The sequence below is a fragment of the Ochotona princeps genome, chromosome 10, assembly GCF_030435755.1.
Source record: "Ochotona princeps isolate mOchPri1 chromosome 10, mOchPri1.hap1, whole genome shotgun sequence".
Lineage (NCBI taxonomy): Eukaryota > Metazoa > Chordata > Mammalia > Lagomorpha > Ochotonidae > Ochotona > Ochotona princeps.
In genome coordinates this window covers 60333945-60622302 of record NC_080841.1, presented here as the reverse complement: position 1 = coordinate 60622302, position 288358 = coordinate 60333945, and the positions used below count along the sequence as shown (strand labels likewise).

The following is a 288358-nucleotide window of genomic DNA, read 5'->3' as shown; positions in this document are numbered from 1 at the left end:
AACCTCTGATGTGAAAAAGGAAGAAGTACTGATTCTGAATCAATCAGTGGCAGGTACATTTCACAGAATCTGGAGTAGAAACTTACTGGATGATGCCACATTCATTCCTAGTTTTCCTGCAGTGGCAGGCATCACAGCCTATTGTAGCTGTGTTCCGGTCCAAATCCTGTTGCACTTTCATATCTGTTTGGTGTGGGCCAGGCAATTGATTTCTACTAGTTAAGTGAATGAATGAAGATGCAGGGAGAAATGATAGCACCTTCCTTTTCACTGGTTCTGCTATTTGTGTGTAAAGTGCTATATACCGACTCATTTATCAACACAGGTGCCTTTCAGTCTATTCCTTATCTTTGGTGATAAGTAGTGCTTAGCAGGGGCCTCAGTAAGTCTGACTAGTTTGACTTCGACACAACTCTAGGTCTTGCTTTGATTGTGGAGGTCTGGTCTCCACCACACCATGTCTCCACAGGCTGCTTGCTGACTCACAGGGAAGACAACACATCACAATGAGCTTGAATGAAATCAGTCATTTTTCTAATCTGCCACTTCTGCAGTGGAGAGGGGGAAGAATCATCACACAAATACCTGAAAATGTGGGAAGAGACCAAAAATAATGGACCTCCTGGGGGTCAGCTTTCACAAGAGCAGCACTTCTCCCAACGATGAGCCTGCCTTGGGAACCGGCAGGATCAGGTGCCTGTGGCACTGACCCTTTCAGACGGGCTTTGTAAGCATGAGCATGTGTCAGGTGGAACACACACATGGAGTTCACACTGCGCCATCCACTACACTAAGTGAACTGAACTCAGCCATTGATTATGAAAAGAGCACATTATGAGTCAAAATTCAGGAGGACAAAGAAAAATCCACGCTGCTCCAAGAAGTAGGAAAATTTGGTAATTTGTTTTCTCCACATCAAACAATGATTGTGTAAGGTTAAGGATGGCAGAGTGGAAGTGTTGGAGAATTTATTTTCCAGACATAGATCCTCTAATCATTTCTAATGAACATTTGCTAAAGGTCTTCCATGTGCCATTGCTTCGAAGGCTTCTCATGCACCTAGCCAATGCTGGAACCACATTGTATCATTTTCTGTAGCTTTGCTGTTAGTTATTAATTTATTTTAGAAGACAAGAGACACAGAGAGAGGAAAAGATAGAAAAAGATAGAAAACTCCCATTTGCTGATTTCTTCACCAAAGGCCGGCAAGAACCAGCACTGAACTAAGACTGAAGCCAGGAGCCAGGAGCTCAAGAAGTATATCCCATGAAGGTGGCAGAAGCCAAATTATTAGAGCCATCACTGTGGTCTCCTGGAGTCTGCGTGGAAGGAAGCTGGAGTTGAAAGTAGGAATGGAAGAGCAATCCTAGGAACTCCACTGCGGGATACAAACACCTTAACTGCTAGGCTGAACATCCATACCCTGCAGTAAGCTTTGAAATTAATAAGTGTAAATCCTCTCAGTGATTCAGTGATGTTAGGGCTGGCATTGTGGTACAGTTGGTTAACCTACCACTTGCAAGGCATACTATATCAGAGTTCAAGTTAAAGCATTGGTTGCTCCATTTCTGATCCAGCTTCCTGCTAACCTGCCTGCAAAAACAGAAGATACCTCAAGTACTTGGACCCTGCTACCTCCATGGGAAAGCAGGATGCAATTCCAAGCTCCTGACTTGGCCTGGCCTAGCTTTAGCCATTGTAGCCTCTTGGCAAGTATATCAGAGAATTGAAGATCTCTCTCTCCCTCTTTCTTCTCTCTGTCACTTTGCTTTTGAATTAATAGATAACTCTTCCTAAAATTAGATATGTATTTTAATTTTTAATCTTATTTATAGTGTATAGTGAAATAACCTGATACTTGTATACAATGTATATTGTTCAAATAAGGATGATTCTTATTTCAAAATAAAATATTGTTATATAATTTGACCATGTTTTTGAAGTACTTTGAGATTTCAAGTTTGAAGAATTCAGTCAATACTTTTATAGTTGCTAAGAACTTGACTTTTTTATCCAATAATAGGGAAATGGTAGAGTTTGAGTTCTCATACATTTAGAATGGGCATATGCCACCCTTGGGTGATTGTTGATCTTGGAGAGCTTTATTTCAGAAGTTTGTCGATCATTTTTCTTTGTGTCATGGCCTTTGCTAGTGTCTGCTTTCAGGGTGCTCACAATCTAGTAAGAATTTGGCTCTGGTTTGAATAGCTGCCCTTTTGATCTCAGATGTTTAATCCCCTAAATTTGTAGTATGAAGAGGAGGAAAACATTCCAATATGGTTTTGGAAGTGGGGCCTTTGAGAGTGATTGGATTGAATTGGTTTGTCAGAGCGCACCCCCATGATTAAGTCCTGATAGTTTTCTTTTTTTAATTTATTTTTTTAAATTGGAAAGGCGGATATACATAGAGGAGGAGAGACAGAGAGGAAGATCTTCCATCTGATGATTCACTCCCCAAGTGAGCACAACGGCCAGTGCTGCGCCAATCCGAAGCCGGGAACCTGGAACCTCCTCCAGGTCTCCCACATGGGTGCAGAGTCCCAAGGCTTTGGGCCATCCTCAGCTGCTTTCCCAGGCCACAAACAGGGAGTTGGATGGGAAGTGGAGCTGCCGGGATTAGAACCGGCGCCCATATGGGATCCTGGCGCGTTCAAGGTGAGAACTTTAGCCGCTAGGCCACGCCGCCGGGCCCTAAGTCCTGATAGTTTTCTAAGGGACCACGTGGACACGGGCAGATGCGCACTCCCTGTCTTCTGCTGTACGAGCTCCTTTGTCACTGTGGGATTCTGCAAGCAAGAACGCTATTACCAGAGGCCACAGTAGTGGAGTCAGCCCCATCTTGGATTTTGGGCCGCCAAAACCATGAGCCAAAATAAACTTCTTTGCTTTATGAAGTGAACCCATCTCAGGTATCTGGTCAAGTTGATGAAACACACACTAACACAGCACTAGTCAGAACTCACAAGCTGAGTTTATGGAGCTATGTCAACACCAGCCACTTTGCTCTATGGATAATGGGAAGCAAGCCATGGGACAGAGATTCGGATGAAAGTCACAGTGTTCATGAACATAAACAACTGTGAGTATGTGACAGACACATGTAAGCCCTCCGCACATGTTTGCCATGATTCAACTACTGGATGGTGCAAAAGCTAACAGCTGGGACAGTGCACTATGATTGTTCAGACTCAGCATATGGAGAGAAGTGCACAATTTCTTTCTGCAGACTGGATTTCAAATTCAAGGTTCCTTTGTGTTCCCTGCCTAGCTCTAGCTATTGAGGGTACCTTGGCAGTGTCAGCCTTACCACCTTTGTTTAGCCCAGCAACTCTGGCCCTAGTGCTTGCCCTCACCCATTCTCTCTTTCTCTTTTCTTTCTTTCTTATTTTTTTGGCACAAGGTATCTTGAGACAGGCTGAATAACCACCCCGGAGTCTTGCCAGCATCACAAGATGAGGAAGGACAAGAAGTAGGAGAAAGAGCTGAGTTGGAGGAGGTAGAAGGGTGGGAGGAGGGTGGAGGAAGTTTGACACATCATGTGGTTTGAATAGCTTAAACAAGCTGAAATGCCAGCATAAATTCAAGCAATTTAGACTTTCGGGAAGTTTGGCCCTTCCCCTCAGAGTCATTTGTTTAGTCCTGTCTGGTGGGCTTGTCTGGCCATTTCCCCAAACACACGAACACAGACTTCTCTAGATAGAACACGGGATGTGGCCCTGGTTCCTGCTGGGTAGGCAGGCAGCTCCCCAGGGCCCTGTGTCTCGTGTGAACTCAGCCGTAGACCGAATCATCAGCTGTGGAAAAGGCTGGTGCAGAAGAGGGGAGAGTGAGCCAGGTTCAAGGAAGCATGGCCAGATTGTGGGTGCCCTCATCTCTGCCACTTAGGGAGGAAGTGGATTTGAATATGTGGCAAAGTGCATATCAGAAACGAAAGAGAAAGCAATGTCTACGTTCAAAACAGGAGCTGAGCCAGTACTCTGAACTGGCATGGAAGCTCCCTTTCAAAACAGCTGGAGACATTGGCAGCAAATATGATGTTTTTCTACCTAAGCTTTCCAGTTCAACACTCCAGATCCCCTGTACTCGGTCCTTTGTAAAATAGCATTTATGTATTTATTGTGTCTATTAATTACTCTCTATCCTATCTCTATGGAGTCTTCCTCCCATACTCTGGAAGGACAGAAATATGTGTCGTTCTGGTTGCTATTTTTTCGATGATTTTCAAGATTCTAGAAGACTTAGGACATAAAACAAGTGGCCAATAAACACTTATTAAATATATTTAATAATACATCAAACTTATGGGAAGTTAGAAAGATGAAATAAAATTGATACTGGAATTTGTTTAGGGCAGGGCCTATGCCTACAGCATGACTGCTACATCGCTTCGTAGCCCACATCTCAATTGGTCTAACATGATTCTGTTTTTAACCTGCTTCCTGGAATAATTACTAACAATGCTTCCTTTTAGTTAAAAAAAAAAAAAAGAGGTTATTTTAGTTGGTAAATTATGTGGTTTTTCTACATGTACTTTCACTCAAGAAATACAAAAAATAAAATTAACTCCTGTTTACCCAGTACTGTGTTCAATGCTGGGAGCAACAGACATCATTCTGGCTTGCACAGCTCGTTGCCTGCAAAGAACAGAACTAAGTAGGCAACCTTGTGACCTGAATGTGCAGCTAAGAATATTTCGACTTGGCCTCCACACAGTTCTCTGCTGATCACTTCATCTCAATTCAATGAAGTAGAAATGATCAATGATGAAGAAACCGAGGTTCCCAGAGGATGCAGAAGCAGAGAGCTCTGATTCCTGCACGCTTGCCTGTTGAGTCACACAGCCTGCTGCAAAGTGTTAAGGTGATGCAAGAATCTTGTATAATTCTGGCTCAATTATTATGCATTGTTCTACCATAAACAATGTTGCCCTTATCATTTCCCCAAGATACCCTGATCAAAGAGAGAACGCACAGTATAAGCTCAGGGGAAAAAAAAATTAAATGTCTGATTTCTACTCTTGTTTGGGAAATGAGGTATTAGGTTCATCCGTGCTTCCAGTTTAAATGTCGCCTGGCTGCAAGAATCGCTTCACTGATGTTCCTCTGCCTCCCTCTAGTGACGAAACCTCAGAATTGCTATTTCATATACATGTAAAATAGGATAGGACTTTGGAAAGTTCATGAGAAAACGGGATGAAAAAATAAATTAATTTCAGTGCAAAAAATTTTGGGATCCATGCATAATTTTTATAATATTTGTTTCTAAAAACGTTTTGAATGTCCCTGTGTATAACACAGTTGGGAATTATTGCAAGGACCCAGAAACCATAAAATTGTTGGGTTAAATCTAATCCTTTTATTCATCCCTAATATGTCTGAAACATTGTACTAAATACCAAGGACACAATATACAAGCCTACATTTTCACACTCTGGATATTTCTGTAAGCAGGTCCCCAGTGAGGGGGAGTACATACTAGGGGACAGGTCATTTGTTGATAGATGATGGCTGGGATTTACAAAGAGCGGGAAGGTGTGGCTTCCAGCTCACGATCCTAAGCTAGTTACCTACCTGTCCTATTTCATCTCTCCCCCCCACCCAACTTGGCTGCCCTGGGATATCCAACTTTGAAAAAAAGTTATTTATTTTTATTGGAAAGTCAGGTATACAGAGAAGAGGAAAGAAAGAGAAGAAGACCTTCCATCCGATGATTCACTCCCAAAGCGGCTGCAATGGTCGGAGCAGAGTCAAACCAAAGTCAGGAGCCTGGCGCCTCTGCCGGGTCTCCCACGTGGGTGCAGGGTCCCAAGGCTTTGGGCGATCTTTTACTGCCTTCTCAGGCCACAAGAAGGGAGCTGGATGGGAAGTAGAGCAGCTGGGATTAGAACCAGCGCCCATATGGGATTCCAGCACTTGGAAGGTGAGGACTTTAGTCACTAGGCTATTGTGCCGGGCCCGGGATATCCAACTTTTAATCCAACTGTTACTTAAGGGTACAGAGTTATGCCTTCTGTAGCTACTCCCAGTTGACTGAGGATATAGGGCTTGTCTATTCAGAACTCTTTCTATCTCAGTGATGAACTTTGTTCCATGTCACTGCATCTTCATCATCACTCTGGGACAGTGCTGGCTCTGCACAGGAGTCAGCAATCTGGGGGATCTAGTTGTGCAATGTGTATGCTGAGGCCAGTTGTATACCTAACGTCTCTGTCTCTGAGGTCAGAGATACTGGTATGTCTGAGGCCAGCATGGAATTCGCTGCAGTTACAGGGAGAGGTTTTCCATAATGTCCTTTAGCGCCATCTAAGGACAAAGTCAGCATTTGCACTAGTATTCCAAGGCAGAATGACTATGGGACCAACTTCAGAATCCTACAGTTGCACAAAAAGCGAATTTGGAGCTAAGTGATAGTAAATTGAAAACTGGAACAAGCATGAGTAAAGTCATTTTTCTGCCTTGCAGGCCCCCACTCCATGCTGGAGTCCCTCCTGTGTTTCCTGTGTTTCCTGTCTGGCTTCCTGAAATGTGCCTAGGGAGAAGCAGAAAATGGCCCGTGTTTCCTGGCACCCAGGTTCCGGAGATCCAGGCGGGATTTCCGGCTACTGCTCTGAGCTGACCATGCGCCAGCTGTTGCAAGGGTTTAAGGCAATCAGGAGATGAGGGATCTGTCTCTCTCTGTCCCACTCTAATCAGTTGCTCTGCCTTTGAAAGAAATAAATCAAAATTTTAAACATGTCATTGTGCTATTTTTTCTTTTTTAAAACAGAACAGCAATTTCCTGCACCAACATTCCCTAACTGCTTGGAGGCAACTATTCAAATTCTTGTTAGGTTTTCCCAGGAAAGAAGGTCATGTGTTTTAAGAGCACAGAAGGACACGGCTGCTTGGTGCCATCCTGGCTGTATCACTTACTAGCCGTGTGCTGAATTCCTTTCCCTAGTGATGCTTCCATTTCCTTGTTCTGTGAAGGAGAATAAGAGTTTGATCAGCTTAATTGGGTGAGCATCTGATGAGTACCCAATAAATGTTATCTGTTTATTTATTTATTTGTAATTTGCATAGTAATTTGTATGTTACTACCACTATTTATTTAAAAAAATTTTTTTTTACATTGGAAACTCAGATATACAGAGAGGAGGAGTGACAGACAAGATCTTTCGTCTGTTCATTCACTCCCCAAGCAGGTGCAATGACTGGACTTGAGCCCACCTGAAGCCAGCAGCCTCTTCTGCGTCTCCCACATGGGTCCAGGGTCCCAAGGCTTCGGGCTGTCCTTTATTGCCTTCCTAGGCCACAAGAAGGGAGCTGGATAGGAAGTAGAGCAGCCGGGATTAGAACCAGTGCCAATATGGGATCCCGGCGCATTTAACGTGAGGACTTTAGCTGCTAGACTACTGCACCCGGCCCCCTGCCACTATTTCTTAATTCACTGATATTTGTCAGTATTTGTTAATTTGGTGGCTGGTAATTTCAAATTTTTGCATCACTATACCCTCCATACCACTTTCTCTTCTTTATAAAAAGTATTTATTTATTTGAAAGGCAGAGTTACATAGGGGAGGGGGGGCGGGGAGAGAGAAAAAGATTTTCTATTCAGTGGTTTATTCTCCAAGTATCTACAATGACTGCGGCTGGGCCAGTCTGAAGCCAGGTTCGTCAAACTCCATCGGGATATTTCAAGAGCTTGGGTCATTTTCCACTGCTTTCCTAGGTACATTAGCAGGGAGCTGAATTAGAAATGAAGCTTCTGGAACTTGAAGCAGTACCCATACGGGATGCTTGCTTTGCAGATGTTGGCTTAGCTCACTGTGCCACAATGCCGGTCCTAGAAAATTTTCAAGATAACACAATCAGTGTTTGCATTATTCTGACCCAGGTAAATTCATTCATAGTTTAGCTAAGTAATGCAAACAATTCCTTCTCTAACTAGAGACCTCTCTCTTTCATCCCTCCATTCCCCTGCTGGCACTTGGATGGTTTGCTATGGACAACTACCAGAGAAGGTTTTGTTTGGGGGTCTTCTTCATGATGTTCCTTTGGAACTTCTGTTTCTTTATCTTTCTCATTTTGGTTTATAGCTTCCTTTTTGATGAAACAAATTCCTTAAAAGGGAGCTAATCCTTCAAAATCTTGTCATGACTAGAAATCCGTTTACCCTCAATTTTGATCGATTGTAGAAGCCTCTTGGTTAACAAGACAATTTTGCCGGAAAGTGGTCTCTTTCCCCCTTGGTCCTTCTCCCATGCTCCATTTCTTTTTTAGGGGGAAAAAAAAGTAACAGCCTTTATCAGAAATAAAGTAAATCAGGAAAGTAATTAAAAAATTCTACTTGAAAATGACAAAAAGTAGGAGAAAAGGCAACAGTGGATGAGAGATTAAAGATGACTTTGGAAAGGGGCTGTGCAGACACGGAATGGCAGCCAACTCCAGAGCAGCAGGGACTAGAGAGGGGTGAGCTACACCCTGCAGAGTGGCAGAAAGGGTCAGCTCTTGCAGGTACCAGGTCATGAGAAAAGAAGGGTTAGTCACATTGGTAGTTTGGTTGGATACGGAAGTAGCGTTGATAACTATTTTCTGTGATAATTATATTAATTATGCACATACATGCACACATATATACATATATTTATTTTTTTGAAAAGGCAGATGTGCAGAGAGGAGGGGAGAAAAAGAAAGATCTTCCATCCGCTGTCTCACTCCCCAAGTGACTGCAATGGCTCCCACTGAGGAGCACCCGTTCCCACAGGCAACCCGGCACCCACTGTGCAGGCAGGCTCAAGGACCTGGGCCAGCTGACCTGGGACCCACTGGACTCCCAACCCCAAGAGCTCACGTGCCCAGCACCAACCATGCAGGCAGGCCCAAGGACTGATGCCAGACAATCCTGAGCCCACCAGAACCCCTCTTCCTGGGGCTAATGGTCTGGGACCCACTGGACTCCCAAACCCAAGAGCTCACGTGCCCAGCACCAACCATGCAGGCAGGCCCAAGGACTGATGCCAGGCAATCCTGAGCCCACCAGAACCCCTCTTCCTGGGGCTAATGGTCCCTGCCGCACTGCACCCAGACTGGCATAGCTCTCCTCACCTGGCATCAACCAGCGAATGCTTCAGACTGGCTCAGTCCAGTCTGCCCATAGTTCCAGCTCCTGCTGGTTGGTACTGCAGCCTATCCTGGCCTAGCCAGCCTTTGTCCTAGCCTCAGTGAGAACTGGTTGGTTGTAGCCTGACCTGGGCTTTCCCGCAATCTGTCTTTAGATCTGCCAGTGGATGCTATGAATCGGCCCAGCTTGGCCCACACCCCTGACCTGACTCACATATATACTGGCTAGTACTGTACCCTGCCCTGGTTGGGGCTGCTGCTTGCTTTGGTTCTTGAGCTAACCTGCAGGGACTGTGTCCAGGCAAAGTAATTTCTCAAGCTCCTCTATTAGGCACCTCCCTGTGGCAGATTTTGTGCATACTCGTGGTTCCTTGATCCAGACTGACTTTGTCCACCTCCTCTCTGGCAGGAACAGTGTGCTTGCCAATTGGTTCAAACCCAATCCGGTTCTTACTGTTGGGTGCTGCAGCCCAGCCTCACTTATTCCATACCCAGACACATTCCTCATGTGGTTCAGCAGGAGATGAAACCTAACCTAGCCTGTTCTACACCAACCCTGACTCTCATGAGTACCAGTGGGTGATGGAGTCTACCCTAATCTGGCACTTCCCAGGCCCAGTTCACACTCATGTTGAGGGAGACTGCAGCCATGTCCAGTCCAGCACACTGCCCCCATTCCAGCCCTCATGCTTACCAGTGGGATCCCAGCCCAGCTGGTGCATCCCCTTAGCACCTCAACCAGGCCTGTTCTCAGCCACAGATCTTGCATGTGCCAATGGAGATTGTTGTTCCACATTGGTGAGTTCACATACTTCTCCACAGATTCTACCCCCAAGCCTAATTCACTCATATGCTGGTTAGTGTCATGGACCAGCCTCATATTACCCATTTCCTGTTCCAACTGTAACTGGTGGGTTCTGTGATCTAGCCCTGCAAGTACAGTGGCCTTATCCATGAAAGACCCTTGGAAGTTGTTCTTCCTTACCTGTACATGAACCCTCAGGTCCTTGCTTGCCTCAACCTGTGCCATCCCCCAGATCAAATTTAATTCCTCACCACCAAATCCTCAGAGTGCCTCTGGACAGCCCAGGGGCTCCCCTCCCCTGGAGGAGTCACGTTGCCCGGCTGTCTGTACCTGTGCTGGTGCAAAAGGCTCCCTGCCAAGTGGCATCTTAATCATGAAACCAAATGTTTGCCTCTCGAAGTTTAAAAAATGGAATGGAAATAACTTTCTGGACAATTTACCATGTTTCGCCAGAATTATTTAACAATTTTTACAATCAGAAAATAATTTTTATTAACAATATTTTATTTTTAATATCTATTACATACTTGAGAAGGATGCATGCCCATGTGGGCCTCTGATCAGGGCAAGGAGGGCTAAGGTGTGAAGGAAGATAGATGAGACAAGTGTTTCAGCAATTTTTGAAATTTTTTCCTTCTGTGTCAGCACGGTGGGAGGTGTGGGGAGGGAGGGCCTGCTCCTTTCTGTCAAACCACATCAGTGCCTGGGGGTTGAGACATGCATTTGATGTTGCCCCAGGGACCCTGATGCGGGGAAGAATGTTCTGAGGGTGCTGCTTGAGTAGTCTTAATAGTTACAAGATGTCAGCATCATTGCACCAGGGTTGAGGAAATAGTTCTTTTTTTAAAAAATTTATTCACTAATTACATTGTATTACGTGACACAGTTTCATAGGTACTGGGATTCTCCCCACCCCTCCCCAAACCCTCCCCCCATAGTGGATTCCTCCATCTTGATGCATAACCACAGCTCAAGTTCAGTTGGGATTCCCTCATTACAAGCATATACCATACATAGAGTCCAGCATCCTATTGTCCAGTCAAGTTCAACGGCTTCTTAGGGAGGCCCTCTCTGGTCTGAAGGCAGAGCCAGCAGAGTATCATCCCGATCAATTAGAAGCTCCAAGATACCAACAGCAACAATCCAGGTATGATGAGGCTGGTGCAGAGACCACTGATTGAAATAGTCCATCATAGAGTCTCCCCTTGTCCAGTATTTCGCTGCCAACATATAGCTGAGGTGGTTGATTGATCTGCTCCATCTTCCATCTTTTCTTGGTTAATGTTCTGATTCCTCCATCTTGTTTGAGGGGATCCCCAAAGAAAGAGGAAATAGTTCTAAGGTATATTGGCTAATGAGGTTTACTTCAGTGTATGCATAGATCTAGACATTTGCTGCAAAGCTTGGTCAGGAGAGTTGTTTAACCTGTTCTGCTTTCCATCTTTTGATGAGGTACTTGATGTTGACCGTTGGCTTATATGACTGGCTGTCATGTCTTTTGTGTGCATCTGAATATTTTCTCTATTGCATGGGCATCAGCAACTGGGGAGGCCTGGTCATGATATACGTACTTCAAGGTTGGACCACCTGTCTAGGCAATTTTTCTTGAGGCTGGGGTTTGAGTCCAGTGGTTTAGTGGGGGAGTCTCTCAATAACCTCTCCTAAGAAACCTTGCCTGGGAAGTTCTCAGACTTCATTATTGTGTGTGCGTATAGTGCAGGGTCAGGTTCAGTCCATCACATGCACTAGTCACCACACATACTGGTGTATGCAGCTGCCTGGTCAATTCTACCACAGCCCCATCTCTCATGTGACTCAATGGGTACTGTGGCTTACCCAGCCCAGTTCACCACAGGCCTGGCTCTCATGTGGGTGAGAGCATCGGTGGGTGTTGTCATTTAGTCTTCTTTTTTTTTTTTTTTTTTTTTTTTTAAAGATTTATTCATTTTATTACAGCCAGATATACACAGAGGAGGAGAGACAGAGAGGAAGATCTTCCGTCCGATGATTCACTCCCCAAGTGAGCCGCAACGGGCCGATGCGCGCCGATCCGATGCCGGGAACCTGGAACCTCTTCCGGGTCTCCCACGCGGGTGCAGTGTCCCAAAGCATTGGGCCGTCCTCGACTGCTTTCCCAGGCCACAAGCAGGGAGCTGGATGGGAAGTGGAGCTGCCGGGATTAGAACCGGCGCCCATATGGGATCCCGGGGCTTTCAAGGCGAGGACTTTAGCCACTAGACCACGCCGCCGGGCCCTTGTCATTTAGTCTTGGCAGCTCCTAACAAACCCCACAAAGTCCATTTCAGACCTGGTGCATGCAGGGAGGTACTGCGGATTAGTCCAGCCTTACCCCCCCAGTCTTGGCTCTGATATGAGCTAATAGCTATTGTGAACTAGCCTATCCTGTCTAGCTCTCATGCACACCTATAGATGCTGCAGTCTGGCCTGCCATACCCTGCCCTCAGACCCGGCCCACATGCATGCCAATGTGTGCCACAGCCTTACCTGGCCCGGCTTGCCTCCAGCTCTGGCTCTCTTGCTAACCAGTAGGAGCTGTGGTCTAGCATAAGTTTCAAAGTTCCCCAACCAGGTCCATGCCCAGCCCCATGTATTTACACATGTCTATGGGTATTATAGTCTGGTCTAGCCCAGACTGCTGTTAGTCCTGAGTCTAATAAGTATTGGTGAGTTCCATGGTCTTGTCTGATCTGGTCTGCGACCAACACCAACTCTCATGTATACTGGTGGATGCTGCAATTCAGCAGGGGTGAGCCCATAAATCCTTTACTGAGTTGGTCTCCAGCCCAGGTTCTCTGGTGTGCTGTTGGATGGTATAACCCAGTCTGACATGGCTTACCCTCTGCATTGACACTTATTGGTGGCCTAGCTCTGCCAGACCTGCTCCTCAACCCTAACTTTCATGTATTCTAGTAGGTGATGAGCCACCCACTCTCCAATGTGGGCAGATGCCTTGGCCTGACCCAGACATGTCCTCCAGATTCCCCTTTCTGAACCACCCTGTCCCAGCTCCCTCAATTACCTGTAATTATAATGGTCGGATCTGTGGAAGCCTCCAGAAGTTGTTCCTCACCTGTCAAAGACGCTTTCGGTGGTCTCTACTTCAGTATGTCCCCAGACTGCTTCCTGGGCAATCTGCAGTACCTCCAAGCCCAGAAGCCCAGGACCAAGGTGACGTAGTCCTGCCTAGTGCCCTTTCCTGCCCCCATCAGGTTTACTATGTGGCCCTGTGGGATCTGGGGCAAGCCTCCCTCAGAAAATGAATATTAATAATATTTATTCTAGTCAGTTTAACAACATTTTCAACCACACACAGAGGACATTTTTGATTGGCTCGGCGTAAGATTAATTTGGAAGTCTGATGTGAGTTCAGAAATAAGCATTTTAGATTTGATGATTTAATCACAGCTAATGAATGACATAATTAACATGTAAAACATGCAATTCAGAAGTGGAATGAACTGGAAGTTGAAATAATTGTTTTGATGAGATGATAGTCATAAGGTTGAAATTAACAAATGCATGTAAGTATGTAAAATATGATATGGCATTTGTGTTTATCAATGGGCAAAGTTAAAAAATGATAGGCATCGTTTCTTTATTTTATAAGTAAGAAAATTGCTATGTTGTAATAGATCTGCTGAAGGAGTTTGTGATCCATCCTTCCAACCCTTCATTCCATGCATATTCACTGTCTATTTTAGGTATTCTGTCATGAACTAGAGAATGCAAGACAGGACAAAACTTCCTCTGCCTCTAAAACTATGCAAGTTCAAAACGGATCAGCCTTGTAAATGTAAGACATAAAGTGACGTGGTCTGCATGGTGGTGCAACAGGTTAGTCCGCACCGTGACTTGACTGCTGCAGCCATATGGAGGTGGAAGTAGTTGACGCAGGCCTTCTCTCTCTCTGACTCTCTCCTCTCTCATTCAGCCTTTCAAATCAATCAGTCTTTAGGAGTATAAGCAAATTTTTTTTTAAGACACTTACTTGAACTTTTTAAAAGAAAAAGTGGGCAAAAGGCAAATGTGCAATTGGTTTAAAGAGCGATAATAAATAAATATTTATTTATTTACTAAAATGACCAGTGAAAACTTCATGAATTTCCTAAATGGTATTTCTGATTCCAAAGTCTGCCCTCTACTATAGATGGAAACTATCTGAACTTTTTTTTGTCTTTTAATTCATGTTCTATTAAAGCATTTTTATTTGTTGAAGTTTTATTTATGAACTTCATATACATGAAATCACAGTGCATTTATTTATTCATTGTTTAGTTCTTTTATTCAACTCACATTTTTTTTAAAGATTTATTTTATTTTTATTGAAAAGGCAGATATACAGAGAGGAGGAGAGACAGAGAGGAAGATCTTCCGTCCGATGATTCACTCCCCAAGCGGCCACAATGGTCGGAGCTGCGCTGATCTGAAGCCAGGAGCCTCTTCAGGGTCTCCCACGCGAGTGCAGAGTCCCAATCACTGGGCCGTCCTCGACTGCTTTCGCAGGCCACAAGCAGGGAGCTGGATGGAAACGGGGCAGCCAGGGTAAGAACTGGTGCCCATATGGGATCCCAGCGCATTCAAGGCGAGGACCTTAGCCACTACGCCATCGCGCCGGGCCCTCAACTTACATTTTTGAGATTCAAACACAGGGATATTTAAACTGTACACCATTTATTAAGACTATTATATTTACATCTCATTAATTAAATGTGCTGTACATAATTACCTAAACCACTTTTTGTTGTGGAGAGTTTCAGTCATTACTGAAGGAAATGGATCAGGTGAAGATGTAGAAATAAGATTGACAGTGACTGAGTAAATGTTGAACACAGATAATGGGTACATGAAGATTTCTCACTTTTAACAGATGAAATACAATGTGTTTTAAATAAATATATAATGATATCTCTAAATTTCTCTGTGGGAGTTTTACGAAAAATGGCCACCACTCCATTTTTCATTCCAAGAAAACAGATCAATTTCTTTTTTTAAAAAGATTTCTTGTATTTTTAATGAAAAGCCAGATATACATAAAAGAGGAGAGACAGAAAGGAAAATCTTCCATCTGGTGATTCACTCCCCAAGCAGCCACAATGGTCGGAGCTGTGCTGATCTGAAACCAGGAGCCGGGAGCTCCTTCTCAGTCTTCCACATGGTGAAGGTCCCAAGGCTTTGGGCCGTCCTCCACTGCTTTCCCAGGCCACAAGCAGAGAGCCGGATGAGAAGCGGGGCTGCTGGGATTAGAATGTGTGTCCATGTGGGATCCTGGTGCATGCAAGGCGAGGACTTTAGCTGCTAGGCCACCACACCGGGCCCAATATCAATTTCTAATGTCATCAAATAGTTAGAATGCTCAAATTTCCAGATTGCATGTCTTTTTAATATCTTATTTATGTTGTTTTTTAACATCAGAATTCACATGGGCTCCATACAACTTGATTAATTATGTTTTAAGTTATCTTGAGTCTATGATAGTTCCTCTCTCCAATTTCCTTTTTTTTTTTTTTAAAGATTTATTTATTTTTCATTACAAAGTCAGATATACAGAGAGGAGGAGAGACAGAGAGCAAGATCTTCCCTTCGATGATTCACTCCCCAAGTGAGCGCAACAGCCGGTGCTGTGCCGATCCGAAGCCGGGAACCTGGAACCTCTTCCGGGTCTCCCACATGGGTGCAGGGTCCCAAAGCTTTGGGCCGTCCGCAACTGCTTTCCCAGGCCACAAGCAGGGAGCTGGATGGGAAGTGGAGCTGCCGGGATTAGAACTGGCGCCCATATGGGATCCTGGGGCGTTCAAAGCGAGGACTTTAGCCGCTAGGCCAAGCCGCCGGGCCCTCCAATTTCCTTTTAAATTAGTTTGTTGAAGAAAACATTGTACTTGGATTTATTAGTTTATATTCTCCAAATAACTGCACTGGCTGGGTGCTAAGCCAGGCCAAAGCATGGATTCAGAAGCTTCTCCACGTCTCTAACCTCATGCACTTGGGCAGTCTCCCCCACCTGTTTCCCAGGCACACTAGCCAGGAACAGCTGAGTCTCTAACTGGCACCCATATGGGATGCTGGCAATGAAGATGGAGGCTTAACTTGCTGTGTCACAATACTGGTTCTTGCAGTGTTTTTAATGAGATAAATGAAACCAAACTGTCTTGTTTTTCTGAAATGTTTGTCACCATTATCTATTAATTCATTAGTAGTAATATTTTTTCTATTCAAATGTTTATAGGCATTTACATTGTTTACAGATTCCTGCTGTTGTGAACGATGTTACTATATATATGAGGTGTATACAAAAATGTCATGGCATTATAAAAAACTGCACACATTTCAATCTTTGTGCAAATTTATGTGTATCTTTTAATTTCGTTATCCACAGAGTTTTTCAAGTAGCCTTGTATTATTACTGCTTCCTGGTAATAGCTGGAACAAGAATGTTCCCTAAGGAAGTATGATGTGTTATATGTTCAGATTCAGCTTTGATAGTCAATGCCAACGTGTTTTCTAAAGCAATTGCCTTAATTTGCATTATCATCAGCAGTCAATTCATTATGTGACTTGGTGCAGCTTCTCTTCCTCAACTAACTTTTCAAGTTTTATCTGTCTGCTGGATGTGAAGTGGTACTTCAAGCTGTTTTTTTTTTTTTTCACAGTAACACAAAAGGAAAGTTTGTCATGAATTTTAAGATTTGTTTGTTTATTTATAAGGCAGAGCTATGGAAAGAGGGATTTTTCATGCTTTGATTGACTCCCCAAAAGCTGTAACAGCTGGGGCTGGGCCAGACCAAAGCCTGGAGCTAGGAGCTTCGTCTGAGTCTCCCAATGTGACTGCAGGGACCCAAACACTTGAGTCAGCTGCCACTGCTTTCGCAGGCAAACTAGCAGGGAACTGGATTGGAAGCGGAGCAGCTGAAACTTGAGCCAGCAGCCATATGGAATGCCTATGTCTTACGCCATGGCTTAACATGCTATGTCACAGCGCTGGTCTTTGCCATGAGGGTTCTAAGTGTCCAAAGGTATTTAAGTGATAAAGTCAGTTGTCATCTAATAGTTGATGCTCAAAGAGTATAAAGAAAGAACTGAGTCCGATGTCTGTTGCTTTGTGGGATCTCATAAAACAGAGCTAGTGTTGGTGTTGTCTTCTCCATAAGCTGCAGTATTTATTTCGTTTTCATTTCTGTATGCTTCCTGGAGTTTCTAATTGTATTTCACTTTCAGTTAATTCTGAAATAACCTTCAAGTGTCAGAATTTAGATACAGCAATATGTTCTTCATTAGGTTAAGTGTGAGTAACCACTTAGGGTGGTATATTACAGCATAAAGGAGGTGTTGCAGCATAAATGTTGATATACTGGAAAGCTATCATTTTCATGGGAGGAGAAAAATAGCTAGACTTATGATACTAAACCATGCTGAAGTCTCTTAGTTCATGAAATTACTCCAATAGCAAAATTATAAGTCTTGTAATGTAGAAAGGTTAGCAAATTATACTTTTGATAGAATGTATTAAAAAGCTGGCTGATGCCATGACAACCAGAATTTAGGGGACCTTGTTTAACTTCAGACTGACCTCCATTAGAAGTCTAGCAGAAGCTCATAAACTGTGTGGGAAAATGTGTGCAGACGGTGTAAGTCAATTCTTTAGTACTTCTTTGGTATTCATTACTGAATAAATGTCTTTATGTGCTTGCTGTTCATTCAACAGCCATTACATATCACTGACAAGAAATGCTTGGATTTGTTGGATGAGATGAAATGCTGTTACCCAGCTGTTCTCAGACCTTTCTTATTTTCTGCTTTGCTTCGATGATCTCCTGGCTGATTTTGAGATGATTTACTCTTATGAGAAACATTTACGGGATCATTTTAAGTGTTGCTTCTTTGGCAGCATACATGCTTTTACAATCATGTAAATCCTTAAATTAAATGAACAAAGTTCGTAGGTTGAAATTGCAAAGTGTCAGCAATTACAGCTACCTTATGTCTGGACACAGTTGCTAAGCAGAGTAGTGAGAAAATATCTATCGCATTCTTTTTTTTATTAAGTTTATTCATTAATTACATTGTGTTGTAATTTCGTAGGAACGCATTCTTGAAAGGAAAATTAGGGGAGAAGTCTAGGTTTTATTTCTAGGTCACCAGCTGCTGAAATTGATCCAAAATAAATTCACAGTTCAGGGCTTTGAGAAGTGGTGTTGTTTGAAAATGCACAGGGACAATTTGATTTTCAAAATAACCTAGGGATATTGGCGGGTGGGTGTTGCTGGGATTTTGTGCGTAAGGAGCATGGAGGCAAAATGCCTCAGAGTGAACAGAGCAGTCCCTCCCAGCAGAGGATAGTGTTTTACTTAAGTTATTTACCTCCAATGGGAAACACTGCAGAACACACAAACAGCTCAGTAGATCATAGCATCTAACATTCAAAAATACCTATGATAAAGTAATACATGATAAAGATGCATTTTAGCTCAGTGGATAAAGGCCAAAATACCCACTCAATAGCAGCATTGAATCTTTCAAAAATCAGTAAGGTTGGATCCCTACCTGGCATGTAAAAAATATTCCCAACTGATAACATGACAGCTTCCTGTAGTGTGCCAACTGATACACAGCAAATGGGTTACAAGTGACTTAAATTATTGATCCCTCAACATAGAAACTGGGCATAGCCTGGTATTGGCAAATCTCTAGGTGGTTTGCTGTTTTCTGTGATCATTTATGAGTACATATGTGGATTTTAGACTTCAATGTAATGACTATGATATTATAATATTATAATGTTATTATATTGCATTATAATAATGATAATATGTTTTAATATGTTATAATATAATGTCGATAGTTACTTCAATCACTCTTTTAAAAAGATGCCATTATGCTAAGGGAAATGCGCTAATTACAATAGGTCAGATATCACGTTTGCTCTAATTTAACATATTATGTTGCCAAATCTAAGGATTTTACCTGTGAATTTTACCTGATTGCACTTCCTAGTATTTGTATCTTTTGTAATAAGATCTTGTGATGTAACCTATTAGTCACCTGCAAGAGACTGCTTGTAATCACCTGAGATTGTCAATGTTCCTTTTATCACTGTTATTCTGCCCATAAATAACGATGATTTAGTCCTTACTGTACTTTCATTAGAGTCATACAGGATATACGCTACTATTTATCCCTATAAGAAGATGTTGGCCATAGGTGGAAACAGAGAGAAGTCCCCATGCATGCAGTACAAGGATGAACTCACAAAGAAATGGCCGATAATCTCCTACATTGTTAGGAGACACTTCAGAGGCAGCATGATGGATTTGTGAAAGCTCATGAAAGACACCCTTTCTAAGACTGAATGGACTGGAGGGGAGAACAGGATGGAGGGGAGGAAACTTTAGGAAGGGAAAGGGAGACCCCAGTGCCTATTAAAATGTGCCAGGGTGGAGCCCAGGTAAATCTGCTGAGAGGTGCGGATGTCTGCATTTCCCAGTCATGTGGCTGTGACTGGGAGAATCTCTGCTGGGCCAGACTTCCTGCTGGGGATCCTAGCTTCCTGTCCACCGCTGCTAAGCGATGGGCGAATCCTGGGCTTATGGGCTCCGGAATCTTGGGTGTGTGGAATTACTGCATAGGGGCATTCCCGTACAAGGCCACTGTATGTAGATGAGGAATAAATCCTGAGAGACACTCAATGACAGGGCCACTGTACTTGCAGACAAGTGAGGGGACTGAGACCTGATGGTTTGGAAGGGAGAGACTGGAAGATCTGTAAGGGTCAGACTCATGCACTAGTCCACATGGGAGTCCTGAGATGGGCTTGTTAGTATGGAAAATTGCTAACCACCACATACCAGCCCACACAAAAGCTAAGGCTGGGGGCCTGTCTAGCAGGGCAAGATCCCAGTACCTGACTATAAGAACAAGAGATGGGTCATATGAGGAAGGGTCATGACACTAACCAGCGCATGAGAAAACCAGGTCCAGGGGTAGATTCTGCGGGGGATTTGTGGGCCTAACCCCGTGGAAATACAAGTCCTGCTGGTTAGCTCAAGAGTTGGGGTGGCGATGGGCTGAGCTAGGTGTCACCATGGAACCTGGCATCACTCACGGGTACAGGGACTGAGAATAGTCTGGGCAGGTCCTGGCTGCAGCACCTGGATATGCATCCTAAAACAGGGTGTGAAGTGGACTGGGCCACACATTTACCAGCTCATAATAAGCTAAGATGGAGGAGCAGGTTGAACAGGGCAAGGGCCTAGCACCTACTGGCATGAGGGAGATCTGGGTTTGTAAGTGGGCTGAATGGGAAAACTGAGAAAGTCCCCTAGTGGGTCATAGCTCCTGCTGATGAACATGTGGTCCAGGCCTAGGGGTCAGATAAGCTGGGCAAGGTCGCTCCAGCTATTGGCAAATGTGTGATTAACTCACTGACAAGTGCAGAAACCAGGCTGGAGTTCAGGTCTTGTGGGGCTAGGCTGTCACACCTACCAGTTTACATGAACCAGGGATGGGAGCAGACTGAGTAGGGTTATGTTCCATCACCCACCAGTGAGAGTTGGGACTGGAGGCAGACTGGATCTGTCCAGGCTACAGCATTCAAAGGAAACGGTCAAGACAGGGGAGGGACCGTGCCAAGCTGGATCAGAGCAACTACTGGCACATGTGAAGATCTACAGCTGGGAACAGGCCTGGTTGGGGAGCATAGCAGATACCATGGCTAGGTTGTGATTCTCACTGGTGAACTCAGGGGCCAGAGTGGGGTTTGCTATTTGATCTGGATACGGTTGCACTGTCCCTCAACACAAGTGTGGACTGGGTCTGGGGTGCACCAGACTGGACTAGACTCCAGCACCCACTGGTGCTCATGAGAACCAAGGTATGTGTAGGATGGTCTGGGATAGGTCTCTGTCCCTGCTGAGCCATATGTAAGCTGTGTCTGGGTACGGACCAAGACTTGGTTGGGCTGTAATACCCAATGGTAAAAACCAGAATGGGTGAAGGCTGGTCAGGAAAGGCCACCGTTCCTGTTAGGACAGGAGGTGGACTAAGTAGGGTTGGTTCATAGACCCACTGGTGTGCATGAGATCAGGCATTGGGAGAGATCCTGATGGAGGAGCTTGGGGAACTCCTTTGTCAGGACACAGTCTCTGTAGGTGAGTACAAGAATCAAGAAACAGCAGCCCAGACGAGGCCAGGGAATGATACCCATGGGCTTACCTTTGACTCAAGTTTGGGGCGAACCAGGCTGGGCCAGTTCATATCACTTGCTGGCAAATCCAAGAGCACCAGAAGAAACTGTGGGTCAGGCCAGGTTGGGCCTCAATACAAGCCATTTCATATGAGGGCTGGGGCTTGGGGCTGGTTGGACTGGGCTAGGCTGTAGTTCCTACCAGTGTGAGCTTGAACTGGGGGTGGGCTGGGTCAGGTCAGACTACTGCACCAATAGGCAAAAGCTGAGGTCAGGCGGACCATATCAGAATTGGCCTAAGCACCCATCTAGCACACAGGAGAACTGGGGAGGGGGAAGGGAAATGGGGTGAACCCGATTGGCCAGGTATGGCTGCTACACTTGTTTGTCTCACGTGAGCTGGATTAGGAGAAAGCCAGGCTAGGTTGACTGTTCCTACTGGTGCATGGGTAAGCCAGAGTGGGTGAGGGTTAGTTGGGCTTTGCTGGCAGATGCTGGCATGGGGGCAAATTCTGTCAAATTAAACTGCAGAACTACCTGCAAAGTGCATGATCCGGGAGTTGGAGGGTGAATGGTTCCAGTAGGGAAACAGTGGGTACCTCCCTCTTTGGTTGCCATTCCAACCAGTGAGCATGAGAACCAAGGACTGGGACAGGCATGGTTAGACAAAAGGTGGCACCCACTGCCATATGTGTGGGCTGGATAGTGGGGCTTATTGGGTTGAATTAGGCTTCAATGCCCATTGACACATATGAGAGCTGAATGGGATATGGGAGAGCACCAGTCTACTGTACATACTGGCAAGTACAGGAACCAGAGCAAGGGCGAGCCTGTTGGGGGTTATTGTGGGTTGTTCTGACTAGGCTGAAGCTCTCACTGGTTTACTTGTCCAAGTGTGTGGTCGGCAGGATTGGGATGGGCTCCAACACCCATTGGTTTGTGTAGCAGACAGGGCTGGCGGTAAAACTGACCCAGCAATTGCAACCACCAGCATGTGCATAAGCTGACTGGAGCGATGGAAAGCACGCACATGAATCAGGTCTGCGATCATCTCAGATGAAGTTTCTATGGTGATCCTCCCAACTGAATTGCTGGACTCAGAATCCCAAAACATGGAGGAAATTGCAGGTTTCATGGTCTGACTGTCGAATGCATGTGTCAGAGCTGGGCCTCCTCAGTGGCTTGGATGCAGCAGTGGACAGCATTTCCAGGTGCACATGAAGATATGGCAGTACATGGAGTCTGCAGAGGACACCTGGTACCATAACAGAGGATGGAGGACAGAACAGATCGATCAACTACCCCAGCCAAATGTCGGCCGTGAATATCTGGGCAAATGAAGACTCTGAAGTGGACTATATAAATCAGTGGAGTCTGGAGAGATTTCATCATGCTTGCAGTGGTGAGATAGGCAGCAATACAGGACCCTCAGAGCATGCCCCACATTGGGTAACCCTGGGGGGTTGTCAAATGGCTGTCCTCTATCCCATGGTGCTCAGGGATTTGGGAGGCTGGTTATCGCTTCTTCCCTTCTCTCTCCCACCTCTCCCCACCAGATACAGGAAGGGAAAAAAAAAGAGAATGTGGAAAAATAATTAAAAGCATTTTGTTTGAGAGACAAAATAAAAATGTCATCAAATAAAAAAATAGGAAAAAGATGTATATTTATGTATTTATCTCAAAGTAAAATTGACAGAAAGACATGTAGAGACTGAGAGAAAGATTTCCATCTGTTGGTTCACAGAAATAGGAGTCACAAAAAAGAAAAATCTTACATGTTTATGAATTGAAATAATTAGTATAATCAAAATGTCCATTCTACCCAAATTAATTTACAGATTCAGTGTGATCCCAATCGAATTACCAAGGACATTCTTTTCAAAACTAGGAAAAACAGTGCTATAATTCATTTGGAAATATAAGAGACTCTAAATAGCTAAAGCATCTTAAACAATAAGAACAAAATTGGGCCTTGTGCAAAGGCCTAGTGGCTAAATTCTTGCCTTGCACACGCCAGGACCTCATATGTATTTAGATTTGTGTCTGGTTGCTGCACTTCTCATTCAGCTCCTACATGTGTCCTGGGAAGGCAGTAGAGGATGGGCCACAGCCTTGGGATCCTACACCTATGTGGGAGATTCAGAAGAAGCTCCTGGCTGCTGGCTTCAGATCTGCTTGGTTCTGACCGCTGTGGCCGCTTGGGGAGTGAACCAGTGGCTAGAAGATCTTTCTCTCTGTCCTCTAGATCTGCCTTTCCAAAAATGTAAATAAAATCTTAAAAAAAAGTCATAGGTATCACAGTACCAGATTTCAAGACTTAGTTATCATTAAACTAGCTTAGTATTGGCACAAAAATAGGTATATAGACAAATGCAACAGAATATAAATTTCAGAAATTAATCCATGAACATACAGCCAACTTGTCTTTGTGACTAAGTTAGTATCAATCTCTGGAGAAAGTACAGTCTTCTCCGCTAATGGTGCTGGGAAAATAGGATCTACACATAACAGAAATATGAAACAGAAACTCTATCTTGTATCTTATACTTAAATAAGCTCACAGTGAGTCAAGAATCTAAGACTACAGCCAGAAACTGTCAAATTACTAGAGAAAAATATCAGGGAAACTCTGACAGGCATGAGCATTGGCAAAGACTTCTTCAAAACAGGCAATAAAAGCAAACACTGACAAGTGGGATTACATCAAACTATGGCATTTCTGTACGGCAAAGGAAATAATGAAATAAAGAAACATCAACAAAATGGATAAAATGCAAATAAAAAATAAATAATCAATCTGTTGAGGGTCTGAGTGGAAAAGGTGCTCTAAATACACTGTTGTTGGGAAGGTAAATTAGCACAACCTTATGGAATACAGTTTGAAGGTTTCTCAAATATCTGAAAATATGTCAACCATATGACCAACCATCCCTCATCAGAGAATTTGCCCAAAGGAAATGAAATCAAGCTATGAAAGAGTTAATTGTTCCCCTGTTTATTGCAGCCCAATTCATAATAGTTAAGATGTAGAATTAATCCAGAGGCCCACCAACAGATGACTGGATAAAGAAAATGTGATATATGTACACTATGGAATACTACTTATCCATAAAAGAATGAAATCCTCAACAAAATGGATGAAATTTGAAATAATTGTGTTCAGTAATATAACCCAGTTTCCAAAATACAAATATCATGTTTTCCCTGATACGGGGCAGTTAATATAGACTACTAAGACTGCAGAGGAATGAATTAAACATCACTTGATGTGATTGCTGTCATGGCCTTTGTTTATACTTATCTATGAAGCTGTGGTCTTTCTAATTGTTACTTACTTAATATCATGATCAGTGTTACTTTAAACTTGTGATGGTAAAGTGGACCGAAATCATGCTTTTTGTAGAAGTTACAGAAGAAAAAGAGCAAAGTACAGAGATTGAGGGAGGGAGAGTAGGAAGGGAAGTATGATTATCTTCTTAGAATTGGAACTATGAACTAGATGAATTTTATTTTTCTTATATTTATGCAAATTTTAAGAAGTTGAACTTACAGAGATAAAAATGTCAAAAATGAAGATGCACTGTTGGGATTAATGGTGGGTTTAACACTGTGAGAGAAAAGATGTGTACACCTGAAGACACAGTGAGAGAAGCTATCCAAGGCAAGGCCCTGAGACAAATGTGAGAAAGGAAGGAAGAAAGGCAAGGAAGGAAGAAAGGAAGGGAGGGAGGAATGCAGGAAGAAAGGAAGGAAGAAAGAAAGAAAGGAAGGAAGAAAGAATAAATAGAGACAGAGAGCAAGAAACCCAAAGGGAGAAAAACCAAGAAAAGCAAAGAACAGCAGTGTACCTTGGGATAACTTCAACAGGGCAAATGTAAATGCAACTGAAGATTCAAAGGAATAAGAGAGAGAAAACAAACTTCAAGAAGTATCGGCACCCAATTTTCTAAGTCTGGTGGTAACTTTGAGCCAACAGATTCAAACTCCATGAGCTCCAAGCACAATAAACTTGGAGAAAACTGTGCCAAATCTAATCATATTCATATTCTTATGATGAGGAGAAACTCTTACAGTCAAGAAGTCAAGAATATATATACCTCTTTAAAATCCATAAACACTCCAATGCATTCCTAAGCTCCTGGTTAAGGACTTTCTAATCTGATGAAATTAAATTTGTTTTGAATGAGCGAAGGTGGTACCAGAATCAGCTCATGATGAGAGAGAAGTAGCAATTCATATTGCACAGTTGAGTTTGATTATTACCGCCTAGAGAATTCCTTTTCTGAAAATCTAGAACTTTACGCTTTCATGTACTATTCTGAAATTGGTGAGTTCAAGTTATGGCTCTGCTGTTGACAATATTCTAATATTTCTATTTTTGAAGATGTAACACAGTAGGCCTTCTGTGTAGGCCTTCTGTTGAAGTTTGAGATTCACCATGATATAGTAATTTGGAATGTCTGGTGTGGCTGACCAAAACACACAATGAATGTAGAAAATACAAACAATTCTTAATTGTCCTCTATTCTGAGATTTGCCATTTTAGAATCAGACTTACTAGGTTTCACTTTCCTCTTGATTTAATGTCATCAACACAAATTGTATTTGTTTTGGAGCAAATATCATTTTGGGACACTAGAGGGCTCCATCTTACCATACAATAAGGGCTTCTACAAGGAACTCGGAACGCACACTTTCCAAGGCTGATGGATGCCTTTTCCCAGCAGAATAGGACGGGAGGAAGCTGAGGTACAGAGCTGTGTCCTTGTGGGGGCAATTTAAAGTGGGCAGTTTTTAGTTTTTTTCTGGGTGAATGTCATTATAGGTATTCTGAAATACTGACTGAAACCTGAGTAGGCTTTGCTGGACTTAGATTTTCCACTTGTTTTTCAGATTTATATCTTTGGTCAGACTGCTAAATCTTCTTAATGCCTGTAGCACTGGAAAACAAAACAAAAGCAGAAGTATGTGTGCTGAGAACTACATGCTGGTGTGGAGAATTCTTTCTTTGAATTAGAAAAATTCTTAGAAAATTTATTTGAAAGGTGAGAGGAGAAAGAGGAGAGAGATTGAGATAAAGAGAGAGAGAGAGAGATAGAGAGAGAGAGGGAGAGATATTAATTTTATGTTTGTGGTTTACTCCCCACATACCAGCCACGGCCAGTGCTGGGTCAAACTCAAGACAGGAGCCTGGAACTGAATCCAAGTCTTCCACGTGGGTGGCAGGGACACAAATATTAGAATCATCACCTGAGCTTCCCAGCATGCAGTATTAGGAAGCTGGATTGAAAGTGGAGGAACTGGGACTTGGACAGGCACTCCTATAAGGGATGTAGGCAGCTTATGTGGTGGGTTATCCCACAGTGCCACAATACTCATCCCGTTGAAAAAAAATTAAATCTCAATTTCATTTGAAAGTCACAGAGACAGAGAGACAGAATTTTCCACCCATGATTTTTTTTACTGGAAGTAGGGCCAATATCCAGGCCCAGACATGGCCAAAATCAGGAGCTGTTATGGAGGCTCGAGTACCAAAGCCATCTTCTACTGCCTCCCAGGATTTGTACCAGCAGGGAAGCTGGATTGGAAGTAGAGGAGCTAGACTTGAAACAGGCATGACAATATGGGATGTAGGCATTGTAATAGATGACATCAGAACTGTGACACTCACTCACCCTTGAACTTCATTTGGATAATTTAATTTTTAAGTTTTCATAGTTTAGTTCTGAGCGTTGGAACGCTCACAATCTGGATGCTCTGACCAGGGTGATTGACTCGTGCTTCCTTGGTGGCTGGCGAGGATCTGGAGCTTCCAGGGTTTCCTCATCTGAGGGATGGAGAGGCCAGGTGACTCCCTAGATGAGCTGCCTGAACACCTGCTGGGGAAACAAGGGTAGCAAAGTCTGCATCGGAGTGCTTTCTCTCACCCCTGGGCTCTCCGGCAGATGAAGGAACTTCTGACTTTCAGTATCAGTCCTGTACCTTCATGTCTGCCTGATCAACACTGCTCTCTTCCCAACAAGAGTTCATCCTCCTTTATCATCACCATAGTGCAAGTTTTCTCATCCTACAAACTTCCCTAGGTAACGAGAGCTTTAAATAGACTTTTTCCAAACAATAACATCCTTGTATTAAAATCAGTTACAGTCTTGCCAAAATATATATGATAACTGCAGCATTTGGATTGAAGAAAGAATCTCAGAATTGGAAGATATTTCTTGCCAGAATGGTGAAACAATAAAAAACACTGGAAGAGAAACTGTCTTAAACTAAGAAAAATATTCAAGAATTAAGAGACACTATTAAAAAGGCCAAATATGATAGTTATGAGAGTTCTAGAAGGCATAGAAGGAGAAGCTGGGTTTAAAAATGCATTTAGTGAAGTAATAAGGAAAACTTCCCTAATCTGGAGAAAGAATTGGGAAACAACATCTAGGAGGGGCACTGAACTACCAACAGTTTTGACCAAAAGCAATCTTCACCATGACAAATGATAACTAAGCTCTCTTCAGTCGAACATAAGAAAAAGATCCTTAAAAGTGCACATGAAAAAAAAAAATCAATTGACATATACAGGAATGGCAATGGGACTCACAGCTGACCTCTCACAAGAAACTACAGGCCAGAAGCTAATGGAGTGACATATTCCAATTTCTAGAAGGAAAAAAAAATGTTGGACCAGAATAACATTCCCAGCAAAGCTTTCCTTTGTCTTTGAAAATGAAATAAAATTATTCCACAGTAAAGAAAAGTTCCAAGAATATGCCTCTTCCAGACCTGCCCTACAAATTATACTTAAAGATGTTCTCATGACAGAAAAGTAAAAGCACCCACCGAAACTAAAAGCAGATTTAAAGAACTTCCCAGTAAAATGACAACAGAAGACTAAATCAAACAATGAATAACCCGTTGCTAAAATGACAGGACCAAATTACCGCCTCTTCACATTAACCCTGAATGTAAATGACAGTTTATTTTCCTTATTCCCTCATATACATAACCTCCTTTCTCGTCCATTCTCTCTCTCAATTAGTTTACATGTCTCAGGTTGATTAATTTCATTTGCATAATTATTTGCATGTGAATATTATTCATAGTGAATCTATTTAATGTGTTATGGTTATCTTTGCATTTTGAACAAACTTGCATTTTATTTATAATTAGTAATTACGTCATTTATTAATGTGCTTGGATTTCTGTGTATTCACTCTCAAGTCTCTGACAGAAGTAATTTTTTTTAATAATAGAAAATCCATTTTTAAAGATTTACTTTACACTACTTAGAAGGTGGAATGACAGAGAGAGAGAGAGAGAGAGAGAGAGATTCTGCGCACTGGTTTATTCTTCAGATGGTTCCAACATCTGGAGCTGGGCCAGGCTGAAGCCATGAGCCTGGGACTCCATCCTGATCTCCCACATGGGTGACAGGGGATGCAGTATTTGGACCACCTCCTGATGTATGCCCGGGCTCATTATCAGGTAGCTGGGTGAGAAATGGAACAGCTAGCACTTGAACCAGTGCTGATTTCAGGGATAGCCGGGCCACAAACTGTGGCTGGTTAGCTCTCCGCACCACAACATTGGCCTCAGTGCCTGGTAATTCTTAATGATCTGTGTGTATTGTAGACAAGTACACTAAGATGATGATTTTGGAATTTTGAGTGTTGAGGATGGACTTGTACATCAGTGAGGTTCACTTAGAGAAAGAGACAGAAAGTCAGCGATTCCCAGGGTTTCACAGTGGCTGGATCCATGAAGCCCTTTCTTTTAATCTGATAGGTTTTCTCAGCAAGGAACCTTACTATCTCCACCCAGCAGAGAAATTAATATTTTGAAGGAAGGAGAATAGAGGAAAAGTTCTCCCATTGAGTATGTAGACTTCCTCACATGACTTTTAGATATAATTGCTTCTCTCTCCACCCCACGATGAGTGACCCTGAGGTCCAGCCATTCTCAAGGTCCCCTCTGCTAGAGTACACATTTCTGGTCTGCCAGATATCAGGACAGTGTTTTAGTTGACTAGACAAGCTATCTTGAGATCTGCTTTCCTCAAAGAGTTACCATGGAACCCCACCATTAACTCCACCTTACACAGTTGCCTTTACATAATTTACTTTTCCATTCCTTTTTGAGATTCCAGAATAAATAGGCTTCATGCTAGGAATCCTGTCTTTACTGTGCAAAGACTTCCCTAACAATTTTTGACTTTCAAAAGTTTAATATTTCTTACCCCTTCTCATTTTTTGTTTTCTTCGTGTTTTTTGAATAATATTTCTTCCTTTAAAAAAATTAGTGATGTTGGGATGAAAAGCTTGTGTTTATCGCACTATCTTCTTTATTCCTTTAGACAACCTAAGAACTAGAAGAGGATTCCAATTAAGACACAATTCACTTAAGACTTTCTTATATTAATTATACTTATTTCCTCTTTACTTGTGCCTGTGCTCTGTTTTTAGAAAAAAATCCAGGAACTTCAAGCTAATCATATAAAAGTGATTTGTAAGCATTTGAAGATGGTGACTGTAACATTTTCTTCATTCCTTCTAATATCCTCTCTTCTCTAAGCCATATATCCCAGTTTTGTTTTTGATTCTCCCCAGAAACAGAATTATTTTTCTGTTTATCTTTCTGGTAAACACCATAACTTCCAATGAATGACCTAAATTATTTGAGATTATTATTTTAAAAAGTTATATTTATTTGAAAGGCAGAGTTTTACACACACACGCACACACACACACACACACACACACACACACACACACACACAGATATTCCATTCACTGGTTTATTCCCCAAATGTTCTCAATGACCAGAATTGGGTCAGGCCAAAGCCAGGAGCTTCACCTGAGTCTCCCACATCAGGAAAGGGGTCCAAGTACCTAGAAGATCTTCAGCTGCTTTCCTAGGCACATTACCAAAGAGGTGGATTAGAAGTGGTGCAGTCAGGAGTTGAACTGGTTCTGGAAGAGGATGCTGGCACTCCAGGAGGTGGCTTAACCCCATGTGCTACAGTACCAGACCCTGACATCATTCTCAAAATGTAATAATGGCGTGAGGTTTTTTTTGCATCACATAAACTTTGTTTTAATTACATTTCCTTGAACTTTTTGAAGTGTCTGGTATTTATACACATACAAAGTTGGACATTTTGTAACCTAGTTCTATTATCTAAGTACAATAAAAACATGACACATGTGATTGTACATTAACGATAAAATAATTAATATTAAATAAAATTTAAAATTATTTTCTTGATCTCAGGCACACTGACAGTACATAATAGTCCCACGTGGCTGGTGGATACCATATTGTACAATGCAGGTGTAGTATACCATGGTCATGGCAGAAAGTTCTGACAGATAGTGTTGAAATCCAGAGTGCGTGCTGCATATTGCTCATGACTGATCCCACCAACTGTATTGATTTGTTGTGTGCTATAAGCAAAGGGGAGAGGAGTACGCGAACATTTATGATACATGAAAGTCACAGATGTCAGGAGACACTGCCCAGTTGGCTCTTCCTTGATGCCTCCAAGAGGGAAAAGTGGCAACTGGACTGACTCATGTCAGTGACATGATCATCTAACCATGCTAAATTCAAAAGAATCAGCACCTCAAAATTTGGGGTACTTTTATATTGGGAGTGGTGGATTAGTTCTGGCCTCAACATCACCTTGCTCCTCCTCCTCATATACAATTATTATTATTATTTTAAGGATTTATTTTTATTGCAAAGGTAGAGATACAGAGAGGAGGAGAGACAGAGAGGAAGATCTTCCATCCGGTGATTCACTCCCCACTTCACCGCAGTGGCCAGTGCTGCACCGATCCAAAGCCAGGGCCAGGAACTTACTCCAGTACTATCACGCAGTTGCAGGGTCCCAAGACTTTGGGCTGTCCTTGACCGCTTTCCCAGGCCACAAGCAGGGAGCTGGATGGGAAGTGGAGCTGCCGGGATTAGAACCGGCACCCATACAGGATCCTGGTGCGTTTAAGGCGAGAACTTTAGCTGCTAGGCCATGCCACTGGGCCCAATATGATTATTTTTAATGCTACTACTTCTACAGTTTTATTTGCATTAACTTATAAATTGAACTTTATTTTGCTTTGATAATTAGAGCAATAAAGCAGACATTTATGCTCCTTTCACTCATTGAGACCCTTCCCCCAATTCCATTGGGGGGGTCAGATACAATTATTTTTCGTATAAAGGAGATCTCTGAAGTATAGGAAAATAGCAATGCTGTTGTATTTGTGGGTGCTTATTATACATGAGGTAGTCTTTGAAGTACTTTGCACACCTTATATTTTTCAGTTCTTATAACATCTTTAAGATGTCTATATGGTTATTGTCTTTATGTTGTCAATGAGAAGAGTGAAGCAAGCAGTGTGTAAGTAACCCGTCCATGCACACCTTTTGCTATTCAGGTCTTGTAACATCTTTACGTCTACCTGGTTATTGCCCTTACATCGTCAACGAGAAGGGTGAAGTGTGCCGTGTTTAGGTAACTTGTCCAGTGTTTAGGATCATGCAGGTGGTGAAACTGGGATGTGAACTGACTGGTTTGGCTCTAGTATGTGCTTTTTGGCTGAGACATTTTCAACATCCCCCTATGTTGACAGAGTCCACAGTCTTGTCATCAAATGCAGTCTGATGATCCAATTCTACCCATTTTTTATGACTCTAGGCAAGAATATTTAACCTTTCCAAATGTCAATCACCTTCTTTGTAAGACAGGAGACATTATGTTATACTTACAGAGTGGCTGTGGGAACTAAATGGAATAATATGCATAAAGCACCTACAACAACACTAATTAGGAAATCTGTAACTCCTCACTTGTCAGCTTGTGGCCCAGCAGCCCCCATCAACTTCAGTTAGTGAAGTGAGTATGATACATAATGCTGTGTTTTACTGTCCAAGCTTCGTTAGTAACCGAATGAAGAACTGACATACCAGGTAGAGTGCTAGGGCATTCTTCGCTGGCGAAATGTCCTTCATTTTTGTTGGTTCTGTCCACGGAAGGAGCTTCCTTGAGACGGAGGGGTGAGCTGTACAGCAACAACCTGGTGAGTGGGCATACTCTGCCTATTGCCACATATTATAGTCCTCGTCACATGAAAGGACAAATTAAGAATGGGAATATCCCTGGCTAGCATTGACTGGCATGGTCAGCAAAGCCTCATTGGGGGTGGGGTGGGGTTTTAGCTGAGTCTTGGGAATGGGTGGCTGTCGGCTTGTTTACAAGGTGCATGGGTCCTTTCAGGTTGGTAGGGGAGAATGAGTAAAGGTCCAGGCAGGAATACACATTAGGTGTGTAGGGAAGAGTGAGTCAGCCAGTCTGCCGATAGTGATAGCTGGCAGTACAACTGTAAGAGTTTAATTAAATCTCTCTCTCTCTCTCTCTCTCTCTCTCTCTCTCTCTCTCTCTCTCTCTCTCTCACACACACACACACACACACACACACACCTAACAGGAACACTTACGTCTCAGGGCTCACAGCTTATTTAGAATGTGCACACAAACAAGGCAAATCAAGACTCCCCTGCCTCACTCAGGTTAGACAAGTTACTGAGGGAACAAATTAATTCAGAGGTTGAGGGAATAAATTAATTCAGAGGCTGAGGGAACAAATTAATTCAGAGGCTGTGGTCTCTGGCCTGCTTTCTGGTTGGGGGGTACCCTGTACCCCCAATCAGGATGTCTTCCTGAGGGGCTCAGAGTATTTGTTGCATTGCAGGACTCACCCTGTGAGGAGGCTGCGTGTGGACTTCCCCAGCAGCCTTGCCACTGCTCAGGGACTTAAAGTTGTAGTGGAACTCCAAGTGCTCTCGGGGCGACCAGTTGTTGGCCTGAATTGAGGGGTTCCCATCATGGTACAGAATTCTCTGCTCTTCCAGAATTGCTCCTTACATCTCGGTTTCCATTATTCCGCCCTTTAGCCGTCATGGGCATGTGCATGGTGCCTGCTCTCTCATTCGATGGGTTTCTGCCTTTTTCTGAAATCTGGCAGAGAGCCCAGAATCACTAAATCTCTATAGTGTCCAGTGGACAAGGCACTTTACTACCAGACCATTTCAGCCCAACTCACTTTTTCGCCAAACATTTACTGAGCACCTCTCAGGGTGGGAGCATCCGTGATAACGGCTGTGTCGAAAAACGTAAGAACTGTTTCACAAGTACTGTGACATCAAGAGCAGCATAATCTTGGCTTCAATACATGCTTACATGTTATAAAAATTAATGGAACTGTTAGAGCAAAACAAAGTCAAACAAACACATTTTATTTATTTTGGCTTGCTGTGCCTTCAAGCCTGCACCATGGGGCTAATTTTTTTCAACTTCTGACTGAAACCTCATGGGACTCATGACTTCTGATCACGTTAAAGTGCCCTTCAATTGCTAGCATTGTGAAACAGTTCTGCAAACCACTGCCTGTGACACAGGCCTCCCATTTGAGTCCTGGATCAAGTTCTAGATGTGGCAATTCTGATGCAGTTTCCTGTTAATGTGCCTGGAAAAGCAGTGGAAATGGCCCCCAAGTGCTTGGGCCCCTGCCTCCCTGGTGGTGGAGTGGGTGAAGCTGATGCTTTCTAGCTTTGGCTGGTCCAGCTCCGGCCAATGTGGTGATTTGGGGAGTGGGTTGTCAACAGTGGGAAGCAGGAGCAGTTTCCTGTGGTTCTCACATCCAGATTTCATGGCTTCAGTCCCCATCCCTCCTCCTCAAACTGGGAGACAGGAGAGAAAGAGCAAAGGGACAGTGGGCGAAATATGCCTGGATTTGTACTGCTGTTGATGGACTTTTGGTACATTCTGGATGCTGTAGGTGGCTAAAGCAGATGCAGTCACGGAGGTCCTTGACGGATCTGGTCCATTGGAGACAGATGGTGCTTTGAAGCTGAACTTCTTTTCTTCTTCTTCTTGCTATAAACAAATGTAGTGCTTCTGCTCTGGCTGTTGGTTTATGATTCCTTCCTCTGTCAACAAGGATGAGAGGATGAACTGGCATCTGGACTGCCCTCTCAATGGGCTGCATTTTATACATGGTGACCACTCATGCCTCTTCCTTTTGTATATGCACAAGCAATAAAGAATCTGTTAAAAGAGCCCATTCTCGGGCCCGGCAGCGTCGCCTAGCAGCTAAAGTCCTCGCCTCGAATGCCCCGGGATCCCATATGGGCGCTGTTCTAATCCCAGCAGCTCCACTTCCCATCCAGCTCCGTGCTTGTAGCCTGGGAAAGCCGTCGAGGACGGCCCAAAGCTTTGGGACCCTGCACCCGCGTGGGAGACCTGGAAGAGGTTCCTGGTTCCCGGCTTCGGATCGGTGTGCACCGGCCCGTTGCGGCTCACTTGGGGAGTGAAACATCAGATGGAAGATCTTCCTCTCTGTCTCTCCTCCTCTGTATATCCGGCTTTCCAATAATAATAAAATCTTAAAAAAAAAAAAGAACCCATTCTCAGTCCATAGTTTCCGAAAAGAAGCAAGGGTCTCTTTTTCTAATACTTTTGACTTGGCCCAAAAGGAGCATTCTCATTTCTATTGGCAAGATCAAGTTAGGGGAAAAAAATTACTATGTGGGATGGGATTGAGGGTGGTGTGAGAACAGTATCCATCAGAGACCATTTCTCTGCTTGGTTTCCTTGTATAGGGACAAGGTGAGCCAGGTGTTACCCTAACCTGGGGATTCCAGTTAAGACGTCTTAGTGAGGATCATTTCATACCAGTGATCCAGTGTAGCTGGAATCCCATGCTCTGGAATGAAGCAGGATCTTAAGTGAAGAGTTCCAGGGTCAAGCCTCCATTTGGAAACTTTCTAGTGCAATTTCAGTGTGTCACCATCTCCCTGAGTCTTATTTCCTTACTTCTGAAATAGGTATACCAGTAAGCAATTTTAGAGGGCTCCAGTAAGGATAGATGGAAGTGTGTAAGTACTTGGTACATTCTGAAATATGAAGTAAATATTAACATTGTAAGCCATCCAACAAATTCTCTATTTAATTTATGAAGAACCAATCATGAATCAGGTATTGGTTTGTGTACCGTACGGGGCAGGGATAAAAAGGTGTATATATCGTTGCAAGGAGCTAACAGTCTTCATTTATTTCACTGTCTCCTGAGGGGGTCTCTGGGCAGCAGAAGGGTACCATGGGGAGTCTGGGCAATGGTGTGTAGAGCCTAGAAAGATGGAGAAAAAGAACTAAAGGAGAGAGGAATCCTAGGTTTGCCCTAGGTCTGCAAACAGTGGACTCAGTAAGTCCTGTATGTGTGGAAAGTATTGCTAACTGACCTTTAGGCATCCTGGGATTTTCGTTTAGATTAGAATCAGAAAGCATGTGAGCTCAAAGGGACCCTAGATATCATCTTTGCTTACCCCTTTAGTTTGAGGGCCCAGAGGATAAAGAAACAAGTTCAAGGTGTTACAGAGAATTCAAAGCAGAAAAAGGCTTCTCTTTCCCCAGGCTGTCCACTTCAGGGCTCTGATGGACTTTCTTCCTCTTTGCAGGAGGTACACTTGGAAAATTGCCACAACATTTTTCTATGAAGCAAGGGAAGGATGAGTTTTGCCTCTCCCCATAATCAGAGATCTACGGTCTTAGTCATATTCAGAACAACCCTACCTCACATCTGATCAGAAGACAAGGACCTGTCTTTACCCCAACAGATGAGATCTTGGTTTTGGTTCTGGTGGAATGTTTACCGTATGAAATACTATCCTAATTCAGTATCATTTTGGTATTCTTGCAGCACACTTTTCAGACTGGCAGCTTGCTGTTATTATTGGCTCATGGTCACATGAATTCCCTTGCCATCTGGCTTCTTATGATATATATGTATATATATATATATATATATATTTTTTTTTTTTTTTTTCTGCAGGCTTTCTCTTTGGGAGGTATTCAGTTGTACGGCATTTACTATTGCACCTAGCCAGAGATTCTCTCTTTTTAATTAAGTTTTTAAAAATTATTTATGTATTTATTTTTAAAATTTCTGATTCCTTTATTAGATGCAGGTTGGTGCATCACAGTAGCCCTAGACACTACCTACATTGCAACTTGACTTGATAGTCTTCTAAATTATGAATATTAATAGTAAAAGAAAACTTGCAGGTCTTTGTTTCACATAACTATTATTTTTCTATCCCGTATATCTCCACTTAGGACTAATATTCAAAATACTGGAATACTCTCATAGTATGGGTGCCAACCAAGCAGAACAGATGGCATTTTGCAAATACTCTGTGTGTGGATGTATGAATGTGTGTATGTGTGTGTGTGTGTGTGTGTGTGTGTGTGACAGAGACAGACTCAGAGGTAAAGTGTGTGCTACCTCCCATCCTCTGGTTCACTCTTCAAATATGCAGTGACTGGAACTGGGCTGGGGCCAGAGACAGGATCTGGGAACTCAATCCAGACCAACTACATGGGTGTCTGGAACCTGATTACTTGAGCCATGAGTGTTGTCTCCCAGACTCTTACATTAGTTGGACATAGAGGCAAGAGCTGGATCCAAGAATCAAAAGCAGGCCCTTAGATGTGGGGGTAAGGTTGTCTTAACCACTAAGCTAAATGTTTATTCCCAAACTAGCTTTAAAGAACCCATTCTATTGTCCTGACTCAAGGACTCAAGGTTATTGAGCTGTGGCAACACAGTAAGCATCTCAAGAACTGTTTGCAGCTTCCATAGCATTAGCCTTAGAGATTACTGATTTAAAAATACATGTTACATATAGTCTAGTAATTTGCAGGCCAGAGCTGCCTTTATACACTCCAAACCTTTAGGAGCCCCAAGAAAAACAAGCTCCCAGGGAGACTCCTCAGGTGTGGTTAGTTGACAATGCAGCTTCCTTGGAACTACTGGACTGGCAAATGGTAGCTAGCAAGTGAAAATGCCATTTAACCTCTCACACATTATCCTACCTGAAAGTCCATTAGATCTCCCCTGGGAACTTGAGACTCCCATGAAAACAACTTCAATGCAATGAACCTCATTGGTTGGGGAAATGTTCTATTATGTATTGTTAATACATAAAATTCCAGCATGTTTCCAACTCAATAATCTGAGAGTCTCAGCACTTTTGCTGAACATTTCAGAGGGTGAAAGAGCCACATAGGCTCTGTATCAATTATGAGGAGAAATTAATGCTAATACATGCCTTCAATGGGACACACTGAAGTATCCTGAACTTTCTCTCATCAACAGGGAAAAGTCCCAGATGTGTGTTGTAGATTTTTTTCCCCTGTAAAGAGATGTAAATGGTTACAATCAGTTATATGGTTTCTTTGAGTCCTACAACGTCTTGTAATCCCAGTATCTCACAGGAAATGAGATACAACCTTGCAGATCTAGAAGCTGAAGAATTTGTCCATCACTTTCATCTGTGAAACACAGGCAAGGAACTGGAACTGTAGCACAGCAAGTTAAACTGTTAGTTGTGATGCCAACATTTTATATTGATGCTTTGAGATATGTCTGCTCTGATTCCAATGCAATTCCCTTGTCACTGTCCCCTGAAATGCAGAAGGCCCAAGTTCTTAAGGCCTCTGAGTTTGACCAGCTGTGGAGATCTCTTTGCATTTCTTTAATATTAAAAGCAGTGACACACACACACACACACACACACACACACACACACAAATAAAGAACCCATTCTAAATGCTACTGATCAGTCCTCTGCTTGCAGCTTGTGGCTTCACTGACTTTCTTGTTTTAGTGAGAAATCAGAGCTTCTCTCCTACTTACAGCTGTTTTCAGGCAGAGAAGTGGGTTGGAGCAACTCTGGAGGCTGGAGCCATGTCCTCCATAAATTGCACAGGGTTCCAGCACCATCTTCCTCTGGATTTGGGAATACCAGACAGACTTTATAGTTTCCTTCTGGAGTGTCTGCAAGGAAGGCCAGGAGACTAAGTCCATTCTCTGAACTAAAGACTGGGGTGTTCATACAGCTCAGTCACAGGTGACAGTAAACTCCAGGCCTTTTTGGCTTCAAGGAAGGGAGTATTTCAAGTTGGGCTGTGTCTTCTGTTCTACATGGCTCACAGCTAACACATTCCCCTGACAAGTATTGCAAAAGCACCATAGCAGAGTCTTGTGAAAGCGTTGGAGCAAGTGTCCATGAAAATAAGTGTCTTGTGTGTCTTCTTTCACTCTGAAAACTTCAAAAAGGATTAACCCTTAAAGCTTAAGAAATTTGATATTGATAAAATTACAGAAAGCTTAAAAATGAATAAAGCCTCCAAGCTCATGTCTGAGTTGGGCTTAAAAGAAATAAAGGTTCCTTGATACAGTTGTTTTTTCCCTTCTCAGCCTAAAGAGGCAGAGTAAGCCACTCTTCCATCAATTGGCCAACGGGGAGCTGTATGTGCTGGTTAATCCCAGCAGCAAAGGTTGGGAGAGCTGGATTCCAGTTTGATCTCTGTCATTGGGTAATTAAAATGGGAACCCAGGCTTGCAAGTTCTTTATGGTATTTCTTTGGGGGGGGGGTAGAAACTGTATGATCATAATAAAAAATATGTAGATGAGATGTTATCCTTTAAAAAGTTAGCTTAAGGGCCCAGTGTGGTAGCCTAGTGGCTATGGTCCTCACCTTGCATGGGCCGGGATCCCATATGGGTGCTGGTTTGTGCCCAGCGGCCCCGCTTCCCATCCTACTCCCTGTTTGAGGTCTGTGAAAGCAGACAATGCCTTGGAACCCTGCAACCTGCATGGGAGATCTGGAAGAAACGCCTGGGCCCTAGCACCGTATTGGTTATCCTCTGGCTGATGAGGCCACTTGAGGAGTGAATCATTGTATCGAAGATCTTCCTCTCTGACTCTCCTCTTTTCTGTACATCTGACATTCAAAAAAGAAAAAGGCTAGCTTAAAACAAACACGTAACTTACAAACTAGTTTTGGTGACAGTAATTCAAACATATAGCTAGGGCAGGGGTGGGCATTATGCACACTGTACACTTTTAGGAGTTATTCAGCCTAATTACTGTAAAGCCTGTGTCTGATTCATGATGAGGATGTCCTATAAAGCGGCAGACACTGTGGCACAGAGCACTAAGCCGTGCTTGGGATGTCTTCATCCCATAACGGAGTGCTGGTTCGAGTCCTGACTACTTCACTTCTGAACTTGCAAGGACTCTGTTTTACTCCTGGGTGATAACAGAATACAGTAATCCAATTTAAATAACATAATTAGATTAAATAAGTAGATTGACTTAGCTGTTTTTCAAGGTTGTTTTGTATGGTATTAGTGATAGTTTCATAAAATTGAGTTTGGAAATTTCCCATTTGTTTCCTTCCTGGGGTAATTCTTATAACATGCTTTTATAATATTCTTCTTAAATGATGAACAAAATTTGTCATTAAAAACATTCAGATTTGATTATTGTTGTTATCTAGCAGGGGCTCTTCACTACTGCCTCTGCTTTTCCATTTTTTTTTTTTCTGAGTATCAAATTTTTTTTTTAGCTTTTAACTGTGGTGAATACATACACCATTAAATTTAATGTATTAACCACTTTAAAATGTATATATATATATATTATTAATTACATTGCATTATGTGACATAGTTTCATAGACTCTGGGAATCCCCCAACCCCTCCCCATACCAACCCCCCCCCTGGTGGATTCCTCCACCTTGTTGCTGTATTACATTTCAAATTCAGTCAAGATTCTTTCATTGCAAGAGTATACCAAGCATAGAGACCAGCATCTTATTGTCCAGGTAAATTCAACAGTTTCTTGGGGAGACCATCTCTGGTCTGAAGGAAGAGCTGGCAGAATATCATCCTGATCAATTTAAAGTCACAACACAACATCAACGACAATTAACAATATTGTGGAATTAATTGACATGGTATTGAGTAACCAATATGTTAAAAAAAATGCAAGTTCTTAACCACATCCTGTGACTACTTCATTGACATTTCAGTTTTAGTTTATACACAGAACCGGCTGCTATATACCTTAAAATGGCTATAGGGTGCTATTCAGCTGTCTCAGGTCTATTTTCATTTTAGTATTTAGCAGTTTATAGTGTTGAAGCATAATTTTGCTGAACTTTGCAGATTTTAGGATAGTCTAAACTGGGTTATAACTCTAACAATGCACATGTCAAAAATTGAGGTGCAGAACAGTTTTAGGAGGGGTGTGCAGAGAAATCTTCAATACCTTAGTGAGGAGTAATTAATCTTTGTGTCCTACCTAGTAAGGTATGTGTGAGTCCTGCTGACCATTTCCTGTCTGGTTCTAAGCTTTCCTTGTTGATCTCTGTATATCTATTCTAATTTGTGTGTGTGTGTGTGTGTGTGTGTCTCTGTGTGTGTGTGTGTTTGGGGGTGGGAGGGCTCTGGAGTGACCCTGATGGTCATTGCAAGAGAGGGTGGGGATCCAAAGTTGGAACTAAGTAAGGACCAGAGAAAGCTCCTCTCCCTAGTCCTGAAGGAAGTTTACTGTTCTGTTTCTGGGGACCGCTCAGGGTTCCTGGCTGTTGTTCCGATGACCTTGGATCCTGCGAGGAAGGAATTGAGCTTCTTCCATTCCGTGTGGTAGATCCAAAAAGGGGGTGGATGGCGTCAGAGTTCTTGGCCTCTGAAGGCACTCCAATTCCCCGTGGTCTCTTTGGCAGTTGGGATGTAGTCCTTGGTGCTAGTACTAATAGTCCTTGGTGAGCATCTGGGAGTCTCCAGGGTATTAACCACTTTTAACACATCAGATTTAAATATATTCCATTGTACAGTCATCACCATCGAGTAAGTCCAGCTTTTCTCATATTAAATACTTCCGTTATTTTTTGAGGAAACATTACATTTCCTCTACAATGACTGCATCATTTTACATTTCCAGCAAGAGTGGACAGGGATTACACGTCTTCCCATCCTTGTCAGCAACTGTTATTTTAAAAAGGAAAGCAAAACTATTCTATTAGATTCAGTGATATTTCAGTGTGATTTTTGGAGAAATGTCTCTTCAGTTTTTGTTCATCATAAGTATCTCACAGATATCAATAATCATATTGCTGTCATTCATTTCTAAGTAGTTATAAATTCCATTTTGATTTCTTCTTCTGTTTAGAGGTATCTACATATCGACTTTAATTTCCCACATAAAATTTCATTGTTCTTCTCTAGATGTTACTTTATAATTGCAGTCTGCAACTCCAGGCTTGTAACTTTAAGGCCTGTATGTGTTGGTGGTTTTTTTTTTCTCAGATTGTGAGAGTAGAGATGATTCACACCCACTGAATGTTTACTCTATTCCACACCCTGTCTTTCACAAGTTCATTTATTTGTTCCTCATTAAATCTTGGAAAGTAGCATACATTTATCCTTGGAAAGAGTATTCAATGATTACTATGTTTAAGTCGTCTGTCAGTTCAAACCTGTTAATTGTTCTTTGATCCTTTCATAGCTTTATTTTCTCTATTTTTTTTTTATGAGAAGAGGATTTGGATGCTTCTCATTAAGATGACAGAGTTAACTGTCTTCTTGGATTATGATCAGTCTTGTTTTCAGCATGCATTAACATTTAAAAAAGTTTTATTGTTACATGAAATGATACTTGACCAGGGTGGGAAGGATTGAGGGTTAAGGAAAAATGGGTGTTAGCATTGTTTTTAATGTTTCCATTTCTTTTTTCTGTTTCTGGGGGAAGAGAGTAGATAAGGGGAGAAGCCACACCCATTCTCCCAACTGTCCCAGTACCCAGGAATGGAGAACGGCCACCTGATATCAACTCAGGGTCCTGATGTAGTGCACAACCCAAGGGTTTTGTCCAGGTGGTTTTGTTGGTTCTGAAATGCTATCCATCTCGCCAATCCAGGGATGAAGAAAGCCTTCCAATGTCCATGGTTGACATGGTTTATCTTAGAGTCTCCATTTGCCCAAATTTTGCTGTCATCATTTGCCTGGGGTAATTGTCTAATTTGTCCTGTTCTCCTTCTTTTGCTGTGATATCAGATGTCCTCCACAGTCCCCAGTGGGCTGCCATATCCTCCATGTGTATCAGGGCTTGCCATCCACTGCTCTGTCTTTTCCACTGAGGAGGACCAGTTCTTGCAGGCGAGTCCAAGGACCCAGCTCAGGTAACACAGGCTCTGCTGAACCCCCAACCCCTGGGGCTCGTGGACCTGGCACTTACTACCCCCTGGCATGGCTCACTTCACCTTGGCATCTACCAGTGGGTGCTATAGCCTGGCTCAGTCTAGCCTGCCCCCAGTACCAGCTCATGATGGTGGGTGCTGCAGCCTAGCCTAGCCCTGTCAGCCCCCAAACTCAGCTCTAATGTAAGCTGGCTGATGTTGTGGCCCGCCCCAGCCCTGCGCCCGCCCCCACCCCCGTACCCATTCTGGTTCTCAGGACTGCCAGTGAATGCTATGAGCTAGCCCAGCCTGGTTTGACCCAGACCTGACTCACACGTGTGCTAGCAGGTACTATAACCTGGCATGGCCTGGGATGCTCCTTACCTTGGTTCTTGCACTCATCTGCACAGACTGCATCCTGACAAAGGAGTTCCCCAAGCTCCTCTAGCTGGTCTCCCAGTGGCAGATTTCACTTACACAGTTGGGTCCTTGGCCCAGGTTGACTTTGTCTACCTCTTGTCCTGGCAGGAACAGTGTCCTTGGATAACTGATCTATACCCATCCTGGTGTTACAGCCCAGCCACACATGGTCCATGCCCAGACATAGCTCTCATGTGGCTCAGGTGGGGCTGAGACCTAGTCCAGTCTGTTCTACACCTGCTGTGCCTCTCACGAGCATCAGCGAGTGATGGAGTCTAGCCCAGTCTGGCACTCCCTAATCTGGCACTCCACACCCATGCCAAAGGAAACTGCAGCTATGTCCAGCTCAACCCGCTGCTCCCATTCAGGCTCTCAAACTCACAGTGGGAACCTCAACCCAGCCAAGGGTGTCCCCTTAGTTCCCCAACCAGGCTTATTCCCAGCCACCACTCTTATGTGTGCTAGTGGAGATTGCAGTTCCACAGGGATGAGCCCACATACCCCCATAGATTCTGCCCTGACACCTGGTTCATTCATGTTTTGGTTGGTGTCATGGGCCGGTTCCCTGTTTTGACTCTCACTGGTGGGTACTCTGATCTAACCCTGACAGGCAGGCCTAGCACTAGGTTTAGTGTGTACTAGTCAGTGGTATTTGTTTGGTGGTGGTCAATGCTAACCCTCCCCTCAGGTCTCCCATGTGTGCTGGTGCTTTGATGGTTAAAGGTCCTCTTGTTCCAAAATGCCTGGTCTCAAGCCCCCTCACTTACCTGCAAGTATAGTGGCCTTGTCAATTGTATTGATTCAGTAGTTATTCCTCACCTGGATGTGACGCCTCGGGTTTTTGCACACACTTAGACCTGAAGCCCTCAGAGTAAGCCACTGGGTCCCCCATGGATCCCCTACCCCTGGAGCTGAGCCACCCTGCCAACCTCATGCATGTGGGCAAAGAAGGGCGTAGGCTCTGCACCCAATCCCCCACTGGGGTCCCCCTCTCATGCCCCCAGGGCTGAGCTGCCCTTCATGAAAATTTTCTACACTCACATGTGTAAGTAGTCTTCAGATTTTCATGGAAAATGTGCACTGTGCAAAAACTAGGCATGAATTTCTATTTTTTGTCCCTAAGTACACTTGAGTTATGTTGTTATCATATGTATAAACAGGTTCTAGTTTGATACACTAAGGAGGAATATACATCATCCAGATACTATTAGAAAGGTTAAAGTCATTGGCATTTATTGTGATTAGTGTCATGCTAGATTCTGTTCCTCTCTTTTCTTGTATTTAGATTGTCTTCTGAGCTTTTATTTTTCTATTTTACTTTTTACTTTTTGGGATGGAGGCCTCTCATTTCCAATATTCCAACTGTTTCCGTAATATTAAAACAAAACATTTAAATATGGTGTATAGTCTTGCTTCTACATCCTCCAAATTTAGCCAAATAATTACTGTTGCTTGTTTCTTTCTAGGTTCCTGGAAAAGAAAAGGCTACTTTCATTATCTACTGTCAAAAACACTTCACTATTCTCATTAAGATCATCTTTTTCTCTATGGATGAATAAAGAAAAAATTGTAAAGTCTCCTGTGTTGTCTTCCTGCAGGCTAATTTATCCCATGAGTGAACACGCCTTTGAGTTCCAAGAGTCTGTTGACATTTCCAGTATCTTACAAATCTTGAGACTGTCTTGGCCAGTATTTTGCTATGCTGACTTCTTTAATCAAGTCAGTGGCTTCTTCTTATGTCAACAAATAATCTTTCTTGATTCCTCAGTTTTTTCTTTTTTTTTTTTTTAAAGATTAATTTATTTTTATTGGAAAGTCAGATATACAGTGAGGAGGAGAGACAGAGAGAAAGATCCTCCATCCCATGAGTCACTCCCCAGGTGAACGCAATGGCCAGAGCTGAGCCAATCTGAAGTCAGAAGCCAGGAGCTGGGAGCTTCTTCCAGGTCTCCCATGCAGGGTCCCAAGGCTTTGGGCTGTCCCAGACTGCTTTCCGAGGCCATAAGCAGGCAAGCAGGGCTGCTGGGACATGAACCAGCATCCAAATAGGTCCTTAGCCACTAGGCTACCTCGCTGGGCCTGGTGGCCTGATTCCTGAATTTTCTGTTTTTTTTTTTTTTTAAATCCAAGGATTGTCTCTGTTGGAATTGGTGGAGAGGGTCAGGAATTGTCAATCTCATTCTGGGTAATACTTTCCATTAGCCTTAGAAAAAGCATGGTGGGCAGAAAGATTGAAGCAAATGCAAAGAAGAAATTTTTTGATCATATAAACACTTTAAATTGCTTATTGTGTTTTTACATCTTCACTTATTATTGGTAATCTCCCTTTTGTGAGGGAAGAAACAGGAATGAAATATTAATATGTTAGGAATTTTTTGTAGTTTAGCATGCATAGGTCTAGGAGTGATACAGGCTACAGCAAGCAGAGAACAGGTCCAAGGTTTCCTCTTGTCTTCTCAGAGCAGGTTCTCTTTCCTCACAGGGCTACTCTTAGCAATCTTTGGAGCATTTGGGTCAGAAGGAAAAGAAGCAGTAGCTACTATTATGCATGGTCAGTGTAATAAACAGGATCCTTTTATAGCTATTTTAACAATGTGAAAATTTCAATGTAATAGACATTTCAAATTAAGAAATTACACAAAATATCCACATATCAATTGTTTGATTTATCTGTCAGCATTTTAATTCATATGCTTTATTGTTTATTCTCTTAATAACTTTTTCTGAACCACTGAAATGAGCCATGATTCTTCTGCCTGAATACACCACTATACATTTCCTAAGAATGGGGATAATTGGTTCTGTTATAAACTTCAAAAATGAATATTGATGCAATATCTTATCTACGACAACTTACATATTCCGGCTTTGCAACTGATCTTATTCATTACCCTGTGCACCGTGAAATAAATATCTTTCTTCTACCACTCTGCCATCAGTGGTTGGCTTACCAGGTGTCAGGCAAGCCAACTCCGTTTTACTTGGGGTTTTTCAACAGGTGCCTTCCTGAAGACCTTGGAACAGTAAGGTTAACCAGTGAAGTTAGTCACCAGCCTCAGAGGTCAAGGCTGTCAATTTCCTCCATGACACAATTTGGGGGCATCTCGCCTTTTGCAACCATGTTACATCACCTCCACTTTATGATTTTCTCTGCTTTCCCAGAGAATTGCTTTTGCTTTCCTGATCCAGATACAAGGGAAAGGCAAGACCTGCTGTACTCAGCACTTCCTCCATGATTCAAAAACGACTTAGTAAACAGACTGGTTTGATATAGTGGGTAAGAATGACAATAGTATTGTTCTTTGCAGCTTCAGATACTTTCCTGCCGCAGCTTTTACTGATGAGCAATGATGAGGACTGAAAAAAAGGACAGAAAGTATGCAAGATTTGCAGTCACAGAAGAGGGAGGTCTCAGAAAAAAGTAATGTTTAGTTAAATAGCAATGGTCAGCTTGTGCCCCAGAGACCCACAAGTGTATGGACATGATGATATCCTTATCAATTTGCTTGCCTTAGAAAGAGCCCTGGTTCCTCAGAAAATGGCAAGACTGTGGTATTGGCCCCACATAAAACAGAACTCAATTTTATTTTTAAAAATCCATGGGCCAAAGATTCTATCCCCAACTAAATTCTTGTCAAGCCCCTCTGAATCCTCTTTGCAATGAAGCTTCACTTTGGGACTTCTGGGTCTGTCTTTCATGATTCAATTTGAGTGAGAATCTTGCTTAGCTGGTTACCCCCAATGTTTGAACAGGTTCTTCATTCCCTTGCACCAAATGATGTCTATCATCTTGGTATGTCTTCAGCAAAAATCCTAATTGGTCAATTTAGCTGGGATCCTCTCTGCTCAAACACACACCCTTGAAAGTTCCTCTTCACGATTTTCCATCTACTGACTCAAACCCTGCTCGATTAATTTGATTTCTCTCTCCTACTGCAAGATTCATTGCAGTGCTCCCTCTACCTATTGCAATAATCCTGAATAAACTTTTTCTTGCCATTTTAGCAAGAGTCTTTTTTTTTAGTAACTGTAACAAATGTATTAAGATATTGGAATCCTTTTTGGCCAGGTCTCCAGTGCAGGCAGAATGACACAAATGCAGTCACATTTTTGCTTTGCAGAGAATATTGAGTGCTGGACTTTCTGTTTACTCTGGTGATGGAAATGAGAGCATTTCTTCTTCATAGCTCTTTTTCAAAGCGCTTTTTCATAGTTTTCATGGTTATGGGACCTATGTTCACAACAAGTAAAGGGGAAGCCACGGGCTGGGGGAGTAGTGTTTGGGAAATCAAATTTCAGGCTCAGCTACTCTGCCACTCATCTTCTTGGTCAGTGCCTAAAAGTAGCTGAGAGTGCGAAAACCTTAGAATATGCACATGCTTGTTCATTCATTCAACAGAAATCTGCAACATAAGGAGTCATGTGGAACATATGTACAGAATCTTTAAACAACTCATGGAAAAAACATGAAATGTGAAGAAAAACTGCATAAACGTTTTCTTCATCAAAATAAGCATTTTTTTTCTTAACTCATCTTTTGAGTCCATTCTGTCCTGCAAAGGTTTTGAAATGCCTCCCTGTAAGGCTGGTGTAATATATAGATATTAATTGCTTCATCTTACATACAGTTAAAAATATGCTTTTGGCAATTATAGTTTGAGAATTTCATTGTTTTTGGCATGATAGTATCCACAGTTTCAACTAATCGAAACAGAATGACATCCTAAATCCTCTGCCAAGTAATCACCACGGTGGAAAATCTGGCTCCTCCCTGTTTTAACTTTCAGCGTTTTCATGTGTGTGAGTTGGTGCGCTGGCTTGCGTACTGCCCCCTAAAGCAAAGCCCTGCCTGTGCAGTCTTAGGAAGGAAGAGAATGGCTAACTCACTACAAGCTAGATAACCCATTCTGCCTTTGGCAGAACTGAGAATGAAGCATGTTCTGGAAGGAAACAGCAGAAGTAGCATCAGAGACAGACTTGGGGGATTGCTGGAGGAATATTGCCACTATGGAGGAACAAAAGTACTAGACCAGGGGAGAACAGATGGATAAAAACTCATGTGCTAACAAGCCCAGTTACCAGGTTGTGGCCATTACTTTGAGCAGAAAATGTCTCAGATGGAACAGGAAATAGGAGAAAATGCACAAGGGTTCTTCAGGAATGATCCTGCATGCAAGCCAGGTACTTGGAGTTCCATGGGGGGTGCCCAATACATATTCAATGAATGATTTTAAGATTGTGGAACAGACAACTATGCAAAGAACAATAGCCTTACTAAATGGGTTTCTCATTTTTAGCATGAGAAAAAAAGCAGAGTATTTTTTTTTTTTAAAGATTTTATTATTATTGGAAAGCCGGATATACAGAGAGGAGGAGAGACAGAGAGGAAGATCTTCCATCCGATGTTTCACTCCCCAAGTGAGCCGCAACGGGCCGGTGCGCGCCGATCCGATGCCGGGAACCAGGAACCTCTTCCAGGTCTCCCACGTGGGTGCAGGGTCCCAATGCATTGGGCCGTCCTCAACTGCTTTCCCAGGCCACAAGCAGGGAGCTGGATGGGAAGTGGAGCTGCCGGGATTACAACCGGTGCCCATATGGGATCCCGGGGCGTTCAAGGCGAGGACTTTAGCCGCTAGGCCATGCCGCCGGGCCCAGCAGAGAGTATTTTTACCTACAGTATTAGAACTTATTTCATGACAGTATTTATTAGGGACAAATTGTACTGACTTTACTTATCTTCCTTCAATGCAAGTAAACAGAGGGTCTGTACATATTTCCAAATTTTCTCTTTATATTGACTGTCAGGAGAAGTGGGTGTCAGGGTAACATAATTGAAAAAAAAATCCTGTTATAACGCAGAAAACCCACAAAGGCAGTAGAGAAAAAAACACCAGCTTTGTTTTTGAATAAGCATTCAATTAGAATGAGGTACGCCGTTCAGGTAAGATATCATAAAGATGGAAATAACCCTCACACTTCCTGGACTTAGCTGCCCGCATACTTCACAAGCCAGTCATCAGCCTTAAAAGGTAGAGGAGCCGACAGCATTTGTCCTTGCACAAGGTTTATTCTGACTTTCCAAGGGAATTAGCAAGATCATTTATGTAGACTTCACGTGGGAGGAGGAATCACTTTTCAGATATTGAGGCAGAGGTGGTTTTGCACAATGAGGACAAAATATCTCCTCCCACTTGACTCCCACTTCCCACCGGATGTGTCTTTTTAAAAAAGATTTATTTATTTATTTATTTATTCATTTATTCATTTATTTATTTATTTATTTATTTTCGAAAGGGCAGAGTTACAGAGAGAAGGAGAAATAGAGAAATATTTCATCTGCTGGTTCATCTCCCAAATAGCTGCAGCAGCTGCAACTGAGTCCATCTGAAGCCAGGAGCCAGGAGCTTCTTCCAGGTCTCCCCCATGGATGCAGGGTCCCCAGGCTTTGGGCCATCCTTGACTGCTTTCCCGGGCCACAAGCAGGGAGCTGGAAGGAAAGTGAAGCAGCTGGGACACACACGGGTGCTTGCAAGCTTAGGATTTAGCCATTGAGCCATTGCACTGTCTTTACAAAGTACAGTTCTCAGGTCCTTGTGAAACTAGCCAGAGACCAATTTACAAAGAGTTACATACATTTGGAGAACAGAGTGAAAGAGAGACAGAGATTATCTATCTGCCAGTTCACTGGCAAATGGCTGTAAAGGCTGGGACAGAGAGAGGCCAAAGCAGCATTCAGGAATTCCATCTGGATATCAGACATGGGTGGCAGGGAAGCAAATACTCGGCCTGCCTTTAGCTGCTTCCAGGATTTAGCAGGGAGATAGATCAGAAGTGGACTAGCTGGAGTGTTATCAATGCTCCTTTGGATGTTGGTGATACTGGCAGCTGCCGAATCTGTACTACAATGCTAGTATTGAGCTATAGACTGCAAAAAAGCAATTTAAGGTTTGTTCAAGGAAGATTGCAAATGACATGGACCTGGGAGACACAAGCCCAACAACTTCTATAGAGTCAGATGAGAAGTGTTCCAAGGTAGTTAACTTCTGGTCAGAATTCATGTATTTCTCATTTGTCATTACACAGTGAATACACTTTGGCTTGATCCTCAAAAGCAGGCTTTAGGTCAGCAGCAGCACATACTCACAGGTTGGAGGGCAGCTTCTTTAGAACAAGACTGGTTAAAACATCTTCAGAGATTGAATACTGTCTCTCGAGACAGAATATTGACTAGAAGGTCTCTGATTTTAAGAAGGACATTTCTACGGATAGATGAAGAACAAAGGATTATACAGGATACTCCTTGATTTGGTGGGTAAAACTTTTCAAGATGATTTACTGTTTTTAAAAAGTTTTAAAATTTAAAAAATTTCTTTATTTGAAAAGCAGGAATGGAGAAGGGAGAGAAAGAAAAAGAGAGAGATAGAGATAGCGATACATAGATAGATAGATAGATAGATAGATAGATAGATAGATAGATAGATATATCACCCATTGGTTTACTCCCCCCACAAGATATAATGGCCATGGATGGGCCAGGCCAAAGCCTAGAACTCCATACTCCATGTGGGTCTCCCATCTGAATGGCAGGATTCCTGTTAGTTGGGCCATTATCCTATTCTTTACCAGGCACATCAGCAGGGAGCTGGATGGGAAGCAGAGCACCTGGGACATGAACCAATTCTCTGACATAAGATGCTGACATCATGCATCACAGGATCCCAGCTCTTATGATTAACAGCTCTGCCAAGTCGCTCCTCAGACAGATCTCTTTATTTCTCATGAAAGATTGTTTCTCTTGAAAGCTTGGAAGCCTTGGTGGGGGAACTTTGCTCTCAACGGTGTGGGGAATTCTGGCTAAGCTGGCTTGAAAAAGTTCTTGCTGAAGGCGAATCAGGGTGATCAACTGTCATACAGGAGGTAGCAGAAGAGGACGAATTTGATCAAATACTGAGGTTGGAGGCTTCTGGAGAAACGTACTCAGGTTTATTGTGAAAACTGGGCTCTTTAAGAACATATCCACAGACAGGGCCATGTCAGTCTCAGACAGTCCGTTGAAACTGGTGACAGACAAGGACCTTATCACTCTAACAATTCACCCAAGTTTATAAATGACAGCCACACTGAGCACATCCATCTCCAAGAAGGAGCAGCTGCTGACTTGGAACTTGCATGAGCTTCACTGTCGCAGAAAAGGATGCTGGAAGCAGGTGAAGAAAAAGTAGGAGAGAAATGAGATGCTGGAGAAGAATGAAAAAGTGAGCAAGAGACAGTGGGATTTCAGGTAGACAAAATGAGAAACGCTGTGGGGGGCTGTGTCACAGGATAGGCCTTAGAGCCATCAGCAGTGGGATGCTCTTTGTCTACATATGTGGACTAAGGGGCGGGAACACACAAATTTCATTGTAGCCTAGCCCCGAAACACTGCTTGTTCCATGAAGCAGCGCATGTGAAAGCCCTGTGTCTGGTGGGAACGAGTGGCATGGAATGGGTGGCTTAAAATTACAGAAATTTATTTCCTCCCAATCTTAGTGGCTCAGATTCTGAACAGAAGGTGGTGGTAGAGTCATATTTTTTTCTGAAAGCTCGCGTAGGATCTGCCCTTTGCTTCTGTTAATTTCTGGGATTCCATGTGTTCTTGGCTTGCGACTAGATTCATTTCATCTCTACCTACATCTTCACATGATCTGCTCCACTGGATGTCCATGTAAAATCTCTTGGTTTTTCTTTAGAAAGACACTTGTAATTGTGTTTAGGTCTCACTCTTTTAAGCAGGACAATATCATCCTAAGATCCTTAATAAAATCTGCTGAGAACTTTTTGTTTACAAATAAGATCACACTCATGTACACACCAGGTGGAGGTATCTTTGGGTCATCATTCAGCCCCTACACAAAATGAACTACAAAATGAACTAAGACACGCATTTTGCACAATTAACAGAATGCCAGGGAATGTGTAAGTAATGAAGGAATCTATTTGTCTCAGTTGTTCTGGAAAGTTAGATGGTTCAAAAGTGTGTGCTGGCATCAAGCCAGGGCCTTCATGCTTTGTCATCCAATGGTGGATATGTAGACTTGGGATTATTTGCATGGGGTGATCTTTGAAAGGTAGGAAGTGAAAGAACACCAAAGGGAGTTGAAGGGAAGGCAAGGTGAGTTCCTTGAGAAGAATTTGGGGCAGGAGAAGGCAAAGGAGCCAGCAGAGGGAAAATCAAAGGTGTAAGAGGGGACAGGAACATACTATGTCAGAGGTTCCCAGGTGGGGAAGTCAATGAGAATGCCCTTCCAGTACAAAAAGCTGCAGAAAGGTGAATGAGGATTGAGAACATTCCACCAGGGCTGGCAAGAGCTTAGCTGTGTAGGAAGTAGTGTTAGCAGAGAGAGAGGGATTTGAGGGCAGAACTGTAACAGATGGAAGAGAAACAGAGGTAATCTCATATGGGAAGACTAGAGAATATAAAACCAGTAACTGAGGGTTGCTGGTATTTGCCTACATTTTTTTTATGATTCTGAATTAAATTTTTAAAAAATTATTTCTGAACCAGAGACACAGAGAATGATCTTCCGTCCATTAACTTATTCCCCAGATGCCCTCAATAGGAAGCCAGAAGTCAGTTAGTCAATCTGGATCTTCCATGTGGGTGGTCATTACCTGCTGCTTTCCAGGGTGCACATTAGCCAGGGCTGGAATCAGTAGCAATGCCAGGAATCAAATCCAGGTTCTTTGATATGGGATGTGGGCAAGAGGCATCTCTACCACTGGGCCAAATGACAACTCCTGATTCTCAATTTTTAAAATATTGACTCAAAAAAGCTAGTCCCATTTTGCTGTTTCACAGGACAGGACCAAGTTCTTGGGTTGAAAACAGAGAATTCAACTACTAACAGTCATTTTTTTATTCTGTTTTTACACATCCACTTTCATCATTGTCATATTACTTTACCAAAATACATAGACAACACAGATACTTTAAGATGTATACGTAGAATTCTAGTTAAATGAAACTGATTACCACAAATAGCATGCAGGGGTCATTTATACTGAATGATGTCTAAAAAGAGACAGTCATCAAATCACCAATAATTGGGATTTATTTTGTTTCATAAGAACAGTGCATTTCATTTCTTGTTCTATCAGAGTGGTAATGGTGCTGAAATTGAGAATGGAAAAATGCAAAAGGGATTGGGTTTATTTTGTCTCATAAGATCAATGCATTTCATTTCTTGTTATACTGTTATGGTAGTACCTGCTGAAACTGACTGAGAATGGAAGGATGAAAAGGTTTTATTCATAGGAATAAAATGATAATCGATTTGTTGAGTCCTACAATTAGTTTCCATGATGACAAGGCAACCAGCATAGAGGTTCTGGTAAACCTTCTCCATCAAAGACACGGACTCTTCCTGTTTTCCATTTTCCCCCATTATGTGAGTTTCTTGGCTCATCAGAATGAATGTGTCTCTGTAAATCTCAGATTACAAGCTATGTTTATTGTGAGGAACCCCATAAACACCTACTCAGAGTTTCCCATCTCCAGGCATTTACACTTTCACAGACATGAACAGAATGAAAGGGATTAGTGGTTACTTGTCTGCAGCTGAATGAGATCTACAACTACATCAGCCAGAGGCTGTTTCAGAGAGTTTGTTCTCAGCTTGCTCCTTGATTCATCAAGCGTTTCATTGATCAGTAGTTGGTGCCCAATGGAAGAGCCATCATTTAGAGCACAATGAAGTTTCCCATCTTCCACAATGTGGAGAACCAGTGTTCAAGTAAGTAATTGTGGTTAGTATGATCTAACTTCATGAGCGGCTCTGAAAGATGACAGGAGATGAAATGGAGGGCCTTGTTGTTAGTGCAGTACAGGCAGTTTTCTGCTACAGATACAAAGTCGTGTGAGGAGCTCAAAGGGCTTAGCCTTTATTGTTGAGTGTTTCTTTTTCCTTTCCAATTTGGAAAAGGGACCCAAGAGGTGTGGCTTGAGCCAGTTCCCAGACAGAAGATGAATCCCTTTGCGCCTCTGGAGAGGTGAGGTTCAGGAGATGAGCCGCTCCATGCCTGGATTGATGAAGGAAAAGTTCCTGAACATGTTCTGGTCCATGCTGTTGATCAGTGCTCCGTCTGCGAAGGACAACCGGGGCTTCTCATTTAAGAACTCTTTGTCGAAATTGCTGCAGTCATAGGGTGATTTCTAGGTCGAGATGGGGGGAAGAAAATCAGCCATGAAATTCATCATCTTGACTTTTGCAGTCTAGATTATGCTCTGTGCACAACAAGTGGGTGTTGCAGAGCAGCTCAGCTGAAGTAATGCCTGTAGATCATTATGCAGGAGTAGGGGAACACCTGACTTGCAGGCCATAGATGGCCTATTGGAATCACTGGGTCCGGAAACAAGACAGCAGTGGGTAGGACTCAAAAATCTACAGCAGACTAATTTTTAAGTTGGTAATTTTCTATGGTCCTTAGATAATATTATAAAAATTTAAATGGCCCTTGGTGGAAAACAAAAGGTTCACCATCCTGATGGGGCCTATTATATATTCTTTTACTTTTACCAACATCTTCATGATTACTGATTCCTCTACCCACATTAATTTTAATGCTAAACATTTGAGCTGTTTTCTTATAGATATCTCAGAGTGAGATGATCTCTTTTGAGATTACTTGGTTTATTGGTGCCTAGTTCAAAAAAGGTTCACTGTGCTATACAATTTTGATTTCTAAGATTAAGAACAACCATTGCCCAAAGTAAGTCACATAGATAGACATGAGCCTGAATATGAATGAAGCATACCCTTCTGCCCCCAAAACAGCTCCTGCACCGGGGAGGTCAGTGACCCTAGATTCTGTGCACACAGTCTACAGACGTGGTTTTGGGAGATTTCTTTCACCTGGCCAAACCAGAAATTGTTCTATAGTTCTATAGGGTAAGCTTAGATTTAAATATTAAAATAGTCACAATAGTCAAGAAAAAAATGGTTAGAACTGACAAACCTACCAATTTGCTTTGTTCTTTTAAAATTACCTTAAAAATTGTGATAAAATATACACAACAAAAAATCTATAATTGGAACCAGTTTCACATTGTGTGCCACCTATACCACTACCCATCCCCAGAAGGTTCTTAAACATTAGCAGTGCTCCTTTTTGTCTTTAGATCATTCTGTCTTTTCTGATGCAGATTAGTGATGTTTTCCAGGTGGTACACATACGGGAAGTTAGAGATCTACCTTTTCTAAGCACCTATCTACTTTCTCTTTTTAAGATAGGATACCTAACCACACTCCCATTGTGGAATGTGGTTATTTGAACAATTTACAAATGTCATAATAGCTTTTCCCAAACATCATGGGAGAAAAATGGTTCCATATTTTCTGACACAAGATTCAGGGATTCAGTAGAAGTTGGAACCACCCACTCAGAACCCAGACTTGGTCATTAAGTATGCATGTGTCTTGTGCAAAGCTCCATCCCCCATGATAGCCTCACCTCACATTTTGCAAATGCATATTCAATCTAAGGCATGCATACTCAACAATTCTCTTTTCATGCAGGCTCATTTCAATGATAGAGATTAAATTTTGCAAACCAGAGTAAATGGTTGGGGTAGGTAGGGGTTCAGGGCTGCTATACTTTGGATAATCAGAAAGCTTATGAAGATACTTGGAGGGAGGATGGTTGGAACCCGAAATTCCCATGGGCAAGTACTTACCACTTTAGGCCTGAATGGTGGATCAATCTCCTTCCTTTCGAGTTCCTCCCAGTTGATCTCCCGAAACAAAGGATGCTGGCGGATGTCTCCCCTCACTCCTAACCTCTTTTCAGGTTCTCGCACAAAAAGCTGAAAAAAGGGAGGCAGGGTGAAGTGTATTTCTCAAAGGGTAAACCAAATTGCATTCAGCGATGTTCCATTTCTTAGTCATTTGCTTTCCCAATCTTATTTATCACTCACCTTAATAAAGCCAAACTTGTCCTGACATGCGTCCTTGATGAAGCCTTTCTGAAAATTCTAGTCTTGGCTTTTGCTACCTTAATCTCTCACTTCACATGCTGTTTTTTGAATTAGATTTGCCTGGTTTGAAATCAGTTTTGGCATGCCTTATTTATGGCACCTCGGGCCAATGACAGGACACAGAGTCAATTTCCTCACCTTCAAAGTGAGCCAGGTACCCTCCCAACAGGACAGCTCTGATGACTAAATAAAACAGAAACACACATGTATGTTTATACACACAAGCAGCATATATGCACATAGAAACAAATACACACATGTAAGTATACACCAACACATGTGGGTATACATGTAGGATGCATGTGTAAAGATGGATGTGCTTATGTACATGCACATACATTGGTGCACTATAGCTCCTGATCTGTTTAATCTCAGTATGTAAAAACATAGCCCTGGTAGGTAAAAGCATAGCATGTCCATTTATTTGTGGTTTGATTGACTGATTGCTATTCAGTTGAAAACATTATTTCTTACAGAGCTGCCTTAGGATTTCAGCATGGTGGGTGCTGAGGTATAAAACAGACTAGTTCCAGATAGTCATCTTAGACTTGCAAAGTCATGTTTACAGTACAGATAATCACTCTTGACCATGACAAACCTACTGGATGAAAAGTTTAATTTGAACGTCATGTCTTGCAATCTTTGGCCTCTGAGCACTGTCCCCTCTTCCTTTACTTTTCCCTACAAGTAAAAAGGATCACTCGCACAACAGGAAAAACACTTGAAAAACACTTTTAAACCTTAAATAAGACGTTTCAAGGACGTCAAGGAACAGGAGAGTCTAAATATTAACTTGGAAAAGCAGCAGGTATTCTTAAATCAGCAAGATGTTTGTTTATGATGTAATCACTAGGTTAGAGGGCATTTTAAGGAGGTCACTGATCTTTAAATAGTAAGCATGGTAAAATGCCAGATTTTTCAGGAGGCTGTAGCCAACAGGAGGCCTTCATTCACACCCAAGTTGTAAGAATTCCTTTCTTTTGTCAATTAAAAAAACCCATTTTTACATGTTCTAAAACATGGCTATACATAGGTTATTCTACTACTTACTACATAAAGCCGTGTTTTAGAAGATGTAGACTTGCTTTTACTGCTTACTAACTTTTCAAAAAATTCCTTACTGTCTTGAAAGGTTCCACTCCACTGAAAGTAAACTTGCCACCTCAATGGGAAGAACTCTTCCCTTTCTGAAGTAGCAAAGTTTTTTGAAGTCTCAAATGCCATGATGCACATCATAGTTTTAGCACCTTTATCCCCTTTACTGTGGGGTGGCCCCTGATGCCCCTGTCTGGAAATGAGGGATTCCAAAGTACCTGATTAAAATGACATGAAACCGCAAGTCAAGAGGTTTACAATACCTGTGACATTCCATTTTAAAGTCTTGATGTCCTCATCTGTAAAACGAAGGTTTCGACAAGCTGAATTCTCCAGTGTCTGCTGAGTTCTGGCGTCCCTGAACTTCCAAGATGGCCAGTCAAGTACAACCCTGACACATGTACTCTGATTCCCAGGGAACCCTCTGTTATCCAGTCATACCTATGCACTCTACACCTGCTTTTCCTATCTTGAGCTTCACTAGTTAGATTTCCGTCTTGCAAGGCAAGGCCATGCCCCCTTTGTATTCCCAGTTCCCTCTCCTCCTCTTTAAGTCCTGTGCCATCATTCAGGGCTCAGTTTCTAATCTTCCTCAATGACCTCAACTCTTGGTGAGTTTTTTTTTTCCTCTTCAAGTGCTCTCTCAGACATGTGCTGGATTAGGTTATTCCAGTCAATGTTCTTTGAGAGTCAGGCATTGTGCTAGATATCCCACCTGCATTTTACTGATTTATCTCTTCATTTTGTATTGCATGTATTTATTAGTTTCGATATAATGCATTGATACATATGCATATATACTGGAATGTTGAAGTCAAGCTAATTAACTTATCTGTTACTTGACACATTTACTTTTTTTGTAGTAAGAACACTTAAAATCCATCTTCTCTGCAAACCTCAAGTATTCATTATATTGTTTTAAACTGTAGTCCCCATGCTGTGAAATAGACCTTTAGAATGTAAGTGGTTCCAACTAGGTATAACATTGTGCACTTATCTTAACTCTAAAAGCAGGAACTGTCTTGTAATTCCAACTGTCAGTTGGAGACATTGAGGCTTGAAGCACGGATGTAACTTGCCTTTGATCACAGTTCCAGCTAGGTTGAAATTGATGCGCAGTTTCTTTGCCACTCCTGCCTTCTCAGTGTTCCACAGAATGGCTTACTCTCATTACAGAAATCAGCATGCTCTGTTTTCCATGTCCACCTTGCCAGCCAGGCTGCAAATACTGAATGGTAGGCACAGTTTCTATTCCTCAGAGAGTCAAGGATAGTGCCACACACAAAGCAAATCCTGTTGAATAAGTGGATGAGCTGGTTTTCCATTTGTTGTGTTTGCAGATCATGAATCTGCAATCCTTATCTGTTAGCATCTTGTTTTTAGCATAGATAAGGCAATAAAATCAAAGTCGGATACATTTTGTTATATTCAAAATAGCAGTAGGAATTAGCAGGTGGAACAGCAGACTGATTTTTCAGAGGCAGAGGGAGTGAGTGGCTTACTCCATCTCTTCCCTTGCAATGACCTCAATAAATAACTGGCTTTGACTTAAAGACATTTTGATGAAGTAAGATTAGGGAGAAGGTAAAGTGTCTCAAGGAAAGACCCCAGACAAGCTCATGTTGTAATAATGAAATGTTTCTGGGCTTTAGGTCCCAACTGTATTGGGACAAGTGCACATCAGTAACCATGTGATATTTAGTCCCAAGAGGTTCAGGACCAAGTGCTTGGTATGTGTGCCTGTGAAATGAAGAGTACATTTTAAAGACAGAATGAATAATGACAACGTAACAGGGCCTCCAGTGGCAAGAATTAATATTCTTTCTAATTGTGTATGGAACAGCCTTGATAGGATCTTCTCAGTCTGCTGTAAACCAGCCACCCACAGTCCTGAGGCTGGTGGGTGACCTCTGAGAGTACTCAGGTTAGCAACTTGCACAGAAGAAATAAAATTTGTGAAGGAAGACTTGCCTTCGTCTGTAAAAAACTGTCTGAGGGGTGGTTTACATTGACAGGAATTATTACACTTCTTTCAGAAATGGCCAGGATGTCGTTGGAGTTTGTTTAGACCTATTTGACAGTCTGAGCAAAGAAACACAGCGGGCTGCTGGGGATGTTCCCTATGTTCCCTGGTGGTTGTGGACAGGTTCTATTTGGAACCTGCCCTGCCTCTTCACTCCTTCCTCGCATGTATCTTTCTACATTTCACAAATGGATAGGACATCCTGATGGATAAACAGGGGGAAACAGGTTGTTTCTCCAGCAACAGCGAAGCTGATCATGGTGTCCAGCAGGAATACTTGATGGTGCACAACCTTTCTTGCTGTGCAGTTGCTCAGCGAACCCCAGGCATCTGTGTCCTGCATGGACCAACAATGATGGAGTCTGACACTGATGCCGGAACAGGTGGCACTGAAAACTGTTTTGCTCAGCTTTTACCTGAGGACCCGTAACTTTTAGTTTTCACAACCTTATGTAACATTCCGTAAGGGGAGTTTCTGACAAATAGTTTTACCTTTTACTTTTTTCCCGCAGAAAATGAGGGTAAGGAGCTGGGGACTGCTGTATCAAAGAAAGCAATCTAGGTGTAAAAAGGAAGCTAGAAGCCCGTGATCACAGAATTGCATAATAGATATACTATTGATCAACCCCATTGCTGGAAGACTCCTGTGCAAAGGAAAGGACATGGCACTTTTACTAACTTGCAAGGTGAATTAATAAATGCCTTCTACATGGACTTAAACCTTTTCCACTAGCCAGGCATTTTAATTTCCTTTTCTAACCCTGATTGTCTTGGTTTCTGCCTTATTTAGTCAAATTAATTTTCTACTCTCACGACAAACCTTTCTCTTAGTTTCCCAGGACGTTGAAGAGCTGGCACAAAGACTGCGTGTGTGTCCTTTAGTTGGTCTCCCTCTGTGGCTACCTCTGGCAGATGGTTCAGTGTCTCACAACCAGGAAGCTGGAATTGGTGAAGTGTATTTGTCTATTTCTAGGACATTTGATCACATGAGTGGGTCTGGGCAACTACCATGACAAGCACCATACAAACAGTCCCAGCTCCACTAAGATCTACCATGTGCCACTGCTTTATGGTCACACTCACTCAGCTGCCCCCATTACCACAGCCCCTGGCAATCACTGATCTGATTTCCATCGCTGCAATGTTGTCATTATAACAATGTTGTATATAAATAGACAGCAACAGGTGACCTTTCAAGACTGGCATTTTGCATTCCACATAATGACCTTGAGATCTATCCGAGTTGCTTTTTTAATGCACCGTTTGTCTCTTTTTATTTGAGTAGGATTCCATCAACGCAACATTCACTGTTTTTCCTCTAACTGGAATAGTTCTTTCTTCCTACTCAATTTTGCTCCATTTTGAATGATCATTTCCAACTTCTGACTATTTTGAGTTACTTCTGGTGAGCTCTAGAGGGACAGAGAGAGAGAGGAAAACCTCTTTCATGTGTTTTTTTCACTCTGTATGAATAGCCAGGGAGAGGCCAGGAGGCAAGAAATCTGTGCTGGTGTTCCACATGGGTGGCAATGGCACTTGGGTTGTCTTCCATTGGGGAAGGCTGGCTTCTATTGGGGATATCAACAGGTGTGTGGACTCGCAGATGAAGCTCCAAGGTTTTCATCGTGAGGATCATCTGAAAACAGCCCCTGAGTGTACGGGTAACCCAAGCCCTCCCATGGTACAGACCAAGGTCTTTTCTTCATTTCTTTTTTTCCAGGGAATTGTCCTGATTTAATTTTCATCATAGCAGCCCTAGGGAGTCAAAATTCAAATGTTGAAACCCTATCCCCTCCAAAAGTCCACAGACAGGTCCTTGAGGGAAATAATTAGGGTTACTTGTGGTCATAGAGTGGAATCCAGATCCCGCAGGATTAGTATTCTCATATGAAAAGGATACTAGCAGCCCCTGTCCCTCTTTCTCAGTCACCAGCTGTAACTTCTGCTCTCTCCAACAGGGCAAGGACAAAGCAAGAAAACAGCTACCCATGAACCAGCTGACTCTGTTGAGGCTTGGTCTTGGATTTCTAGACTCCAGAACCATGTGAAGAAAGTCTGCTGTTTAAGCCACCATCTGCAGGATTTTGTTATGGCAGACTGAACGAACTCATTCCCTTCACACATTAAGCCCTTCACAGAGTCAAGTGCAAAATAGGTATAGCAACTGCAAAATATGTTTGCACTTGCCTTCATGTAAAGGGAAACTATTTACATTCAAATTCTACCAGCTTATTTTTATTGTTGCCATTATCTTTTATGGGTTAATTTTGAAATTAGCTTTCGTTTTATGTATGTTTTGTTTAGTCATTAAAAGTGACTTTAATTGGTCATTTAGGGAGTTTTCTAAGTTTATTGCCCATTTGGATCACAGTCTCAGAGGGCAAAAGCTTCATAAAACTGGCTCAGATTTTTAAATACCTAGTTCAATTAACCTTGGGCTAGGTATCCTGTGAGGGCTTTGTCAGCACTTCTTAGATTTAAGATCTTGATTTCCAGGGGAGAAATCGGGAACTGCCTCAAATTTTCTAATATTGCAGACAAGTTATCACTTGTATTACAAAAGCAGAAGCATGGGCCTTTTAAATTTAATTCCAAGTAATTTTTCAAGAGGAAAAAAGTTGACCAATAAAAAAAGATGGGCCTGGAAATATTTTTTGATGTTTTGATATAAAACACATGGATTGCTTCTATTGTTGAAGGATCTGGTCCTGTTCCCATTTTTAATACAGCAACAACAACACTAAAAAACTCTAAAGGATGATCTTCAAAAAAATCAACTTATATATAGGAGCCTAGGAAAACCAACATTTCTTCCACAGCACTTGTATTCTTGACCCATTGGCTTTGAATTTACTCATCTCTTCATCACACTAGTAGGTTTATTTGATCCAAATTATTTGTCAAAATAGTTTAGAAGATACACATAAAGTTTATGCTTCTCATATGTACTTAAGTGTGTTTTATTGGCATGGTTAATTTTTAATTTTATAACTTACTAGACTCATGCACTGTGGATAGAATCTTGCATCTTGAAAAGGGCAAAATGGGACTCGGTCTGAAGTTGACACGTTTCATGATGGTTCCTAGGCAGGTATTCTTTTGTCTGTATGGGTTTGCCTTGGGAGCTCCTGGTTCACATGAACCTGGTTTTCACTGATAGCAACACACAATTATTTGTAATGGATGCCATGCTACCATAGATGGGGATTGACTTCTGCTTGGACAATTCTAGAGATTGTTAGAGGGCAAAGGATACATCAATGGTTCAAGTGGTCAACACAGGGGAATGTGAGGAGAGACAGGTGGTCTGTGTACATTTTAAGTACTGTCTAAGACAAGCTATCACACAGGCAACCAACAGTGGGAAGGTGTTACTGAATTAGTTTTGCTTCAGTTCCTAGGCCAGCAAAGACTGAATAATCTGTATCTTAAGACTTGACCCTCAGAATGTCCCCAAGGGTAAGTATTTCCAAAGAACCAGTTCAAGCATCTCACAAAAGTCTGAGCCTGAATCAAGAGTATGAAGCCACATAACATAAAAGAAGAGTTCCTTCTCCTCATTCCTCTGTCCTCTCTGCCTCAGCCCGGTGTGTTCTGAAACAGAAGCTCAAGAGTTGTAGAGGAGTGTATAATGGTACACTCAACCATACCCTCTTTACACATCCATTGTGAGCATTTCCCAACTATGAACTCGGACCAGCAGAAAGAGAGCAAAAGGGTTACCTTTAAAAGTTAAGTGTGGTTCAGAACTGAATCTGGGTCTCCCACATAAGTGGCAGTGACCCAAGTATTACAGACATTGTCTGCTTCTTCCCAGGGTATCTGTTGGCAGCAAATTGGTTTAGAAGCAGAACAGGTAGGCCTTGAATCACATGCTCCAATATGGGGTTCTTGTGTCCTAAGTGAAATCATCACTTAGGAGACAAGATCAAAAAAGATCATAACATGTATAACATCAGCTGCTCACCATGCTATCCACATTTCTGATCAGCAGCAGGAAAGATGAGCCAGACTAAATGATTCAAAGAGACTATAGGAAATAAAACATTGGGTTTCAAGTCACAAATTTTTTGTCTTTGATGGGCCACCTCCATTTCCAACTGAGAACATTCTAGAGCTGTGGAGCTGGTTACTGGGTATTTCTTTTATAAAAAATGCACATTAGAGTTTATCTCATACTGAGTTTGGTATCCATTTTGTTAATATCTGTGCCAGTTAAAATACAGATAGCGAACATTCCATTTAAATCCAATTCAAAGTAATAATTTTTTGCTCTACTGGTGTAAGCTAGAAGGTTTGACAAGGAAATACCATCAGAATATCAAATCTGCTGAATACTTCTACTTAACCTCTTACCTTCACTAAAAGGTCCTTTGCCTCCTTCTCCAGCCATCGTGGGTAAAAGGGATTGTCCATGCGGATGGAGTGGAACAGCTCTTCTTCATCTTGGCCGTGGAAAGGTGACTGGCCAATTAGCATTTCATAAAGAAGAACACCGAAGGACCACCAATCAACAGAATGGTTGTATTTCTGACCCAGCAAGATCTGTGTGACCAAAAGGCAGAGAAATTCAGAGAAATGAGGTGGATGAGCAAACGTGTCAAGCTCACTCAGTAAATAATCAATAGTGAAGATAGCATATGGGTTTTTTTAAAATAAAGATCATAATAAAAGCTGTTTTTGTTTTGACAGACTGGCAACTGGATTAAAATAACTTCCCATGCCGAAATTGTTGCGTTTGAGCTTGAATAAACATTTTTGAGTTTCAGTTTCTACTTACTCCCTGGCTTTAAGTGAAACAATGAACCTGTGCCGTTAGCTTTCATTTTCCCTTTTGTTATGGGAGGCTGTAGGTGACAGATAATGGACCTAACAAAGTCACTGTATATCTCAGTTCTCTGGTGCTTCTGGTGGCATCCACTTGAGCCCAGCTTTGCTCACTTAGATTCTGAATATTTGCAATAAGATGCAAAGTATCTGACCAAGACCCTTCCTTAAAGCCCAGCGAGTTATGACTATTCACTATAGGAGTAACACCTGTAGGTAATGTTAGTGCAGAATCAAACTACGTGACCATGCCAGAAAACAGAGCTAGGATCACAAATATTCAAATGGTGAATTCAGACAGTTCCAAGAGCTGCGCAGAACTCCTCATGAGTTCTGGGTAGAACATGCTTAGTTTATCTGGTTAGGAAGAAGCTTTGAAGTCTGGAGCTGCACTTAACTTTCTAAAACGTGTCTGTCCTTTCAACAGTTCACTTTCTTGGCACATTGTGGAACCCTGAAAGGATGAATGGGTACAGAAAGCAGGGCAGTGGGAACACACCCAAACGAAATGAAATCAGTTTGTCACAGAGTTATATGCATTCCCATTCCCATTGCAGTATCATTCACAATGGTCAAGAAGTACCATTAAACCCAGGGTTCACCGGCCCAAAGCTTTGGGACCCTGCACCCACATGGGAGACCTGGAAAAGGTTCCAGGTTCCCGGCTTCGGATTGGCACAGCACCAGCCCGTTGCGGCTCACTTGGGGAGTGAATCATCAGAGGGAAGATCTTCCTCTCTGTCTTTCCTCCTCTCTGTATATCTGACTTTGTAATAAAAAAAATAAATCTTAAAAAAAAAAAAAACCCATGGTCCACTAACAGGTAAAGGGATGAACAAAATGTGGTGTGGATACATGATAGACTACTATTCTGCCTGAAAAGTCAAAAAATTCTGCCATTTGGGGGCCAACATGGCTTAACTTGGAGAACATAATACTCAATGAAACAGACCAGGAACAGGAAGACAAAAACATATGATCTCATTTATATGTGGTACCTACAAGATTTGTACCAGGAGGCCAATAGCAGAATGGGGGCAGCCAGATGGAATATTGTTGAGTTGCTGAATAAAATGTGGGCCATCCATACAGTGGAATATTAGTCAGCCTTAAGGAAACCCTGTCACACGCTACATGCACACAGACTGAGGACGGCATGTTAAGTCACAAAACTGGAGCTACTGCACGGCTTCACACATAGGAAATTCCTAAAGTACTTTGAGTAGTCAAATTCTGGACACAGAAAGTGGGATGGTGGTTACCAGGGAATGGGAGAGGAAGGGATGCAGAGTTGGTGCTGTTTACTAAGTTCCATTTTTTCTATATAATGAAGAAATTCTTGTAGTCACCTTCACAATTCTGAAATGCACTGAATGTGACAGAATTGTACACTTAAAATGGTCGAGATGGAAAATTTTGTTATGCATATCTTGCTACAATAAAAAATGAAAATCTTGCACATATTTGGAGCAAATCAGCAATGTGTTAAATAGAGGAGAAAACTATCTTGTGTCAGTTCACAACTGCTCCTCTCAGGATGGGGTGGGAGGCAGGAGCTTTATTACTCCAAATAAAGCAGAGAAGAGATAATAGTATTGCAGCACTAAAAATGAAACTGAACAAATGAGAAAGCAGCCGACCACCCTTTCTGCCCCGTGGTTTGTTTCAGGCATGGTTCAGTGCCCTGTGAGCACATGCACAGAAATGCATACAAACATGCAGAGGTCATTTTGCTACTGGTGCTGCTCATGGAATACAAGTTTTTCTTTTCTTCTTAAATGGTACCTTAAAAGGCAGACTTGCAGGGCTGATGGGGGCCAGTGAGATAGCTCAACAGGATAATCATCCGCCTATAAGTGCCAGCATCCCATATGGGTGCCGGTTAGTGTCTGTCTGCTCCACTTCTGATCCAACTCCCTGCTTATGGCCTGGGAAAGCAGGGGATAATAGCTCAAAACCTTGGGACCCTGCACCCACATGAGGGACCTGGGAGAAGATCAGCTCTGACTGTTGTGGCCATCTGAGAGTGAACCAGAGGCTGGAATATTTTTCAGTCTCTCCTTCGCTCTGTAAAATAAGTAAATTTTTACACAAGAAAGGAAAAATGATGTTAGAACTCTACACATTCAAGAATGTTTTCTGGGAGCTGCATGTGTTGCGGAGGTTTTCGATGGAAGAGGATGAAGTGCACAGCCATAATCTCTGACTCTCAGCTCAGGACCTGCCTCGGGTAAGGGACAGGGACACAGTGCAGCTTAGACATAGCAGCAAGCACCACCCAACACGCACAATCACCACAGCAATTCTGATGACACATCAAATATGCTGGGTTCTATTTCCAGTGTTATCCTTACTATGCAGTTTGGGGAACACTCCTGAATCTCTAACAATTGCATTTGTATCAATCATCTCTGGCCACTTACTACAAGATTATTGGGTAGATCCACTGAAAATCAGCAAAGGGGAGGTGATTTGTCCTATGGAAATTACCATGACTGTGACAATGAATCATCTGTTTTGAGGAAATTGCTTCTCTTTATGAAAAAGAAAAAAAGGTTGCAAAGAAAACTTTACCATTTAACAGTATTTTCTAAAAAGAAAAGCTACCCACTTACTTTAACTTAGTATCCAAATAGTAAATCGCACCTTAAAATTCATCAAACAATGAACTTTGCCTTAAGCAATAATTTAAAAGTCAACCCAGGCAAATGTACACATGTGGAGAATAAACAAAATGCTGTCCTGGGGCCCGGCGGCATGGCCTAGCGGCTAAAGTCCTCGCCTTGAACACTCCGGGATCCTGTATGGGCACTGGTTCTAATCCCGGCAGCTCCACTTCCCATCCAGCTCCCTGCTTGTGGCCTGGGAAAGCAGGAGAGGATGGCCCAATGCATTGGGACCCTGCACCCGCGTGGGAGACCTAGAGGAGGTTCCTGGTTCCCGGCTTCGGATCGGCGCACACCGGCCCATTGCAGCTCACTTGGGGAGTGAATCATCGGACGGAAGATCTTCCTCTCTGTCTCTCCTCCTCTCTGTATATCTGACTTTGTAATAAAAATAAATCTTTAAAAAAAAAATGCTGTCCTGGTTTAGTCCAATTTGCCTTCAGGGTTGTGGGGCAGTGGGCCGGATCACATGCAATTACCAAGAAGTGCCACAAGGAGGAGTCAAAGCAACCACAGAAACTAATCAGGGACAGGGAAACACCTTTGCAAACAATTTCATTTTGGTAGGATCAATGTAAAGATATTGACAACTAGAGACATTTTAGATAAAGGCGATTAAGCCTTCTAGGCTAGGTGATGTTGACAAAAAACACTTCCGCTTTTCATTAGTAGGGAGACACAATGCAAATTCTTTGCTTAAGGGATGTTGATATGTGTTGAGAACTTTTATTTATGTCTTTCATTTGCAAGCATAACAGGGTGTAGGTACTATTAGCTTGGTGTGACAGAGGATAATGACTGGAAAAAGGCATGTTAAATTTCTTTCTTTTAAAAATACATATTTGTTAAGTCATTTGAAATGGAGAGTGACACGGAGGGAGGAAGAGATAAAGACCTCTTCCACCCAGATTCACTCCCACAAGAAGGGGCAACAGCCAGGTGTGGGCCAGGCCAAGGCCAGGAGCTTCATGGGTCTGGTGAGTTAACTATGCTTGGGCTGTGGTGATGCACCTAATGAGGCAAGATCTGGTGACCAGCAAGGGCTGACACGGTTTCGGTTACCAAGCAACTTTTGCTTTTTCGAGGGAGCTGCTTTTATGGGTTTGAAATCCCATATGAACCTACTGCATGGTTATGGCACATGAGAAGGCAGGATGCCTGCCTACCTTACTGACTCCCTAATCATTGCTCAAACGGATCTGGACCTCAAGGTGTGCAAGGGACCCACTTCATCCCGTACTGGGAAGACAGAAGGAACAGCGGAGCTGCTGAGAACGCATTTAGGTCTCTGGAGGCACCACTTGGTGAGACCATTTCATGGCTGTCAGGGCTCAGTGTGCTTTTCATGAATTGCTCCTGGTTCTGCCCTGGTAAGCATTTGTTTCTGCGGTTGGAGTTCTCCCGAGAGGAGAGATCCCCGTCTTCTGAATGAGTCCCAGGATCTTTGTCCCAGCTGTTTAGTGTTCCTGTCTTAATTCTTTGCTGATTTGACTCTGTGCTACTCCTAGTCCATTCCCCGAAGGGACATACACTTCAATTTGAAGCTAGCAGCTGGGGACTCATAAAGGCAACCACGAGGCAGCATAGCCTTGGAACTGCAGTCAAGGATGGTGACATCACCCCTGAGGCACACACGAAGGAGGCTACACCTGCAGCTTTGTTTTGTTTTTGAAGGAAGAGAAGGCAGCAGGTGAATGAAGACCACAAAGGAAAGAGTTACCAAGCAGTCTGCGTGGGAGTGGAGCCTTGCAGAGTAGGGCGGATTCTGTCAGGTGGAGAAGGGGAGGTGGGGGAGGGGTGTTGTGTGAGGAGCCCAAGGGCTAGGAACGCAGTACAGGTTTTGAAATGGACATGCGGGGTCCATGGCTTGGCATGGTAGCTCATCCAGGAGCCAGCTGATTGATGCCTGTTCTGAGATGTGGATAGGAGACCAGGAAGCGGGTAGGTAACTCACAATTTCTGGTGGGGAGAAACACATGCGCTATGGGAAAGAAACAATAGAACATTCTAGGCAAGCAGGGGTAAATTTGGGAGAAAGTTCCTGTGGGTGAGGGGATGATCCTAGGCAAAGGACACAGGTGTGTGTATTAGCAAGACACAGTTTGGCCCAGTTGGGAAGGTCATTATTTTCCTATGACATATTGTTAGGGGCATTGACTCTGGCCTTTGGCTTCTATTCAGTTACTAATGGGGATTTTGGGAAGTTTTTAAAGCACCGGAGTGATGGATTTTGCACATAGCAAAGATACATTTACTAACTTGGTAGAGTGGAATTTCAAGACGGCACCCACAGTCAGGGGTGACTCAGACCATCTCAGGAGAAGTGGGAGGAAAATCAGACCTTGCGTATACTTGCATACTGTTAAAAACATCCACAATGAGAAGCAGTGTGGGTTCTGTGGATGCTTACTCACAGTGACATGGCTGGCCTTGCTGAAGCAAAGACATGGAGGAGGTGTCCTAAAGCTGGGTTAGGAAGCCAAGTCTCAGAAGGAGCTGCTTGATGGTGACCGGGCTTGTTATTCACTTGCCATGAATCAGTGTGTGCTACTGATATGCATCCTAGTCTAGCTAGACTAATTTTCATGAAGTAAGAAGTCCTGTCCTTAGCGTGCTGTCAACAGGGACAGATGTTATGGTACAGTAGGTTAAGCTGCCTCTTAGGATTTTGGCATCTCCTGGATGTTGGCATCTCCTGGGTGGACTCCTGGATGTTACACGTCTCATTCAGCTCCCTGCTAATGCTGCTTGAAAGGCAGCACAAGATGACCCAAGTTGGAACCCTCTCACTCATGTGGGAGACTGCATGGAATTCCAGGCTGCTGGCTTTGGCCTGGCTGTCTCCCAGCTTTGTGGATATTGAGGGAGAAAACCAGAGGATAGAGGATCTCTATCTCTGTCCCACCTTCTTAAGAAAAAGTAATCTACTAAGAGGATTGGATTGGATAGAAAATTGCAATAAATAATGCAAACAAATCAAAGAATCAGAAAATGGCAGCACCCATGCCTCTCTCAGCCATATGTGTCAAAGTTCAAAGAAATGATGACCTCATTAGTTGAAAATAATACACAGTGCATGAAAACATTGCTTTGGATTTTGAACTCATTCACTATGATCTTCAAAAAGTCTTCCCAAAGGCACATGTTTTTAAGTCTCTTTCTTTTGTAGCATTATGAAGGACTCTTTTTATAGCTGTGATAGCAATGCAGACTAAGAATAGAAATCAGTGAATTAGATCTTTCAGAGTCCTAAGAATTATTTAATCTTACAGTTTTAATGAAGACTTAGTTGTGTAATAAGTAGAACAACATTGAGCTATTGAAAAATATTATTGATTTCACCTTAAGTTCAACCTGATTTTCCCCATTTGGGGCATATTTTATAACATACACTATAGAGTTGTTAATCTATATATAAATAAATACCCAGGGACACTTTTTCCCCTTGTGAAACTTTTTAATTAATTAATTTATGATACAGTTCCAAGGGCTCAGGGATTTCCCTTCCCCACCTCCCCACAGGGATGCCTTTTGAGATGATGAGGAAATATGACCAAAAGGTCTGAGATGCATGGAGAAGATGCCCTGGTTGTGGGGGTGGTGCATGGAAGAAACACTGGAAAGGTGTTTTCAGAACCCACAATGAGCAGAGATGTCGATCTGTTAGATGAGTAAGGATGGAGAGGAACGAGAGAGTCTTTGGAGAATAAATCAAAATGATTTCATTTTGAGAAAAAAGGATGAATAAAGGGAGAGTCTTAATTCAGGCATAAGATTAGGAAAGGTGTGAGAGGTTCAATTTCAAAAGACTTGGTGTCTTACTGAGTTTGGGGTGGTACTAAAGGAGAAAAGTTGAGTAACTCATAGTTCTCTATGTAGACAATTGGGTGGATGGCAGGCAATTCAACAAGAAAGGAAAAATAGGAAGGGGATGGCAAATTCATCAGAGGAAGTTAAGTTGAAAAAGAAATTACATGTTTATTTGAAAGGCAGAGAGTGAGAGGCAACAGAGGCCTCCAGTATACTTGTTCACTTTCTAAATGCTTGCAATAGCTGTTGCTGAGTTGCAATGAAACCAACAGCTTGGAATGCAATTTCAGTCTCCCAGATAGGTGGCAAGGACCAAGTACTTGAACCATTTGTTGTGTGCTGCCTCCCAGAGTGTACATTAGCACAAGGATGGGGTTGGCAGCAGGAATGAGATTCAAATTCAGGTCTTCAATATGAGAGGCCGACAGATTTATTTATTTATTTTTTATTGGAAAGGCAGATTTATGGAGAAAAGGAAATACAGAGAGAAATATCTTCCATCTGCTGGTTCACTCCACAAGCGACCATAATGGTTGGCGTTGAGCCGATCCAGAGCCACAAATGTCCTCCAAGTCTCATATGTGGGTGCAGGATCCCAAGGCTTTGAGTCATCTACTGCTCTCCCAGGTCACAAGCAGGGAGCTTGATGGGAAATAGAGCAGCTGGGACATGAATGGTGCCCATATGGTATCCTGGAGCATGCAAGGCAAGGATCTAGCCCCTGAGCCATCGTCCTGGGCCCAAGGAGGAGTCTTAACCACTGTGCCAAATGCCTGATTCAGAAAGAAGGGTTTTAGATGGATTGTGTCGGTGTCTGTCTGCTCGCTGTGCCAATCTGTTGGTAAGCTCAAGCAGAAACACTCTTATGTAGGTCTGGAACAAGAAGTTTGGGCTTGCAGTATTGAATCTGGTATTAAAACCCTAGCCATAAGCAGAGCAACAACCAATAAGATAAGAGGAGCAAGCATGCAGTCAGCGTATGTATGATTGAAGACAAAAGAATGATGTTGCTGAGAGAGAAGCAAGAGGCATAAAAAAAAAAAGTATGAAGAAAGGAACTCTTGCCTAGGGAAGGATGCCATGTACAGTCTATGCAGATGAGAGAATCAGAGGAAGGCAGACACATGAATATGTTGAAGTTGAAAAGGAAAGAAATTGGGTGAGGCTGAAAGAATGAGAAAGGGAGTCTGTACTGAGGATGACAGTGATGTGTCCTTAAAGAGTGAATATATTTAGAACAATTACTAAGGGGAATCTAGCAGGTGAACAAAGTCCCTTCTCTGTGGGCTCCCTAATGTGAGCCTTAATTAGCTCTGGCTTCACTTCAAGGTGGAAACAGTTTACTGCATTGATATCTGTAATTGTGCTAACCCAGAGAAAGCATTGATTCCTAGAATATCATGAAGTTATGAAAACAACGAGCCAAGCTCTGTGAACTCAGCAATTCTCCTGAAAGTTGATAAACTGTGATTTCTTATGGAGTAGAGGCTAACCTTTTAAGTTTAAATCTGACTTGGGCTTCCGATTTCTTGGCAGTGACAAGGATTTGCTACCACACTTGTTCCACCCAGGGAAGCAGAGATCAACACAGTCTTTATCAAACAGCCTCACCTCATCTAATGAATGAATTGATTAATTAACTGCATAAATCCGCCCACATTTGCCTCAGCAGTTAAGACACCGTTGGCTCACCTTGTAATGCCTTGTTTCAATCCCCACCTCAGACTCCTGACTCCAGTTTCCTGCTAAAATATAGATTACCCGGCAGCAGGTCATGGCTCATGTAATTGAATTTCTGCCACTCAGGCAGGAGATCTGGACTGAGTTCCTCGCTGCCAGCTGCAGCCTGGCTAAGCTTCGTCTGCCACAAGCATTTGACAAGATAGGAGTTCTGCCTGCCTGCCTGCCTGCTTGTCTGTTTGTCTCTCTGCCTCTTAAACAAACAACTAGAATCGTTTTTTTGGAAAAAAATAGACCCATGTGAGAAACTGGTATAGAACCAGTGTCAACATCCTGGTCTTGATGTAGCACCACAGTTGTAGGAGATGCGACGCTTCAAGGGAACTGGGTAAAAGGCACACGCAGCAGATGCTTCTGTGCTGTTTTGTAACTGATTGTGAATTTATAATTATTTTGAAATATAAAAAAAAAACAGGTTTAAAGAGTGAAAAAGAAACAGTTCTTGATTTAAAGCAAACATCTGGTTGTGCAGATACTTTCAAAGACAAAAGCAGCCAGGAGTATAAGAGAAGGAACAGGGGATAAGGAAGCCTCTAATCCCACCGGGGTAGGCAGCTGGAGAGGATTCTCTTCAAAAGGAAGCATGGGTTTAACTCGACTGATGGATACCTTCTGACTCAATGCCATTTTCTAGCTACTGAGAATATTGGAGAGATGCCTTATCATCAGGGTTGCTGCTATTACTACTGTTTTGGCAGAGGTGAGCAGTGAGGCTTGAGTTTTTTGCTTTCTCATTTAATTCTTGCAATAATATTGGGATGTAAGTCCTGGAACTATTTTGCAGAGGATGAAATCGGATCAGGGAGACTTTGGCCATCTGTCTATGCTCACACAGTGATTCAAGTTCTCTGACAGTGCACTGAAACCACTTCATTCAGCGGGTTACCTGTTTGCACCTGGCTCTTCACCAGGTACAACTTCTGGTTGGTCTGAGCAGTGTGATTATGTTTGAAGGCCTGGGATGATGGCACAGAGCCATGATTGAAAGGGAACAGCGACCTATTCAAGCCTTGGAGAGATGCTGTAATCAGTACGCATGATATTCTCAGATTATTGTCTACTATTATATCAATCCAATTGTGTGACTGCATTTATGAAAAACCTAGGAAAACAAAGATCAGTCCTGCCCCAAATAGTAAAACATTTTGACAGGAAGGGGAGGCAGAGGCAGCAGTGCCTGGCACAGGTGTGTTGAGCTGGGGAAGGCGGTTACAGGGCCTTGGTGGCGCATCCCTACCTCCGGGGCGATGTAGTCAGGAGTCCCGCAGAAAGTGTTTGTCTTTGCATCTCCTACCATGTTCTCCTTGCACATTCCAAAATCGGCTATCTTGATATGTCCATCTTTGTCTAACAGGATATTGTCTAGCTTCAAGTCCCTGGAAAACAAAACAAAAAGCAAAGCAAAGCAAAGCAAAAACTCCCTTTAAGATATGCAATGTTGCTCTCTCTCTCTCTTCCAATCACAGCTCACAAGAGATCCATTCCCCCTCTTGCAACCCAGTTCCTAGCCCACAGCCCTGCTCAGGAAGCTCACTGTTCCTTTCTCCCTTCCTGGTCTTGGTTCTTTGACTCTTGGCTCATTCTCAGGACATTTTCCCTACAGCTTTTGCTGACTCTGGGCAGCCTGCATGGGTTCTTTGCCCCCACGTAACACCTGATACATCTTTAGAACTCAATCCAAGATTTTTACATGAATGACTCAGTATGTGCTAGAAGATTTCACAATTGTACTGCTACCTCCTTGGTGTAACATCCTTTGATTTTAAGAGGGGCCTTCACAAAACACACCCTCACAGTGGAGAAATGGCTGACAATGAAACACCACCTCAATCTGATGGTCTACCTGGAACCACTGATACAAAAAGTACGCCATTCTTCGAGCGCCTGGCTGCTGTGAATTCCTATCTGTCTGTCTTACCAAGAGGTACAGCTCAATATAAGAAGGACTGAGCACCCCAATATTTTTTTTTCTGGGATTAATGGTCAGGAGAAAAGGCCTAGGGAAATACGATGTTATGCCATGTTCTGTTTATGTTTGCTTGTTTCTTTGTGCATAGATTATATTGCCCCTACCTGCAAGTCCAGTTGGGGAAGTCCATTCCTAACTAAGAAAGAATTGGCTCTAGAACCAGAATCCATCTGAGACCAGAACACCCATCAACAAATTCCCCCCTTCTCAGAAAGACAATACTTCTTAAAATGGCCTATTCTATTCTTAGTTAAAAGTAGCTGACAATATTCATCTCAAAAATACATGAGCCATGGCTGGTGCTATGTCACGACTGTGACACTGGCATTTCTTATGAACACTGACTCTTCTTCTAATCCAGCTATGGCTACTGCACCTGATCAAGCAACAGAAGATGTACCAAGTACTTGGGCTTCTGTTGCTCCCATGGGAAACCTGTTTTGGAGTTTCAGGCTCTTGGCTTCCACCTGGCCCAGCCCTAACATTTGCAACCATTTACAGAACAAAATAGCAGGAGAAAGATCACTCTCTTTCTCTATTTTTCACTTCTCTGTGTAACTTTGCCTTTTGACCAAATAAACTTTTTCAAAAAATGAGCCAAGTTATGGCCTGTCATGATGCTAATATTATTTTGTATGGTATCTTGAAAATTGAAGTTTTATCTTTCACGAAATTAAGAGATTTTATTCCTCATGTGATATGGTTTTTCAGAATCTTCAATGTTCTGACTCTCCCCTCCAAAAACCCCCCAAATTTATCAGTTTCCTTCTTGAGAAGGGGTACATCTAATTAGCAACAATAAGTTGGTGCTGTCAGCTTCTGAGACCACCCACATACCTTTTGCCATCCTACTGCACTACTTGTTACAATACCTTCATCACGATGATGGTTCAGACTGAATTAACTGCAAACTTAAATCCTCAAGTAGTTTGTTTTATTTTTTAAACATAAACTGCCATTATCCCATCCTGTGACTATCAAATTGATCTTTAAAAGACAATTCAGTATGGGTCAAATCTTTTATAAAGCCCTTAATTTGATTCAGTATTTTTAAACCACACTTGTACATGAATGTTACTTAATAGTAATAACTAATCACAAAAATTAAAATATAGTTTTTCTATATTGTTGTTTACATACTTCCTTTTTATGTGAACATCTTTCTTTTTCCTGGGCATAACATATTTTTTGTTTGCTCTTTTGTCCAACTTAATCATCTTTCTTTTCATAGGTAGACAAATCTCATTTATAGTTCTGGAGATGAAGATAGATCTTATCCTTAGCTTTTCTTCCACACTTCATGTTATTATTTTTGGATTTATATTTTATTATCCTTCCCTAGAATGTCTGTGTTTCCTTTTTTTTTTTTAAAGATTTATTTATTCTATTACAAAGTCAGATATAGAGAGGAGGAGAGACAGAGAGGAAGATCTTCCATCCGATGATTCTCTCCCCAAGTTAGCGCAACGGGCCGGTGCTGTGCCGATCCGAAGCTGGGAACCAGGAACCTCTTCCGGGTCTCCCATGCGAGTGCGGGGTCCCAGGCCACAAGCAGGGAGCTGGATGGGAAGTGGAGCTGCCGGGATTAGAACCGGCGTCCATATGGGATCCCAGGGCACGTTCAGGGTGAGGACTTCAGCTGCTAGGCCACGCCGCCGGGCCCGATGTCTGTGTTTTCTTAAGTGTTTATGTTTACTTGTGATTGTTTTAAAAATTTATACTCTTTCAAAGTAATTGCAGTGCATTATGTGTGCAATCTGTTTAGCCAATAAATCTATTCCCGTGTCATTGAAAAAAAAAAAGACAATTCAGGGCTGGGCATTGGTTTAGTGCCTTTGGCCTGGCTCAACCTCTACCTTTGTGGGCATTTGAGGAGCAAATGAGCAGATGTCAGATTTAACTGTCTCATTCTCTGCCTTTCAAATGCAATAAAGAATGTATCAATTTTTATAAAATTCATTTCAGGTTGACATCAATTTGTTTAAAATTTTATCTAATCAATTTTAGTCAATGCAATTTTATAAATTCTAGTTTTTCCTGTAACATTCAGCTTTCTTTGTCCACATGTGATCTGCTCAGGGACTCCCAAGCTTTCTGGAATTCACTGTTAATATACAGGATTTGTGGTTGTTGATGGTTACCACTGTCTTCCTTAGGTAGCTAAGACAACTTGGAAGAAGGTAAACAGTGTTACGGCTTTCACCTCCTTCTGTATCTGTAAGAATTTTCTCTCAGGTTTCCTTCTCAAGATTCTGCTCTTTATAATAGAACTACTGGAAAAAGCATGCATTGATTGAATTTTGGGCAATGCTACTCAATATCATATTTTATTATGCACAAATAGCTCGTTTTTCTACAATTTGATGAGTTTTGCAAATGTTTATACTGAGCTAGGAATTCAATCAATCAAATTAAGACCAAGAAGAGGTTCAACAGTGAAGATACAAGATCAACTCAGATGCCCATCAACTAATTACTAGATAAAGAAAATGTGGTAGTTTACATAAAACCAGTAGTATACTATATACTATGTTCTATATGTTACATACTTATTCTATATATTATGGAATACTACTGAGCCAAAAAAGGAATGAAATCCTGTCTTTTGCAACTGGAAACCATTATGCTTAGTGAAATAAATCAGTCCCCAAATGACAAGTATAGGTGTTCTTTGTGATTATTAGAGAAGAAAAATGTATAGGAATGAAATGGACATCTTGTGATATGATTGTTGTTTTTAGTTCTTGTTTATATGATAATGGAACTGTGGTCTTTCTGTTTTTTGCTTGTTGAATATTATGGTTAGGGTGCATTAAGCCTGTGATTATAGAGTGGACTGAAATTATGTTAATGAAAAATCTAAAAATAAAAGCAAGGGAAGGGAGGATGGAGGTTGAGGAAGGAGACATGGGAAGAGGAAAGTATGATTATCAAAACTGTACCTATGAAATACATGATATTTGTCTTCTTCATTTTAGTAAAAAATTTAAAAAATATGTTGACTGTGTAAAAGGGGGTTCCCTAACTCTTGAGAGTTCCCTCATCTTTCTTCAAAATATTTACATGCAGTACCCATCCTAGAAATAATTGCTCTTTCTGTTTTTATCACTGTTTATGTAATCTTCAGTTCATATGCATGGAATATACATGCCATAGCTACTCCCAGAATATTCACATTTTTCAAAAGTTGCTGTTCCTACTTGGGGTATCTCCATTGTTCAACAAGAAGCATCATGAGGGTGAGAGCTGATTTTTCTTATTTATTGTACTTTGATTATTTTTTTAAAAAAGCATAATAAACCCAGAGTATTCAAGAAATAATTATGTAGTCACAAACTGGTGACTAATAGAAGCAGTTAATTTATGTTTCCTTTTGTTAGATTCTCTGCCTTGTGTGAGAGCTTGGTGATCGTCATCCCAAGCATCTTCTCCCTGAGAGGCCTGGAGTGCATCTTAGAGCTGTGTCAGTTCTGCCCTCTCATCCTGACTCATGTGCTATCCCACCTCCACTGACATGATAAAAGATACTCAGTCCGTCTAAATCTTCTCCATAGACACTGCCACTCTTCTGTATTCTTGAACATTCATTGGGACGAAATACACTGTGTCATTGTAACTTATGAATTGTATTTAACTGGTTGTACTAACGTTTCAGCTTTGCTATTGATCCATACTGGTATCACATAGAGCCTCTGCCATGTGAGCATATTTGTGTCATTAATGGACATGTTCAGATGTTTCTAGAAATTTGACAGCAGACCGGTTTTGGGTCCTCTCTAGGGAAGCAGACATCCAGCTGTGAAGCTATATAAGGAGCACAGGAGTGATTAACATAAGATCTAAAAGTCACATTGGAATTTCTTGCTTGCAAATGCAATTTTATTACTTAATTCTTACAAAAGTCCTTTAATCTGAAGTTATTGCTTCTGTTTGTTTTTCCTTTTTTGGTGAAAAGTATGATACAATCTATTCCAACCCACAGAGCCTGCCAGTGGATGAGGAGGCATGCTCGGTTTTTGTCTACTCTGACACCTCTTTATATCAGACTCACCTGGACTTTTTCATCAAATTTGTCTTGCTAAGGTGTACAAGGATGCATTTTAACTGATTCTAAAAATAAATGTTCTCTGGGCCTCATTGCTAGGAATAATACAGCTTCATGTCAAATATTCAATCTGCCTTATAACATGAGCCAGATATGTTGCGGTTCTGAGAGAAAACTCCTTGAAGGTTGGAGAAGTTTAAATTAGGACAAGAAATTTCCAGAAAGCCTACATACAAAGCCAGACCTGTGGGGGCAGAGGAAGACCTGCCAGGTTCCTGGGAGCTCTCTGGCAATGCCACAGATCCTATAGTGGCTGGGTAGGGGAGTATTCTGAGGCACATCCTGCTGCCCGCTTTTTGCTTAGTTCCTTCAAGACATCAGGGCACAGTGAATTTCATCTGCAATCATTTTCCTGCTCAAAAATTATCCCATGAGTACATCAGGTATAGCGAAGCAAGCAGAAGTCTTTCATTTGGTTATGTGGTAAATGTAAACAGTGATTTTCCATTCAGAAGCAGCAGAGTGGGAGTTAAAGTGGCTACCAAGCCTGAGTTTCATGGTTAAGTAATCCTCATTACTACTTCCCTCCTGGAGTGTCTGATAACTCATCCATTTAGCAGAGATGGGAATGCTTGCCTGCCTCTTCACAAGGGGTCATGTGACACTGAATGAGATGATCTATATAAAAGCCCTGGGAACTGACTTCACAAGCATGGTTTGGGAGTACTTTTATCATCACTAAAGCAACCTGGTGGTCCTGTTCTAATAATCTGAGGAGGATTTAGAGTCTTCTGTCTTTATGATGGTATCTTTTCCAGCTCCCTGTCTTATATTTAATCCAAACCCAGGCTTACAGCATCTCAGAAGAAGCCAATGCTTTCACAGATCCACAGACCCTGGGATTACTCCATTCTCATGATTGGCCAAGAACTAATTGTTCTATCGAAGCTGGACTCATTTGTCTGATATTCCCCCCCTGACCCTCTTTCTCACATTTTCTGGAGTTCTCTCTCCTTGCAAAAAATTTGCTTCTTAAAAAAATTACCTACCTCCTGGTAGAAATTGTTTTCACAGTATACCCCAATCAGGGCTGAACAATGATTCCATTAACTGGACAAGGAAAGCCTGTGTGTTAGCGCTTGATTCCCATGAGCACAATTTACCTGTAGACAATTCCTTTGGAATGAAGGAACTGCAGACCGAGAATGATTTCAGCAGCATAAAACCTGAGGGAGAGAGAGAGAGAGGGCCAAAATTCACCATGAATGGAACAAAAAAACATCCTCAGACATGGACTGGTATGTTTTTAATGCCTGCTGTGCTAGGCTAAGTGTTCTACACATATCATTTGGTTTAACCTGGCCTCACAAGAAGGATATTACTCATCCTACACAGAAAAAAGTGGAAGCTCAGATGCTTTCGCCCTGCCTGAGTACGAGCTATCCTATTATCTAGACTTGCCTCTATCTAGTATTAACTTTGAAACTTTACACTGCAATACTTACATCATACAAACATTACATGTATTAGTATAGTTACAATAGGAAAATAATTTCCTCCTTCATTTTAAACTCTGCTTGAAGCTCAGAGACTTGTACTCAGTCCATTCCAAATAGACCTGGTTGTTTATTTTCATACTGACAGTGTTTAGCCCAGGCAAGAAATATAGCTCAGGAGGTGGAAAAAAGGATATTAGAAGATGGAAGGTGATAATCTTCATCTTCAATGAAGACAGGCTTAAAGGAAATGAGTTTATACTATCACTACTGTAATAAAGGTCAGATATGATTGGTCCTCCCAAAGTTCATGGAAAATAAGCATGATCTTTTCATTTCACTTTTTTCCCCCATAAACTTTTGGAAGTATCCATGTTTAGGAGAGAGTGTTTCTTGAAAGTGAGGTTTATTAGATCATATTGAGAATTCAAAACTCTCCTTGCTGGAAAGCAGGTAGGACACAGTAGACAATGAGTGTTTGAATTGGGTGTGATATGTCACAGAGATAGCAAGGATGGTGATGTAGAAGTCCAGTAAAGTTACATCTGGGTGCTTTGCTGAGGGTTCCTGTAGGCAATGAGATTGGTGCAATGTGAACCAGTGGCCTGACACAGCAGCCATTTCAGGCACGACTGTTCCAGGAGCTGCGGGGGCGGGGGTTAAGCCTACCTTTCAACCTAGTTCAAAAGATACCACCCAAAGGAAACTCATATGTATTCATTCTCAAGATTCTCAAGTGAGCCAGCTTTTTTTTTTTTTTGTCACTGAATGTCATGGTGGTGCTGTGCTGCTATTATAGTAGATAATAGTGGATATTCTTTTGTGAGGTTTGTTCTGTTAACATGGTGTTAAGTGTATTTTTTTAAAAAAGCTTTTATTTATTTGAGAGCTAGTGTGTGTGTGTGTGAGAGAGAGAGAGAGAGAGAGAAAGAGAGAGAGAGATATTGAGAGATTGAGAGAGAGAATCCTAAGCACTGGTTCACTCCTCCAGTGTTTGCAACAGACAGAACTATGCAGAGAGCTGGGAGATCTAACTGGGTCTCCCACATGAGTGGAGGATACCCAAGAACTTGAGTCACTACTGATAACTCACTTCCCAGGAGCTACATTAGCAGGAAGCTGCAAATGAGAACAGATCCAGGGATTCAATGCAGGTGCTCTGATACTGAATGCCGGAGTCCCAGCTGGAGTGGTTAGTGCTTGGTCAAATGCTCATCTCAACTGCAGTGGTTTCATTGTTCCCATGAGGGAACAGCACAGAGAGAAGAGGCAGGAGGTGCTGCCAGGGGCTCAGTCACTGCAGGACCACCACACAAACTTGTGCCTACAATGCTTGATGCCAAGGAAGGCGAAGCTATACTCTCAAGTAGACCAAGTGCCTCTTTCAGCTTCCTAATTCTCCTGTCCCAGGAGCCAAATCCTTGTGGTTCCAGTTGGAGCACCAGGCGAAAGATCTTAGCTAAAAGCTTCTTCCCTGGGGGCTACTTCGTGATTTGTGTTCTATTTGCATGTTCTGTTTTTAAAGGGAATATATTTCCTTCTTTCTTCTCATGTTTTAGGAGCCCGAGGATGCGAGATGGTCCCTTAAACAACTAAGGCAGTTTGCTTCAAAAGACACGGGCATGAAGCCAAAGTGACATGCATTCCAGCTTCATAAATAGGAAGACTATCGTCTGTTTGAAAGCATCTCAAGGGTTTATTTTGCCCTAGGACTTGGGATGCCACAGGAGGAACTAAGAATACAAGCACTGGAGACATGGGCGATGACAAGAATAATGGAAAAAATCCCAAACCCTTCCAAGGGCACTTACGTTGCTCTACAGAGATCAAACTTGTGGCAACTTTGGATGTGGTACATTAAATCTCCCCCGTTGAGATACTCCATCACGAAGAAGAGATTTTCCTAAGGGTAAAAGCAAAAGAATTTCAGTTTAACTTCTTAAAAGAAAAGGCATTAGGATTACTTTTAAGTGGATTGGACAATTTTGTAGGAACTAACTCTATCTTGAAATCATGTAGCAACAGACTGTCCAAATACTTTAGCTGATCTATTTTTTGACCTTAGGAAGTCTGAGGAACAGATTTGAGATGCTGTCCAATATTTGATTGAGGTCGTGTGCTGTGATCTAGCAACTGGGTACAGTAACAGTGAGAATTCCATCAGATGGACAGTGGGACAGTGGGTGGTGTTGGGCACTTAGCAGGTACTGATCATATGCTTACTGAAATTCTTGATGTGTAGGATAGTGCAGAGAATATATTTTGAAATCCAGGTCTCAGACCCCAAGAGTGCAGCTTATAAATGCACATTCATGCATCACTCAGTAAGTAGTCACTGAGCATATTCTGCGGGACTGGTATTGTACAGCAGTGAGTGTGAGGACTGCAGGGGAGTGAGCCTGGATGCTCACTCCTGCCTCAGCCATCAAGATTAAGTGAGGCAGGGTCCAGCACGATGGCCTGGTGGCTAAAAGTCTTCATCTTACATGGGCCGGGATCTTATATGGGCGCCAATTCTAATTCTGGCAGCCCCACTTCCCATCCAGCTCCCTGCTTGTGGCCTGGGAAAACAGTCAAGGACAGCCCAAAGCTTTGGGACCCTGCACCCGCGTGGCAGACCTGGAAGAGCTCTTGGCTGCAGATTGTTGCAGCTCTGGCCATTGCGATCACTTGGGGAGTGACTCATTAGATGGAAGATCTTCCTCTTTGTCTCTCCTCCTCTCTCTCTCTATATCTGACTTTGCAATAAAAATAAATAAATCTTAAAAAAAAAGAAAGTATAAGTGAGATAAAGCTCCTGCCTTGGCAAGGCTGCAATCAAGTTTTCCCTTCCTTCCAGGGCAGGCTTTACAAGCTGCAGAGTCGAGTTACAGTTAACGGAGCATGCAGTCCCTACTGGAGATGGCCAGGCATTCATGCTACTGGTGCTGGAGCGCAGCATGGCAGCAGGGAGAGCAGACCTGGATAACTGGATGAGCTGCTCTCCCTGTTGTCACTTGGGGCTCAGGTTATAATCACAGCATCAAAGGTAGCATTGATCCCAACTAGCCTAAACTCTTCCAACTATGTGGGACAATATGTTTCTGATAAATATATTCTTCTTTGAACACACTGGTGTTTCAAGGGTTCTCCTGAATGACAAAGATTAGTATTGCCTCAGGTGTGTAGACATTTGGTGTGCCTATGCATAAATCTGCGCCTGAAAAATATCACCTGGTGATTTTTAAAACAGAACTAAATTTTAAATTACTACGTGAGACTAACTGAAGCTGTGGGGCCATCTGGGGTAGCAGGGAAAGGCATCGAGGGTGAGAGTAATGTTCATTGCTGGATCTCACCGATTGGTAAGAAGTTTTGTGGCAATTATTTTAATGATTCAGGCAAAGGCATATTAAACACCTGCTTTTTTCAAAGTTTGGTTTTTTAGCTGAAGCGCACAGGCATAAATTCTTGGGTGATATCAACTATCCCTAATCATTGGTATTTGAACTCAACTTCAGAGTTGTAATTTGCTCCACCTGTGTGCAGTTGCTTTTTCTTTTTTTTTTTTAAAGATTTATTTATTTTTATTTTAAGGCGGATATACAGAGAGGAGAAGAGAGAGAGAGGAAGATCTTCCATCCAGTGGTTCACTCCCCAAGTGACGGCAACGGCTGGAGCTGAGCCAATCCGAAGCCAGGAGCCAGGAGCTCCTCCGGGTCTGCCAGCAGGTGCAGGGTCCCAAGGCTTTGGGCTGTCTTTGATTGCTTTCCCAGGCCACAAGCAGAGAGGTGGATGGGAAGCAGGGCCACCAGGATTAGAACTGGAGACCATATGGTATCCCGGGCGTGTAAGACGAGGATTTAACCACTACGCCATCACACCGGGCCCTGCACTTGCTTTTTCACTGATATATTTTCACTGGCTCCTGTTCTCCTAAGCACTATATGAAAGTTTCTAATCTTTATCCTTTTACTCAGAAACTAGACTGGCTTCGAACAAGTCGTGATGGTGGAATCTTCCATTATGTATGTAAGAGAACAAAAAATAAGAAAGTGTAGTCAGATTGTTTATTATATGGCTCAGGTGAATGGTTTTGTTTTAGTGCTAGGACATTTACAAGTTGTTGTAAAGGCTGAAGTTTCAGAACTAATTTCCTGTCAGTATGAACTTGAGGGAAGAGGAATGGTGGTGAAATCTCCACCCCTCAATTCTGCACACCATTCCCATCTGTTCTCAAGTCTAGATTTTATTCTGTTCCTGGTGTCCAGCATTAGAGAGTTAGATCTGTGTGGGTTAGAAGGACCTGTGATGTTGAAGGCTCAGGGTTTGCTTCTATGGGAATGAGGAGACTGTTGCCATGATTACTATTTAAACAGTAAGATCTATAGCATGTTGGATGTGACATTTAGCCCCACTGGAAGATTTGTCAGTTCCACAATAAATCTTACAAAAGGATCAGTTCTAATTCTCATGATGGGATTAAGTCTGGGGCACTGAAGACTCCCAACTGATTGCCTGTTGCCTTTTATGATGGCGTTTGGCACCAATTTAACACTTTGTTTTGGGTGAACACCCTTGTAGAGATAGGGACTGGTTTTTACCTGAAGTCCTGCTTGGGTGGGTAGGATCGGAGACCTGCTGTTTATCCAGGGGCTGTGGTTGTGTGCAGAAGGCTTTGAAGAACACTTACCGCAGAAGTCACTCAGGGCCCACTGAGGTGGTTCAGTGGTGAAGTGAGCATATATGTATGTATACCAATCACACAACTACAAGACTGGGGTTTTGAGGATCACGTATGAGGGATACATAAGTCTCTTAAAAGTTAAAGCCAAAACCCTAGTCATAGAAATGGCAACAACAAGCAAATATGGTAGGTCTAACATTTCATGAGCAGCTGGGGTAAGCATGTTCAGAGTTAAATGTGATTTGCATGAATGTATCCCTAATCTCCACAAAATCCTGTCAAAGAGCAATGTTTACCACACCAGAAATGTTCCAGATGAGAGTCCCCAAACCCAGAAGAAAGACACAAGGTCACTGAAGAGCATGGACTTCGCTCTGACTCTGAGCCAAGTTCAAAACCCATTTACCTGTCACCTTAGAGAAAATACTTCATCTCTGCTCAGATCATTCTGATTTGTGAAATGGAAGGTACAAGACTTCAACCTTATAGATTGCTGTTGAGTTTTAAATAAGATCATATGTAGAAAGCTCAGAGGTGGTGTTCAGTGTGAACCTGTTAACTGGTAGCTATTGTCATTACGGGAAGCAGGCTAAAACAAAGTAAAAACATTGGTAACAACAGCAGCAGCAAATACTTCCCAGAATAAGGAAATAACACTGAAACAATGCAGAACACAGATAACTAATTTTATTGCTCTGCTATCTTTTCTGTTCTAATCACTGGCTGTGAGAAATGGCTAGCAGGCCAGCAAGGAGAAAAGAGGGCTGATGTCTGGGTTAATTTTATATAACTACGCACTAGTCTAGACCTCATTTCCTTATACAGAGTAATGCAAATTCTTTCGGTGAGTGAGAAGCAAGATTGAGACAGTCTTGAGATCTCGGGTGCTGTGTCAACAAGTCTCAGTACACACGGCATTTGCTGAGAGGCTCATCACTGACCAGGTGTGTAATCATAAAAATCACACCTTCCTAGCTCTTCAGTTTCATTCTCTGAGATAAGGGATCCCCTTGACTAAATGCTCCCTTTCTAGCCTAAAGATCCCCTAATTTTCAACATACATTTCATGTCCCCCCGCTTTTCCTAGAGGAGAAGATGAAATCAATGCTCTATGACTATTAAGCCCATTACACCAAGACCAGTGTGGTGTTTTCCCAGGCAATAAAGTAAATATTAGTGGGTGCTATGCTTTCAAAATCTCTAAATGACATTTTCAGCAGAAACAGCACATATTTGAAGTGTGACTAAAGAATAGAAACGTGTCTTCTCTCCTTTGGCCAAAGAGGTGGGGAGTATGGCTGTGCCCATAGTGCACCATAACCACCCTCAGAAGGTCACCAAATAAATGTCACAGCATTTCCTCTTATTCAGGAAGTCCCCTATCAGTGCCCACAGAACTTGGCCATTGGCTGGGGGCCAAATACCTCTGTGTCCCACACATGTGTTTAAGGTCCCAAGTGTCTTGGTTTGTTTTGCCATTTAAATGATTCCCACGTGAGCCAGAGCCTGAAAAGCAGAATGAACCAAAGATGCAAGGCAGTTTAGTGCCATTGTGGGTGGGTCCTGTGGATGGCAGGATAACCTTTCCACTGGTTGTTGTCCTGGGATCCTGAAGGGTGCTTTTCACTTACCGTGAAAGCACCCAGCAAACATGCTTGAGAAGCAACTGAGAGGATCAACAAAGAAAGGTGAATTATCTTCATTCACAGCAATGAAGGGTCCTTGCTTCATTTCTAGCACTCATGCTTTGTTTTTTTCATCTTACCTATTTTGGTGGCAAAAATGCACCAAATTTCAGGTGATTCCTTGGAAAAATAACTTTTATAATTGAGAGGTTGCTTGGCTCTAAAATGTCCTTTTGGGGGGAAACATATTAAGTTTCTTGGAAGTTCTATGCGTGTCAAGAGAACCTGACGTATTTGTAGACTGGTCCTGTCAAGGCTTCCTCCTGCTAACATCAGTCTGAGTCCTGAGAGTGAGTCGTCTGTTCGTGTTTCCATTATGCACCGGTTTTCATTGATGAAATGGTGAAACACAGGGCTACTTCCATGTTGTCAATGAAGTAACTTCTAACTGGAGGTTGACAGTATAATTACATCGGGCTCATGCTAAGTGTGGATTCATTGAATGAAGACTGAGTGCTTTGGCTTAATAAGAAAGCATTCGATGCGCCATTCAATAACAGGTGCTTTGTGTTTCAACTTTCCGATTTACAGGGCCAGTGAAGATGGGCATGATGCTCTGTGTGCTAGACCACAAAACTGGTGTCTCTGTGTGCCTTCCTCAAAAGGTGAGCACTCCATCGCTACTTACAGGCTTGTTGTGATTTTCAGATCACTAAAGGCAATAATCAAGGTTTATATTCTGAAATTAAATGGGTACCCTGAACTGTGATTCCTTTGTACTTGTTTTCCCTTTGATGATCTGAAAATGCACTTATTACAATCTTACAAGATCATTTATATCTGAATATTCAGTAGTCAAATAATCAGCAAGACTAGCATTTCTGCAGACAGTGCTGTGGATTTTTACACAAAGTGCTGCATTTTTTCAGAGCCTCCAGGAAGATTTTTCATCACTTGACCTATGAATCTGTGTATTGTTTTTCTGTGTGCTTATAGAAATTGAGGGAATCAGTTTGAGACATTCTACAATTTATTTTTATTTATTTATATGTTTATTTATTTATTTTACTATTATATTTATTTTTATTTCCTTATATTTTCAGTTTCTTTGTTAACTGCATAAAATTCAGCCATCCAGGTGACTTAACCTGGCATAAGTGAGCACATGAAATAAAAACTACGTATCAGGAGAAAATTGTGTGAATAGTTTTCTGGCCCATGGACTGTCAACGTGAGTTTTCGGCTGTCAGTTGTGTCCTGCTCATCTTAACAGTTTTGGGGGTCAGATTCTTTAAGTCATCCTGGTCTAATTTTAACACAGACTTTGCCTTTGGATCTCGATCTCCAACGCTGTCCTTTTTACTTTAGGCCATCAGTATACTGTCAGACGTAGAGGCAGGGATTCCCTTCAGTGTGTGGGCTCCACACAACAGGTTTATGTTCGTCTGTCTACTGGTGCAAGTGAAAAGTGCACAGACCACACAGCTCACAGCAAGGCTGAAACTGAGAGCTACAAACTGGGAGAGCTGTCTTTTACTTCAATATGATTCTTATTTTGACATTTACGGTCTTGTGGTGTGAGGAAAGACAGAGTTTTCATGTCTTGAAGAGGACCACAGAGCTAGGGCCAGGGCTGCTCAAGCACGCACTTGGTGGGAACCAGTTTTCCCAGGCGGGAATTGAGCTTACTGTCTGAGGTTGACACACCCATTGGGCAGCTCACCCAGATATCTCCCTGGTATGCTTCCACCTGGGGCATTAGTGTGGTCATTTCAAGACTCAACTTCTTCAATATAATGGTTTTATTTCCTTCTCATACATATATACCATAAAAATGCAACAGGTAACTAGTTGTACACTTTCTATATCTAAAGGTAGTGTGTGTGCATGTGTCTCACCCATATGTGCCTGAGAGAGAGGGAGAGAGAAACAGAAAGGTTTAGCAGACCAAACAAATTTCCTTATTGGGGTCTGCTTGTATTTTTAATGTAACTGGATCCTGTACTAACTGGCACACACAAGAGTCGAGTCTGATGATCTCCAAGATGAGGTTTCTTGAGGGACTGCCCAGCTAGACAACTGGACTCAAATCCTGTCCTCAGAGAAAACAACGCGATACTGGTCCTATATTGGAGTGCATGTATTAGCACTGGACCTCCTCAGTTATTGATGTCTGTGCAGTAGACAACATACCCAGATGCACATGGGGGACATGACAGCCAGCTCATCCAGGCCAGCAGAGGACAATGAGTGCCTCATCAGAAGATGGAAAGTTGAACAGGTTGGGTGATTCTCCTGGCCAAGCTTCGCAGTAAGCGTCTGCGTCTGTGCATGCACTGAAGTGGACCTGGTCTGCCAATAAACCTTGGATAGATTTTTCTCATCCCTGGTGCAATGAAGCCAACAATTTATCAGAACTTTCTATCAAAACCACGTAAGTGACACCCTTGGAGCTCTCTTTTCCACATTAGGTGGTAAGGTGTCATCAAATGACTATTCCCATCCCTGGGATATAATGTACCCTGGAGATAAAAAACAAAAACATCTATCTATTCACCCCTCTTTACATCCACCCTCCCTACCCTAATCAGAGGCTCACATGGGTATGCATTCCCCTATCATTGTAATCAATATCAAACACTTTAAATAAATAAAAAACCTGAAGTATTCATTATAAGTCATCTGCGTATACCCTTTCAGAGTGTCTTTTGTCAGGTATATGTAACAAATCCTCAAATATCAAGAATATAGTATGGAAACTAGAAGGTAGAATTCAATTTACTCCAAGATGTATTCCATTACAATCAGTGGAAAGAACTGGTAATTCCACTCTGAAGAACAGAAGGAAACCATTGTCTATCTAAAAAATTACGTAAATTAATCCTCATAAAATAGCCTCTTGCTTGGTATACAGCAAGAACTCCTTACATATTCACTTGTACTACATGTGCAGCTGTTATTTTATCCTCTGTAACTCTCTTTTAAATAAAAACAGGTACATCTTTTAAAAATGGCATCATTTGGGGATCAAGGTAGGATCAGGAAGTCTCACGTGGTCTCCTGGCTGCAGAGAACAATACTGGGCCTGAAAGTCACAGAAAGATGGGCAGAAGGCATGCCAAGGGCTGATTCCTCTGCTCTATCGTTCTGTTCAGGACAGTTTGTGCAGTTTTGTGGGGGATTCTGGCAGTCAATGTAATTTGTTAAGAGCAGCTCTTTTTCTTCCTGCCTCATTTCCTTGAACATTATCTGGAATTCTAGGGGAAAATGAAAAAGAGAAGAAAAAATGCTTCTCCACCTCAAGGTGGGTATTATTTAACTGGAGCATGAAGAAAAGTAAATATGAAAGAAATCGCAGCAACCAAACATGCAGGGAACCATGTCAAACCAACAAAACATGGAGGAATAAAATCATGCTTCTGTATGGGGTAGAGTTGGAAGCAGGAGTGAACGATCGGTAATGGTAAGAAAATGGGATTGAGTGCATCTAAAAACCAGTTGATGGAGGAGGAGGCAGAACTTGAGCAAGTTCTCAAAGCATGGGGGGTAGATTCCGAAATGGGAGGCGCTCTCCGACAAAGCTGGGAAGGAGACACCCAATACTGTCTCCTGGGAAGCAGGTGGCATGACTGTGCCAGCTTTGTGGGAACAGCGGATGAAGGAATGAAGTGACAGTACATGCCCTTGTCCCCTGAAGAGCCAGGAGAGTCACACAAAGGAGGAACAGAAGAAAAACATCAGATGGCATCAGGCATTTTTTTCTTAAAGTCTAGGATATGTTTTTGAGAGCTTTAGTGAAAGCAGTGTCTGAACAGAGTTTTTGAAATTAAGCACATTCTGCCAATGGGAGATGGAGTTTGCTTTTCAAACCCTAGAAATACCAGAATTATGTACCTTTTAAAAGACTGTCAGAGGAGTGACAATTTTATTTCAAATAAGGATAATAGTAGTATCTTGCAGTTAGCATGGCAGTTTCTCCTCAAAAGAGTCAAACTTCTCTGTCAAGTACTCTCTTTTCCCATTATCCTTTTACAGGCAAAAAGAGAGAACCAATGTTGTATAGAAATGTTAGTTGCCTGTTCAAAGGGCTTTCACTGACACCCTGGGGCCACTGGGGGAAGTCAAGCTTTGTGCACTCTATAAATAGAAAGTGAAACTCAGTTTTCTTGACCATAAAAGAGAAATTTCAAGGTCATACTGACAAAGCATGTTTGCTGGTTCATGCTATGAGTGTGGAAGTCAAGGGCTGTGGTATCAAACAAGCAGTGCTAAGTTCTGGCTCCTGACACCATGGTAGGAATTCTCAGGCTGAAACCTGCAAAGCTACAGCTTCCTTCACTCAAGCTCAGCTGACAGGTTCTCTCATCTCTGTTTCTAATCATTTACTTGAGATCTTGAAAGACAGAGAGGTGGGTGGGTTGAAGCCAGGAGCTGCCTTAGTTTTCTCATGGGTAAAATGGGAATACTAATATGGACTTTATTAGTTGTCAGACTTCATTAAAATAATATATCCCAAGTTTCTAGGAAATGGTTTGACACAAAATGAGTCCTCAAATTCAGCTTAGTTCTATCCTATTTTCTTCATTTTAAAGTACACCGTGGAACAGAGATGGATGGTTGCTCATCTCTCTTTGTAAAAAAAAAGAAAAAAAAGAAAAAAAGAAAAAAATCATCCAGGATGGTAAATGTGCTGAGCTGAAATCTTCAAATTTCCATTTTCCAACTTTCCTTGCAGCCTTGCAAGGTTGTGGGATCAAAGAGATGAAGCAGAAAGCTCTTATGGACCGAAGAAAGCAGAGTGCTTTGATGAGGTACAGAGAGTTGGCATGGCCTGCTCTGTCCTCAAACAACCCCCTTCTTTTCCCCTGCTTCTTAATTTGAGTGTGGATGTGAAGTTGGGATCCCAGGAACTATTCTGGATGGAGAAGTACCCTGCAGGATGGAATCTGGGATTGTGGAGAGGGAAAGAGGAAGGGATTCTTGGTCTCAGATGGCACCGTGGAGCTGTCATACCTGTCATACCTGTCATACCTGCTCTGTTCACACACATCCCATTTTTCCAATCACTGCTACTTTCTGTCCCTGTTACTACAAGTCAAATGCATTTTCTAACTGACACACATATTGATCCACATTTAGACAACTCTAAAATAGGGACAGTTTCCAATATTAATAGTTAAAATTCCTTTGTCAAGAAAACCCATAGTATACCTAACTGATTAATAGTATCTTAAAGTCAAGAGAACAGAATATTACTTTTCCAAGTTAGTTTTTTTCCCCTCTTTACTAGTTTGATTCAGCTAACAAAGTAAAAACTTTTCAGTTCCATCCCCACAAGGTTTTACAGTCTTGCCTCTTAGGGAGAAAACTCCAGAACTTTCAAATAGTTGGTTCTAATAATAATCTCCTCAATTAATTTAACAATGACCTTTCTAGGTAATGTGTGAAGTGAGGTTCAATGGTTTATCAAAAATTTTTCTAAGGATTTTTTAATTGACATGTGAGTGAATACAGTTAAAGGTTTAACTGTGTCTCAGGATGGGGTGTCTCATGCCTGGATCCCAGACGCCAGCCACCACATGTACGTGGTGCTATATGTTGGCAGCGAAATACGGGGCAAACGGAGACTCTATGATGGACTATGTCAATCAGTGGATTCTTCAATGACCTCATCATGCTTGGAGTGGCAAGACTGGCAGCGATTCATAACTGGTGAACTATCAAAACCACTTGAGCAAGAACCTCGGAGCATGCCCTACATCCGGGACCTGTGGAGGGTGGGAGATTGGGTGGGCCTTCTCTCTTAATACCCTCCTTTAAACATGAAGGAGACAATATGGAAATGGTGGTCTTGCCCACTTTCCTAGAGCCCTTGAATCTTTTTTACCCTAATTAACTATGTAAATATTGTCAAAAATATAATAAAAGAATTAACTGTAGTAATTATTCCTGAAAACCAATTTCATTGCGAATTTTTCCTACTTCTTTTTACTTTTAAAAATATAAGTAATATAAAAATAGGTATTGGACATAGAGATTTAAAATCCACTAGTGCAGGAGGTGGCTGGCACACACTGAATTTGGCACTAAGAAAAGATCATGGAATTTCAAGTCCTGTGGACTTCATGTGAGACACAGAAAAGAGAATGTGGAGAAATAAGTGGGTGTACAAAGGAAAGAATTTAAAGACTTGCCTTCCTCCCACCAAGACAACAATAACCCCTCATTATGTTGATCTGCAGGGGCTTCTGGGGCCAACAGTTTGTCAGTACTTGATTCTGTAGAGTCCTCTTGATCCAGCTGACAGAATACAATGGGAAAGATGCCTTGCTTAGGACCCTTGTTTAGGCTTGGAGTCCATGTACTGCTTGGTCCATCTGTGCCCCCAGCTCCGTGCTTCCCAAGGGTGCCTCTGGCTGACACCCCACAGAGCCTCTGTGCTAGCTGATTCCTGTTTATTGTTCTGGGTAAGGGGAGTGAGCACAGCTGGGACTGAACTACACAGGATGGGTACTCAGCTTGTTCACTCCTGGGGCTTTACCCTTTGTCTATGAACTTTGAATGCCTTGAGTAGTTTAATCTGCATGCCTCCGATAAATGGGAAAAGAACTGCCATGAACACCTCCTGGAGAATCTCATATTCAACAGAAGGGCTCTTGGGAGGCAAAAAGGAAGTGCATTTTCTCCATAAAGATAATAATCATTCCACAGAAAAGTATCTGGTTAATTTGCCATCTCCTGTCTTTTCTAGTATGCAGAGGCAACTGTCCTCTTCAGAAATTCCCTTCCCATGATGTCCCCAGAGGAAGTCATCACTGTTATATTGATGCATTTTACAGCTACTTGCCTTATTCAATCAGCTGCTTTGTTAGATGCATCCACGCCTGAATAAAGAACTGGGACATCCTAAAAACAAACAAAAACCTTGCATATAGCCCTTGGTAACACGGGCTGTAAGCTCCTCCCATCACCTTTCATGCGCTTCTAAAAGACCTCAATTCCTTGAAACCTAAGTGCCCTAAGATATTTATATTTGGGTGCTCATTCTCTACTGTTCTTCCTTTCTCTGGGCACAGCAGCTGCGGATGCACTGAATTGCCCATGCCCCGGCAGAGCATTACGCCTGTGGGGAAGCTCAGAGAGCGCAAGGAACGAACAAGGAAGGCTCTGATGGACGAATGAAAGAAGGAAATGGTACCTATTTTCTAAAGTAGGATTTCTGTTAAAAGATGATCTACACACAAATACATTTTTAAGAAAAGCCAGGAAAAAAGCACCAAATTAAACTAGGCAGCATTGTTCTCCTAGAGCCTTGGTTTGAAGTGTGGTTAGCAGTTCTGTGAAAGCCTCATAATATTCCAAAGAGGAGAAGATGGATCACAAGTAGCTCCTCCAGGGCACAGAAGAATTCTAGGACACTGTGCCATTAGAAGCCTATACCCTCCCAGGCTGGCATGGATTAATCATCTCTGGAAGGAAGTTGCTGGTAGAAAATCTCACTATCAGAAATTCCAAACTTCCACTTACTGCAAGTGTATTGTGCCCCCCTCATTTCTTCTCATCTTTTCCCCTGCAGCACCCCCACTCTGATACTCTGATGCCTAATACCCTTTCTGCTTATTCAAATTCCAATTTCTAATGTTTCTCTGCTCTGGTACTTTGAGTCTGCATCTTAATTTAATTTCGTTCTCACTGTTGTAGTATTAAATCTTTTATCCTTTTTAGAGTACGAAATTCACCAGCTCGAGGACTCTTTTATATAGGTGTGTATCCATCAGCAAGCTTCCAATATCATGTATGCTCAGTAGGTATTTTGTTACGATCTGGCTTCTCTTTATTTTACCCAAGTGCATTTCTTCATTTATTTACCAAAAATAACAAAAACGACCAATCCAGTTTAAAAAGATGGTCAAAAGAGCTCAATAGTTTTCAAGAGAAGAAATACAAAGGTCTACAAATACATGAAAAAAAGGTTTCAGCATCACTAGCCATCAGGGAGAAACAAATCAAAACCTCTATGTCATGTCACCCCATGTGAGAATAGTTAAAACCCCAGAGTGCAGTCAGTGCAGGGGAGGATGTGGAGAAAGGAGAGCACTTATACCCTGCTGGCGGGGATGTGAATCAGGGCAGCCACTCCTGAAAACAGGGCGGAGATTCCTTAAAAAGCCTGAATTAGACTTTCCATGTGACCCAGCAAACCCACTACTGGGTATACACCTAAAAGCATGAACATGCTCTATCAAAGAGATATCTGCACCACTATACTCCTAACAGCGCTGTTTACAATATCAAAACAAGGAACAAAGTTGTCCACCACTAGGTAAATGGATAAATGTGATACACATGCAAACACACCATGGAATATTATTCAGCTATGAAAAGAGTTCAGTTCTATCTTTTACATCCAAATGGTCGCAAATGACTGAAACAGGTGAAATGAGTTAAAAACTAGACACAGAAAATCAAATTCCACATGCTGTCTTTCATAATTATCTGGGAGCTAAAATTAAGCAAATAAAAAAATCAACAGACAAAAACATAGAAAGAAATGCCTGTGTGTATCAGTTTTGCTGCATACGGAATGTTTTGTCAAAATTTTTGTTTTGGGGCCCAGCGTGGTAGCCTGGTGGCTAAAGTCTTTACCTTGCATGCACTGGGATTGCATATGCAAGCTGGTTCGTAACCTGGCTGCTACACTTCCCTTTCAGCTCCCTGCTTATGGCCTGGGAATGCAATGGAGGACAGCTTAAAGCCTTTGGACCCCGCACCCACACGGGAGATCCAGAAGAAGCTCCTGGTTCCTGGCTTTGGATTGGATCAGCTTTGGCCGTTGTGGCCACTTGTGGAATAAATCAGTGGATGGAAGCTCTTTTTCTCTGTGTCTGTCCTTCTCTGAAATTCTGACATTCCAATAAAAATGAATAAATGTTTAAAACAAAAACCAAAAAAAACAAAACAAGATTTTGGTTTGAATCTTTGTCAAATTTTTAAGTGTTAACTGCTACTATATATTGGTAAATTTGATAACTTTTCATTTAATGTTATTTATGGCCCATACCTAGGTTCCTGCTGGATTATGGTCATTTTCCTTACTGAACTCTTCATTGAAAGGAGAGTTAAACCTTTGACTACAATGTAAATTGACAATATGCTATCTAAAAATTTTAAAATTATCAAAAACTGTAATGCATTTGTGTGAAATTGACATTTTGAGATTTGGCTACTGTTTAGAGCCTTGTCTGTGCTCTTAAGGAACAGTGCATTTTCTACTAATTACTTGCTCAATTTTTTATTTGGTAGAAGGTTATGCTTGTGATTATAAAAACATAGAAAGCATGTCATTTTAACAAGTAAAAGAAAAATAAAGAAGGAAGGAGAAATGAAGTTGAGAGTCAGAGGGAAGTAGGATGGAGTGGAAAGCATCAATATGTTTTTAAAACTGCACCTGTGAAATACATTACTTTTCCCCCTTTATATCAATAAAAACGTAACTGTAAAAAAGGAAAAGTCTCTATATATACACATATATTTGAAAAAAAATGTGTGTTTAAATCTCTGGGGAGCTGCAGCAGCAATGATGGAAATCTAGTAGCCTTCCATCTTTTCTGATGGATTCCTGCAATGCTCCCAGACTTTTCCTGTGACTAGAAGCACCCCAGATCACCTCTGACTCTTGCTAAACTTACCCTAGCTTGAAATAAAAGCAGGTCATAAACTTCACCTTTCATCCTTTTTGGCCCTCAGTCACAAGGTCTCTCATGAGTCTGCTTATTATCCAAGGCTTTGTGTAAGGGGAGAGTGCGAAGGGGGGCAGAGAAGTGAGAGGAGCGGGGTGGGCATTTGGAACCACATTTAGTCACTGCGTGGGGAGTACACACAGCGAATCAGAGTGCTTGCTGCAAGTCTCAGCTTGTCCACTTTGAATCCAGCTTCCTGCAATGCAAATCCCGAGAGAGAATGGTGACAGCACAAGTAATGGGGAATGCAGACTGCATTCTGGGTTCCTGGTGTCTACCTATCCCAGCCCTGCTCTTGTGGGCATTTGGGGACATGAACTAGCAAATGAGAAATACAGTTCTCTCTGTCTTTGTGTCTCTCTCTACTTTTGAGATAAAATAGAAATTGTAAAATGTTTTAACAAGTTAAAGGAAAACCAGGAGAGACAAATCATAATGCTCATGTATAGAGATTGACCAATGACAGTGCTCATTCCAAAGTTATTTAAAAGGGAGTAAAAAGAAGGTTCTAATTAGATAAATCAATCTGTAGAAGAATGTACACAGATGGGAAAAAATGAATGTGACATAAAAATGCAAACCACAGAACAGTAGATATTTACAGTAGGTTGCTATTTTTATTGAAATAAATCATTGAGGGGGAATCTAGAAAGATAAACTTTTAAGATTGACTATATCCAACTGGTAAAAACAGAAGATATTTTGTTGGAATTTATAAGCATTTCTCAGTTCTACAATTCTGTAAAATTTTGAATCAGGAACAACAGAGGAGAGAGAGCATTAAAACATTTTTTTGTAAGAGAAAAGGAGATTAGAACAAAAACCCTGTAGAATAATGGAGCCTTATGATAAAGATTAGTGCTTTGGTTTGAATGTGACTTGAATGTGAATTTGTGCAGAACCTTAAAAAGCTTGTACTCTTTCATTTATCAGAGCTAGATATACTTCATTTATGCTCATCTACCAATTTACTTCCCAAATGTCCACAACAGCTGGGACTGGGCCAGGTCAAAGATAGGAGCTGGAAACTAAGGCTTGGTCTCTAATAGATGTGACAGGGATTCAACAATTTGAGTCACCTCCTGCTACTTCCAGGATGTGCAATAGTAGAAAGCTGGAATTTGTTTCTTTCATTATTACTGTTTTTTAATTTTAAAGTCACGTCTAGAGAGAGAGACAGAAAGACAATCTTCCCTTTGTCGGTTCATCCCTGAAGTGACTGCAACATCTGGGACTGAGCCAGACTAAAGCCAGGAGCCAGGTTCTAGGAGCTACATCTGGATTTCTCACATGGGTGGTAAGGGCCCAAGCACTTAAGCCATACTATTCTGCTTCTTTCCAGCCCATCATCAGGGAGCTGGATCAGAAGTGCAGTAACCAGGGCACAAACTGGTGGCCATATGGGATGCCTGTGCTATAGACAATGGCTATACTCGCTATATCACAACTCCAGGTGTCCCATTTATCAAGCATCATCTTAGTTGTTGCACCTGCTCCTCATGCAGAACTTTAAACTCCCAAGTCATAGTACACTGGAACCAGGAGAGTGGGAACAGTCCAATTGCAGCATTTGAGAATGCCCTTAGACACTGGAGATAAGCTGTGAATAGGACGTTCTCAGGAAAAGGTTGTTACCAAGGCCTGCATTCAGACGCAACCTCTCTCTAGGCTTCCTGGCATTTCACAAGACTACTCCCCAAGTGATGTCCATCACTGGATGCCAAACCAGTGAGGTACCCAATGTTGGACTTGATCTTCCCAAACTGAGCACTAAATAAACCTTAGCTGCTTATAAATTAGATCCTGAGCAGGTCTTGTTATAGTAAGGGAAATCGTACAGTTAGAATAAGGAAGGAGCTCAAAGGTGAACAGCTATGCTGACACATCTGCCTACCACTTCTTGCTCAGGAGCTAGCTCACTGATGAAGCCCACTTCCAGGGCTTGTTTTTCCTCTGGAAGGACAATAACAGTACACGCATTTGAATTTATACTTCAGCATTTATTTCTTCAAATACTGGGATGATAGATGAATGAATAGGTGTTAGCTAATTTTCTTTTTCCTGAATTTAGTGACTATTCAGAAGCCTGGCTGTTACGCCAGACTCTAAACAAACAAACAAACAAACAAACAAAAAAACCCAAAGAAACAAACAGCAAACCCATTGGGAAGTAGAGCTTTTTCTTAACCAATTATACTAAAATATTCTAAGCAACACTTCCAAGGTGTTAAGAAAAGATGGAATTTGGAGGAATGGATGGATGACAGATGAACTGAAAGTCAGTAATAATAACATGCAGGCAATATCTTTCATTTCTAAATGAGCATGTCACTAGAAGCACCAGGCTTGGGACAGTTTGGGGTTGGAGGAGAGAGGTCACTGAGCAGAAACCATACCTTGGTCTGGAATGTGCAAAACATGTGTGTCAGAAAAGGATGCTCCCAGGCTAAGGAGAGGACTCTTTTTTCCACCATTGTACATTCAACATCATCGTCCATCAAGACCACATCTTTCTTTAAAGCTTTTATTGCGAAAAATTGATTGGTTTTCTTGAACTCTGCAAGGAAGACCTACAGGGAGAGGGAATAAGTAAGCTTATTTTAGAATTTTAATTGTTATTCATGAAGAGGCAAAGCTTTAGAGAAATCTGTGTTGGGTGAGTAAAGAGAATTCCTTCTCTGGTTCTCTTCCATCCTGGATAGGATATGACTGAGACAAATGATGCGCTTCATTGGCTTAGATGTTACAAAAATTTTTCATGATATCTTTGCACAGTTCCCCAAACCTCTCAGAGTTACTGTACAATTGGATGGGTTATTCCCAGTACTCGAAGAATTCTACTTTAAAAAGTGTGTTATGATTATTCAGGGGCCTGAGTAAATGTTTAACAAAAATGTAGAAAGGCTATGACCACATGGAAAGAAAGGGTGACCAGTGGAGTGAGAACTTGGTTGTATTGGAAACGACTGTAAAATACATGAAAAAATCATCTTTCATTTGAGTCAGTTTTTTTCAAGACAAAAAGAATTCTCCAGAATGATGAGTCTCCTTAGGTACTTACAAACTAAATACCACTTCATATCACGAAACAGAAGTGCATATCAACTTTAGAACCAAGTATATGTCAGATATTCTGCTCTGTGCTTTCTGTGCACTACCTCATTTGACCATATTCACAATACACTGAGTCCAAAGATTGTCTTCACATGCTCAAATTAATGGAGCTACTTAGTGGCAGGAGAAACTTCCAAGTTTACTTCTGCCACTTGATTTCCTGAGTCTTAAAGGATACCACATGATGTGGAATATAGTTTTAACAACTTTCGTTTTGACAAGTGAAGCATCAACCCACTATCGGCAGTTTGAAGAGCACATAATTTGTGTACAAAAGCTCCAGCTCTCGTGTCATTTCACAGTCACTAGTTGTGGAAATGCAGAAAACTGTGAAACTGAAATAGAGATAACTAGTACTATGTTTGCCAGCTTACAGGATTGAGGTGAAAATCAAGTGACATTCCACATGACAAAGTGATTGACAAATCACAAAAGGCTGTTTGAGAGATAGTTGTTAGGAGCATTTATTTGTTTCACAGATTTTAAGGACTATTCAAGTCCTTCTAAATTACTGAAAATGTGTACTGTGATAGGGAGGCTAGAATTTAGATGAGAATGTAGCTCAGATTATATGTCCACAACTTTAGAAAACATGACATTTATTCTCCTGGGCTTAACAGTAGAATGAGAGTAACTGTATAGGGGTTACCATGTTGGTGAGGAACCAGATTTCCTGTGTAGGATAGAAGAGATCATCAAGTTTTAGAGAATTGTCAGTATTGTGAGAAAGGGAAATACAGCTGTCCCATTTTGCTTTGGTGTGTAGGTACCCAAGGTCCCAGTGAGAGAGGCATCCAGCTTTGGACACAGAGCAAGGGATGCCTGGATCTTCCAGAAGCCCCTTGGGACATTTACTAAGGCTCACAGGTTTAACTTTAATGTCTTTCTTATTAACTTGTTCAAATGTGATATTCCACACGGGAACAGAAAAGTGAGACAGAAACATGTCATTAACAAGTAAAAGTACTCTTTTGGTGATTGCTTCCTGCAGTAAAATGTTCTAAAACCAGCTACTAACTAAGAAGCTGAAAAAGGCAATTTCTATCTGTATAGCGGGATTTCAATTTTTGGTAGTAGGTTAGAATTGCACATTAATTGCTGCTAAATTACAATGAGGACTGGTTGTTAAATTTCTATTAAATCTAAATGAGTCTACTGTGGCTCATAATGATGCGGAAATGAATCAAAATGGACTCCTGGACATCAGCTAGTTTCTGGAAAGAAGAGATTTCTGCCCAGAGTCACTACTTCAGTGTTTAAATTCAAGCCCCAAATTCAAGCACATGGTTATTCAGTTGTGATGGATGCTCAGTTGTGTTTGTTTACTGTTCAATAATTTGATTAAGTTTTCCTGTTAAAATCTGATGAGCAGGTGCTAGGCATAATGGTGGCTTTGGGTGCACAAAAATAGCAAGCAACTGGGAACCCCATTTCATGTGTTATGTATCTTTATTACATTGTTCTTCATTTCCTGGAAGCTGGCCCATACAGTTCTATGGTACAGTAGCTTACCTTGCCAAAACTTCCTTTTCCCAACATTTTGTGCAAGATAAAATCCTCAATTTTCAGTTTCATATGTAGAGATGGTCGTTCTGTGTTCACTTCTGGTTCTGGATGATGACATATTTTATCAGTCCCATCCAATGGAGATTCCCAGGAGATTCCCTGAGGCTCTGAAAATGGTAAGCCAATGGTTCAAACTGAGCATGGAATAACGAAAGGTCCATGACATTACCCAGAACATCCCCTTTCTTTTCCATTTCCCACTCTGTACTCCGTCCACAGTAATTTGAGAAGCAGTAGGTTCTTGCCATTCAGGCAGTTTTAAAACCTCCTCATCCATCTGTGGGGACAGTGGCATCTCCTGCTTGTGAATCTGAAATTTAGGACTGCATTATATATGTCTCCTATTACTTAATAGACTTGGGAATAAATTAGCTTAAGAGACTTATTCCACTCATCAAAAGACCATACTTGCAAAAATAGATGAGCTTTAATAATGTCAAATTATGAATAGGTACATTTTTAACCGAACCTGAGGGAAAGTGCTTGCTCATGTTCATGTGGTTTTAAACACAGTGGCATTGATCCTTAATGAATCACAATGTGAGGAAATAGGAAGTAAGATCTATCAGATTGTTAAAGGTCCCACTGACTCATTTATCATGGTCTTCATTACTGATCGTTGTGGAGATCTGTTCTATTTTACTGCCTGGAGATGTTTCCTAAATCCAGCGTAGATCTTAAAGTTGAGTTAGTCCTGATGCCAGAGTAAGTGCAGGAAAACATTTTTTGGAATTCTCCCTCTCAACTTCATACTACTACTTTACTTTACCTTTGTGTGTGTATTTTATATTTTCTCTTATGTCTAATGAAAATAAGTATTGCATGTATACTGAAACTATACAGGTTCTGGAATCAGGTAATTATGGCTCTCATAAACTACCTTCAACCTGTAGGCTGTATAAACTTTGATAACTTCATGACTGCTAAGCACTTGGGCTTGGCGATTCTTTTTTGCTATCATTATGTTTTGTAGCAAAGCTTCAAGTATGCAGTACGAGAACATCTTTGTTAGTACTTCTACCATTGAGATTTATTTAATACAACCACTTGACACTGGCATGAAACTACATTCTAGAATTCTAAGGATGTATATGCAGTTGCTTCTTCTAGACCTAGCTTATTTTCTTTCCCCACCTCCTCCCCACTCACAGAGGATCCTTGTCAGAAGCATTTTGTCTTCATCCCTGAGAAGCAGAGATCTCTTAATGGTTACGTCTGTCATCTCTGAACAGAAAGACATCACCTATCAGATCTATAAACCAGTAACTTTGAAATATGGAGGATGCAGGTTCAGTTTACTCAAGGTTAATTACTGATACAGATTTTGTGCACCACAATGGCTACCTCTTTTCACGGGTGTCGGTAGGTATGGCGGCCTGGTTTCACTTCTGGTGGAGCATGGAAGACCAATTTCAACTGGACCTTCCCTGAAGATGTGTTCTGAATCTCTTAAGGAGCGAGCCTAGATTATAGATACAGAGTCAGTCCATCCACCTATCACTGTCCAGGAGACAGTTTGGTAGGCTCTCCCTGGAAACAAAAGTCACTTAAGATTGCTAAACTCAAAGATTACCAAAGATCCTCTTTCCCTGAACATTCTTTTAGGATCCCTTATCCTGTGGGAGGATTTACTATACCAGCAGAACACTCACACTTACTCCATGCATTTTTGGATTAGCTAAATTCTCTCAAACTATCCATGTGATCCATCACAAATAAGAACAAAAAGTCAATGGATGCAAAACTTACTTACATAGGCAATTCCAGGTCTTAATCAGAGCTTATTCTTGGATATGAGAATTCAGAATTCAGTTAATACCAAGCAAGTAATGACAAAGTCAAAGTTGTTTTGGACCCTGTTCTGAGAGAACTTTAGAGATAACTCTAGCATGTGTTTTCATCTGGGTTATTATATGGCCCCAATTTTCAGATATGAAACTGGCGATGAGTTATAATTATTATAATAATTATTATTATAATGAATTTACGGTCATCCTTCTGTGTCCTTTGGTTTCAATATTGTGGAAAATATTCAGAAAAAATTGTGTCAGTTTTGAGCAAATTTTTTGTTGTTTCCTAAATGATATAGTGTAACCACTGTTTCTAAAGCACTTATATTACATTAGGCTTTAAAATAATCTAGAAAAATTGAAAGTAAATGAGGCATGTGGAAAGATTGTATGCAAATACTACATCATTTCATATAGTGTGCCTGAGCATCCATACAATTTGCCTGGAACCAGTTTCTTGCTGATTTGGGATGACTGAATTTGTTGCTGTCCCTGATAATTCCACAAAGAATTAAAAATCTTATGAAGATTCACATATCAGAAGTCACATGAAATAAATACATATATACAAAGGAAGGCTATGGGCGTGAAGGTGAAAGCAGCAAAGCAAGTACTCAGAAATACACTCCATATGGTTCCATAGAGTCGTAATAAATCAAGAGCAAGAGAATTTGAGTGTCCTTTATGAGCCAATGTGACAGAGCTCATTGGTTTAGTGCTTCCCTACCTGTTGAGTACTTTCAATCATTGCTAGAGCTTCAGCCATTAGCTTCTGGTTTATACCACAGAGGTTGGCTACTTTCGTCTGGCATCGATGATGGACGTTCATGCCACATGCTGAAAGGTAGAGACGGGACTGATGAGCAGCAGAAAATGAACACACCAGCATGTTTTGTTTTGCTAAGAGAAAAAGGAAGAGGAATGGGGGATACGGGAGCATGATCCATGGGAGAAAAGTACAGGCTGTGGTGGCTTGTACAGGGAGTACACACTGCAGGGCCTGGAACAATTCACTTTTACTCCATGAACCTCAGGTAAGGAGTCACTTGCAAAGACCTTATGGTCCCTGTAGGCTTCTAACTCTAAGACTACCGTTTTGGGCAAGTATTTTTATTCATGACTCCTGAAAAGCACACCATAACTAACTAACCACTATTTTCTGTGAGTAAAGGATCATTCTTGGATTAGTCCTACTGCATGAATACATATACATTCACTGCATTATGTCATTAGTCTTAGAAAATTCAGACTTAATATATGGAATATTACAATTTCGTTGAAAAAGAATCTAAATTTTTTTTCAAGCTCCAGCTGATAAAGCCCTGCTTTCAAGTGTTGCTTGCTTCTCCAAAGATTAGGCAAGTAATAGTTGTCATACGTAATTGGGCAGTAGGAGTTACAAAATCATATCGTTTTAATTTTAACTTTTTATTAACAATCTTCATACAAAAGTCTAGCATAGTGATGAGCACTGAGTAGGTACTCAATGATCACATCTCATTCATCTTTATCATTTGTTGCACTGACATATATATTAAAATATTTAAGTGAAATTGGGAAGTTCTCACCTTTAAACTAGTTTAGTTTTCTGTAAATATTTCATCATAAAACAGTATAAAGCAGTATTTTTTTGGCAAATAGCCACCAACTGTTACTAGTCCCAATATACACATAGATAGTGATAGACACAAGAATCTACTTGAAGCAAACTCTTCTATGTGCATTTAAAATCTTTAATATAGCTAGAGCATTTTCCCATGATCCACTATGAGTTCTGCAGTTAGAATTATATGGGACTTGTTTATGTAGGTTTTAATTTGGATGGCCAAGTTCTACTCTTTTACTCATCACTACAATGCGAATTAAGACAGGACTCCATGACTTAGCACAATGGGATTGCAAATTTATTTTGTTCCTTACAACTGTAACAAGACCTAGGCTTATCTCCCATGCACATGGTCATGAAGAAAAGCCACCATCCCCTTTCACATTGTAGTTTTTTGTTACTGACCTATCAGATGGCAACTTGATCTCTGTGAATGCAAAAAGTCCCTTTTGGTGGCTATTTTCATGGGAATTACTGTGGAGACAGAGCAAAGACAGGATAGAGACTAATGGGCGGGCTGTTTAAGAAGATAACTAAAAGGAGAAGCTCAGAAGAGAATAAAGAAAAGAAAGGGGGAAAGAGAATTAGAGAATGAGGACAATCAATAGGAAGTGGACAGGTGGAAGGGAAGAGAATTGAGGAAACAGGGAAATCTAGGGACTGTAACAAGCAAGAATAGAATACGAAACAGGGACAGAGAGGGGGAGGGAAAAGGGGGAGGAGAGGTAACAATAGAAAGGAGGGAGGGGAGTGATGTGAAGTGAAAGTGGAAGGAGACAGCAGGGGCAGAGAATGGAATGAGAAGGGAAGAATGTTAGAGAAAATGAATAGAACAAAGCAGGAGATAGGAGCATGAAATAATGCCTAGGAATCTTGGGGAAAGTTCTGAGCTTTGTAGTCAATGGATCAGGATCTGCCTGGCCTCAATAGGTGGACTCTCAGGCTCCAGGGAGGTGGCACCTGACTGTGATGCCATCCCAGGATTACCAACCAGTGGGAATTTGAATAATTATGTTTCTATTTATGAAATGAGAATACTGGGACATTAGTCTTTTTGTTTATGAACCTGTAATGATGTACTTTATAATATCCTACCTAGCCATGTAATCATGAATAGGCATATAGAGAAAACTACGTGATATTTCGGGACTATGAAGAGATTCCTAGGATTAATTATAATGACCTGTGTTTTTGCCTTAGGTAGTGATTTGAAAATGTAAGTCTTCTTAAGATGTCACTCCAGGCTACACTAGGCACAAGAAACCTATAGGGATGAGGTAGGAGTGTCTGTGGACGATGGTCTGGCATCTCCTGTTAGCCTATATGTGCTTAAAAGAGAAGACACAAACTCATACTACCCAATGACATGAATTAAGACATGATTGGCACAAAACAAACCTGCTTAAATACTTAACAGGCCTGTGCTGCAGCAAAAAACCCTCCATTTGAGTCTACATCACCCCGGATTGGCTCCCAGCCTCAACATGCCCCAACCACAACAGATCATATTCTTGGTTATGGTTGGAACCTTTTGTCTCCCTGCTCCCTAATTCTAGCACAACAACCTCTCACTTTCTAAAGATTACTTCCCTGGAAACTTAGAATTTCACAGCAAGAAAACCTTATCCTGTTTCCTTTTTTTAACATAGGTCTGAGGAAGTCCACTAGTAAAGAATGGCTCAGGTACTGCTCTAAGAGTAGCCTTCGAGGAAAGCTCAGACAAGCAGAAATGCTTCCTTGCATCAGTGAAGTAGATGTTTGGGTTGGCATCTTGATGGAATCACAGAAGACTGTTAGCTGGGGCAAAGTAGAAGGGCAATGGGGTACCACATAACTCACTTGCCAGAATTAGGGAGAGGCAGCCAAGAGCCCACAGAGAAGGTAGCAGTTCAGAACAGAAAGAAGCTGATTAGTCAGAAGAGAAATTCCTCATTTTTGTCAAAGGCTGTGGTACAAAAAGCTAGTTGAGGCAACGCCTGGATCATGACTAAATCTAAACTGCTGAGCAATTTTTGTCGATGCAAGAATGAGACTCTTGCAGGTTTCATGGGTGGACTCAGGGTGCATGTTAGATCCTTTTATTCCCTAGTTTTAAAAATATTATTATTGATATTCTACCTCCTGCCCTATGCAGAGGTTGGGGCCCACCTTGCTCCACTCACCATCACACTTGAGTCCTTGCCTTGCCAGTCCCCACAGCAGGGTCCCACAGTGCTCACAGAAGGTTGGGCTCTTGTAATTGTAGACTTTAAATCTGTGTGGCATGTCAATTTTGAATCTCTCCTTGTGGAACTGAAAGAGAGGGCAGAAGATGTGACCCTCATGCGTCTTGGGGTCTTGACCTTGAAAGTCCTCACAGATGCACAGATACTTTAGCACAACACTGACCTTAAGGAAAACATGGGTACTGTGTGCATTGTAACCATCTTTTAAAATTGTGAAGCCTTCTAGTCATATCTGAAGGAGGCACAGTCTGAAGCTCATCCAGGGGAGGGACAGACTTACACCTGCACATAGCTAGCACCCTGGAGACAGTTAAAGTCTTAGGCAACAGCACAGGCAGGCTAACATTTCAGGAGAAGGTGACTAGGGAACTAGGATTATTTATTCAAAAGAGAGTGAAACTCTATCATAATTTAAATAAATGAAACCTCCCTTCCTGTTTTAATATAAATATTTCCTTTTCTCTTTCAGTTCAGAACTAGTGTTTTAACCTTTGGAAGACGTTCAAAATTCCTTTCTGCAGGAAACATTGCAATGGGTTTGCTAAGGTGGGAACAATTTTTACACCTGTTACTCATGACTAGAAGAACTGCTGTAATAAAAGGCAGGGGCAATCCTGCCAGGTATAGTGAACAAATATGTCACATGTGTCATTTTTGTATATACATTATCTCAACTAATTCTCAAAATATAGTATTTGAAGTCGCCTTGGCACCTAGTCTCCTCTGACAGATGAAAAGAATAGGTACAGCCAGGGCAAGAAAGTTGCCCAGATCACACAGCTGCTGAGTCAGGGTACCTAAGAACTCAGAACTGAAGCCCATCCATCCTCTTCTTGTCTCAAAACAAAAGTGATGACTCAAGATATGAGGTAAGAGGTGGGAGAACAATGCTAGCAGTAGTTTTATGAGCTGTCTTCTAAGAGTTTATTTAGAATGGTAACTATAAAAAATCCTGCATGACTTTCAGATTTATTCTGCCCCAAATGAATATTTTTTAAAGATTTACTTATTTTTATTGGAAAGTCATATATATATATATATATATATATAGGAGGAGAGACAGAGAGGAATATCTTCCATCTGCTGATTCACTCCCCAAGCGACTGCAACGGTCAGAGCTTAGCTGAGCCAAAGCCAGGAGCCAGGAGCTTCTTCCAGGTCTCTCATGTGGGTGCAGGGTCCCAAGGCTTTGGGTTGTCCTCGACTAGTTTCCCAGGCTACAAGCAGGGAGCTGGATGGGAAGTGGGGCTGCAAGACATGAACCAGTGCCCATATGAGATACTGGCACGTTCAATATAGCCGCTATATTTTAAAAATCCATTTTCCACAATCCTTCTGTACTATTCTCATAGTGCAAAAATTAAAACAAAAACCAGTTTATCAGAATTTAAGTTCTTTCAATTAAACTTGGCAAGTGAATAGCAACAAAATAATTGGGAAGTTTTATTTCAATTTGTTCATCTTATGCAATATAAAAATGTGATTTTTCCATCTATGCCTACCTTGGTTAGGGTTTTTAGTAGGAAGTGATGTTGGATTTTGTCGAAAGCTTTTTCTGCATCTATTGATACTATCATGTGATTCTTGTTTTTCAGTTTTTGGATGTGGTGTATCACATTTATAGATTTTCAAATGTTGAACCATCCCTGCATTCCAGGGATGAATCCTACTTGATCTGGATGAATGATCTGTCTGATGTGTTTTTGAATTCTGTTGGCTAGGATTTTGTTGAGAATCTTAGCAGCCCATCAACAGAGGATTGGATAAGAAAGCTATGGTTCATCTACTCCATGGAATACTACTCAGCTATTAAAAAAAACAAAATGCAGTTCTTTGTGGCCAAATGGGCCAAACTGGAAACCATAATGCTAAGGGAAATGAGCCAATCCCAAAAGGTTAAATACCACATGTTTGCCTTAATTTAAGATGATATGATGTTATGTATAACATGTTATGTTTTGAATGTTATATGTTGTGTATAAACTAAAATTGAAGTACAGGTGAGGTGGTCACAGAAGGTGGCTGGGAACTCGCATTTACTTTTAACATATTGGTTACTCATTACTATGTCAATTAATTCCATAATGATGTAAATTTTTGCTGATGGTATGTTGGAGCTTTCAATTGACTGGGATGATACTCTGCTGGCTCTGTCTTCAGACCAGAGAGGGTATACCTAAGAAGCCGTTGAACTTGACGGGACAATAAGATGCTGGACTCTATGTTTGGTATACGCTTGCAATGGGGAAATCTCAACTGAACTTGAGCTGTGGTTATGCAACAAGGTGGAGGAATCCACCATGGTGGGAGGGTTTGGGGAGGGGTGGGGAGAACCCAAGTATCTATGTAACTGTGTCACATAATACAATGTAATTACTGAAGTTAAATAATAAATAATTAAAAAAAATGTGATTGCAGCAGAAATTAGCTTAGTGGTTTAGATGGTCATATGCTATAACAGAGTTCCTGAGTTAAAGGTCCAAATCTGGAGATCCTTCTCTTGATGCAGACTTTGGGAGTCTGTGGTGATGGTTCAAGCAGTTAAACTCCTGCCACTCACACAGAAGACCTGGACTGGACCCTTAGCTCCTGGCTTTGGCTTTATTCCAGCCCTTCCATTGTGAGCATTGGGGGAGTGAATCAGCACACGAGAGCTCTTTGCTTTCTTCTCCTTAAACCAAGTAAAAAATAGCTTGAAAGAAAAGCTTTTGTTTTGTAAGACAGAAACACAGTTAACAGGTCAAAGTCCAAAAGAAGGGGACTATTGCAAATTCTGAACACAGCTCCAAATGACTCAAGCCACGGTTCAGGTTCATGAAGACTGTAGATCTGTTCTTTCCAAAAGGAAAACCAATTAGTTGAATGGGGTTAGAAACTTTTGAAAGGTAGCAAGTTGTGTTGTAGGTATAAAATCGAAGCTAGATTTTGAAGACCTTGCTTTAAAAAAACCCAATGTCTCAAATTTTTCCTATTGATCACATGTTGAAATGATAATATTTGGATAGATTGACTCAAACAAAACATGATTAAATCAACTTTATTTCTTTTTTCTTTTTGCCTTCTTTATTTAATGTGACTATTTGAAACCTTAAGTGATCCAGATGGCTTTCGTTTATTTTGTTGGCTACAACTCCATCAGATTTGTGGCACAAAAAGACCCCAAAGATGATGTACTTTTGAAGGAGCAAGAAATCAAGACATAACCAAGAACATGGTATTATCCATACAGATATTCATTCATTAGCTAACAATTTCCGAATACACTCCTTATGGCAAAGACTTGGCTAACTATTGAGGTTATCAGCAATGCTGACAATAAGGATTGTTTTCAGAAAAGCTGAAGCCATCAAAATAGAAATGGGAGGGTAGGTCTGGAGCTGGCAATTTGATTTAAACAACTGCAAACATGGCCTGAGAGACTGAAGTTGAAATTTTAGGCACAGCTCTATCATTGACAGGTGATTTGAGTGTGCATAAACAACTAGAACTTCTTAGAGCCCTTTCACAGAATCATAGGTTAATTTCAGACTATCCCCTCTGGCTCTAAATTTTGGAAGAAACTGTACTCTGCAAAAAATCCAACCCATTTTTATCTCTGTGTCCAGAAAATCACACACCTGAGCTTCACTCCTACTGCTTTTCAAAAAATCTCTTGGCCCTGCCATTTCAAAGGTAATCACTTCATGGGCCTTTGTTACTTCCCCACTGCTCAAACTCCCTTAGACAGCTTCCTATCAATGAATCTACAAATGTCCCCTCAGTAGTGGCCATCTAGCTCTATTTCCTTTCTCTTAAAACTGATGAAGTGCCCCTCTGCTCATCAGAGGCCTATCTCTACATGAGATAAGACCCCTCCCTTTGTCAACAGGCTTATTTGTCTGTTTCTTCCCAGCTTCATCCATCTCTCCTAGGCAAAGAGAGGACTCTCCACCTTCCAGCTACTGTAACTAGTAGAGTAACCTCCTAGTTAATCTCCGTAACAATATCAAGACATTGAGAGTGCTCATATCCTCACCTGTCAGTCTCCCTTAGTGCAGGTCATAAGTGTCAGACCTTCACAATGTCACCGAAACTTCTCTGACACGGAGCTTCAATGATCTCCACATGACTGCTCTTTTTCAACATTACATTTGCATAGAAAAGAACCGATGCTATTACCTTCTGGTTTCTGTAACTTCCATATATTCTGAGTGTAGGAGGAACTCACCTTGCATCTGTGTTCTCAATCTTGATTTCCATCCCTATTTTTCTATATAACCTTGAACATCAGTATCCTTTACAGTCAGTTCCAAGTTTTTACTTCACTCTATTTTCTCACTAAGTAATATCTTTAGCAGCTTTAAATTTTACTCATATTGCCTCCACTTTCAAAACTATAGAATTGTTCCATTAGTCCACGTTTGACAAACTTATGTATAAGTGTATATATAAATATGTATAAATGTGTTATATATATGTGTATATATATATGTATATAATTGCCATCTGATACCTGCACTTGGGTTTCTACAGCATGTCAGATCAAACATGTTCATAATGGAACCACACGTATTTTTCTTTTAGTCTTATTCATATTGCCATTTTTTTTTAATCTACCTCATCACTCATCCTGAGGCAGAACTTTTGAAGAAGCCAGACTGTAAGTACTGTCTTTAGAGTTCTCTATTTAATCTTCCACACCCAGTCCTTTGAAATAGCTAGTCATTTCTAAATAACAGTCACCTTAAAATATGATCAACTTGAGCCATTTCTGCAGTGACCACACTGGCACAAACTAGCAAACAGTGCCCTTCTAATCCCCTATCCTCACCTTCAGTCTCCTCTCATTTTACGTTCTTCCTTTCTAAAAAAGATTTACTTTTTTGAAAGGCAATGTCGTACAGAGAGAGAAGGAGGGTGGAGAGAGAGGGGAGACTGAGAGCGCGCTTCATTTGCTGGTTCACTCTCCAAATGATCAAAATAGCAATGGCTGGGTCAGGCTAAAGACCAAAGCCTAGAACTGTATCTGGGTCTCCCACATGGGTGGAAGGGCCCAAGCACTTGGGCTATTAGTTTCCACTTTCCTAGATGCATCAGCAAGGAGCTCATTCAAAACTGCAGATCCTGGTACTCAATGGGTACTCATAATCAGTGTTGGCATCACAGGTGGTGGTTTAACCTGCTGTGTACCAGCGTTGGCCCTCTGGTTTCATCTTCATCCAACCCCCTATATTCTCCTACAACACCACAGAGAATGGGCTTCCTACTGAAGTTACATACAGCTCAGACATTATTAAAAAAGGATTAGACTATCAAATTTAATGTCAGGATAAAACCTTTGTGAGACAGAGAAAAAATCAAATACCTACCATAGTTTCTCGGCTATTGATAGCTGATCCTGTACATTTGGCTATAACTTTATCAATACACTTCTTGTGAATTGCTGCGTTACATTCTGGAAAGACATAGTTGTAACTTCAAACTTTCAGCAACTAACAGCAACTAGATTAAAAGGATGATGACAATATAATGGAAATCCTTTTTACTTACGTCGACACTGGTAGCCCTGCTTATTCAGACCCCTGCAATAAAGCACATGACTGATTTATTTAGATATTCATATCAACATCTGCAGAAAAACCATTTCAAGAAGAATGAGATCTCACAGATTTCTGAGCTCACAGAGTACCATCAATTCTGATGAATCACTTGAAGTGAGTATTAAATTGATAGTGTGTCTTTTATTTCAAGATGCTTTGATAAAAGTCTGACAAATAAATGAGGTATCTTTAAGAATAAATTGGATAAATTGGTTTCTTCATTGCTTTTGCATTTTCCTTGCAAACATATAGAGATCAAAATTTGAGACAAGATAATCACCCCAGATTCCTAGCATGAAATGTCCTTGTGTTCCACTTAAAACATGATTGTTGGACCCAGCATGGTAACCTAGTGGCTAAAGTCCTCTTTGTATTGCATGCTCTGGGATCCCATATGGGTGCCAGTATGTATCACGCTGCTCCACTTTCTTTCCAGTTCCCTGCCTGTGGCCTGGGAATGCAGTCGAGGATGGCCCAAAACCTTGGGACCCTGCACCCACATAGGAGACCAGAAAGAAGCATCTAACTCCTGGCTTCGGATTAGCTCAGCTCTGACTGTTGCGGCCACTTGGGGCATGAACCAGTGGACAGAGCATCTCTCTCTCTCTGTCTTTCTCTGTGTAAATCTAACTTTTAATTAAAGAAAAAACTACATCATTGTCTCACTTAGATGAACAAACTCATTCCTGGTGAACAAAGACATACATCCATAACACATTTCATTTCCTTTCTCCAAGTGCCTCCGAATATTTTCAACCAACAAAGTCTCAAGTTTAAGAACAATTTCTGAGTAATACTTGTTATTGAAAAGGAAGTAGGTTCAATTAATTAGATAAAAATTGGATGATGAATATCCATCAAAGGTTTGTTTGACTTTTATTTATCTTGGTGAAGTGAGAATGGTGCAGTCACAGATTCTGCAATACCCAAAGGAAAGAACATCCCTTAATACTCCAGGAAGCTAAACATCAGAAACAGGAGTCATTTCAAGTCTCCACTCTAGCATATCTGTTGCTATGTGGTTACTGAGTCTTCAACTAGTCTCTGAGGTTGTAAAGACACCCAAGAGCCTCGTTGGCATTTTCAACCACTAGTTTCAAAGGAAGCTACTGCCTGTTGGAAACAGGAGCACAGCTGGGCTATTGAGGTGACAGAAGCCTTGGCCACAAAAATCAACTATGCCTACACGATGAAGCTCCTCTTCATTACCAGTACCCTTTTTTGTGGTTAGAAACTAAGGTCCTTTGTGCCTTTTTCCCCAGAGGACCTTGCTCTACAAGACCCACACTATAGGAATGTTGGACTGAGATCATTTTATATCTCCTCAGTCCAGTCAGCTCTCAGAGTACTTACTCAGGCAACACTCCTGCCCCCTTCTGGAGCACATTAGGCTTGGTGGTTTAAGAACAGGCAAGCAAACAGATTAGAAAATCCCCCAAATTTTGAATGAAATGCCAAATTACCAGACAAACTCATGGCAGACAGAGCAAAATGTGGGTTGAGGGAAAAAGGTGGCAGTGAACTCGTGGCACTTGACGTGATGGACTTTGGCCTGTTTGATGGCTCCTCGGCGGTGATGCAAAGCAAAGAAGCCTTCGGTCTCAAATTCACTCATGTCCTTTGTGTCTATAGGAAGAGAATTGGGAACAAGATGAAGTCACAGCTGGGAGAGTCAGGTGAAAGTCGGGTAAGGAACTGAAGGGGATGAGCACTGAGTACCTATGTTAATCTGATTCCAGGTAAGCGCAATACAATAGTCCACTCTTACCTGTGAGGAACACATCCCAGGATCCTCAGTGGATGTGGGAAATCACAGATAAGATCAAATCTATCTTTATTTGGCTTGCTTTTATCAAATGGTCCCGGCAGCATAACCACATTTGAAGCTAAAAAATTCCTGTTTTTTAATTCTGTCACAAATCTCAACAAAGTACCTATACAGTACCAGAGTTAGCTATCCTTTTCTATTTTATGCTTTAGCATTTCCTTTGCATTATTACTCTGTATTTTAGAGTCATGAAGTCAAATAAAGGTTACTTGAACACCAACCCTGAAATAATTCAATGGTAGATCTGATAATCAAGGCGGTTAAAAAGAGCTAATGGGTGGGTAGGATTTATGGAGCAGATATGCTGGACAGAGGGACAATACATGATGGGGGTAGGACAGAGAGAGATGGCATGATCATTCATTCTGCTACTCAACACAATGCATAACTTAAAACTTATGAATAGTTTCTAGAATTTTTCACTTAATATTTTTTGCTGCAGCTGAGTAGAACTGAAATCACAGAAAATGGAACCATGGCTAAGATAGGACTTTTATAATAACACTTCTTTCCTTAATTAGAGATATCACAGGATATATGTGATTGTGGATTAAAGAGGTCAATCCCTCACTCTTCTTTCATAGACTGAGCTATCCTCTTCCAGTTTTTAAGAATCAGACATCACAATTTTAAAATTATTTATTAAGTCTCTTTTTCGTGATAAGTAAGCCAGAAAAGGCAGGAAGTGGCAACTGCCTCTCTGTGCATAATTCTAGAGAATAAAGTGGACAGCCACTTGGGAGTTGCATTTCTGAGGTGTACAGACTCTTTACATTGTGCATTACCCAGTCATTTAGCCCAAATCACCAAGTTCACAGACAGTGATGAAGGTGTTTTGGGTAGTAATTATTCATAATTATTCTACATAGATTCCTATGTCAAAAGTTGAAGGATTCTAACTCAGCAAAATTCTGAGAATACCCTGACAGAAGCCCAAAATCCTCCAAAGCACAAACTGATAAGGTAGTCATGTTTAGGCAATGTATGACAGAGAATAATACCATAAACAATAAAACAAAGACAACCAAAATAACAATCATTAAGATAAAAATAATTAACTATTACAACTGTTAGAATCATACTTGCACAATTTAGCAATTTTAGATTACTTTTTGTATTAATTTTATTTTCACAAATACAAAAAATGTAGTTTAGTTAAGAATAAGAGATCCATCATATTTCACAAACATAAAGAATGAACATTATTGAACTTAAATTACTTCCATTCTGGCTAAGCAGCAACAAAGGCCTGAGATACACTGAGGCAAATGCCCCTGCCCGGGGATGTTAGTTTCCCACCCCTATTAGTAGGGAGGCTGGAACCACACTTGGTAGACAGCGAGACATGTTGTAGGAAGACATCTATAGTTCCAGGAATGCAGCCAAGTCCCACCACCTGCTTTAGGACTGAAATCTTCCCTACAGTGATCTGTAGGTCAATTCCTTTGGAAACCCCTTAGATAGGTATATTCCCCCTTCCTTAGGGTTATAGAGTTAGTCATTCTCTGCTAGTACTGCTATTATATGAGTAGAGATCTATTTACAACATATGATTGTCAGACTAGGTCATTTGACTCATTTCTGTTTTGGTCTAGATACAATAAAAAGTATAAAAATACCTTTATATTCAAAAGATTTAACTAAACAATAGATAAATGACAGGTGATAAATACTAGTCTGTATACTAACCTCCTGAAAATTAAAATTTATCAGGAAATGCTCCTGTCTGTGATTTTCTTTATCTTCTAAACACTCCAGCCATTATTAGAAGTCAGTAAATATATATGGATACAGAATTTAAAAAATTATTTTGGTATTAATAATGTTTATTTCTAAAGTAACTTGTTCTCATATTATTGCTTTGAATAAGCTTATTGGTTTTTATGCTTGCTTATTTCTTTTATAGTAGTGGCTCCTAATTTTGTATTCAACCTAATTTATCACTTGTTTGCAATCAATCAAACCACAAATGTTTTCTCAGCAGCTCTGAGTAAATTGCTATGCTGAGTGTTATGAGGAAATAGGAGCTGCCATTCCTAACCCTTCAGCAGCTAACAGGCAAGTCAGGGAGAAATGACACACATACAAAGAACCGTTAACTATGAGAGGCATTGAAAGGTGGTGCAAAATCGAGTCAAATATAGACTCAAAATAGACTCAGATATGATTACTCGTATTTTGTAAGAGGCGGGAACAGAATTTATGGAAGAAACTGAAGGAAAGCAGCTGACAAAGGAAGAGGGAGAATTGGATACTATCACATAAGACAAGTCAGAAAGAATGGGGACTTTTTCAGCATGAAATAATATGGCAGCATCCAGGAAACTGAAGGCTCAGAGACTGGCAACTTGCCTTGAGGGTCCATAATCTTGGAAAACATATTCCAAAAATTTAATCAAAATAGAAGCTAGATTTGTAGAGTATAAGAATTGTAGGGGGCCCGGCGGCGTGGCCTAGCGGCTAAAGTCCTCGCCTTGAACACCCCGGGATCCCATATGGGCGCCAGTTCTAATCCCGGCAGCTCCACTTCCCATCCAGCTCCCTGCTTGTGACCTGGGGAAGCAGTCGAGGACGGCCCAAAGCTTTGGGACCCTGCACCTGCGTGGGAGACCTGGAAGAGGTTCCCGGTTCCTGGCTTCAGATCAGCACAGAACTGGCCATTGCACTCACTTGGGGAGTGAATCATCAGATGGAAGATCTTCCTCTCTGTCTCTCCTCCTCTCTGTATATCTGACTTTGTAATAAAAATAATAAATAAATCTTTAAAAAAAGAAATGTAGGAGTGAAGAAACAGTTTATAAAATCTGTTTCTTCAACAGTTGTTTTGGAGAAAAAAGGAAAGAATTCATAGAGATAAAATGGTCAAAAGGAGAGATATTTTTCAATGTTAGGGAACATGGCTTCATTCAGTTTTTGGGGACAAGAGAGATGGAGGAGCTGGAAAATGTTAACGAAGTGTACTGATGGAGAAAGGCTGCAGAAGATGGCAGGCTTTAGATCAACAAGGGGAGAAACGAAACGAAGAATGTGAAGCAGCAGTGCAGAGGCAGAAGATGGAGTCTCCATCAATCACACTGGGCCAATATCAGCCTCCAACAGTGAGACAAGGATAACTTCAGAAGCCAAAGAGAAGGAGGATTTTTGCAGTCACCACTGTGTGAATATCTACAGGAAATCAAAACTCCAAATCCAACTTGACCACTCTACATTCATCAAGTATTTCCTATGTGCTCAGCCTGCAACCTGGACACATAGGAAAAGACATATAGATATAACATACCCTTCCCGTATCTCCCACCTCTGTCCCTCCTATCATCACGTTCAAATCTGGCTATCTGAAGAAGAATCTCTCAATGTATTTTCTAGTCATTCAACCTTCACTTTTAAAGAATTATACAGTACTTCAACAATGAACTTGCAACATGTATACCCTTCTATTAATTCTCCTGTGAAATCTCATTGCTGCTTTATCATCTTTTATACTTCCTTTCAATTACTTCCTATAAAAGCACATCTGTATCAAATTCTCATCTCTTCTCCACAGCAAGAAGTATTTTATAAGCCAATAATATTAAATTGGTTGAATAAGAAAAAAATGTGCTCTTCTCATTGGTTCATGCCATGGTCCAAGTCCACATACGCCCCTTGCTTGGTGTCTGCACCATGCAGCATTCATCCTTGATACGTCTGCTTTTCGCAGAGCCACGGATTCACTCTGGCTATTCTCATACTTGCCACTCTAGTGGTAAAACTCAGTAGGAAATGTTCTAAAAATCGCAAACTTTTTCTAAGTGATAACATACTGCTACAAGTGGATATTTGTATTCTACGAAACCTTGTTTCATGTGCAAAATATTTAAAATATTTTATAAAAGTATATTCAGGGGCCCGGCGGCGTGGCCTAGCGGCTAAAGTCCTCGCCTTGAAAGCCCCGGGATCCCATATGGGCGCCGGTTCTAATCCCAGCAGCTCCACTTCCCATCCAGCTCCCTGCTTGTGGCCTGGGAAAGCAGTTGAGGACGGCCCAATGCATTGGGACACTGTACCCGCGTGGGAGACCCGGAAGAGGTTCCAGGTTCCCGGCTTCGGATCGGCGCGCATCGGCCCGTTGCGGCTCACTTGGGGAGTGAATCATCGGACGGAAGATCTTCCTCTCTATCTCTCCTCTGTATATATCTGGCTGTAATAAAATGAATAAATCTTAAAAAAAAAAAGTATATTCAGGCTACATGTTAAAGTGCATATGAAACATAAATGAATTTTGGGTTTGTCATGCCCAAGAATTATCTTACTACGTGTATGCAGATATTCCAAAATCTAAAAAATGTTTTGGAGTTTTATGATCCCAAGCATTTGAAATGAGGGACATAATAATGCTAATTTAGAAAAAAATAAAATCAGTTTACCACTAATTAACTTCACATATTCATTCTGAGAATTAAGATTCTATATGTAGTTGTACTTGATTCATTTGAACTGTACTGATAGGCTGTTCAGATAATACATACTGTAAATTCTACTTCTGAGATCAAAATTTGTGTGTGATGTGAAACTAAAACTCTGCAGCAATGCAGTTTTTACCATGCCTTGAACTATGTTACTGTAAGCAACAGCATTTTGCCACTCGTTTCATGGGAACATATCAGATTTAAAATTCATTTTGTATTATATTGATAGTATGAACTCTTTATAACATATCACTTATACAAGGAAATATGTGCCTACAATAGAATCTTTTGTATTTACATTCTATTTCATAGTTGAAATAAAGAAACACTGAAAAAGTACCGAGCATCGGAATTCAAGCAAGTTAAAAGTGAATGCTCTACTGGCATGGATTGGCTCATGCCCTGCTGGGTGGGACATAAAGATTAGTCACTCTTCACCATGGTGTTGAGGATTTTCCTGCACACCCCCCCCCAAAAAAAATGTTCTGCACATTAAATGTCGACAAATATCTTGTTAGAGTTACAAGCCAGTCTAGATTATCCCAAAATCTGCCAAGATCAACAAAATTATACTTCAACACAACAAATGGCTAAATACTAAAATGAAATAGATATGAGACAGCTGAATGGTACCCTATAGCCTTTTCAAGGTATATAGCAGCCGGTCCGGTCATGTATATAAACTAAAATTGAGATGTCAATGAGCTAATCATAGGTTGTGGTTAGGACTTGTTTTTTGTTATTTTGTTCTTTTTTTTTGTTTTTTTTTTACATACTGGTTACTCAAAACTATGTCAATTCCATAATATTGCAAATTGCTGTTGATGTTATATTGGGACTCTTAATTGACTGTGATGATATTATACCAGCTCTGACTTCGGACCAGAAATGGTCTCCCCAAGAAACTGTTCAACCCATCTGGACAATAAGTAGCTGGACTCCATGCTTAATATATGTTTGCAAGGAAAGAATCTTGATTGAATTTGAACTGTAATGCTGCATCAAGGTGGAGGAATCCACCAGGGGGGAGGGGAGGGGGATTCCCAGAGCCTATGAAACTGTCACATAATGCTAAATATTAATTAAAAAAAACAAAAAATCAAAAAAAAAAAGTGAATGCTCTAAATGTTTTATGTTCATTGGGCCCAGACACTTATTTTCAATTCATGGCTGAGTACCTCTAGGGATTTTAAGAAAATTCCTTACATTTTCCTTTTCTCCTAATTCTTTTCTGTGACCATTGCAGTAGGAAAAGAAGTTGCACCTGAAGGAGGCCTCTCCCGCCCGGAGGTTGGGCAGCTATTTGGGCAGCCTCTGGCTGCTATGTCAAGTGGAGAGACCTTTCTTGCCCCTAGTTGGGCAGCTGCGTGGGCAGCCCAGGTGCTAATGGTGCTGGGTGAAGCCCTTGGGTGAGTTCTGGGTGTCTGGGGGTGTGGATCAGCAGGGGAATTGGGGGATCGTACTGGCGGGGGGTGAGTGATGACCTGAGGGCTTATGCCTAGGTGAGGAATTACTGCCGAAGGACTTCCATGGATAAAGCCATTGCATATATAGGTAAAAGAGGAGCTGAGACCAAACAGTTCAGGGGGGTAATAGGAGGGCCTTTAAGACTCAGGACAAAGTACCAACACATGTGGGAGACCTGAGCTGGGGTAGTTAAGAAATGACCATCACTGAGCACCACTCACTGGCACACACTAAAGATCATAATATCCATTAGTGAAAGTTGAAACAGTGGATGGGTGATGTTAGCATGGGCCATGACAATAACTAGCATGTGAGAGAATCAAGTCTGGTAACAGGATCTAGGGGTGTATTTTTGGGCTCACCCCTGTGGAACTGCAATCTCCGTTGGCAAGCTCAAGAGCTGTGGATGGGAATAGGTCTGGCTGGGGAGCGCATGGGAAGCCCCTGCTGAGTCTGGGCTGGACATGGCTATAGCTTCCCCTGGTGTGGATGAGGACTGGGTCTGGAGAACGGCAGACTGGGCAACACTCCAGCACCCACTGATACTCATGAGAGCCAGAGTGGGTGTAGAAAGGGCTGGGCTAGGTCTTGACTCCCAGTGAACCATACGAAGTCTTGGTCTGGGCTTGGGCCAGGTGTGGCTGGGCTGCAACATCTAACAGTAAAGAACCAAAATGGGTGTGGACTGGTTGAGCAAGGCCACTATTCCTGCTAGGATAAGAGGTAGACAAAGTCAACCTGGGCCAAGGACCCACTGTTGTGCAAGAGATCTGACACTGGGAGGAGACCTGACAGATGAACATGGGGAACTCCTTTGTCAGAATGCAGTCTCTAGGTGAGTGCAAGAACCAAGGCAAGGAACAGGCCAGATCAGGCCAGGTTGCAGTACCCGCTGGCATAGATGTCGGTCAGGTCCGGGGACAGACCAGGCTGGGCCAGTTCAAAACATTCACTGGCAGATCTGAGAACTCAGGTGGGGTGCAGAGTGGCTAGGCTGTGCTGCAACACCAGCCAGTTAACATTAGGGCCAGGACAGGGATCTGGCTGGACTGGGATAGACTATAGCATCCACAAGCAGGAGCTGAAGCTGGGGGCAGGCTGGACTGAGCCAGGTTGCACAACACAATAGTTGATGTTGAGGTGAGGCGAGCCATGTCAGCCTGGGGTAAGTGGGTGCCGGGTTTATGAGCCCTGGGGGTGGGGGATCTTGTGGGGCTCAGGTCACCTGGCCCAGGTCCTAGGGCCCGCCCACAAGGTAGGTGCTAGGTTTGTAAGTCCCAGGAGCAGGGGATCGGGTGGGGCTCAGTTTGTCTAGTGTGCATCCTTGGGCTTGCCTGTGAGTGAGAAAGGTGGAGCAGTGGATTCAGACGCTGATGCACATGGAGACTAGGGGAGCTCATTGGGTACCATCATAGAGGGAGGAGAACTCAACAAAGTGGACATCTACCCCAGCCAAACGAAGACAGCAAAAATCTGGGTGGAGGCTGACTTGAGGTTGACCATGTCTGCCAATGGACATTGAGAGGACTGCCTCAACCTTGGGTCGGCGAAATTGACAGCATTTCAGAACTATCCAAACCACTTGGCCAGAACCTTTGGAACATGCACCACAGCGAGACCCTGGGTCGATATCAGGGGCTGGTTTCTCATCCCTGGGTACTGGGACATTTGGGAGTCTGGGTGTGGATTCCCTCTTTATCTCTCCCATTTGCCCAGAGACAAGAGAAAGAAACAGAAAATTTGGAAACAACGATTTCACCCACTTTTACTTAACCCTTGATACTTCCCACCCTGATTAATGACGTAATCATCATCAAAAATAAAAAATAAAATAAAATAAAATAAAAAAGAAGTTGCACCTGAAGAGAAGGTCATACCCTCCTCAACCCCAAATAGGAAGAAGAAATGTCACTTGCCACTCATTTCCAGGAAGTATCTTGCATTCATCAGCATTCGGCCTTGAGGTTTCAGCTCCAGCTGATTGGGAGAAGGAAAAACAGTATCAGTTAGGATGAGAAACCAACAGAGTTCAATGACATGTTAACTGATTTCTCTGGTGATGGCAGAAGATTTCAAGTAAAAAAAAAAAGATGATTTCCAATATTGAGAAAAATTATTGTGCCTCCAAACTTTACTCCTTCTCATCAGATTACTTCAGAATTCTTGAAGACAGCCTTTCTTCTATTAAAACACTTCAGCTGTTCCCCATCGTTACTTAAAGATCAAAATTCACATAGGGAAGAAAGAAAGTTTTAGATCATATTATTTGATTTTCTTGCCTGTGAAGAAAAGTAGTAATGAGAGCAGACATTGGTCTTAGTCTGGATAAGGGATTCGACACTAGAACCAGTTCCTTACGGGAAAGTATTCCGTCACGAGGAAAGATGAATCCTCTTTCCAGAGGCTCACAAACCTCTCTCTTCCCTTCCAGGTAGGATGCTCACATTCTAAGTTAATCAGGGTATTCAGTGGGAGTGGACTTTTCCTTTTGTAAGAAGGGACTGCCTTCTTGGGAAAGTGCTTGGTGAACTACTTCAGGAAATGTTCAGTGGTTTGGTCTGTGATGGGATAATAAATGTATTTCAACATGATTAAGCAGAAGGGATCAGAACAAAGCAGCATTTAAGAGAGGATGCAGAAGGGGAACAAAGGACGCATCTAAGAACATTTGAGGATGATTATTAATATTCAATGACCACTCTAGGCTGTTAGAAGAAGAAGGAGGAGGGGGAGAAGGAGAAAAATGATTTAAGCCATCTGCAGCAACAGATGTCCTGATAAACCCAGGACTGAACAAAAATTGTGACAAAATTATTTCCCAGTTGTGTGGTTGTGTACCAGTCACTGAACCTTAGGAGACTTCTGCAAATCTGACACAATAGCAATAAACTTTGTCACAGCATCAGTACTACTAGAATTTTGTGACAAAGCAAGCTTGTACTGTTTGGTCAACTAGCCATTCTCCTATGAGTTTATATAGGTTCCTGCAGAGGGGAGTGCCATTCAATGTCAGAAATACACATCATTGTTCTCTGGCTTATGGAATAATTTGTAGAGCTGAAGGAAAACCGGAAGAAGAGGACACCTGTTCCCAAGGTGTCTGTTCCAAATGAAGTGGCCAAATTAGTATCAGGTGACAATATAATCACAATTTAGGAAACAGAGGTGATGGCAGAAATCAAACCAGTCAGTGAATAGAAAGACTACATTGAGAAAGTAATATCCTAGCCTATTTGCAAGAAAAGAGTGTGCAACAATCATGCACACAGTTGGAAATCTGGGCAAGCAAAAGGCAAATCTCAAACTGCTGGTTAGAAACAGGATGGTGTCTATAGAGACGAAAGTCTGAGAAAAAAATTTTGGATAGGAAAACAAATTTTAAGAAAGCAGATTCTAATGCAAGTAGGGGCAAAACAACCTGCTGATTTCATATTTCAATAAAACCAGTCCATTAAAAATTTTAAAAACACATTAAAATAACCCTAAGATGTCTGTTAAATTAAAATAAACTCAGAAATAACCTTGAAAAAATCTCCAAAGCTTCAAAATGTAAAAAGTTGGGTAGTTGTCTAAATGAGGATCTGAATGCTAACATGTGCTTCTGTTGAAGTGATCTAAGAGTACAAAGAAAGTGAACAATCTGACAAAAATAAAGTTAACTAAAGCTTAGGTTAGAAATCAAATTCACTGATTTCCCTTAATGTATTATAACAGTTTAATCCTTCAAAAACAGTCCTAAGTCTATCATTCTGCTATTTAAGTGTATCCTTACATTGTAGGCATAGAGAATGACAGAGTCTGGCATCATATTGTCAGGATATAATTTGCAGTTTCATTAGGAGTTCATTTTTGATTTGGAAGTAGAGATGCATACTGCATTGGATCTTCACATCCTACAGTTCCTCCAGATGACTATATGTACATGCATGTTTACCTACATGTCTATTCATCGTATACTTTGTATATAGGTAGTCTTATATCAGAGAGAACATATGATATTTGTCCTTTTAGGATGGGCTTATTTCACTGAGTATAATGGCCTTCTAGTTGGGACCACTTTGTTGCAAATGGTAGAATTCCAATCTTTTTAATGGCTGATTAGTGTTCTATAGATTTGCCACACTTTGTTTATCCACTCTTGAAAGTTTTTTTTCCCCATGTCTTTGCTATTGTAGATTGTGCTGTGTAGATACAGAACTCATTGGAGAAAAGGAATTGGGGAGGTGATGTCAGAGCCTTTGGAACTGTATCATCAAATAAATTAATTAGTTTAAAAATGAATTTAAAAAGAGGAAAAAATTTCAAGTTCCAGAGATCTAAAAAAGCAAGAACAAAAACCAAGAAGACATGCATACTAGCAAAGCCTAATTAGCAAAAGGAGAAAAAATAGTCTTTCATTCATCAAGAAGGAAATATGAATAGAAAGCTGTTTTTACAAAACAGGGATCAGATGAACCTTCTCTTAAACAAAGAGAAAAGCAGAAAATAAATAGGACTGGGTGTGGGAGCACAGAGGCACTGGGAAAGACCTTTTTAAACTTCTTGCCTGGCTAACGGCTCCCAGGCTTGAGTCCCTGCCTGCTCCCTCACCTATTTGTGTGAACTCTTTAATGGTGAGTTAAGTGTCTGTGACAGTACTCAGTGACTTTACATTTTCCTACTTGCTTAAACAGCTATGCTTGCTTAAAAGCAGTTTGGTTTCTTTAATCCTTATCCTCAGTTGAACACAGAAGTGCTAGACAGATACTGCTGAACAAACTACCTAGATTTATCTGAGTATAGGGACTTGTCTAAAAACAACCTTGGAATATAAGAATATTTGGCTTTAAAGCTTATTTTAGCGACAGGAGCAAAGTTTCATTTAGTTTTTTTAAAAAGCTTTTTTTTTCTAAGGTCAAGAACACACAAGTAACAAAAACACTAGTTTTTAGGTTTGCATCTGTGACTTAAATGTTTATTGACCATATTTCCTTAAATCTGAGTTGTAGAAAGTAAATAGCAAAGGGTGAAGATTCTCACTTTTGGCATAAAGGATGTAAACATTCTGAAAACATTTTTTGGATTTTAGGTCCCATAAGAGTTACTCACAAATGTTTTTCACTTTGTGTCCCAGAAATTTTCATTAAATATTTTTTAATGTTTGTTTCTTTATTTTAAAGACAGAAATGGGTGTGGTGGCATAGCAGCCTGTGGCATCAGCCTCACATATGGACACTGCTGCTCCCAGTCCCAGCTGCTCCACTTTTGATCCAGCTCTCTGTTGATGGCCTGGGAGAGAAGCAGAGAGTAGCCCAAGTCCTTGGGTCCTGCACCCACATGGGAGACATGGAAGAAGCTCCTGGCTCCTGGCTTTGGATGGGCCCAGTTCTAGCTCTTGTATTTATTTTGGGAATGAATCAGCAGATGGAAGATGTCTTTCTCTGTCTCTCCTTCTCTCTCTGTAACTCTGTCTTTTAAATAAAAATAAATAAATAAATATTAAAAAACAAAACAGAGTTGGGAAGTGAGTCACAGGCGACACTGAGAGTGCGAGACAGAGAGAGAGAGAAAGAGAGAAAGAGAGAAAGAGATGTGTGTCCACCGGTCCAAGGATGCATTGGCAGGAAGCTGGATTAAAAGTGGAGTAGCCAAGACTCTCCAGGCACACCAGTGCAGAATATAGGCATCTTATGCAGCAGTTTAATTTGCTGTGCCGCAAAGCCCACTCCCAATAGAATTTTTGTGCTGTCATAGTTTAGTCTTCCCTTTGCATTTCTACACATTCGGTACTTAAGCTAGGTTTTCAAAAATCTGCTTTGTTGATCTGAATTATGTATGATGTACTTCGTAGTACAAGGTAAATTAAGTAAATTCATTATGACTGCAAAAATATGTGCAGGTTGACAGAAAGGAAACAAAATATGAAACTTTAAATAATCTTTGTTTTATCCTCTCATATTTCAATGCTTTGATAAATAGACAGCTCGGTTCCTAAATTAAGGGGGATTTGCAATATTTCCAAGCTTACTTAATAGATCAAATGTACAGCAGTTTTTCATTGCCTAAGAGATCTTCTTTCCCTTTCACAGAGGTGAAAGAGATTTGAAAATGCCCATTAGTTCTAGAGTCCCTAATGAACAATCACTGCCACCAGTTAGGATGTGGAAGAGTGCCTGTTTACCCAGACCAGTCCTTGTGGGTGAAAATTGGGAGTTAGTCACCAGCTATCATCCTGCTTATCAACTATGGTGTTGAAATGAGGCTCGCAGCTCAGACATTTACCCAGATTTCTGTTCTCCCGTTGTTCTTCCTGCACCTCTCGGCCAGTGAGTAGAGTTCTACGGTGGTCTCGGATATGAGGTCCACATTTTTGCCCTTCACAATGATCTGCATCACTCTTCCTTTATTGATGTGGGCGTCAAAAGTGCTATCCCAGGGTGGGTACATAGTTGGCTTCTTCTGGATATACATTTGTCCATTTTCTACGAACAAAAAGACATGTTCTCATTACTGCTTCTGCCAGCTCTGGAAAAGTAATACAATTTAATTCAGCAATGGCATCTTTTCTGTATGCCTTGTAGGATGAATAATTCTATAGGGGGGACAAAGAATAACCTAAACAGAAATGATATCCACAGATTGAGACAGCTTCAAGATATCGGAGCAAAGTAATATACTGACTATTAAATGTCCAAAGTAGGTAATTTAGGTAACAATCATCTGACAATATCTTGCATTGGATTTTTCTTTTATTCTCCAACGATCGGTTGCTTCATTTTGGACATGAACACTTGAGTAAATACTTTCTGAAAAAAATTTCTATGCTTTAGAGATCTTCCTTTTTCAATCTGTAAAGGATTGGACATGGGGCCAGTACTGTGGTGTAGTAGGCTAAGCCACCATCTGTGGTACTGGCATTTCATATGGGAACCAGCTTGTGTCGTGGCTGCTCCGCTTTCTATCCAGCTCCCTGTTTATGGCCTGGAAAAGCAACGAAGTCCTTGGGCCCCTGTGTCCACGTGGGAGACCCAGAGGAAGATCCTGGCTCCTGGCTTCAGATCGGCTCAACTCTAGGTATTGCTGCCATTCGAGCAGTGAACCAGCATATGGAAGAGCTCCCACTCTGTCTCTCATTCCCTCTGTAACTCTGACTTCCACAGAAAAAGTTAAAAAATAAAAAGAGTAGGTTCATGTGATCAACTGAACTGGTACCAGGCCAAACTTCATCTGCATTTGACTGTTTCTTTCTTGTTATACTAAGCACTTTAAATGGCAACTTTAGCCAAAGGGGAAGATTCACTTGAAATAGGAATATATAAAGCTGCTGTAACTCCTGCCGGCCCCTTTCTATGAACAAGGCCGCAATAGAACAAGACTTTAGCATTTGCTTGATTAATATTTATTTTAGGGCTACATATAAAGTTAATTAAGCTGAAGCTTAGACTGTAGGTAACCTAGGTTAACAGAAGTGTGAACTATGGTACTATCAAGAGTGTAATAGGAAGGGGAAGGGGAAGATTTTGATGGCTTGAGTAAGAAAATTAACTAGAGATTGGGCTTTGCAGAACCCAATGGTGGTATTCATGGTCGCATCCACAATTTCCTTCCACAAATGTGAAGCTTTCTCTAAAATAATTCCCTTCCTCTCATCTTATTTTCTATATCTAGGTAAACGGTGAGCAAGTCCCACAAACAAGGAACTTTCTACATTTTCATTAGCCTGGTTCAATGTCACCTAAAAAGAGAACCAGAACTCAGGATCCCATCTGATAAAGGCTCTCAGACTGCTAGTTGCCTGTTTGCCCTTGTTCCGCAGAATCGCCAAGGAGAATGTAGCCTCGCAGCCAGAGCACTGAAACATGTTTAAATTCTATGGGAATCACACTTGAATGACAGTGTTGCCAGCGATTTCTCTACTGAACCCAACCAAAACCAAAACACAACCATCTAAACTACCCCGTGACTCCACACCTTAACTTTTAGAAAAGAGTTTCTTCCTTTTCTGACAAGGTCTGTTGATCCACATGGCCCATGAGACCAAGTTCAAAGGCAAGAAAAAAAGAAGGAATAAAAAGGGGGCTCTCAGGAGGCAAATGTCAGGGAGTCCTGAGGTTATAAAGAGGACTGGGTCCAGGAGACCCATTAAGTCAGAAGCGGCTTTGAAACACTCCAACATTTTGCATTTCAAAGATGTCTGTGACATTTGAAAGGTTTTAGGTTGGGAGGAAGTGACATCCTCACTTTTAACTAAACAGGAGAGAACTCTGGGAAGGAGGGAAATCAAGAAGATTTGGATAGACTTTCCAACTTTGATGTACTCAGCATGTCTGCAAGGAGGGGGTCAGTCATGAAGGAACGCGTCTTTGCTGGAGGGTGGAAGCCAGAACGCTGCGATTTGGAGCCCCAGCATTTTGGGCAGTAAACATCCAACTGGAGGTTTTCCGCATCTGACTTGCGTTCCCCTTCCATCTGCACATGCAAATCTCCTAGAGGCCTTTTTTGGCCTACTGTGTATGAAATAATATGCATATCTCTATCCCCAGTCTTTCTGTCTACCCTTTACCTTATCTTGATATTCTTCACTGCACTTATCATTACTACTTAGAATATTTCAGTTATTGCCTTTCATCTCCTTGAGAGGAGCAGTTCAAAGAGAACTTGCCTCACTACCTCTATTACCCCATATTATTTGCTTTCTTTCTTCTGGGCTCCAACCTCAGGACCCTCACTCACAGCAAGCTCCCCATCAATATCTCTTGCCCTTATGAGCTGTGATGATCCTTGCACTTATCCCAAACCTACATCAGTGGGAATCATAATTCTTGAGGAGGAGTCTGCTAAGCTAAGAAAGATACATAGGGAAACAGGTAGCTTGTGTGTGTGTGTGTGTGTGTGTGTGTGTGTGTGAGAGAGAGAGAGAGAGAGAGAGAGAGAATGCAACAGAGACAGGTCGACAAACAGAGGTTTCCCAGACATTTTCTAAAGGCCCAGCAAAACCTCAGCTGGGCCGAACAGAAACCAGGAGCCAGGAACTCAAACAAGGCCTTCCACATTGGTGGCAGGAACCCAGCTACTGGAGCCATCACCTGCTGCGTCTCCCAGAGTGCACATTAGCTGCGGAGTGTGATCAGAAGTGGAGCTGGGACCTGAATGAATCCAGCACTCTGATATGGAATGCAGTTCTATTAAGTGGGACTTGAATCACTAGGCCTCATTCCTGCCCCCATGAGAATATTCACATGCAGAGGCAGCGAACAAGGTGAGTGTAAGCAGTGGGGAGATGTCCTGTACAATAGGGCTGTTCTAATAGAAACCTGCAAACCCACAGATGGAATCCTGGTTGACTGACTCACTATGCACCCTCACCATGACTACCTATAAATATTCAAAATTGACAAAGCATGATTTTTCTATCAATCATACTGGAATACATAAATGGAGAAAGAGAGTTTTCTGAACTTTTCATTTTAATGTCTCATTACAGATTCTGTGTTAATTTTTATATATGCTTAGTGAAAGGCACAGCATGAAATTGTTACAGATGATTCTAAGACAATGGAATCTTAATCTATTTACAGTCATTTAGAGCTAGCAGACCTGTCGGTACAGTTTCCATGTTCTACTTGATTCTGTTTTTTTTTTTTTAATATTTACTCATTTATTTAAAAAGTAGAGTGAGAAAGAGAGACAGAGAGAAAGAGGAAGATTGATCTTCCATCCAAATGGAAGTTCAATCCCCCAAATGCTGCAATAGCCAGGGTATGGGCCAGACTGAAGTCAGAGGTGTGCCAGCTGGCACTCACATGGCATGCTGTTGTTACAAGTAAGGCCTAACCCACAGGGAATTGGATGCCCTCGGAGGCCGAGTACTCTGAGGTCACCCACCCCCAACCGGAGCTTCCGCAGGGGATGGAAGAAGTCCAAACACTACCGTGCAGAAAACAACGTCATCGGAAAGACAACCAGAAGCCCTGAGTGGTCTGCAGAAACAGAAGAACAATAAACGTCCTTCGGGACCAGGGAGGAGAGCTTTCTCTGGTCCAAGCCTGGCTCCACCTCTGGATCCCGCCTCCCTCGCAATGACCATCGGGATCGCTTCGAAAACCCCTCACAGCAAACAAACAATCATACAAACTAAAAAAAAAAAAAAAAAAAAAAAAACCTAAAATAAATAAACAACAGAAAGTAGAACTTGAAATCTGACAGGAAAGAGCTGGCATGGATTGGCTCATGCCTCGCTGGGTGGGTCACAAAGATTAGTTACTCCTCACCATGGTGTTGAGGATTTTCCTGCACACCCCCCCCCCCAAAAAAAAAATGTTCTGCACCTAAAATGTTGACATATATCTTGTTAGAGTTACAAGCCAGTCTGGATTATCCTAAAATCTGCCAAGATCAGCAAAATTTTACTTCAACACAACAACTGGCTAAATACTAAGATGAAATGGACACGAAACAGCTGAATGGTGCCTTATGGCCATTTTAAGGTATAAAGCAGCCGGTCCTGTATATGAACTAAAATTGAAATGTCAATGAGCTAATCATAGGTGGTGGCTAGGACTTGTTTTCCTTTTTTTTTTTTTTTCTTTTTAATACACTGGTTACTCAAAACCATGTCAATTCCATAACATTGCAAATTGCTGTTGATGTTATATTGGGACTCTTAATTGACTGTGATGATATTCTGCCAGCTCAAACTTCAGACCAGAAAAGGTCTCCCCAAGAAACTGTTCAACCCATCTGGACAATAAGTAGCTGGACTCTATGCTTGGTATATGTTTGCAATGAAAGAATCTTGATTGAATTTGAACTGTAATACTGCATCAAGGTGGAGGAATCCACCGGGGGGAGGGGCGTGGGGAGGGAGGGGGGATTCCCAGAGCCTATGAAACTGTCACATAATGCAAAATAATTAACAATAAAAAAAAATAAATAAAAAATATAATAAATCATTAAAAAAAAAAAAACAAGTAAGGCCTAACCAACTGAAGCACTACCATAGTCCCCCTCTCCATGTTCCACCTTAGTTCACTAGATTTATTTTCTACTAACTCCTCACATAATTTCCTCAGTAGACTTTGCTCTTTTCTTTGGTTCATATGGGGAAAATGGTACCAGGAAAGAAAACAACCGGGGGTTGCTGGGTTCTTGTCCCAGACCAGCACTAAGTCTGGGTCATCAGAAAGTATATGGCTTCCCTGGGCTTCAGCATCCTCAATTGTTAAACTAAGTGACTCTGAAGTTTCTCAAAGGGCTTGCTTCATGCATAGATTGCAGGAGGATCTTTCTTCTCCTCCCCCTCCCAGTGCCCCACTTACCTGATTCAACATATTCTTTGACCAACACAGCGCAGTAAGGGCTAATGGCTTCACTCTGACAAGATTGGCAGGCTCCACAGTCAAAGTTGGACAAACCAATTCGAAGAAACGGTGACATAGTCACTCCCTGAAAAATGATGAAAGACAATCACAGGTTAAGGGCTAGGAGTTGTATTATTTTTGCTACCCCAATTCCACTTAACCAGTGTTTTATCGCCAACAGCCATATCCTCAAATAGGTCAGCTATCCAGAACAAATGCTTTTAGTTCTGCTTATGCAAAACATTGCTGAACTCACCCAAACCACAGACTAATTTGCCAAGGGAAGAGGCTTTCTGGAAGTTTCTATTCACCCTAATTTGTGAGAATGAAGTAATGACTAAATGCCAATAAATATAATGAAACTAGGTTTAATAGTGAAGCAACTATTACCTATTTATTTCTCCTGTTATTCAAGGAGGTGCCCAGGAAATATGATACAGTCATCAGAAAATAAGTTTATAAACAGAGTCTATTTTAGCCACACTGGTTAAATATGACACCACACAATTCTTACAGGGTCTATTTCTGTACGTAACAGAATTAACTTTAGGGCATTGAACAGCTGATCTTACTTCAAATACTTTCGAAAAGGATCACTTTCTTTTCAATCTCGTTCTCTGTCTTACAAACACACAAACACACACACACACACGAACCTTTCAATGTCATGAGCCATTTAAAAACCTATAAAATAGCACTTTACTAGTGAAGGATAAACAAAATATATCATAAATGAAAAAAATTATGTTTTCTTTTTTTCAGTTTATTATTATTATTATTACCATTTTATGATACAATTCCATAAGCTTCTGGGATTTCCCTTATCCCCTCCCCAATTCCACCCCCCAAGTTTCCCTATATCATTACTAAAGTTCTTCATACACAGTCATATGTCCATCATTGCAGGCATGGACAATGGCAGAGTCCAGCATCCTATTGTCGAGATACAGTAAACAGTTTCATTATAAGTTCATCTTTGTCTGGAAATAGAGATGCATACTACATTGTATCCTCACATCTGGATATGTTAGTCTCCATTTCACAGTTACTGTACATTCCCATAAATGAAAAGCCACAATACAAAATCAACAATAGGAAGAAAAATAGAAATTCACAATGCCATAAAGTTAAATAACATGTTACTAGATATGACAGTCTCCATTACACAGCTATTATACATCCCCTTAAATGAAAAGCCACAAAACAAAATCAACAACAGGAAGATAAAAGAAATTAACAACACCATGAAGTTAAATACATGTTATTGAATGAATAATGTGTCGCTGAAAAAATGAAAAAGAAAATCAAGAACCTTCTTGAAGAAAATGATGCTACTCGATGATCTATGAATCACTGAATAATTTAATCCCAAGAAACTTTTGAAGAGACGAAACTAACAAAAACATCAAAATCCATGAGATATAGCTTCCGCTGATTTTTGTTGGTGAAATTTGTCTCTTCTAGACAACAAATAGATGGGTTTTGTTTTTTAATCCAGTCTACTAATCTATGATGTTTGATTGAGCTTAAGCCAATTACTTTAAGGGTTAATATGTATAGGTGGTAATTTGGTCCTGTCATTTTAGGAATGGGTTGTTCATTGATTTAGTCTTCTGTTGCCATTTTACTGAGATGTTCTTCACATTTGCCTTTGGTTTTGTTGGGTGTTATTCCTTTTCTCTGTAAAGAGAACATCTTGAAGTATCATTTGTAGGGCAGGTTTGGAAGAGGCAAATGCTTTTTAACTTTACTGTGGAAGAATTTTATTTCATTTTCAAAGACAAAAGAAAGCTTTGCTGGATATGTTATCCTAGGCCAACAATTTTTTTTCTTTTAGAATCTGGAATATGTCACTCCATTTTCTTCTTGACTTTAGAGTTTCCTGTGAGAGGTCTCCTGTGAGTTTAATTGGCATTCCTTTAATATGTCAGTTGATTTTTTTAACATGTACATTTAAGGATCATTTCCTTATGTTTTATTGAAAAGAGCTTGATTATCATATTTGTGGTGAAGACCACTTTTCATCAAGCCTGTTGGGAGTTCTGTGCCCTTCCTGGATGTTGTTTCCCAATTCTTTCCCTAGATTAGGGAAATTTTCCCCTGTGATTTCATTAACTGTATTTTTTAAAAAGACTTATTCATTTTTCTTGGAAAGCCGGATATACAGAGAGGAGGAGAGACAGAGAGGAAGATCTTCCGTCCAATGTTTCACTCCCCAAGTGAGCTGCAAAGGCCAGTGCTGCACCGATCCGAAGCCGGGAACCTGGAGCCTCCTCCAGGTCTCCCACGCGGGTGCAGGGTCCCAAAGCTTTGGGCCGTCCTCGACTGCTTTCCCAGGCCACAAGCAGGGAGCTGAATGGGAAGTGGAGCTGCCGGGATTAGAACCGGCGCCCATCTGGGCTCCAGTGCATTCAAGGCGAGGACTTTAGCCGCTAGGCCACTACGCCGGGCCCCATTAAATATATTTGTAAAACTAGTTTCTCTTTCTACACCTTCTGGGACTCCCATAGCTCTTATACTTGGCCTCTTAATAGTGTCTTTCAATTCTTGAATACTTCTTTTGGCCTGATCCAGCTCTGGTTCTAGCTTTTTGTTTGCTTCCCCCTGGTGACAGGGAATATCTTCCAGTTCTTAGATTCTTTGTTCTGCTTGCTTCATTGTATTTTGGAGATTCTCCACTGCAATTTTAGTATGCTCTGCTGTGGTAATTTCTGATATATCAGCCCTGATTTGCTTTATTGCTGCTATTTCTTGTGTAACATACTCCTTAAATTCTTTGAACTCTTGTATGTGCTTCTCATTGTTGATCAGAAGCTTTAAAATGAGTTTTATGAATTCTGTGTGCCCCATTTTCTCAATGTCTTCCTCAGTGAACTCTGAGGTTGGCATAGGGTTTTGCTCCTTTGCAGGGGAGTTTTCAGTAATATTCATTGTGCCTTTGTCTCTTCTTTTGCTCTTGGTCATTGTACTTCTAGTTATCAGATTCTTCTCCTTGGGGCAGGTTTCTAAGCTGTGTCACCCACAGGTCTACAGTTTTATTTTACTTATTGCTGTTGGTATGCAACTCTTTGCTTGCAGCCAATTGTGCCACTCCCTCCAGCAAGTTCCAGGTGTGGGTTCTTATGTTAGATTTCCACCATGTTCTCTGTAGCCCCAACTTCTGGCTCACCACTCTCCACCTCCTGTGCTATCATGCTGAGGTTGCACAATTGCCTGCACAACCTTTCTCCCACTTCTGGTTGCAGCAGGTCCCAGGATTAGGGAGACACCAGGTGTCCTATATAGCTAGGTTGTTGGTGGTGCTGATCTTGCTGGAACCTGTTGGACATTAGGTCTGGATGCCACATGGACCTATTTTGACCTGTACGATGCCACCATCAGTATTATTTTCCTGTAGGACCAGTGCAATCCACTGAACTCAGTGAGTTCTAGTGAGCTCAGCACATGCACAGTTCACTGTTGTCCCCTGCAGTCTAAAGCTTTTGCCACACTGTACAAAATGGCACCTGACGTGCCACTACTAGAGTTCTTGATCTGCTGGCCATCAGGTCTTAGGGCTACCCAGACCTGTCTTGGATGGAACCTGTAAAGCGCCACATTCCTGCAGTTCACTGAGTCAGAAATGAGTTCACTCCCAGCTCAGCATATGCTCAGTCCTTTCCCTTGCCTTTGCCTCCTTAAGCAAAATGGTGCCCAATTTGACTTTGGGGGAGCTGACTGGGCTGTGAAATCCACCCTGTTCTTGCACTGCCCATCTGGGATCTGCTGCTCTGTCTCTGCTCCTGGTCAAATCAAACAGACCAGCAGGATGGACCATTCTTTTTCTGGTTTCACCTCCCAAGCTCCCAGTCAAAGTCCCTGGTTGCTGATATTTTTCTGGCTGCTGGTGCAGTTCAGATCGCCATTTGCTGAATGCCACTGGAATATCAGTCACTGCAACACCACACCGTTGTTTTCACTGCTTTCCTGTGTCTGTCGGTCTCCAGGTACCCCTCTGCTATTGTTCTGTCCTCTCCTATTTCCTGGAACGTGTCCTCTCTGCTTTTCTCCGCCCATTTAAACTGTCCTTATCCTATTCTGCCATCTTGATTCTGCCCCAGAATGATGTTTTCTTAGTCATTTAAGTGAAAGCAATCAATAGCATTCCTTACATGTTCCAGGATTCTAGTCTGATACTTCATCTATGATTGCATCTTTGTTTGCTCTGTCTTGTCACCTTATCATAACAACTCTCCTTTTTTTAGCTACTTTTCCATGAACTCCCATTCATCTAAAACTAGCATCTCCTGCTCATTACAAAGCTATTTCCTTGCTTCCTTCTCTTGAACTATCTTGTCCACATGCATTTCCCCCAGCTTTCTTAGGAAAGTCAAGGAGAACATGAACAAAGCATTAGCTTCATTTCTTCCTTTAAATTAAGGAAGAAACCCATAGAGAGTAACAGGAACTTGGAAGTAAGAATCAATGATATAAGTTTTGAGCCTATAATAGCCAATCTGCTAGTCAGGATATTTCCCATCCTCTAAATGGCTGGTGAGTTTTGGCAATTTTTAAGCCACAAATAAGGGGCTTTAGAAAGATGCTGTTCATTTCACAGATGTTGAGAAAGCTGATGGAGTTTGCCATGGGGCTGGAATTATTACACAGCTTGGTAAGCTGCTACCTAGAAAGCCAACACCCCATGTCAGCGCAATGGATCAAGTTTTGGATACTTCACTTCTGATCCAGCTCCCTGTCAATGCACCTGGGAAGATAACAGAAGGTGACCCAAGTGGAGAAACTCAAATGAAAGTGCAGGGCTTCTGGCTTTAACCTGGATCAGCCCTGGGTGTGGAGCTCTGTGGGGAGTCAATTAGCAGTTGGAAGATCTCTCCCTTCATTTTTCTTCTCATATATATATATATATATATATATATATATATATATATATGATAATATATATGATATAGATAATATTTTATGTATATATGAGACACAGAGAGAAAGCCCTAATTTCCTGTACATTATGGAAAATTCATTTGTTGGCTATTCTTTATCTCTGGCAACATTCTGCATGTATCACACAGTTGAATTAGCAGCAAAATGTCTAATAGATTTGTGTTTAGGGACCCCTTTCTGCTCTGCATTTGGAATCCTTAGACAGGAGCTGAGCTAACAGCTGGAAGTCCTCTGGAGAGAGCCTATTCATTCCTGCAGTGCTTGGGTCTTTCAGACCGATCTCAGGAAAATTCACAAAAGAGTCTCATTTATAGGAGTACACATTCTGAGCCTGTTCATGTTTCATACAACATAAGTTAAGGTAAGCAGTACATTCTGATTTCAGTCTACAGTGGATGTTGTTTTACAGAGCCTGAGTTACAACCACTCTGACCTTGTATGACTTGTGCTATTTTCAGGTGGCAAGCTGCAGCTTTACACATATCTGGGAAATTGTGTCTTAGGAACAGACACGGTGAAATACTGGGCAAATGGAGACTCTGTGATGGACTATGTCAATCAGTGGATTCTTCAATGACCTCATTGTGCTTGGAGTGGAGAGACTGGCAGCGATTCATAACTGGTGAACTACTGAAAACACTTGAGCAAGTATCTCAGAGCATGCCCCACATCTGGGACCTGGGGTGGGTGGGAAACTTGGTGGGGCTTCTCCCTCAATATCCCCCTTTACCTCAGATACATGAAGGAAACAATATGGAAATAATACTCTTACCCACTTTCCTATAGTCCTTGAACCGTTTTATGCTAATTAACTATGTAAATATTGTCAAAATATAATAATAATAAAAAAAGAAACAGAATTTCTCAAAGGAGTTGAATGATTCCCTTTCTCCCCACAGAGGTCTTGTTTGGACACCAGCCATTTCTTTTCTAACAAGCAGTGCAGATTAACTTGCCATTTCACTAGATTCACATGCACGCTCATTTATAAACATTCTGGTTGTTAACCCATGTGTATGTTGGCTATCTATCTGATAGCCAAATGGGTGTTCCTTTTCCTGAAGGTCTGATCACTGTGATCAGATTTGGTACATAGAAGATAGAATTGACATTTGTATAGATAAATATACACACATGTGTATATTAAGAGCAAATAGAATGTATACTAAGCACACATCTGGGTGTTGAAATAGAAAAGGGAGTTCCTTGTGTGTTACATGCCACAGGCTAAGCTTGTGAGACTGTCCTTCATGGAATGAACATGTCAGGCACATCATTACCCCCCTTGCAGTGTAGTCTAACACTTCTCTAGGAGAAACAAGTGTATGGGAAGGCTGACTTGCCACCTAATCCTAATACAGTAGAGAGGTCAGGTCCCTACATACCTGTCATCCAAGCAACAAAATCACATCTTTAACTCTCCAAGGGTACTCTTATGAGCTTCCTTTGAAATTTGCTCCTCCATTTATTTTACCAGTTCAATGATTAGAGCCATGGCTCCTACTTAGCCCTCTGCTTCGGCTTGCATCCTTCCCCTTTCCCTTCATACCTGCCTTGCAATCAGCTTGCTGCAGTTCCTGTCCCTCTTTCATGTTTGCCTGAGTTCAATTTCATCTCACTCTCTCTGTGTCCGATCCTAGGTACTTTTCATTCCTGACTGCATCTCTACCTCCAGTTGAATGACTTTTCTTAAGATCTTGCAGATCTGTCACTGTTTCTTTGACTTGCCATGGTGTTGCACAGCTCCAGGCTTTTAGTAAAGCTGTACTCTCCTGAGAATATCTTTCATTTCACTCCATCTTCTTCTACTTCATCCATCTTTCAAGTTCCTACTTATTCTATCTTCTCTTTGAAGCCTTGCTTCTCTCCTCCTCTCCACTTCCATTGCCTTCCCAGCAACACATCTGGGGTGGGAGGATTTACTCAGCCTTTCAGGCTCAACTCGCCAGGTACATAGTGAGACAGCACCTGTCATAATTAGCAACCTTGGCATTCGCAAAGTCAGAGTGGGATGTGACTACTGCTCTCAGTATGTGTCTCTAGCTTGCAGTCCTTCCATTTGGGGGGATATAGATGAACCCATCAGGAAAACTCTTAATTCTTGAGATGCCTCATAAATTCTGAAGAGAGACTGGACTCCAAGAAGTCTCCCTGAACTCATCTGCAATATAGTTTGCAAAAATATATTTGCTTTGTTGTTTGTGATTGGAGTGCCCAAGATGCCAAGAAAGATAAAGGATTTCCACATTCCTCTGACCAGTCAGTTTCCAAGTTGGGGGAAGACAGGAGATAGAGCACTGGTGCCCACCTGGCTGCATTTCCCTTGAATGTTTTATCAGATGTATTCGTTCCTGTCTGCCTTCCTTAACAAGATGATACATTCTAAGAGTAGCAATCATATCTTAATCATCTTTATGTCTTCAGAGCTAACTGCCTGCTCTGATAAGTGATAAATATTCAATGCACAAGTGATAAATGTTCAGTCCATTTTGGAAAGGAGCTAATTTCCAAACTCACCTTTCCACATGACCTCTTTATCTGATGCATTTGTTTTACCTGCCAGGGTATACAATGGCTAAATTAACTGGCAGACAGTTACAGAGGAAGTCAACACCAAAGGGATACATCCCAGCACCTGTTACAGGCAGAAGATCAATGTCCTTACAAGTTCAACTGCTAGAGTGATTTAATCTTCCTAAGCCTATTTTTCTCTCTTGGAAAATGCTGCTAATACAGCAATTTGTCTTAAAGGGCTATTAGAATTACAGGGGCAAATACAAAGAAGACGCTTAAAATGGGGCTGGCACACATTAGACTCTTTACACATGTAAGTTTTTGTTATTATCATTATTAGAACTCATGGATTTTAATGGACTTTCTAAACACTTTTGGTATATATTGAAAAATTGCAAGAAGAGAGTAGAAAAGTGTTTTAGAGGCATGTGTTGATTGAACTGCATGAGTTTCCTCTGACTTTTGCTCCTGAGCTCCCATAAAATGCTACAAATACCTCTTGTTCAATGCACTCTACTTTTTCCATGTAGCCATCTCAATACTGGCACCTATCATAATGGACATGAGGTTGCCCATCCAATCTTTCAGGCTTTTGGTATTCAACTCTAAAATATCATCCGTAAGTACTGTAAGTTTACAGAGGGTCTTTACTCTTACAACTTCACTGTTTTTACCTTAAAGCGTGATCTCGTTTGTGTTTGGCAAGCAATTGAGACATAGGTCTACAATCAACTATATATGCTCAGTGGTGTGCTTAAGAGCACACATTCTGCACTGAACTGAGAATTTTGTTCTCTTAACTCACTGGGCACTGACTCACCTATTGATGCAGGCTGATGAACCTTCCACAGTTTTCAGTGTGTTGGAAACAAATTGCACAGATACAGAAAGAAACAGAAGTGTTATATACTCTCATCAGGTGGAAAAAATATAGAAAATTTTCTTTCTCTGAGGCAACTGAAGTAACAAGTATGATCTTTATTTTAAAAAAGATTTCTGGAGAGAATTTGCATTGATGTAATTTATTTGGAAATGTTTCAGTGATGGGGGACAGCCTCACAGGAGTCAAACAACAATGTTATTGCTTGTGCCAAATCTCAATCACGCAGAAGAGAGAATGAAGTTTAATCAACAGTAAACTTGGAAGGAGAACAAAACCATTCAGTGGCTTCCAACTGCCCCTGTTTAGCCAAATTTGAGGAGAAATGGTGCTAAAGAGGAATAACATGTGGAGGGAGAACACGGAGTTCAGCAGCCTTCTAAGGAAATGGAGGAAATAAGCTCCTTCTAGTGACAGATTGTGTCCAATTAATGTGACTTCTCCATGGTTCTTCTTCCAGATGTGATAACATTGAATGTTCTACAGTGTGTGCACAAAACGGCAAGCTTACCCAGAAGTCCTTGCTGAGCTTTTTCTTTGCTTCGATGGAATGAACATATGAAATGTGATCAGCACAAACACATAGAAAGTCTGCATTTTCAAGATAGTAAATGTTGGTCTTAGGGAAAAAAATAACCAACAGCTCAGAAAATGTTTATCAAACTAAGTTATGCTTAATCTATAAGCTTTTATATTTCCATATAAGCTAAAAAGTTTTCCTAGGGTAGGTAATTAATAATAAAAAAAATAGGCTTCCTTGTAAAGTGCACAGAATAAAATTGGTAACCAATAAAAACACACATAATTGGGTAGTAGTTCACTTACTGGTCAGACTTCCACACATTATAGAAATAATAAAAGAAAGGTTAAATATTAGTCTCAAAAGTAAATTATAATAATAAGCAAAATCATAATTCAAAAGAACCTCTACAATACACAATGATAGAAAAGCACAAGCTTATTATTCACTTATTAGAACTAGTAACACAGGAAATTTTGCTGGAGAATTGAACAGGTCTTTATGATCTGTAAACATTAGCAAGTCCTCCACTCCTACAGCCAGAACATCCCAACAACAGTATCAAAGCCAAAATATCTAGAAATAAAGCATATGGACAATATTAGTAACATTCTGGCACTGGTTTGAATGTGTAGCATGAATAGATTGTCTTACTCATGCTTACTTGATTAAATTGCATTGATTCTTAAGAAAATTGCTCTGGTCTCTATTGAATTAATTTGCAATTTTTCAATTGCTATTTCAAAACTTCCATGTATTTCACCTTTCCCTCCCATACCACATAAATTCTCACTAGGATTCCCAGCCTATTTGGTCTTAGTTTGCTGAATATGCCCTGACCATTTATCCTTTGCTTTGTTTATGCCATTTCTTTGGTTTGCAATGCTCTATCCATCTTTACCCATGTATGACTGCCATTTTTCAAAATCTTTTTTTCATACTTCAAGGATCCATTTATGTACCGATTCATTCAAAAATATCTTTTCTGATCCCTAACCTGATTTAAATGACTCCCTACACTCTTCACCATAATACAAATAAAAATGTTATAACTGGTTACTTCCTTGTAAGACTTTATATATTTAGCCAAACATGAATCTGTGAATTTACATTTCTATTTTGTGTTCTATGGAGATAACAGATCTTAACTTTGCTCCTGTTCCAGTTATCTTGTGAAATGTAACAGATGATTCCAGAATTTGATCACCATTCATTTGCCCCAGCTCAGTGTTGACAACCTGACCTGTGCTGAGCTGAGCTGAATGGCTCCTCTCTGACCCATGCTGTCATCTGGGTTCAGTCATAGCTGAGGTCTCAGCAGGCACACTAAGCTAAAGGTAACCCCTTATGGGGTCTAGGTCTGGTCTTAGAATATTAACATTTTCCTCCTCCCCTTGTGCTGATACTATTGCTACCAATGTGAAGAAGAAGGGAGAGAGGAAAAGTGGGTAAGGAGGTGTAGGAGAGGTTGTTTATTGGAACATCTGTGTTAATGGCTTTGCATGGCTGCTAAGTGACAGAACCCAGACTTCAGCTCTGGTTGCTAAGTGTCTCCACTCAAACTAATCAATAGCTTCTTGTTAGAAAATGTCTTTGGGGCCCGGCGGCGTGGCCTAGTGGCTAAAGTCCTCGCCTTGAATGCACCGGGATCCCATATGTGTACCAGTTCTAATCCCGGCAGCTCCACTTCCCATCCAGCTCCTTGCTTGTGGCCTGGGAAAGCAGTCGAGGATGGCCCAATGCTTTGGGACCCTGCATCCATGTGGGAGACCTGGAAGAGGCTCCTGGTTCCCGGCTTCGGATTGGCGCAGCACCGGCTGTTGCACTCACTTGGGGAGTGAATCATCGGATGGAAGATCTTCCTCTCTGTCTCTCTGTATATCTGACTTTGTGATTAAAATAAATAAATCTTTAAAAAAGAAAATGTCTTTGAAGGTTAGATCAGGGAGGAAGATGTCCCTTTATCTCTATCTGCTCTACCAATCCCTACTTTTTACCTTCAGCACTAACCAATGTAATTTTTCTGTTTATTAGTATTTCTTTCTACCCCATGGGTCATAAAGAGTTGAAAATTTCTTGGAAGAATGTAGGTTTTCTTTTGAACTGGATAGAGGTCACCACTGCATAATCAGGTAGGGCTGTCAGAGTGTCCTCAGTACATGTGATCTCACCTCCATTGCTTTTCCAGTTATGCCTCTCAATGTGGCCCCATAGGGTCATGAGGATTTCTGTGACCAAAGTCTAACTTCATCCTATAAAGTGGGTATGACCTCTGTTCCTTGTGCCAAAATGTATTCTGCAAAGATAGTCTTCTGTATAGCTCTGACCTCTTGTAATCCAGAAGCTCTAATGGAGACATTGGGTGCTTGGTAACCTTCAGATTCATCGGTGTAACGCCTCTTCTTACTGCTTACGTGCTCATTGAGGAAAAGCACATCATTCAAATCAGGAGGGTCAACTATAGGTCAGTCAAGGCTACTTTGGTTGGAAGGAGAATATGAAGTCCTGGAACATGCAGTTCCGTCATATTTTGAACTTTCTATATACAAAAAGGCATAGGAACAGAAGAACACAGAGGAGCTTCCAGGGTGGTGGATGGTACAAAAGCCATACCCATTATTTAGCAAAAGTCTGGTCTTAGACAAATGACTTAACCTCTTTGTGAATACATTTTGGTATCAACAAAATAAGAAACAGACTCACTTCCTAGGGGTCTATGTCATGAGAATTAAGTGAATTAACCCATGGAAAATGTTTATCACGGTTTTATGGAAAAGATCATCATTGGCTTTTCTAAAATATCTTCAGAAATTTTCCTCATGAGGAAATAGATGCCAATTTGCTCTATAACATGGCCCAAACATGTCTAACAGCACTGATATTGATTGGCTGCCTGATTGAGTGTTATGATACAATAAACAATTGCGAATCCTACACTTATGAATGCAGCAGATTCTTATTTTAAATAAGTCACGGCCACTCGAGGTATTTCCAGCCTTGAGGGCATTAGAAAAGAAGGATTTCAGAACCTGGAGTGGGGGGGGGGTTCACTTTTCTGCTCTCTCATTCCATGGAGAGAGTAACATGGATAGTTAATGTGAATCTGATATTGGAAACTGAACAAAGAATGACAAAGCAAACCATCAATCTTGAGTGTAACAAAAGCAAAAACATTCCTATTTTCATGGTGCTAGCTTAAGACCACACCCCACCCCACTTCCTTCACATGGGTGTTTCACACTTTTCACAGAAAATATAATATTTGGTAGTGTCACCACAGCAAAAGGAAATAGCTGTGTTCTGTCGCTAGATAAACTAGCAGTTTTACACAAATACAGAAGCCCCTACATACTATCTAGGACTGGCAATAGTGGGCTGGGTTATTGCCATCACACAAGGATACTACAAACACAAAAGTGGAAGCAGGAAGGGGGTAGATGGGAAAGCAAGAGCAGATCTGGGGTCAACCTGGGAAGATGTTGTATTTAGGACTCTGATTTGCTCATATCTTGTTGCTACACACAAAAATGTCCCCAATTCACAAATGAATCGCTTACAAAAGCTAATTTGCAGTTGTTTGGAGTTTAGAATTGAAAGGAACCATAACAACAGGTAATAGTTATTTCCTTAGATCAATCAATTCGCTAATCATTAACTGTCAATTCAGAAGGAAGTCAAAATTAACACATAAAACTAAGGGTCCATTGCTACTGCTTTAGTTTTTGAAGTTCTCTACTTGCTTTTCTTTGTGAGACATTCAGATTGACTGTGGGTTTAACAACTCATTTGGGGACATGATTTTGGAATGTAAATACTATGCATTCATTTTATTGTGTGAGAAGAGAGCTTCTGTATTCCCAGCCTCTTCCACTTTAGTGAGCACCATCTCCCTGCAGCAGGGAGCCCATCACTTTGCAGTTCTCAAGGAGTACTCCTGGAGGACCAGCACTATCAGCATCATTAAGCAATTATTCCGAAATTTTAAATTGTCCCCATTCAGTCCTGCTGAGTGGGAAATCATGGGGCATGGCTCAGAAATTCAGCTTTAACAAGGTCTCCTATGGGCTCTGATGTGGACTTAAGTCAGAGAAACTGATCCAAAATCAACTCCACAGGCACAAGCTGTCTTTGTCCAGCATCTAGCACAGTCCCTGGCACAGAGGTCATTCTCAATCAGTGTGTCTCTCAGGTAGGGCACACTGGGGAACAGGGGCACACGTCTAAAGTAAGTGGAAGGGGTGTTACCAATGCCCAATGTGTGGAGGCCAAAAAACCCGGCTAGACAACTTACAACAAGCAGGTCCAGCCACCCACAACAAATACACTAATCATGCTGAAGTCAAGAAACTCTGTTCTAGATGAGTGGATGGTGGTGCCAATAATATTGCCTCCCATCCAATCCTCACTATCTCTTACCACTCTTTCCAGTCTAGTGAACTCTATCCTTCCCAGCCTCCAAGAAGAGAAGATGGTGGGTTGGTGGAATCTTTCTTTTCCAAGCAGCACAGGAATTAGCACAAAATGTGCTCACAATAAATGTCCCAGAACAAGTAACAGGATGAATCAGTTATAACAAGGTGAAAAAGAAATCAAAAGGTCTATTCTACTTTTTTACCCCTTTGAATTTTGAAAGTTGAAAGGGTCCTTAGTGGTCAAGTGGCCTGCCTTCTCATATAACAGATGAGGAAATTGGGAATTGAGGTTCAGAAAACTTAGGGCAAGTGATCAAAGCCACCTATCTAATGCATGGCAGGAGTGATATCAGGAGCCAGGTGTCCTGGCGCCTTAGTAGTTATCTTTCCACTTACTCTTAGTGAGAAACTGGATATGAAAAACATGATTGCATTTGCTCTTGCATAGAGTATTATCACTACATATACAGAAACATTGATTAAACTCTCAGATGCCAGAACCTGGGTTCACTCAGACTTCATACTGGTGACAAGTGCAAAATTTTGAGTAGTAGAGCCATCTTAGATGTGGTGTTCTGATAGGAGGTGAACAGTTATTCATATTCCAAAGGGATCTCTTCTACATGCAGCCCTTGCAAAGAATGTGGAAGCATGAAAAACTCAACTTTGCTGAAGAAAAAAAGTGATTGAAAAGGAAGTTTTTGGTGATGGAGGACATCTCTTGCAGATGTCCAGCTTCTGTTCTACTGTATGAATTTTTAGTAAGACAGTTAAGACTGTTTTGTGATCAGAGACATGGTTTGAAACATATTAAGCCTAATCTTACAAGACCACAAAGTTCTCCTATGAGAACTCTGCAGCATTTTATAAATTCAATTACATCATCTTTCAGGATAGAAGGTAGCTAGAGTGAATTCTTTCATTTTAACAAGAAATCTATTACAGATTAGTCTCAGATAACAACGATTACGCATAGAGGGCCTTGTAATAATGACTTTTCAAAGATAAGAGTAATGAAGAGATCACTCACTCTGATAAATAGTGAAGTTAAACTTTCTTTTAAAAATATTTTCATTTTATTTGAAAGAATGTCTGTGTGGAGTATCTTCCATCCACTGATTTACTTGCCACATGGCTGCAATGGATAGTCCTCAAACACACGGAAGTGAGAAACTCAGAACTCTGTTGGAGTCTCCCATATGAAAGGTAGGGATCCAGCTATTTTTTTTAAGATTTATTTATTTTTATTGGAAAGGCAGAGACACAGAGAGGAGGAGATACAGAGAGGAAGATCTTCCATATGATGGTTCACTCCCCAAGTGAGTGCAACGGCTGGAGCTGAGCCAATCTGAAGCCAGGAGCTTCTTCCAGATCTCCCACGCTAGTGTGCAGGTCCCAAGGCTTTGGGCCATCCTCGACTGCTTTCCCAGGCCACAGGCAGGGAGCTGGATGGGAAGCGGGGCCACTGGGATTACAACCGGTGCCCATATGGGATCCCGGCACATTTAAGACGAGGACTTTAACCGCTGTGCTGTTGTGTCGGGTCCAATCCAGGGGTTTCTAAATGAGCTCAAGGCATCCCAAGCAGCAGCTTAACTGTTTCACTAAATACCAGTCTCAATGGAGGAAAACTGTCAAAAAATTAGTCTTTCTAAAGGTTTTTTTTTTTTTTTTTTAAGATTTATCTTTTATTGCAGAGTAGATATACAGAGAGAGGGAAAACCACAGAGGAAGATCCTCCGTCCATTGATACACTCCCCAAGAGGTCTCAACAGCCAGAACTGAGCCAATCTGAAGCCAGCAGCCTGGAGGCTCTTCTGGGTCTCCCATGTGGATGCAGGGTCCCAAGGCTTTGGGGTCATCCTCAACTGCTTTCCCAGGCCACAAGCAGGGAGCTGGATGCGAAGCGGGGCTGGGAGCACCCATAGGGGATTCCACTGGATCCCAGTGCATTCAAGGTGAAGACGTTAGCCACTAAGCCACCACGCCAGGCCCCATCAAAGTCTTGAGAAGCACTACTCCATGGTAACTGGTAGTATTTACAACACTTGCTAAGTTATATATATATTTCCTTTCTGAACATAAGTTCTATGGTTTCAGGAGCATCGTCTAGCTTTTGTCTTATTTAATTTTAATATATTTTATTTTTTTAGAGAAGTTATGGGTTCACGGTAAAATGAGCACAAAGTACAAAAAGTTCATGTGAGCACTAGACACACTGTGACCAACCTTCCTCCTCCTCACCCAGGAAGATAAGCATAACAAGGAACCCAGGCAGGTGTATCATCATCATCATCCAGAGTCCGCATTTACATTGGGGTTCGTCTAGGTGTTGGACACTGCATGGAATGGACTACTCAAATAGGATACCACAGACTCTACAAAGAACTACATTCCTATGCTCTTGTGCACAAATATTTATACATGCCAAACATTAACAAACCAAAGGATGTAACTGTAAAATAAGTGACAAAGTTTTCGACAAATATGTGAGAAGTTCTTAAACAGCAGTAAAAAAAAGGATAAATATCCTAGTAAAAGAAAAACTATAAGAATGGCTAGTAAAACTTACAAAGCTTAATTTCACTAGAAATTAGATACAGAAATTAGTCAGGTACCTAACCTAATTTCTGCAGTTTAAAGAAAACTATTCTTTGATGTAAACTAATTTGGCAGCAAAATTTTTGAGAGGCTATTTATTGCCTATTTACTTCACAGATATTAATATACTCTATATCCCCCTAATCTAGCTCATCGGAAATATTTTATAATATGTAGCAAATAACATTAGCACTTTTATAAAATATGAATTCTGAAATCAGATCTGACAATTAGAATGTGTCAATACTTACAGGAGGAAATGTATAATAAATGATTTTAATATATTCAGGCAAGTGTATGAAGACATGCAAACAAAAATGTCCATTGCAAACCATTTATTAGTCAAATAGGAAATAGGCTGCAATGTGAAAAACAGCTTATGGTGTATATATTCAAAAGAACACTTTACAACAAATATATTACAAGTCTATACTAAATTAGAGGTAATCTAGCCATAATAGTTAAAACAGGAATTTGCACGAAAGGATAAAAACTTACATAAGTAATTTTCTTAAGTTATAGTTAAAATCATGATTAAATTCTTTTTAAAAATTTAACTCTTATTTATTTGAGGGGCAGAGACATGAATGGAGACAGAGATCTTCTATCCCTGTGTCTCTTCCCAAATGTTCGTAAGAGCCTGAGCTGGACTGGGACAAAGCTAGGAGCCAGGAATTTGACCTGAATTTCCCAAATGGGTATCAGGGATCCAAGTACTTGAGCTATGATCTGCCTCACTCCCAGGATCTGCATTAGCTGGGAAACTGAGGCAAAGGAGGATAAAAAGAAACACAGTATGTGCAACTGGAGTCACCAACAGTCTGTGGCATAAACCTCCCATCCACACTAAGCCCGGGTGACCCCACACTATTCCCTTCAGCTTCATGGCAGGTGCAGGCCAGGTTGGGTCCAGCTGCTGCTGCTGGCTGGAATGTGGAAGCGACTATGATTTTGGCAACACCCTTGACTGCCTGGGCCTGAATTTACCTGTAAAAAATTCAATGACTTGTTTCAGCTTCTCTGGGGTCTTGTGACTTCAGCTAAACAGAGTGAAACAGAGTAAAAACAAATGTGATGCGAATTGAAGGTTTTTTTCTGGACCATAAAAAATTCTCCAAATAACAACATAAAATGTTATCAGTATACTCTAAATATTCTCCCTCTAGCCAATTTTCCCTTTCTCTGGAGCGGGCTGGGGAGGAATTAGCAGGGTGAATGTTGGTAATCAGAATCAGTGTTAGGAGCCAGTGTTCTGAAGATCTGGAACAGATCTACAAACATGAGCTATTTTGGGAGGCACTAATGTCTTTCTGGGGTTTAAAAATTTGAAATTCAGGTTTGTTTTCTGGAGGAAGATCCTGGGAGATAAAGCAAGAGGAAGCATTGACTCTGCATCCTTGGCCTGCAAGAAGGAAAAGACTCAACACGAACGTAGAATGAGTCTTCCTTGAGAAAGAACAAAACTCACAGTACCTTGAAAATAGTTTTGCTCACTTCAGCCCTCCAAGATTCCCAGCCAGTAGAAGCTGTGATGGCACTGAATTGGAACACATCTAGCAAATTTTCAGGATAGAAAAATGGGAGCCGGTGGGACCAGTGTTGTCACAGAGCAGGTTAGGGTGACCACTGAGAAGCTGACACCCCCATGGGAGTGCCTGTGCGAGTGCCAGTTTGAATCCTGGCTACTTCACTTTTGATCCCTAATGGACCTCGAAAGGCAGTGGAGGATAGCCTAGTGCTCAGGCCCCTACCACCTTTGTAGGACACATGGTTGAAGTTCCTGACTTCTCGCTTTGGTTCTGTTCAACCCTTGCTGTTCTGGATATTTTGGGGATCGAACCGGATCCTGTCTCTTACTGTCTGTGTGTCGCTCTTTGTTTCAAACAAGTAAATAAATAATATTTAAGTTTCAAAAGAAGTGGCTGCAGCACCTTGGGAGTGTAGGTGTGTGAATGATAGAGGTCAAGGGTGGGAGGTTGATCTTGGCTCTTCGCCAAGAGTTTTTGTCACATGTATGAAAAGAACTTGGGGATATTTTTTTTATTTTTCTTATTTTTACTTTTTTTTTTTTTTTCAAAAACAGAGTGTCATGCTATTTTAAGAAAACTGAAGCCAATATGCATTTTTTGTTAGCTTATCTGATTGGGCAAGATGAGAATGAGACTAATAGCATCTCATATTTATTTTAACTGCTTTCCTATACGTTCCCCCATTTTAATGCCACAATCTAGTGACATAGTCAAGTTGATATTCCCATTCCTATTTGCACAGATAGGGGTCTGCCCAGTGCTCAGAGCTAGTTGATGCCCAGTGGGAACTGGATCTGATGTGCTGCTGAAGCTCTTCTGAGGGCTTACTACAAATGTCCTTTTCCTTCCTCAGAGGCTGTTCTGAAAACAGATACAGGGATTTGATATCTTGCAGGCTGTTTTGTAAGTAATTATTTCTAAGGGCACCTCACTGAGTTATGCTGAGCTCTGTCAAGCAACCACTGGGTTTCTATTTCATTCTCCGTGGCTGATCCCTATTGAAGATGAGAAGGCTTTATTCATCTAGATTCCTCTGGGTCTCTGTAAGTTTCACTTCAATTGCTCTCAATAATGAGCCACACCTCTTGTTTTTCGGTATTTGCAAGCTCAGCTCTAGGGAGTGCGGGACAAGCGTTGCTTTTCCTGGCTTCTCTCCCTCGGTGCCACCCTTCCCCATACTTCCCCCTTTGCACTGGCTGCGGTTTAGTGCTTCCTCCTGCTGATGTGACAGTAATAAAAGGCAAGTGACATAGACAGAATATCTGGCCTGCAGGCAAAGCTGGAGGAGGAGCACTGGACTTAGGCTGCAGCCAGCATCCCCCAAAGACCTGCTCTCAGCCTTAATTCGAACAGCCCCTCCTCTTGCATTGCCTCTTGGGCTTTGGTGCAGTTGGAGCTGTCAGAGGCTGGAAGCCAACTATGCCACTTGTTGGCTACCCAACTATGAGGGCTCCCATGAACGGAGCCAGGAGATGGTTAAGTTTGCTGGTAGCATGGGAGGAAGAAAAAGAACCTACAAGTCAGACTCTAGCACATGCAGACACATATGAGAAATGTCAAGAGACCTGCTAAACATTGGAATTGATGTTACAAGGTCACTTGTGCATCAAATTCATTATCTCAAAAGGAGGGAGACGATCCTGTCTGCCTGTATTCAATGGGATGCTTAAGAGTACATAAAAGACAACTGAACTTGAACTACGGTTATGCAACAAGGTGGAGGAACCCACCATGGGGGGAGGGTAGAGGGAGAATCCCAGATTCTATGTAATTACAACACAATGTAATTAATGAATAAATTTAATAAAAAAAAAAGAGTACATAAAAGAAACGCATCATCCATATAATGCAATACAATACCAAGTCCAGACCACACTCTGCACTTTGTTCCTGCCAAACCAATAAGATACAATATAAAGAAAGTGAAATACTTCATTTTCTGTTGGGGTTCAGAAAAGGTCCTGAGCTGGGGGGAAGCCCCATTCCTTCCGCAGGGCTCTCAGAAAAGTCATTAACTGGGAAGTCACTGGTTTGGGGGAGGCCAACCAATCAAGGCTCTCTTGGAGGCCCCAGCCTTCAGGGTCTGGCAAAAGCTGTTGGTGGGGGGGGCATGAAGAAGGCAGTTGGTAGTGAAGGAGTGTGGAGGCGGGGTTCCTCTGCACCGCCCTTGAAGTCAGTTTCATTACCCCAGCAGCTTCTGCGTTTCTGTGTGCTCAGTAATTGAGCAGTACACATCCTGCTGTGCTTACCTTTAACAAGAAAGGAAGAAAAAGACACATAGGTGGAGCTCGGGTTGGTGAAAAGACTCAACCCTGTTCACGTGGCATGGGCTTCCTGTTGTGTTTTCTGCTGAGCCCAGTCTGGTTTCTTTGCATTTCCAAATGATTAGAAAATGAACAAGCAAAGCAAAGTACAACACCAGGAACCCCAGTGGTGATGGGAACAACATGAGAAGGAAAAATGTGGAAACACATTTATCATGACTAAATTCATCACATACACTCTCATGCTGAATTTAGACATCATTTTCAAGCCAACAATAACTTCTGTGACCCTAGTCTATCAGAGTAAAACTAACCACCACTTTGTGGTTGCACAAGAAAAGCAAACACACACCTCCAGACACTCAAAATACTGTCAGTGATGATCAAATAAACTCCCTCCTCACAGAGCAGGTTTGCTGACAAGGCCACTTGAGTTCCATGGAGCTGTTCTTGAGACATATCCGGAGTGGATGGAGTTGCTCCCGCTGGAAGTAGCTCCTAAGGGAGGATGGGAGTTGGCTAGGCTTTGCTTCACTAATGTCCACTGAGGTCCTACCATTCATTCTTCAAGGGAGTCCTTTCTGCTGGAAAAGCCAGTGGCTTTGCTTTTCTTCTGCTATAGTAGGCAGTGGTCAGGACTGAAGAGCACAGGGTGCCAAGCCTCCTTATGCTAAGAGCGATGTACTATCCTCACTCAGTTGCTAACAGCTACAGAGCAGGTGACCACTGCCATGTCCCTCTCAGGTAAGTCAATGGATCCTGTTGCTTATCTTATTAACAGCCAAATTTCCTTCTTTGGTGGTGGGGGATAGCGCTTGGGAGAATGTTTTAAGAAAACTAATCTTTGGTAAACCAGATTATAATGCAGTATTTTTTTTCATGCAAATTTTACCAGTGTAGAGGATAAACCCTAAAGAAATGAAGTGGTTGTAACGCAGTCACCTGGTCTAGTTTAATTCCTATCATTTGACATCCAATCTGGATGATCTGTGGATGATTTTAGGTTTCTGCCAAAGTCATCATCACTCCAGGTTCTTCAACAGACAGACTGATTTCTTTAATGCCCCAGTCATACTTTCCCTGAAGGACCCTGTGTTTACTCTAACAATGCAAATGCCACACAATATGCTGTTGACAAGGAGTAGGACTGTGATCAACCCCACCCTAATTGGCTTAGGCCAAGGACAATAACAAATGATGATGGCTGAAAACTGTCTTCACTTGTAGCATCATTCATTCAGCCTTCTCTCAGTGTCTGAATTGATTGGGTGGTTTTTTAAACTGTCTTTCACCTAAATTACTAGCAAGCCAATTCCACAATATATTCCATTAACTCTGCTTTCCTAAGTGGCAGGAGATTGCTATTCTCCTTGGGTGATTGATCTGCAAAGGAGGGAGTAGTGGGGGAGTGAAAAACAGATACAATTTTTATAACGTTGAGACTCTGGGAACTGATCTCCAATGTGCTAAACCAAGAGATTCCCCAGTTCAACTAAACATAATCATGATTACTGAGCATGCAGTAAAGTGTGACATCGACAACAATTAGAAATGAGAAGAACATATTCTGTTCCTGGTCCTCATGAACTTTGCAGCTAGAAAGGGAAGAAAAGGGAATGAGATTGGTTGTCTATTTTGGTTCAAGGAACTGTGTTGAGTGTATCCATTATTTTTCATGATATCATTAAATCTAACCAACAGCCTTTTCCAAATGGGCTACTTATCTCACTTTACAGTGAAGGCAATTGAGGCTTAAAAACACTGAAGTAGAATCTTATTCAGGCCCAGAAGGTAACGGAATTCTGACCCACGCTACATATGGATGAATGTCGAGAAGGTAAAGTGAAATAAGCCAGTCACAAAGGGACAAATATTGTGTGTTTTCACTTCAGAGCAGTACCAGGGTAGTCAGATACACAGAGACAGAAAGGATAAATGAAGAATGGGAAATTATGGTTTGACAGGTACAAAGTTTCAAGTTGAGGTAACCAAAAAATTTTGGAGATGGTGGTGATAATCGCAAAATGTGCAAAAAATGTGCATGTTCTTAGGTCATCAAATATGGCTGGAATGGTAAATTTGATGCTGTATATATTTTTCCACAGTAAATATTTTTAAAAATTAAGAGAGTCTTCAAACCTCACAGTTAGCAAGCAGAGTAGGTGACAAACTGAACCCAGTGAGGTATGATACCAAATCAGTCTCAGAATACATCACATGTGGTATTGTCTAGGCCTGGATAGCTACCATTTTCTGTAACCTGCTTCTGTTTTATTTTCTCAGTCAGTAGTGAACCTCTCAAAACAGAAAGGACAGTAGCAATAGGGTGACAAGTGGGAACAGAGGAAGGAAGGAAGTAATGAATGTTTCACCCCAGACTCCATCAAGGCTTGGATAAAGGTATCTCTTGGGTTAAAGTAATGTGAAAATGCTGATGAAAAATAATTTTGCCAGGAGCATGTATTGTTAAGTAAAACATTTGAAACTGACACCTGTAAGCTCAACAGAAGTGATGCTTAATTCCTAATGCACTCAGCTATATCTTGGAGACACTGATCCATCTATCCAATTCATTCATTTATTCACCAGTCCTTTAGTGTGTGTCATATGCAAATTCTAAAGCAGACATGGCCAAATAAATGTCATTATGATCTCTCTCTTCCAAGAGCTTACATTCTCGGGGGTGGGGGCAATCAAATACCTCGGAAAGATTAAGCAGTACATAGGATCACCTGAGTAATGGACAGCAAGCCAGTTACAAAGTAAGTTATCAGGTTTGCAAGGCAAGAGAATTCAAGCGGCCAAATTTGATTTCTGATTATGGTATGTAATTAAGCATCCTACATCGGAATCATTAGAGTTCCTCTTGGTAAGGATTCAGGAAGATACAAAGCAGGGAACATTTAAGAGCAGAATGCTAAATATGTCAGTCTCAAGGACTAGAATAAAGCCAGGACTCTGAGCAAGATATTCAATTAGATAGCTGATAAAGAGTTAACCCATTTTTACGATAACCAAAGTGACAGGAAGAAACCTAAAAGGCTGTGGCTTAAGATTTTATTACAGTTATTATATCCTGATTATATCACCCATGTACCATCTTAATATCTTTTTATAAAGATTTATTTATTTTTTTATTGGAAAGTCAGATGTACAGATAGGAGGAGACACAGAGAGGAAGATCTTCCATCCACTGACTCACTCTCCAAGTGGTTGCAATGGCCAGAGCTTGGTCGACCCGAAGCCAGCAGCCAACAGCCTCTTTCAGGTCTCCCATGTGGGTGCAAGGTCCAAGGCTTTGGGCCATCCTCAACTGCTTGCTCAGGTCACAGTCAGGGAGCTGGATGGGAAATGGAGCAGCCAGGTAATGAACTGGCATCCACATGGGATCCTGGCACTTGGAGGTGGAACGCTAGCTGGTTGAGCCACTGCGCAGGCCCAGAGTAAAGGATTTGCTTCCTTTCTAAGGTCAACTGACATTCCATTGTATGTCTGTAACACATATTGTTCACACATGCATTTGTTAAGAGATGTTTGGATTGTTTCTATTTTTTGGCCATTGCGAACCTTGCTGCTAATGACATGGGTGTGTAAATAACTCTTCAACATGTTACTTTTATGTCTTTGGGAGTATACACCCCTAAGTAGAATTGCTGCATCATATGATTATTCTATTTTTAATTTTTTGAGAAGTTGACCCAATGTTTTGCATAGCAGCTGTACTATTTTACATTCCAAAAATAGTGCAAAAAGGTTCTCATTTTTCAACATCCTTACCAACACTTGTTATTTTCTGTGTTTGCTATTAGCCAAGCTTAAGAAACAACATCTTGTTGTGATTTTAATTTCCATTTTTATAATAATGAGTGATGTTCCTTTAGCTCGTTCTCCACATAGACAAAATGGTCAGTGCTAGACCAGACATAAGTGATGAGACAGGAGATTCAGCTGGGTTTCCCACATGGGTGACAGGAACCCAAACATTTGGGCCATCCTCCACTGCTTTTCTCAGGCCACTAGTGGGAAACTGGGACACCAACTGGCCCCCTTATGGAATGTTGGCATTGCAGGCTGTGGCAATACTGGCTATGCCACAACCCAGCCCCAGTCAGATTTATTACTAGATTTAAAATATGAATTTCATATTTAATAGTTTAAATTTATAGAGACACATTTAAATTATGAAGCTAGTATGGAGTTTTCATAAGCTCTGCACTCAGTTTCTTGTGTGGCCTTCTTGTATGGGCTTGGTACATTTGTTACAATGAATGAGCCTGATACAATTTTATTAAGGAAAGGCCACATGTTATTCAGAGCTCCTTAGCTTTTTATTTGATGTCATAATTTAAAAAGCATTAGAGAGTCCTTAAATAAATTGTCCGCAATTTGTAAACAAAGAAATGTTTGCAGAATTCTTTCTTACACATGTGGCTAAAGCTCTTTAAAAATGGATGTTTCCACTATAAGTACAGTAACAGGTTTATCATGAAAACAAGATATTTAGATAGTAACCTATTCCCCTGTATTTGAATTTTAATATATAATATCCAACTAAGATTTAGTTCAGCAGATTGAGGAATAATTAGTGATGTTGAACATCTTATATGCATATTAGCCATTTGTACATCTTTGAAGAAATGTCTCTTAAGACCTTTGCCCATTTTTACATTGAATATCTTTTTTCATTATTGCTTTTGAATTGTGAATAGCTATTAGTTTTTAAATTGCATTATGAAATATTTCAGGCATAAAAAATACGTAAAATAACAAACACCCTTATACATTAAAACTCCACGAAGAGATCCAGAGCATCTAGAAGATTCTCTGGACCACCCTTCATGAATAGCACTGGCTCCATAGCACATCATCAAAGCTTGCACATTACAATCTGTCCTTGTATTTGCTGGTGGTGATGGGAAGAACTTTATAAACATGTTATTATCAACATCCCCGTAGATAGTTCTTCAGACGCATGTTTGAGGTTTTCTTTTTCTTTTTTTTAAAGATTTATTTATTTTTATAGCAAAGTCAGATATACAGAGAAGAGAAGAGACAGAGAAGAAGATCTTCTGTCTGATGATTCACTCCCCAAGTGACCGCAACAGCCGGTGCTACACTGATCCGAAGCCAGGAGTCAGGAAATTCCTCCAGGTCTCCCACGTGGGTGCAGGGTCCCAAGGCTTTGAGCTGTCCTCAGCTGCTTTCCCAGGCCACAAGTAGGGAGTTGTATGGGAAGAGTGGCTGCCGGGATCAGAACCCATATGGGATCCCGGTGCTTTAAAGCGAGGACTTTAGCTGCTAGGCCACGGCACCAGGCCCCAGAGATTTTCTATAGAATGAGTGCAAAAGTAATGAAACTGCAGGTTGTGATGCATCCATGGTAAGTAGTGATTTGCCAAATTAATCCCTAAACTTTGAAATCTATCCATGTGTCCCTAAGGTACTTTCTGACACCTGAAACTTCAATCAGGGTCATCCATTGAAGGCAGGACCCAAAATGTGACTTTAATATTGAACATTAAATTCTAACTAGCAATAAGGAATTGTGCTTTGTGTGGAGAACAGTCTCCAGAACACAAAGGCAATGGAGCTAGCTAAAAGCAAGGGCTGTAAAGACAACTCCTATGGAATACACTCAAATACTTATAGGGAATACAGCCTAATTCAACTATTTGATGAGTTTTGTTGTATCCTTACTTTACCTTGCTGGCTTCGATTTTCTCATCTGTAAAACAGCACAACAACATTTTGTTATTTTATGCACTGAGACACTATCTTCGACAAGACTGTATTGGCGGTCAGTGTTTTAAACCACTGCTTATATCACCAGTATCAGTGTGGAATCCTGGCTGCTCCACTTTCTGTCCAGCTTCATGCTCTCGTACCTGGGCAGGCAGTTGGTTATAATCTAACTTCTTGGGCCCTTACTACTCAAATGGGAGACTGGGATGGAGTTCCTGGTTCCTGGTCTCATTGTGATGTTAGGACTACTTGGAGAGTGAACCGATTGATAGAAGATCTGTTGCTGTCTCTTTTTTTTCTGTTGCTTTTTCTTGAAGCAAATAAAAAAATACTTCTCTCCTCCTCCTTCTTCCTCCTACTTCTCATCTTCTCCTCCACCTCTTCCTCCTTTCTCTCCCCCTCTTTCTCCTTTGTTAAAAAAGAAAACTAGAGTCTTTCCTCAGAGTATAAATATATTGCTTACACAAAAGCAGTAAGTAAAGGCCAGTTGATACTAAACTGTTCATAGGTGACTAAAGGAATTGCAACAGAGGAATCTGTAGCAACAGTTTTTGGATAGAGATTAGGAGTCAAAGCTAGAAAATAAAGCGTAGTTGCGATTGGATTTGGTGAGATAAAATTTGAGGAAGTGAGACAATATGAGGATTAAAGGATTTGGATCCCTGTCATTCATGTGGCAGACTTGGACGGAGTTCTGGCCTCTTGGTATGGAAGAATCTTCTGTCCTTTCTCTCTCTCCATTTCAAATGTAATGAAAATATTTTTAAAACAAATTTAAATAACTGATTTGATGCTATAATATGTCCTTTGAATATCCTCTTGAAGATGCAAGGATCTGGGGCTGGTACAGTGGCATATCAGGCCAATCTGCTTACAGTGTTGGCATTCCCATATGGGCCCCAGTTCTAGTCCTAGCTGCCTTGGACTTTTAAGAATGATTAAAATGGTATATTTTATGTTATTTATTTCTATACAATACAAAAGCATCAAATGCTGTAAGTATATGATTTATTACTGAATTTGCTAACCATCTTCTCATTCCTGGTCAGCTTCCTTTCCTAGTACTCCTTTAGTCTCCAAAACCTAAACTCTGCCTTCCCACACAGTGGGCAATGAGTTTCTCTATTTTAATGAGGAAAAGTAAGACACAAGACACAGATCTGCTCATCTTCCTTCCCTTTGGTTCAATTTAATGCCAACCTAGTCCTATTTGAGTCTACCATGAATCCATTCCCACCCTGCCCACATCTCTGGAACTAATTTTTTCATAATTTATACATATGTATATATATAATATTGTATGTATAATATATACACAGGAAGAAAGACAGACCTTATATATAACAAAAGGGAGGAATGTGAGGAGTGATTTGAACATCCCATTTTGGATCCTGAGCCATTTCCTGCTTCCCCTTCCCCACAGCTCACGAACCATGTGCTGTTCTGGTTATCCACCAATCAAATATAACCTGGCGCCTTACCTGATAATCCCACTTCTCAATCTCTGGCCCCTCCTCCTAGTCTCCACCCACCTACCTGTGGCTCAGATAATCTCAGTCACCAGTCCCTGGTGTAAGCACACAGTTTACACAGCCCCTCCCTTCTCCTTCCCCCTCTCTCTTCCCTTCCCTTCTTACCTGGTTCCCTCCCTCATCCTCTCCATTTTGTCCCATTCCCTGCCTTGGCAGTCCCCAACCTGCCACAACAGCAGGAGATGTGTCCCTGCCAGTTTTCTCCCCCTCCACCCCTGCTCCAGTTCCTACCCTGCTGGAATAAAAAGACCTGCTAATATCTCAGTGTCTGGTGTTTTGGCTCGCAGTAAACTAAAATTGTGGAAAGAGGACTTGGCTGTGGGGAATAGCTGCACATAACAACATAAGAACTTCAGGAACTTTAAGTGCGTCTAAAACCTAACATTCTCAACTACATATCACAGGATTTCACCAGCCTCTCAAACACAGAACAAATGGGAATATCACCTTTTTCTCCGCAACGATGCCTCCTCTCTCTCTCCAGTCTTGACTAATGGAATCATCAGCCAACGAGTCTCACAAACAAGACATAGTAAAATCAGCCTATTAGATTTTTCTTTTCCATCTGCTCAAAAAGTCTCACAGATTTTATTTGGTTATTTCTGTTTTGTTCAGTTACCACTTTCCAGTCTTTTACCTTGAGGACTTCAGGGATTTTCTGTAGATAGTTTCTATTCATACCTTGCCCTCTGTCTTTTCATGTGCCTATTTCTTCTCTACATTAACTATATACACTCCTTATCCTAAAAATCACTTATTTAGAAACATGAATCAAATATCATCTTAAAGCATAATGTCTATGCTCATGAACCACATGCTATCTTCATTATGTACATTATATACACACTTGAAAACATGAAGAGGATTCATCTGTAGTAAAGACACATTTTTAAACAAGGCACTTTAAATGTTTTCGGGTTCTTAAAATGTGCCCTAAACAGCTTTGAATTTGTTCAAGGCTTCAGAACTTTAAGCAAAACAAATCCTCCCCCTCATACAACTTTCAAGATGAAAACAGACATACAAGACAGACAATGCTAAGTTTTTTTTTAAAACATGGTAAACACATGGAGAAGATATATGCAAAAATCTACAACTGATTTGAGAAACCACAGCTTTGCTCAGCTAAAGTAAAGATGATTCAGATAAAATATAACCAGAATATGGAGATAAAAGATACAGTGTAAATAACTTCAGCTGATGGTTTAGCAAGCAAACATCATGGGTATAACGGGAAGATCTTAGAAACTGCTTTAGTCTAGGCAGTTGGCAGGTTGACTCTGCATAAAGTCCTTAGGAACCTGGGGCTTTGAGAAGATTCGCTGCTTGCTGGTATGCTGTCACCATTGGAACTCCATCCCTTGGACTGGTGAGGGTATGGTCACATTGATGAAGGAAGAGTACTATGATTTTAAAGTTGACATTGAGCAGTCTAATTCCATATTTTACTCTTTTTTATCAGTATGTATAAAGATTTTGGGGAAAAACTTAGAGACCATTTTTGTCCTTAAGGGATGAGAAAAGGCGGCAATGAAAAACTCCACTTAGAAATGACATAGGGGGTCCAATGTGATGGTTCGGTGGCTAAATTCTCACCTTGCATGTGCTAGGAACCCAAATGGACACCAGTTTGTTCTGGCTGCTCCACTTCTAATTCAGCTTCCTGTTTTTGGCCTGCGAAAGCAGTGGAGGATGGCCCAAAGCCTTGGGACCCTGCACCTGTGTGGGAGACCGGGAAGAAGCTCCTGGCTTTGGATTGGCTCAACTCTGGCCATTGCGGCTACTTGGGGAGTGAACAAACTGATGGGAGATCATTATCTCTCCTTTTCTCTGTAAATCCGCCTTTCATACATGCACACACACATACATACATACATCTTCAAAAAATGACATAGGATTCTCTTTCCAATGAAACATTTAGGGAGCTACCAAGTGCATGACTGATAACAGTAGGGCCATCCCTCCAGAGATGATGCATATGCAAATTCAAAGGAGGACAAGGGAAACCTTGTTTTGGCCTGGGCTACATTGGTAGCAGTTAATTACCTGTTTTTGAGACTCCTCCTAGTCACTGGCCTAGCTGCTTAAGGTCCAGCATTAGATGACAAAAAATGAAAGATGAAGAGAAAGTTATGGAGTCTAACTATGTAAGAGTCCTAGCAATTAGATACATTCATTTAGCAACAGATGTTTGCTGCCCACCAGTTAAGTGCCAGGCAAGTATTACAAAGGAGCAAAGCGATGCAAAAAGAGCTTGGGCCTTTACACAGTGGGTAAGACAAGAGCGCTCCATGCTTGGGTCCATCTCAGAAAGAGTAATGCCTGTTTGGTCTCACCTGATGATTCCTCAACACCTTCCCTGTCTTTTAGTCATGATGTTGTGGCAATGAATGCTTATCACGTTTTTGATGAAAAAGTCCAGGTCCCAGGATCTCTGTAGTTTTTCATTCTCTTGACTCCCTAACCATTATTAATGCCGAACATCACTTAATCTGTGTACTATTTGTATTGTTATTGTGTTTCTCTTTCTAAACAAAGTAGGCTCTGTGACAGCAGCACTTAGTTACTCCCTATCATTTATTTTCCTTCCCTGGATTCCCATTACCCACAATACTGACACACCAGGTGCTTGCTTATTAAGCATTTATTACTGCATAAAACTCAGCTTTCTCTTTCTCCATGAATATTTCTGTTTTCTCTTGATTACTGATAAAACCACTCTTGCATGTGAAGAAAACATTAGCAGTACTTAAACTCAAATATTTTATTTATTTGAAATGCAGGGAAGATAGACACAGAGACAAATAAATAGACACAGAACAATCTTCCATCAGCTGGTTCACTCCTTCAGTATCCTCCTTAGTCAGGGGTGAGCCAGGATGAAGTCATGAATCAGAAACCAAAACTGGGTCTTTCCCATGAGTGCAGGGACCCAAGCACTTGAGCCATCAGCTGTTGTCTCCCAGAACACACACCAGCAGAAAGTTGCATTGGAAGTGGGGTAGGTACTTGAACCCTGCACTCTAACATAGGATGCATGCACCCAAAAGTGACCACATGAAATGCTGGTGCCCAAGGCATAACATCCTAACATCCACAGCATCAGCCCCCAGATTCATACTTTTAAGAGAATCTGTGCTATTTATAAAGCCCAGTTGGAAGAAATCCAAAAGTGGAGAGAGAACTTTATGGCATTTGAGATAGTTTGGAAACGACCTTCTAAAGCCAGTCAGCCCTGATGTGTTGGGAAGTTTTCCCCAAGGAAAAATTCATCTGCAGTATTTTATAAAATGTTTTTTTCTGTTCTCCTGTGATAGAATGTGTAAATCTTCTAGAAATGCTGGCAGAAGGGAGGCTGTGCATCATACCACAGCCAGGTTAAAACGGAAGTCATGCAAAGTGTAGAGGTTTGGTTTTTGCCCCCAAGATAGTATATCCTCTATGACCTGTGTCTTGGTTGTCCTAATTTTTCTCCTCATTCATTTTCAAGGCTAGTGTTTAAAGTTAACAAATGGTTCAACCTCTGAAAATGATCAATTCGAGAAAATATGAGGTATCCAAGGTATGTAATTTTATTTTAGAAACTAAGTAAAAATAAATTCGATTCTTTGAGATGAAAAAAGATTCCCTTGAAATTATTGACCAGATAAATGTTTCTTTTCTAAATAATGATGTCTTTTTGGAAACGTGCATATTAGCAACCTGTCAAGTGATAATAAACCATAGGTATAAAAAGGATCAAAGGGGTTGGTACCATGGCTTAAAATACTAATCTTCCACTCTGCGACATCGGTATCCCAATGGCACTGGTTCCTGTCCTGGCTGCTCCACTTCTTATTCAGCCCTCCACCTACGGCCTGGGAAAGCAGTAGGGGATAGCTCAAGTCGTTGGGACCCCGCGCCTATGTGGGAGACCCAGAAGAGACCATGGGCTGCCAGCTTTGGATCAGCTCAGCTTTGGCCATTGCAGAAATTTGGGGAATGAACTAGTGGATGGAATACCTTTCTCTGTCTCTTCTCTCTGTAAATCTGCCTTTCACAAATAAATAGATAAATTTAAAAAAATCATATAATTGATGCAAACTATTGACTCCTAAACATAAAAATATACCAGCTAGCAGGCCAACTTTAGAAAGGTACAGCAAGCATATGCTAAAAGTAATTTAAGTTGGTGCCAGTGTTGTGGCATGATGAGTTAATCTGCTGCCTGTAATGCCAGCATCCCCTATGGGAACCATTGATACCCTGACTGCTCCACAGCTGATCCTTGCAAATGTACCTGGGAAACATTTGGCTCAAGTGCTTTTACCCTTTCTTCCACATGAAAGATTTAGAAGAACATCCTGATTCCTAGTTTTGGATTGCCCTAGCCCCAGCCACTGTGGCCAGCTGGAGAGTGAACTAGCACATGGAAGATTTGTCTCTGTTTCTCCCCTTCTCTATCTTTCCCTGTAATGTTGCCTTTCAAATAAACAAACATTTTTTTAAAAAGTAATTTCACTATGCTTCAGTTTAGAAAAACATGTTATTTTTCTAATCCTAAAACAACCTCATAAAGAAAACCTCATTACTCAAGAATGTTAATCTGGCTGCATTTCTCACTCATTTTTCATTAATTTTTCCCTTCATAAAAACTACACAGTGTGTGTGTGAGTATGTGTGCGAGTGTATTTGTGTTGCTGAGATGGAATTTGCCAATTCTAATCTGTTTATTGTATTAATTAAAAGAGCTGATGAACAAAACCGAAAGGAGAAAGAGAAGTGTTAAAGAAAGAAGTAATGAGAGCTTGAGAACTGAGACTTAAAAAAATAAAAACAATCTCAGAAGAACGGATTAGGATTGTACAAAAGATGTTTTAGGTTTCCCTAAAGTTTTTATTTTCAGTAATGTAGGTTTGGAACAGCTGGTAGAAAAGAAATACAGAGGGAATGAAGCTGGTACCCAGCTCCCAGGGCAGGAAAGGGTTGCAGGATGGGGAGGATGGATCGGAGTCAAGGGTGCAAGAGTGAGGACAGAAACAAGCTCATTTTTGTGTCCTTTGTCCACAGTTATACATCCATGAAACTTTACATCCTGGGTGATGGAACACAGAGAAGACAACAGGGATGGGGCTACCTCCTCTCCCTAAGTTTTTTCTTATTAAACAAGCACTTGAAAACTTCGGCACAATTTCTCTTAAATACCCAGAGGAATTTGCAGATGTTTCCACACAGAGACCAATTTCCCAGGATCCCATGGGGAATGTGGTAGACAAATCCTGAAAACTAAGCCTACATTTCAACAGAACTCCCAGCTTGAGGATGGAGCCTTATTGGAGTGAATGTTTCTTTGCTGTTAACAAGAGCAACATATTTGGCAGTGAAACAAGGAAATATGCCCCAGACCATAGCGAAGAGAAAGAGAGAAGGAAGTCATAAAGCTCACTTCTCAGAATATCAATGCCAGGTAGTGTTTCTAAAAAGGAGTCAGGAGACACAGTACACTGTTTAATGCAAACTTAACACAGTGGAGTGGGGACCACAGAGTGCGCATCCAACAGCTTGCATTTGAATCACAGCTCAGCCACGGAGGAGCTCTGTGACCTCAACAAGCTAAGTTACCTCAGTTGCTTTATCTGTATGCTAAAGGCGATCAAAGGACTAACCTCCAATGTTGTTGTAAGAATTAGGCTCAGTATTTATTAGTTATGATTATTATGTACTCAGAGTCAAAACAAACAAGCAGCACATCTCCCGATATTTTGTGGAAGTATGTTTCCTCACAATCATTTCTTTGGCATTATTTTGTTTAAAGGAGCTTACAGGATCTTTCAGGGTGAGTCTTACTTCAGTCTAAGCTACCAACTTACCTCCCCAGTCTGGGTTCCCCAAGAACACATTAACTCCCTTTTCTTGCTAACTGGAGTCAAGAATGTGGGGGGTGTGTGTGTGAGAGAGAGAGAGACTTCAATCTGGCTTAAGAATAAAGATAGTTGATCAAAGGAAACAAAAGCTCAAAGTTCAGAATGAAAATTACACAGTTCTCTTTAGAAGGAGCAACTTTACCTTCCTTCCCTTCTCTCTTCCTGGGCCACAGAGGAGGTCACTTGTTGAGGACTGCTTGATGTCTGCAGGTGCAAGGCTCTGCTCATTTGGACTCTGGAACTCTTGCCTGTTGATTCCAAGCCATCATTGCCCTGTTAGCATGCCCCTGCCACAGCCACGTGGATGCCCCACGATCAGCTCTGACACTAGGCCATCCTATCTTCTAGAATCAAGCCAGATTTTTGTGTTTTATTTCCTATTCTGTGTTCATCCAGATCATTCTGATTCTCCGCCCAGAGTATCAGGCCCCACTTTTAATCCATCCACACTTCTGACTGTCTTCAATGCACCCACTTTCTTCCTGTTTGGGGTTTTCTGGTCTTTCCCCTAGGCACTCTACCATTCTGTCATTTGCCTATGCTAAACGGACACTTAATGATTATTCACTAAAATCTGGTTTACAGAGGAACTGTTTGCTAAAGGCGAGGGCTAGGCTGGCGAGAGAAAGAAGCAGGGCCTGCCCATTCCCAGCCCCCACCCCAACCTCACAGAGGGAGGGTTGTTGTTGATGAGATAACTGTGTGACAGGATGTCACAGCAAACAGAGTAGGGACACCTTGACACAGACTTAGAGGAAGCTTTCAGAAAGGGGATGACAACTCCACAGAATTAGAAAAGCTATGATTCAAATGGGGGGAGGGGGATGCATTCCACATCTGTGATTTGATGTGGAGCTGTGCCAATGCGAGGCATATTAGGGGATCTACCTATACTCCAAGATTATGGTCTTGAGAGATAGGCTCTGGCAGGCAAGAGACAAATAGGGAGTGATCTTGTCAGTCTTGCAGGGGGTTTGGATCCTATTTTGTGGGTAGTGCAGTACAACTACAGAGTTTTCAAGAGGACAGTAGTGATCAGACTTTCATTTTAGTGAAACAATTACTTTGTCAGCTGCATAGAGTAAGAGCAGAAGCCCAATCTTAGAAAACATATGAAGCCAATTTTAGGTAATGTTGTCCTACTAGTAGCCTAAATATAAGCATAAGCTAGGTTGAGTTTCTAAACACAGTTGTAACAGCCTGTCACATCACAGCCACTCTTGGCAATGCCACTCTGCCATGCCCCAACAGGCACAGTCTGCTGTCCTTCTGAACGCTGCCTGGCCTGGAACATATCTTGACCATTAGATCTCAGCAGAAATAATCTTGTGCAAGTTCCTAGTTTAGGCTTTGACAGATTTGAGGTTTTGCTTTTGTGTGCTTGCATGCCTTGTTCTTCAGATGTAATCCCTAAGAAAAGAGGGCACATGGAGAGGGGAGGGAGCAGGTCAGTCCCAAACTTCTTCTAAACAAACCAAACCAACAGATCATCTCCAAGCTGGCTGCAACTTGATGATAGACCCTGTGGAGTAGGGCAGCCCAATGAGCAAAAGCACAAAGCTAGGGTCAGCAGGTGTTCTTGTCCCATAGATTCATGAGCAAAAATAGCAGAGTTGTGTTCAACCATCAAGTTGCGGGGTTGTTCTTTTTGCATAGTGATTGAGATCCAAAACAATTCTCTGGGTCAAATATATATATATATATAAAATCAGTAACACACTGCACTCCAGACAACTGAGGGCAGTAACACTGGCGCACTGTTCCAAATCCTCCCCTTCAAGCCTATGCCACACTTACCTGATTAAGGTCTAAGCTTTCAAAAAGGGAATCTTAGAAATTGTAATCCTCTGATTCTATCCTGTAAAAGGTTAAGAAAATGAGATGCCTGGATTAAAATGCCCTGGAATTCAGCTTGAATTTTTCTATTTGTAGTTTTGAAAAACATCCAAACAGATGGGTGTTCCCCTTTTGGAAACTGTGGAATGCTTCATGATTCTCTAATTTGCCCTGATAATTATGTGGCTAAGTGTTTTGAAGCGGAACACTACTTGAATAAAGAGTGCAATATTTTGTTAGGTCTTGGGATTTCAGATGTATTAAAAAGTACCTACATATTTTTCTAGGAGCTGAAATGTTGCAGGAGGCAACTGATTTTATGTATGTCAATAAATACATATACGTCTGCTATATTTCTATAGCCTGTTTTTAAAGACAAGGGGTTGGCTTTTGGTCTTTCATATCTATTTAAATAATGAAATTCACCTACAATGTAGTATGTTTACATTTCTCTCTGCCAGCCAGCTCCAACTTGAAAACACCATTAATAGACGAGTTTACTTCATTAGCTTCTAAAAATGTGTTAATTTATGCTTTTGCAATATTAGCCCTTTTGGTCAAATAAGTTGCAAAGTAACTTTTCCTCCTATTAAGATACTTAACTTTCGGGAAGAGTTTTTAATGACAAGTGCACTATAAGTATTACTAAGTGTCAAATTCCAGGAATTAAGAAAGAATTCTGATAGTGAGGCATTTTTGTTTGTTTGTTTGTTTTTAAGTGGGAAGCAATATTAAAGGCTCTTGTGTTGTGTTGTTAGGGAGCATGTAAGCTGCCTCTGCTGTAGAATTTGGATATATACAAATTATTTCGCACTGCATTATTTTCAACACCAATTTTTTTCAAAATACAATAAAATTACCTACCCAAGACTGGATCATCTGTATTTAAGGAGTAAACAGAGGGTTTTGTTTGATTTTTGTTCATTTGTTTGTGGGTACAGCTAATATTAACACACTGGAGGAAATGAATATGTCCCAAATGAAATATATCTGATTTTGCTATGGAGATAATGCACAAGAATTGAAAGAGTTCTTTTTCTTGGAGACAAAAAAGTGCTATATAGTTCTTCATCATTACTTTACCTTTCAGAAATCAAGTTCACTCAGGAAGACAAGTTTTTTTTTTTTTTCAAAATGTGTTTATTTAACAATCCTTCAGCACCAGGGCAGTAGAAGGGACCATATTCTGTTCCGGTGGTTGTATTAAAACTTCAAAAGCCAATTTCAGTTGAACAGGTGGTGAGTTTGGGTGACTGCTCTCTTCCCTCTCTTGGTGAAGAATTGCATGTAAAACTAATAGTTGCAGTCTCTAGTCTACACAAACTGTTAACTAGTTTTATTTTTATTTTTATTTTTCATTTATTTTTAATGGAAAGGCAGATATACAGAGAGGAGGAGCGACAGAGAGGAATAAATTCTGTCTGATGGTTCACTCCCTGAGCAGCCGCAATGACTAGTGCTGAGCCAATCCGTAGCCAGGATCCAGGAACTTCTTCTGGGTCTCCCATGCAGGTGCAGGGTCCCAAGGCATTGGGTCATCCTTGGCTGCTTGCCCAGACCACAAGCAGGGGGCTGAATGGGAAGCAGGGCTTCCAGGATTAGAACTGGTACCCATATGGGCGCGTTCAATGTGAGGACTTTAGCTGTTATGCTATCACGCCGGGCCTTGTTCTTCATTAATTTTAAAATAGGACAGATTTAATATAACCAGAATCCTTAAAAATGATCTGCTTGTCAATCATACCTATGGTCTGACTGAAGCACCTGGATACCAAAAAGGGAATCAGAAGGGTCAGGAGGATTTCTGGAGACTCTCCAGTGCCAACCCTTGTGCTCTGGTCAATAGGACAAAACTGAAACCCATAGGCTTTTAAGGACTTGGCGTACTTTTAAGTCAGACTCCCTAAATCTCACCTTTAAAAAGTGGACAAATCAGGCCCAATGTGATGGCTCAATTGGCTAATGCTCCCCTTGCAAATGCCAGGATCCCATATGGGCTGCTCCACTTATCCATTTAGCTCCCTTCTTATGGTCTGGGAAAGCAGTAGAGAATGGCCCAAGTCCTTGGGATGCTATAAATACATGGGAGACCCAGAAGAAGCTCTTGGCTGCCGGCTTTGGATCAGCTCAGCTATGGCTACTGCAGCCATTTGGGGAGTAAACCAAGAGATGGATGATCTTTTTCAATTTGTCTCTCCTTCTCTTTGTAAAGCCGCCTTTCCAATGAAAATAAGTAAATTTTTTTAAAGTGAACAACCCAAAATTTAAAGGGCTCACATTGCCTAAGCCCAAAATTGTGATGTTTCCACTCAAAGACCTACATGTTTGTAACTGAAGGAAAATCAAATATTTTCTGGCTGTGTGGAGGCTTCCTGAGCTTGCTCAACTCTAGTTGTGGTCTGAACTCTGTGCCAAGGGATGCAGACAGGAGATAAAACCAAAGACATAGCAGGCAGCTTTCTCAGGAGACAGTAACTTAATTAAAACATGGTGATCCAGCTCCCGAAATGAGCTGGATAGAAACTCAAGTTCTCAGAGATGCAGAAGGCTGCAGAGAGGAAATAAACATGCTACAGATGACTTGGGAAAGATACCGTAGAAAGGATAATTTCTAAAAATGTGCCTAGTGTAGCATGAGTAGGCTCTGCTGTCATTGAAAAGCAATCTTTGTGAGCAGGACATAGAGACTGTTTGAGGTCTCAAATGCACTCAGCATTTCAGAGACTGCCATATTTTCCTGTTTCTGCAAACAATGAGGATGTTTTGCTTGCAGACAAAATTGGGAGATGGAAGACGAAGGTGCTGAGTCCCACTGAGAAAGAAGTGTCATCCTCACTCTTGCAGGCAAAAATGAGCTAACTCCTTGGCTTGTCCCGCATGACTGTGCCAACTGTTCCCAGTAGCAAAATGTCACAATGCAGTCACAGTGCATTTTCTCTCTAAAAAATGATGCCTCTGAAATCCCACAGTTTCCTATGGCCTTTTGTGGTACAAGCCAGAAATCATAGTGCTGATTTTACCATTGTTTTAGCTGTGGCTTAGTCACTGTTACGAAACCACACTAGTTTATGATTGCTGGCATATATTTTTAATCTTTTCTAAAAGACTTTTTAAAATATTTTATTAATTTTTATTTGAAAGCAAGGTTTACAGGCAGTGGAGGGGAGACAGAAAGGCATTTTCCATCTGTTAGATCAGTCCCCAAATGGCCACAAAGACTGGAGCTGGGCTGGTCTGAAGCCATGAGACTGAAATTTCTCCCGGTCTCTCACATGGGTGCAGGGGTCCAAGGACTTGGGGCATCCTCTGATGTCTTCCCAGGCCGTTAGCAGGGAATTGGATCAGAAGTGGAGCAGCCAAGCCTGGCGCAATACCTAGTGACTAAATCCTTGCCTTGCATCTGCTGGGATTTCATATGGGTACTGGTTCGTATCCCAGTTGCTCCACTTCCCATCCAGCTCTTTGCCTGTAGTTTGGGAAAGCAGTGGAGGATGACCCAAAGCCTTGGGACCCTGCACCTGGAGCAGGTGCCTGCTCCTGGTTTTAGATTGGCTCAGCACCAGTTGTTGTGGTTACTAGGGGCATGAACTAGCAAATGGAAAATTTGTCTCCCCTTCCTTCTGTATATCTTCCTTTCTAATAATAAATAAATGAATCAATTTTAACAAAAAAAGAGATGCAGCAGCTAGGACTCTAAACAGTGTCCATATGGGATGCTGGTGCTACAGGTAGAGGTTTAACCATGGCATCCTTCTGTACCCTGTCCCCAACAAATGTTTTTCCTGTTGGTTTTAGACTTTGTGATACATGACATTTAAATGAGTCCCCCAAATAGCTAATTACTCTTTATTAAAAAAAAATCTCTTGTGGAGATGGTTTTGTGTTGTAGCAGCTTAAGCCACCATTTGCAGTGCTGACACCCTGAGTCCTGAGTCCTGACAGCTGTGCTTCCAGAGTAGCTCCCCACTCATGCATCAAGGAAGGTACTGCAAGATGGGGCCCAAGCAAATGACCTGATGGAGTTCTAGGCCCTTGGCATCAATCTGCCCAACTATTGTGAACCAGTGGAGAGAAGATTTGTTTCTGTCTCTCTCTGAATAAATAATCCATAAATCTTTCAAAACATGGTTTGCCTGCATTAATTCCTTCACATTTTATCTTTGCTCGTTTTCTATCACTCTAGTTTTGAATTGAACCTTTCACTTTTATCTTTCTTACTTTTAACTAGTTTGAAAAATTTAAAAAATTATGATTTTTGTCTAGGAGAATATTATTTATCATTTAATTGAAACATATCATTTATTTTTTAAAACGCATTTTTATTTGAGAGGAAAGGTGCAGAGACAGATAGTCCAGGAACTTATTCTGAGTCTCCCACCTAAGTGGCAAAGACTAAGTTGCTCGAGTCACCACTTGCTGGCCCACTTAGCAGGAGGGAATTGGAATCAGACTTGAACTGAGACATATAACTCTGATATGGGGTGTGGGATCCCAGCAGCATCTCAAAAGCTGTGCCAAATTTCTGCCCATCATTTCACCTCTTTTGTCTTTTAATATTTGTCATCTTTCAGGCGACTTTTGCTTTCTCAGCATATTTGATTTTATATTTACCTATTGCTTCATCCTGTTGCTTGTAGGGCAAATGCATTTTTGAATATTTTTATGATACCTTTTGTTTATGGATCATTCTTAGATTAGCTTTTCCTCTTTTGCTATTGGCATTATAGTGATCAGCAAAGTAAGATGCCATGGGGTAGCAGAGGAAGAAGCTAACATCTTAGGCAAGGGAAGCTGGAGCCTCATTCTATTATAGCACAGTCATCTCTCCGAATCTGTGACTACGTCCTGTTACCTTCAGCTCTGATTTGCAGCCAAACTTATCTACCTAATTGCAGAGGTCCACAGGCAAAATTTCCCAGAATGAGGATGATCCTAATGTGCAGAGATCTAAATCACCAGCTTGGTAGTTTTTCTTCTAACATTTAACAAAAATCCCCTAGCCCTTCCAAGTTCCAAAAGTTAGGGCGAATTTCTTAATTCTACTACTATTTACTGAGCATCCACCATATGTTAGATGCAGAACTAAAAGCTGGGGTGTAATAAATCATAACACAGACTGTGGATTCTGTCCTCATGGAGTGTGTGGTCAACTGGGGAAGCCTGAAAGGAAGCAAATGATGACAACACATTCTAGGAACTACTGCCGTGACACCCATGAGCTGATTACTGTGGACTGAATACTACGATTGGCACTTTACAGAGGTGATCTCATGAATATTTTGAGAACATGGAGAAGAAAACAAATCTTGATTTGGAGGGTCACGGAAAGCTTAAAGAGTGTGCTTAAAGAGAGATAGAGGAAGTAGCCAGAGAATGGGTCAGAGGTGAGGCAGAACAGCCTGTAATGCAAGGAACACATGGAACCTCTGTGGATCTCAGAGTGGCTCAGGGTGGAGGGATGGGGCTGCACAGGAAAGGACCAGAGCCTTATTTTCAGGGATTCACTTCAAGAAAGCCATTGGAGAATGTAAAGCAAGGGACTGCCATGCTTATTTGTGAGTTCTGGAATTGTCCTTCCAGCTGTAGCATTGTGAGTCACCCACAGTAACACATTAGGGAAGATATTCGGCAGGAATCTAGAATACTAATATTGCTTCCAAAACAGACTTAGTGGGGTGGGAAAGTGTGGAGGGACCAAGCAGGTGTTCACTCATGAACTGATAGAACTTGGTCTGCATTGAGTCATGGAGGTGGAAGAGAAGGAGTTAAGCAAAACACCATATTTCAGGTTTTCCAGGGCATGATGTTGATAGTGTTGTTTGTCAGTACCAGACAGGTATTAGAGAGGAAAACTTTTATCAAAAGGGAAGATAGCAGATAGGGCATTTTGTCTGGGACATGTGCTATTAAATGTGCCAATAAACCATTGGAGAAGAGGGCCAATAGGAATTCGAGTCATGATCAATAGGAGGGTTACTTATAAGGCCAATGAGAGATACATTCGCTGATGGGATGAGAAAGTTGAGGAACTCCATTCTTCCAGGATGATGGAAAGAGAGAAGTAACTTGCAAAGGAAAGGAGAGGAAGGACAGAGGTTCATGGGAACAATAGGAAATCAACACTCTGAAGATAAAGCAATGCTTAGCAGTCTGGATATTGCAGCAAGCCAAGGAAAATAGAGGCTAGCATGTAGCAAGAAGTAGCAATCATGAGGAGGAGCATTATGGGATTCAAAGGATGGTACAGGGAAAGGATGATCATGTCACACAGGGTGAGAACACAGAAGCAAGTGTGAACAAGGGAGGAGATGTGAGGGTGAGGAGAAGGGACATAGGAAGGAAGTAGCTGGAGGAGGGCACAGAAGGATTTTTTTTCATGGTTGGAAAGACTTTATAAACATGTCTGATGCAATGATCAAAAAAGGCCAGTAATGAGAGAGAAGGAAAATACCCATGAGGGAAGAGACACTCAAGTGTATAAAAATGCTAAGAAAGAGTAAAGTATAGTTTCAGACATTAGGCATGAAGCAAGGAATTATGCTGTAGTGGGGCTGTAAAGGAAGGAGAAGAGCAGAGGGTTAATTGAGACAAAATTAGAATGTGTAGCCTTATGAACACAGGATGGGGGTAATTCTCATTCAGAGAATATCCATTTTCTCAGCAGAGCAGGAAACCAGGCAGCCTTCTGGGAATGGAGGCTAGGGGATAGTGGCAGGAGAGGGTCAGGAATCACTGCTGTGCAAGGCAAGAAAAGAGTGGTGCAAAGAAAAGTCCAAGAGCTAGGGAATGGGGGTCTGAGCTGACACTCACTGCACTGAACAAGTTTGCAGCCTTTCCTTCTCTGTAAAGCAAAGGGACCACCCTTCTATGGCTTCCTCGAGCTATCTCCTCTTTCTGTCTCTCCTGGAAATCATGGTGTTTGGGAAGGTGATATGTACAGTTGCGTAACTTTTCCCAGCAGAACTCATCTGCCTATGTATAGACACTGGAAGAAGCAGGCAGCTGGACTCAGCAGTGAGCCCAGATTTAGAAGAGAGGCACGGTGTCCACTTGGCACCATGTAGCTCACCTTTCCAGCAGCAAAGGAACTCATATAACCAACTCATCAAAAATTATTTCAGAGGAGAGCTGGGTGGCTGGGTTTTATCTTTGTAATTTTAATGTGGAAATTGGTCAATAGGAGAGACACCATTTCTTTCTTTGTTGTTTTTTTTTATTAATTATTTTGCATTATGTGACAGTTTCATAGGCTCTGGGAATCCCCCCACCCCTCCCCACGCCCCTCCCCCCTGGTGGATTCCTCCACCTTGATGCAGTATTACAGTTCAAATTCAATCAAGATTCTTTCCTTGCAAACGTATACCAAGCATAGAGTCCAGCTACTTATTGTCCAGATGGGTTGAACAGTTTCTTGGGGAGACCATTTCTGGTCCAAAGTTAGAGCTGGTAGAATATCATCCCAGTCAATTAAGAGTCCCAATATAACATCAACAGCAATTTGCAACATTATGGAATTGACATGGTTTTGAGTAACCAGTATGTTAAAAAAAAAAAAAAGCAAGTTCTTAACCACAACCTATGATTAGCTCATTGACATTTCAATTTTAGTTTATATACAGGACCAGCTGCTATATACCTTAAAATGGCTATAAGGTACCATTCAGCTGTCTCGTGTCTATTTCATTTTAGTATTTAGCCATTTGTTGTGTTGAAGTACAATTTTGCTGATCTTGGCAGATTTTAGGATAATCTAGACTGGCTTATAACTCTAACAAGACATTTGTCGACAATTAAGGTGCAGAACATTTTTTTGGGGGGGGTGCAGGAAAATCCTCAACACCATGGTGAGGAGTGACTAATCTTTGTGTTCCACCCAGCGAGGCATGAGCCAATCCATGCCAGCTCTTTCCTGGAGAGACACCATTTCTTATTTATGAAGCTGATGGGACATATCACAAGGTTATAGTCTTCCTGGAATATGGTCATAACACTCCTAAGAAACTATCTTCTCCTAATAGCCAATGGCTAATTTTAGGAATACAGCTCATGGGGGCATAAAAAAAGCATATCAACTGTGGATCAAAAAGATTACTTTTCAATGGTAGTCATTTGCTGTGTGATTCTTGGTCAATGTTTATAGCTTTTGCAAATTTCAGTGTCTCTTCTGTTAACCGTGAGCATTCCACTTATCCCCCGTACAACCACGTGGACTCAGGGTAGGTGTCTTCATTTCCCATCTTCCTTCCAGCCATATATTTATATGATTTTGTGGCTCAGTGAAGTGGTACAGAAAACTAAAAGCTTACTTAACCTCCATGATTTTCAAACTTTCATACAAGTAATGGACTTTTTGTGTTCCAAACTACATGATGCAAAATTCAATTATTAATTACTCTTACCATGTCAAATGCATTTTCCAATTCATTTTTTTAAAGATTTATTTTATTTTTATTACAAAGTCAGATATACTGAGAGGAGGAGAGAGAGAGAGAGGAAGTGGAGCTGCCGGGATTAGAACCAGCGGCCATATGGGATTAAGGCAAGGACCTTATCCACTAGGCCACGCCGCCAAGCCCTCCAATTCATTTTTAAAGACAAGTTTTTCACCACCTAATAATTTCATGCCACAATTTACTAATGGATTGTGTCCTGCAGATTGAAAAACATTGAAAAAGACCGGTCTTCAAACAGCTCAAGCTTACAAATGAGCACAAACTGGAAGATACTGCAGCCCATGCTCTAACATTACTTAGTACACAACTGAGATGAACTTCTGTGAAAACTATAAGAAAGATATTTCCATTTACTTTCATGAAACACTTGGCTCCTTGTTCCCCATGAAGCATTCTTTACTATAAGCTCACAGTTCTGGATTTGCATGGGAAACTTCTTCAAATCTTGACAGCAAGCTACTTATCAAACACTTAGTTTAGCATCCTCTGAGTGTGGACAACTCAGTGGGTTGAGAATGAGAATGAAGATAAGACAGGGCAAGGGGTCTGCTCTTTACACTGTTAATGCAAGAGAGTTAGTCAAGGCTAAAACCACACTTGTGTTTATAACGAACTCATCAAAAATCATCAGGGATGGGAGTAGCAGTGATGCAGTCACTTCATACTGGAAACACATTCAGTGGGTCAATATGATGCATTATTTCCCCTCCCCTTGCTTTTTAAACTGTCGGATTGTAAAGGAATGATCAGAACTGCAGAGACACAAGCATCTAAGAGTTCAGTTGTTTTTAATCCTTGCAATGGATTGGTATCATGTTTTCCAAAGATTGTTTTACTTAGCACCAACATCAGATGTATAGGTACCTTATCATGATTGTTTCACAGATAAGGAAACTGAAGAAATTCAGAGAAGTTAAATACTTTTCTCAGGATAACATTGCTTATAGAAGATGAAGCTGGGATTTAAATGTGTGCCCATCTGCCTGATGAGCTGTTTTTTCTTATCATCCCTAATAATGATTCATTGGGGAAGACAAATAGAGATGGTTGGAGCAAAATAGAGAGAGGTTGGTAAGAGAAGGGAATCCTAAATCTGATGGCTGAGGAATAATTTAGTGGCATGCATCTGATCATACCAAGGTCCCACCCTTTAATCATTATAGAGTAAGAGAGGCAAGGAAGCCATTATGCAGTATAATGTTCCACTCTCATGGCAACAACAATCCTTCACTATCTATAGCTTGAAACACGGAATTCTGACAGAAAATTTCCTTCTATTTAACATTCCCATTCCAGGGAAGAATAATGCTTTCAGTTGATATAAATAGAGTGGTTGAAACTGGGGGCAGAGAAGGGGGTATCAAACTGAAATGAATGTAAATGACAGTGTTAAGACATTATCTCTGTTTATATGACAGATGCTAACCGCATCTTCTGATTCTCCCATTTTGTGTTTGCCAAACTGTCACAAGAAGGCATTATTCTTTCTATTTCACAGATAGTAAATCGAGACTTAGTAAGGTTAACTTACATGTGATTGTGTAGCATTTGACTGGCAGAATCAGAATGAAATCTAGACCTTTCCACTCCTAAGCACATTGATTTATTTGCTTGCTTGCTTCACGAATAACTGTAGAGGAAAGGAGATGCTGGAAGGGCCCCTGGACATCTATATTTCTCCTGTTAGTGAGATGCCCACAGCCTCTGCCACCACTGGATTAAGACTGAGTCCATAGTTTCACACATCCATTGTTTCGCCAGGTGCTTGCCAGTAACTCAATGTGACAAGCAAGTTCTCTCTTCCCAGGATGAAGGTGACACTCTTAAGTCCCAACATAAAGCTGAGATTCCAACTTTAGTTTCTAATTCCAAGTACCTAAGCCTGTGCTCTAATTTAAAAAAATGTTAAACAGGTACAGTTCTAATTGAAATTAAAAAATCACATGTTTGGATGCTTTTGCAGGAAGATGCATTGGCCGAATGGCTCTCCAAGAACTCAGACTTTGTGAGGATCCAGACTGGGCTTATAAGAACTTTCAGAGGACCCAGTTTTCTCTTGGGCTAAACCCAGTTGTTTAGTCTAATACCAACACACCTTGGTGCCACCGAAGGAAAGATAGTTAATGGAAACAGATATAGATATACACCACACATTTAAAAAAGGCCATATAGGTGGCAGGCGTTTGGCATACTGATTAGGTCATCTCATGTAGGATGCTCAGATCCTACATGCAAGTGTCTGGTCTGAGTCCTGGCTACATTATCACCTTCCTGCTAATGTACACCCCGAGAAAGGCAGCAAATGATGACTCAAGTACTCAGGTCTCTGTCATCCATGTAGAAGACTGAGATGAGCTCTGATTTTAGCCTTGCTCATCCTTGTCTATTAAAGGTATTTGGAGCATAGATGAGCAGAAGAATTCTCCTAATGCCTTTCAAATAAAATGAAATTTTAAAATAGTGTATGACAGTATAATTAAGATCCCACATGGTGAGATTTTCACCGTCAAAAATAGCTAAAGCATTGCCCTACAAAAATTAAACATAGAAATATCCTATGATCTTCCTATTCTTTCTAAACACACCCAAAATACCTAAAAGTAGAAACTTGAACAATTTTCACAGCAGCACTATTTATGATAATTTGCTTCACGAATAAATGTAGAGGGAGTAATTCCATTTAACCCATTCGACAGATAAATGGATAAGCAAGATGTTATATCTACACACAAAGTAATATTATTCAGTCTTCAAATAGAAGGAAATCTTAATACAAGCCATGATGTGGATAAAGTTTGTGGGCCTTATGCCAAGTAAAATAAACCAGTTACAAAAGGCTGGATACTGTGTGGTTCCGCTTCCATGAGATCTCTTGAGTAGCAGATTTATAGAGACAAGAAAAGTAGAATGGGGGCTGTGACGACCAAAGGAAGGGGAATATGGAGTTGTTTCACTGGGAGACAGTTTCAGTTTTATAAGATGAGTGCAGTCCTAGAGATAGATGATGCTGAGGGTGGCCCCACAGTGTGAAAGCATTGGGTGATACTGAGTTGCACATAAAAAAGTGGCAGGTGTGTGTGTGTGTGTGTGTGTGTGTTTGCCACAATAATAAAAAAAGTTAATTGATAGGAGGTCTAGCACTGCAGTTTATAGCAAGTTCTGAAGAGCCAGAAGAACACAAAGCTATCATTTAATAGTGATAAACCCCTGGACAAGTGACTTAACCACCTGAACTTCAGATATCCCATCTGAAAATGGAGCACTTAAATAAAAATATCTAATTCATGAAGGTTTTATAAATATTAAAAAGGCATCAATATCTTTCAAGTATGAAGAAAATGCTTATGACAATATTCAACACATCAGTTATATGTAATAATGACCAAAAGTGCAATCTTAATTCCTTTGGTTAGCTTTGATTATTATCAGTAATATTGCTGGCTTAATTCAAAAGCTAACAACAAACCACAGCAAGTTGTAGGAGCAAACACTGCTAACGCAAAGAGCTTTACATATCTGCTCATTTCATCTCAGAGCAGAAATCCATGATTCTGACTTGGGTGATCTATTCCTGTTTCCTAAATCTTCTACTTATTGTTTTGTCCCCCCTCCCCCAAGAACGCTTTAAATGACTGAGCCATCATAATCTGTGTGGAAATGCTCAGCATGCTAATGAAAAACTGTTTCCATCATTGCAACCAAAGCACCTTGTAGTTCATTTTTCCTCAACACCCCATTTGTTATAGGTATTTCATAATTTCTACATTAACAATGCATACAGAAAAGCTAAGGGAGGTGAATACTATTTAGAAATTAGACACTTCAAGTTGTGAAATAATAGAAACAAAACTGGTAAGTTGGGGTGTCACTGCAAGACTAATTTTCTACTTTCAATTATAGATTTGATTTTGGGCTGTATGTATGTGTTTGGGGGACACATATTCACATATATGGAATCACATGGTGCATCTTTTGCTAGGACTTCTCACTATATAATGATACACAATTTAAATGATTTTGGAGGAATTACTTTCTAAAAGAAATATTTAAAAAGAACCTATCGAAGGGAAACCACCGAAACTCAACCATAACCTAGTTAACAAACCAGCACCTGAGATTAATGTATCAGCAACATTTAAAGGGAAAACAATCAATAACTTTAAATGCATTAAAAACAGGAAATCCTAATGCTAATTCCTAACTTTTAGATAAATATGTCAAACTTGGGTACTGCCTTATTTGTCTGTGGAGACTGACTCCAGAATCCCTGATGTTAAAGATTTGTGTCAGAAGTCCACATTCTTGAAGGAAAATCTGGTACTCAATAATCCACAGAGAATGAGTGAAACAGCTAATTAAGACCAAAGAAGAACCCAGACTTTTCCACAGAAGGGATAGTAAGTGTTAGAATGATTAGGAACCTTTAGAAAAGCCACTGAAGATAAACAGGCTACCACAGAGACCCCCCACCCTAAGTAAAGCAGGGTTTTAAAGGTTTTCATTAGCGTTTCAAAGGCAACCTTTAGATGAAAGGATGAGCCATAACAAGTGAAAGAGAAGATAGCAAAAAGGATCAGCTCTCCAGTTGCTTTCTTGTGTGTGCTGAGCACAGACTCAAGGAGAAAGTTTCAATGCTAGGAGGTGGCACTGGTGGGCGAGCTAGTGCCCCAAGACCTGCCTGCCATCCTGAGCCAACACAGCACAAGAAGCTGGCGGAAATGACCTTGACAAATCGGATGATAATGCAAGTCTTCCTCGAAGTTTACAATTTAAAAGTGTGGAAGGGCATCACAGGGCCCTGAAACAAAAACAAACTAGTTAACTAGTGAACTTGGAAGTCAAAGTTGCTGAAAGAATAAACAAAAACAAACAAAACTGAATTTGGAGTGGACCGCTAACGTGGAGGCGGTTTGCAGCTGAGACGGAGACGCGGCAAGTTTTAGATCTTCCTATGCTATCTGAATATGTGTATCATTCAATCAGCAGAAGAAAGGCGCTAACAAGAGCTTTCCGTGGTAGACACCTGCACCAGACAATGACATGATCTCTGAGGGATTTTAAACAGCTGTGCATAAACTTCAAAAGTAATTTGCAACTAAATTAGTCAATGTCATCCTTCTTCCCACTAGACACAGCATTTTTAAGAGATCAAGCATCCGCAGTAAACTTGCCATTTTGCGAGAGTTAGCAGAGATCAGTTGGCGGGAGGGGGAGCATGAAACAAAGATGGTGAAATCGCAAGATAAGGTAGGGGACCCAGAACCTGCTACATTGGGCTTGGCTATCAAACACCACCTAGGAGTGGAGCCACAGGACTTCTCCCTTCTGTCAAGCAGCCTCCAATGCTTTAGAAGGCTCTATGTATGCCAAGTAAAAAGGATATAAAGAAGCAAGAATTCCCCAAATTGTAAGTGGTTCATAAAACCCAGAGGCTTGATATGTGCGTTGAGAGGGCGCTTGCACCTTGCAGGCCCTGGGCGCTGGGCACCAGTGTTCATTTTTCCCCCACCGCCACAGTCAGAGGCAGGAGTCTCCTGCTTCCACTTCACTCCCACCCATTCCTGGTGAGCTTATGCCGTTACTGACACATCTTTAATTAGCACTGTGTCAAACTGGCATCCATGGCAGGTCAGTCCAGAGTGCAAGGCACCACTGTGCACTCTCTCCACAGAAGTGACCCAGTCTCCGGGTTCAGCCAGGAACTGGGCCTCTTTCCTGCACGCGAGGAGGAGTCCCTGTGCAGGAAGAAGCCCCTTACAACTGCTCCAAACAGAATAAAATGAAAGTATTTCTCTGCCACATTATACGTTGTGAACAGGTGGCTTCAAAGGCAGAAAGAAAACCACCTCATGCCAGGGCTGCAAGATGAATTTGCTTCACATTTTAAAATCTACCAAAGTTCAAACGCTCCCTCCCCAGGCTACTTAAGAGAAACTCGTTGTTTTTAGAACATAAGCGGCCAGCCACGTCTGAGGGTCCAGTAAAATCCACAGAAAATGGTGTATTTATCTCCTTGGACAGGTTGCCACATCTATAAAACATCACTTTTTACACATTTTGGCCAAGAGTATAAGAAGCTGCCAACCCCTTCCTTCGTTCCCATGTCCCGTTAAACCAGGAGAGAGGAAAAGGAAGAAGGAGACGCCCCCCTGGACCAAGAGGTCTCCACCCGGCCAAGGTCGCCAGCAACCCGCGCGACCCGCACGCCAAAAACCCAGGCGAAAAACTACTCTCAAGTTTGCTTTCGCTTGAGCTCTCACCCCGGCTTTCCGCTGCAGCCGTTGCTGCTCCCGGGAACGGCTCCAAGGGAGAGCCGAGTGCAGGCGCCTCGCAGCTGCCTCTCTCCAGGTCCGCACGGCGCGGGGTGTGCGGGTCAGGGGTCCTACCTGGTGTCGCGGCCGCGGTCCGTGCGCGGCGCCGCTGCTGCTCCGGTGGCGCGGGGACCGGCGCGGGACGAGCGCTCGCTGGGTGCGCCCCGCGGGCGGCGCCTGCCAGGGGGCGCTCGTCACCCTCCGCGGGCCACCCGAGGAGTGGGGACCGAGACCCCCCAGCCCTGGGACCCGCACTCAGCCTCACCGGGAGCCTCAGCTCGCCCAGCGCCTTCAGACCTCCCCCTGGTGCTATCCCCACCCTCCATTCTCCTTACTGGCCGCTTGCGGTTCCCCCGCGACCTGGACCAGGCAGCTGCGGTAGACGAGGCTGGGACCACCCCTGCCGGATGCTGATGCCACAGGCAGCGCTGAGCAGGGGCTCTTTAGCTGGAGCTGCATTGTGAGTACCAGGAAAAGGGGCGACAGACCGCAGCGTGTCGTGTCGTCTGTCTCAGCAACCCGAAAACAGCGGTAGGTGCCGCAGCAGAGAGGGTTAATTAAGGTCACCAGGCAGAAAGCCCTGGTACCAGTTCAAGCATCGATTTTTTTTTTCCTCACAGCGGAAAAGACTTGCAAGCACCTGCTGGGGGAGATTTGTATAGAGTCCTCTCCTGGGGACGTGGATTTCTATGTTGTGTCTTCCCTATGGTTGCGATGTGCTATATTCGCACACTGTCGTTTTATACACAATTTCCAAACTTTGAGCAGTGCCGTGTGAAGTGGATGTGGCGCATTTGTCACTTTAGAACTTTTTACTCCTGGTTGCAGACACTCATCATAGTGATCATGATGAGGAAAATTAATCAGGTTTTTCCTATACTTTACATAAATGGCTTTTCACTCAGATTAGGAAACGGTGTGTGTGGTTACCAACACTGTTGTGGAGCAGTTTCCTTTTCAATGACGGCACTAAATGACTAAAATGTCCTTGGCTCACCTTTAGTTGTTCTGAGATATTAAGAGCAGATTAGTCTGTGAAATAAAACAGTAATCTTTTTCCTTTTTTTTTTTTTTTTTGCTGAGAAAGATAAAGAAGGTAGAAAACAAAACTCTCAAGGATCCTAAAGTAGGATTAGCTCCAAACTTAATTTACAGATGAAAAACTGAGGTTCTAACTCCTTAGGCAATTTGATTAAATCACGTATCTTACGAACCCAGTAATATCAATGAGGCATGCCTATGTGCACACACACACACATAGGCACACACACTTCGTGCAAGGTTACAACACTGGACTTCACCTTAAGCCTGTCCTGTCACACACTGTGTACCACAGTGGCTGCTAGATCGTGGATTCTTCTACTTAGGGGGTGGAAGGATCCCCGGATCTCAGGGGTGGCCCAGGCCAAAGACAGGAACATTAAACTCCGTCTGGATTTCTCACAGAGGTGGCAGGGTCCAAACACTTGGACCATATTCCACCATCTTACCAGGGACATTATCTGGGAGCTGGATAGCAAACAGAGCAGCCAAGGCTCAAACCGGTTCCCACATGGGCTGCTGACATCAGGTGTAGAGGCCCAAATGCTCTGGCCCAATTCTGGTCCCAATGTTCAGCACTCTGGATGCAATATATTTTTTAAATATTAATAACACACATCATCATCACTATCTATTTCAACAGAAAAGATCAAAGCAGTTTGTAAAAACTATGTAGTTGCCTAAGTTATTTGATCAGCAGAGCCCCACAGCCAGGACCCTAAACCTGACCAGTCTGGAGCACTCTCCCCAAACATGTTAGGTGAGGTTTCCATGCTGAAAACCACAGCCTCAATTTCCTGCTTCTCTATCTTGTTAACAATTGGTTTCTGGAGACCCAGGTTGCTCCAATATTCTGTAACCATGTAACCCTACAATTGGACATCTATTGACCTGAAGATAGACTCTTTAAAAATGATATTCAAGTCTAGAAAAAGGGTGAGAAGGAGATGTTTGGTCCTAAAATTTCATCTGAGACAAAAACCCCAAATATGTTATGATGTGTGTCCAATGATGTATATAGTGTAGTGGACTTTTCTGAACTCCAATCCCCGGGAGCCACCTTCTGCTCTCTTTGGCTACAAAGATGTTCTGTTTTGTATCACAGAGCCGTCTCATTGTTTTATAAATAGGGCTGCACTTCAAAGATTCTCCACACCTGTGTTTCCTGGAAGAGGAAATGGCATTTCCTGGCAAGGACGATATGTGGGTGGTGAGGTTCCACTCAGTATGTTAAACACACCCCAACTTTCTGTTGTGTACTTCTTTTCCTCCTTCCGTGTCTGCCCTGAAGTTTCCCAGAATCATGCTGGGTAAGGATGTGGAGCAGGTGCCTCCTTCAGCTGGGAACAATCCGATTCCTCCTCTGGATCTGAGCGCGCAGAAAGGAGGGAATCCCGTGGAGTACCACAGCTCATCTTCCTTTCATAGGGAACTGGGAAAAGGGAGTCTGCGAAGTGCTTTCTTTCAGACTTTGGAGAACATGTTCTGCTCCTATGAACATCACTTCCTTTGCCCTTCTGTGGAATGACTTTCCGTAGAAAATTTAGGGTAGAAATTCAAAGCAAAGCATTCTTAGTTTGAGCCTCAAATTGGAGATAAATGGTGTTTGGGGTATGCCAAATACGGTCGATTTGAGTGTAGTGTGACTTAACAAGGACATTTCTGTCTTCAGAGGTCAACACACAGAAGGGACTGTTTCAAGAGGAGTTTGGTCACCTGCCAGTGGTTTATAGTCCCAGAGGCTGCCCAGGAAAAGTGACTGGTTGAAGGGTTCCAATTTGAAGCCTCAGAAGAATCAGCTTGGAATCAGAGGAAAATGATCCACTCCGTCCCGAGATGTATGAAGAGATGTGTGCATTTGTTTGGAGAATGCAAAAATCATTCTGAGAGCTGGTTCAAAGTGACAGAGGAGCAAACAAACAAAAAATCCAGGTATTTTAAATTCACAGCTTGGATGAGGGACATTTTCCCCTTCCCTGCTTCAATCCAACCTGTAGTTTCAAGTGAAAGGAAAAAAGGATCGTTAGAATTTGTTATTGCCAGAACAGAACTCTAAGCAAAGACTGACCTTTCTCTTGGGGAATGAATAAACCTTGGTTACTGTTGATAATAAGACTGATATCAGTTCTTCTAAACCATGTGGGGAAAGTGTAATGGGTGCATTCAAGTTTTATCCTGAGGTAAAACAAGAAGAATGGTCATGGTATATTTTTGAAAGTTTCATGATTGGAGGTATGTCCTAGGTATATTTAGTTGTGTTATGATAGTTTAGAAATCTTAGCATAGGAGACATAAGAAAGAGGTGATGAATGAAAGCAATTCTAGTTAATACTTATTGAAATTTTATTCCATCTGTCAGTACATGATGTCAAACATTTTATTCCAATTATTTCATTTAATTCTCACAAAGAACTCTTGTAAGATGGGTAATATCTCTTCATTTGAAAATTGAGCCTCAGAGTTAAGCAAATGATTTTTTTCAAGCTCATCTAGCCAATGAGTGGTGGATCTGGTTTGACTGAATCCCAAATCCATGACTTTTGTCATGATACATAAGAAAACATGTTAAGAACTATGACTGTAGTCTGGCTTTTGAAACAGTAAGATAATAATTTATATGCGTGGTATTCCAATCAATAAAATATTCTGAGCACAAAGCAGCTCACACTTGTTTAGACCAATGTCTAAATGATAATGTATCACAGTACCTCCTCTATAATAAAGAAAAAAGCCCAAATGTAGTGCTTAATGGTGCATAACTTTTAGAGAAGATAATTTTTTCCTGAGCATCAGTTAAAATTACATTCATAAAAGGACAAAATTGAACATGATAGTGTTTCTTATATATACTTACAGGTGGAGGAGTTATAAAAAGATGGTATTGCCGCCTTGCTTTACTTGTAGCTTGGGAAACCCTACAGACATTGATTTGAAGTCGCTATTGCAATTGTAATACACAATTGGATGGCTAATGACTGCATTTTTAATGTTGCTTTACCATAGATGTCAGTTGAAACTGAACATCTGTGTTTCTGGGTTCTAAAGGTAGAGTCAGTATGAAAGTAAATAACCCGGGCCCGGCGGCGTGGCCTAGCGGCTAAAGTCCTCGCCTTGAAAGCCCCGGGATCCCATATGGGCACCGGTTCTAATCCTGGCAGCTCCACTTCCCATCCAGCTCCCTGCTTGTGGCCTGGGAAAGCAGTCGAGGACGGCCCAAAGCTTTGGGACCCTGCACCCGCATGGGAGACGCGGAAGAGGTTCCTGGTTCCTGGCTTCAGATCGACGTGCACCTGCCGTTGTGGCTCACTTGGGGAGTGAATCATCGGACGGAAGATCTTCCTCTCTGTCTCTCCTCCTCTGTGTATATCTGACTTTGTAATAAAATAAATAAATCATAAAAAAAAGAAAGTAAATAATCCACTATTTCTTAAGAGCCCAAAGTACTGTGTTTTGTATTTGCCTCACTCAGGGATATTAGCACAGTAAGTAAGGTCCAAAAGTTATAAAATCTTGTCTGGAAGTAAAGGGAGAATGACTAGATAATCTTTAGAGACTACTTTTTAGGAATTCTCTCAAGGGGAAAGCAATAGCAATGAAAGCCTGAAAGATCTTACATATTGATGAGAAATCCTCCCATGGAAGAGTGTATCTGAGATCAATCTGTGAATCTAGGAGAAGTCAAGATGAACCATTCCATCATATTTATCGACTTGGTGAGCATGATTCTATAACTTGACCTAGGGCAATTGTCCTACAATCTGAAAATTTCTTGTTGAAGGCATATATGTCCAGTGTAAGTCATTTTATCTCTCATTTTTTAAATGAAAAGACAAAAGCTACACCAGATCCTCATCTCTTCCTTCTCCTTCATACATACCCCTCAAACTCACACTACCCTGTATGTGGTTTAATTTAGACAGACAGACAGACATGAACACACACAATGCAAAGATCATCTTCAATTTCATGAACAATACGTTGATGAATATAAGATACTCCTTCAGCTGTCTCCTACTTATAAAATTCTGAAGACAAATGACAAGAAGGCACTGTCAGTGACAGAGAATGTACCACATTTTTCTTTTCATGGTATTCACTGTCAATTTAAAATAAACACTGGTAAAAGTATTTTTAGGTAACCTTGGGGGGGGTCCTATATTGAGGGCACCAAGACAGCATTAAAAATCATAACTTTCTTTTTCTGCGCAGTTTCCTTGATGACTGTAAACCATTGCTTGCTTCTTAGTATACAGCTTTCTGACAATACCACAGCCTGAAACATATGCTTTAAAGGAAAATTTTGTATAAAGGCTTGATTCCCTCAGTGGCTAGCGCAGTGGCCTCATGAGGCCAAGTTGAAGTATTTGACTATTGTGTAAGTCAGTTAACTGTGTTTTGTTTTATGACCACAATTTATCCTTTATCTTAAGCCTCTCACTTTCACAGTATTTCCTTTGGGCCCTAGATGGCGAAACTCAGATGTGGCAATTTCTTTCTTGCTTCATGTGCTATAAGTAGACCCAAATGACAGTTGACATTTCCATGTGTCCAGTTTTTCTTCCTCCCTCCCTTCCTTCCTTCCTTTTTTTTTTTTTGTCTTCTATTTCTCACCAGATAGAAGCAACAAAAGAAAGGGAAGCTGTGGAGACTCATACAATCATTCAGGGCACAGATGTTTTATTTCTATTTTGCTCATGAAAATAATACATGGGAAGCTGGCATTGCGGCACAACAGCTTAAGCCACTGGCTTCAATGCCAGTTTCAACTATGAGCAATGGTTTAAGTCCTGGCTGTTTCACTTCTGATCCATCTCCCTGATAATTTTTGGGAAGGCAACAGAAGATAGTCCCGGTACCCAGACCCCTGCACATATGTGGAAGATCAAGATTGAGTTCCAAGCTCCTTATTTTGTGATCATTGGGTTAATGAACCAGCGACTAGAAGATCTCTATTTCTCTCTCTTTTTACCCCTCTCTCTCTGTTTCCCTCTCTGCCTTTCTCTTTCTGTGTAGCCCTGTCTTTCAAAGAAATAAAATAAAAACAATGAAAAACCCCACATACCTTGATTGCCCAGTACTCAGTTTTATTACTGACAGTAATATGTAACATTTAAGCAATCAGATTAATAATAACTTATACTTACACATTTACAAACTAAAAATGGTGAAAACGGGAGGGAGTGCATTGTGGGGAGTTGCGTAAGGTGCTACTTTGAATAGCTATATTCCATAAGAGATAACCAGTTTCTGTCCCAGCTACTCCACTGCTCATCCGTGTTCCTGCCAATGCAGCTGGGAAGTCGCAGACAATGGCTAAGTGCTTGAATCACTGCCACTCACATGGGAGACTCTGATGGAGTTCTTGGTTTCTGGCTTGTGTGGCTGTTTGGGGTGTAAAACAGTGAATTGAAAAGCTATTTATCTCTCTCTGTCACTCCACTTTTCAAGTAAATAAATATGTATTTTTTTAAAAAAATCGAGAACAAGTGAATGAATCTCTTTGTAATTCATGTGAGAATTTGATGCAGGTATGTTTGATGACATAAGGTTTGTAGTGTCAGCAAACAAAAGATAAACTACCTTTTCTAAATAGGTGACAGATTTCATGACTTATTTCACAAACTCTTTTCTCCAAGAGTTTGTTTTAAGGAAGCTTTTTTTTTTTTTTTTAAATTAGATTCCTTAGGTTTCAAAGGGAAAGTCAAGTGGATTAAAATTTCTGCGTGTTAATTCCTATAAAGCTCAAAAACAAAAAATGATGTACTTTGAATTAATCATTAAGCTTTATGTCACAGTAGCTTACAAAAGATTATGTGACTTAGCCTTTACAGCAATTTCAAAAGTGTCATTCACACTTCACGGATGAGACATTGAGGTTCAGACAGGGTAAGTAACTTATTCAAAGTCACAAAGGAAGTAAGTGGCAGAGCCATAGTCAAACCCTGGGGAGACTCCATTTGGAACATATATGGGACTGAATTTTTTACACCAACTACAGAGGCCAAACAATAATATTTCTTATTTTTCCTCTGAAAAAAAAAGCTATACATCTACACGCACAGAGAGTTAGAAATTAGAGAAAAAGGTAAAAAATTAGCGAAAATTTCATTCCCGGAGAATGAATATTTTGGCATATTCCTTTATATTTTTACTGTATGCATATATTTTTTAGAATTTCTCTTTTAAAAAAATACTACTGGTTGCTGAATTATGCAATGAATATCATTATTGATGTTGTTAAAACTTTAAAATATATGTAAAGAAAATGTTAAATCATTGGTAATGCCAAGATAACATGATTGGGCTCAGCTGTCTCTAGATTGAAGGTAAAATTATTGACAACATACAGTAAGTGGTTTGGTCCACACACCATTTTAAAAATTGTTTGGTGTTTACTTGATTTGTTGATGCTTTATTTTCAGGAAATTACAAATATGATTTTTAGGCAAATGATTGCAATGCTGCTTCACTTTTTATTACGTGACAAAATTACTCCAACACAAAACAATCCTCAAAGAACTAGTAATGAAACTGTTCAAATTTGCCCCTGTAATGCCACAGAATGACTTAAACCACTTTTTGTTTCCTCAATTGCAACTCATTTGAAGCAGTTTCTGTAGAACATTGGAAAAACTTCACCAGCTCCTTGTTTACTGATCGGATCATGTGCCTCCAACTAGAAAAAAAAACTCTGGGTCAAGACCAAAGCAGTTGATATTGACCTGCTCTGGAGTATTCAGTAAATAAGCTTGAGTGTTACATAAATTTGGGAGGGCTGCACAAATGTGGATTAAATTTTAATCACACTGAGAGTTTTTCTCCAAGCAGAAGACAAGAGGGGGTTGTTCCTTAGCACTTTTAGATCATGAGACTGATCTGCCAAGGGAAGCAAAAGAGACTTAAAAACATAAGCAATTAAAAGGGCTTCTGGGTAAAAGTTAGTAAGGTGCAGCATATTTCAGCTACCACAACTCACTACCAAGCCTCTGCTTTTCCTAAGAATACAGTAAGAATCTCACCTAAACAACATCAGCAACAACAACAAAAAATAATGAACTAAAAAATTTTAAAAATAAACTCTTCAGGCTAAGGTCTTTTGTACTCTCCATGGAATACAAGGCATTGAAAAGTATGTTTCAGAAAACTCATTTCCTATGTTTGCTTCCCCAAACCTCTCTACATTTACTTACTTTCTTCAGACTTTCACATTCTCTTTTTCTTGAAATTTCTTTTGGATAGAATGGAGACCTTGCTCATGATTGTAAAGGGGGAAAAATCTTCCTTTTATTTCTTAGCAATGAAAGAAAATGCCAAAAATTCCACGCTCTACCTTGTAATTTCATGGACATAGTGGGTCTATTATGTACCATTATGGAGAGGGTGTAAAAAAAGTGGAATTCTCATGCAGATTAGCAGAATGCTGGAAAATTGTTTGGCAAGATCTACATGTGCATAACCAGTTACCCAAGAGTGTCATGAGTACATGAGCCTTGGAAACACGCATGCATGCACTGGAAGGCAAGTACACCATGCTCCTTGAAGCACTTTTTGTCATTGGCCCAAAGTGAAAGCAGCCCAAGAGTCTATCAACTGTAGAGTGCAATAGAACTGTGGTATTTCAGTCCACTGAAACTGGGCAGCAATGAACATGGACAAACTATTGCCAATGCTATTCCATGAAGACATCTTACCAACATGGTGCTAAGAGAATAAAGTCAGGAGCAAAGAATGCAGTCAGTGATTTTCTATGCAATGTTCAAAATCAAAGTTAGTTTCTGCTGTCAGGATAGTGGTTATTCCATTTGGGGAGGTGGGGAGTAAAATGTCTGTAAAGGGGGTGTTAGAAGGCTTATGATGATTATTTCTGTAGGCTGTGGAATGTGGTGGCCAAGGTGTGTTCATTTTGTACAAATTCATCTAGCTGTCAATATGTGAGTTGCACACTTTTCTCCTTGTTAATCCCCAATAAAAAGTTTTCCTGAAAAACTTGCATTTATTGTCGCTTCTATAAAATTAGAAATAGGGATGGTTACCCAGGAAGCTTGGAATTCGTGTGTGGCTCAAAATGTGTTAGCTTTCTCTTTGCTACTCAGCATGCCAACACATGATGTTAATGACCTCAAAAAGGTTGTTGATATTTTCTGAGTGTTTCTATTTGATGAGTAAAGTCAAAGTGGTGTCTCCAGTCCCTTCTTTTTTTTTTTTAATATTTATTTATTTTTATTGGAAAATCAGATATACAGAGAGGAGGAGAGACAGAGGAAGATCTTCCGTCTGGAGATTCACTCCCCAAGTGACCGTAACTACTGAAGCTGAACCAGTCCAGAGAAGTCAAGAGGCAGGAGCTTCTTCTGGGTCTCCCATGTGGGTGCAGGGTCCCAAGGCTTTGGGCCGTCCTGGACTGCTTTCCTATGTCGCAGGCAGAGAGCTGGATGGGAAGTGGAGCTGCTGGGACTAGGACCGGCGCCCATATGGGATCCTGGTGTGGCAAAGTCAGGGCTTTAGCTGCTAGTTCACGGCGCAGGGCCCTCCAGTCCCTTCTAATAGCCTTCACTGCTATGATTCTAATAATTCTCATAAAATATAAGGAAAAAAGGAATCAACCAGAACTTTTCAATTTGAGGCAATTGAGGATAAAGTTTTACTGGTAGAGATCCTAGGGGTGAATAATAAATGTTTATAGGGAGGGTTGGGTGCTAGAAATTTGTCTTCTGAGTTGTTCAATTGCACCTAGTTGTACTTATAAGTTAGGGAGCTGAAGGGGTCGCTGAATAACAAAAGGTTGAACTTTTGTTTACTTTTTCCTTGCTTCCTTCCTTCCTTCCTTCGTTCCTTCCTCCCTTCTTTTTTCTTTTTCTTTTTCTTTCTTTTTTTCTCTCTCTTTCTCTTTTTTCTTTCCTTCCTTCCTTTCTTTTTTCTTGTTTCTCTCTCTCTCTTCTGTATGATAAATGATTTTTATTCTGTTCGGATGATTGAAAGCTGCATCTTCAACTTACTATAACATATAATCATAAAAGAAACAACAGGGCATTTCCATTTTCAGTGATAGGGACCTCGTATTTGAAAGTCTTCCATTTTATTCGTTGCTTTAATGTTTTCACTAAAACACATGTGGTTTTCAGACACAGGAAAGAAAACGTGGTAACTTGTGGTTATAATTTCCACTAGAAAAATAAAAAAGTGTAACTTATATTGGGTGTTCATGGGGTGTTCCTTTCTGTTCGAAACATGAAAACTCATATGAGGAGAGTTTGTACTTGACAACACTGTTCTTTGCAACCGTTTTAAAAAGCTGTTGGAAAATAGGGCCCAATGGTATTTGTTGTTACAATTAGACTAGAGTTGGGGTTTAACAACTGTGAAGGCCTTAGTGTCGTGAATATTTTCAATTCTCCGTTCTGTCTTCAAGTCATCACTCTTGTCTGTTTTAGTTCAAATTTCAGGAAATCTGGGGAAAATTTCTTACGAAGTGACACTTTCCACCTCAAACCAGTTCTGTGTGTCCCTTATCAGATCCCATGTTAAGCAAATTGGCCTAAGCAAAAATAATTCTTCCTCTATAGTTTCTCAATATCCACAATTATCTTCAATAACTGACTCTGTTTTCCTCTGCAATCATTTGAGTTTCCTTCATATCTGAAATTAATTAACTCTTCAGTGACTAAAATGCACCTACTAAATTTATCAAGTGACTGCATGTCTGAATTTTATTGTTAATTTGAGAAAATATAAAATAGAAGCAAAAAATCTTTTGATTTGAATTTATAAAATGTAACTCTCAACTACTATTGGAGGTATGTAGGAAATATTTTGTAAATTCTATTTCATAAGGTAGTGTTATTTTTACCTATGATATACTATGTGGAGAGTTGGAGTACCTAGTATTGTTGGGGGGTGGCACTCTTGATAAAGTCTTATACGTTAGTTCAAGAAACTAATGAGATACAAGTCAAAAATGTGTCAGTGAAGTATTCAGTAAGTGGTGGTTTAATTTTTTTCTTTCAATGCTTTTTTGGTGACAACCAAATAAGAATACAGTGACGGGGATGAGCATTTAATGTGATGGTTAGACAATGATGGTTGGCTTGCCTGCATTTTGTATCAAAATTCTGGTATTATATTCTGGCTCCATTCCCAATTTCAGCTTCCTGCAAATGCACACTCTGGAAAGTAGCAACTCAAGTAGCTGGATCTGTGTCACTCATGGTTAGAGACCTGGGTTGAGTTACAGGTTCCCAGCTTTGGCCTGGTCCAGCTCTGGCTGCTATAGGCATTTAGAGAGTAATTCAGAGAATGAAAAAACTCTCTCTGTTTCTCTGCATATCAAAGAAATACACCAAGTAAATTCCAATTTTAAAAAGCAATACAGTGAATAAAGTTCTCTAGCATGTCAAGAGGAACAAATGAAAGTGATCTGCATGCTGATTTTGTTTTCGGAAGTAACAATAACAGTGTAGATAGAACAAGAAAGCTGGAGCAAGCTGTTCTGTGTTTCTCAAGCTCTTATCTGCCAGCACACGAGATCTTATCAGCGTGGGCATGTTTATACACAATCACAGATGTGTACAGTGAAGCAGGCATTTGACAGGATGTTGCTGGGGAGAGCTCCTGATCAGTGCCTCTCCTGTTCTTGTTCTGCTATAGCCTGGGCTCAGGAAGGCAGTAAGCACGATCCTGTTAAAGTAGAAGTGAGATGAGACCCTCTCTCTACAGGACCTGCCTCAGCCCCTACTTGCCAAATGAGGCTGCAACTCATCTTTGCCACCCAGGTGCAGCTACATGGCCTCCTCACTGCCCCCCAAGCATGCCCTACAAGCTGCAGCTCAGGACATCTGTATAAACATCCTTCAGTTCTTCGTACTAAATATTAAATTTTTAGTGATGATCTCTCTGGCCCTTCTACTTAAAATCACGGTGACTATGCATGCCATACTTACCCACAAAACACTGCAATCCTTCAGTGCTTTTTCCTATTCCCAGCTGGTTTTGGTTTTCTGGGAAATAAATTTTGTCCAAGCCTGAACTTTTTCTGTATCATTTGCCATCTCACTCTTGACAACTACACCAGCACCTAGCATATAAGAGGGGTTTCAGAAATTTCATGAAAAATGCATATTATGAGACAATTATGCCTGGATTTCAATTTTTAAAAAAAGATTTATTTATTTTTATTGCAAATTCAGATATATAGAGGAGGAGAGACAGAGAGGAAGATCATCCATCTGCTGGTTCACTCCCCAAGTGGCCACAACGGCCAGAGCTGAGCTGATCCAAAGAGGTCAAGAGCTGGGAGCTTCTTCTAGGCCTCCCATGCGGGTACAGGGTCCCAAAGCTTTCCCAGACCACAAGCAGGGAACTAGGTGGGAAGTGGGGCTGCTGGAATTGTAACTGGTGCCCATAAGGGATCCTGGGGCGTTCAAGGAGAGGACTTCAGCCTGATTTCAATGTTTTTGCCCTGAATTAAAATCAGTTTTCATTAACAGTAGCAACACCAAAATAAACTAATTTATTTATTTAAGTAGCAGAGACTTAGAGAGACAGCTCCCATCGATTGACAGAGGCACAACCAAAGCTGCCAGCTGGAACAGTAACCCAAGTCTCCTTTTGTAGATAACAAAGACCCAATTACTTAAACCATGACCACTGCCTCCCAAGGTATGCAGTAGCAGGAATCTGGGATCTGGAGCCTCTAGACCACAATGCAAGTTTTCTGATATAGGATGTGTAGGATACGGATGATCTTAACCAACATCTTAACAAATAGGCTAAAGCCTAACCCTTTATGGACTTTTGAAAGTGTCTTGGTTGTTGACAAGTAACAATTGTTAAATGACTACATGAATAAAATGAAGCAAATTACCACACATTTATATGCAAAAATGCATTCACTTATTGAATCACACACAATATTTTTTTTTTTTAGATTTTATTATTATTGGAAAGCCAGATATACAGAGAGGAGGAGAGACAGAGAGGAAGATCTTCCATCCGATGATTCACTCCCCAAGTGAGCCACAATGGGCCAGTGCGCGCCTATCCGATGCGGGGAACCAGGAATCTCTTCCGGGTCTCCCATGCGGGTGCAGGGTCCCAAAGCTTTGGGCCGTCCTCGACTGCTTTCCCAGGCCACAAGCAGGGAGCTGGATGGGAAGTGGAGCTGCTGGGATTAGAACCCGCGCCCATATGGGATCCTGGCGCGTTCAAGGTAAGGACTTTAGCCGCTAGGCCACGCCGCCGGGCCCAGTCACACACAATATTGAACAGCTATGGATTTACTGAGTCTTTCATATCCTAAGAAGTATTTAACAAATTTATAAACAAAAGCAAGGGAAAAATGCTTTACACTAAAAGGCATATCTGTGCAACAAATCATTTGGGGTTACCTGCATCAGCTGTCAGAGCCCTGAGCTTTGATTCCTGGCTCTGCTTTGGATTCCGCTTCCCTCTTGTTCCAGTTTAGGATTTCTCAGGTTTGAAGAATGTTCAGAGGCCACCAGCCAAGGCAGAAATGACTTTATTTAGGGAGAGACAGCACAGGGGATCTGAAAATCAGGTTTTTCAGTCCCCTGGGCAGTGAATGCTGGTCCCCTTTTAATCTACTTGTTAGAATTGTGTGGATGCGCAGAGTGCCACAACAGCCCCAATAAGACGGGTAGGGCACAAGCAGAATTACGAGGTGCTAAAGTTGCTTTCTGAGTAGCTGAATACCAGGCAATAAAAATTATGCTTGATTTTAGATTATTGAGCTGAACCCAGTTTTATGAAGGCTGGGATTAAGTAGTGGAGCCTCAATGGCCTAATAGATCCTAAGAAATCCAGCATTTCAGTATGTGTGGAGAGAGGACAAAGTTTTTCCTTACCTAGAAGGGGAAATCACAGATCTGAGATGACAACAGTCACCACAGCTGCTTCGTGATGGGGGAGTAGAGTCAGAGAAGTGGTTCCTCTAGACCCTGTTGGGGGGACAGAGGACTGGTCAGTGGCTGACACTAGATGCCCCTTAGCAAGAAGATACTGTTAACATGGGTGTGCATGAAATTTTAGAACATGAGTAGAACAGAGTATTTTTAGCAGCTGAAGGATGCATGGTTCCAGAGATATGAGAAGAAAAACCATGATATGGGGAATGAGAAAGAGCACAGGCTAAGATAGCCAGGAAAAGTATAAGAGTAAGATGTCTGCTGTCGGATTTTGGATACTGTGTCTGGCAGCTTCTGAAACAGCATCCTGGATGAGAGCAGGCAGATTGCCATAGAAACAGCATTCTTCCTTAAAGAATAAACAGAGGTCCCCTTGTTCTTGGCTGTAAACAGGTCCAATGCCAATGGATTTTGTAAAGCTACTGCTGTCAAGGAATTAATTCAACCTTGAACCTTACAAAGGTTTTGAGATATTTCACCTAAGCTGTGTTTCATAGCTTTTAGAAAGGGCTTGGTAGTAGGACAGGGCTATGCCAAGTTCTCCTATCCCCACACTCACAGGATTATTAAGATGACAGCTCTCTTCTGGTGAGTATTTATGGTTAGAGGAACTAACAGAGACTGGTTATTAAGAGCCACATTACCACTGGGAGACAGAAAGGTAAGAGTGTAAGTTTTGGTTAGTTAATAGGGAAGCAGAAGCAAATGTTGATTTCAAACACACACACAAAAGATCTATTCATTTATTGTAACTCATAAATAATAATTGCAAATATTTTGGTTTGTGAGATGAATTTGTAAGAAAGCTTTGTGGAATTGCTAAGTTGATCTTATTAAGACATGCAATAGCTTACATACTTACCTGTTCATGATAAGAACACTTTACTCAGCAACTAAAGAGTGCGCAGCATATTATTATTAGCTGGAGTCATCATGTGCAATAAATCTTGTGAACTTATTCATCTACTTTAACTGAAATTGTGTATGTGTGTTTAAGATTTATTTTATATTTATTGGAAAGTCAGATCTCCAGAGAGGAGACATGGAGAGAAAAATCTTCCATCTGCTGGTCTACTCTCCAAGTGGCTGCAGTGGCTGGAGCTGAACTGATCAGGGTCCCAAGGCTTTGAGCCATCCTTACCTGCTCGCATTCCCAGACCACAAGCAGGAAACTGAATTCAAAGTGGAAAAGCTGGGACATGAACTGGTGCCCATGTGGGATCTTAGTAGTTGTAAGGTGAGGGTTTAGGCACTAGGCTATCATGCTGGGTCCTGAGATTATGTGTACTTGAGTCAACATCTCCTCTATACCTCCAACCAATACTTCATATCCTGACTGAGGGGATCTCACAGCTTACATTGAGAAAATTCAACTTTCAAATTGATTCCCTTACTACTTAACAGCTAAGTAAATCTAAGGGTCGAAAATTAGCAATTCTCTCATAGTCCAGATTTTATGTACTGTCTTCCTAATACTGTTCATCAATGTATAGAGATGTCCTAAGATACTTAAACACTTGTAAAGCAGAATATTATTATTTTCTTGTCTCAAAAATATATTTTATTCCATTGTTATGTAGATAACTCTTACCACATGCCAATTGCCTTCTAAGTACTGCAGTAATAATTAGCATCTACTCAAATATCAGCGGTTCTCTTCCTTTCCGGGTGCTTGCCATGATCATCATGTTTTGGGGACCATAAAGCCAATTCTCACCAGTGAACTGACAGTTGAAGGGACTTGTGCTACCTTGGCAGAGCTATGGTAGAGGAGTGTGCAATGGCTGAGTTCCTGAGTGCCAAATGAGCAGAATCACAAATGAAGTGGACACAAAATACGAATGTGACGTTAATCTTTTGTTGCTGTGGTTTGGGATTTGGAGATTGTTTGCTACTGTAGTTTCCCTGAATGTTTCAGAATGATGTTCTTATCAAAATCACTGAACATTTTAATTTTTCTTGTTAATTTTGTTGCTTTCTATCCTATTTAACCATTAAATCACAAATAAATATTTGAAGGCAAGTGGAAATCATATACAAGTGAATCCTTTACATCTCTTTTCCATTGATTTTATAATGGTATCTTATAAAAGTAATTTCTACCTGGATAAGAAAACTACTAATTGGTGGCAGTGTAATGGAATCACCCACTTGAAGGGAGGAGAATTCCTTCATAAATTTGATTTTTAAATCAGATGGAATCTTGAATGGTGCCATATTTAAAGTGATCCCCTGTAACTCAAAAGCTTGACATGTTTTATGTGAAATGTAAAGAAGTAAATGATTTGCCCCCAGTAACAAACCTGAAGTGAGTTGGGGGTACAAATACCATTGTAACCAACCCCGTGTAGCATGCAATTTAGACATTGGCATAACTGAAAATGGGACACCTTACATAAATTGTTTTAGTAAACCGTATTTGTTCCTCATAGTGAAGCTGTGACCCAGGCTTTAATATGATCATATTCAATGCAACCATAATGAAAATTAATCTCAGATAAGTGAAGAGGCTTGCTCAAGTTCACTCACATTGCAAGTGGATATTATGGGAATTGATAAAAGATGTTCACATGAAAAAACAGTGTTCTTTCTAGCCTATTTCAGTAGCCACTGTACTTACTGGAGAATTATGATAGTCATTTATTGGTTATAGATATTTATTGTGGTTCAGTGTTCCAAATGTGTCTCTCCTTGAGAAGATACTTTCTCACTGGACTCTGACATGAACTACTCTGTCATGGATGCAATTGTTACTAATTGACAAATTTTGCACATGTGTCAAAATCTTCCTAGAAACAAAATCCTTCTAGGCAGTAAAGGGTATAGATTCTAACATGTAGGAGTGAGACATTTATTTCAAGGTTTTCTGAGTCCAACAAGAAAGCTAAGTATTTTCAAAGTATGAGATAGAAGTATTTACAAACACACGTATCTTCAATGACCACACACTTTAGATCAACAAGACTGATTATTGAGTTCTATTATTGAGGTATTCATAGGTCTCTTCTTTGGTTTTCATCCTAAATATTGGGTAACAAAGCAGGAATCATCATGTTCAGCAACTGTCCTTTTCTCATTTTTCAAAATCCATTTATTATTTTATCATATAATTCCCTAGGCTCTGGGATTTTCCTTCCCTCCTCTCTAAATCTTCTTCCTTCCACTGACTTCCCCTATATTTTTTGCAATAGTGTAGTCCTTCAAAAACAGTCATAAGTCCATCATTTTGCTATTTAAGTATATCCTGACATTGCAGATATGGACAATAGCAGAGAGTCCAGCATCCAATTGTCAAGGAATATTTAACAATTTCCCAGGGAGTCCCTCTTTGATTTGGAAGTAGAGATACATACAACATTGTATTTTCACATCTGGATGTGATAGTTTTATCAAATAGTGATCATACACTCCATTAAAGCAAAAACCACAAAACAAAAATCAACAGAAAGTAAAAAGAAGTTTTTTTTTTAAATTAGAAAATTTAAAACAACATGAAGTTAAAGAACATCCTTTTTGTGTTCATGTCAGTGTTTTAATCTATATTAACAAGAAAAACACTCATTCTGCCTCTGAATCCACCTGGACACCTAATTCAACTTTAATAAAATTACCTTCAGGGGTACTGGGCTATTCATCTACAGGAAGGAGATGTAATTCAGTCCATAGTAAAAAGTAAATGACTAATGGCTCCATTCTGAGACTCCGTGGGGGCAAGGCAGATGTCTAAAAAGCCAGTGAAGAAAGATAATGCAGCAAATAATATTTGAAAGAATGAGTAGGCTTTCTTGGAGTGAAGAATGAAGCAAAGTTATTCCTGGAGGAGATAGCAGCAGGAGCAATTATAAAAAGTTGTGAAAGTTCACCACACATTTGGAAAATGATCTTTCTGAGTAGAATAGCAAATGAGTGGTTGGAGACCTGGATGCCTAAGCAGCAACCACAATAGTTGGCATTATGTCTGGAGATGAAAACTGCCACCTCAGAGGGATAGCCTGAACAGTTTTATTGCTTCAGGCCTCATAACCCACCCTGTACAAAGGAGTTCTCCATGGAGTCATTTGCTTTGCTCATTTGGTTGATCTCTGCCTGTTCCTGCTGGTGGGTTTGCAGAGAAATTCACAGATGTTGCTGGTATTTGCAACTCAGCCATGTTGGTTTTCAACAGTGACTGGTTTTGCCTCTTGCAAAGTAAATATTTGCTTGTATAAATTCTTTTGAAGGAGACACTGTAAGGTCAAAATATAATTTTTTTAATTGGATGTCTCAAGCTAAATACTGAAATTGCGTTTGCCCTCCTTTCTGAGGGAGTCATGTAAGCTGTGCATTATGAGTTCAAAGAAGGTAGAAGACAGATTTCCTCCATCTTAGTGGAACAGAACCAATGCTTGAAATTAAGGATATGGTGTCCTTCCTCATTGTCGTTGTCATTTTTCTATGGAACAAACAATGTAACAACTGTTTATGTCATATTAACAATTTTTATAATTTACACAAAGCTTTTTATTTGATAGGCAAATCATTGCAATATTATAAAAAATAGCAGTGGTAGGAATTTTACTAATTTCTAGAATTTTTTTCCAAGATTTATTTATTTTTACTGGAAAGTCAGATATGCAGAGAAGAGGAGAGACAGAGAGGAAGATCTTCCGTCCGATGATTCACTCAAGTGACCGCAAAGGCTGGTGCTGAACGGATCTGAAGCCAGGAACCAGGAACTGCTTCCTCCAGGTCTCCCATGCGGGGCAGGGTCCCAAGGCTTTGGGTTGTCCTTGATTGCTTTCCCAGGCCACAAGCAGGGAGCTGGATGGGAAGCGGGACTGCCAGGATTAGAACCGGCATCCATATGGGATTCCGGAGCGTTCAGGGAGAGGACTTTAGCTGCTAGGCCATGCCTCCGGGCCCAATTTCTAGAATGTTTGTCAAAATTCTCATCTCTTCCTAAGAAAATATAATATTAAAATGGCTTTTTCAGTATTAGGATATTTATAGGTTTTTGAACTTATCATTTTTTTTCTTAGTGACTCTGGAGTTGATGAAATAACTATGTCACAATAATCATTATTAAAATCTTAAATCCCCTTAAATGAAAAGCCATAAAACAAAATTAACAACAGAGAGAAAAATAGAAAATTTACAAGAGGTTAAATAACATGCTACTGAATGACCAATGTGTTGCTGAAGAAATGAAAATCAAAGAACTTTCTGAAGCAAATGATTCTTTTGTGTGACCTATGAGTCAGTGAGGAAATTAATAAGAAAAACAAAACTTTTAGTAACTGTGTAGTAGAGACTGTCACATACAGATGTGAAGATATAATGCAGTATGATCTCTACTTCCAAATCCAAGATGGATCCCAATGAAACTGTTGAATGTGTCTTGACAATAGAATGCTGGACTCTCTGACAGTGTCCATACCTACAGTGTCAAGATACACTTAAATGGCAGATTGATGGACATAAGACTTATTGTGAAGGCCTATACTATTGCAATGATTTGAGGAAAATCAGTGGCAGGGATCTGAGTAAAAGAGCAGGGAAATTCTAGAGCATATGGAATTGTATCATGGAATAATAAAATAAATTTAGTAATTTTTAAAAACTACCCACCTTTGGAAAAAAAAAACATTAAATCACTCTATCTTGAAGAACTAAATCCTGCAACAATGGAAGATTCAAGATACAAGATAGTGTTTTTCAAGACAGACACAATTTTTTTTTAGATTTATTTTTTTTATTTTTATTACAAAGTCAGATATACTGAGAGGAGGAGAGACAGAGAGGAAGTGGAGCTGCCGGGATTAGAACCAGCAGCCATATGGGATCAAGGCGAGGACCTTAGCCACTAGGCCACGCTGCCGAGCCCAGACACAATTTTTTAATGATTGAGAAAGTAGCAAGCAAATATTTTACCTGATTTGAATAGAATCATAAGAAACAAATAACTTTCAGTTTGCCATTTTCTTCTTCAGTTTTCATGGAATAATGAAACTAAATCCGATGTTTTCCCTACACAAATGTGAAGATTTAATGGAGACACTTAAATTGCAAGTAAAATTGTTTCTATAGAGAGAGACTATCGCAACTACTGAAATTATAAAGAGGAAGTTGGCATTTGGGTATTGCTTTACCACACAATTAGTGGTCTTTTAATTTTTTTATGATATGAAAATGAAACTTATGAATTTTTAAGATTTTATTAGTTGGTCACAGGAATTACAGGAATTTTAAAAAAGATTTATTTAGTTATTTATTTATTGGGAAGGCAGATATACAGAGAGGAGGAGAAACAGGCAGATCTTCTGTCCGTTGATTCACTCCCCGAGTGGCCACAGTAGCTGGAACTGAGCCCATCCGAAGCCAGGAGTCAGGAGCTTCTTCCAGGTTTCCCAAACAGGTGCAGAATCCCAAGACTTTGTGCTGTCCTCAACTGCTTTCCTAGCCACAAGCAGGGAGCTAGATGGGAAGTGGGGCTGCTGGGATTAGAACCGGCACCCATATGAGATTCTGACATGTGCAAGGCAAGGACTTTAGTCTTGCTAAAACGGAACTAGGCTAGGATGCCAGGCCCAGGAATTACAGGAATTTTTTTCGGCAAAAATCTTACAATGGAATCTCAAGTGAATATTATTTTTTTCCATTTCATTGAAAGGAAGTTGAGAACTGGAAAATACACAATTTTCCAAAATCTCACAATGGATATGCAGTAGAGTGTGGATTTGGATGTGAGTTCAAGGTTATGCTCTGATAATATTCCTATGACACAGAGTCAATATTTGAAGAACTTTTTGTTAAAAAATTAATAGCTTTTAGTAGAATTAATGATACAAAATAAAAAAGGGGACAAAATTATCGCAATTACTGAAATCAGCCAATCCCAAAAGGATAAATATCATGTGTTCTCTGTGATACAGTTAAATAGCAGAATGATGGACTTGTGATTGTTGCCAAAAGGCTATACTATTGTAATACTATAGTGGAAAACAGTGGAGGAAGGGCAATGGGAGGGTGGAAGTAGAAATCCCTGAGCCTATGGAACTGTATCAGAAAAAATAAAAATTAAAAAAAAGTAGACATAATTATCTGACTTCATTTTCCAGTGCATGTTTTAAATCCCCTTTCTTTTCCAAAATTTTCTGTCTTATTGTTACATTGTTCCTATCTTATTGATATCTTGAGATATTGAGTATTAGTTAGAAGCATCTTAGAATTTGGAGGTAAATAATTTTCCAAAAACATCAATGACTGCCTTTAGCGTTCGGCAGAGTGATTGAGATGCTGCCCAGGGAACCCACATACCAGATTAGTGTGTCTCGATTGGAGTAGCACCACTACTACTGATTCAGCTTTCTGTTAATGCACATCCTGGGAGGCAGTGGTAATGGTTGAAGGGTTTGATATCTGCCACTCATGTGGGAGTCCAAGATTGAATTTCTAGCTCCTGGTTTTTCTAGACCTTAGCTGTGGCAGGTATTGGGAAGTGAACGAGAAAATGAGAACACTCTTTTTCTTCCTTCCTTTCTCATTTATATATACGTGTGTGTGTACATACATTTATGTACACAAATATATATTTATATGCATAATAACATGTAAAATTTATGTATTTGTATGCATCTAATATATACATGTATATAATATATACCATAAATATGGAATATAATATAAAATACATATTTGTGCATTACACATATATTTTAAATATATATTTATTTTAACATGTTGAAGCACTATCAAGGACTGCCTATGTCCCAAGTTTTCTTAATCCATTTACCGCTGGACAGATGCTTAGGTTGATTGCATGCCTTGGCTGTTGTGAATAACACTATGAAGGATCTTCAAAAATTAGTGGAAAGTACCTACTATGAAAAAATGCACAGTTTGTATTTTTTTACACCAAAATGAACTCAGACTAACTTGTTATAGCATGTCTGAGCAGGATCTAGTTTGAAGCACTAAAATGATAAGTTATCTTTCAATGGGGATTTCCAACAAGTGGGATCAAGATCCTGCAGCATTTCTTCAAAGGATTCTAACAGAGGACGAAAGGCATGTCTCTACCTGCATGATCCTGGTATGACTCTGTACCTGTATAATTCTTACTCTAATCCTTACCTTCTTTCATAGCAAGGCTCCTGCCATCTCTCTAAATATATCTCCTTTTATTTCCATGGACATCCTCCTCTTCAACCAGCTGTTTAATTAATTATTTCATAGTGCACTTCTGCCCAGTGCAGTCTTCAGTCAGGGGCTCCCCATGCATCGCTCTGTCTGTCTGATCCTTTCTTAGATGACTGACATAAGGTTTACTTCCTTGCAGAGTTATTTTGCAGATGGCCATGTTTTTCTTTTTCCTATTGACTTAGTTTTTAGAATATGCTATTTCATATTATGATTTTAACTTTTGTCCTGGGGTTTTATATAAGAGTCTCACAAGTGAGTTTTTATTTTTTCCCTCCTTGGTTATTTTTCTAGTACTTTAGAAAAAATATTTGTCTAGTACTTCAGAAAAAAATAATACACACCAAGAGACCACACCCAGATAAGTTTGTTGATAATGGTGAGAAAGTTGTCTTAATTCTACAAAATAATGAACTAAAGATTGAACCTAGACTTAAAGATAAACAAGTGATTGATTCTAAACCCTACATTATGATAATAACTTTCCTCTAACCAACTGTTTTAGTGAAATCAGTTCCTCTGATTGGAATTTAAAGAGACTAAGAGCACTGACTGTCTGCATCAGGAGATATAAATCCCCATGCAGCTTTCACTAATGGATAATTTCTACAATTTTATGCCTCATTTTTCTCAGCTTGGATTCCCACCAATTCAGAACTTGAAGTAAAAAGTCTTATGGAAATAATTCACTTCAAGATGTGGCTTCAGAGACTAAGGATCTGGAACTAAAGGGGTAACAGTAACCTAAGGACCCAATAACCCATATGCCTAGTTAACATATCCCTACAAGCATATGCTACTAATTCTGAATTGTTCTGAAAAATTTTCTACTTGGTAAGTATTATATGGAAGAGATACAAAAAAAGAAGGAGATGAAGAACAAAAGTAATGATTGAGAATAGTATTTGTCCTCAAAGAAATAGGTGGGTTACATCATTGCATTTTAACTAATCATGGATGAAGTATTTCACAAATAATTCCCATTTGGAACTCTATATTTAGTAACAAATGTCAGAACAGCTATCAATACCTTTTGAAATGATCAATAGCACAGCACTGAGGAAGGAGTCTTCCACTGGAAACAGTGTGACATGTCCAGAGACACAGGCTCAACTCACACTTCTAGAAAGCATCTCACATGCACCTCCCAATGTTGAAGACCCACAGGAATCATGTTATCTTACCCAGATGTGCAAATTCAGAGAAGCCCTGGCTACTTTCCTCTTATTGCATTATCCATACTTGACTTCTACAAATGCCTGAGTCTTTTTCTAGAACACAGGCAGCTTCCAGATCAAGTAACTAGAAAGTCAGGGCAGGGGTGTTTGTTTTCTAAAACCATGTTTGGGTTTATGGACAAGGAGATGGCTTCTGCTTTAAGATGTGCAAACTTCCAATATTACCCAAATAAATGAGATCAAGTTAGTTTTTTGTTTCTATTAATTCCATGTTTGTTGAGAAGAAAATCTTCTGACAATCCAGCAGGAGCACATTATTTCTAGTTGCAGGGTGTGGGTGATGTTAAAAGGGCATGGGGACTTTTACTATGGCAAGGGTTCAATATTTGCCATTGATTTTAAAAGCTCTGCCATAGGGCCCACAGCAGCAGCCTAATGGCTAAAGTCCTTGTCTTGCATGCTCCAGGATCCCATAAGGATGCCAGGTTGTGTCCCAGGGGCCCCATTTCCTATCCAGCTCCCTGCTTGTGGCCTGGGAAAGCAGTCAAGGACAACCCAAAATGGACCCTGCACCTGCACTGAGAGACCCAGAACAAGCTTTTGGCTCCTGGCTTCAGATTGGCTCAGCTCAAGCCATTGTGGCCACTGGGGGAGCAGGACCAGCTTTTCCTCTCTGTTTCTCATCTTCTCTGTAAATCTGACTTTCCAAAAAAAAAAAAAAAAAAAAAAAAGAGTTAAAAAAAGTTCTGCCATAATTTGAGGACTTTGGTGTAGAAAATCTGTGCAGATTTGAAAAATGCTTGAGAAAAAGTGAAAAGGGGTAAAGAAAAAACAACAGTCTTGGTCATTAGAAAATCTGTGCTAACACAAGCTGCTTTTGGCTTCTCAGATCATGGGTCTTAAATGAAACCAAAGACTCCATATGCCAAATTTGTCAGAAGGATACTCATTTCCAAATTCACTCACATGTATGCATCCCCATTTAAATGTTCTATTTCTTGGCTTAATATGAAATGTTTATTCTCCATGAGTTCTCAGGAGTTAATTGTACAGCTCTAAGAGATCAAGGTAGACACAAATGAAAGTCAAATTTCTTAATTTGCAAGTGCTGATTAATTTAGCATAATTAAGAATTAGCATGTGAGGACTGATGGAAATTTTATAAGTCAGACATTTTCCATGCAGCTGGGACCAGTGAGTTTTGGTTAGCTGAGACAAACACAATTTGCATATGCAATCCCATACAGCTTGAACAATGTCTTAATTGTGGCTATTTAAATGAGGAGTAAATAATTAGCATTCAATGAAATGGTAGCGTTCACTCAGTTGTATAGATTCAAACTGCAAAGCGAAACAATGCATATATGGTTTCCTTGTGCCAAATTCAAAATAAACTGAGAATTCTTCAATTGAAAAGGCTGTCAGAGGGAATTTCCTTCTGGTAGGAATCATATCTCTCTCACTATTGCTCCTGTTATATATCTTGAATGTCATTTAAACAATTCTTCTCTCCTCAATCTGAAATGAAATTAGAGCACCTTGAATCAGAGGATAAGGGTAACTACAAAAGGAGATACAAAACACAAGGAGGAAAGAATCAAACACAGTTTAGAGTTCAAACTTGTGGCCCAAGTGAGTCTCCACAGGAGTTCAATTGCATCCTTAAAATACAACCCAGCAGGATGGTTGGGAGACTGGACAGGGCCTATCCCCTCACCTTCGCGGCTGTCCCCAGAAAGGGGAAGAAGAAATCGAAAGTTTGTAAACAATGATCTCATCCACTTCTCACTAACCCTAGATCCTTCCCACCCTAATCGACCAGGTAAACATCTTCTAAAATAGTAATAACAGTAAAAAATACAACCCAGCTCAAGTGGGTAAGATGTTGGGACACCTGCATCCCATAGCAGGGCTTCTGGCTGTGAATGTCCCCACTGGCCCTAATTCAGCATCCTGTTGACTGAACCAAAGCCAATGATGGCTCAAGTGCTTGCGACCATGCTATCTGATTTTCAGACTCATGGCTTCAGCCACAGCATTTAGTCCTAATTGCTGTGAGCACATAGAAAGTGAACCACTGGATAAAGGAGACTCTGTCTGTCCCTCCCTCTCTTTGTCATTTAATTAAGAAATAATTAAAGCAAACAAACAAAAACCAAAATGACAGCTGGCTCTGTATTCCCTTTGGTTCTCTGATTCCCAGCTCATTGACTGTGCCAAGATTCCTGGCATGCCTTGAGCTCACCAATGCAGCTGTTTGCCTCTGATGACTCATGTCATGTGGTGTTCCAGAAGGCTCCTTGATGGTATTTCACTGAGGAATCCTCCAGGGAAGGAAGCCGACATGGTATTGTTTCCTTCACTTGCCTTCCTATAGCAGAAGCTACGGCATTAAAACAAGTTCTATCCCTTATGCTTCCTTGCCATTTTGTAGTCAGTTTCACATATGATTTCTGTTTTGCTGAGCAGATCAATTGGCTTGGGCTGGGACGTTTAATGTGGGTCATGTTCAAATGAATGCTGGCAGAGTTGGTGGGTTCTGGAACCACCAGGTATGGAGGCAGCATACGTGCTTTGGTCAGCAGCTTCCTGAGGCCTGACTGTGGCATGTGCAAGCAGCTCTTTTGGCTGTAGTGTGATTTAAAAGTTTTTCCTACAAGCATAGGCAAGGGTGTGCTTCTGCACCTTTCTAATGATCCTGGAAAATGTTTGATAGCCTGTGATCAGAATATTTTCTTACTTCACACCACTAGAATGGAGTCTGTCATCTGAAACTGAAAATGTGCTCTCATAGTCATTATTGGGACTCTTCTCAAGAAAATGAAAAATCCAGGAATGAGAAATACCTGATTCATCTTGGATTGTACTTGTTTTGAACTGTGCCAAGGAGTTTAATGAAGAGAAAAAAAAAGTGGTCATCTCAGAGTATAAATTTTATTTTAAAGAAGCAGCTAGAGGACCAAGGTACTTTTAAACAAAATCTCTGGGTCTTGGAAGCATGCATCTAAAAATCAGATGTGATGTATCCTCACACTTCAGCTACTTACACCTTAGATGCACATTTCCTCTATCAGCCTCCTTCTCTCTCTCTCTCTCTCTCTCTCTCTCTCTCTCTCTCTCCTCTTTTCTGTCATGAACATAACACAAAGCTGGCAAAGAGAGGATTGGAAGGGAGATGCTTAGACCGATTCAAAGCACATGGTGCTTCCTCAACCAGCAGACTCAGGGCCTCCTCCTCTGTGACTTACTATAAAGATCTCTCTCTGGTGATTACTAGTGCAGATGATGGTTCCTCTTATGGCAGTCTTCTCCCAGTGCCTGCCAGGTCCTGGAGTTCTCTATTCCTGGTATCTTTGAAGTCACATCCCAGCAAGGCTCAGGAGACAAACACAAAGTCTTTCTTGGATGGAAAGTTTCAGAAATTCAATGAATGACAGCATTTTGCTAATCATTAAGAGTCGAACCCAGGCAACTGAAGATGGACGTGGATCTTAAAGATCATGCACCAGGAAATAAGGAATATGTTTAACTTTGGTTGAATGTATCAAAACATGGGCACCAGGGCAGGCGTTTGGCCCAGAGCTCAAGTTGTCAGTTGAGATATCTGATCCTCTATCAGATGGCCTGGGTTTGATGTCTGCCTCCAGTTCTTGAATCTCATGCAGACCTTGAGGGGCAGTGGTGACGCTCAAATACTTTGGTTTTTGTCACAATGTAGGAGACTTGAATTGAGTCTTTGCGTCTAATATCAGACTATACCAGCTCTAGCTGTTGTGGGCATTTGGGCAGTCATCAGCTGATAGAAACTCCTCTTTTTCTCTCAAATAATTAAAAAAAGCATTACTAGGGAAGCTGAATTCAGAGTGATAGTTGGGACAATAGTTTGGTTCTAAATATATTTTTTTAAAGTTACAAGAAATCTGGATAAGATTGAACTAATAGTTCACACTAAAATTCTATGAGATGCCAGAGATGCCTTAGCTTAAGACAAGGTAAGGAGTCAAAAGACTTAAGGAGATCAAAATTCCAGAGTGGCTTTATTAAGTGCAACTTGCTCCTTCACTGCTATATTAGTTTCTTATCGTAACAAATGTCCACATCATGGCTTAAGCAACATGATTTGTTACAATAGAGTTTTGGGGGGTCGGAAGTCCTAAATCAAACACCTTTTAATGGCCTTTTCTGATTTGTTTCACTGGTGTCAATTTCTCATCTCAAGCTGAACCTTGTAGCATTTTCAAGCTTGTCTACCTCTTTTCCTCCCACATTGATTCATACTGCTACATTTTCCTCTTTAGTGCTGACCTCACTCCTCTTGTAAGAACCCTTGTGACTGCACTGAGCCCACTTTAGTAATCCAGGATCATGTCTTCATTAACTTAATTACCCTTGCAAAGGCTCTTTTGCCATGGGAACACAGGTTCCCAGGATTAGGATGAGGACAAGTCTGGGGACAATTACTGTGTTTTCTCCATCCCCTAATTGTGTCTCCTGAGAAGGCCCAGATGCCTTGATGTCCTTCATCCTTCAGAAATTTGTTAATGAGGGGAAGGAAAGGCTCTTCACAAAGGGCTGAAGGATGCGCACCTGCAGACTGGGGATGAAGGTGAGAATGCTGCTGCTGAGAAGGGCTCCTTAGGGATCCCAGCGGGAAGATGGAGCCTAGAGACAGCTTCCCTTCCCTTCCCTTCCCGTCCCTCCCATCCCCTCCCCTCCCCTCCCCTCCCCTCCCCTCCCCTCCCCTCCCCTCCCCTCCCCTCCCCTTCCCTCCCTCCCTCTCTTTCTTTCTTTCTTCCTTCCTTCCTTCCTCCCTCTCTCTCTCTCTCTCTCTCTCTCTCTTTCTTTCTTTCTTTCTTTTTTCTTTCTTTCTTTCTTTCTTTCTTTCTTTCTTTCTTTTTCTGAAACTGAGATAACCAATGCTGGATTTAATAATGCAAGGATATATTCCATTCTCAAGTTCAGCTCATTATCAATATTAGTTTTTGATGTTTCAATATCCCCAGCTAGTTTTAGAATTATAATCAGGGTCTTATTTTTCAGGTATTCCAATGGACATGATTTAAATCATACAGCTAAGAACTGATGGGCCAATCAATCTAGTAAGGCATCCCTGGAATATAAAACTTCAAAAAGTTCATGGAACATGGAATTAAGAGATACGTTTAGGAGCGGGTATTTGGTACAGTGGTAAGACACCTCCTGGATGTCTCCATCATTTGTCAGAGCACCTGTATTGGAATCCCGTCACCACCCTCCATTCCAGTTTCTTGCTAATGTGCACCCTAGAAGGTAGCAGGTGATGGCTAAAGTGTCTGGTTCCTTGCTAACCCTGTAGGAGACTGGGACTGGGTTAGAGACAGCTTTTCATGGCCAGCGTCAAGGTGGGTATGGCCACCAGGAGTTTTTGAGGAACCCAAAAAACCTTTCAGGGCAAAAACTTATCTGCAGAAATGACAGCAGGGAACACACACATTTAGGATCCAGAGACAGACTGGATTTGGTTGTTAGGGGACACAGAGAGGCAAGTCACGCCCAAGTTCAGAAGGGAACAGTTCAAAATAAACAACAGTTGAAATGAACAATCAAAATAAAGCAACAAAGACAGAGAGTAGATTTTTTTTTTTGTCTTTGGGAAACATGATTGAAGAGAGAGTGTCCACAGTATAGGTGTTTTGAAATATGGGTTTGTGTTCCAAGTTCATTTGTGTATAAGGAGTGAGGGGGATATCAGAGGTGTGTAAGGGGAAGATGGAGGTTCAAAAACCTCATGGCAACATGGTTTTTTTTCCCTTCTATTTTATTTTTAGTTTTATGGTACAATTCCATAGGCTTTGGGATTTACCTTACTCTCCCCATTACACTCCCTCCCCTCAACTTATTTCCCCCATATTATTACAATAGTATATAGTCCTTCATGGTTGGTTTTAGATATGTAGTCAGTAACAGTCACAGAAGATAGCTAAACCCCTCAAAAGATTTATGAAAATGGATACATAGGACATTATGAAGAAGCCTGGAATTACACCCGAGTGAGAAAATATTATTGCCAGAAAATTTTCCCTGGTACTAATTGCAATTGATCACGTTGAATGTGCCAGTCCTGTGCTAAGTATTTTCTTATATTAAGTACTCGAATCATCATTTTCTTATTTATGTTGGAGGAGGTAAGTGGGGAGAATTAAGGAAATCATTTGCCCTATATACTCCACTGGGAAGTGGGTGCAGAGGCCACTACTGGGTCATCTATACAGAGTTTGATGATGTCACCACATTCTACCCAGAAACCGGGTCCCACAGTTTCTTCCGAGATGAGCATGGCTGATGCAAACCAAGGCGCACAATCTGTGGACACTAAGGTTTGAAAGGTGAAATGACTTACTAGAGCTCTTGTGGGTTCTGATTAGAGAAGTGGGACAACAAGCTAGGTTTCTAACCTCCAGCCTCAAATTCTTTGGTGACATTATTGTGTCTGAGTACAGAATCACTCAAGAGGTGAACAAAGCTCAGGAAATGAGATCAGCTTATTCCCATGTGATAAAAGGGGCCACAAGTGATACACCCCGGATACTAGCTTACTTAAGATGAGAAAACATTAAGAGCTGTGTGTAATGTGCCCTGCTTCACTTCCTCACAGTCTTATGCAGCTCCAAATAGCACCTGTCACATTTAATACTTGATAACTATCATGGGCTTCCACATGCACCCAAGAGGGTGCTGCTCAGTACACAAAGATATAAATATACGCTTGGATAAATGTCATAATATAATTTTGAGAAGGCACATGTAAATGAAAAGTGAATGATACGCAATATTAGTTGCATGATGTTTAAAATACATAAAGCCAACTCAATGGTTGTAAGAATGTGTGCATAGGGCTCAGTGTGATGGCTTAGCAGCTAAATCCTCACCTTGCATATGCCAGCATGCCATGTGGGCACTGGTTAGTGTCCTGGATGCTCCAACAGGTCTCATCCAGCTCCCTGCTTGTGGCTTGGGAAAGCAGTCAAGGATGGCCCAAAGCCTTGGGACCTTGCACCCATGTGCGAGACCTGGAAAAAGTTCCTGGCTCCTGGTTTTGGATTAACTCAGCTCTTGCTGTTGCAGCCAATTGGGGAGTGAAGCAGCAGATGGAAGATCTTTCTGTTTGTCTCTCCTCTCTGTAGATCTGTCTTTCCAATAAAATAAATACATCCTAAAAAACATCTGCATATGTAATTTAATCACAAAATGAGTAGGAATGGTAACATTCACATTGAGAAAAGTGGTTCTATTGAGAGGAAGTTGGAGACAGGGGATGGAATATGCTGATGAAAGGGATATGAATTCATGGCTACAAATCTGAGTAGGAGTTGAACTCTTCATAGGACTTTTACTCAGTTCTCTAAGGCCCATTTTTAGCATTGTAATCAGCAAGGACAGACAGAAGGATGAAAAACCTTGGCCTTGGTCCAACTATGTCGAGATAAACTGGAAGTTTGCCCTGACTTTTTTTTTTCCCTCTCTATTGTGCAAGGCAGGGCCAAATGATGTCATTGGGCCATGCAGATGTCTTTGTCCTCTTCTTTGACTACTGCCAAGAAGACCGTCGTTGAAACAAGTAATGCTCCTTTTCCCAGGCCAGGTTCAGCAGTCTGCCAGGTCCATACCTGTGGCCACAGGCCAGATTCCTCGAAACTCAAGAAGTCTTTTTCTTTAAAGAAATTATGTCTTGTGGCTTTCAGTTTCAAAGGAGAGTGCTGGCTTATCTCCAGGATATTAGAAATGCTGGTTTGCTTTTCAGCTCTGTTGCCAAAGGACACACACACAAAGCAAATTAATTAATTTCTTCTACCTTTTAACATTTCTTTGTATATTCACTTACTTAAGGACCAAATATTTATTGAGCATCTATTCAGGCACTGCAGAAACAGATTACTGGCACATGTGCATTAAAAGCATGAACAGGCGACAGAAGAGACAAGCCAGGCAAATGACAGCTGCAGTACAATGGCATTGTACAAACATAATCATGGGGAGAGTGGGGGTGGGTGACTGAGAGAGGAGTCCACAGAAGAGGAAAAGGACAGTTTGTGAAAAGTTTTAGAAAAAGCACAATATGTGAGATCTTACAAAATCTTTTTTTTAAAATATCAATGTATAGTTAAATTGACAAGCATAACTTCTTGATGTGATAATGATGATAGATTTAATGTAGTCATAGGTACAATTCTAAAAATGCAATGATACATCTGTTATCATTTCAGTAGCCTTAAATAATGAGAATGACTTTCAGGGGATGAATCCATGCTTTCCTGATTTCTTCCAATTTTTAAATTATTATTATTTTATGATACAGTACCATAGGCCTTGGAATTTGCCTGACTCCTTCCCCAAGCTTCCTCACTCTGCACAGTGATTTCCCCTATATTATGAAAAATGGGCATGAGAGATTTTGGACAGAGCAACAGGTGGAAACTTAAAGAGATTGCAGTTTGATATACTGCTGCTTGGCAATACCCAGATGCCAAGTGAGAGTGCTGTTCTGAGCACTGGTCACTTCACTTCTGATCTTGCTTTATGCTAATGAATGAGGAAAGGCAGTTAATCCGACTCAAACATCTGGCCCCTGTTATCCACATGGGAAACTGGAGCGGAGTTCTTGGTTGCTGTCTTTATCCTAAGCCAGCCCGGAAAATTGCAGCCATTAGGACAGCGAATCAGCAGTTGGGAGCTCTCTCTGTGACACTCTGCCTTTCAAATTAGTGAATGAATAAACCTTTGAAAAGTGAAAGCCAACAGGCTATAAAAGAGCATTATGCATCCCGGGAGCTGCTGGAGACAGGTGGCTCCTATGGTGGTAGTGAGTGCACAGAATTCTAGGCAATGGCATTCTCATCCTTGATTTTCTGATGATACTGTGGACATAGCTACAAAATCTCACATGTGCTATCTATTAAGTGGTAAGCATTGTACTTGGAATTTCATACAGATGATCACGTTTGGTGACAGTAAGAGTCTATTTACAGCGAGGGAAGCAGCCTAGACAAAATCTGACTACAGCACAGTTGTGCTGATAATAGAGTAATATAATGTATCATAGAGCATTCTTTCTCTCTCTCTCTTCCTTTGGCGCTCCCACACTTGCTGTTGACCTCAGTTCCTGAAAGAAGCTTCTAGTGACTCACATTTTGCATCTCCCTAAACTCCCCTCACTGAAGGAGCCCTGGCTAAATCAGGAGGCAGAGAATGATATAATTCTAGAGACCTCTAGATTTTTCGGTGACAAAAGTAAATGAATGCTGATGCTTGGGGAGACCCAAGATGGCTGGAAAGAAAATAGCCACACTAACTTAAATTGCTCTGGGATATGAAAAGACTAAAGAACGGTTTGTGTTTCCAGGGATCTGAGGGATGGAAATTTTCTGCAAAAAGTGAAAATAACATTTTGTGGGAAAAGAGAAGATGGAGCTGGTGCCACAGCCAGCTGTGCTGTGTTACTGGCTGTGATCTGCCATCTTACATCATCAAGGTAGGAAGAAATCGCTGCATATCCCATTGCTTGCCCACTGACTTTTATTTTAGCCCACAGTGCTGGCTAGGACAACTGTTGGGTTTGGAGCAGGGAAGTCATAATACTTCCCAATTCCTCTTGCACCCAAATGTAGAGAAACATTTGGCAGAGAAAATCACGTAGTGTGCTTCAGTTCTGCTCCTCTTAGCATCACTGTGAGTCAGGGCAATGCGTAGGGGAGAGGACAGATCTTCTGCAACCTGTAGAGGTAGGAGTTTTTGGATCATCAGCTCCAGAGCTATGTTCATGTACTCTACACAAGCCAGGGGAATTTACCTTAACTTCTGGATGGAAGATCTTCCTCTCTGTATATCTGACTTTAAGAAAAAAAAAAAAAAGAACTTGCAGTTTGTTTAAACTTCAAGGCTAAAAACTGATGAATGTTGTAAATGAATTAAAAAAAAAAACCACCAAAGCAAGCATATGAAAACTTCTATTCCAAGCATGGAAGAACTGGGTAAAGACCCCACTGTACCCTACATCACCAGGACTGTAACAATTCTACCTAGTTAATAAATCTACACAGTTAATGCAGGAAAGAACCTACTTGTATTCGACCTCTCTGGATTCATACCCTCTGAAGTAAAATCTACTGTATACCTTGTTAGTCACAATGTATGACTGGGAAAGGGGTTCAGGTTAAATCCCATAGTCTTAGGTCTCTAATGGTGTTATAAGCCACAGCAGCACTTGACTCTCCCAGCAGGGCCTGAGGAATAATCCCTCTGTAACACACAGGCCTAGAGTCACAGCAGTTGATGCCACAAGCTCTGGCATCATTCAGAATGGCCAGTAGTACAAAGGGGAAGCCACCGTTGTATCCCTCATCCCCAAGAACAAAGTTTTCGCTATCCCATTTACCAGGGAGACTGACTCTGAACTATATGTGGACCAAAGATACGCACCCAAAGCAACCCTTATTTATCTCACACATCTATCCCTGTGAACTGCAACAGATCAAACAACCGTGCCACTCACAGACAGAGCTGACATTGATTAAGACAAAAGAAAGCACTCATGGACTCATGGGCTAACCAAGAACCAAAGGCTTAGCAACAAGCCAAGTGATACTCTGCATTCCAATTAAACCATAAACTTTTTATTATAAAGTCTGCCCCATAAGGGAGGGATGATCCCACATCAAATGGACGTATGTCAACACAGGGCTATAGGATACAAGAAAAAGCAAAGTATCATTACACTTCCCAAATCACTAGATTTCTCAGCATCAACCCTATTCACCAGAAAAGCGTGGGACAATATGTCCGAGGTCTGAAAAAAAAAGCATGTCAACTAAGAATATTATATCCGGCAAACTTATCCTTTACAAGTGAAGAAGAAATAAAAAAATATTTTCCAGATAAGCAAAACCGGAGCATTATTGCCACCAGAGGAGTTTTTTAAGAAATTCTGAAGAAAGCCCTGCATTAGAGGTAGACATGAAAATTCATCAAGAGAGCTGGTTTTTATTGATTTTATCCAATCAATAAAATGATGTGCTTTAGTTCTTATTTATTAAAACCAACCTTGAATAAAAATGAATTAAACCATCAAAAGACTTACGTTTGCTGATTGGATTAAAACATGGCTCCCCACTATGTGCTACCTGCAAGAAACTCATCTTGCCAATATAGCACGCAGAATGGAAGTAAAGGGTTGGAAAAAGATGTAAAGGCAAATGGAAGCCAGAAGCAAGTGAGAGCAGATAAAACAGGCTTTATATTAAAAACTATAAAAAAGATATAAAGAAAAACACTGTTTTGACAGAACATTCAAGTCTGCAATAAGCATTATCATAAATACATTTGCACCCAACAAAAGACCTTCTTATATACAACTAACATTAAACTTAAAGAGAGAAAGAGACTACTATAGCAGGTGACTTCAGCACCCTACTCTCATCAATAAATCATTCAGATAAAAAAGTAACTGATAAATCAATGGACTAACAGATATTTACAGTAAATTTCACCAAATATACAAATTTTCATCAGCACGTGCAACCTTTTCTGGATAGGACACCTATCAGATCACACATAGTCTCAGCAAATTAAAAAAAATTGAAGTCATGCATGTGTATTCTTAGAAAGAAATAAACACAGAATTCAACCAAAACAAGAAAAATAGAACATTCATAAATATAACATGCTACTGAACAGTTAATTAATCACTGAAGAAATTAAAAAGAAAAATTAAAAATTTATTGAAAAATGGAAAGAGCTTATCAAAAACCTGTGGAGAATAGTAAAAACAGTATTAAGAGAGAAGTTTATAGCACTAAATACTTTCATTTAAAAAAGTCAGAATGTCTGAAAACAAAGATAAGCATTTCCAAAAACATGAACAAACCAAACCCCAAATCAGCAGGAAGCAAGAAATATTAAGGATCAGAGACATTATGACTGGCAGCAGTGAAATGCAAAGAATCATGAGAAACTATTACGAAGCACATTGAGGAAATGTGTATGTTGTTGGATTTTCATATTTATGAAGATTAAGGCAAAGGTATACAAACATCCTGAACAGACCCATAACAAGTAGTTGAGATTGAAAGTAATCAATGCCTTCTGTCAAATAGTCAAAGATTTGATGGCCTTACTACTGAGAGGAAGTAACTCCAATACTTTTCAAACTACTCCAAAATATGATCATGGTAGAATTCTGCCAAACTCTTTTTATGAGGCCATATTTGTTACCAAAACCCAAAGATGTGACAGTTATTCACTGTGGAGATTAGTCTCTCAATGTACAGGCCATTTTCATGGGCATACAATCCACACAGTTGCAAAGGATTCCACCAGAAAGCTGTTAGAATTAAACATGCAGGTTACAACATAAACACAAAAAAGTAATACCTTTGTTGTATGCTAATGATGAACACATGTAAAGAGAAATCAAGGAAGAATTCCTATTCATAATATCCATTAAAAAATCAAATATTTAGGAATAAGTTTAGCCACAGAAGTGAAACATTTCTACAATGAAAATTATCAAACACTGATGAAGTAAATCATCAAGAACACAAAAAAATGGAAAATGTTCCTTGCTCAAATGTTGGAACAATCGATATTGTTAAATCATTAAAATTTTCTATACTATCTAAAGCAATCTACAGATTCAATGTAATTCCCATCAAAATACCAGTGACATTCTTTGCAGATTTGGAAAAGTGATCCTAAAATTTGTATGCACTCATGAAAGATAAAATAGCCAAAAATGTTGCGAACAAGAAAAAGCAAACATAAAAACTGATACATATGTCATTGGGATGTTATGGCTCAGTTAGCTAATCCTCTGCCTGCAACTTCATAGTCTGGTTGCTACACTTCTAATCCATCTCTCTGCTCTTTCTGCTTATGGCCTGGGAAAACGTAGAGAAAGGCCTAAACCTTTGGACCCCTAAACGGGAATGGGAGACCTGGAGGCAGCTCATGGCTCCTGGTGTTGGATCAGCTCAACTCCAGCCATTATGGCACACGAGGAGTGAATCAGTGGATGGAAGATTTTTTGATCTCTCCTTCACTTTGTAATTTGCCTTTCCAACAAAAACAAACAAACAAATAAAAATAAAAGAAATGTAGGGAAAACACTTTAAGACATTGGTGCAGGAAATGATTCTTGGAAAAGGTCTGCAAAACACAGGCAAACAAAGTAAAACAAAATTAATGCGAATATATCTAAATCAAAAGCTTTTGTACTGCAAGCGAATGGCCAATAGAGTAGCTATCCAAAAAAATGCAAAAACATTACAAAATACCTCTCTAACAAAAGATTAATATCTCAAATATATCAATAACTTAAACAACAAAAACAGCAGTTAAACAACTAATCCAGTTGAGAAATGACCAAGGACTTTGACAGGTCTCAAAACAAAAAATACAAAAGACCTACAAATATATGAAAACCTGTTTACCATGACTAGCCATAAGGGAAATTTTAATCAAAACTAAATGATGGCCCGATGTGATAGTGTAGTGGTTTAAGTCCTCGCCTTGAACACGCCAGGATCCCATATGGGCACCGGTTCTACTCCCGGCAGCCACATTTCCCATCCAGCTCCCTGCTTGTGGCCTGGGAAAGCAGTGGAGGACGGCCCAAAGCCTTGGGACCCTGCACCTGCGTGGGAGACCTGGAAGAGCTCCTGGTTCCTGGCTTCGGATCAGCTCAGCACCAGCCATTGCAGCCACTTGGGGAGTGAAGCATTGAACAGAAGATCTTCCTGTCTCTCCTCATCTCTGTAAATCTGCCTTTCCAATAAAAATAAATAAACCTTAAAAAAACACAACTAAATGAGATATTGCCTCATCCCATCAGAATGGCTAAAATCCAAAACAAGGAGAACTATCAAATGATGGGAAGGATGTGGAGAAAGGAACACATCTACACACTGTTGGTGGGAATGGCAATTACTGCAGCACTATGGAAAGCCATTTGGAGATTTCTTAAGAAATTAGAATGTAACTTATATGATGCAACAATCCTGGTATTGGATATATACCCAACAGATCTGAAAATAGTGTATTGAAGAATTACTGGCACCACAACTTTTAAAGCAGCATTTTTCACAACAGCCAAAATATGAAAGCAGCCAAAATATCCATCATCAGATGAAAGCATTCAAAAATATGGTGTGCAAATATACACAACGAAGTATTACTCAGCTGTAAGTCAGAATGAAACTCTACCGTTTGCAGCACAGTGGTTGCAACTGGAGGACACCATGTTGAGTGAAATAAGCTAGATCCATTAAGCCAAATATTGCATGTTCTACCTTACATGTGAAAACTAAAACTTAAAAAGAAAGAGTAAAGAAATGATTGTATGTATCAGTATTGCTGCAAAGATAATTCTGTAAAACTTTGTATTGTAATTGTCAAAACAATGGTTAAGAATGCTATATTTCCATACCTTTCATGATCTGAGTTTGTTGTAAAATTTAGCATATATGAGTGAAGTGGTAATTGTTTATAGACATTGTGCATATTTCCATTAAACTAGAGGCATTTTGCTTTTTACTCATTAAACTTCTTATGTGGTGAAATATTGGGCCTTTTAACTGTTATGTAATTTTAAAATATCTTACTTCAAAGCTTAGAAAAAAGAAGGAAGTCTTGTGGGAAAGAAAGATGGGGAGGGATGAAGAGAAAACAAGGGAATATTGTTATACTCTTAAATTACATCTACAAATTACAAAGAATCTGTTAATAATTTAAACAAAAATTTAAAAATTAAAAAGAAGAAAAATCTATAATTTCTGGAGGACTAGCAAATGTTTCATGTATAGAAATGTTGTGCTTGCAATAGAAACCTTTAAGAAGAGTATTAGAATCAACGGGAACACCATGGTATTTCTAACTAATGTGTGGTCAGAGATCTGAAGTAGTAGAGAATAGATAGAGCCACTTTGCATTGAAAGAATATTGTTTATAGTGTCCTTATATCAGAGGCTACCACTCTTCTAATTTATTGATGTGCAAGGTCCTCTTTAGAGGAACAATTTGTTGTGAAGTTTATCTTGGGAATTTCAAGCTACAGTGAATCCCCACTGTGTTTATTACATAGTAGGTGTGTTGTAGGTCATCAAGGGTAGAGATGGGAATCTCAGAAATTGGAAAAGAGGTTTGGACAAGAGTGCCTCCTAAATTCACACTTAGGAAAGAAGATTTAAAATGAAACCAAGGGCAGAAATTCTTCAAGCATAAAATGGCCCAGAACTATGAAGAAGACTGATACTATTATGGACAGCATCCACACAAAGGAAAATGCAGGATCCTTCAACCAGAGATGGTTTTGAATTTCTGGAGGATAATGGCAGAATGTAAGGTCAACTGTGTGGGTTGCATGCCCATGAATGTGGCCTCTATTATGGAAGCTAACCTCCACTTACATGAAGAGTAACTGTCTACTGAAGATAGATTGGGGAAAGTTGGGAACAGCCAGAGGAAAGTATGAGAAAAAAAGAGCAAACTTAAACTGAATGTGGAAGATCCGATTTTTAGTTTTTCTTTTTTTTTTTTAAGTCATCAATTTTTGTTTCTCACTACTGAGTAAATGATTTACTTGTCTCTATTAATTTATTGTGAAGATGCACAACCTACAATGTCAAGATATATTTAAATAATGGTACGATGGACTTATGACTGTCATGAAGGGTGATACATTGTAATAATAAAGGGGAAATCAGTGGAAGGAAGAAGACTTGGGAAGGAGGAAAAATCCCAAAGCCTATGGATCTGTATCATTTAAATAAAAGGGGGCCCAGTGCCATAGCCTACTGGGAAAAGTCCTTGCTTTGCATGCACCAGGATCCCATATGGGCTCCAGTTAGAGTCCTAGCTGCTCCGCTTCCCTTCCAGCTCCCCGCTTCTGGCCTGGGGAAGTAGTAAACGATGGCCCTACGCCTTGGTGTCCTGTGCCTGTGTGGGAGACCCAGAAGAAGCTCCTGACTTCAGATCTGCTCTGCTCTGGCTGTTGCCTTGACTTGAGGATCTTTCTTTCTGTCTCTTCTTTCAGTAAATCTGACCTTCCAACAAAAATAAATAAATCTTAAAAAAATATTGTTTTAAGAAAAGATAATACTGAAAAAAAAAGACAAACATAGCAAGTGTTGATGAGGGTATAGAGACATGGACTTGATTTTTCATTGTAGATGGGAATGTGAAATGGTATAGGACGTATACCTCACAAGATAAAGCAGAGAATTGTCATAGAAGTCGGTATTTCTGTTCCTAGGTACATACCAAAGACAACAAAGATGCAGCTGCGGAAAAACTTGTACATGGATATTCACAGCAAAACTATTCATTGCAATGAAGCAGTGGGGACAACTCAAATGCCTACCAGATTTTAAGTGAATTGATAAATTGTAATAAATCTACTTTGGCAATAAAACTGAATGACATGTTAGTACATACAAGCTGAACTTGGCACTACGTGAAAGAAGCTAATCATAAAAGATTACATATTGTATAATTCCATTTAGATGACCAAAATAGATAAATATGTGTGAAGACAGTAAAAGTAGATTTTAGGTTGCCAATGGCTCGAAGGAGGGCATGGAATGGAGTAAAGTGAAAAGTGAAAACCTGAAAGCAGCTTTTGAATATAACTGAATTAAGAGGTCTTATTGAGGAAAGAGTCAAAGGGGATGAAGCAATAGAAGAGTTTATTTTGTTGTTGTTGTTGTCAAGATGAGAGGTGCTAAAGTAAATTTCCACAGAGAGAAACAGCCCGATTGGTTGCAAAGGATAGGCAAGAATATGAAAGTCAAAGTGTTTAGAAGAGGAGGAGTAGGAAGAATATAGACCAAGGTAAAGAGATTGCATTTGGTAAGAAGAATATTGCTTTTAAAAATGAAGATTTACATATTTGAAAGGATGAGTTACAGAGACAGAAGAAGAGACAGAAGGACAGAGATCATCCATCCACTGGTGCACTCTCCAAATGGTCACAATGGCCAGGGCAGAACTCAGAGTCAGGAGATTCCTCCAGGTCTTTGATGGCAGTGGCAGGGGCCTGAGAACTTGGATCATCATCATTACTTATGCAGGTATATTAGCAGGGAGCTGGGTTGGAAGTGGAGCCACCAGAACAAACCAGTGCTCTTAGCATGTGTTGGCACTGGGCGTAGTGGCTTGACCCAATGTGCCTTATAAAGATAAATCTTTTATGATAAGAGTAACGAAAGGTTGGTACAACTGCAAGTAGCTTCATAGATTTGGTAACGGGAATGTACATGAGTTTACATTCTTGGAGAAAAGCTGCCTGAAATGAGACTTCGGGATTAGGAGTGTGGAGAAGACCAAAATTGGTTTACACGGAGGAGAAAGGGGGTGAAACTGCTCTTGGGGAAGCTGATGGAGAAAACTTACTAGGGAAACATCTAACAGTTCTCATATAAAACTCAGAACTTATATGAAATTATGATCGTGAGTTCAAAATGAGTTTAAAATCTGTGAACTAGGCTGGATATCAAATGTTGGTATGGGCCAAAAACGTGGCAAAAATAATGCCTTGAACTCATATGAGGTTACTTTCATTATGGTTTTTTTTAAAAGTGGAAAAAATGAAATTTCTTAAAGAAAACCTTTTGTAATAAAACAGGTGGTCATATTGCCTGGTTCCCTACCCTCCTCTCATAGAAATGAATACAAGATTCCTTGGTATCTAAATTGCAGTATCCTTAGCATGAAGTAAGTTTTGGGTAAGAGAAAATTTAATTCCATCTTTGGGTGCGGGGTGAAAATGGGGAGAAGTGGTGGCAGCCCACATCATTAGGACCGCAAATGGGTATTCTGAGTTCTCTCTGGTCCTAGTTACCTAATCAAATTTTCTCATGTTTTGTTTTTTTCCTTCCCTTTGAGTCTACTCAAAGTTTCCTGACATCAGACAAGTCCCTGTCACAGCTTAGTCATATACATTTCTTAAGAAATACTCAGATGCATGGGACAGACATTGAATGATCTATGTGCTGGTATTTGTTCTTTATTTTGCAAACCCTTTAGCAGGAACAGTAAGATATCAGTGTGTTCATTTAAGCCATTTCTAGGATAAGTTTTCTCAAGCAGATCTTATGAGATGTTGCTAGTGATTCTGACAGTATGTGAAGAAGTTAATACCAGCATTTAAAGTTTGCATCTCATATGATGCTAATGCTGCTAATGATCTAGCGGCCCTGTAGAAATTATATCGGAGTTGCCATTGCTTCCTTGTGTGTAGAGTTAGTGCTGTGTTCATCACTGTGAGCTCCTTAGCAGGTTTCTATGCATATTGGGAAAGCCTTCTGTTACAGCTGAGTGCCAATACTGCCTAAAATCAGTAAAATCACTGTCTCCTGGAGTTACCTCTCAGGATCTGCATCCCCACCCTCCTGAGAGACACATGCAGACAAACAAGTCGTATTCAGTGTGTTAAAGCTCGAGGGACATTTTCATTAAAAGAAGAAAAGTTCTTATGTTTCAACTTAGCTTCCACTCTTGTCATTTTGCTATTACAAACACTGCAAAGCAAGAGAGCTATATTGTGATATGTTCATACTTGTGTTAATTTCCTTCAGTTATTTGTGGTGCAATCCGTCTATAACATTAGAGTTTATGTTTTCAGATACATCCAAAGATCCCCACAGTGGCTTTTGAATAGGATATGTAAGAAACAAGAGGAAAATTCTAGGTCTAGGCCTACATACGACCCTGATAACCTAGTGACAGGATGGAGACTTGAAATCTTCTGAGTCATTTCATGTGTTAGCACAACAAAGAGCACACAGGTGATCTGTGTGTTCATATTTGCAATGGAAACTGCTTATTAATGGATTTTATGGGTGATCTGAGTTGTCTTCATTCTGTGTCTTCTGTGGCAAACAGCTTACAAATACAGAAATTGCTCCAGCAAAACAGAAAAAAATACTAATCTGGTAAGTGAAGGTGCTAATTGTTTGAAAAACCTATTGAGATCAAAACAGAATTAAGCATTTTTTAAAGTATTTCTTTTTATTGGAAAGTCAGATATATGGAAATGAAGAGAGACAAAGAGGAAGATATTCCATCTTTTATCTTCTAAGCAGCCATAACGGCTGGAGCTGAACCAACCCGAAGAAGCCAAGAGCCAGGAGCTTCTTTCTGGTCTCCTATGTGGATGCAGCGTCCCAAGGCTTTGGGCCATCCTCAGTTGCTTCCCCAGGGCCACAAGCAGGGAGCTGGATGGGAAATGTAGCTGCCAGGATTAGAATTGGTGCCCATATTGGATCCTGGGCATGTGCAAGGTGAGGACTTTAACCACTAGGCTACCTAGTTGGGCCCCCCCAAAAGCATTTATTAAAGAAGTATCTTTTGGGGCTGGCACTGTGGCTCAACAGGTTAATCCTCCACCTTCAACTGCCAGCATCCCAATACATGCGCCGATTAGTGTCCCAGCTATTCCACTTCTGATCCAGCTCCCGGATTACAGCCTGGGAAAGCAGTGGTGGATGGTCCAAAGCTTTGGGACCTTTGCACTCAGGTGGGAGACCTGAAAGAAACCCCTGTCTCCTGGCTTCAGATAAGCTCAGATCGGGCAGTTGGCATATCTTTCTTTGTATCTCCTTCTCTCTTTGTAAATCTACTTTACTAATGAAAGTAATACATAGATTTAAAAAATCACTTCCAGACAAATGGTTCATGAAGAAAAGCATTACCTCCAAAGGAAAAAGTCACCCATCTTTGATGAGAACTTAAAAATGTTCAGCACGCAAAATTTTTGGAGTTAAATATGAGGCCAACTTCAGTGTAAGAAATAGATAAAACTTCTCTCAAACGGTGTAAATTGACTTACTGATGACAAAAATCAAAAGCTGAAAATGTTTTACGTAACAAACTGATAAAAGCAGCTTCCACTCCCAGCTTGATACCATATACATCATTTGTAAGGTTTATAAACAACAGAGAAATAAAAAGCTGTTCAAAACAAGCCAAGAGGGCCCAGCGTGATAGCTCAACTGATTAATCCTCTACCTCTAAGTGCTTCCAGGATCCCATGCAGGTGCCAGTTTGTGTTCTGACTGTTCCACTTCCCTTCCAGCTCCCTGCTTGTGGCTTGGGGAGGCAGAGGAGGATGGCCCAAAGCCTTGGAACCTTGTACCCGTGTGGAAGGCCCTAAGAGACTCCTGACTCCTGGCTTTGGGTTGAATTTGGTCAGCAATAGCTGTTGTAGCCATTTGGGGAGTGAATCTCTCCTTCTTTCCATAAAAATCTGCCTTTCCAATAAAAATAATAAATAAAAAAGGGAAAAACTAACAAAGAGCAAGATGTATTTTGTGTTTTGTCTTCTTCCGCTGAAACAAAGCATCCCATTGTTGGAATTGTGTCAGCATCAGTACTGTGAATGCCTCATCCAAGCTTTTTTTTCATAAAAGGCTTCATCCCTTTTTCAGAACAAGCAAGTCCTGGGGTTGGCACTTGGTACACTGGTTAGGACTCAGCTTGGGATGTCTGCCTCCCATGTCAGAGTGTCTGTGTTTGAGTTTCAGCTTCTCTTCCAATTCCAGCTTTCCATTAGGGCACCCTGAGAAATAGCAGGTGATGGCTCAAGAACTTGGATAATTGCAACCCATATAGAACATTCAGGTAGAATTCTTAGCTTCTCCTGGGTTTGACTTGGCTGAGCCCTGGCTATTGCAGGAGTTAACCCAGTAGATGGAGGATCTGTACATCCCACAGTCCCTCTATGTATCTCTACCTTTCAAAATCAAATAAAATGTTTGAAAGTTTTTTTTAATTTAAGTGAATGTTCTGACATTAGCACATGCACTGCTTTGTTCACAAAGAGGCATTGGGATTAATAAACCCTTGAAGAGGGAGTAAAAATGTTGGATGATGTTGTAAAAGTGATTAACTTTGCTAAGCTGAACTCAGTTCAAGTAAGAAATGCTATTAAAAATTGTGTGAAGACAAGAATAAAGAGACATATTTTTTCGCAAACAGAAATGCAGAAAGGTTGTTGCTGTGTTTGGATGGTACTGACACCAGGAGAAAAGTGTTTTTTGTTTTTTGTTTTGTTTTGTTTTATTTTGTTTTGTTTTAAGAATGCTTTCAAGGAGAAGAATGGCTTCTGATACAGACGGTATTTTTCATGCTACAGACAAGTAGAATAAATCTCTGCAAAGCTTTAGAAAAACCATTCTCACTCCAAATATCAAGATTTTTTTTTTTGTTCAATTTCCAAGAAATTTTTTTTTGTGTGTGAAAAATCAGATTTCCTAAGAAAGCTTTGAGATGCTTCCCTTGCTGCTTGGATTCGAGGCTATCAGATAGACTCAATTCTTATTGCATTGAATCTGGAAGGACTGTGGAATAAATCTGAGAGAGAGAGGAGCACTCTGATTAATCTCCCAAATACATTCAGTAGTTAGAGTTGGACCAGGCCAAAGCCAGGAGCCAAGAATTCAATCTGGGTCTCCCACATATGGTGGTAAGACTCAAGTATTTGAGACATCACCACTGATTCTCACTGTGTAAATGTATACATTCGCAGGAAGCTGGAATTGGGAGTGGAACCAATACTGGAACCTAGACATTCTGATATGAGATGTAAGTAGCCCAAACACTGTGTTAAGCATTGGGCTAAGAACTTGCCCCAGCACTCGACTTCTGAATCACTAAGATAATTTCCTGTCCATCCTTTTAGACATAAGCAATTCTCAATTTTTCTTCTTATCATTTGCTATAAACTACAACAGGGGATGATCTAATAAAATACCTAGTGTCCTTACCCTCTCCAAATCTCTATATTCTAAAGAGGAAATTATTCCAATAATGTCTTGGAGTTAATCCTGAAAGAAAATATGAGTCACCAATTCTGCTTTAAAGCTCACAATCGCTAAGGGAAATAGAGAGATACTAGCATTTAAAGTAATCCAACGAATCAATAAGAAACAAACTTGCTTTGAGCTGAAGCAATTTACAATGAGATTTGTATCACTAAGGTCTTGACTCATTGCCAGGCAGGTTGTATAACTAGTCACATTAATCTAACAAGTGATGGTAAAATGCTAGGTAATGACGTCTAACTGGCACATTTCCAAGGAACCTTTGTTGTTTAATTAGGAGATAATGGATGAGAGTATAGAGAACACAAGGTTATAAAAGGCACTTGCATGTCAATGTGCTTATGTCTAGTTCAAGACAATAGCTTGTAAAGCCAACTATTCAAATAAATTCACATCATTATGGTACATGAATTTAAAAGGGGCTATTATTCAACAACCAATTGCACTTTAACTTAAGAGCAACCAATTACTGTTGAGGAGGATAAAAGATGAAGAAACACTGAGTATGAAGGAGGATATCTGGTGGTGATCCCTCCAAAGTCTCCACTTACTGTTCATGTTGCTGCATGGAGTTCTCTTCTTATGTATGAAACTTTAGATCATCAAATTGCAGAACAATGACATGGTTGTCATTTCAAACTGCAGTTCCCTTTAAAACAAATGCAGAGGTTGTCATCTGATTCTGTTTGTAGTGTGTGTGTGTGTGTGTGTGTGTGTGTAAGCACACTTGTGTGTTTTCTCCAAAAGATTGTATTAGCATTTATACTTTGACTTGGATGCTCTCAGCTGCAAGTGACATAAAAGCACACTCATATTCCTTTAAATAAAATGGCAAGTTTATTGCATAGAGAATGACACACTTGTCTGTTTGAGCACAGCCCTGTTCTTAGTCCCAGATATTCTCTCCACTCTGTCTTCCTCTATTACCTTCATGTTCAGACTGATTTCTCTCATGGCAGGTAGAGAGATGGTTGTAATACACATTTCTGGAAAAGTGAGTGGGTCATCTTTCAGAGGCACGGAGAAGTAATGAGTTTCTTAAGAAATGATCCATCCTGTGAATCTGTGTGCCTGGGAAAGGATGTGAACTGACCTGCTGAAACTCAGTATTCTGAACTGAGTGATGGAATTATCTTGATTGGTTCAGAAATCCCCATCCTCTCTCTACACCCTTTCACATCTAGGCTGAGAATACTATCAGACACACCCAAACTTTATCCACAGTATACAAAAATAACGAGTACTGCAAAGTCAAGCAGACAACTTTCATGTATATTATACTCTACAGCATAACTTGGTTACCATGTTGGAAAAAGTCGTTTACAGGTTGTAAGGTGAAATTGGACTCTGGTGGTGCTCATTCAGTCTTTCCATTGATGAAGACTTTTGGTCAAACAGCCTTTCTATGATTTTTGTTCTTGGCTGGGTGTTGACTGGAGACTATAAGGATGGCACATTTTCCAGCACATAGGATCTTATCTACCCATCTGTATATCAGGAGGTTAATAAAAGCAGGTATAGTTTGTCACTCAAGCTATGTCTCTTAGAAAACACTCCAGTTCCCTTAATTTCTTGCCTGAAAAAAACTCAAGGCTGCCCACCGCCCCCCAAATTATTTCCAGCCGAAGCCTGCAGATCAGGACTGTAGGAAGGTAGAAACCTAATTTTAATCAAAGTCAGCAAGACCAGGTGGCCTAACCACAATGATCACATTCCTTCTCACTTTTATGTAAATTTCTACTTTCCCTAACTCTACTTGGAGACAGAAAAATATTGCTTCCTTTCCCTTTTCACATTTTAATAAACAAAATCTGATTGCTTGTTTGGTGACTAATCAAAATGCTTGTCCAACAGATGCTTTCCTATAACTGGCTAAAGAGGCAGATGAGGTAGGATTTTGCCACCACAGATCCAAATAGGTAACCCTCATATCAAAGAAATCTCGAACTAATTGGCACCAGAGTGCCCATCAGATCTTACTGTGGAATCTATTATCACATGGAAGAAGATGAGATGGTGAGAGACCGACATAGTAGATGGGATTGGATCAAAAAAGCCCTTTATGTTTCATTTCTTAAATTTATTTAAAATGAAAATTAATCATATTTGTGGAGTATGATAACTTGTTTAATGACAAAATCAGGACAATTCATATATTAATCTTCTGAAAATTTATAAACTTAAGATTTCTTGGTGTTGGAGCCTACAAATGCCTTTTGTCTAGTTCTTTTTTTTTTAATTAATTACATTGCATTATGTGACACAGTTTTATAGGCACTGGGCTTCCCCTCACCCCTTCCCAAACCCTCCCCCCATGGTGGATTCCTCCTCCTTGTTGCATTACCACAGTTCAAGTTCAGTTGAGATTCTTTCATTGCAAGCATATACCAAGTATAGAGTCCAGCATCTTATTGTCCAGATAAGTTCAACGGCTTGTTGGGGAGACCATCTCTGGTTTGAAGGTAGAGCCGGCAGAGTATCATCCCGATCAATTAAAAGCCCCAAGATAACATCAGCAACAATTTATAACGTTATGGAATTGACATAGTATTGAGTGACTGATATGTTAAAAGAAAAAAAATGCAAGTTCTTAACTACATCCTGTGACTTCTTCATTGCTTTTGTCTAGTTCTTAACAAACTATATAACAAAGAGCTGTGAACTATAATTGTACTATTGTGCTATGAATCACTAGAGATCATTGCTCTTATTTAATCACATTTTTGTACCTATGACCTAATCTCTTTCTTTCCTTTACCTTTCCTGCCTCATGTAATTACTGTTCTGAAGCTGGATAATATATATTATATTTTCTTTATTCGTTTATCTATTGAGAGATACATCGATTGATTCCATATCATGACTGTATTTACAGTGCTACCAGAAACATGAGAGTGCAAATATCTCCTTGATACACTGATTTCATTTCCTTTGGGTAAATACCTAGAAGTGGATTAGTTGTATTATGAAGTAGTTCTGTATTTTTATTTTACTTTATTTTTTAAAAGGAATTTCCATATGGTTTTCCATAATAGCCGTATTTCGTACATTATATCAATCAAAAACACATTGACATACATTCATGTATCATCTTTCCCCAGGCATAATGGCTACAATAAAAAATAGTGATAAATGATGGTTAGAACTAACCTTTTTAAGTGATGCCAAGACACTTTCCTGTTGTTTGTTAAAAACTGTTTGATCTAAGTGCAAGCAAGAAAGTCAGGAAAGAACTATGATGAGATATAACGGGTATTCCACACTGTGTTATACTCCTTTCTAAGAGCTGAAATCTTATGTTCAGAATCAAAAGAATGTTATTGATCTGTCTTCATTACCTTGACTGTCTATGAGATGCATGAAGTTTTTATTTTCTTTGTCTTTGAACGTAATAAATCATACTTCCTTGGAGGTTAATAAGCTGCTCACAGGGTTTTCTACTTTTCTGCATCCATACCAGGACAAAAGTAGATTTATGACTTAGTATTTGGTCCTGAAAATACAGTACCTTCCTACTGCCATTTACCAAAATTTGGTTTTAATCATGAAATTGGTAGATATATTGATTGTTTGATATGCCTATCAGAATAAAAATGGATTCACTTTTTTGGAAACACCATATTTTAAGTTATAAAGCAATATTAAGTCTTACATTTGTGTTTCACTATAAGGTAATTAGATGTTTTGACTAGCATCTCTGATCTACACCATTGTGTGTAGAAGCACTAGTAGAGCCACCATATTTGACAAGACAACTCATAGAGACTGATGGTGGGGTACACTGGGTCTTTCCCTGGCTTTTGATGCTGGCGTCCTGTATGAGTGCTGGTTTGAGTTTCAGTGCTCCGTTTCTTGTTCAGGTCTCTACTCATCTACTTGGGGAAGCAACAGTTGATGTTACCAGTACTGGGGCCCCTGCCTTCCACATGGGAGATCTGAATGAGGTTCTTGATCTTAGTCTGGCCCAACTCCAATGATCTTTTAGGGAATGAAGCTGGTGAATGGAAACTGTCTCTTCCTCTCTCCCTGTCACTCTGCCTTTCAAATAAGTAAACAAATCTTTTTCAAAAAGATTTACCTAATGTAAAGGTGTTGAAAGTTGTATTGCTAGATCTTCCAGTTGCAAAACAAAACAAACAAAAAACAAAAAACAACAAAAAAACAAACAAATAGAACATCTCTTCAGTGGTTCCCCAGAGTTGTAGTCCATGAAAATCTCAAACCTAAGTCCAAAAAAATCTCATCTAAATTTTATTGGTTTAAATCCAAAAATCCAAAACAATGAGGAACTTTGTAGTTGTAATCCATAGAATACCACTCTGGAGCACATTTTAGCCTGACTTGTGAAAACAGGAAACTCAAAATGACATTCTTTGCTCCCGAGACATAAGAGTGGCGCAGACGTGGAATAGGATGCAGATGCTGTGTACAGAAAGTGGGAAAATGGAAAGTCAAATCTACCTGTTAGAGGAAATTCTGAAATGCCCCTGAGCAAAATGGGAATTCATTGTTCAGATTTAAGGCTGGAGAAAAATTACGGCTCTAAGATCATTCCTCCAAATCATCTTTCCTGCTTTATGAAAGGTGGCTCCTGTTTGCAGTTGAGTAGCTTCTTAGCCTTTCAGAAATTTATCAATTTCAGAATCTCCTTTCATGTATTACTCTGTCCCTTTTAGTACATTGAGGCAATTTCCTGAAGAAATTTGTGGGTCTACATCAGATTTTCCTGAATGTCATCGCACTTGTTAAAAGTCACACTCACTAATCTTTTCAGGCTCTGTGGCTTCTGGATAGGCCCTTTGATTTGACTCAAATATGCCTTTGCTTTCTTAGAAGGGTCTTCTGTGTAACTGAATACACTGACTTTAATCTCCCTGATGTTTATCTACTCATTAGTTGATGGATATTTGGGTTGTTTCTAGCCTTGGGCTACTATAGATAATGATCCTATAAACAATTGCTTAAAACTAATCCATGTAGAAGCATGTATTTTCAGGTCTCTTAGGTAAACACTGAGGAGCTGAATTGCTTTGTAATTGGGAAAAAGCATAAGATTTTCCCCAAATGGTTGTGCCGTTTTGTATTCCTACCAACAAAGTATGCCATCTTGGATTGCTCAGTATTCGAAAATTTGGTCAATTTGTGGATGTATAGTGATATCTTTAGAGTCTTAATTTACATTTCCCTGTTGACAACATGTTGGAAACATTTTATGTACTGGTTGGCTATTTGGAAAAGCTTCTTTGTGAATTCTCTACTGGAGTTTCTTTGCCCATGTATTATTCATTCATGTGAAATAAATTATTTTTATTTTTAAAAATTTATTTGAAAGGCATGAAGACAGAGTGAAACAAAAAGAGGTATTCCACCTGCTGATCAGGCTAAGGTTGAGAGTGCAGAACTCAATCTGAAGTTCCTACATACATGCATGAATCTAGCTCTTTGAGTTTTTGTCAGCTGCTCCCTCCCAGAGTACACATAACAGAAGCTGGATCAGGAGCAGAGGTAGGGCTCAAACCCAGACGCTTTAATACAGCATATGGCCATTCCACCTGCTCTCTAACTACTGCCCCAAGGGCTCTGTCCCTGTTTTTAATAGATTGTCTTTTTAATTGAGACATGTGGATTCTTAAATATTATGGATGCTCTTTGTTTCTTGAGAAACTGACATTGAGATACAGTTTAGCCAAGCTTGTGGTTTATCCATTCACTTCTTTCACAGTGTCTTTGTCAAGAAGCCTTTTTTTTTATTCTGATGATGTATGACCAAGCGATTTTTAAGTAGTTAATGATTTTTGGAGCCTAAGAATGTATAATTGGTCATGAAGATATTTTCCTATGTTTTTACTAGAGGTTTTATAGTTTCAATTTGTACAGGAAGACATATAATTCACTTTGAATTAGTTTTCATGTTCAGTATGAGAGAGATATATGTCAAGGTAACTTATGGATATTCAATTGTTTTATTACCATTTATGAATAGTCTTATATTTCTTCTTTGAAAGGATAGGATGTCAGTTAAAAATGTATTTAGCATTCAAGTTTATGTCTATTTCTGCACTTTATATTCCTTTCCATTGATTTATTTGTCTATATTTATATCAATACTACATGTACTACCTATGCAAACTGTTAAAAGGGAAATAGGTTCTTCATGGATTTTATTCTTTGTTTGCAATAGTTGTGGGTATTATAAATGCCTTACATTTTCTAAACACGTCCTAGAATTGGTCACTGTCTATAAAATGCTGCGATTTTGATAGGGATTGCATGAAATCTATAAATAAATTTGGGGGAAACTGATATCTCAACAACATTTACTTTCCAATTCATGAACACAGTCTATTTCCTCCTTCCCTTAGGCTGATTTCTTGAAGCAATGTTTGGTAATTTTCACTAAGCTGTATTTGTTTCAGTATACTACTACACAGTTCTTAAACATATTTTGTTAAATATAATCCTAATATTTTATATCTTGACACAAAAAAATAATCATTTTAAAGTTTCATTTCCAATTGTATAAAGCAATACAAATAACTTATTTGTTGCACTTACACTTTATAACTTTGTTAGTTATTAGTTTTAGTGGTTGATTTTAATAATACTTACAATTTTCAGCCTAAACAGAAGTTTTGTTTACACATAAAAGTGATTTTACTCCTGCCAACTTTATGGCTTTATTTCTTTTCCTTTCTTTGCTGTATTTAGTTGGAAGACTTTGCTGAAACACTTTGTTGTATAGAAGTTGTTGTATGATATTTTTGCTGTCTTTTGATCTTGAAAAGGCAGTGCTCAGTATTTCACGATGTTAGCTGTAAGATTTTGTAAAACATATTTTTTCCTGAGAAAGTGACGTTAAATTCACAGTTTGTCTAGGTTTTTTTTTTTTAAATAATTACAGTATCTTGGATGTATCAAAAGTTTTTTTTTTAACATTTGAAATTAGTGTATCTGTTTTTCTTTAATGGTATGCAGTCATTACAAGGGTTTTTTTTTTAAGCCAAGTCTGTCAGTGTTTGTCTCCTAATTGCAGCAGAAAATAAATTTCTTTCACATTTAGTGTATTTACTGTTACAACACATTGATTTTTTTAAATTTTTTTTTAACCATAGTTTTCACTGTATTTCTTTTCTTTTTTTTAAAGGTTTATTTATTTTATTACAAAGTCAGATATACAGAGGAGGAGAGACAGAGAGGAAGATCTTCCGTCTGATGATTCACTCCCCAAGTGAGTGCAACAGCCGGTGCTGTGCCAGTCCGAAGCCAGGAACCAGGAACTGGGGTCTCCCACACGGGTGCAGGGTCCCAAAGCCTTGGGCCGTCCTCAACTGCTTTTCCAGGCTACAAGCAGGGAGCTGGATGGGAAGTGGAGCTGCCGGGATTAGAACCAGCGCCCATATGGGATCCTGGCGCGTTCAAGGTGAGGACTTTAGCCACTAGGCCACGCCGCCGGGCCCGTTACAACACATTTATATGTACCATTTTGCTATTTGTTTTCTAGTTATTTTCCATCTTAAAACAATGCTGTTTTTCTGTTAAGTTTTGGATACTTACAGGTGTTTCATATCCACTTTCATTTTCTGTCTTAAGTGATTTTTGCATCGCATGTATAGTAGCTCCAGTGATTATAATAAGCAGCCTTAATTTATCGCATTCCATTTATAAGTTATGTGCCATCATTTATTGAAACAAATTATTATTTTGTCTTTGTGGTGATATATTTTGTATTCATTTTGCTCAATAAATTTAAATGATACATAATTTTCATTTCCCCCATCTCCTATCTTCATTATCATCTCTCTTTTAAAATAATCTTTTCCTTACTGACAGACCAACCTAACAGTTCTAATAACCATTGGCATTAACTTTGAAAGCAGAATAAAAGCACAAGAAATTAAACCAGAATAAAACACAAGTGATTAAATCAAACCTGGGAATTAAAGCTAATATAACATGTGTCACATATAAGTTTCATGATATACAGTTAATTTATTGAAGTCATCTTTTCGATACTGAAAAGAAAAGCAAAGAACAGAAAAAATAAAGCTGATTGAAAATCACAGGACTGATTGTGGCTCCAACTGGACACACCTGAGATGGGCCCAACTTCTATTAGGAAGAACTGGTCTCAGGCCACAGCTGGTGTTGTCTAAAGGCAGCTGTAGTTTCCAGCTACTACTGGGTTATCTGCTGCCTCCATGCACATAACCATTTATCTGAGATTTATTCCCTATGTTGTAAATGATCGCAAAGTGTTTTGATTCTCCTGTTTAAATGCTAACAGACAAAATCACTTGCAATCTGCCTTGTCTGAGATAGTGTCAAGTTTTCTATAGTCATAACTTAAAAATAATTACCTATTAGGCAGAATGACACACACTCAATTGCAGACACAGAGAGAAACAAAGAGAAAGAGAGACAGAGAACGTAGCACACACAGAGGGATCTGTGTGTTCATTCTGCTAGTTCATCAAATTGCTGCAGGGGTTGACATCACTCTAGGCTGATGCCAGGAGTCTGGAACTCCTTCCAAGTCTCCCACATGGCTGTCTAGATACTAAGTACATGATCACCTTATGCTACCTTCCACATTTATTATCAGGGAGCTGGATTGAAATCAGACCAATTAGAAGGGACACTCCAAAATAGAATGCTGGCAATATGGGATCTTAACTTGCTATGCCAAAGCATTGGCCCTGTAATTCATGGTTTTTAATGGTAGGGCAGTGAGCAAATTTTAAAAAGCAAATTTTTCTTTCAATTTTTATATAAAATGGCATGTGACTCCATGGATATTAGGTATAACCAAAGCTACTTACTCGTAGTTTACCTAATGAATTATCAACGATCACTAATATTTATTAGGAATATAGCAAAACGTATTGAATAGCATTGATGAGAAAAATCCAACTACTGTAGTTAATTAGTTTATAGTAGTCTGCATATATATCATGATATATTATTATATTTACAACATAGGAAATTATGTCCCTGGTGAGTTTGTGAACTTCAACTCTCATGTGGGTTAAGGTTATTGATAAATATCTTGAACACATGGGTTCATGGAGTTTGGTCCAGACTCCCAGTCTCTGACACTTTGAAAAAGGGAGCCTATGACCCGTGGCTTCATCCACCTTCCTAGGGGACTCTAGCATCTACCTTCTCAATCTGATACCAGGTATGGGGAGAACAGCATGACAAGGAGCTGGCTAATTACAAAGAGTATTTTTAAGGTCCCAATTGACAATAGATGATTATTGCCTTTTACCTCTGAAAACCTGCAGAGACTAAAGATAAACACTACACTTGCTGTTCAAAGCATCCACTTCAGATATTTGTGATGTAATAGCAGAGGCCCCAGTGATTTCCCTGAAGCTATCATCTGAGGTTTGATTAAAAAAATGTTCGTCATTCTGAAGATGAGACTGTTTCTGTCTGATGGTCTGGAAGGTTTTACTCATATCAATTAATAAAGAAGTTCTGGAAAGATTTTTATATTTCCAGGAAATAAACCAACCTAGTAATACTGCTAGTTCTCTTTGTACTTGTTTTGAACCACTTGCAACCCAGATCTAGGTAAGGAACATGGGTCACAAAACAGTATTTTCTGAGTATAAATTCATTTTTAAAGTTCTCATAAACTCTTTCTGAGGAATCTCAGAGTTCTTCCCATCTGATCAGTATGGAAGAGGTTTCCAGGTGCTCTTTAGTGGTCTTCCAGTCCATCTTTCTTGGTATTGGGACTTTATATTGATGCACAATACCCTAAATACTTTGTACTTTCCAATATTGCTTTCAGCCATGACAATGAGCTTAAGCTCTGACTGGAAGGCCAAAGGTAGAAGCAATAGAGAGCAGTGCCAGAAATGATCAGAACTCAACTGGTGGCCAGGTAGGAAGGAAATTTCACTGGGAACTCACGAAGTGAACCCAGCCACAGAACTGTAGGTCCTCATGATTTGTTTAATCCAATCATGAGTAGAATTAGAGTGCTAGACCCCTGCAATGTGGCGTAGGAACAGGCTAGATTTCACAGGCTAGATCCCAATGAATGACATATCCGACATCAATTTGTGTACTGAGGCAAACGTTCATGGGGGGACAGGAGGAAGTGGCGAGGGCAACAGTGAGTTGCACATGTGCGAAGTCACAAGAGAATTAACTTCTGGTTCAACACACTGCTCTGGTCCCACCAGGAAAACAATACCTACTTGGAATTCCCTAGGTTCTATCCAAAATAAGCCTGGGTTGTCCAGACTGAATTATCAGAAGGATCTGGCAAGAACAAAAAAGAAAAACAAATTTGTGCAGTGGTCAACACTGACAACCCTGTGATTTAGGCTAAAGTCATAGCTTTGGTCTCCCTAATTCGGGGTATTGCCTAAACTTGGAATGGGAGAAAGGCTGAATAGACAATGGTGCAGCCACGGTGCAGGATCACAGCAGGTGGAGAGTGATGAACCAGGAATCAATGTTGTGGAGAGTTTGGTAGAAGCACGGGAGCCCAGGACTGAAAGTCGAAGGAGGGATTGGCATGAGTTACAGCAAATGAAGAACTGGGCACTGAATGGAATAAAAGTCAACCTGCCTCGAGAAGAATCTGCTAATCAAAGTTGCAATGACTGACAGCAAAATTGTGCCTCTCAGAGGCACAAAGAATGAAATTGCTGATGCCTCCCCAGCAAAAGAGCAAAAGTCCGTGTCAACCAACCTAATTAACTGAGAAAGACATCGAGGAACTGCCAGAGAAAGAATTTTTAAAAAGTGTTATAAAGTTCATTAAAAACAACAAGACACACAGATAGGAGTTCAAAGAATACATTACAGAAGAAATAACAACATCAAAACAAAATCAAGCCAAATTATTAGAAATGTAGAGCACAGTGCAGCTAATTAAAAATTTGGTGGAGAACCTCAATAATAAAATGAGTGAGGCAGAAGAAAGAATTCAGAATTGGCAGACACTTCCTGCAATCATGCTGAAATAGTCAAAAAGCTGGAAGAAAAACTGAGTCAAGCTAAGAAAAACATCAAGAATTAAGGAACATCATCAAAAGGCCAATCATGAGTTACAGGAGTTCCAAAAGACACAGAATGAGAAGCTGGGTTCAAAGATATATTCAATGAAATAATAATTGAGATCTTCCTTAACACAGAGAAAAAATTGGGAAACAAAATACAGGAAAGCCACAGAATTCCCAATAGTGTGGACCAAAAGCAATCTCTGCCATGACACATCATAATCAAGCTCTCTTTGGTTGAACATAAGGAAAATATATATGCACATGAAATATCAATTAATATATAGAGGGACCCCAATTAGATTCGCAACTGGCCTCTTAGAGGAAACTCTAGAGGCCAAAAAAAGAATAGACTATAGAATAGAATATTGTAGGTCTTTAAAGTAAAATATCATGAACCCAGAATAACTTACCTTGCAAAGCTTTCTTTTGCCTTTGACAATGAAAGACAATATTTTCACAGTAAAGAAAAGCTCAAAGAATTTGCTTCCTCCAGACCTGCTTTACAAATGATACTTAAAGATGTTCTCTTGACAGAGAAAAAAATAGTACCTACCAGAACCAAAGATAAGCATGGAGGGCATCCCAACAAACAACAAAAGATTAATCAAACATTGAACACTCCATTGCTAAAATAACAGGACCAAATTACTACCTATTTATATTAATCCTGAATGTAAATGGCTTTACCTAATCAAATAAACATAGATTAGCAGAGTGGATCATAAAACAAAGCCCAGCTATCTGTTGCCCACAAGAAACACATCTCACCAACAAAGATATGAGGAAGCTGAAATTGAAAGTGTGGGAAAGGATATTTGCAGCTAACAGAAAGTAAAACTGAGCCAGTTTAGATATTCTTATATCAAATAATATAACCTTGAAAGTGACAGTCATTAAAGGAGATGAAGAAAGATACCACATAATGATCAAGGGATCTATTCAGCAAGAAGGAATCACCACAATAAATGTATACACACCAAATCCCAGGGCACCTAGCTACATGAAACAAATATTAATGGATTTAAAGAGAGAAGTAGAGTCCAATACAATAATAGTGGCGACCTTAACCCTCCACTAACCTCAGTGGACAGATTGACAAGGAGAAACTCAACAAGGAAACAGTAGAGCTCTCCCAGACAACAGAACAAATGGACCTAATTAATTGCTACAGAACCTGGCTTTGGATTGGCACAGCTCTCTCAATTCAGCTGCTTGGGGAGTGAATCAACAGACAGAAAATCTTTCTCTCTGTCTCTTCTCCTCTCTGTATATCTGGCTTTCCAATATTTTTTCCAACATCTTAAAAAAAAAACTAACCAAAGACATGGAAGACCTCTATAATGAAGATTATAAAACGTTGTAAAAAGAAATGGAGTAAGACATGAAAGGATGGAGAAATTATCATGTTCCTGTATTGACAGGTCAACATCATCAAAATGTCCATGTTATGGATGGTAATATACAGATTCGATGTCATCCCAATCCCAATCAATATCACAGCAATATTTTTTCTCAGAAATAAAAGAGATGACACAAATGATCATCTGGAAACACAAGAGTTCATGAATAGTCAAATTATTCTGAAGAATAAAAATCAAGCTGGAAGAATCACAATTCCAGACTTTAATACAAACCACAGGTCAATGGTACAGAAACAAAAATAATTATGAAACAGAATAGAAATCCCAGAATGGAGCCCACAGATGTACTGCCAATTAATCTTTGACAAGAGAATTGAAATGATCCAGAGAAAAAAAATGGTTGGTCTCCTCAATAAATACTGTTGGGACTGTTGGATAGCAGCCTGCGGAAGTAAGAAGCAAGAACCCCACCTCTCACATTATGCAAAAATCAGCTTACAATACTTCAAGGACTTAAATTTGTACCCAGAAACCATCAAATTATTAGAGGAAAACATCTACCAGATGTAGGTGTTTGTAGACTTCATAGAAAAGTCACCAAAAGCACAGGCAAAATAGACAAATGGGATTGTATCAAATGAAGAAGCTTTTGTACAGCAAAGGTAATGACCAACAAAGCGAAGCAGCAACCAACAGAATGGGAGAAAATCTTTGCACATGACACAAGAGACAGAGGACTAATATCTAGGATTTACAAAGAACTCTAGAAACTCAACAACATCAAAACAAGCAATCGTATGAAGAAATGGGTGAAAGAAATGAGCAGTTAGTTTTTAAGAGAACAAATTCAAACAGCTAATAGACATATGAAAAATGCTCAAGCTCCCTATCTATCAGTGAAACACAAACAAAAACTACCTAGAGATACCACCTAACACCAGTAATATTGACGTACATTTGGAAATCTACTAACCAAATCTAGTAGTGTGGAGTGGTGAGAAAGGTACCTTACTTCAGCTTTCGTGGGAGTGTAGGCTAGTACAGCCAGTGTGGACGTCAGAATGGAGAGTGCTGAGATGACTAAAAATTGATCTACTATATGACCTAGCTTTCGCTCTTTTGGGGATATAGCCAAAGGAAATGGAATCTGCATATGAGAAAGTGACCTGTAATCCTGCATTTACGGCAGCAAAATCTGCAGTAGCAAAGACATGGAAACCACCCAGATGCTCATCAAAAGAGGAGTGGATAAAGAATCTGGTGTATCTGCTCTATGGAATACTACTCAGCCATTCAAAAGCATGAAATTCTAAAATTTGCAACAGAATGGTCTTAGCTACAGACCATTATTCTCAGTGAAATAAGTGAATCCCAAAACGACAAATATTTTAAGTTCTCTCTAACATAAGGCAATTTTCATGTGAAATACAAGATCAAGTGTTATATAAGTAAGCATATGTATATATTCATCTAGAGGGACTATATTTTGGAGACTAACATATCAAGACATGAAGATACAGTGCAGTTTACATCTCTGCTCCCAAATAAAAGAAAGACTCCCAATGAAACTTCTTAAATATATCTTGATCATAGGATGTCGGACTGTCCATCATTGTTTATACCTACAATGTTACCATACACTTGAATAGCAGAATGATGGATTTATGACTGATTCTGAAGGATTATAATGCTGCAATAATATAGGGGAAAACAGGGGGAGGGGAAACGGATGGGGAGAGTGGAAGGAAAATTTCCTGAGTCTATGGAACTGTATTAGAAAAAATAAAAATTAAAAAAAAGAGTGATGCATGAAAGATCTGAATTATAAAAGGCACTTCATGCTTCCTACTAACTCTAGCCCCTTCTCTTTCCTGGGCAGGAATGGAGCTATGGTTAGAGGTCATAGGAGCAGAGAGCTTGTGTTATGGAGAAAATGGAAATGTTAGCAGGGTGGGACATGTCAGGGATTTGGAAGTCTTCATGAAGCAGAGTCACTAGATCAGCCAAGATTTTGAAATGGGAAACAAATATCTTGTTTTGTTTAGGCAACTAAAACAAATTGCTCTGGACTTGGTGGGTTATTGTTTGTGGATCTGGGGGCTAATCAGTCCACAAACAAAGGGCTGGCTAATTCTGAGTCTGGTGAGTATCTACTTCTGACATGGCAGCTCACGAATGTGTTCTCACATGGCAAAAGGAACAACTCCAGTCTCTTCAACTCCCTTATAGGGCACTAGTCCCATCATGAGGACTGTACTGCCAGAATCTCATCATGTTGACAAAGTCTTGCCTACTACTACCGATACATCAATGACTAGGGTTCAACATAGGCATTTGGTAGGAAGACAACATTCAGACTGTGGCAGTCAGGGATATGTAAGCCATGTTATTAGGGGCATTCTTACAGATGACCACACTCAAGCCCTAACCTGTGAACTTCTTCCGTTACCATTTAATACCTGCCCAAGCTCTTTCTAAGCTACAGAAGTTGCCAGCACCTTTGTGGAAGCTGTTTGTCCAAGGGGCCTATGGATTTTTGTGAAAACAATTTCTGCCAAAGTTGCCAATGCCTGTTGCTCCCCAGACTTATCAAACACTACCTCTCTGATGCATAGATCAGCCTTTCTGGACCATTAGTAATTTCCTGACACTACTGGCTACTTCAATAACCCAAATATCTTTCCCACTAAGTGATCTATACTACAAACTCACAGTGAATATAAGCCTGTGGTGAATCAATCAAACAATGATTGTTGTTGTTGAACAGCCATTGCCTTGAGATACGTGTCTGAGTCTAGTGATAGATATAAATGACAAAAATAGATTCTGATGATCTTATTTAGGTGTTAACAATTCAGTTTCAAGTTGGAAAGTATTATGGAGTTTCATGGGCCCAATTTGTTGACATAAAGAGATGTAAAAACTGTGCCTTATTCCAGCACGACAGCCCATGCGTGAAGTATCATTCATCTGTCCAAACATTGCCTTTTCATAAATAACCTTTTTTGGTCACCCATTGTATTGATTCTCAAACATTTGTGTGTGTGTGTGTGTGTGTGTATTATTCATCTGTGATCTATTGAGATGCAGATTCTAGCAGCACATTTTGCCTTGCAGTTCAGATACCTGTATCCCTCATTTACCTGAGTGTAGTATGCGCCTGGCTGCTGACTCCACCTCCTTGCTAATGTGCACTTTTGGAGACAGAGCTTGTTATCTCTAGTACTTGCATCACCGCCTCCCATGCTGAGGATACAGTTTGAAATTCTGGCTACTGGCTTCTGCCCAATCAAGCCTGAACTGTTATGCCTTTAGGTAGTGAACTAGGGAATAGGAACTCATGTCTGTCTACTTTTGCCTGTCTCTATTACCTCTCAAATAAAGGAATGAGCTTCCTAAAAATACAGATTCTGACTCAGTGGTCATGGGGTGAGCACAGGAGTCCATGTAGAAGAGCAACAGTGTGAGATGTCCAATGGAGTCCTTGGCAGTCTCTAGGGCAGAGACTGTACTGTCCTTTGTACAGTAAGACTCCCAACATTAAGCCAAACCTTTTCTATTGAGACAAAAACCCACCTAGAAATCATACAAGGATTGCACCTGAATCACACAGCAAAGAAATCTGAAGCTTTCTGGGAGTGGGTTTCCAGAGAGCTGAAGCAGCAAATAAGCATTTCATTCCAGTTGATGACTCGTCCCAGTTGGTGGATTACATTCCCATCACTAGCTTCTGACTCACTGCAGAAAGAGCTGGGAGGGATTTATAGGTATTTTAAACATCAAAAAAATTATCTTGGACACTGGAGAAAGTGGATATGCCTGTGACAATCTGCTTGGATTGCCATAACAAAACACTTCACAGTGAATGACTTACATAACAGTTACTCATTTTCACAGGTTTCTGGAAGTTCAAAGTCCACTATTCAGGTTCTGGTGGAGTTGGGCTGCTTTTGAAGGAACTCTTTGCTGTTCTCTTACTGTGTCTTCATAGTGTAGGCAGAAAGAACAAGGTCACTGTTTCTCTTACAAGGACATCTATTTTATTGGACCATCGTTATTGTTATTAACTGTAATACTGGCCTCACCCTTACAATCTCATTCAATCTTACTCATTTTCTTACTCTAAAAACAGTGACATTGTCGTTAGATCCTTGACATATGAGTTTTGCGTGGATATAGTTCCTTTCAAGCATTCTTCTGAAAGTCTTTTTTATCCTTAAAATGAGTCCTAGCTATCTCTACAGAAGACCAACCTCCATATCTGCTTATCTGTAGACTTTGGATGATGTCCTTGTTGTTGATGAGTTCCTGTGACACATCATACCATGCTTTTGCTGTATCCCTCATACTTCCTTGAAGATAGGTAATGGGAAGTTGTAGAGGTTACAGTTTCCTCCCATTGGCTACCTTGGTAGCAGTTAATGACAGTGTTATGATATCCGATATTATGGCAGCCGGTGCCTGTTTCCCATGATGCATCAGAGCTGTGATGTCTGCCCTTAGTGGTCTAAGATTGTGTCATGGAATGAGAACTCCAAATTCTCAATGCAAAGGAACATAACTGAAAGGGTTTTTTTTTTTTTCACAAACTAAAAGGGGGGAAAATCAGGTTTTCTTTTTTGCCCATCTATCTCCAAATTTTTTGTGCTGACATTTTCACCCCTTCAGGGTATCTTAGAAGGTAGAGCCCATAAGAAGATGTAATAGGACATTTTCTGTTGCTGTAGACAAATGCCTGAGACTGAGTAACTTATAAAAAGAAGACATTTACTTCAGCCACAGTTTTGGAGGTGGTAGCTCTGAGAGTTTCCTGGAGATTGCATCATGGGAGGCACATGTGGCAGAGGGAGAGATCATGTAGCAAGATGAAAAATCAGAGAGACTCAGTGTCAGCTTTGTTCTTTTATAACAACTGATTTCTCAGGGGCTAACTCACTGTGCTAGATCAGAAAGAATTCCTTCCAAGGGCAGCCCCTCAATCATCTAACCACCTTCTAGTAGGTGACCACTAAGTTGCCCATCACCTTAACATTGCCACACTCCAGATTTGGACTTTAAGAGCTTGATTGCATAGATGAGCCAGTCAAGCCATTGCCAAAACATAACAGAAAGCTATGGGGGTAGGGCCTCCCTCATCAGAGAGAGAGACAGACTTTCTCATCATCTTGAGAGAGACAGACTCCTATTGGTCTTTCCAAAGCATGGTATCAGAGTTAGAAAACCACTGTCTACTAGGAGGTGGGTCCTTACAGGTATTGAAGCTGCCAACACCTTGGTCTTAGTCTTTTTATTCTCCATAACTGTGAGAAATAAATGTTGTCTAGAAACTGCTTAGTATGTGGTGTTTTGTTACAACAGCTTGGACAGACTACTACAGTTAATGCATGAGCAGACTGTAGTAGAATTTATGAAAATTATGTTTTTCTTGGATTTCTAAATAAGGTAACTGATGAACTTGATTTTCATGACATCTTACTGGTGTCAGTAAGGCGCAGAAGCATACTCCATGAATATTTTGTAGCTACTGAATTTGCTTCATGCCAACCCTTTCACGTAAGGCATCATTACACCCATATCTTTATGTTTAAAGCAATAATAATAATGATAACAGTGTATTTGTGTGCTCAAAATTTTAAATGTTATTTTCTTTTTAAATGTTAAATCCCTAATAGATTCAATATATTTTATAATCACAATTCCAAGAATATAATGATATCCCTTCCCTTTCTCCCTTCTTCCCTGCCTTCCTCCCACCCACCTTCCATCCTTCTCCTTATCTTTTTGATCGCTATAAATTGGTATAACTGCACCCTACTGTCTCTATAGATGCAAGGAACCTAGGTACTTGAGTCTGCATCTCTTGAATCTCAGGGTGCATATTAACAGGATGCTGGACCGAAAGTGTAGTAGCTAGAACTCAAGCCTGGCACTTCGAAATGGGATGTGGGCATTCCAATGACTTATCCACAGTGCTAAATGCCCACTTGTAAATTCATCTTTAATTCATTTTCCCACAAAGCTTTGAAGTAGCCATGGTGCATATGTGTGTGTTTGTGTGTCTCTTATTGGTTCTGTTGTGCTGGATGACTCGGAGAGAGCACCTCATTTGGTAAAGGGCAATGCTTTGCTGTGTATCAGACAATTCCCTAGTGATGGTAGACTGTTCTTGAATCTTGGTTCCCGCAACTGATCTCTGTTCTCTGTTGTCCAAGTGGCCCAGCAATGACCCTCTTCAGTGCGAATTCCAAATGAACTGCTGCAGTCGCCTCTTGTGAGGTGAACAGGGAGCTTCAATCGATCTCCACCTGCTGACTGTTTGCTTGTGTGGACTGTCTCCTGCTTTTCAGTCATTGCAACTGATAGCTGTCCTTCTAGACTTCTGCTGGAGACTCACATGAAGATCTCCCTAAGTTTTTCCTTCATTCCTGAAGGAAGGGTTGAGATGCAGTCTTGGCTCTTCATGGTATTTGATGATTGTGTGGTATTCAACAAGTAACTTCTGGATGTTAATATGATCATCAATATTTGGAAGATGTTTAGTTTTCTTTCTACTCCTAAGAGTAGAATGGGTTTATGATCACTTTTATGTTGCATTCTTACCATGGCAATTGAGGTATTTTCCTGAAGGAAAGCACAAGTGTTTTGCTATCGGGGTAAATTTGCATAAAACATGTAATATCCATGTATGTGAATACCTTCTGTCCTGTGCATACCAAGCAAAAATTGTGGGAACCTATAGCCTGGAACACGGAAAGCAGAAGACATTTAACCTCTGGCATCTTCAGAGAAGCCAGAAAAATGGCTGACTGTAAATATTTTTAGAAAAGAGATGGTCTATCTAGGTAATCTATTTTATTAGTTATTCTCAGTACCCAATTTCTAAAACATTTAAGGTAACTGAGAAGACACTATTACTTATTAAGTATGCTGAGAGAGTGATTCTTTTTTTTAAAGATTTATTTATTTTTATTACAAAGTCAGATATACAGAGAGGAGGAGAGACAGAGAGGAAGATCTTCTGTCCAATGATTCACTCCCCAAGTGAGCGCAATGGCTGGTGCTGCGCCGATCCGAAGCCGGGAACCTGGAACCTCTCCAGGGTCTCCCACATGAGTGCAGGGTCCCCCACATGAGTGCAGGGTCCCAAAGCTTTGGGTCGTCCTCAACTGCTTTCCCAGGCCACAAGCAGGGAGTTGGATGGGAAGTGGAGCTGCTGGGATTAGAACCGGCACCCATATGGGATCCCGGGGTGTTGAAGGCGAGGACTTTAGCCGCTAGGCCACGCCGCCGGGCTCATCATTAATTCTCTAAGATAAAATGATCTCCTGCAATAGTTGGCTAGACTCAGAGATCATGTAAATTTTGTGCAAAAAATGCTTCTTTTCAGAGGCACTCAATCACTGCTTATTTTTACCTACATATGAATTTATATGCATAATTAGAATTGACCTACACAGTCAGTTGGATCTTGTGTTCTGGATCAACACTGTTTTGAGGACATTTTGCAATTTCTGTGAAATACTTCAGAAACATTTCTTTTAAATGGTTTTGTTATCCCACTGAATGGCGAAGACTTTTTTTTTTTCATCTACTGTCTTCTTTTTTTAAAAAAATATTTCTGCTATTCTTGATTTCCATTATTAACAGGAATGCCACAATTAACAAATAGAACTGCAGAATATCACCAGCATCCTGGCTGCTCATACAGATTCAAAATACAATAGTCTTCGTGGTAGGAAAAGTTGATAAGAGGTGTAGTAGACAGCAGGTCACAAAGCTGAGAGCAGTTTCTGTGACTGCGATGGAAGCTCAGCACTAGCACTTTCTTTCTCACTGACTTGTTTTCTTCATATTTTCAGAAAGTTAAATTCACCCACCGTTTCACTTCAACTCATTTAGATCTTGAAACAATCTCCTGACTGTTTTCACCTGCAAGCTGTTAGCAGCAACTCTTAGATCTGTGAGTTCAATTCATGAGACAGGGTGCATCTGCAGATGCAGTGTGCATTGGATTAACATTCTGAACAACCATATTGCATACTGAAAATGATCCCTGTTCTACATCAAGAAAATCAAGCTTTATGGTCCACTGTCATAGTTAGTGAATCAAGTTGTCATTTATCTGATTTTAGTATTTGACTTTTAGTCGTTACATCATACTACTTGTGTTGTCACTAGATGGGAACTCCAATATCAAGTAACAGAAGTTGAGACTACAAGGACCTCTAGCTCTCTGCACTCCCGAGAGCCAATTTCCCACAAGTTCCACTGCAAAGCAACTGAGACAATCAAGACTGGAATAAGTGCTGGTGGATTTCTCATTCTGATTCTTTAGGACTCTCTCTCATTTCTGTGGGGCTTCCAATTAAAATCCCAGTGCTTGGTCAGCACACGGGCATTCTGCATCAACCATTTTGATGGGTTTTCAAGTATTGCTACTTTTCACCAACTCTGTAAGTGATTGCAGCATACACTCAGGAATAAGAATGCTGTTTTATTATTTTGGAGAGCCTGTGATGTGTCTTCTATACAATCACTTCTAATTGTGTAAATTGATCTTATCACCATTAACGTAAGAGGCCGAAAAGGAAATAGTGGCTGCTAAACAGCTGATACATAAAGGAATTCTGATGTCTATGTGTTCTGAAGTTGAAGCGATGTGGATCTAATGTTTATATGCATGAAAGAGTTGAAGTCAACATGGGAAAAGGCCTCTCTAGAATTCAGTTTTTCATTGCAGCCTGGAAGCTCGTTAGCAAAGGAACTATTAGTTTGTCCATCTGAGATCTTCAGTCAGGAAATCACTGCCACCTAGTGTTACTTTCTTTAGTTTCCTTTTTTTAATTTTTCTCTTTCTCCCTTATTTCTCTCTTTTATATGTCTTCTTCCTTTCCTTCTGTGACTGTAATTTAGTATACATATTAATTTCCTTCCTTTTTTCTTTCCATTCTTTCATTTTTCCCTCTTTATCTTACTGCCTCATTTTTTCTTTATCTTCCTTCCTTTTTTTGTGTGTTGTGACTTTGCCACATGAACTAATTTTTCCTTCTGACCTGTTGACCCTTCCTCCCGCCCACCATGCAGCCATACTGGCCTTCTCAGAACCTCTGCATTTGTTCTTCTGTTATCCCAGAATGTTCTCCCCTGGTTCACATGGTGTCTATCATGGAGGCTTCTAAGCTCACATGCAGCTTAGAGCAGGGCAAGCCCCTCTGGTTTGTGGTACTTATTTTTCATGTCTTTGACTTGTTTTTCCACCTGTCACACTCTACTGTTCCTACACTGCAGAAAGTAGGATCCTCATATTTCAAGCACCATTGTGACCCTAGTGCAATAAGTAACATGCATAGTAGGTGCTCAGTAAATATTTGTGGGGTAAGTAAATGCATAAATGCTCTAATAAATTTAAGCTCATACGTCTTTTCTGGGTGTTTCTCTATGCCTCAAAGTGTGAACAGGGGGAATGCATACAAGTGTGAACTAAGGTTCTTTGCATAAGAGGCATATTGATGTAAAATAAGTGTAAGAGGTCATTTATTAAATATATAAATCTTAAATTATATACAATTTCAGCAAGGTGTGAGCCTTTGCTTTTCTTTGTAAAAATGACCTCTACAGACTCTTCCAAAACTTCTCTATGCTTTTCCAGGAAGGGTCTCAGATGTGCTATGAGAACCAGAATTTTTGCCATTAAATGGAGTTTATGTTTTTCCTATTTTGTTTTTCCTGTCTGGCTATGAGAACATCTTCTCTTGTGAACTCTTTGAAGTCAGGAACTATATCATTTAAATTTGTACATTTACAAAATTTGGCCTACTGCCTAGTAACTTCAGTGTCCAGTAATTGTTTGCTGAATGTCTGAATGAATGGATTAGTGGATATAAGTAGCTAATATTTCTATTATATCATTATTTCTTATGGCACCAGAGGAGATTTCTTATGTTGATTCTTTTTGAGTTGGCCCTGAGATCTTACATGTATGTTAGCTCTTAACGTTATAGCAAAATGTTGACATTCCCGGTGTTATCAACATTGATATTACTTGTATTTCACACTCTAGCCTAAATCCAAGTTAGCAATGGAAAAAAACAGGATGAGCAATGACTCTCTGCCCCTTTCCCATTATCTGCCAGGCTCTCAACCTTTCTTATTGTCTTTGGATCAAATTTATTCTGTATCTTTTTCATTAAAATGATTTTCTCCAGGTTTTTATTGTGGTTGTATTTTCCTGCTCCTATATAATACATTAATATGTGATAACTTACTTTGTCGAGTCCTCTAGCTTTGTTTAAATGCAAGAATAAGGACTGAAATCAATATTCAAACAAGATATTAACTGTCTTAATTTATTTATTTTTATTCACTAACTTATGCTTACTAGTCCTAAATAATCTACTTCCTTCTTTTAGTCTTTGACTCACCTTTCTCAAGACAACATATATCACTTTTTTCTCCTCAGATCCAGGGGCCTTAAAGAAAGTGGAATTGGTATTATATCTGAGAACAAAACCTGCCATTTTTGTATATACGATAATCTCTCTAGATGTCCTAATATTAAGTCAATGGGCCAGTTTAAGCACCTTATGAGAACTAAAAAAATTGAGAACACTGAAGCATTATCATATTTATTCTAACCTTCTAAAATGCAACTCCAAATTGGTATCAGTTCTTAGGAAATCAAAGGTAATATCTTTTCAGGAATTGTTATTAAAATGAAACTGTAGGAGCAAATTTTATATTTGGTGCTTACACATCAGTGTCACTAGATTGTTCTGATCATCCGATTTTGATGGCATTTGGTGGAGACTGGGGAGGAAGATGGGGACACGTATTACTTCACAGGTCTTACCAACTGAGCCAAACCAAATTCAAGAAGGCCAGCAGGTGGTCATTCAGATATTGTCAGATAATCAGACACCTTTAAAAATTGTTATGTTACAGATGATGAACTTCACTTCCATGGAGGTAGAGATAATGTGTTGAAAAAAAAAGAAAAGTGATATAATGAATTTTCACTCTCGTTCATGAAAGTGAAAGAAATTGAGCGATGCTGAATGGAAGCAAGTGGAAGAACACCCTAAGGAAAGGAAATCAGACATCCAGACTGGAAAGGAGGAAGCAATATTGTCACTGTAGATGACAAGAACTTGTCCACATGAAACTTCAAAAACTCCACCAACAACGCTAAAACTAATACATAAACTCAACAAGGTTTCAGGATACAAAGTTAGTGTACAAAAACTAATAGTGTTGGGGTCAGTACTCTGATGTAGCTGGCAAAGCTACCTGCAATGCTGGCAAGCCTCTGCTCCAATTCATGTTCTGGCTTATTACTAATGGCCTAAAAAAGTGCAAGAAGGTCCAAGTGTTTGAATTCCTCTCACTGCATAGCAGACCTGGATAAACTCCTGTCATCCGACTTCAGCCTGGCTCAGCCCCTGGCTTTTGCAGCTATTGAAAGGATGGATCAGTGGTTGGAAGATCTGTCTCTATTTTTGCTTGTATCTCTGTAACTCTTTAAATGAATAAATAAATCTTTGAAAAAAAAGCTTTGCTGTTACACACCAAAAGTGAATCATCTGAAAAGAAATCAAGAAAGCAATCTAATTTCTAATAGCTATTAAAAATAGAATAAAAAATCTAGGGATAAATTTAGGAAAAAGTTGTGAAAGGTCTCTACAATGAAAACTGTGGGATATTGATGAAAAAGTTGAAGAGAACACAAAGAATTCGAATGTGCATGAAACCCAAAGCAATTTATAGATTCAATGCAATCCCTATGAAAATCTTGATGAGACTTTTTATAAACAAGAAAAAAAAAAAACAAACTACTATAAGTAGAATTACAAAAGAAACTAGCTATCCAAAGTGATCTTCAAGAAAAAGAGCAAAGTGATAAACATTATACTACCTGAACTTATATTACAAATGTACAGTAATTAAAACAGCGTGATATTGGCAGAAAAATCTATAGACACTACAATAGAATAGATACTCAATAAGTAAACTCATATAAGTACAGTCAACTGAGCTTTGCAAAGGATGCTAAAAACAAAGTAAAGGATAATCTTGGCAATACATGGTCTGGGGAAAATGGATGCATATGTGGAGAAGAACTACATCCCTATCACTCACCACATCTCAGTTCAACACAGGTTATAGACCTACAGGTAGGATCAGAAAATTTGAAAATGTAAGAAGAAAATGTAGAGAAAATACTTCAGAACATAGAACTGTGCAATGATTTTTTAATCAGACCCCAAATATGCAGGAAATAAAAGTAAAAATAGGTAGGTGGAATTTCATTCAGCTCCAGAGCCTTGCAGAATAAAGGAAATATCAAACAGAATGAAGAGACAAAGAGTTGATATCCAGAATATATAAGGAACTTAAACAACTCTACAGCAAAAACAAAGCAAAACAACAATAACAACAAAATAAAATAATCCAATTAACAATGGAAGACATACTAATGGTCAACGAGCACATGAAAAAATATTCAATATCATTATTCATGAAGGAAATGCGAATGAAACCCATAATGAGAAATCATCTCACTCCGCTAAGGTTGGCTATGATGAAAATGACAACAGATGACAAGTGTCGTTGATTATGTCGAGGAAAGGGAAACCCTGCACACTGTTGTTGGGAATGTAAGTTAGAACAGTCATTGTGGAAAATGTATATAGACGTTTCTCAAAAAACTAAAAACAGTGCTCGCTTCGGCAGCACATATACTAAAATTGGAACGATACAGAGAAGATTAGCATGGCCCCTGTGCAAGGATGACACGCAAATTCGTGAAGCGTTCCATATTTTAACACTTCACAAAGGAACAAACCCAAATGGCAAATAAACATATGAAAAAATGCTCAAGTTCCCTGGCAATAAGGGAAATCCAAATTAAAACATCAATGAGGTACCACCTAACGCCAGTAAGACTGGCCCACATGCATAAAAGCACCAACAACACTTGTTGGCGAGGTTGCGGGGAAAAGGGAACCCTACTCCACTGCTGGTGGGGCTGCAGGCTGGTACAGCCTCTATGGAAATCAGTATGGAAAATATTCAAACAACTCAAAATCAACATACTGTATGATCCAGCAATAGCACTCCTAGGAATATATCCAGAACAATTGTTTTATGAGAAACCAACATGCACTCCTATGTTCATAGCAGCACAATCAGTAATTGCAAAAACATGGAAGCAACCAAAATGCATATCAGCAGAGGATTGGATAAGAAAGCTATGGTTCATCTACTCCATGGAATACTACTCAGCTATTAAAAAAAAACAAAATGCAGTTCTTTGTGGCCAAATGGGCCAAACTGCAAACCATAATGCTAAGGGAAATGAGCCAATCCCAAAAGGTTAAATACCACATGTTTGCCTTAATTTAAGATGATATGATGTTATGTATAACATGTTATGTTATGAATGTTATATGTTGTGTATAAACTAAAATTGAAATGTAAGGAAGGTGGTCACAGAAGGTGCCTAGGAACTCGCATTTACTTTTAACATATTGGTTACTCATTACTATGTCAATTAATTCCATAATGATGTAAACTTTTGCTGATGGTATGTTGGAGCTTTCAATTGACTGGGATGATACTCTGCTGGCTCTGTCTTCAGACCAGAAAGGGTATACCTAAGAAGCCGTTGAACTTGACTGGACAATAAGATGCTGGACTCTATGTTTGGTATATGCTTGCAATGGGGGAATCTCAACTGAACTTGAACTGTGGTTATGCAACAAGGTGGAGGAATCCACCATGGTGGGAGGGTTTGGGGAGGGGTGGGGAGAACCCAAGTACCTATGTAACTGTGTCACATAATACAATGTAACTAATGAATTAAAAATAATAAATAATAATAAAAAAACTAAAAACAAAAACAAAACTATCATATGACCAGTCAATTCTACTGACTGTAGTGTAGATATGACTTAAATGAAGCCCATTCACTGAGGAGACTGTCACATCCCCAAGTTTACTGCAACATTATCTACAATAGCCAAGAAATGGAAACAATGTAAATGTCCATCCACTGATAAATGCGTAAATACAATGTGATAAACATGTACAATAAAATGTTACTCAGTCATAAAAAAGGAGTGGCATTCTGTCGTTTCAACATCATGGCAGAACTGGAGGTCATTATGCTCAGTGAAATAAGCCAAAAATAGAGGACAAATATGGTATGATCTCATTCATGTAGAGTGTAGGAAAACTGGTGATCTCACGGAAGCTAAACAAATAATGTTGGTTACTGGAGTCCAGGCAGAGTAGTGGGAAGGGAGAACCAGGGAGTGTACTATGATTGGTGTACAATTGATTGGTGTGTACTGTGTTATGGCTAGGTAGGAATAAGATATTCTGGAATTCTATTGCACAGTAGGTTAACTATAGACAGTGCTAACATTGAATATCTTTTTATTTAAAAAAGCTCAAATGTAGAATTTTGGGTACTCTTATTATGAGAAATGCTAAATGCTTGAAGAGATCTTGATTAAATATCACACAGTATATACATATAACAATGTCACATGTCATCCTCATGAATTGTTCACAATTTTAAAAAATTAAAAATAAAGTAAGCAATGAATGCAGGGGGAAAGGGACAGTAGCACAGTGAGAAATGAGTCAGGTTGAGATTACATGGAATCTTGAATGACTTGGAGGATTTGCGCTTTAGTCTTCTATTCCTGACCTTGAACCTGGTGCATACTAGGAGTTTCAGTATGAAGGGACCAAGATGTTACCCTAAATGCAAGCTAACATACTATCCTGTTGCTATTTCATGTCTGCTGGGAGCAGATTGAGACTTTTACACTGACAGGGTGAGAATGGCAATAACAGAAGCTGGAGTTTTCACTTTTTGAGCCAATTGTCCAAATTCCACTCAAAGGTAGACATGAAAAGGGCCTGGTGGTTCTTGTGGACAAAATGGGCTAATGCCAGAGGAGAAATCTTGAGAGTGTGGAGTTAACTCTTCCACAAGGGGCAGTAAACCTGCCTACCCTTTGCTCTGCAGGAAGATATGTTCTCCAGAACAATATGTTTTTTTGTAAAAATGTACTTGAGAAGATATATAAAAAGCTCCCCAGATATCAGAAACATGAGAGGCCCAAGGAAAATAATCTTCCAGAAATGTGTCAAAGCAGATCTCTGACGATCCATGGCAATTAATCAAATACTGGCTAAAACATTCTCTAGTTGACTACAAGAAACTGAGAAACTTGAAGACGTGCACCAAGTCACTCAGGTAATGTATTCTGGAAGTACATACCCAGGTGTTAGTGCAGAGCTATGACTTGGATCTTCAGTGGATGACAGTAAAATAAGTGAAAAATTACAAAAGCCATTTATGTCGACAACAAGAAGGTTTAAGTATGAATAATATATTCTGCACTTTATTCCTAATGCATTCATGAATTTTCTCTAAAGAACATGGACTTTTTTATAGTTAACAAAATAAATTAGATATTACTTTAATCAGAATATTGAAATAAATAGAGATGTTCAAATATATGTATCTGCAATATGGGGATTCCATTTAGATGGAAGCCTAGAAGAAATTTGTGTTTATCAGCTCTAACCTTAGACGAGTCACCTACCTTTTGATTTCCATTTAATTTGGACCAACTAACTTTTAACACATCTACCTTAATGAATCCACATTCTACATTTCATGAAGAGGAAATTAGGTTTTGTGGTAAATATTAGTTTTAGGCTGAGTTTAATGTAGTGTCAGCAAGGGTGAAGACGGCTTCTGGCTGACTCTGCCCCTTCAGGTTCTCAAGGGGCACTGCACCTTCAGTTTCCTTTTCTGAAGCTATGATTAGGCTGCCCGTCGCTTTCGGAGAGAAGCCGAGCAAGCAGCTCAGACTGAACAAGGGAGTGAAGCACAATGGCCAACACCAAGTGTGTTCATATGGGTGTGTGTGCTTGTGCCTTGTTGGATTTCAGAGGGGAAAGAACTTGTCCAGACTTACAAACCTAGTCTGGTAACTCAATTGGGTGTAAGTTTACAATGATTTCTAAATCTTTTACCTGTAAATGTGTCTGCCGGTTTTTGAGAAGCACTTTCTCCTCCGGTCTCTCCACATTATTTTGCTAGATCACTGTTCATTTCTCCCACATCCATAAGTGACAGGCCATTCTTGCATCAGTTACAATGTCGTGGGAACACTGGCCACATTCCCATTCAAGTTGAAGTAATTCTTTTCTGTTATTACCTACGCCAACAGAATTATGGGGAAAGTGATAATTTGGGTGTGGTATCTGTAAAAACATATGGATTATTACTATAATAGCTAACATCTGGGAAAGCTCTCTATGCTCATAGCTCTGGCCTACGGGTATTATGTGTATTCATGTAAACTGCCTAATCTTCTAACGGGGTACTACTATGATCCCTATGTTACAGACAAAACAGCTAAACCCTGAAGAGTTAAGTAATAATGGGAAACATGAAATGGTCTACGCTGGTAATGCTTCTGCAAGTAAAAAGCTTTATTGCTATCCTATCATGGGAGAAATTTCTATGTGTAATAAAGATGGAACAGCTTCACAAATGATCCTATCAGAGTCTATTTGTATAAAAGGACTTAACGGATTTCATTACATGTTGTTGGAATATACAGACTATCTGGGCATGTCACCTAATTTTAAGAAAATGGTAATGATATCTCTATTTTCTGCTATTGTCTCCAGCTCAAAAGAAAACAGCATGTCATCTGTTCCATTTATTAACCTGTGTTTTGCTAGGAAGAACTTTGCAAGAATTTCACATCATATAGTAGTTAAAGTTTAGATTTTGGCTAGACAGTCTAAGTTTGAATGTCAAATTGATCACCTATTAACTGTGTGATAGGATAAATTGCTCACTCTTTAGTAGCCATATGTTTTAGGATCTATAAAATAAAGAAATTTTATGTTTCCTATTTTCACATGTTTTCTCCCATTCTGAAGCATATCATTCAGTGGTTTTTAGTATATTTGCACAGGTAGAAAGTATCTCTGTTATATAATTTCAAAACTGCTTTATCAGCCTCACAAGGATGCCAGCATTCATGAAGAGATTCACAGCTCTGACTCTGCCCCAGCTCTTGGCAACTGCTGATCTACACATCTCTGTCATTGCCTAATCAAGGTATTTTGTGTATTATGTGACTTTGTGTCTAAGATTAAGTGGCCAGGTCAAAGTCAGAGCCTGTAACTCAACCTGGGTCTCCCACATGGTGGCCAGGGACTTCTCACTCTAGTCACCACCTGCTGCCTTCCAGGGTACACATTAGCAGGAAGCTAGATGGAAGTGAAGTAGTCAGGACTGGAACTAGGCACTATGACACGTGGCTATGGGCAATTTTAACTGACGTACTGAACACTTTCTCTTTCTCCATTAAAAAAAAAAGGTTCACTGTGTTTCCATTGCTGAGTTATAAGATGTGTTTACGCATTGTGGAAACTAGGCCCTTATCAGTTGATGATTCGAGCACCCATGGGTTGGTTTAATACTTCTTGATAATTCTTTTAAGAATGAAATTTTTTTTCTGATAAACTTTTATCTTTCTGATGAAGACTATTTTGTTGTTGTTCTTGCTTGTAGTTTTGGTGTCATATCTAGGAGATGCTCACATAATCCAAGTTCATTTAGATTTTCACCTATGTTTTCTTCTAAAACATTTATAACTTTAGCTGTTACCTTTAGATTTTTGATTGAATCTGAATTAATATTGTATATGGTATGCATAGGTATCTGATTTTATTTTGTTTATTTAGTTTTCCATGTGGATATTAATGTGTCTTGACACTAATTTTTAAAAAAATTCTTTCACCAACATGTTTGCTTGGCTCCCGTGTAAATGATCAAATGTTAATAAATCTAATGATGTGTTTCTGGACTCCATGCTGTTCTGCTTTATCTACATGTCTCTTGTATATCAGTATCATATATTTTAATGTATGTAGCTATGTTGTTGGTTTTGACATGGGGAAGTATGAGTCTTCAAATTTGTCTGTTGTTAGAAAATATTTCATACTTATTTGAAAGTGAGAATTACAGAGGAGAGAGAAGAGAGGGAGAGAGAGTGAGAGAGAGAGAGAGGGAGGGAGAGAAGGGAGAGATCTGCCCTGTAGTTCACTCCATAGGTGACTGCAGCAGCCACACTGAGAGTAGGAACCATGTGATTTATCTGGGTGTCCTATGTGGGTTCAGGGGCCAAATCACTTGGGCCATCCTCCACTGCTTTCCCAGGTGTATGAACAGTGAGCTGGATCAGGGAGAGGAGCAACCAGAACTCAAACCAATGCCCATACAGGATACTGACTTTGCAGGCTGTGACTTCATCTACTATGCCACTCTTCTCCCTCTTCCTCTCTCTATCCATCTATCTCTCCTTCTCTTCCTCTCCTCCTCCTTCTTCTTTGCAATATTATTTGCCTGCTGTGGGTTAGGTGCATTTACATTTGAGTTTTAGGATCAACTTATTAATTCATGCAAAATCATTCATTGAACAAATATGGAATTGAATTGGGAACTAAAAATGTTCAATTTAAGATAATCAAATGTATGTGCATTTATCTAGGAGTCTATTGTGTAGTTCAACAATATTTTGCAGTATTCGGTGTTTAAGTATTGAGTTCATTTTTGTTAATTTTATTCCTGGGAAGAGCAATTAACACAGTGGTTAAGAGGATGATTGCAACATTGACATATTGTGTCAGAGTCCCTGAGTTCTGCTTATTGAAGTTTTTACCTAATAAATACTTGGCTCTGGATGTTATACAATGTGTTCTAAGAAAAATCTGCTTGCTGCTGTTGGGAGTATGTTGTTCTACAGAGGTCTGCTAAGTCTAAATGCTTCTTACCTTCCAATTGTTGCTTCACTCGCCCAAATGACTGCACTGGCAAGACCTAGGAAAGGCAGAAGTTAGAAGCCTGGAGCTCCATTCAGATCCATACGGGTTGCAGGTGGCCAAAACCTGGGACATTTGCTGCTTTCCCAGACTCATGAGCAGAGAACTGGATCAGAATAGAAGCAGTCAGTTTTCAAACTGTTGCTCCCTCCCATATAGGATGCCAATGTTTTAGGCGGTGGTTTAATCTACTACACTACAATATTGACCCATTTGTTTTACTTTCAAAAAATTATAAATTGCTTAATTATTTATTGGAAAGACATTTAGAGATGGAGAGAAATGTAAAAATGGAGTAAATATAACTGTCCTGTAGGATGCAATCAATGCCGGTGCAATGAACTGAGCCAGAAATTAGTTCACTCCACAGCTTTGCCTCTCTACATAAAACATTTGTGTGTCTGGGCTGTGAGATCCACCGTGTTTCCATACTGCCCAATTGGGATCTGTTGCTCTCTCTGTCTGCTCCAAGTCGAACCAAAGAAATCAGCAGTCTGGGTTCAACTCCTGAACTCTTGGTGAACTCCCCTCTCCACCTAGCTCTTGGTGGAGCTCCAGCCAAGGTGGAGCCCATATTGCTGCTCGTTGGCTGCCGCTGGGCTATCTGGTCAGCACAATGAAACACTGTTGTCTCTGCTGTTTTCCCTTTACTGTCAGTCTCCAGGTGTCTCTCTGCCATTGGCCTGTCCTTTCCTGTTTCCTAGAGTATGCCCTCTCTGCATCACCCTAGCTAATGAATTTCCATCTGCTTAAACACATCCTTGTTTTCTTTCTTAATGTTTTATTTATTTATTTATTTTTTGAAAGGCAGATGTACAGAGAGAAGAAGAGACAGAGAGAAAGATTTTGTGACTGATGATTTACTCCCCATGTGGGTGCAAAATGCCAGAGCTGAGCCAATCTGTCGTTTTTATTTAGCTGTAAAACTCTTCCCAATGTGTTTTATTAATTGAATAGTATCTGCACTCAATAAAAGTAGCTATTAACTTTATTGTGTTTTTCAATTTATTTTATTACTTTTTAGATTCCTTTATAGAAACATGGTATTAATATAGTTTTAATCATGTGTAGTTATTTTAGAATGTATTGTATATGAATGAAATCAGCCAACATCTATTCATTTGATTACAATCTAAAATCAAATATATTTTGTTCCTGCTGAATCATAGTCTTTTTACATTTTATTTGTTGAGCTCTTTATTTAGTGGAGAATTAAGCCTGTGAGTACAATGCAAGTTTAAAAATACGCTAATATGTGTTTATTTATTACCAGATAGGCAGAAAGAGAGAGAGAAATAGATGTCTTCAATCCTCTGGTTCTCTTCCTAGATGCCTGCAAAGTTGGTTGATTCTGAGCTCTGTGAAGCCAGGAGTTAAGAATTGAATCCTGCTATCTCATGTTTGTGACAGGGACCCAAGCACTACAGTCATCATTGCTGCCTCTCATGATACGTGTCAGCAGGAAGCTGTATCAGAAGTGGACAAGGTGGGACTCAACTCAGCCACTCTTCTCTATGTCTTAAATGCAGTGTGTGAAATTGCTTGCCCCAATTTCATCTTCAAAACTGCACTGTCAGACACCATTTCCCTTAAAACTATAGAAGGGGAATTTTTTTCACCACTTCGTTTTTTTCTATCCCTCAAATGTAGTGACTCTTTTCAGGTTTTTTTTTCATGATGTAGTTGTTTAGGCTCAGGGATTTTCCCTTTCATTTTCTCCCCTCCCCCCTACTACCTACTTCTCTGTCTTCCCCTATGATGGACTTGTGACTGCTATTGAAGGGTTATTAAAATTTAGTGCTTTAAGGAATCAGTAAGCTTGGAAGAAAGTTAGCTCAATGAAATCTCGGTACCAGAAGTAGATGGTAGGTGATCCCAGCCTTCCTTAATGTGCTTCAAGCATGTCATGATCAAGATCAGCATTTTTGAAACTGTACTGGTAGCAACTTGGATCCCTTGAGCTAGAAATAAATGTTGCGTGCAAGAATATTTAGTGGGCACTAAAGTTTAAGAATAGTCGTGTTTTTTTATTCCCATGAAATAGTTATAATTTGCATGAGGAAAATAAAAGAAGACTAAAAGTTTTGAAGTGAAGCAATGTACTTAACTTTACATCTTTGTCCCCACATTGTTGACTTGAGTGACTAAACTGGCAACTTTTCTGGAATGCTCAAGAGAGTAGATTTGACACAGCTTGAGAAATACATTTTGTAGCATGGAAGAAAGTCTTCATTAAAATGAGTGTTTTGGCCAGCTGGGAAGCATATTTACAGAGTTATCTTCCTGGTTGTTTATCAGAATTAAACCCAGATTTACAGGTATTGTACTGATAATATAAAAAACCTTTAGGAGTGAGCATTAAAGTGAGGCAGGTTAGATCACCATGTGTCATGCTCTCAGCCCATATCAGAGTGCTGGTTTGAGTTCTGACTGCTTTGTCTCCTAGCCAGCTCCCTGCTAATGAGCCCAGAAAGTACTTGGGTACTCTGAGTACTTGGGTCCATGGCACCTAGGCAGGAGACCTAGATAAGTTGCTAGGATCTGGTTTTGTTTGGCCCAGTCCTGGCCCTTATAGCCATTTTGGGGAAGAGATGGAAGCTCTTTCTCTTACTCCCACCACTCCCCACATTACTCCACAATATTGACAAATAAATAAATAAAGCTTTAAAAGTAATTCAGTGTTTGGTGCTCATAAAGACAGGCTCAGACGGTGAAATACTTCTTTAGGGTCATATAATACCATTGTCTTGAATTTGGAATAGAAATGATGTCTTTGGACTCCTGTTTCGTATCTGTGTTTCCCAAATTATGTTACAGAATTTGTTTTCCAGTGATTTGGAAATGGTTCTTATAGATACCTACCAAGCAAGCTATGTGTCATTATTGTTTTAACTGATGATCTTGCTGACTGTAGCTGAGGAGTATTCAAGATGTGAAAGGGAAGAAGTTGGTTTGCTAGGAATGAATTTTAGGCTAAAGACAGAAAGCGGTTCATGGTAAGTCTCAGGGAGCAGTTAGCAAATTGATTTATTAGGGCTCTATGCATGCATCAGATGCCAATTCTTAATATTTATTTACTTGCAAAGTTTCTTCTTTTTGTTACTCTTTGCTTTTTGCTTATTTTAATGATGATCTACATTTCTGTGTTCAATAGTGCCTGCTTTTACAAAACCTCATTGAAATGTTCACTTTGCTCTTATTATCAAGTTGATTTTTCTTAAGAGAACAAGGGAATGTACTTTAGAATGATGATATATACAGGGATATGCTGTTCATGACTGAAGTAGAGAATAAAGGAGAATCTTGGAGAATAGCAAATAATATAACTCATGTTTTCATTTTGTAATTCCTGAAGGGTATGCCTTAATTTTTATTTCTGCAGATGATATACACAATATAATAGGCATATTATAAATCTATGATATAATATTTAATTTTTTCCAATATACTTTTAAAGATTTATTTTTTAATCCAAAGTCAGATATCTACAGAGAGGAGGAGAGAGAGAGAGGAAGATCTTCCGTCTGATGATTCATTCCCCAAGTGAGCCGCAATGGCTGGTGCTGCGCTGATCCGAAGCCAGGAGTCCAGATCCTCTTCCAGGTCTCCCACCTGGGTGCATTGTTCCAAGGCCTTGGGATGTCCTCGAGTACTTTCCCAGGCCACAAGCAGGGAGCTGGATGGGAAGTGGGGCTGCTGGGAGTAGAATCGGTGCCCATATGGGATCCTGGCGTGTTCAAGGCGAGGACTTTAGCCGCCAAGCCATGCCGCTGGATCCTCTAATATACTTTTATAACAAAAATTCTTTGTGAAGGGAGATCAACTTAAGTACATTTCAAATATGTTACATAATTCAAAATATATTGTTACCAGATAATAATTGCTTATTTTGTAGATGTCTAATTTAACATATTAAGAAATTGTGAAAACACTGCACCTTTGTTAATACTTTTGAAACTTTGCTAAATAAAGTTGGGATCATTTCAGTTTATGCTCAAATATAACTTTATTTTACTCCTGGTTAGCTAGGTTGATAGCAAATCCATTAGTGATGTTTTGAGATCATAACTTCAAACAGAAAAGACAGACTAAGAAAAGCAGCAATAATAATTCCTCGTGTGTGGGCTTATACACATAACGCATGCATACGCACATACACACGTAAACACACACCACAAGCTCCCCATCATTACTTATTTTAGAAAACGGTACAATCCTGATTTATGTTAAGAGCTGATGTGCGTGAAAATGGAACCTATTCCACGCTGGGCTGATGAGTTCCTTCTTAGTGATGTTAGCTTTGAAACTTAGAGAATCACTTTGATTAGCTGTCTTGTGCCTAAAGCTATAAGACATAAAGAGTAAGAGATGGACCCAGTGCCAGTAGCCTAGCAGCTAATGTCCTCGCCTTGTACATGTCGGCATCCCATATGGCCACCAGTTCATATCCTAGGAGTTCCACTCCCCATCCAGCTCCCTGCTGTGGCTTGGGATGACCCAAAGCTTTAGGGCACTGAAATTGCGTGGGAGACCTGGAAGAGGCTCCTGGCTCCTGGCTTTGGATTGGCTCAGCTCTGGCCGTTGTGACCACTTGGGTAGTGGATTAGTGGGTAAAAGATCATCCTCACTGTATCTTCTCCTCTCTGTATATCTGACTTTACAATAAAAATAAGTAAATATTTAAAAAAAGAGCAAGAAATGTCGGCCATGTTTCCTGCCACATGGTTCTACAGAACAAGAGTAAAATAAACCTGAAGTACAGAAATGAATGAAGAGGAGTGACAGAGAAATCACACTGATTTCATTCAAGTTCCAGGTTCTAGTTTTTGCCAAGATTCAATTAGATTCTCATTCTCAGGTTCTGAAATACATTCTGACATTTGCATAATCAATGATTTTTCCTTAAGTGAGATGGAGAGGTTATTTTCAGTGGAATGTTTTTTTTTTAAGGAAAAATTTGGTATGTAACTAGGTATTTGACCACACCCCACATCTGTGCTCTGTTGAGAAGTCTTGAAGACGTGTCTAAAAGCAAAAGAAAATGTCAGCTTATTCAGCAGGCAACACCTTTGTTAGACAGAGATAAAGTTACCCTATCTTTGATGACCGCAGTAAACAGTCAAACTCCTTATAGGCACCTGTTAGATCTTGGTTTGGAGGGAAAAACAAAGATGTAAGACAAAGGGAGTGAAAATAGCTCTCACACAGTGGAGGAATTTAATTCCACGTGGTTATCTCAGACGAAAGCCAATGGAGCAGATCTTGACATTTGGGAGGGAAAATTCAGAGACATATCCGGAATGACTGCATATGCTCTGTTTCCCAACCATCTCTGCAGCATATGGTCTTCGCAGCTTCTTCATCAATACAGCAAGGCTGGCTGTGTCAACTGGCTGAATCTGCTGTGGGAACAACACCAGATTGTGCCGTAAATGGGATGCAGATGCAACTTTGTTAAGTAGCACTGATCCAGACCCCCGGGACTGGTTCCTGCCCCTACTTCAAATCCCCCCAAAGAATGATTAAAATTTTATTCAGGTGTGGCTCACAAATAGTTGAAGCATGAATCTGTTCACTGCATGATGTCAAATATACTCTGGCACTGTTGGTGTTAGAAAAGCTTTGAATGTTTCTAAGCATGTGACACGGACACATTTGAGACTGCTTAAGTTCTTTATTTTATTTTTAAAGGTTTATTTATTTTTATTGGAAAGTCAGATATACAGAGAGGAGGGGAGACAGAGAGGAAGATCTTGCATCTGCTGTTTCATTTGGAGCTGAGTTGATCCAAAGCCAGGAGCCAGAAGCTTCTTCCAGGTCTCCCAAGCAGGTGTAGGGTCCCAAGGCACTGGGTCATCCTCGACTGCTTTCCCAGGCCAAAAGCAGGGAGTTGGATAGGAAGCAAGGCTGCCAGGATTAGAACTGGCACCCATATGGGATCCTAGTGTGTGCAAGGCCAGGACTTTAGCCACTAGGCTACTACCACGCCAGGCCTAGAAGTTCTTTCTTTAAGTGGAGCACTTCCCAGGTCAGAAGAGCCCAATGTATGTTGGTTCTCTTAGAGCCAGATGATGAGTACAATGGAGAGAGGTATTGTTTGTTGTAGGGTACTACAGAACTATTTGCAGAATGATAGTAAGCCTTATTAAAAGGAACCATTGTGGTGGATGTATGAACAGGAAAATCTGTGTGGGTTTCTATAGAGATACTTCCATAGGAACATGCTGCTTCCTATTTCTGGTTATCAACTGGAGTTTCCCTCCTCTGTTGGACTTCAGAAATATGAGATGGAAAATCACTATCTAGGGTTCACTTATAATCATAGTTCTAAATCACTTTTGCTTGGTAAGCGTGTATTCCAAATGATCTCACCAATGTAATTATTCACAAAAATGACATAATTTTGTATTTTTAAACTTGCAATTTGTATTTGTAATTGTAATTTGCAATTATATTTTTGTATTTTGTATACTATGCACAGTGGTCACAGTGGTTAATGTTTAATTGTGATAAACAACCCATTAGATATTTATTAGTTTATTTTCTACTTCTAAGATTAAGGGTTTGAATTGTGAAACACTCTACAGCTTTGGCTAAATTAACTTCTATTTTGAATCAGCCACAGCTCTGTAGTATCCAGTTTCTACTAGGGGAAGAAATGTTGGTCTCAGTTCTGGAGGATCTTAGCTCTTCCTCAAGGACCTGAGAGATTTTTAAATTCTGCTTTTTTGGTTCCCTTTTTTTTTCCTATTGTGTGTTTACATACAGAGGACTCAATGCCTCATTGTTATGAGGAAAGCCCTCTGGGAATTCTCAATCTCTATTCTTTGTGCCAACGATTAGAAATTTATCAGAGCCAGAAAATTTCACTTCAACAGAGGTCATCTAGACCGGCATGGCCCTTTAGAACCATTTTGATGCTGGCATATTTTTCTATTCATCATTATCCAATTCAGCAGCATATTCAAGAGCAATTGGATTATTACTTTCATTTGATTTTAATAAAGCTAAAGCACCCACAGGTGGTTAGTAGCTACCATAGTGAAGTGTGTATTTTAGAAACTGATGACTGGTTTCTGTAAATGTCTCCATTTCACTAAAAATTGGCACTTGAGTCAAACTTAATAATTTCCCTAATCCAGAGCAGGCCAGGGCAGGGTGAGGGCACCATGCCAAAGCACCCTTTACTCTGTGCCAGAGCCCTTCACGGTACCTGCTTCTTCAGAGAAAGCATGTCATGGCTTACATTTATTTTCTGCTTCCTGGAATGGTTTTTCTTTGCCATACTTTAAGTAACAAAGTTTTAACTTTTTTGATATGATCTGTAGGGACAGCTAACCTTCAAATCTTCCCCTCAACACACGCACACCTGGAGAAGCATGCGATCCGGAACAAAACAATGGCCAGATCTATTCATGAAAATTGACCTTCCCTAAGCACCTGATCTGTATAAGTAGAATTGTGAACTAATCAGGGTCTCCGTTTGCAGTTTAAAAATGATTCACCAAAGATTTTCTTTAAATAGGAAGTCCTGCTAATCCACATAATGACAGAATAATAGCATGACTCTTCAAAGACAGCATAGCATGAAAAAATAAGGGTTCACCTGCATTATACAAACCTGTGATGAATGTTCAACAATAGACTCACGACCCATCATGGCACAATGTTCCTTTGGGTCCCTCAGGGAGCTGCTGATAACTTGATAATAGCAATCTTTAAGGTTGAAAATTGTTTTTTGAGGCAGTTTGTGTGGAAGACATGAGACAAAGGTTTATTGCAGTGTGTTGTATTGATTTAACCTGATTCTATCACATGCTGCAATTGTTGCTTTTAAGGAAATGGATACATTTTCCAGAGACTTAAGGGAGCTGTGATACACATTGTGAACAGACCAACTTTAAATCAGATATTTCTTCAAGCAGATGGAGAAGAAATTAATTCACCCACAGTATAAGCAAAGTAGAGGTAAAGGAGGCAAAAGCAGCTCACAGCTCTTGTAATTGTCATTCCCAGTTCCAACACAAGAGGGAAGCAGAAATTAACTCAAGAGTCTTCCCTATTTGCGATTCAAGTCATCTACAGTTCTCCATAGATGAGATGGACAAACACTGAAACGAAATAGTTTACTATTCCCATTATGAATGTTTATTGTTATTTTAATACTGAGAAAACTCACATGGGTTTTGTTGCCAGAGAAGTGTATGCACAGCAATGCATACAGGATTTGAGAGACCAGGATGGGATATTTACACAAACTTGGAGTTAATTCAGGTTCAGGTTCAAATAAATTGAGTGATCCTAACTTCACCAACTTGGCCTAAATTGTATTTTCCTATGTTCCAGAACTGTTATGAGAAAAACATGAAGTAATACCAGGGGTCTTTAAACATTTCAGGAAATGCATACTTTGGAAAAAATTTTGCATGGATTTCGACTTTAATATATTTTTATTTCAAATTTAAGATATTTCAATTAAAATATATTTTTAAAATAAAATAATAGCTGACAGAATTTCATGGAGAGGAAATAGGAAATGTCATCCAAAGGCACAAAGTTCTATTTGTGCAATATGCATTCTGGAAGCCACACACAAAACTGAATAGATCTAAAAGTATGTTATTACACCTGAAGCTAATTTTAAAACAAGATGTTTCTATACCAAAGCGGGGAGCCACAAATTCCACCTGGGACTCCCATGCGGGTGGCCAGGTTTGTATCACTCGATTACCGCTAACTCAGAGTCGAGCTGCAGCCAAGACTCCTCAGCTTCCAAGTGTCCAAGCAGAGAGTCTTGTTGGCCTGATCAAATATCGAACCCCTTTCATTCAGGGAGGATGACATTTCATCGTGGGAGTGTATATGTCTACCAGAGCTTCATTATCCATTTATCTATCTGTGGGACCTAGATTGTACACTTAGGCCTATTGTGAATAGTTCTTTATTAAATGGGACTGTAGTGTTATCTTAAACATAGTGATTTCATTTTGGGGGACGCTATCTATCTAGAGGTAGGATTAGTAGGAATTATGCCAGCTTTATTTTTAAGCTTTTAAAAAAATATTTATTTATTGCAAAATCAGATATACAAAGAGGTGGAGAGACAGAGAGGAAGATCTTCCGTCCGATGACTCACTGCCCAAGCAGCCGCAACAGCTGGAGCTGAGCTGATCTGAAGCCAGGAGCCAGGAGACTCTTGTAGGTCTCCCATGTGGGTGCAGGGTCCCAAGCTTTGGGCCGTCCTCGACTGCTGTCCCAGGCCATAAGCAGGGAGCTGGATGGGAAGCGGGGCTGCCAGGATTAGAACCGACATCCGTATGGGATCCCAGAGTGTTCAAGGCAAGGAATTTAGCCACTAGGCTATTGCGCTGGGCCCTATTTTTACTTTTTATTTTGTGGCATTTAGTACTACTTTCTAAAATGGCTTTGCTATTTAATTCTCAACAGTATACAGGATCACCCCCTTTTTTGTACACAAAATACTTATTATTTTGTCTTTCAATAACAGCTATTCTAGCAAGTGTGAAGTGAGGATATCTCTGTGGTTTAAATTTGTATTTCCCAAGTGACGAGTAATGTTGAGCACCTTTTCATAAATCTGCTGGCCACTAGTATACCTTCCTTTGAAAACTGTCGATATAGGCTTTTAGTCCTTTTGTACATCAAGTTGTTTTCTTGCTATCCAGTTGTTTTGAATTTCCTTCACCTTTGAGCTAGTATCCCCCTTCTAACCATGGTTTGTAAATGTTTACTACACTTTTGATTCATATCCAAAAAATCACTGCCCAGAAAAATATCAAGAAGCTTTATCATGTATTGTCTTGTAACAACTGTACAATTTCTGGTCTCATTTTGAGGTGTTAACCCATTTTGAGTTGACTTTTGTATTTGTGGTAAAAGAATTTGTGGTATAATTTTTTTGTGTGTGAATATGTGACAGGCCTGAGACCACTTGTTGAAGAGTCTATCCTTTCCCCATCCATGTCTTCAGAACTCTGGCTACAGATAAGTTGACCGTGCAAGTAAAGCTTAATTTCTGTGCTATTCACACACATACACACACACACACACACACCCATACATACACACACACATTGTTTTCGTCAAAATTCCACACTACTACACTGTTAATTACTGTAGTTTTGTAATGTGTTTCGAAATATTTCTCTGTTTTAGCTAACATTTTACAAAATTTCTTTGGATGTTTGGGCTCTTTTTTGGTTCCATATAAATTTTGGGATTGCTTTTGTGAGAATTCCACTGGGATTATTGTTGGGATTGACTTGGACCTATAGATCTTTTGAATAGTACATACAAAGCAACACTTTCATTTTTTTCAATCCCTAAAGACAGATGCCTTTCATTTATCTGTGTTTCCTTAAACTCTTTTATCTGTGTTTTGTATTGTTCAGTGTACAAGTATTTCACTTCCTTGGTTTAATTTTTTTCTTGAATATTTTAGGTACTATTGTAAATGGGATTGCTTTATCAATTTTCTTCTTGGATAATTCATTATGTATAGAAAGACAACCAAGTTTTTATTTTTCATGTTTGTATACTTTAATTTCACTGAATTTGTTTATTGGTTACAAGTTTTACTGCATGCTTAGAGTTTTCTACATGTAAGTTTATGTCACCTGCCTACAGATCATTTGGACACCAGAACTGAACTGTTAGGATTACGTTGCATAGTGATAGTTGTCTTTTTTGTCTTACACCGGGTTTGGCTATGTTGGTGGTAGATTTTCCTTTTCTTTCCTTTTTAAAAGATTTATTTATTTATTTATTTGAAAGAGTTGCACAGAAGAGGGAAAGGAAGAGAGACAGCAATCCTCCATTTGCTGGTTTCCTCTGCAGTTGGCTGTTAGAGCTAGGGGTGGGCTAGGCCAAAGCCAGGAACTTGATCCAGGACTCCTGCATGGGTGCAAGACTCAAATAACTTGGGCAATTCTCTACTGTCTTCGCAGGCATGTTAAAAGGATGTAGGATCAGAAATTAAACATCTAGAACACAAATTGACACCCATATATGTTGCAGCTTAGCATGCTGTGGCACAACACTGACCCCTGAGGTAAATTTTCATATGTAGACTCTGTTATGTTAACATAAGTTCCTTCAATTTCTCTGTTAAGAGCTTTACTCGTGAAAGGATGTTAAATTTATTAAATGCCTTTTATGTGTGTATTGAGATGATCATGTGGGATTTATCTCCAGGATCAATCTTACTTTGTCATGTTGTATAATTGATGAGCTGTTCAGTTTGGTTCATTACTATTTTATTGAGGATTTTTGTATCTATGATCATGAAAAATATCAGCTTATAGTTTTTTTTTCTTGCAGGGTATTTGGCTTTATATCAAGATGATGTATCCTCTAAGATGGATGTGTGTGTGTGTACGTTCCTCCCTTTTCTAGTTTTTGAAAGTGCTTAAGAATGATTGATGCTCTTTGAGTGTTTGATAGAATTCACCCATAAAGCCTGCTTTACCTCAGTGTTTCTTTCTTTGAAGATTTAATTTATTATTTTTTTACCATTGATTCAATCTCCTTGCATATTATTGTGTATACATTTTATTTCTCTTTGTTTCAATTTGGGTAGAAATCTACCTTCTTCTTAATTATCAAATTTATTCATGTATATTTGCTGATAATAGTCGCTCATCATCTTTTTGTTTCTGACTCACACATTTAAAAAAGGCATTCATTTTATTTTATTTCTGATGTTATGTGTTTGAGTTTTCTATTCTTTTCAGTCCAGCATGGTGTGTAGACTTAACTTTTTTATCTTTATGTTTCATCATTTTCTCTATTTAAAAAATTCTTTAATTGAATTATTCCTCCTCTAATTTTTATTATTTTATTTCTTCTCTTAAGCTAGACATAAAAGCTTGAAAAATATTTTTTTCCTTTTTTTTTTAGTGTAGCTGGTAGCTATTGCAAACTTGCCTCTTGATGTTGCTTCTGCTACTTTTCATAAGTTTTGGTGGGTCATACTTTTTGGTGGGTTTGCCTTAAAGTATTTTTCAAAGTGTGCTTAAAATCTCCATTTGTTTGAGAGAATGAGAAAGGGAGTACTATTTCCTGGATCATTCTCCAGATGTTTGCCACAATCCAGAGGGAGCTGAAGTGGGAGCCAACACGAACTCAGTCACGTCCCCAAACCCAGCTATGGTGGCATGATTGCAGCCACCCAAGCTCTGCCCTACCATGACCCTGGAGTCAGGACCTGCAGCCGGGAAACAGACCGAACTACTTGCATCTGTGATACAGCTGTCTTAACTACTAGGTCAAATGCCCACTGCCTAAATTTATTTTTGAGTTTGTCTTGGACTCAATGATTGTTTAAAAGCGCGTTGTGTAAGTTTCCATGTGCTTATGAACTTTTGTGTTTTTTCACTGTTATTAATATCTGGCTTCAATCGATTGTGATAGGAAAGATATTTAATGTGGCTTTTATTTTGCTTCAATTTATTAAGACTTGTTTTGCTATCTAACATGCAATCTATCCTGCACAATATTCCATGATGTTTAGAAAGAATGTAGAACCCTTTGTTGTTAGCTGAAAAATCATGTGTATGTTGGTTAAGGTCATCTGGTAATTTAGTCTTGCTGGGTTTTTTTTTTTTTTTTTTTTTTGCTTCCTTATGGATTTTTTGTTTGGTGAATGTCGAGGTGAGGCAGGTCATGAAAGACTGGACCATGGTACCCACCAGAACGTGTAAGACGTGGGGATGGTGAGTCTGGCAGAGGTCTGTGGGAGCACCTTTGCTGGGTCACTGCTCCTGCTGGTTAATGGGAGAGCTGGGACTGGGAGGAAGACCAGTTTGTGTAGGGCTACATTACCTATTGGCCTGCATGTGAGCTGGTTCAGAGGAAAGCCATGCTGGGCTAAGTGACTGTATCTACTGGTGATGGCATGAGGCAGAGAAAGTGAGGGCTAGTCTAGCTTTGCCACAGCAACTGGGGCTAAGTCTTATCAGGCTAGATAACTGAACCACCTGGAAAGTGCAAGATCTGTGGACCTTTAGGGATATTACTTGTGGAAACCCCTCTAATGGGCTGAAACTCCCACCACTGAGCATGAGAACGAGGGCTGAGAGTGGGCCTGGCTGGACAGGCAAACTGCACCCACCATTGAGTGTGTAGGCTAATGTGGGTGATAGATGGAATCAGACACCACATTAGATAGCACAAAAAGGAGTTAGGTCTGGGATTACCTCCTCTGGTGAGGTTTCTTTGAGGCACCCCCTCCTCCACCCTGCCAACAGGATTATTGGACTCAAAAACAACCATGGGGAAAATCACAGGGTGTGTGGTCTGGTCATGAAGTGCACATGTCAGAACTGGGCCTCCTTGGTTGCCAGAGCCTATGCAGTAGGGTGGCATGCCCAGATGCAAATGGGGGACATGACAGATCATTGAGTACTACAGAGGATGTCTGATACCATGAAGGACAGAACAAATTGGATAGCTTTCCCAGACAAGCTTTGACAATGAGTATCTGGGTGAGTGGAGACTCTAAGGTGGACTATGTCAGCCAATGGAACTTGAAGGATTTCCTCAATCTTGGAACAGTGAAATAAACAGCATTTCATAAGAGACTGATTGCTTGTAATCACCTGAGATTGTCAATGCTCCTTTTATCACTGTTATTTCTACTGCCCATAACTAATGAGGATCTAGTCCTCAGTGGACCTTGGTACACGTGAAAAGGCTGGACACTCTTTTTCACCACCCTAGCACAGCATTGATACCTTTGTTATACGTTCATTGACTTCATGTGGTTGAAAGTTCACTATTTTTTTTCTTCCCATGGTGGGCTATACTAAAGGGGATGCATAATGGAAAAGTAGCAGAAATTAATATGTTCATAAGTGGAAACAGAGAGAAATAAGTCACCATGTATGTACTACAAAGATGGACTCACAACAAAATGACTGATAATCTCCTACATTGTTGGGAGACACCTCAGAAGCAGCATGATGGGTCTGTGAAAATTCATGAAAGACACCATTGTGATTGGAGGGGAGAGCAGAGTTAAGGGGAGGGAACTTGGAGAAGGGAAAGAGAAATCCCAGTGCCTATTAAACTATACCATAAAATAATAATAATAATAATAATAATAATAATAATAATAATAATAATAAACTACTTAGGCAATATCCTTGGAACATGCTCCACATCAAGGACCCTGGGATGACATCAGGTGGCTGTCCCACATCCAAGGTACAGACACGATTAGGCTATTGGGAGTAGCCTTCTCCCCTTCTTTTCCTCCTTCCCCCGATACAAGAAGTAAAAAGGAGAGATTGCCTAATCCACTTTCCCCATTCCTTGATAATCTCCTCCCTAATTGGTGGTTGACGTGGGAAAGCATTCTTCTCAATTATGTATACAGCATCAAAAATAAAATACGTTTATTATAAGAAATATTATACTGCTGTGTATTTCTGCTTTCATTTCTGCTGCAGTTAGTTTTATATACCTAGATGCTTTGATGTAAGGTACATGTCAGTTCATAATTGTTCCACTCCTTTGTTGAATATATCATCATTTTTATGCTATATAATGATCTCAGTTGTCTGTTGTAGCAGTTTTCAGCATCTATTTCATCAGAGAGAAACACAAAAGAGAGTGTGACAGAGAAGCAGTCACTTGCGCTCTCTCTACTTACCGTTTGCAAAGAATAGTCCTTCTATTCCTTCACTTTCACCTTGCATCCCTTAAGCTAAATGTAAAGTTCTGTAGGAAGTATATAGTACAATCTTTTCTTACAATTTATTCATGTGCCTATTTATTTTACTGGAAGAATTGGAGAGAGAGAGGAGATAGAGAGATCCTCCACATACTCATTCATTTTCCAAGTGGCTGTAATAGTTGAACTGAGGTCAGGCTCAATTCAGGAACCAGGAGATTCCTTCTGGTCTTCCACATGGATACAGGCATCCAAGGGCTTGAGCCATCCTCTGCTGCATCCCCGGCTGCACTAGCAAGTAGCTTCACCATCTGCAGAAGAGCTTGTGGTCAGTAGACCCATTACCAAAGAGCAGACAGCAATGGCTCCAAGGAGTGGTTTTGAGGATGCAGGTGTTTGCAAGACTGTAGTCACTCATCTGAAACCTGAACCATGTTGATACATCTACCCTTAGTGTTAGGCTACCTTCTCAAAATGGCTCTTCCTGGCCTTTGGTTCCCTGAGGGTTTTTTTTTTACACCCTCCTACTTCAATTCTAAACTTTCCAAAAAGATGCTTTCCCGTATGTATGACTTCTAGATCACTGTGTTTGTGAGTGGTGGAGTTGGGGAAAGTGAGCTATGGAGCTGATAATCTGCCATTTCGCTGATGCTGCTGTCCTTTTTTTTACCCCCAAGAATTAAATAAAATAATTGCTTTGGCAATTTTTTTTAACTTGTATGCAAGACTTGGTTGCTACTCTGTGTATTGTGTTATGCTGCTCTTATTTGTGTGGGTGTTTCCTCTCTGGGGAAATTAAATTTAGCTCTCACACATTATGATAACACTGCCATCTTTTCCAGTTGTTCCCTATCTCTAATTTCCAAAAACAAAAGTAAAATTCCTTTAATTTACCATCTGTAGATACATATTAATCTGGGTAATTTTTGGATATATTTCTTTTAAAAATACATTGTGATTTGCATCTAAAAATGACATTGGAAGCATTTGCAGTTAGTGATTTACTCTATGTAAAAGGAAAAAAAATGAAGGATGGGTAGCTTAATCAAGTTGCAAATATATTACACAATTGAGCAAAGTGATAAATCTATAAGATTTTGGTGAAGCGTAAATAGGAAAGGCTTCATGTTAAAATAAAATATTCCGGTCTGTTAAAATTATTTATGCTAATTGTCCCTTTTAAGAAAAGCCTTTGTTCAATATATGATGAAAATTAAAAGTGAGAACAAATCTCCAAAGGGAATGTTTAAAGTATTAAGAACAGAAATTGATTAAAAGTCTGCTAGAGAATTCTTCAGACAAAAGATGAAAGCTGAGAATAAGAGAGATGCTAGAGAGAGCCTTGGAGTTGTGAGTTGATATATATATATATATATATATATATATATATATATGGAGATATATATATATATATGGATATATATATATATATATATATGGAGAGAGAGAGAGAGAGAGAGAGAGAGAGAGATAAATAAAAGACTTAACACTTCATCACAGTAAATTTTACCATATTTCTTTCAAACTTTATCAGGTCTCTTCACATTTGTTAAATTTAGTGAGATTTTGCTTATCTTTGTCTGCCATACTTTGATACTTTGTAAATAATGCCATTTTTCCAAGTCAATAAGTCTTCCTATTTTGTGTTTTTATTTAGGTCCACCCAGATCCAACTAGTTTTGACTCCTAATTTTGCACCGTCTACCCAAATAACCTTGTAGAAGCTATCTCACCAGTGCATCAAGCTTCAGATTCTCGACTCTCCAAAATGTCATGTTTGCTTTGTCAAAATAAGTTATTGAATGAATTTTCATCACTTTAAAATCTTTACAACCTATTCCTCATTTCAATATTGTAATTTTTTATACATAGTGCCAGATATTTATTGTTATTATATTCAATATTGCATCAATCTTTTTCTTTAAAGATTTATTTTTATTGGAAAGTCAGAATTACAGAGAGAGGAGAGACAGAAAGATCTTTCATCCACTGTTTCACTCCCCAAGTGGCTGCAATGGCTGGAGCTGAGCTGATCCGAAGCCAGGAGCCAGGAGCTTCTTCTGGATCTCCCACCCAGGTGCAGGGTCCCAAGGCACTGGGCTGTCCTCGACTGCTTTCCCAGGCCATAAGCAGAGAGTTGGTTGGGAAGCGGGGCTGCTAGTATTAGAACTGGCGCCCATTTGGGATCCTGGCGCATTTAAGGCGATGAGTTTAGCTACCAGGCTACCATGCTACCATGCTACCATGCTGGGCTCATCAGTCTTTCGCTGATCTTAGCTGAAAGGCTAAGAAGCAATGCAGCAGTGTTTTAAAAGATTGTCCCCATTTTGGGGATGAAAACACTGTGTAGGGACGGTTGGGAACAGTGAGTGGGTGTGTAAACAGGAGAGCTTACGCTAGATCCATTGTCTTTGTCTAAATGCACTAAAGCCCCTATGGTTTCTGATGTAGATACTATTTCTGTTTATTTGACAAAGTCATCCAAGATTGGTTGTGTATCACATTTTTTTAGTCTTGCTTTTCTTAAGTCTTCTGTCTTTCAGACAATTGTTGTTACTAAAACAACTCTTATTCATTCCATAGCCAAATGGGTCAGCTCACAATAAATGACAGTTTTTGGTTTCTCAGGTGAATTCTGCCTCACCTTGCTGTGCTTCATAATGGCAGAATATTTTCATTACTAATTTTTAGAACTAGTTTAAAAATTAGTTTATTTTTTATTTTCATTGGAAAGGCAGATTTATTGAGAGAAGGAGAAACAGAAAGATCTTCCATTTGATGGTTCACTCTCTAAATGGCTGTAATGACCATAGTTGAACTGATGTGAAGCCAGGAGCAAGGAACCTCTTCTGGGTCTCCCAGGTGGGTGCAAGGTCACAAGGCATTTTTATGTTTAAAAGTTAAAATGACATAAACCCTCCATATGAGATATAATAGATACACCTCTCCTTACTCTTTTTGCTAAGTAGCTGAAAAAAAACCCTCAAGTATTGCACATAAAGTGACATAAGAAGACAGAAGGGCAAAGCAATGATTACAGATGGGCTCTGGATGCCTCAGGATTCAGAGTGGCATGACAGGGAGATCCATGTGTGTGTTCCTTCATGTATCTCAGGATGGATCTGAAGCAGCTAGCATTCTGGAAACACAGATGATCACAGACAGAAGTACCAATAATAACTTCCTCTCTGGCCTACAGATCAGAACAATGAACACTTTAGGAAAATAACCATTTTAATTCAGCAAAACATCACAGGAAAAATGATGGCCCATCTCCTTACCCTTCAGCACAAGTAGAAAGGGAATTTGTATTTCCATCTTTGACAGGTGGTAACCAGGCACCCAGGCTTCCTGCTGGACTGGTATGATGGGGGTTGGTACTCAAGCAGAAGTCCCGCGCACTGTGTGAGCTTTCATCCCCACATAGTGGCGATAATGCACTCTAGTCCCTCTCTGTAGGCAATGTCACTAGACAGGATTTTATTCAATGATCTGGATGATGAACTCCTCTCACAGACTCCAGACTCAATATAATAATCCAAAAGACTCGAATATAATAGAAAATCAATTGTCATCCCAAGAGCTGGGGAAATATCATCTCAAATGAGAAAACACAAGCACTGTAATAACAAAATGTTGGACAAAGATTTTAGAGCAGCTTTCATAAACATGCTTTAAAATTCTATTGCCAATATACATGAAACAAGCAAATTGAACAGAGAATCTCAGAAAAAGAAGTAGAAGTCAAAATGGAAAGCCAAATGGAGACTTTTTCGCATTGAAAAAGAGTGACAAGGAGTAAGTGAGTTTAAGGTTTCAGGATGTAAGATCAATACACACAGTTGTATTCCTGTAATTGATACATCCTAACAATGAGTAGTCACAGTGAAGACATGGATGAGCTTTCAGGAAAGTATCATGTGGAAGGGCTAATGACCTTTGTTCGCACATAGTGAAAACATAAGCATGATGCGGGGGAAGGATAGTTATCAGCTACTCAGGAATCTCCTTATAAGGAAAAACTGTATTACATGTCATTTGTCAATTTGAAGACAGTGGGAACATTTGTATTTTAAGCAGATGGGAAAGAAGTCTGGGTCCAGGGGAAAACGAGGTTGAATAAAGTTTTGGGGAGTTCTCATCTGGGAGGGGAGTGTGTTCTGTGATGCTTCCCTGGCACTTTACTCCTTTGAGTGGAAGCTAGACCCCATTGGGATGCATCAACTGTGTGCCTGTGCTTTGGAAGTGCTTATGCTGGAAATAAACAGAATGCATGGTTTTGTAGGTAAACTGATGTGGAGGGAGGGAAACTGAGGCAGGGAGGTTACCAGGAGACTGACTAGGTGTTCCCTGTAGGAAGTTCTCTGTTCCAGTCATAGTGGCAAAAGATATTTTTAGCTAAGGTCTGTGCTTTTAAAAATCATTTATTTATTGGATTTATTTTGAGCGAGAGAGAGAGAAAGGAAGAGTGGCGTCAAGGGGAGGATCTTCTATCTTCTATCCACTGGTTCACTTCTTGCCTACGACAGTCAGGGATAGATAAGGCTGAAGCCAAGAGCCTGGACCAAACCTGCGTCTCCCAATATATGGAAGAGACCCACATACTTGAGGGAACACTTGCTGCCTTCCAGGGGCACACACTAACAGGAAGCTGGATTCTATAGTGAATGCAGGACACAAACCTGGGGACTCTGTTACAGGATGTGCACACTTTAAGCAGCATCTTCACTGACTGCCAGATTTCCACTTTTACTCATACCTGTTTTGTGGAGATGTCTGTATCAGTAGGCACAAATTGAAAACAGGCAGACAGCCAGGGCAGTGACATCATCATAGGATGATAAACAAGGAATGGGGCGGGGCATAGAGTTGGAAAAGTTCAACTACAATGAGGAGAGGGGTTAATTTAGAGCGCTTTATGCTCTAATGTACATGTGCTCATTATCCAGGGAAGATAAACTAGAAATGCAATCCTATCCACTGAGTTAAAATAGTGTGGGAAGAGGCACATTGTTTCTAAAGCCATTCACAGTGAAAGTAAGGTTACCTGTTTGCTTTTGTTACTGTTGGGATTGACCCAAGAACTTGTAGGTAGACCTAGCAGCAAGTAGCTAAAGGAAACAAAGGCAGAGAGATAGGAAACAGCTTGACCAATATGTCAGCAGTTGCTACTGTCATGAAGATTAGTTTGCCTAATTATTTTCCTATGAGATAATCGAAGAAGCTATTTTTTATTTATCAAAGTGAAGAGAATCTAATTCCTTTTCTTAGTAGTCAAAGGGAAAAATGAACATACAAATGTCTGCACAAAATATGAAGTGTTTTTCATTTCCCCCAGTTTGGCTGGTGGGATAGGCTTTTGGATGCAGCTGAAACAGGTTTCAGGAGGTGTGACAAGGTTTGTCACAGAACTCAAAGTGCCATTTGCAGCAGTAGTAGCAAAGAAGTTAAAGATGTTGTCATTCATGGTACAGAGGAATGCCTGTCAGTCCATTCATTAATAATGGGCCCTGAGGGTGAGAATAACTTTCAGGTGGAACAGATAGAACACACATGTCTTGTTGATGTACTTGCCCAATGTTTCCTTCTACTTCACTAAACAATTTTCATTGTAAGAAATTCTGATGGCTATCAGGTGCATTATAAATCATAGTTTCCTCATTCAGGGCAATGTCTATAGAGTTAATGATTTCCTGCCAGTGTTATCCTTTCTCTGAAAGTGTGATCCAGAGGAATTCGTGATTTCCCTGGAGACATCCAAGATGCCACGGTAAGAAACGATCTACAAAACCCAGCTTTTCAGAGCCCTTGGTCACTCTCAAAGGGTTAAACTCAAATTTTTGGAATATTATTTTGCTAACCTATAAAATATGTAAGCACTTATCCTACTCCACTATTTTAGGAAATGGCTAATGCAAGCATACTAGACATACAGAGGAAACACGCAACAGGGCATCATGGATGTCGGCTTGTGTAGACATACCTAAGATTCAATCCCTTGGATCCCATATTGGATGTATAAAGGATATTTAGTCTGGCAGGAACCTCAAAGCCTATCCAAATCCTGGTTACTGCCCTTCTCGACATAATGTTCAATGAGGATATGCCTTCCTGTTGCCTCTGGATTTGATGGCATCTTGTACTAAAGTCAAAGGTGTCGTGGTTTCAGTCCTTAGAAATATGACATGTTCTCTGGTGTTTGAGTCCCTTAGGCTCACATCCCTGACGAAGCATACATGTTGGAAAATGTCTATTACAGGATTGAAAACTACCCGTTTTTAACATGGAAATAATGGTAGACACCACTATATCATTGCCTTGGAAATGTCTGCCCCGTGCCAGTTTTCTAGAAGAGTTCCTCATTTGTTTCTTTTTGACATCATTTACTTCCTATTAAACATACACATAAATTGTTGTTTCTAGTATATTCCCTTTTAGTTAACCAGTTTGTTGGAAGAGCAAAGACAGGTGATGTTTTCTGAGTCTGGGAAATAATCAAGCCCACCCACCACCAATCTCCAAGGCTTTGGTTTCCATCAATTATCTTGATTCTTCATTCCTCATTATTTAGTTTCCATCTCCCTTGGGGCAGTGTTTCTTAGACAAGTTCAAAACATTTCAAATACACAGTAACATTAGCAGTCAAAATTTTGCCTCAAAAGAAAAAAGAGTCACTTTTCCTTCACTCAAGCTCAACATTGTCACCTAATGTAGAGAATATGCTGTCCCTGCGTTTCTTGCTAATTACCTTTTTCTGCTGCTATCTTCCTACTCTAAGGATAAAAAGAGCTATTCTAGAAACTCTAATTGGATAGTAGGTAATACATTTCCAGCTGAGGTCAGAGGTAGTCATTAGTTTTAGCAACTAATGATTCAATAAAAACTACCCTTAACAATGCAATAGTTAGTCACCTCTTCCTATATAAAATCACAACTGTTTTTATTCAATTCCCATTCTCTTTCCAAATAATAATGTCAATACAAATAACAACATGTTTCTGAAACCAACAGTGGTTTTATCACAACTTTTGTCTTGAAATACAGCATTCCCTTTGCTTGAGTGCTGTAATAAGTCCCATTGAGGCAAAACGTAGAATATTTAGGGATGAAGTCTGACCACATGTGACTGAGCTGTTCACCTTCTCATGTTTGTTACCAAAATATCAGATGCTTTAGAGCACAGATGCACTGCCAACTTGCATTTCTTCTATGATTATTGTTGAAATTCATGACTAGCTTTTATGCCTGGGAAAACCCAGGAACTGTTTCATATTTCACAGGGAAAGCCTACACAGTATGAAACAAATGGTAGGGTTGGGTTTTTTTTCCCCTTGACTTTGATAAAGACTTAACATGAAATGAAATAAGGAAAAAAACCCCTAAAATTTAATAGAAAATATTGCCAATATTTGGAAATAAAGATAATCCAGTTTTAAAGGATTAGTTGGTTGGGAGACAATGGTAATCTAAAGTACTATAGCTCCGTATCAACAAAGCAGCCAGGTTATAAGTCCTCACTGGGAGCCTGGATCTATTCAGACCATTGCTGGGGCAGCTGGACCATTCTACAGGTTGTGGGCAGTCCTAGGAAAGGTGACAAACAGTTCTTTGAAATTATAGTCATCATGTTGTGTATTTTTCTTCTTTATTTCAACGTCTAAAAAGAATGAAAATAGGAACAAAAGTTAAAAATTCTGTCTCCTTCCTTTTTCTTCCTCCTCATTTCAAGCAACATACACTTCCCTTTCTGCTCTTGTCTACCTTTGCAATTTCTGGCACACATGTGCTATGGTGAATGCCAGGTTTAGGTCAACAGATGTTATCATGAAAAACAAGAGCTAGGAAATTAGAAAATCTCACTGCTTTGCAATGCTTATTAGCATAAAACTGCTTCAATATGCTTTCTATTTGTTAAGTAGAGCTCTCTGTGGGCATTCTACTCATGGGCTTGTGGACTTATTCTTCCTAAGAAATGGATCATTCTTTGTCTTTTAATATCTACCTTAAATTTTATTTATGCTTATTTGAAAGGTATGGAGGGACAGGGGGAAGAAAAAAAAGACAGAGACATCTTCCATCTTCTGTTTCACTCCCCAAATGTTTGCAACAATTAGAACTGCAGCATGACAAATCCAGGAGCCTGGACCTCCATCTAGTTTCCCCATGGTTAGCAGGAGCCCAAGTACTTGAACCATCACCTGTTGCCTCCAAGAGAACACAATATAAAGAAGCTAGAACTGGAAGTAGACTGGAATTAGAATCCGGGAACTCTGCACGGACATGGATATCTCAAGTGAAAGCTTAACCACTATGCCAACTGCTCACTGCACTCCACCACTGCCTAGCCGGATTCTTTCCTCCATTTCCAAGTTACAAGTCGCCTTAGTGTCTTTATCCATATTCCTGTCTCAGGACTTCTCTTATTCTCTCTCTTCACAACCTCTCTGACTGTCTACTTGGGAAAGCCACAGTCTAATTGCTTTTTTTGAAAAGTGATGTGCAAGTCAAAACATCCTGTAGGTATAAGCTCTTCTATAAATTTGTATACATATGCATATACTTTTAATTTTTACTGTGGACTTTCTTTTATCCTATTACGTTGTTGATAATAGGATAGCTGTGTTAGCTGGCATGTTATCTAAGTGTTTCTAATGAAGAAATGCTGGATTGATTTACCTATGCCTTTACTTAACTTTAAGGCAGTCTGTCTGTTTTCAAATTCTCACATACCCTCAAGCCCACTTCTTGCTATTCACTTCACTGTGGTAGTTTAGCAATCTCAATGAATCAACCCTCAAAGGTAATAAAATGACAAAAGACAAAATAAAAGGCAACAATTTTATAGACAGATGTATACTTATTTTAAAAATCTATTGTAAGGAACATAAGAAAGGAAAGTGATAATAAACCTAAGCTATTAGATAACTGAATACAATTAAGAAGTATAAATTAGAGATGTCTCTGGAAATTTAATATATCATACCAATTAGCATCTTTTGTTCTTCAGTTCTGCCTTACAACAAATTTAGTGACAATTTTAGACAAATAATGAAGGTTGGAGAAAAATGTTAGTGTTAAGAAAAAAGAACCATGCTTACTTCATTGCATTAACCCTGCAAGTCTTTCTAGAAATACAGCTGACATCATCATAAGCGTTCCGTTCTACCTAAGGCCTGATATTTACATTACAAGTTGTGACTTGGAGGAAAGCTTCCTGGAAATTTCACTGATTTTGTTTTGTTTATATTGTCAAATCAAAACAGCAAGAGAAAAGTCACACAGACAATTCTGAATTTGGGAAATAGATCACACCGTCCCCCTCTCTCTGTTCCTATACATCCAGAGAATTGTTACCAGGCTATTATGATAGGTTTAAATTTCTAGAATATTCACTGTCTGACACGGGGGTATTTAAATGGCCTTCTAAATGGTTTCTGGGTACCTTTGGAGGAAATAGATTGAACTAACATTAAAGATATGTGCTTTCTGCCTGACACATTTAATGGCTAATTTTCTTAGGCTCATGAAACAGGTCATCAAAAGGTAACAAAAAGGGAATGGTAACCAGAAAGTCACCAATTTGATTAACTTATTGTTATGTTGGCCATAACAGGATGCTGTCCTGAGCAGAGTGAATTTACAGTAGATTATCTTAGCCTTTTCTACACAGGCATGACTGCAATGCCCTAAAGGAACCACTCAGGACTTGCCTTAGACCACCAGGGTGAGTGTCCTGCACTAAAGGTCACTCTTCACATGGGCAATCCTAGGGCTGCCATCTTCTCACACCCTCATGTCTAAGATGTATAAAAGCCCAGTGTATTCATCCTGGGCAGTCATTTCCCTCATGTGGTCACCGCGCCATGTGGAAGTGGTCCTAGGCTATCTCCTGCCAGGGAGCAGTCTGTCATACTCTCTGACTAATAAAACTCTTTGACTGAACTTAAAGCCTCTCTCACACTCTCACTCACCTCTAAACCTAACACTTATTATTGTCTTAGCTCTATACTAAAAATAGGGTAGCGATATGTAGGTCAGTTTCATCAGAGAAAGATATCAAGAATGATTGAAACTCAGGGGACAAATCACATTCTTCTAGAATAATCCAGAATTCACATCTGTATATTTCTTTTTTCGTTACACAAGCCTCATCAGCTAAGAGATTTTTGAGCTAGAAATTCTTAGAAAAAATTCTTTGAAATACACTTGGTACAAGCAATGGCACTCAAGTGAACAAGCATGTGTGTGTATGTGTGAGAGAGAAAGAGAGATAGTGAACATTTGGTAAATATGTGTATATATATATGCACATATGTATATATGTATATGTATATACATATGTATACATACATGTGTATATATATATATATATAAAATGAGATCTGTCTTTCAAAGAATAAATTTTGCCTTTCCTGCCAACACAATATTCTAATGCTTATATGCTTTGTAGTTTTGCTTTCATATGTTGTATGGGACCCACGCTCAGTGGATTTATAAATGAAGACTAGTGTTAGGACCACATGGAGCAAGGAAAAATAACCTCTGAAATAGCAACGTTAAGGTGCATGAGATCAGAATGATGCTTGTTGAAAAGACACACTTTTTCTTGGAGAAGTAACCACTCACATGCTAACCCTAAATCCACAGCATAGCTTTTCATAACTGACATATATGAATTACATAAATCCAATAGACTCTGGGACGATTGAAACACTTTTACATCGGCACTGATTTCCTGGACTTTAAAATCCGGTGATTCAGGCTCCATGGAATGCAGATTTCAGGATGCTGTGTTTTTAACAGGAGCACAGGTGGCTTGCTTTGAGCTCAACAGCCACGGCAACCTTGCAGTTATCACTCAGAGGCTACAGCTTTACTTTATGTTCCAAAAAAAAAAAAAAAAAATCAAAAATTTCTTCACCCCAACAGCTGTGCTCAATTCCAGTTGAAAATCGCAGACAAATGACAGAACGACTTTTTTGTCTTTCCTTGCTTACCGTTCTATTGGTCACCTTGTGTCTTATCTCTGCAGATATGACAGAGAAAGCATTTCTAAAATGCATTGCCTGCTGGTGAGCGTTTCATGCTTATGAATTTAGCATCCTCCAAAGATACCTAAATTCTTGGGTCTTGTGAATTTACAGCTTCATTGCAGTGATAAGGATGAGGGTGTGTGGGGGGAAGTCCCTCTAGGGAAAGTCCCTCTAGGGGATTCTAATGTTCACATATTATCTTGAATTGAGAGCAGTTGCCTGGGAAACAAAACCTGCACGAAGACATTCCGATTTTTTTTCATGCACGTTCAAATCTTCACAGCAGGATGTGCTTCTGTGCTTAAAGGGAGTCTTGGAAGAATAAGGGTGCAGTATGGCAAGCTTTATTGTCTCTCAAGTTATCTCAGGCTTTTACGGGTATTTTCTATCATGGTGCTAAGCAAATTGGAGAGTGTACATATGTATGTATGTTAACAACAGAAACCAACATAGAAAGGTTAAATGGATTTTTTCTGGTCATTGAGTTAAGAGGCTCCAGGGAGCAGTAGAAAGATCTCTGCAGTGCAAACAGAAGGAAGCATGTTCTGAAAATGCCTCTAATTGGTAACTTATATTTCCAATTACAATGTCAGATTGGGTTGTGTTTCCTGAGTAAATATGTGCCAGCTTCATGGTAAAAGAGAGTGTTGCTGTGGTCTCCAGCGTTACCTTCCTCCAGTTCTTTCTCTACGTGTCATGATTTATCTGATCTTGTGGATGTGGATGCTAAGGCTGCTGGTTGGGTGTCGTTCTGTGTATACATATTTCATAATGATTAAGTTGCCAATATAGAGGAGGGAAAAGCTTCCACTCCACCTCTTCAAGTGCTTTAACTGGGGATGTGAACTAAATCCACAAATGACAAATTAGCAGGAGTAAAGACTTCTTTCAAATATGCCTGGGAATCTTGCAGAAAACAAGAGAAAACCTGAAGAAAGTGTTATGCTTGAGAGCTTAGGTATCATTTATAAAAAATACATTAAAACTTTTTTGCTTTAATGTGTAATACTTGCATAGTTCATGGTTACATATTATGTATCATTTTAATAAGAGCTTGTATTTTGTGGAGAAGTGACAAGGCAACAAAAAATGAGACAAATTAAAGATAAGTTATTTAAGAGGTTTTTCTTATGCAAGTTCAAGTCTGCAGTGTTCACCATTAGTTCCTGTGATTATGGGATGATTTTATCTTCCTTATATTCCCGGAAGAAGAGCAGAAGTCACCTCTATAATTAGAAATGTGTCATGGTTTTTATTAGGCAGGAAAAGGGAGGTAGAACCTTCCTGGATCTGTTATTTCTCAATTGTCTTTAGTTCAAACTAGTCCTTCTGCTAAAGAGGCACTTGTAAGAGTAAGCACACCCTATGATTAGCTCATTGACATCTCAATTTTAGTTTATATACAGGGCCGGACTGGCTGCTATATACCTTAAAATGGCTATAGGGTACCATTCAGCTGTCTCGTGTCTATTTCATTTTAGTATTTAGCCATTTGTTGTGTTGAAGTATAATTTTGTTGATCTTGGCAGATTTTGGGATAATCTAGACTGGCTTGTAACTCTAACAAGATAATTGTTGACATTTAAGGTGCAGAACATTTTTTTTTGGGGGGGGGGTGCAGGAAAATCCTCAACACCATGGTGAGAAGTGACTAATCTTTGTGTCCCACCCAGCGAGGCATGAGCCAATCCACGCCAGCTCTTTCCTGTCAGATTTCAAGCTCTACTTTCTGTTGTTTGTCTATTTATTTTAGTTTTTTTTTTAGTTTGTATGATTGTTTGTTTGCTGTGAGGGGTTTTCGAAGCGATCCCGATGGTCACTGCGAGGGAGGGCGGGGGTCCAGAGGTAGAGCCAAGCTCGGACCAGAGAAAGCTCTCCTCCCTGGTCCCGAAGGACATTTATTGTTCTTCTGTGTCTGCGGACCGCTCAGGGCTTTTGGTTGTCTTTCCGATGACATTGGTTTCTGCGCGGTAGTGTTTGGACTTCTTCCATCCCCTGGGGAAGCTCCGGTTGGGGGTGGGTGACCTCAGAGTACTCAGCCTCCGAGGGCATCCAATTCCCTGTGGCCTCCTTGGCAGTTGGGATATAGTCCTTGTTGCTCGTATTAATAGTTTGTGGTGAAGGTCTGGGAGTCTTCGTGGTTGGGATCTTTTTTTTTTTTTTTTTTTTTTTTTAACATACTGGTTACTCAAAACCATGTGAATTCCATAATATTGCTAATTACTGTTGATGTTATATTGGGACTCTTAATTAACTGTGATGATATTATACCAGGTCTGAGTTTGGACCAGAAATGGTCTCCCCAAGAAACTGTTCAACCCATCTGGACAATAAGTAGCTGGACTCCATGCTTGGTATATGTTTGCAAGGAAAGAATCTTGATTGAATTTGAACTGTAATGCTGCATCAAGGTGGAGGACTCCCCCAGGGGGGAGGGGAGTGGGAGGGGTGGGGGGATTCCCAGAGCCTATGAAACTGTCACATAATGCAAAATATTAATAAAAATATATATATATAAAAAAAGAGTAAGCACACCCTGATCCCATTCATTAGCATGATGCTGTGGGGCCTTTTTATTCCTGCTTTGTATAAGACCCTTGTAGATTTCTTCACATTTAAAGTATTAAAGAAAGTTTTCGGAGATTATACCACCTCGGTGGGGTATGTTTATTAGGAATATTTTCCCTTCAGAAATATAATCATGGAGATGTTAATCATGAAATGATTATCATAGTGAGTGTGTGTGTGCGTGCATGCATATATCTGCCATATAAATTCAATGTTTGTAATGAAAAATTCACTTTCCTTCTAAAACCTGCTATTGCGTGTTTCAGTCCTCAAAAATATAATCTGGGAATAAGCAAGCTTCAAGCTCAGTCTGCAGAAGTGGGGAGAAGGAGCCATGATCCTGGCTCTATTGTTCCTATGCAACAATTTACCTTGAGTTACATAAACAGAAGGTATTTTACTTGGGATGGTCTCATTATTTAGTTAATGTTTTTGTTGATAATGTTCATGAAGTATGTCTGCTGGGAGACTCCTGGGCACCTAACAGGAGCTGTAAGTTAACAGTATAAGCATACAGCTTTTCCAACAGCAGGCAACTTAGTTGTCGAATCACCCCTACTTCCCCCTCCCTGGCATTTCTTTGCCTCTTATCTCCAAATGTCCAAATCCACCTACTGCCTAAGAACTATTTCAAATGCTCTCTTCCCCATTGCTTTTTTGATGCCTCTTGAAGTGCCAAAGGAACAGTTTTTTTTTCCTATACCTTTCTTCCAAAACTTATCACTTTCTACCATGTATGCTATTCCTTAGATGCATGACTCAAACCTTCTATTAAAGTGAAAGCTTCAGAGGATATCATCAGAAACTGGCACAGTGTATTATCTACAGTGGTCCTCAGTAACCACTTAGTGAAGAAATCAAAAGTGGAAAGAACTTTTAATTGTCCTCAGATAGATAAGTTATGCTGTTGGCTTTGTTTGGACAGTTTCATAGTCACTATTTTTTAAAATTTTGTTTTACTTGAGAGTGAGAGACAGCGAAGACAGAGATCTTCCATGCATTGATTTGCTCACTCTAGGGCTGGGTCAGGCCAAAACTAGGACTCCTGAATTTCATTTGATTCTCTCACTTGAGTGGAAGGACCCAACTATGTGAGCCATCTGCTTCGATCCCCCAGAGTGCATTTAACAGAAAACTGGGCCAAAGCAGAGTAGCCAGGACTCAATGCAGGCACTCTGATAAGGGATACAGACTTGCCAAGTGGCAATTCAACACCTGGGCCAAATGCTCTATTTACTTACTTTTTTTTTACACTCCTGATTACTTACTTTTAATCAGTAGATTACCAAGGAATGCAATTTAATGTTACTAATAACCCAAGTTGAAGAAAAACCAGCACAGTGTATCTTAGATAATATGATGAATATTAACAACGAGCACAGACTTCTGGCCAATGCAAGATATAAGTAGTTCAGAACATTCTGCGTTTTGGAGTTATTTATTAAATCAATGCATCTGTCAATGTAGAACAAATGTTAATTCTTTCTTTACTTGGCATATGTGGGTGTGTTGCGGGGTGAGGGACTGAATTGTGTTACCTCTCCCTTCAGGTTCATAACACAAAACCGTAGCCCCTGGTGTGCAAGTATTTGGAAACACAATCTTTGGAAGGAAACTAAGGTTAAATGAAGTCGAAAGGGTGGTACTTACCTAAACTGGCAGGACTATGTCCTCATAAGAAAGCGGCCACCTGTACTTCAGGAAAAGAGCCTTCATCAGGAACTGAATCAGCCAGTACCTTGATCTCGGTCCTCCAGCTTCTAAAACTGGGAGAAAGTGGAGAGTGTATCGCTTAAGTCACCCACCAAGGTTTTTTTTTTTTTGTTGTTGTTGTTATAGAAACCCAAGCTAAGATACGAACAGTCATCTTAATATCAACAGGTAAAGCCTTTTTCATAGAATTGCCTCCACTCCAATGATAAATGACATGGGCTTATACAGACCAGTGGTACAATCAGTAATTACTTCTAATAAGGTCCTGCTGTAGAGAACTCTAGAGAGAAGAAGGCTATAGACGGATAGTTGATTATCTGAGCATCTTCATGAATAAATTTCATAGGTTATCAAAAAGCAGCTGCAGGAACGGATGCTGACACATAGGGAAATAAAGGTTGTACATGCAACTGTGAACTGAAAGGGTACATTTCAGTCATCTTCTAAGTACTAATAGACACAAGTAATTCAGATGTTGTGGACCACTATATAGGAAAGACTGACAAATACAACCTTGGATAATAAAGAAACCCTCAGAGTGATCTAACATGAAATCTATTAAAACAATAAAATATTGAAGCACAGTAACAACTAAAAATGCAAACAGCACGCAAAATATTCAATAAAAAGAACTCTACTCTCTATGTTCCATACTTTGTATGGAAACAAAGTTTCATTGTTCCTGTCAGCCAGAGAAAGTAACCAAAATACTGTCCTTTACCAGTTCCTGACAGATTCAGAATATTTCTTCTTGTCATAGTCTAGTCCTGAGAAACTGCAAAATCTGCAGACATATTAGTCCTGATGCTGCTGAATTTGAAGAGTTCAAAAATTAATGCTCTTAAACTCAATGCCCTTTCTGCTGAGGACAGAAGTAGTCAATAAAATACTGTCACCTTCCCAGTACCAAATTGTTGCATTGCCAATTCTACCCCATGTACACAGGCTTCTGATTACCCAGATCATAGCATTCATAGCTGTTGCCATGCACAAAAACATCATTTTCACGGTGATTTCTATCAAAAAGTTTGTTTGATCTATTTATTTTTTAATAAGAACTAGAGAAAAAGCAAAAGAAAAAGAGAGTCTTCTACACACTGGCACATTTTCCAAATGTCTACAAAAGCCACAGTTTGGCTAGGCTGAAGTGAGGATCCATTCATGTCTTCAACATCGGTGACAGAGGGCAAAATCCTTGGATCATCTTTCACTGCCTTCCCAGACACATCGGCAGGAAGTTGAACTGGAAGTGAAGTAGGCTGGACTCAAAGCAGTGTTCATTTAGCAAGCTGGCATTCATGTGACAGTTTAACTCAATCTATCACAACGCTGGACCTAAAGTTTGAGAATTCTGCAGGGAAGTTCTGTCTCCTGGACTCTGATTTTCTGTCAGGTGAGAGTTCCTTGGGGCCATGAAGAGCCATTGAAACATGGGTAGCCTGAGTCAACAAGCCCTGTGAGTGTCAAGTGCACAGCAGATTCTGAAATCTTAGAATGGAAACATGGAATTGTAAACATCTAAATGATTTTATATTGATTAACTATTGAAATGATTAGGCTCTATATTGATTAGATTAAATGAATTCATCGTTGATGGTGATTTTACCTATTTCTTTTACAGAACTATAATGTTTAGTGTGTTTTCAGGGAACTTAAAATTATGCTAGTGGCTGGCATTTGTGCTTTGCATTATATTTCTATTGGCCCTTCCCTGAGCAAGGGTAAGACCTTATTCTAAAAGAAAGGCTTATGACCATGTGTAACTTCTAACTCATGATCTTCATAGTGTTGAGAGTTACAACCAAGAATCTATGGGAAGCTTTACTCTTATTGAGAATATGTGAAACCCACAGCACTAGACATAAAAAGGTATCATTTGCTCCTGAGGCCTATGATCCTTACATCTTTTGCACAGTCTAAACATTTGAATTCTTTAAAAACAGTATATGAAGACATTTGTGGAAACGACTCTATTCACTTTAAAACAGTCACTTCGTTCTTAGAATCTCTTGGGTTTATATGTTTAAGGCTCCAAGGCATGAAATTCAGATGTAGTTTTGCATTCATTAGAACAAATTATTACCTTTGGAGTGAGCCATTACAAAATTGTTACTTGGATCAATAGCTACCACTGAGTCAGAACAACCAACATAAAATTT

The 288358-nt window shown here is 40.4% G+C and overlaps 1 protein-coding gene and 1 non-coding gene across 5 annotated transcripts; one reads left to right on the top strand and one right to left on the bottom strand.

The window, feature by feature from the left end:
• Positions 1-53498: 53498 nt before the first annotated feature.
• PRKCQ (protein kinase C theta) lies at positions 53499-180066 on the bottom strand. 4 transcript variants are annotated; one of them, XM_058669509.1, is made up of 18 exons: positions 180049-180066; positions 130237-130363; positions 125201-125400; positions 120856-120916; positions 112660-112822; positions 111147-111178; positions 110966-111051; positions 105555-105684; positions 102514-102623; positions 101329-101458; positions 99943-100103; positions 97713-97886; positions 81097-81188; positions 78953-79015; positions 73013-73151; positions 63089-63277; positions 55315-55443; positions 53499-53793 (listed from the first exon to the last, which is right to left on the bottom strand). In XM_058669509.1, exons 2-18 carry the CDS (start codon positions 130352-130354, stop codon positions 53638-53640), a joined length of 2133 nt encoding a protein of 710 aa, XP_058525492.1. In that variant the 5' UTR covers positions 130355-130363; positions 180049-180066; the 3' UTR covers positions 53499-53637. The 4 variants fall into 4 exon arrangements, with proteins under 4 accessions (XP_058525492.1, XP_058525491.1, XP_004588556.1 ...); XM_058669508.1 differs by lacking the exon at positions 180049-180066 and adding an exon at positions 179789-179938; XM_004588499.4 differs by lacking the exon at positions 180049-180066 and adding an exon at positions 179663-179680 and having other exon boundaries at positions 101341-101458.
• A 69913-nt stretch (positions 180067-249979) lies between these two features.
• Positions 249980-250086, top strand: LOC118759136 (U6 spliceosomal RNA). The gene has a single exon (XR_004995990.2). It is a non-coding gene; the product is annotated as a U6 spliceosomal RNA (small nuclear RNA).
• Positions 250087-288358: the final 38272 nt, after the last annotated feature.

Coding starts and splice junctions, on each gene's coding strand:
- PRKCQ (XM_058669509.1), bottom strand. CDS start 130,354: ATGTCACCGTTTCTTCGAATTGGTTTGTCCAACTTTGACTGTGGAGCC. Junction 112,823..120,855: donor ATACTTCCTGGAAATGAGTG/GCAAGTGACATT, acceptor CTCTTCCTATAG/ACACAAAGGACATGAGTGAA. Junction 81,189..97,712: donor TTTGCACATTCCAGACCAAG/GTATGGTTTCTG, acceptor TTTTACCCTTAG/GAAAATCTCTTCTTCGTGAT.